The sequence below is a fragment of the Falco peregrinus genome, chromosome 2 (genome assembly GCF_023634155.1).
Source record: "Falco peregrinus isolate bFalPer1 chromosome 2, bFalPer1.pri, whole genome shotgun sequence".
In the NCBI taxonomy this organism is placed as follows: Eukaryota; Metazoa; Chordata; class Aves; order Falconiformes; family Falconidae; genus Falco; species Falco peregrinus.
In genome coordinates, this window is record NC_073722.1 from 57,811,475 (window position 1) to 58,099,832 (window position 288,358).

General features: G+C 41.2%; 5 protein-coding genes and 2 long non-coding RNA genes across 24 annotated transcripts; 4 read left to right on the forward strand and 3 right to left on the reverse strand.

Annotated features, from left to right (window-relative positions):
• Positions 1-8,581: 8,581 nt before the first annotated feature.
• On the forward strand, positions 8,582-36,545 carry CWH43 (cell wall biogenesis 43 C-terminal homolog). Of its 2 annotated transcripts, XM_055797975.1 has the most exons (17): positions 8,582-8,723; positions 9,541-9,732; positions 13,621-13,741; positions 13,868-14,022; positions 15,533-15,734; positions 16,732-16,820; positions 18,718-18,972; positions 22,002-22,127; positions 24,263-24,342; positions 25,708-25,813; positions 28,617-28,752; positions 29,908-30,057; positions 32,307-32,451; positions 33,083-33,144; positions 34,219-34,374; positions 35,902-36,027; positions 36,333-36,545. In XM_055797975.1, the coding sequence occupies exons 1-16, from the start codon at positions 8,681-8,683 to the stop codon at positions 35,987-35,989; spliced, it is 2,106 nt and encodes a 701-aa protein (XP_055653950.1). In that variant the 5' UTR covers positions 8,582-8,680; the 3' UTR covers positions 35,990-36,027; positions 36,333-36,545. The 2 variants fall into 2 exon arrangements, with proteins under 2 accessions (XP_055653950.1, XP_055653949.1); XM_055797974.1 differs by having other exon boundaries at positions 35,902-36,545.
• A 6,909-nt stretch (positions 36,546-43,454) lies between these two features.
• Positions 43,455-82,195, forward strand: DCUN1D4 (defective in cullin neddylation 1 domain containing 4). 12 transcript variants are annotated; one of them, XM_055798105.1, is made up of 13 exons: positions 43,482-43,584; positions 51,725-51,833; positions 53,355-53,425; positions 54,367-54,406; positions 58,130-58,299; positions 61,736-61,850; positions 71,507-71,598; positions 74,014-74,084; positions 75,691-75,782; positions 76,681-76,789; positions 80,633-80,737; positions 81,151-81,253; positions 81,364-82,195. In XM_055798105.1, exons 6-13 carry the CDS (start codon positions 61,780-61,782, stop codon positions 81,417-81,419), a joined length of 699 nt encoding a protein of 232 aa, XP_055654080.1. In that variant the 5' UTR covers positions 43,482-43,584; positions 51,725-51,833; positions 53,355-53,425; positions 54,367-54,406; positions 58,130-58,299; positions 61,736-61,779; the 3' UTR covers positions 81,420-82,195. The 12 variants fall into 12 exon arrangements, with proteins under 12 accessions (XP_055654073.1, XP_055654074.1, XP_055654082.1 ...); XM_055798104.1 differs by lacking the exon at positions 58,130-58,299 and adding an exon at positions 60,407-60,436; XM_055798098.1 differs by lacking the exons at positions 51,725-51,833; positions 58,130-58,299 and adding an exon at positions 60,407-60,436 and having other exon boundaries at positions 43,455-43,584.
• A 3,668-nt stretch (positions 82,196-85,863) lies between these two features.
• On the reverse strand, positions 85,864-99,824 carry LRRC66 (leucine rich repeat containing 66). The gene is given in 13 exon segments (XM_055794219.1): positions 85,864-92,526; positions 92,634-93,009; positions 93,012-93,189; positions 93,191-93,357; positions 93,360-93,582; positions 93,584-93,853; positions 93,856-93,932; positions 93,935-94,222; positions 95,598-95,928; positions 96,476-96,642; positions 98,989-99,161; positions 99,163-99,319; positions 99,322-99,824. Coding segments are annotated over 13 exon segments (3,447 nt in total). The 5' UTR covers positions 99,521-99,824; the 3' UTR covers positions 85,864-91,685.
• A 146-nt stretch (positions 99,825-99,970) lies between these two features.
• On the reverse strand, positions 99,971-108,568 carry SGCB (sarcoglycan beta). 3 transcript variants are annotated; one of them, XM_055798095.1, is made up of 6 exons: positions 108,413-108,568; positions 106,188-106,397; positions 105,137-105,322; positions 104,836-105,027; positions 103,648-103,779; positions 99,971-102,812 (listed from the first exon to the last, which is right to left on the reverse strand). In XM_055798095.1, the coding sequence occupies exons 1-6, from the start codon at positions 108,434-108,436 to the stop codon at positions 102,609-102,611; spliced, it is 948 nt and encodes a 315-aa protein (XP_055654070.1). In that variant the 5' UTR covers positions 108,437-108,568; the 3' UTR covers positions 99,971-102,608. The 3 variants fall into 3 exon arrangements, with proteins under 3 accessions (XP_055654070.1, XP_055654071.1, XP_055654072.1); XM_055798096.1 differs by lacking the exon at positions 108,413-108,568 and adding an exon at positions 107,936-108,347; XM_055798097.1 differs by lacking the exon at positions 108,413-108,568 and adding an exon at positions 107,068-107,616.
• Positions 108,569-108,692: 124 nt separating this feature from the next.
• Positions 108,693-134,268, forward strand: SPATA18 (spermatogenesis associated 18). 3 transcript variants are annotated; one of them, XM_055798094.1, is made up of 12 exons: positions 108,693-108,960; positions 111,179-111,284; positions 111,396-111,511; positions 112,947-113,065; positions 116,910-117,005; positions 120,205-120,339; positions 121,359-121,596; positions 123,557-123,715; positions 124,267-124,442; positions 127,616-127,739; positions 128,087-128,143; positions 128,956-129,018. In XM_055798094.1, the coding sequence occupies exons 1-12, from the start codon at positions 108,874-108,876 to the stop codon at positions 129,016-129,018; spliced, it is 1,476 nt and encodes a 491-aa protein (XP_055654069.1). In that variant the 5' UTR covers positions 108,693-108,873. The 3 variants fall into 3 exon arrangements, with proteins under 3 accessions (XP_055654069.1, XP_027635114.2, XP_013150434.2); XM_027779313.2 differs by lacking the exon at positions 108,693-108,960 and adding an exon at positions 129,459-134,268 and having other exon boundaries at positions 109,596-111,284; positions 128,956-129,001; XM_013294980.3 differs by lacking the exon at positions 108,693-108,960 and having other exon boundaries at positions 109,596-111,284.
• Positions 134,269-184,778: 50,510 nt separating this feature from the next.
• LOC114010691 (uncharacterized) lies at positions 184,779-234,434 on the forward strand. Of its 2 annotated transcripts, XR_003552276.2 has the most exons (5): positions 184,779-184,914; positions 192,477-192,601; positions 208,071-208,225; positions 223,770-223,870; positions 233,574-234,434. It is a non-coding gene; the product is annotated as an uncharacterized LOC114010691 (long non-coding RNA). The 2 variants fall into 2 exon arrangements; XR_008746082.1 differs by lacking the exon at positions 192,477-192,601.
• A 20,712-nt stretch (positions 234,435-255,146) lies between these two features.
• Positions 255,147-265,577, reverse strand: LOC114010690 (uncharacterized). Its single transcript, XR_008745559.1, has 3 exons — positions 262,074-265,577; positions 260,810-260,956; positions 255,147-259,379 (listed from the first exon to the last, which is right to left on the reverse strand). It is a non-coding gene; the product is annotated as an uncharacterized LOC114010690 (long non-coding RNA).
• Between the last annotated feature and the right edge of the window lie 22,781 nt (positions 265,578-288,358).

Consider the following 288,358-nt stretch of genomic DNA (forward strand, 5'->3'; position numbering starts at 1 on the left):
TCTATCAGTCTGCTGTCACTTAACGCAAAGGACGTAAAAGATGAGAAAATGCCTAATTACAACTATCAAAGACACATTTTATTCTTCTCATCTGCTTTCTTATTCTTATCTGCTCACAATGCCTACCTGTGCAGATGACTGCATAAAAATGTCACTGGAAAGCACTACTGAATGATGTGGTTTCTAACTGCTGCAACAGATTTTACATGCTCATCTTTTTAATGAGGATAAAAAAGCTGAGTCACTGAAGAAAATAAATAACATTCTAAAACATTAAGCAGTAAAAATTAGGTTATAAAAATTTTCGGCTTGCCATTAACCTCCTGTATTGTCTTCAGCATACATTTCGCTAGAATTACAAGTTATTTAGCTTTACTTCTGCTTCAGCATAACGAATTCCAAAAGTACATAGCCCTTTAAGCACCCTCCTGGTACCCCTCCACTTGGGATGAAAGCTGAAAGCTATACTGGCAAGAACGAAGCAAAGAGACAGAGTTGAGGTCATCAAAATATTATTTAATTGAATTATTAGTATTAGCACACATGCCGCCTCCTATCTGAGCAATGTAAAAGTGTTACAGTATTTTGGGGCATTGTGTCTTGGAAAGATGACCATCACCTAAAAAAACAGCTTTATTTGTACTGACCCACTGAAGAAACAGCTTTCTGGCATATTTTTACTGTAACATTTATTGCTGTTCTCAACCTAACTATACAATTGTTAGTGTAACAATTAACTGTATATTCTCTTAGCTGCCTTGGGAAGAATTCCTCAATGATGTTATTCTTCTGTTTAACTGAAATACCTATATAACACATGATTAAATCAATGTGGTTTGCAAGGATCAAATATTCAAAAACCTTCTTCCTATTCTACAAGAACTATTATGGAGCATTTACTCATTTACAGAAAAAAAGTCTAATATAAGACTCCTGAAAGAACGCATGGTTTTGATTCTTCTAACTGGTTGATAAAAGAAGCAGTATGTGAGAAGATAGCTAAGTTTTCAGATGTGAGAATTGCCAACTTCATATACTGTTTTCAATAAGAAGCCTCCTTCCAACTAGTAACGGCGACCACATAATTTCTAAGATTACCTGGGGGAGAAGGCGGTAGCCAAGATTGCATGTTGACTGGGATCTACAGTGGAGATACGGCGCATTTGCCCAGGGCAGGTGCCAGTGGAGCACAGTGATCACCGAGACAGCCCAGGACTTCAGAGCAGCCCTTCAAGGCCTGTGTGGCCATTGTGAGGACAAGGGTAAGAATCACTACGATGTTCCACACGTTATCTTCTGAACTGGCTCTTTTATCTTCAGTCCGGGCCCTTATTTTGAAGGAGAGTCAACAGAGCAGCTGCCGTAGGTTTTCCACGAAACGTGCCTGACCAACAGCTGGGTGGACACCACCAAGCGGTGAGTGCCTGGTGCCTGCCCCCCCGCGGCACCTGCCCAGACCCCTCCTCCCGGGCAGACCCGACCCCTCCGGGCCACAACAGGGGGCTGCTTTGTACTTGCCGCTTGCTCTAGGGCCAAGGCTGTCGCTGGCGACGTGCCAAACGCCGGGAGGTCTGGGCTTCCCGGCAGGGGAAGGTAGCTGCCATCAGGCCCAAGGCTCCAGCCAGCAGCGCTCTTCCCCTCTGACCCGGCCACCGGGCCCGTTCCCAGCCCGCCTCCGTGCCCCGGCGCCGGGCGAAGGCCTGCGGGGAAGGGGAGAGGGCAGGGTGCGGGGCGCTGGTGGGGCAGGCCCCTTACGAGCCGCCGCCTGCCCCGAGCCGGCCGCCGAGCGCCCCACCAGCCCCGGCCTCGCCCCCGCCGTGACGCCGAGAAATCCGGCACGGCTGAGCTCAGCGCCCCGGCGCGGAAAGGGGGAAAGCGGGGCGCCAGGCCAGCCCGGCCCGGCCCAGCCCAGCCCAGCCGCGGCCGGGCCCGCTGCGCCAGCCCCGGCAGCCCTGAGGAGCGGGGTGGCCGGGCGGCACCCAGGGAGCCGCCGCCGGGGCAGGGCCGCCCCGCTGCCCGCGCCGCCGCTTGCCGCTGGGCTCCACCACCATCTCCTGGCCGCCGGCTGCAGGGACGGGCGGGGCAGCCGCCCACGGCCCCCGCGGGGCCCCGGCATCCCGGCACGGAGCCGGCGGGGCAGGGGGTGCGGAGGGGCCCTGCCGGCGAAGCGCCGCCCGCCCGGGGCCGCAGGGTGGCCCGCCGCGCCCCGGCCTGCCGACACCTACTACGGACCGCGCAGCTCACGCCTCCCCCCGGGCAGCTCCGGGAGAAAACCAGTGCCACACCAGTAGGAGTCCTTCGCAGTTGTCCGATTTCCCACAAGAATTTCAGAACGCCAGTTTAGCAATGGTGAATAATGAACTATGTACAATTTATTTAAAGAACAAAGTGCCCACACTTTCGTTTGTCCAAGAGTTGATAAACATTCAGAGACCCTCATTACTGACTTCGAAGATACACTAAATTCTTGAATTGGTGACGTAAAGAATGTACTAATTGCCAAGGCTTCAGATTTCTGTTATTTTTAAAAAGACACCTGGTCCTAATGATATGAAGAAATTGTATGGAATAGGGACAGCAAGTTAAGTGTAAATATATTTACTCGAAGAATGTAGGTATAGTAATTAGGTCATGTAACCATATAGTTTGAAAGAAATAATTAATGAAATAACTAATGAAAGAAGGGATCTGTTTCTCTAACTTTCTCTAACAAGGGGCCTGTTTATAAGTTATCTAGAGGGAGCGACTAAAAGAAACAAGAAGAAGAAACAGATGGTCGACAAAGACATAAATTAGCTCAGACCGGTAAGGACACTGCAAACTTGCAAGACCATCCCATTCCAGGCAAAGGGTGAGAAGTACACCATGAGGAAGACCTACGGCCTTCCTCCCAAAGACCCCTGCCCACAATTCTTGAAAGAATTCGTACAAGCACGAAGGGCTGATAAGCTAATTAACATACAAAGCAAGAGTAGGCAGGTTTAGGTAGTGAATATGTATAGGCATTAATTGAATATTCATTGTTTTATTGTATGAATATGATATAGTTCATCACTTCGGGTGTGCATGACTTTGGTGGAGCAATTCCCCCGTGCACCCAGCGCTGCCAAATAAAGATAACCTCCGCTCACTCAAATATTGGTGACTGATTCTTTGAATCAATGGTATTTGTTAATGAAATTAACAGTCGCCTAACAATGTACGACATACGGTGTTTGGGGGTGTCCTAGCAACTGAAAATATTTTGTGGAAACGACGAGATCTTCAAAAAAGAAGTGACAAATTCCATTTTGACCATTTTGGAATGAAAAGCCTTACCTACTTTGATTATAATACTACGATGCTTATGTAAGTAAATCAATAAATCTGAATTTCAATATTAACAAATAAATAAGAAAAAGACTTTCATGTTTTTGCTCTGAAGTACTTTCAGGTAAATCTTAAAAACATAGAGTTTGAGGAACATAATTGCGATAACTGACTTTAAAATTAAAATTAAAAACAAGTTGAACACGATTTTTAATAGGCATTTTTGCACAGGAAAGTGCAAGAATCCAAGCAACCACTATCCCAGGCACACACAAATCAAAAATAATATTGCAAGAAAAAGTTATCCTGAAACTGTCAGTTCAGGCAGTGGTGGGTGGCAGGGGTTGTTCCTCTAGGAATACTGAAAAAAATAAATTCCACTTTCTCTGAAATGAGAAATGCAATGCCTTTCTTTAACAATAAGCTTTCTAAAACAAAGCATGAAAAACTGAGTTTTATTTTGCATTTTGTCTTCAACAAAAACTGTCTTTTTTTGGTTTGGTGTTGGGGTTTTTTTTACAGCAAGACGTAACAGGTTTTAGTAGAGTATCCTAAATGGTGATATAACACTTCAGTGCTTATAATGAAATTAATAGCTTGTGAGATCACCATTATACTTCCTCCTCTTGCAGACCTTGGCATCTCTATTTCATACTAAACATGACGTAAGTCATAGTTCATTTTCTTAAGTCCAAAAAAGCTTTCAGCTTCCAGAAGTCTCGGCTGCTCAAAGCCCCTTCCCCAGACTATTGTCTCATTCATGCCAGTCAAACCAGACCATTAGGCTTCCCTGCTGCAAAATATACTCTTCACATGGAAGTTTGGCAAGAGCGATGTCCTAAAACAAGTCTAAAAAGTCTACCTAATATCTCCTGTGATCTAAAGGGTATTCTTGAAATCTTACATAAAAACCTATTTAATAGAAACTGGCTACATGGTATTCTGAAAAATACAGTACACAAGAAAATCCCACATAGGGCAAGCTCTTAATAACCAGTAATTTCTTAGCTGGTTCAGCTTAAACTGGCATAAAATGAAAGAGCATTAGAAAGACAATTTCCTCATGGGGTGTATGTGTGCCCAAGGATAGTGGTTTTTAAGATGGACCTGGAAGTACTTCAGAGCTTTAACAATGAAGACACATTGATAGACAGAAACCAATAAATGTTAGTGATCCAAAATAATAAACACAAACCAAAAGAGAGATCCTTACTCCTCCCAGAACAAAACTAAGCTTACACATCAAAGAAAAAAAAAAAAGAGATATACCAAAAATAAAGCAACCAATATGGAATTGAATGCTTGGATGAGGAATTTTCTATTGTCAGAGTAGAAGGAGGTCAAAGACCTCAGACTTCACAAGCTCAGGGGAGGTTTACAGGCTCTGGCTGCTCATCTGAAAAACCTTTTAGAAAACATTCCAGGGTTGTCAGGATCCTGAGGTTCATCACATTCACCAAAGTAAAAGCCTTCTTGATGTGTGTATTTACCAGAAACACTCTACGTATGCATACAGCACAAGAGCAGGAGGTATTACCAAGTATAATAAATATGGTTTGTTTGTCCATTATAAAATAAAAAAGACTTTATTGCTTAAAAAAATCCCTGAAAAACAAAAACCTGGAGTAATGGAAGCTCAGTGAGGTTACAAAAACTTCTCAGTAATAGGAAGATTTAGAACATGGAAAACCACATAAGAATTATGTTGTCAGGCACTGTTTTCATGCTAATGGAAGCAGAAGTTAAGGGTGAATGAAAAGACATGAGAAGTCACAGCAGGAAACAGTCAACATACTTCTGAGTAAAATATTTAACTGTCTTCACTATGTACAAGAAATCGTGTAATAGTTTTCTATGTCCTGGCTGATTCTTGGATGTACTTACTTCTATTTTACACTTGGTCTGGCCTATCTTTTAGAAGAAATGAATAGCTGACAATGATCAGATGTTCAAGGTTTAGGATTTCCACTTCTCAGCATGAAGAAGTCAGTAAAATGGCCAGAGTTCTCTTCTCTTAGGCTGCACAGCTGTATGTGCATTTTCTGTTCTACAGCAAAGACCTGCAACACCAGCTGATTTCAATGGACTTACAGGTGCTTAGATCCTGTAATCAGACTTGATTGTACCTGCCATTTCTAATACATATTGAAATGAATCAAGCCTATTATACAGAATACATTACTGGAATTACTCTGGAGCAGTGTTTGTGTACCAAGTCTCACAGAACATTTTACTGAAGAAGGTCTTTAGCAAGTCTTAATATTTATCGGTCCTGTGGTTTAGGGCTAATTTACAGGAGATGAGGTTATACTTCAGCCCAGGTGTTACAAATGAATGGTATTTTATAGCCAACATGCTGTAACCTTGAGAAAATTACAACCAAATTAATGTTGAGTACGAATATCCATACAGGATTTTGCATAACAGGTATAAAGGTAATGATTAAGAGGCTTTACACTGTTGTGCAAATAGAATAGACATCTAATCACCTGCAAGTCTTTGTGTTTCTGCTGTGACTGTGGCAGGTGCCTTACTGTAAACCCACCCACCCCAGCTTTTTCCCCAGAGTTGCTTTCTCAATCCTAATTTGTGTTAGTACTTTTATGCTTTTTTCCTCTATTTCTCTGGCACTTTCTTCTGGTTCTTAATCACACCCATTTGGGCACATCTCTACTGGGCAATATGCAAGGACAACTTCTCCCAGGTGTTTGACAGTGGGTTTCAAAACATGCTTGTATCATAGTTTGAACACAAATTACTCTTTAGAGAATATTACCCCTGTCAATACCAATATGATTGTGGGGCTGCGATTTAATTTCTGTTACATTCATATGATTTTTTATATCTGCCTTAGGATAAGGGTATATTAAATACTATTGTAAAATGAAGACATTCCATTTTCTGTGAGTGGAAACTCCTATGGTAGTATGCTATCTTGGTTTTGCTGCTTTGCCATCATTGTATTCCTGTATAGATCAAATGCTATCGCTTTATTTGTTATCAGCTACAAATGCGGTGCTCCAAGGATAAAAAAATATAGTGAAAGGCATTCCTGCACATACATGTGTAATGAAGCACTTTGTTAACATTGACTTTTCCATTTAAGACATGACTGTGTTATTTCAAAATACATCACACCTGAAAACTCCCTCCTCTTGTGCTCTGATGCTTATCTGTGTGTCAACTCTATGGACAGAACTGGAATGCAACTTTGTTGTATTTGAAGCCAAACTTAGTTATTAAGAATCTCAGAGAGAGTACCCAGAATATAAAATGGCTAAATTTGTCAGGAATTACATTATTTTCATTGCATTATGACTTTAATGGAAGCCACACAAGCACATCAGGTTCACGATTCCAGTTGCATCTAGTTTTACTGGAACTCCACCTCTGAACTTGCATGAAGCAAGATACTGTAATTACAAAAAGTATTACAAAATTGTTTCAAATACTTACTGGCTGAATACACCCTGTGAGCCTCACACTCCTGCTATGCAGCTACAAAAGCAGCCATGTTCTGGGTTTACTCCAGCCAAGGATCTCATCTTACAAGTTCCATTTGCATCACGCCACAGAAAGATGAAATGGAGTCATCACTTGCATAATCCTAAACCAGTGATAAGTGAACTTGATGACTATGCTGGTATGACTTTTCTTAAATGAAGAAAAGGAAAGATGCCTTTAGTGACATGGAGCTTGGAAAAGAGAAAGGAGGTCATTAAACCTCCGAGTCTCATTCTTCCTCCCCTAGAGAGGTTTACTTTTCCATCAAAACACTTCAATCCTTTTGTGAACGTGTATGTTTTCAAATAGCAGCCAAAATTCAACAGAGTGTAGCTAGCCAAACCCTATTATACTGCAGAGTAAATCAATTACTTGATTGTGAGACTACTGGGACAAACTTTAGTTTAGTACTGTGGTCCCCAAAACGTTTTGGCAGGAATTTATTGCTAGTAATAGGTCATATAGTTGTCAGGTGTTTATAGCTTACTCCTATGGATTTGGTGTTTTACAGGCAAGGGAAAGGAAATGCATATCATAAGGTTTATTTAGAACTGGACAGTAGTTTTAACACAAATAAGGAGATACAGCTGGCAGTTTCATAGGGTACTATATGAAGATTAGTAAAACTTAAGAAGATTATGTATTCCAACAGTAAAAGGACTTTGTAGTTCTTAGTTCATAGTTACAAATTTACTTTTCATGCCAAAAATGAAATTCTAAAATTCAGATTTTGCTTACATAATCCTTTTGCCTGAACTTGGCAGCTGTGATTGTTGCTGGGTTGATTTAACTCAAGGTTTCTTCTAAAATTAACAAACGTAGCAGCTTAAGCCTCAGCCCAGGAATCTCAGCAAACTGAATGCTTCTTTTGGTGCTTTTTGCAGACAGGATTGCTTGTCAGAAGTCCTTACTCTGTTGTAAAACAACACACATTTCGTTAAGATAAGCACAGCACTAATCTGGACACACATACTCCCAAGTCCCATGTAATAACAGTTAATCAACCGTGTATTTATACAACCAGCAAAAGGGTCAGCTCCTCTTTTTTCCATCAGCCCGTGGGATGCAACCTTTTGCTTTTATGTCTCTTACTTGCTGGGGCACCTACCCAGTGGACAAACGTGAACGGGTGTGAGCTACTCACTGTTCCTTGCTGCCGGGCTGTGAAGAATAAACTCTGCCCGTGCAGGCTGACCTCCACGAAGAAATGGCTGGTTTAACTGAGCATCCCTTCACAGTCACCTCACACCACACCGTCCTCTCCAGCCACGGCGCCATCCTGGTGTGGGCTCTGCCTCTACGAGCACCCCATGGCCGCGCAGCCACCGGGCCCGTGGGGCTGAGCCTGCCCCGCAGCCACCTCGCAGGCTCCGGCAGGGAACACGCCTCTCCCGCGCCAGCCAAAGCGCTGGAACGAAAGGGGAGCTCGGCCCTCGGCGGCTTGAGGGAGCCGCCATTTCTGTCAGCGACGGCGCATAGGCCGAGACCGGTTGGGTCGAACAACGGCAGCCTAGAGACGACCCTCACACCCCGCCCTAGCCCCACAGGCCAGCACTGCCCCCCCGCCCCTACCGAGCAGGTTTCTTACCGGGCAGGTTTCCTACCTGCCCCTCCGTGCGGCTGCGCAGCACCGGGCCGCACTACCCCCATCCCGGGGAGCGGCTCCCCGCTGCCTCGGCCAGGGCTCTCGCCGCGAAGCCGGCCGCGCTCCGCCAGGCGGCGCTGTGGCGCCCGCTCGCCCCGGCCGCGTGCCGAGCGGGCTCCGTGAGGCGGGACGGGCAGCGGCGCCGCGCCCCGCCGGGCACTCGGGACGGGCTCCGGGCGAGAGGGGCGAAGCCCTCGCCGAGCCGGGCAGCGTCGCGGGGTGATGTCCCCTCTGTGGAAGGCCGTTCTCTCGGAGAGCCTCCTGGGTAGGTGGCGGCGGTGCCGCCCGAGGGGGCTGGGGGGCTGCGAGGGCCGGCGGTGCCCGCGGCGGGCTGGGCCGGGGCGGGTGAGGCAGCGGGCGGCCCCCTTCAGCCCGCCCGGGAGCGCTGCGGCGGGGCGGCCCGGCAGGGCGTCGCGGGGCTTACCGTACGCCGGGATGGAAAGTTCCTCCGCTGGAAGCAATGGTCACTGCTGGGTGCGCTCTGGGTTCTTTCCCTCTCCTGATGCTGGAGTGCCGCTTGCCCCTCGGTTCAGCGCGGTTCACTGCGGGCTCCCGGGGCAGGTGCCTCCCGGGGCAGGCCCCGGACCCCGGTCCCCCCGCGCTGCACTTGGTGCGTCTCCTGCAAAACGCGGAGAAAAGCGGAGTGCGGTGCTGGCGTGCCTAGGCGAGGTGCCTTCAGGGGAGAGCGGCGCACCGGTGTACTGGAATGATTTCTTTAGCCACCGATCTGTCCTTCAGGAGCCCTGAGACACGGGTGGGCTTAGCCAGCGCCGTCCCCCGGGCAGTCACCCTTCCCTGGGCCGAGCTCCTCGTCCCTGAAGATCAAAGTAGCAACTGCTGACTGAGGGGAGGGACCAGCTGTTTTCTTCTCACCGTTCTATTTCCTAGGAAAATGTGTTTGTTTGACTTGAAATAGCAAATATTTCTTCACAGACAGTGGCTATTGGTACTTGAGCTACTTTCAGTTACATTTGATAGTCTTTATTTGGAAGTTTGTATTTAAGTAATCTCCAGGAAACCGTGCTGTGTCTGTGATGGATTTTTTGGGCTTGTTTGGTGGTTTTTTGTTTTTTTTTTTTTAGGCTACATTTCCTGGTCTCTTTACCATGCACTGCCACCGATGATCTATTACTTCCCCCTTCAGACACTGGCACTCACGGGTCTAGAAGTTTTTGCTGTTGCCTTCTTTTCTCCAATATTCTTAATAATTGGCCCTTTCTGGAGATTGGCTAACAACAAGTACATCCTAGCCCTTCTGAGACTGGCTATGGTTGGTAAGTATAACTCACTGTAGTGAGTTACAGTTTTCATCTTGGTATCAAGGTGTAAGAATAAACCTTCCAAATTGCCTAAAAATTAAGATGATTCTGAAAAGAGACACAAATAAGAAGTTCTTGCTGTCCCAAACTCATGCTTTTATTTTTCTCTCAAGCTTTTAGATATAGCCAGAGGAAGGATCTTTTGCATCCTTTTTATTGGTTTTTAGACTGGTACCACATAATTAAAGACAAATCTCATTTCACTTTTATTTCTAGAACCTTTTAAATTAATACAAGTCATGCCCAGTAAGAAAAATGCTTTCAGTATTGCACAGAGATCAGCAGAGCAGGTGGATTTTGTATGGTAGTTCTGTGTCTGTGGCAGTGGGTAGGGATGAGCCTTGTTGAACAGCTTGAGGCTATTGTAAAAGTGATCTGCTTTATAAAAGTAAGCGAAACGTTCTTTTTGGTAGACTTAGTGTGTAAGGCAGCTTTTTTTTTTTCAAGTTTTTTTTCTTATTAAATCTATTTATATGCCTGTAGCGTATTGATGGGATTATAGGCTCATCCTAAATGGGTGATGGCTCTCATATTGTCAGTTGCACAGGAAGAAAGTTTGATCTTAAATATAAGATAAAGCTGCCTCACTACACATCCCACATACTCTTCCCTAAACCAAGACTTGCTGGGATTCCCTCATTGGTTTTCAGCTAACTTGTGCAAGTCTTGGCTCTTTTTGATTTTCTGAAAGTTTGTTGGCAGAAGGTTTGGCAGCTACAGCCACATTCAGAAGCAAGTTTTTTCTAAATTTGCAACCCCTGGATGAACTCAGGGGAGCCAAGGGTCTCCCATGCTGCATAGAGGGAAAATGCTGCTGCTCAGTGATGTGTTTCGGAAGTAGCAGTCCCTGGCTTCTCATTTATCAATATAAGATGATAATCAGATAATCTCTTTCCATATAATTTTCCTCTTTTACTGTTAGAAGACAGAATAGGATCATATTATTTACTTTCCCTTCATGATTTTTTTAAAAAAAGCAATTCTTGTTCTTATTCTCTGGAAGGATACTGGAACTGAGCACAGTTTGTTGACATCATCAGTTTAGCTGAAGAGTAGTTTTACCATGTTCTTTTCTTTTTCTCCTCTGTCCTGGTTTCAGCTGGGATGGAGTTAACAGCACTGTACTAGCTACTAAGAAAGTTAACTCCATCCCAGGACATCCTCTTTCCATCATACCCATCCTAATACTTTCTTGTTGGTTATTTTTAATAAACTTTTCAGTGAGCAGAGTCTTCCATGTCAGCTTCTTATAGCAGTGCTCACTGTATTGCTTTCTACAAGATCTGCTAGTTTAGATACTAGTAATGAGTGTAAGAATTTCATATTGCACCCTGCCTTCCTTCAGATTATCAGTAATACAAAATTTGCCATGTTTATTGAAGATTAGTCCTTCAGATATCTGCTGTGTTTACTTTACACTTTACCAAAGGAGATGGAAATCCCTTAAATGTGTGTAATTTTTGTTCTGCTAAGTAAAGAGCAGTGACAGGCCTATAATGGTGTGTAAAGTCTGTTGGTTTATGCCTGTTTGCTTCACCTGCATCACAAGCTCCTGAAGATGTTAACTACAAACAAAAAGCTAGCACCTCCAGTAGTAATCTGGGGAAAGAATATGCTAATAGAGGTGGCCACAGAAGGAGGAGACTGAAGCTGTACACATCCTCAGTCTGGGCTAACCTGAGCATTGCTGTACACAGGTATGATCTCCCCTTCATTCCTGCCTGAACAGGAACTGTCCCCTCAGTGACCATATCCCCCTGCTGTTTCCATCTCCCAAATGCTCTTAATATTGTCCTCCCCTTGGCAAGTCACCACGGTATTCTCTGCCTGTACTTTGTATTCTTCTTACCTGTTGCCCTACAGTGAGCTTTAACATTTGAGGAAGATGCAGGAGCATGTTCCTTGCCCTCTTTGTCTCCAGCAAGTTGTTTAGCAGCCAGCGGTAACTCTCACTCTTCACTTGCTTCCCTGCTGCAGGTTCTTGGGTCATCCAAAAGCCCTTGCACAGGCAAGACTGGGCTTTAGGACTTTCCATACATATCTTTTTACTTGGTTCTCATAACTTCATTCTATCTTTTGAATTATTTCTGTCCTATCACGCTGTGCTGCTGTCTCTCCTGTTCCTCAGTTCTTCCTGCTTTCTTCTTCATAGCCAGACACTTCATCCTTCTTTCTTTTTTTGATCTCTTTCCCTTCTCAGAAAGGCCGTGGCCTTCCTCTGAGGCTTGTTGAACAAAATCAGACAGAACAATCTATCCCATGCATGCTCCACCCCATTCCACTGGAGATACTCAGTCTTCAATTTCACAATCAGAAAATCTGGAAATTTTTCGTGCTTAGCTAAAATCAGAAAATTTAGAGGTTTGAGGGTTTCTTTTTGGTTTTGATGGAAAAGGCTCTTATTCATCATCATAATCTTTCTTTTTGCCTTTTCAGGAAGCTTAATTTTCTCTGAAACTTTTGTTTTAATTTCTGTATCCTTTCACACTACTTGATTTTGTGTTCTGTTTAAAAACAAAGGAACAAACCAACAATGAACTACCCCTGTGGTAGTGTCTATTTGAATCTACATCTTCAGACAACATACAGTAAATTTGTTCGTTTGGATAGATATATTTACGTTTAGTTGTACTTGCTCAACAACAAAAGGTGTGTCTACTGTAAGCAGGCAAACCCACGCTAGCTTTAATCTGGCTAGCACAAGTGATGAAAGATTTGAAGAGGCTGAGTTGTGGATTTCAGCACAATTTAGGGACAGAAATTTGTGTGTATTGTATGTGCAACCCCTAAAATCCATAAAGTACATCTTTGCTACACATTGATTTCATTTTACCATCTTTGCCCTAAGCTTTGCATCTTTTACTCTGAGCAGAATGAGCAAATAAATAGTTGGAGGATTCCTAGCATGCATTGCCAGTATCAGCAGCTCCATTTCTGTCCTTCCTTGCTTAATGTCTCTTCAAGTTTGACTCATACTCAATTAGCAAATGGCTGGTAGTAAAATAATGTTGCTTCTGCTGTTTGTCACTGGTCCTGGGCCGGAATTTGCCACACTGGCTGAAGTTATAAGAATGTGTGTGAGCCATAGTCACTTGGGTTGGAAACCTGCTAGCAGAGTTTAAAACTGCTGATAAAGGTGAGGCCTCAGTGCTCTGGGAAATGCTGGAGATGCATGTGCATGGTCTCTTTCAGTGACTGGGAGAGTGACAGTTTCCAGTAACAAGATGACCCAGGCTGCTAATGACCACTTTGAGACCAGATGCTGGGCCGGAGAAAGCCTTGCTCACACCCGCTAAGGCAATTACCTGCTAATCCTTGTGCAACATACGGCGACTGCTCCTTTCCAAAAAGGATATGGCTTTTGCCACAGTGCACTTACCTTTATGGCTTTTGAATTATGTAAGTGCACTGTGGCAAAAGCCATATCCTTTTTGGAAAGGAGCAATCACCATACATAACATTTTATGGCTTTTTGAGTTACATAAGTGTGCTGTGCGCTGCTCAGGAATATCTGTATGTTTAGATATTTTATCCATATATCCCATTTATGGAATCAATGACCACAAGTACTTAAATTAAGGCAATCACTGTATTCTTGGATAGTTACTTCATGTTATTTTTTTCCTGAAAATGGTAACTGCTATAATGTCATATAGACGCGGGTTCTATCCATACCTACTTTTTTTTTTGGTTTGTTTAAAAATGTGTAGTATCATGTGTTTTCAGATGAATGCTGTAGCCATCCAAATTGCAGACAAGATTGAACTAATGCACAGGAAATCCTTCATACCTGATCTCTATTGCCTATTAAAGCAACCTCCGTATGTGTGTGTTTGTTTGTAGGAAGCTTAGCATCATACCAGGCGCCAAATGCTTTAATTAGGCTATTCATCTTGGCTGCAGGTGTTTCTTCCTCATTGCTGGTTCAAACAGTAACATGGTGGTCAGGAAACAGTTTACAAAGGTATTTTCTTATACTGATGGGTTTGTAACTGACCTTTCTTTATATTACAAAGGTGGGGTTTTTTTTCTGAGATGATGTGTTTATTTTTCTCAAATGCATCACTATTTCAAAAATGGATCCTTATAGGTTCATCAGGATATGGGGCTTCATGCTAGGCAAGATAATACTCCTTGTTCTTCGCATATGGTATACATCGCTAAACCCAGTCTGGAGCTCACAAGCTGCCAATACTGTCATACTGACAATTGGTTTTATAGCAGCAGTGGAGCGAATTTTTTCAGGTAAGCATAGTAGAGCAAAGATGGCAGTTATGAAAACAACCTCATGTATACTTACGTATGTGCCACTGGGTTTTGATTCTTTGGTTTTTTTCCTCAGTACAGTTTGATTTTAGACGTGATGCATGAGCATTGCAGGCTTTAGAAACCATGGGATACTTCCATCTGCCTGTAACATGGCAGAATTGATACCACAATTCATACAAGCTGTAGTAGGTTGGTGTTGGAACTGACAACTAATTGCATTATCAGTAATGTGACAGTAATGCAAACAAAGGCATAACCTAGACCAGTAAAACCAGAATGGGTTATCCTCATTCCAGCATGAAATATCTGTTGTATTTCTATTATTTTCTTAATTCAGTCTGCTCTTTGAGTTTCTCTGCCAGTGTGTATCCTTTGACAAAGAATGGGAGACAGGACAAAGCTATTGAACAGCTGATTGGCAAAATCAGGGGTCCTCAAACTTTTTAACCAGGGGCCCAGCGTGCGGATGCAGTGGCAGGCAGCCATCTGTGGCTGCTTGGTTCCCCCCCCCCCCCCCCCCCCCGCGGGGGAGGCAGGGGGGTTCTGTAAATAGCGGGGGCTGGATTGAGGACCCTGGGGGGGCGTATCCAGCCCGCGGGCCGTAGTTTGAGGACCCCTGGGCAAAATAAACAGAAGTAATTGGAAGAGTGGAGAAGTTGTCCTAGGCGAAATTTGCCTGAGTTCTTGGAGCGTCTGGACAGAGTACACAGCAGTAGGGGCTGGCATAGGCTTAGCACAGTTGAAAACTGTGAAGGTAGTACTGCCAAGGGTTGGGTAGTTAAGGCACCACATGTTAAATGCTCAGAAGTTCTTTCCTTCTCAGTATAACCTGGATGGGATGAATTAATTGGAAGATAAGACCTTATCTGTGTGTAAGTGGGTATAAATTGGCATCATGTGTATTGTTTGTAGACTTGCTTTACATTATGTAAATTAAGCTGAGCTTTCATCATAATTTAGAAAGGGAATCTACTGCAGGAGGTTAGGAAGGGAATCTGTCTTCTTCCTAGGTGACAGAGCAATACATCTATGCAATTAAAGGTGCTGCTTTCTCCTTAGGTGAGAGGGGATCTAAAGCACATGGAAAAAGAAGAGAAGGGAATTAATTTCTGGCTTCTTTGGAAGTGTCAGGTTCTGTTCTTATCAGCGTTTAGAGTTTCAGAGAACAGAATTCTCTGAACAAATTCTGATAACTTTTCTGTGGATTTTCAAAGCCAATTATTTAAATTCCAGTAATATGAGGAATAATCATATGGGCAGGCTGCCATTTTTGTACACTTAAGGTGAGTAGTTTTCCTGACAGACCTAGGAATGTTGTTAATAGATTTTTAGTCATCAGTGTCCACAATTGATAAGATAAGTTTGCTTTTGTGTCTGAGCCAGTAATTTATTGGTAATTTTGTGGTCTTGGCTATTTCTTTTTCTCAGTAACCCTTTCTAATAGGATTTGACAGTTTGCGGAGTTATATTTCTATTCTTATTCTAGGTGGAGACAAGAGGAAACAAGAAGCAAACAAAACTGGTAATGCAATTAGAGAGACTGTTTCCCACCCTCATTGGCTTTTGTCAGGGATTGCTTTTGGCAGCCTCATGTTCCTCACCCTGTGGATATTTGGGGAGGTCTCATTAATTTCTAGATGGGCAGTAAGTGGACACCCACATACAGGTCCAGATCCTAATCCGTATGGGTAAGTGGGTTTTTTATTATTATTATTGAAACGAAACAGTAATCAAAAGCCAGTGCTGTAGTAGGTGACAAATTAAAACTCAACCAGATGATGGTATAAGAATTTACATATAATAAGGTGGGTACAACGTACTTCATGCAGAGGACTTGGGGAGTCATTCTTGCTTTCAGATACCTCTGAACATTGTGTCTATACCAATAAATCTTAAAATTTTCTAATAAAGAATGATTTTTATTTCAGCAATAAAATACTTGATTTGCCACATTGCAAAACTATTTTTAAATTAAGACTGAGGTTCAAGGGCTTATGAATGAAGTACATCTATAATATGTAGTAAATTAATCCAGCAGTTAACTTCAAGAGAGCAAGTGGTAGGAGACAGTGTATGTCAGAGATGCATGCTTGCATATTAAAAAAAAGAAACTTTGTGCAATATTAAAAGATATAGAAGTTTTGGTTAGTAAGAATTTAGTGTTAATGGTGTGTGTCGCTCATCTGGGTTCCAAAAATCTAGAAAGAGACTGGATTACTTATTCTGAGTCAGCTACATGTAGTGGCAAGTGAGGTAGTAAATAATTTGGAATTAGTATACACAAGTGCTACCCAAGACTAATAGCAATGTTAGATGCTCTAGGATCCCCTATTTGACGTGAAGAAAATACTTCTGTTTGGGGTCCTCCCTCGCATTTTCTCTGAGTTCTTTTTGCCTGTGTGCTCAGTATTTCAGTGGAGTGCTTCTGTTGGAATGTAGCTCACACATTATGATAAACTGCCATTATTTTCAACTAGATGTTTTTTACGACCAGTAAAGGGGAGAAAATGTAGCAGGGTGTGAGATAAGGATATTTTGTGCTCAAACTGATCTCTGTTTAAAATAAAAGGATTATTAAATACTACCAAGCATCTTTGTCTGTAAGTCTAGAAATCTCTTTTTCAATGCCAGGTGTTTATAAAATTACATTAATGTATGATTTCTCTTTCCTTATTGCTGTATTAGAGGTACAGTTCTGTTGGGCCTGGCTCATGGACTGATGCTTTCATTTTGGAGCTGGTCTTCTGTCACCAGTTTTGCCTGGTTTCTTGTAGGTGGGTGCAAATCCTGAGCAGATGTTTTGTTTCTATTACCTTATTCCTTTTACTCAAGCTCTCTGACCCTACACCGTATCTCAGAAAAATCAGCTGCTAATCAAAGCATCTTTTTCTCTGTCACTGACTGTAGTATACACCTCTGACCAGTTGACTGAGGGTTACAGGCCAAATCTCCAGGCCATGGCAGAGCAGTGTTGCTCTCTTCAGAAGCCCCTGTTGAGGTTCTGTTCCCATGAGTAGCATCTCAGTTCTCACCATCTGCATTGTGCAATCTGTGGTTATGGGGCTGAGGTGACACAAGCCTCTTGATTCTGCAGAAGGCACAACAACTTCTAATTCAATGAACAGCTCACCTGGAGGCAAGTTTGCCTCCTGTCTCCTTAGTTGCAAAGATCTCCAGGCAGTAAAATAGTATGAACATTAAAGCAGTTCTGCTGGAGCAATGTATTTGTGAATCAGTCAGCGTACAGTAAGTCTTGGGCGGTGGGAAGAGGGATTCAAGTGCTGGGTCTAGACATCCGTCTTCAGGAGGATAGTATAGCTATGCTGTGGAACAAGCTATGCATAGAACAAGTCAGAGGAGATTTCATTCTGCTCTTGAACTGTGGAGAGGTGTGTTTTCTGTACCTTCTCAACATGGATGGATGGATGGGTGCAGTTTGGTTTGTGGGCTCATCTGAGTGAAATTTAGTGGTATAAATGTTCTTTTAAAAAACCCATAAAACTGCTGCCTTTTTGACCTTAGCTAATAGTAGATGTTCAGATCAAGAAGACAAAGCAGTACTTCCTACAAATGCTTAATAATAAATTGGGACATATCAAAATACAGGGACTAAAGGAGATGATGAGTTGTGTTTTGCTTTTTTCTTGTTCACCTTCTCTTTTGGAGCACTTAAGAGCCAATGCTTTCAAGTAATTTTCCACAACCTTGAAGACAAGAAATTTTGTGCAAACTGAGTTTCTCCTAGTTGGGAAACAAAATAAAATACCAAATACCAGGAAAGTCACAGTAAAGGCATAAGAGTTGGCAATGCTTAGGCCATCAGTTGCCCAAATACCTTTTACCTTTCAGTGCAAGTGTTAGTTTTAAGAAATGTGTGTGGAGATTGTAATGTGAGTATGAGCATTTTATTTTTGAAGTACACACATTGCTAATTTAAAACAAGTTCAGAATGGTTCTTTAGCCGATTCAAGCATTGTATTCTAAAGTGCTCAGAAACTTTATGTATAAGAGTAAAATACTAAAAGTGTTTCTATACATTTGCTATCATGATGTGAAAGTCAGTATTTTCTTAGCTACAATAAAGTTTTAAAATGAAGTTGACCTGTTATAGAAAGTTTCTGTGGCTGTTAACGTTCTGTTTGGGGTCAAATCCCATCACAGTCAATGACAGTGTGGTAAATCAAGGATCTTGCAGCTAGTGAAAGATAATTAGTTGTTTTCCTGCCCATCATACGGTTTTCTAAAGGGAGAGAAGATCAGGGAAAGATGTTTTCTCTTCACATTAACCTGTTTGATTCTTTCTGTATTATGTTAAAGGAGGTTCATAACAGACGTAAGATGTTAATCTCTTCAAAATTGCATCATCCCTCTGTTTTACTGGGAGAGCTCTGTAAAAAGAACTGTTCAGTTTTGGCTCTTGATGATGTTTCTCTGCTGTCTTTTTGCTGCACTGTTATCAGCTGAATAGGCAATCTGTAAGAGAATGAGATGCTGTGAAAAGTAAGAGGCTGTCTTTGGCTATTGGCAATAGTCCTTCTAGTGATGTGGTTTTCATGCCTGCAAAGCAGTTATATTTCCCCAGACTCTCTTTTTTCCTAGACAGAATGTGAAATAGAAGGTGGCAGATAACACAACTGGCTTTGACTTACCCTATTTTCTATCCCTTTGCAGGTTTAGCATCTTCAGCTGGTCTCCTTTATTTACGCACTTGGAGTGCTGCTGTTGCAGGCAACATTCTTGCTGTCTTTACTATGTGTGTGTGGCCTCAACTGGCTGGACGCTTCGTTAGCTGTCTGCATCCTGGGAAAGCCATGAGTACAGCCATGTTTGCCTATGTTCTTGAATTATTCTTCTGTGTATGGTGTACAGCTTATAAATTTGTACCTGGAGGAATTTATGTTAGAGAAAGCTCCCATCTTCTTTTAGGTACATTTATGACTGTGAACAAATACGAATATGCTTGCTTTAGCCTCAACCAGATGTTTAAGATGTACCTAGTGTATAAATAGCATTTCCAAATGCTTGGCTGCTGTTTGATTTACTATGGTAAGAGTTTCTATGAGAAAATTAGTGAGATGTGAAAAAAATACTTATTTCTTTACTGTTAGAAATAGTTTAAAAAATGTGGTCACAAAATGGAATTCAGTTGAGGGAAAATGACAAAGTGAAAAAATTCTGATAACTCAGTATACAACTGAGGAAAAGATCTGTTAACCAGTCACCCTAAAGATATGGCTGCAATCCAGGGTGTGAATGCACCTGTATGCTAGCTACCTAAGATAGCATTATGGTACCTCAGGTAACAATATAGTGTCCAGAAACTCAGGGGTTTGTGAAGGCTGTGTTACTGGGACTGTAAGATAATTCAGTGCATTATATTGCCCTTCTCTGAGGAGCAAAATGCAGCATCCATCTGATCTAGCTAATCTGCATTTGAGACCTGAGCTTCACTTCCATGTGGCTCTATCTTACGCTTTGTGGATGGATACACCAACATGTCTGGAGGAACAGTCAATAAGACTGCAGCGTCAGGAACATGCAAGCAGGAGAGGAAGAAAAGAAATTGTCAGGTGTTTGCCAATGAGCAAGAATCGAGGTGAACAAATAGAAAGGTTTTAGCAAAATGATGCCTTGATGAAGGTGAGAAGGTGGAAATGAAACCAACCCTTTCTGGTTTTGTCTCCAGAATTATTTTCTTAATAGGTACTAATGTGTTTCAGTAGCATATTTCACTAATTATATGTAAACAATGCCAAACTTTGTCTTGGGCTAAGTGTGTGGCACATTTTAAAATGTTTCACGTTATCTTATATTTTGTTTGGAAAGAGTTAATGAATGCTGTGCTTAGCTTGTTGCTCCAATGGTTTTAGATTTTGTACATGTCTTTGCAACCACATTCTATCACTCCAGTTTCTTACACTCCATATGTGTTTCTTATATTACAGCAATCACATGCAGGGTTTCAATTTGTTATGTTTTGAGGAGAGTTCTTTTATGTTTATTGAAGTTTTCTTTGTTCTGAAAGCACTATGGGGGGTCCGTAGAAACAGTTATCTCAGTTAATTTAATTTTATTTTTTGAAGTTACATGAAGAAACCATGCAGTAGAGGAGTGTCAATGACCCCTGAGTAATGCTGTGACAAAAGAGAAGCTGTTATATAAAATCCCTCTCTGTCACTTTGAAATACACACTTGTGATTAATTCATCTGACATGATGGCTAGAGGGTAACACAGAGATGGCTCTAACTTTCTGGTAAAATGAAAACTTTGAACTGAACCTGCCTCAGCTGATGACACTACATGAATTTATGTTCCATCTGAGAATCCAGTTTCTGTCTTTTTGATGCCATCCCGTTGCTTATCAGATTTGCAAATTATACCATGAGATTGTGTATTTGTTGCTCGCTTTTACCCTTACAGCTTGGCTTTCTGGCAAACTGCTTGTTTTCTTCTGGTTTCTTTCAGGTGCAAGTCCTATTTCTTGCTTTCTCCTCCTGTCCAATATCCTGCCTTTCTCTTGCTGCAGTTTGGGTAGGGAACTGCTCCAGGAAAAGTGACAATGAAAGTAAGATCATTATATTCAAAACTTCTGTGATGCTTCGCTATGATGTAACATAGTGCTGAGGGGTTGGATCCCTGGTCTTTATTCAACTTTAATGGCTTTGAATTAGCCTTCCTTTGAGCAAATTTTGTGTGTGCCCCCTTCTTCATTGCACTAGACCCATCTTCCCGATTTGCAAACTTTCACTACAACTAATTTAACAAGTAAGGTCAATAAGAAAATACTAAGTAATGGCTATTTCATCTTCAGCTATACCTCTGAAATAAAACGTGGCTTCTATAGTTAATTAACTATGCCATAAAGATACTAAGGATATATACCTTCTCTTATCCAGTTGATTATGCTCCTGCGTTTTCTTTGCTGATAACTGGATCCTTCAGCTCTTAAGGCATGGGAAAAGAGCTTGTACTATTAGTCTGAACTACCTGTTGAAAAGAAAAGATATCATCACAGTGCATTGCAGCAGTTAAAACACTGAAGTCTCTTACTAGCTTTTAAAATGTATTTATAGTGTGTTTAGTTACTCTTCAGAAGCACAGCTGCTTCTGTTGGCTCTGGGGTACAGGAATGTAAGATGCTGCCATGTTAAACTGCCCTCCCAAACTGTTGCAGTCTGCTTACACTGTTTCAGAGAAAACCACTGAGCAATTGTTTTTGTAGTTCCTATATAAAAATGTTGTATCTTGGTGACAGAGCAGTTAATTTGCAAAGATTATAGACATCTACAATCAACAATGTTCAGCATAGTTCAGAGCAGACTTCATAATGTGAAGGAGTCTTTGGCTAGATACTTTTACTGTTAGGTCTGCTATTCAGTCATCAGCACAAAGCAGGCTTAATAAATCTGTTTCAGGTGTGTTAAATCTTAGCAGTAACTTATTTTAAAAACACACACCCCCACCCCCACCCAAAAAAATAAAGAAAAAACAAACAATATAGTTTAGAACATCATTATTTTTTGTAAAACAGGTGTTCAGTGGTATTTTAAATAATCTTTTAGCTTTGAATTCTTATTGCCGTACTACTATTTTAAACTTTGTTTTGAAGTATTTATCATTAGTGGCATGTTTAATGTCAATAGCTCACTTTGTTGGAAGCAGTGCTTATGTCAACAAGTACAACAATGTAAATTTAAAAAATGTTTAAGTGCTGCAGGCATAGTTGAGGTGAATACTGTGACAATCAGTAGGATCTTTTCTATCAATAAATCTCATATTGCCTGCATTACTACATTGAGTATGACATTTATCTGTGTTTGTGCTTTGAACTGTCTGTTGTTGGAGCCATAAAGTTGAATAACACAACAGCTGGGAGTTTATAAATGATGCATTTATGAGCAATGTTTAATATGTTAAAGCTCTATGAAAAAAGTAATGACTTGTATTTTTACAGGATTTATAATGTTATGTATTGGGGTAGACTTTCTAACAGGACCCAAGAAAGACCTTAGCTCTATCTTTGAAGTGAAAAGCCACCAAAAGCCACTATTCAAAAGGAGTAAAAAGTATATTAAACTACGTAAGTATAATTGTACTTCCTTTCTTCCATGAGTCTAGGAATTCTGTCTCAGGAAAAAGAGTAACACGGTGCAGTGTTTTGCTCATATGTTTTAGATATGTTTTTTTGGTGCTAGCTTTAGAACTGGATTTTTATAGATGTTATTGCCATAGTTTTAATGAGGACATATACTACTGGAGGAGTTGATTCTCTGTGATTACAGTTGAGAGGGAGGCTATTCCCCGTGGACTATGTTAAATGGAGACCAAAAAAAATGAACTGGTGAAAAGAGAAAATGTGAAAATGGATTTGGCATCATTTGTGATTCCATTTTGGTGGTTGAGGAGGAGATCTCTCTGGAACTTAGGATTTATTGCATCTGTATACAAAAGATACAAATGATTTTTCAGCCCATTCGGTATGTTGATTTTTGAAGCAGTTCAGCGTGACACCCTTTATAGGACTGTGCGAGCTGGCTGGCAGTGGGATGGGACTCGGCTGCCCCAGGAGCTGCTGTACAATGTGACACCCCTCCTGTGTGAGGAGGTAGTCCTGCAAAGCCTGTGGTGGCTGACATCACAACACACTTCTGACACCTTACTACATGTACAGACCATGCCTGTCCTCAGGAAACCTTTGACACGTCCTGTCTGTGAACTATGCTTAGGGATCCCCGCTTTCTAGAAGATGTGTATGAGGTCTGCTTTTTTCCTTAGGTTTTGAAAAGAAACTAAAATACTTGAGGTTTTACTGCTTTTTGACTTGTAAACCTCTGGAATCTATCCACATGATGTTTTCAAGTATTTCTCTACAATCATTTGAGCATCACATTTTTTTTCATTGTTAGCTTACTTTTTCTAAGGAAAAAGTCTATCAGTATTATGAAGTTTGGTAAAGAAAAAAATTGCTAGGCATTAGGGCATGCTGACCCTACAGAGACCAGGATGCTCAAGGTTCACATTTCTGCATCTTTTTTTCCTCTGTGACTTTGGATCAAATCACTTATCATTTGTATACCTCATTTTGCCTCACTTGGATGGCAGAGAAAATAGTGCTTCGCCACTTTTCAGGACTGTTTCTGAAATCTTTATGAAGGTCTTTCCCCTATATTCTTAGGGGGCCAGAAGCATGTGGGCCCTGAGAGTTTTTGTGTTAGAGGCAACATGAGCACCAATGCAAGTGGCTTGAATATTACTATTCAAACAAATTTCACAGAACTTGAGTAAATACTTCAGAATACTGTGTGTCACAAAAGCACAGCCCTTGCTTAGCTGATTTTGTGACATTACAACAATAACTCTTTTACTTCCTTGTCAGGCCCAGACTTCTATTGTTTCTCAGCTTCCCCTTTAAGAACCTTTGCATCTTGGAGAGTACAGAATTGCTTGACATTTGCTAATGTCAGCACTGTCTTTCTTCTGGCATCATCCATGGTAAAATGTATTTAAATTTTATACAAAATTGTTCCAGAAAACTTGCATAAAAAGAAATGAAGTAACTGCAGAGGGGTTTGAGCATCAAATTACAAGGTGCCAAACCCTGAGAGCTCTTAAGTGTCTGCTGTGGTTATTTGGAAGGCTACAGGATCAATGGGAAAGCTCTGAATTTGCATTCTGTGAAGCCACAATGCCTTTCCAAGAATGTGTCAACAAAGGACTGTTCTGGAGGTCTGGCAGGGTTCACATCTTTCTGACATCTAAAGGCTTGCAAGTAAACTAAATTTTTTTCCACACACTGTATTTACACAAAATAAAAATGGTATACTACAAATACATATGTGGAACACAGAGAGGAAAACACTGGAGGGTTTACATGATGCTCTTATTCATGCCCTATAATGAATTCTTCAACAGGTGTCATTTTTGCATAAATATTCCAAGGAGTTTTGGTATATTCTGTCTGCTCAGCCTGTTGTGTTTTGGAGAATGTAAGTGTATCTGCTCACACAGAGATATTATGTGTGCATATAAATACTCTTTGAGTATGCTGCTTTGGACTGGTGTTGTCACTGGCATGTGTGGAAATCTAAATGTATACGTTTCCCACTCTACAAATAGCCTATACCTTAGCCCAATAGTGTACCCAGTTCTGTTTAACTGCAATAATATTATTTTCTCTTGCTTTAAAAAAACTTTTCTGTGTTCTTATTTTTCAAGTATTGTGGCTGTTCGTTGGCATTGGTTTACTAGGATTGGGTCTACGTTATAAAATTTACCAGAAGAAGTTGGGCCAAGGGGTGAGTACTGTGTTTGTGAAAATGGTAACTTTCAAATACACAGTAAAATGTGCGTGTGATATCTTAGATGTGTTGGTTGGTACTGAAGAAGTCGTTGTACCAGTATCCAAGTATCCAGCAAAACTAATGCAGAAAGTAAGATGGAGAAAGTTTTAATTTGTATATTCATGTTGAACATGGGAAATATCTGGGTCTCTGGAGATTTGTAGTGCTGCTGTGGACGAAAAAAATATTCTGAAAAACTGAGAGATGCTTGCCTTGTCTATTTGATTTGAATGTTACTTTTATAAATGAGTTTGAGTTGTGTTCAAAACCTAACTGTGCAATGCTGTTAACCTGATTCTATATTGGGGAAGTCTGAACAGATAACCTCCTGAGGTTCCTTCCAGCTGAAGGAATTCTATCCTTCTGTATTTATATGCATACCTGAATTGAACCTCTCTGAAAACTTGGTTGACTTACATTAGACTTAGACTAGTTATGGAAATTGGATAAAAATTGTAAAATTCCAGTTTTCTATCTGGCAAGAAATTAGGTATTGCAATTACAGTAACAATTAAGATGATTAATGCTCACAAAGTTTAGCATTTGTATTACTTACAGGTTGTCAGAGTGTGTTGCTTGCCTATTTAGTAATTTTAATTAAAAACTGGAGCTGTTTTGATCACATAAAAATTAACATGTTTCCATTCTATGATTTATATGAGATATATATTTATATGATATATATATTTGATTACTAATATAAAATTGCATTTTTGGTGCAGTTGTTTGCAATTATGAATGAGACTTTTCTTTTGGTGTCAATTCAGAAATAGTCCTTTCAAACTTGCTTTTGACATGTATTCCTCTTGGTATTTGTTTTGTTAGAGAAATCACTGATGACAAATGCAGGAAAAGATGCAGAAAAGGTGATGAGAGAGAAGTAGAAATTTTGTGTGTGTGTGTGTGTGTCTGCGTGCCTGCCTGCACATGCATATTCACACATGCACCCAGACATAGACAGTTGGCTTTGTTTTTAGAACTCATCCAGGTTTGTAGTACCTTATAATGTGGAAAAAAGTGGGTAGTTCCTCTTAGAAAATGAGAAAAAATCATATTCTGTGTCATGTTCATTTATTTACTGTTACTTGTAATAATTAATTTTAACTGTGATGACTTTTCACCTCTTGTTAATAGCAGTTTTTTCTCAAAAATACCAGAAGTCTTTTGTAATCCTGACAGCTTTATTAGGAAAATGTATTGGTTAAAACATCTCTTCTTGTGTGTGTTTTATGGCACTATGCATCTGATGTTGTTGACTGCAAAGGTATAATACATAAAAGTCAAATTGTACTTGAGTTTTATTCCATTTATTTTTTTGAGGTTCCAAAAAGAGACTTCTCTGCTATGATCTGGCCTTTTAGATTTGCATATGACAATGAAGGATGGTCTAATTTGGAAGGATCAGCTAATTTGCTTAATCAGACAGGTAATGTTTTTTTTCCACTTCATTTATATTTGAGAGGGTTCATCTGAAGGGACAGAAGCAAGAACACCTGCTGGGTAACTGAGTCCATTCTTGCATTAACACAAGACCCTGTGTCTAGTGGCTTTCTCCTGAATTTGTGAGCTGTTCCAGTGCAATCACTTCTGTTAAAATTCCATTTGCAGAGGTGATATTTTTATTTTTTCAATGTACTTTAAAGAGGTTTCTGGTTGGAGGAAAGACTGTTAATTATTTGGATTTTTTTCTCACGTTGCTGCTGTGTTACTTGTCTATAGAGGAATTCTTTACAGAAATGAAATAATGATCAATATCGTTTTAGAAGTTAATGTTTTTTAACTTCTCTGTGTTTTGGGTTTTTTTTAAGATGTGAAGCATTATATAATTCCTAATGGGTCTGAGATTAAAATGCCCTACACAGGATGTAAAGAGGAGAAACAGACAAGTCTGTTTCCGTCACTGAGCCAGAGCAATGTATAAAAGAAAAATAGTGATTGTAGTTTGATTGAGTTGTTATGATTTTACTGTAAAGAAGGGTGTCTAACCTGTTGCTCATGGACAGGATTTTGGTTGGGAAATTAGCTATAGGAAATGAAGAATTTGGACCTGACTAGTGCTGCTGCAGGGTGCACTGAAAGCAATTGACCAGTGGTGTTTGTAGGTGTTACTTGTTTTCTGCAATACCTATAAAATAGGGAAGACTGGGAGCTGCCACTTTGAGGTTTAAAGCAGACCAGATGAGGAAGCATCCACGCTGCTGCTCCAGCATTTGTGTTCTCCTGTCCTCCTGTGGTGTGAATGCACCACAGGGCTTTCCTGAGCGGCTCAGGCTTGACAGACCTAAGCAGTGGGAAGGCGCTGACACAGGTGCTGCTGGGCAAACCTTGATTTTGTGGCAGAGATACCCAGGAGTCAGTGAAGAGGCAACAGGCTGATTCATGCATTGTTTACTCCATTGTCCCATGACCAAAGGTTCAGAGGGCTGAGCTACACAAGCTGTCTAGCAATAAGAGAAAACAACTGGGACATTTGATGAATTGAAACTTGGGGCATTCGTGTAGATACGTGATTCCATAGCTCATGTCTAGGTATTTATTTAATCTTTGCATATTTACTTATGAAATGTAATTAATGCATTTATTTCTGGTACCTGTAGTTTAAATTCATGAATATTAGAGTGATTACCTGGTCATGTCTATTGAGCATTTCTTTGTGGTAATGAAGTATCACTTCTAAAAGAAGCAATTGGTAAGTCAAAAAGGCAGCAAATTCCAAAATATAAACGAACTAATCTTAATTCCTGATTGCTGGAAACAGTATTCTGGAGTTTTATATTACATGTATATTGTTGTATAAAATAGCACATTAACATTTTATTTTTTTTTTTAATTATTTTTATTTTTCAAATTAACTTTCAGGAAATGGCATTAATGCATTCAGAGTTAAGCTGGAGAGTCTTAAACAATTTGTTTGCTAAAGAAGAGTAGCTGATTTTGAGAGTCACAGAGAAAAGTGTGGCTAACTTCTTCAGCATAGGGGTTATTCTTAGAGGTGTGGTCGAGTGCATTCCATGGGCTCATCTCTCTATTGGAATAGTGAAGATGCAATATGTCTGTTGTGACAGGAACTCCTGTCTGCCCTGAAGGGAACCAACATCAACCCCTCTCAATGGTTTCCGTCATTGTTTATGTGGCCAGCGTGTATGGTAATGATGTAGAAGCAAAAATCTGGGAATCCACTTAAAAGTACTCTGAGCTACTGTTTTCCCTGGTAGCATTGCTTTCATAGTGCTAAATAAGACATTTCAAAAGAAAAAAAAAATTGTGGCAAGAGTGATGCTGGATAGAGTGGTCTTAATTCCTTATAGAAGGGCTGCGGATGAAGTGGTGACTTGATCTGCCTTCTGGAGTAGGAGAGCATTCCAAGGGGGGCATAATCACAGCAAGAAGGGAGCACTTGCTGTGGCTGCAGCCATACTGACCTGCTATGCAAGCTGAGCCTGGATGGTTCAGCCAGCCTGTGGCCAGCTTGCAGACTCCCACCTTCCTTCAGGCATGGGCAGGTCTTTCTTAGCTGCCAGTTCCTTGGGGGACCGCATAGCTCTTCCCATATCCTGCAGCTAAAATATAGGGGAACCTGTCGTGTTGTTCTGACAAAACCACACCTGAGCATGTAAACAGGGAGGGACCACAGTGCTCTGAGAAAGTGAGGTGGCTGTGGATTGTCAGCAGTTCGCTAGAGCTGGGAGCCCTTCTGTTACCATGCCTGGGGGCTGACACTAGGTTGCTATCAGCTGATTAATTGTTTTGGCAGCAGCAGCCTGCTCCCTCTTGCACAGGACCCTTTGGAGCAGAATAGGATTTGGTGGATGAAAGTGAGTACAGATGTGCTGTGTAGCGCTTGTTCATCAACTTGAAAGCAGTAGACTCACTACTGTTAATCTGTGTATGCATGTTACGTCTAATGCTTTTGAAATAGTTTGTATGAGGTACACGCAGGCCAACTGTACTGTGCAGTCTCATGCATGGCTGGCTATGCACTGTAGGAAGGAGCTATGGCAACAAAACACTATGGATCTCTTCATCAGAGGCTGTATAGCCTACAGTGACCAAAAGTTTGGGCGTGACTCTGTTGCCAGTGTTAAGATTTGCTCTGATTGACTCCTGAAGCACTTGGGTCCATCCCTGTGTAATTAAAAGGGAAATGATGACATTATGTAGTCATTTATAAATCAGATTTATAGGTCACAATTATAAATTTGGAAATATTTTTTTATTCCCCATTTTAGATGCAGATCTTATCACTATTATAGAGAGTGATGCCTCTAAACCATTTATTGGGAACAACGATCCAGCAATGTGGCTAGGAGAAAGGCTAGGATTTTACACAGATTTTGGCCCGAGCACAAGAGATCACACTTGGGGGTGAGTAATCTTTGCATGCACAGTGACGGTAAATAAATGTAAATACACTACCCAATACTAACTCCACTAGAATGTGGGCAAAGAATAATTGGAATCATAATCACTGTAATCACGTGTTGAAGCTTGTCTTTAAGACCACACTTTGATTCCTTAGCGTTACAGTGCAATGACATTTTCTTGTTGTTAAAAATGATCAGGTTTTGGTGCCTGCCCTGTGAGCTACTTTGGCTTTGACGATGCAGAGAATGGCATCCTGCCCCTTAACGTACAGATTTGGAAGTCTGGCATTCTAAGTACTATCTGATTCCCTTTTCCATTATTTTATTCTGGGCTATGAGAACTTTAGATTTCAGGCTTAAAAATGTGACAGCAGTTGGAAAATGTTACTGCACTTGAGTTATTAGAAATTTTGAATTAATTACAGACAGCTTGGGCTGTCTAGTGGGAAATGGGCATAGAAAGGTGCATGTCTGATTTTACTTTAATGCTTGACCAACTACCAGTTATGTGTCTTTGAATATCTTTGCCCTCTGGGAAGTAGTGGCTTATGATGTGGCTTTTTTTTTCAGGGGGATATGCAGATGTCTGTGACAGATGGAACTTCCTAGTGATGTTGCAATGGCTTTTTAATTTTTGCCATATGTGAGGGGAATTTAGTAACTTTCCTTCTCCAGAGCCTGTGTCTTTAAGTGATACAGAATAGGGCAGAAAAGTCATTCTCTGAAATTTTCTTTGATGTGTTTTGGAAAACCCAATGAAAAATTGTTCTAGGGTTAATTCCGAACATAAGCTGAAAGAATGAGAAGTCTCCTACTTTAAAGATGGATTTCTACTTGCATCTACTTCTAATAAAATAAATTTTAATTACTGGTAGTATACAATTCTGTTTTGTCTGAGGTTGCAGATTTTGAAAGGGTCAGTGTAAAAATTCATGTATACAGAATGGTATTTCTTAGTTTAGGAATGAATTTGATAATGCATTTTTAGATATGTACTTAAGTAATATTTTAGAGGAAAACCTAAATTCAGAAAAATCTGCTAGAGATGGTTTGTCAGTTTAGTGGCCATTAGTCTTCTGCTCACATTTATCTGCTTAGTTCACTCTTGTGAAGTTTATGAACTGCAAAATGTAACTGTTTCTCTCCTCTCATGTAGGATTATGGTGCTATCGAGGTATCCAATTGTAAAATCTACCCATCACCTCCTTCCGTCTCCAGAGGGGGAGATTGCACCTGCCATCTCCTTGACTGTCAACTTCACTGGGAAACTGATTGATTTTGTTGTTGCCCACTTTGGAAATGAAGAGTGTGTATTTTATTTATCGTTACATATGTCATGCAAAGTTGCGTAATGTAATTTTAATTTGTGAACTTCTGGGATTTCTTTTGTACATTTTAAAATCTGCTGCTGTAATACTGGTTCTAACAAGGCACATTGGAGGAAATATTATGACAAAGCTACTGGTGTAAAATTTTGAAGCGTTTTTAAAAGGGGACAGATGTGTCACACAAAACTCAGCTGACCCTAATATCTGAGTTACTAGAGATATAAAGGTATAGTTTTCTAAACCACAAGAAGTAATACGTCTACAGATATATCTCAGTGCAGGATAGCATCCTTCTGACTTTCTGCATGTGGAATAGATCTATTAAATTCCACAATAAGTGCAGATACTTAATGAACATCAATGATGCTATCTATCTTTAAAATCAAAAGTAACAATTCTGAAACCTCCAGGACGGGACAGTGTTGAAACAGCAATACACGTATCTATTTAGTGTCCTTCTGACTCTATGACTGGAAATAGGAAAGCTGATCTCTGGATTCTGAAAGAAAGAATTATACCAATAACTCAAATATGTGATGGAAAAGATTAAGGTATATATTTTAATTCTTTACTTTGAAACAACATCTTGAGTATTTTATGTGTAATGAATATTAATAAGGCATAGTTTTGTGATTGTCCATGTAGCTGTATTTTCTGGGTTTTTTTGCTGCAGTGTTAAGTATTTTTGTGGTTATGTAGTAAGATTCAGATTTTTAAAAAATATTTGTTATAATTCATGAAGAGGCAAATTTATGGATTGGGTGCAGTGTATAATACACAAAGGAGCTGCTCAGAAAGCCATAGGAATTATCATTATCCCATACTGAGCTTCCCCATTTCCTTCCCCTGTGCAGAAGCTGTGCTCCAAGCATGCTAAGTGTTACAGGTTTCTGTTTTACTAAACACATACAGTTGTCAGAAACTACTCCAAAATTTGAACTCTAGAAAGGAATTTCTTTCTGTGCCTTACACAGATGGTTAGATTTGCCTCTTTGAGAAGCTGTTTGTCAAAGTAGAAGAAAATAACACTGTTTTCCCCCCTCAGAGAGGAGTGAGATAAAGACTAAGGAGAAAATAGGAGGAGACACATGAGAAACAAGTGCAAATTGCATTGTGTTTTGAGGTGAATGAATTTGTAATTGAATGTCACACACAACTGCTTGTTTTTCATCTTTTTCGATCTGCTGCTTAGGATGACGTAAACTACAGAATACAGGATAACTAGGAATTTTTTTGAAGACTTTTAAATGTGGGAATATAACAATGCCTGTGTCATTTAAAAGAACCCATTTTCTGATGTGGTGTAGTTCTGGATAGAGCAGCTAGCTGAGCAGGCTATTTCACATATACCTAGGTCAGGCTTCTGTTTAAATGGTGAGGTTTTTTGCTCTCATGTCTGTGTGCTCTTTCTCCCTAATGCATTTGCTTCAGTCAGAAGTACTGCTATTCAGAAAGCATAGCAGCATTTAAGTTCATGTCTCCTTTTGGGATTAAAGATTCCAAAACCAACTTCCTGTCTCTATAAAATTTAGCCCAGTTTACCAGAATGTAGAAGAGAACATGCTTTACCCAACTGTTCAAAGTTGTTAACGTGAAGAATCATAGAAAGACAACTATCTTTATGACAAATCCAAGGACAGGGAATGGGACCCAGTGCAGTATTTTACCAGGCTCCACTTAGGCTATCACTTATAGTCATGCTGGAACTGTTGTGTAGATCTTGTTAAAGAGATGCAGAATACCTGCCAAATGTCATTAAGCGTTAATGGGATGACATAGGTCTTAAGTTATATTTCCTAAATTATGTGACCCAGACTTTAAGCCTATATTCATCATAAAGGTTTTGTTAGCATGGGAGTTCTTTGTTATGCACCTTGCTGTGCAAGCACAGTTGAATTTCAAGTGCAGGCAGAGACAAAGCCTCAGATAACCAAAACACTTACGTTCACATTTCTTAGTGATGAGATCGGTATTAAAAACAAAACAGTAATAGAAAAAAATCGTTCCTATAATGGTTAGAAAGAGAACCTTAATTACATCTACCATGACCATGTGGCTTTTATCAAACAGTGATCATTTTGAGTCAGTGAGCTTTTCTGTAAGCTTTCATGCTCTTTAATACTGAGCAATAAAAGAGGTACCAGATTAATTTGAGGTTTACTGTTTTATAGCTCAAAGATTCTGAGCTGAAATGTATATATGTTACAGTCTTTTCTCTTTCTTTCAGAGAGGACTTGGACAGAAAACTCCAGGCTATAGCTGTTTCAAACCTATTGAAGACTAGCTCTAAGCAAGTTGTGTTTCTAGGATATATCACTTCAGCTCCTGGATCCAGAGATTATACTGAATTAATAGAAAATGGAAACGTCCAGGTAAGGTAAAAGCACTGCTTCTTTTAGCAGACTGAGATAATATATATTTGAAACATTCGGCTTTCAAAGTAGTAACTTGGAAATAGATGTATAAGAAAATACATGCACATTTTCAAATAAAATCTTCAGCTACCTCATGACGTGTTATAGAGAAGGTGGAGTTACAGAGTGAAAGAACGAGAAGCAATGGACAAGAGTTGCCACGAGGGAAATGCCAGTGAGACAGCAAAAGAAAAACATAATGATACCGAAGTTAGGGTTGTCAAGCATTAGAACAGAGAAACTGTGACATCTCCATCCTTGGAGATGTTCAAAAGTTGGCTGCATAAGGTCCTGGGCAAGTTACTTTGATTGGGAGAAGGTGACCTTCAGACATCCCTTCAACCTCTAATTCTGTGATTCTTCTGTATTAAAACTGAGTTCTGCAGTTTGGTTTTTTGTTACATGTTAAAAAGTTGTCTGATTTGTCTGTGTCTAACGGTGGTTTTTTTCTTTCTACCTTATTACAATGTTTTAGGCAAAACATTTTTCTGCAGCAGGTTTACACATTGGTTCCTTTACTGATTTAAAGCCTACCTGTAAGGAAGGCTTGCCTTACTTTTTGAAATTTTTTTCCCCCTTTCACTCATAGGATATTGACAGTACAGATCATGACAGATGGTGTAGCTATATTATGTATCGTGGCGTAATAAGGTATGTTAAAGTGGATCATTTATTCATTGGTTTTAAATATCTTTATATGATAATCTATTTTACACCCTTCTGTAGGTAATAGTGGAAGAGTCTTATATCCCTAAACAATTACGTATGGAAAGTTAGATATATCATGAAGTAATGTGAAACATTGATCTTAGGATGAATTGGTGTATTTCTGAATATAATTTACAAAGACAGTATCACAGGTTTCATCCTTCTGCGTCAAAAGCCTTCAGGTCTAATCTGCTTTGGTAACATAAAACTACTTTTTTCCAAAGCCCTGGCTTTGCATCTTCATTCTAAAACGTCAAGGCTAAGCTCTAATTCATATGTGACACAGAAGATACAAATTTTGAACTATGATTGTAGGGTTTGTTGAAGTAAAATGCTGATCTAATCCAGCCAAGCTTTACACTGGATTTAATGGAAACTTTAACTGTGTAAGCCCATATTGAAGGACTTTCCTCTGCTGCGACCTATGCACACCATATCTTTTAATACCAAGTTGCTTGTAAATCATTCTCATGGTGATGTATGTACCAGAAAGGAATTCAGCTTATTTGGAATAAACTATGCAAATTCTGCAGTATTCACAGGAGTAAAACCAGTAAACTAGATGGCTTAAGTAACAGTCTCAAGTAACAGTACTGAGAGAAAAAAGAAAAAAAAGGCAACAGAAAACACAACAAAATCCTTATTTGCAATCTAATTTTTCTAATTACTCCTTCTATTGATGCTTGAGCTCCTTTCTTGAATTTCAAAATCTTTTCAGTGAAAAAAGGTGGTGAGCTTATACCAGTATGCACATTCTAAAGCTGTTGTTTTAGAAGTAGGTTTCTAGATGTAGAACTTATTTTTGTGTCAAACGCTTGTGCTTTCTTAGTTTTTCCACTTGTGACGTTGTTATGATGCTTATGTTTGTAGAGCACTTTAAAGTTTTTTGAAGGTGAGATTCACAGTAATGGAAAGTTAAGTTGATAGTTAAATAACTCTTGAAAGTGACATGAATTAAGAATGTGGTGAAATTCCCTTGAGTTATTTCTTCAAACTAACTCTTCTTGTATTGGACAGGTTGGGCTATGCCCGCATATCTCATGCTGGTTTAAGTGATTCAGAAGTCCAGATGGCCAAATTTAGGATCCCAGATCACTTGGATAGCTATGTTGACAATGACAAAATTGTCACTGATCCCAGCCAGGTTCCCGAAGACATTCGTTTCAATCCCAGGTCAGTGTATCTCATAAGAAATTGAGGGGATGATGTACATGATGTCTTGTGAAAGAGAAGTCTAGGAACAAAATTCCTCTTAAAGTGGGAGGCACTAGTCAGTACCAAACTGAGCAGAAGATTAGGAGGCAAGAAATTCTGATTTGTCGTTCCATTTTTTTTACTGACTTGGTATATATGCCTTGGGAAAATCAGTCTGCTGTGTCGTAGCATAAATTGAAGGTAATGCTTATTTCACCTAGGTGATTAATTTCTGAGATCATTTGATAGTGATGTTTGCCAAGTGGTGTGGTGACTCATTTTATGGATGATGAGAGATCTCCCATGTTTCTTAGCACTTCTGAGGATTGGGGTCTTAATACACTGGTACTTAGAACACAAAATACAATATACACATTAAATATTCTTTGCATAAGCATTTTAAAAGATACAATATTACTAGAGCAAAATTTCAGGAGAACACCTGAGGCAGTATGTTACATATGTCAAGAAGAAAAAAGGGCTACGTTTTTACATAAAAGATTATTTATTTCTAGAGTGCTGTCATTTTCCCTCTGGTATTGCATAAGGAAAAGAAATATGGAGAAAAGTATTTATTCTGGACTGAATATCAGTGAAAAAGTCATGAAGTTTGAGATAAATGTTGCCACAGAGAGACAATTTCCAGCAATGACATTTTTACTACTTCTAACATTCATAATACAGAATATATTAATTTCTTACATACACCTAATGGTTGAGCTTACTCACTTTTCATTTACCGCTCAGTCACTGGCTTCCTGTCTAAGCAGGAATTTGGCCAGTCTTTCTCCCATGCTGAAACTTGCCTGAAGTTAGCGTTCACATTCAGATTTTTCTCAGTTGATTTCAGCGCAGAATATTCTTCTTGTCCTAATTTCTTTTATGTCTGCCTCTAAGCAGAAAATGTATACCCTTGAGGAATAAGTTTAACTTTTTCCAGTTAACTATAGTTCTTTTGAAATAGAATGGCACTGCTCTTAGATGTTATTTGGCACTGATATTTTGAATAAGTACTACATTTTACTTCTGAAAAATCTACCGGAATAGTCAGTAGTCCAAAACTTTGATTTAAACATGGCATGAAAAATTACAATTTTCATCATTATTTTCAAAAATAAAATGTGCAATATTAACAATAGGGTTGACTACTTGGATACTGTGGGGGGTTACATTGTATCTCCAGTGAAGTCGCTAGGAAAAACTTAGGGCATAGGATTTGACTACATAAATGCACACTCACCTTTGTCAGCTAGAGTTACATTTATAGAGTACCTATGGCATTAATTCCATCAATGTAATGAAATGTCTCCATTATAGTCAAAGGCCTCTAGTTAGTAATAATACATAGATTATGATTTATATTTAAATAGGGTTGTGGCCTGTTTCTGAAATAAACTATCTAGAACATTCAGAAGAAGTGTTAAATAAATCATACACTTATTACAGTATAATTGCAGGAGTTAAATCATGTTGTAATGGTTTTGCTTTGTTGAATATTTTTTTTAGGTTTGGCTCTTATAAAGATGGACATAATTATGAGCATATTCATCACTTCCATATGAGCACTCCTAAATATTTTAAACAGACAAATTAGAATGAGAAAATAACATATTGCTGGAACCAACAAGAAAGGTTTGTTGCTTGAAATTGAACTGGCAGCCAAAAAGACTACATTGTTTAAGGGCGAGCAACTCCCATGGTGCATAACACTGCAACTGTCTAATAGTCGGTGACTTTAATGACTTGTCGTCACTGTGAGAGGGGGAAGACACGTGTGTTTTGATAAACTGGTATCTACCTGGGCCAGATACCTGCTTTGTATGCAGCAAAGCAAGGGTGGGAACTTGCTTTGACAATAACTTCAACTTTTTTGAAGGTATTCTATATTGTGCTGTTTCAGAGCTGAATGTACCTATCCACTTTTTCTTTCGAGTCAGGTATGACCCCTTTCCTTTTCTGGGAGCTCAATGGGACAATCATGAGCAAGGAATTTCAGCTGACTTCCACACTTTTTTGATGACGGAGGCAAAGCAAAATAATGTGCTAGTGTATAGGTAAACAGTTGATATGTGCTGTAGGTAAACAGTTGATACGTGTTGTAGTCCTGCTGCTGTTGCAATAAAAAGTTTGGCCTTTCCAAAACAGGAATGAGACTAGTGTGTTTTTTATTTGGGAGATATGTAGTAACTATGTGTTGGAAGCATGTGTATTTTTGACTTACTGAAACAGTATTTACATCTGCTGCTATTCCACATTTTATTCTTAAATGAGTTTTACTAGAACAATTTGTAGATGATTGATGTTCATAATATTGGAGAAAAGGCAGAGACTTTTACACAATTCCTTTTTTAACAGGACATTAGACACTGCAATGCTTTTACAAAGGGAAGAGTACAGTACCTCTGAATAGTTATTGTTCTGAGGCACTTAGGTGAACACACTGCAGAAGAATTAAAAGCAATCATGCTCAACGCAACAAGGTTTCTGAGAAGGGAGAAAAGATGATTGTAATTTTTATTTAAAATGAACCGTAATAAAACAAAAAATGCATTGTTCCTTTGCTAGCACTACATTTTAGTGGGAGTAAGTAGAAGTGGGGCTTTTTTTTGACCCAGGCAGGGAATTACCTATTATGTAACACAATGTAAACCCATTGTGTTTTCTCAGGGTCCTTTGCCAATGTCTTTTATGTTTAACTCCTGATCCTTCAGTGTATGTGGCAGATCTTCCCTTAAACAGTAAAGACATCTTCAGTGTTGTACAAGGGAATTTTCGTGCTTGTGAGAAACATGTTAGATCGTTTATTTAAATGACCCTCTCAACTTGAAAACCACATATTTAGTACTTGTGTGTCTTTTCAGTAATACCTAAACATACTGTAACTGAAAGGAGTAGGACATGTTGCAGGAAAGAGGGTGGGTTTTTTTCTCCCTCTAATTCTCTACCATGTGCTTTTGAGAAGAGCTTGAGCATACTCATTTTATTGTTTCTCTATGTAAGCAAATACAGGATGTGTCTTTACCCAGGGTTTCTTGTTCTATGGAGTCAGGTAACTGCTGCCATCACCAAGCTTGTCACTTAATCCTGGTCATCCATCATTTCACTCCCTTGTTTTCTCAGAGTGAAACACTTCACTGCTCTTCGTGGACAGAGGGTATTGAGAGACACTGGAGGAATGTATATCCACCACTGCTTCATCTCAGATGGTATTAGAAAGCCTGACTTTGTTAGTTACAATTAGCCAACCATCGAACTAATCTACTTCTCTCCTAGAGGTTCTGTATTTGTCTTTACAAGCCCAAGGAAGTCTGGTTAAACATTCCAGTTTAGATATGCTTTATGTAGGATTTGAAATCCTCTGAACTTGTTCTCTATGTGACTCCAACAGGACAGGATAAATCAGGTTTTGGAATGATGGGAGTGAGTTTCTTGCTCTTTCAGCAGTTTTCTTCTGCAAACACCAGTGCCCCCTTTCTCTCCCTTCTCGCAGCCCGTGACAGCAGCTGGCACTGGCACCAGCACTGCACAGTGGCTCTGAGTATCCTCAGTTCTTTGCAGCATGCTCTCATGCTAGCTCTGACACATGTCCAGCTCCAGGTTTGCCTTTCTGTAGCCTGTACAAAACATAACACTATCTTGCCACATTACTTAACATCCTCCATAGGCTGACTCTACAAATACCTTGTAATATGAGCTGTTTATTCATGTGAGGTACGGGAAATGATACTCATAAACATAAAAAGCTTGAAACCCCCTTATTTTTTTAACAATTAAAAAACACATTCAGGGTATTTTTCAAGAAGTCAGACACCAAGGTGTGACCTGCACAGCAGGTCAGACTATATGTCATCTCTGTGTGTAATCTTCAAGGTCTGTGAGCATACTTAAATGTATTTTCACAGGATTTAGAAGTGTTCGCCCCATTAGAAATGTTCACGTAGACACTGACAGATTGTAAAGTTTGAATATTCTCTTTCTCTAAGTAGCTTGTGTAATTTAATGTGGGTGGATCCATACCTCGTAATGCCTAATATCTGAAAACACTGCATGCAGATGTAATGACTAGCAAGTATTTGTTGACAGTTGCATTATTTTATCAGAACGACTAAGAAAAACTGTGACCACAAACTGTTTGTGTACTGCTTCTACTACTGTGGTTAGAACTGAGAAGCTAAAACTACACTTTATTTGTCCTTGAATCTACACACTGATCTAATGTCCTGTATCTGACTGGTTTAGAAAAATGTGCAGCACATCTCTCAGCTGCAATCACTGCTTCAAACTATGAAAGAAATGTGCTAGAACAGGTCCTGCTGCAGGGGCATGTGACTAATCTTGCTGTTTTCTAACCATACTTTCTTCATCTCAGTTTTCAGAAGATAGTGTTATGAAAGAAAAAGGTTGTGAATAACTATGCATTCAGAAATAGCATGAGAAGATAAAATGTATAAAGTAGTTATGGTTAAAAAGGTCTAGATTATATAATAACTTCTAAATAATACGTATTCTGTTGTACTCCTAATTCCATTCTCTCTGACATTCTGTGCAGGTCAGTTAAAGTTTCTAGGAATACACAGGAAGAGACAGCAGTGCATCAGGAGCCTACCAGTGTGTATCTCAGGATAAGAGAAAGGACTCTAGGTAACATGTAAGAAAGCAATTTCTGAGAGTGATTGTACTGGATTTTTCAGCAGGGTGGAGACTCAAGTCTCCTCTTACATATACTCCTGCTTTGGGGCCTCGACTCTGGCATTTCTGTGTGTATTGTAAGCTTAGCTTCAGGAGTTGTCACAGAGCGCTCTGAAACCTGGGAGCTGCGGTTCAAACCTCTTGGACCGAGGAGGACCTGGAATTGTTACTTCCCATTTTCAAAAAGGGTGCCGCAGCTACAAGCTTACAAGTTTGGCACACCCTTTGGTTTTGAACTGGAGTTCATGTTACTGAAACAAGTTGGGTGTAGCTTAAGTGTGCCCTGACCAGCTTCCACATGTCTCACTGAAGCAGAACACCAAAAAAACCCGCTCAGGTCCTCTACTGAGACTGAGGGAGCTTTGTGGCCGCAAAGGTGCTCGTTTTTTTGATGCACCTCCAGGGGATGTTCTGGGCTGTTCTCTTAAGCTTGGCTGCTTAGAGCTTCCTAATTATGAATTAAACAGATGTTTTTTAAAAATTTTCAAACTGAAGTTGAAAAAAACCCCTAGAAATCAAATTTAAGGATTTAAATGTAAGCCACAACAGCTCCAAAACATGAGGTTTTTTTCCTCATGTATGTAAAATTAATTTGTTTGCAGGGTGTTACAAAGAACCTTTGGGGTCAAAGTCATATGTGGAGTAGGTGGAACAGAACAAACCTTACTTCAACAGCGAGCATAGTATGAGTCCAGGGGACAGGGCAACTAAAATGACCTGAATTGTTTAACTAGGAGTGGTTTCAAAGCAGTTACACAATTTGCAGCTGCTACTTTCTGCCACCTGAGGTCCTCTTTTATCCCTGATCAGTACTGTTCTGCGGACACCGTGCAAGAATAACGCATGGTTGAGGTGTTTCATTGTAACTCTGACAGTGAAAAAAATTTTTGAGAAGCATTACATAAAGCTGTTTGTATTGACTTGGAGATCAGTTACTGTTTCATATCTGCAAATGATTTAGAACTGTGATTGCTGGGCTTCGGGTAGACAATTTATTTCTTTTCTTACAATGCCCTGTACTGTGCTTTGTTGCTGCTTTATCTGCTTTGTTAATGTTCAGCAAATTCTGCTCTGGTAGTGTTTTTATTTTCAATACAAGTCTCTTTTCCCTCTGACTTGTAAAACACATAATGGCTTGTGATTCTGCTGCCCAAAATTAATTTTCAAGCTTGTTTCTAAGCAAAACAAGATGAATGAAAGTATTTGAGAGATGCAGTGGCTTTAGCAATTTGGTGTCAGATACCCTTTGGAAACAGAGGGGATCCTCTTTCTCAGAGATGCTCTTACACTATGTTTCTGATAGTGAAGAAGACAAAATCAAGTAAATGGCTCTTCATTCTCATGTTAGCCAATATTTTTCACAGTCTGTGGTAGTTTTTTATGTGGTTGCCATTTTAGCTTTCAGTTAAAAAAAGCAACACAAACAGAAAAAGGCAATGACAGTCTCCTTAGAACTGCAAACTTTTTTTTTTTTTTTTTAAGTTTGATCTAGCAGTGTGTAAACTGACTGATGCATTTCCTTCCTGCCCCTTTCCAGTTCTTGGTTTATTATTCCTCTCCTGTGTGTTGATGGGAGCATTTGCACATATGTGTAGCGAGCCAGATCAGGATATTCATCTGGCTGGGAAAATAAACAAATTAACAAAACCAAAAGTAGTGTTGCAGTTTTTTGCTTTGTTTTGGAGCTTTTTGCTTTTGGGGGAGATTAGGAGCAGTCTTGCTCTTTGTTCTACCTTGCTACCTAGCTGTCCATGTGGTTACACTGGCACAAAAGAAAGGATGCCAGGATGTCTTTGTCCTTGAGACAATGCTCGGCCAACCACCATCTGATTGATCTGCTCTATGTATACGTGAAGTATTTCTGCGTTTTGTAAACTCAGGCTTCAGAAGGAAAACACAGGCGTGATTTTGTAGCATCTGCCAGCCTGGAGACTTGTATAGCGGTTTACAGCTAGTGGTGTAACAAAGGGGATATTTATACCTTCTTGAGATTGGAATGAAGGTGCATGTTGTAATGGGCCATGCTCTCGTGGGGCAGGCCTTTTCTGGCCAAAGCATACGTTCCCTTGTTTAGCAGGCAGAAGCAGAAAACAAAGTCTCTTTTGTGTTTCCCTATGGATTTCTTTGCAGATCTAGTTTTTAAGGGTCAGGGATTATACTTATGCATTCAAGTATTCAAAAATATTGTGAGCTGTTGTTTGTCAAACCTACAGTGTTATTTTCTTTACGCTTATGGATAGCCGTAGTTATGGAAGCTACAATCTACAGAAAGATTTGTAAAACCAGGTGGTATCTTTCCTTTTAGATGAACATAAATGGGGAAAAAAGTACAAACCTTTCTGACTTCAAATACAACCAGATAGGGTTTTTCTGTGCCACCTTTTTAGAACTGTGTCAGTTTACAGCTCTGTAAGGCACGGAAGAAGATTTCTTTTCGAATACGTTTTTATTCTGAGTCAGCAGTCTATGTGCTTTTTATGGTCAATGTGAACAAACGGGCACCCCTAAAGGAATTGTTCCTCTCAATCCAGAATTAGAAAAAATCAGATTAACTGTAACTCAATGGTGCCCCTATTGGGTATAAGAGTTTGGGATGACACACACAGATGCGAATGCCTGGCATGTAGAATGTTAGTACTACTCAATAAGTGAAACCTAGCTTATACTGCTGTACTCTATGATAGAATTATTATTTTTTTCAAAGGTGGTGGTGTAAAATATACCGCTGCTAAGGTAAATAAAAGATGGTGCAGACAGGAAAATATTGGAGGGGCAGAAAGTTCTACTGAAGTAATTTCAAGGAGTTAGTGAACAAGTAAGATTTTTAAATAGTGGGTCTTTCATTGCTCTGACATGGTCTTTGTACATGACTTCTGAAGAGCGAATTCATTTTCTTAAGGACTCCGTCTTCTTTGCAAAACAGGCAGTTGAAAACATGAGATGTTGCTCTGCAAAATATATAGGCTGCACTTAAACATACTGACTGGTTCACTGAATAAGGCAAGGAGTCATAAAAAAAACCCAAACCCAAACAGGTGTGTGATAAGTTAATTCAGCACTGCATACTAATGCATTGCTCCAAAGGGACAATTACCTTAAATCTGGCACTTACTCAATTCTGAGTCCTTGACTTTCTTTTAACTTAACCTCTTGACTTCCCCCCCCCCCCCCCCCCCCGCCATGGGTAATTTCTGATTTAATAATCCTCCATCGTGTGCAGGTGGTGCTGTAGCAATCCCTTCTCGCCCGTGTTTCAACACCGAGTAGGGCAAGGGAAGGCTGTTATCCCCGCAAGGGCACGAGGTGGGGAGCCCACAGCCACAGTGGCTGCAAGGTGCCTTCCCGCTCCGGCTCAGCGAGGGCAGCGCCCTCCGCGCCGCCAGCAGCGGGCAGGGGGGGCCGCGCGCCCATTCCTGGGAGCGGGAACGGTAACTGCGGGGAGCGAGCCGGGCTCACCTGCCGGCGAGGAGCCGCCGCTGGCCCCCGTGCCTCCTCACCACCCAGCCTGCTGGAACAGCGACCCGGCCCTCGGTGCGCAGCGGGGGTGGGCGGGCTGCCATCTTCTCCTCGGGAGGAGGGAGAGGGGAGGAACAAAGGAGCCTTTCTGAAGTAGTTGGCGATTGGGCTACGCCGAAGTTGGGTTGGCAGAGCAAAAGGAAGGTGGCGTAGCCCGCAAGTCTTCCGTCCCAACCACCAGCTACCTGTTCCAGCCACGACAACGGGGCACCGGCTGCCCGAGGGCAGGCGTTACCCGAGCAGGTGGGGCAGGTGCGAGGCTTGGGAGCCCCCGGCATACGGGGGCCTGGGCTTGTCCCGACGGCGGGGGCGCCGAGGGAGCGGCTCTGAGGTGCGGCGGCCGGGACTGGCTACCGTCCCCCCTCAGGCTGCCGCCGGAGCATCCTCGGTACTGAGATGGGGAGGGCGCGCTGCCGCCGGTGCCCGCGCCGCGTAACGGCCGGCAGCCGCGAGAGGAGAGGAGAGGGGAGGGGGCGAGCGGCTGCGGCACCTGCCCGCCGCCCCGGGCAGCAGGGCGCTCCCCAGCGGGGCGGGCCAGCCTCGGCGGCCTCGCCCCCTGCCCCGCTTACCCAATCGTGTCCGGGCGTGGGCGCGGCCCTCGGCCGCCGTAGCCAATCTGAGCTACCGGTGACACAAAGTGGTGCTCTCTGCACGCGCTTTCAAGGCCAGGAGAAACTGGCACCGGCAAAGGCCAGTCAGAGCGAGGGGGGGCGGGGTCGGCGCAGCCTGGAGCCCAATGGGAGGCCGGGAGAGGGCGGGGCAGGCTGCCCGGGGCAGGCAGAGGGAGAATGGCAGGAGCCTCGTGCAGTAGGAAAGCAGGACTTGCGGCCCCTCAGGGCGGCCCGAGCCAATGGTTGGCGGCGGTGGGCGGGGCGGGAGGTGTCCCTGCTTGGGCGCCGTGATTGGGAGAGGGGCAGAGGGAGCCGGGCCGGGCAGGGCAGTGTGTGCGCTGCACGAAAATGCACTCGGATGCCGCCGCTGTCAGTGAGTAGCGGCGAGGCTGGGCCGCGCGCTCCCTCCCGTCCGCCGCCGGCACGCGGCGTCACCGGCCTGGTTTTTCTGCCGGCGGGCGCCGCCGCCTGGGTGGGGGCGGCTTCTCCTGCCCCTCACCGAGGAGGCTCGGTCGAACGCTCCGCCGGGGCTCCCGGTGACGGGGGAGGGCGTCGGGCCTGCGGGTGCGGAACCGGCGGGGAGAGACGCGTTGTGCGTACCTGGGGGGGAGGGGGGCTGCTGCGGGTACGGCGGGGGCCTGCGGCCCTCGGCGGCCTCCCCCGGGGTGCGGAGGGGCCGGGGTGGGGCGGTAGCGGCCCGTGTGGTGGCGTCGACGGGTGAGGGGAGCAGCACCGGCGGGGGCTGAGGGCGCTCGGAGGGTGTGACGCAGTTTCCCCGACCCGGCTGGCGAGCGGGTGAGGCCGCGGCCGGCCCTCGAGGCTCTCGGCGGGGGAGCCGGGGCTGCCAGCGGGAGGGCGGGCGGGGGCTGCGGAGCTGCTCGGCGGCCTCGCTACGTGGGAGCGGTGCGCTTGCGGGGGGGAGGTGGGTGGCGGTTGATTTAGCGGATTCCGCCGGGCCGGTGCAGGAGAAACGGGCTGGGAAGGGGACCGGGGGCCGCGGCGCATTGTGGGAGGTGGAGTCTCCCCTGCGGCTGCCCCGCGCGGCGGGCTGCTGGCGGCGGGGCGGGGGACTACAACTCCCAGCAGGCGCCGCGGCGCCGCTCCTCCCCGCGCGGGGGGCCAGCGGCAGCCCGGTACCCCACGGCCGGCGCGGAGCCCCCGGGGCCGGCGCGGCCTGCCCTCGGCGCGGGGCGGGACGCGGCCCGGGGCGAGGCCGTGTGGCGGCGGGGCGGGAGTAGGGGCGGGAGTCGGGGCGCCTGCTCTGCCGGGGCGCGGGGAGGGCTTTGTCTCCGCAGTGTAGTTTCCGGCTCTGCTCGGGGCAGGCGGGACCGTGTGCTGTCGGCGGGGCAGGGCAGGCTGCCGGGCGCGGGGGGTCACACACCTGCGGGGGGGCCGGGGAAGGTCCTGTCCCCTGGAGGGGTGAGGCTGTCATCCCGAGCACAAAGCGGTGTCGGCAGAACGATGTTCCCGATTCCAGTGAAATCTGCCAGGAACATGTTCTTACTGTGCAAGGAGTTGCTGCTCTGAGACACTTTATTACTGCGGAGCCAGCTTATGGGAAAGATAATGGAAATGGAAGCTTTGATCCTACGTTAATGAATGATGGCCTGATTTTTGGACAAAGTCCCGAAAGCAATTATGGAAAGAAACGCTGCATGAGGCCTGCCTGGGTTTTCTTGAATCCTCCTGCGTTTCTCAAAACAAGAGATTGCACAGGGGTAGCCTGGTAAAGGCTCTGACTGTTAAGTTTTTAGAACTTGAGTGGTTCTGGTATATTTTGGCTTTATATTTAGGGATCGTTGTATGTTCGTGGCTAAGGTAGCCATTAAAGCACAAGTAACTGCCTCGTATTGGAAATGGAAGGATAATTATTCTAGAAAATGCCTTCTGATCAGTGTCTTTTGTCATGTGCTCTATCCAAACAGAAAGTGCAGATCTTCATGATACACGTGTGAGCTGCAGTTACACATATTCCAGTGCTCCCTCATGTAGAATGTTAAGACTCTGTGGTGATTTTTTACACTTATCTGCATAAAACAAGAAGAGTGCTGTTTCTCAGCCTTCAGCTGTTACTGGCTTCTTTAAAAATGTCCTTTGGCATGATTGAATCTTTCATGTCAATAGTTTTTTCTTTTTTTTTGGGAGGGGGAGGTGGGTGGGGTGGGGCAGGGCACAGTTTATGGCCTTGTGTATGTATTATTTTAAATAGGAATGTTGTCCTAAATTAACCTCATTATCTCTAGCTTCATAGTAGTTGGGTTTTTTTCCTCATTGATTTCAGTGCTTGAAACTAAGTGTTAGCAGCATGTCTTTACACATACAGAAGCTGGCTTACGATTGTTTCTTGATTGAACATTTCTTTTGAGCCTTCTTTTTGATACTTGTTAGATTCTTAAATGTTCTTATGATATAAACTCCATTAATACATTTTTGTTCAGTTTCAATTTTACTTTCCAGGACTGAATATACTCCTTTCATATTGTATGAGAAACATGAACTTTCCTTTTTTCTGTTGCAAATGTTTGCTTAAAAGTTTCTTGCAACTCCAATAACTGTAATTTGAAATGTCTTTTCTGTGCAAGGCCATGCAGTAAATTTGATTAGGCAGGTAAACAGTCTTCCTTGCTCCTTTTGATTTTTTTTTTTTTTGCATCAGGATAAGATTTTGTTTATTTGCAGCACTTGATTTAAATTTTTTTTGTCTGAGTACTTTTGGTGCTAACTTTAAGCAAATTATTAATCCAGTATTTTCTTTCATTTTTTTCCACCTTACTTTGGTAATATTGAAAATAAAGACTTTGGTTTTTTTCAAAGCATTTTGTTTGGGTCTTTGAAGCAGAAGAGGAGGACTTCCTTAATTTGTCTGTCCTGTGCTTGCCAAAAAACATTGCACTAGGAAGTACAGTACATCCCACGAGAACATACAGCTCTTCTCTCCAATCTAAATATTAGAGCATTTAATAGTGTGGTTATTTCTTTTGCAATAAATAAGACTACTAACAAGCTCTTCAACCAGAACCCTTATTTCAAATGTGCCAGCATTTTTCCTATACTGTCCAATTAAGCTGTCTTATTTTAAATCATAGGTCTGAGATGAAACAGAATTTCTACTTGCGGCTCATAAAGAGAGAGAAATAAATATCAGTTTGCTTAGTGTTTTGTATATATGTATAGTTGTGTATATATGCATATATAAATACACATATTGTTAGAGCTACAAGGCTTTTAGCTTGTCCTCAGGACAAGCCCTGGTGTGACATACGCTTTGGTATGGCTTGATGCAGATGTGTGGCTGCACAGACTGTGGGACTCAGTCTGCTGCAGCTGCTCATCACTGCCCATTAGTTGTAGATTACTGCTTCCCTTGCTCTACTGGTGAAATGGTTTGCAGGAGCACTCTCTGATCCACTCAGTCAAATGTACCTGGGTTAGCTCTTGCTATTTACTTAAATTGTCTAAACTGACAGGGTTGGTTGGTTGTTGTTGTGTTTTGGTTTTTTTTGTTGTTGTTGCTTTTGGTTGGTCTTTTGCCTTGAGTGGTTTGTGGTGTTTGCAGGGCTGTAGGGTCAGTAATTTTTACCAGAGAGGAAGAAGCAAACAGCTGGGGCAGTAATGCTTCTGATTGGCATAGCTGTTCCTAGGCTGCTGCAGATCCATCATGACGAATCCCAGATCTGCGTGGTGCTGGATACCCTAGTAGTGCGTACTTGAGAGGGTTGCATTTCTGCTGAATTAGCTAGAGCACAAGATACAAAGTTTTTATTAGCTTTATGCCCTTTGTGGGATGCCAGATGACACCTAATCTGGCATGAAGTTATGAGTAGTGCTGGCAAACAGCTTTCAGGCCATAGCAGCTGATGATGCAAAACTCACTGACACTTTTTTTGAATTAATTTGATAGTAGAGTAAGAGTTAGACTGGATGAACGCTTTTCATCAAATGGGTGCAAAATTTGTTCTGTATTAAGTGCTTTGTAGCTCAGTTTCCTGTGTTCTTGAATTGTAGACTGAAAGAATGTCTCTTCACAGTTGGAGTAACATGGAGTTGCTGAAATGCTGTTTGATTTGGTAATACATGCTTTAGAAACAGATTTAAAGTAGCTGTAATTATCCACTGCTTTTATTCATTATTTTCCAACTGTGGCTGGTCACTCCAGCTTTATATTATATATTCTGGCAAGAATCTCCATTAGGAATGCTTATCAAATACATGTAGTAGGTATACAAGTGGTATTTGCAGCAACAGAAACACATTTTGCACCAGAAATACACTTAGTGTTAGGTCTTTTTCTAGAAAAAACAAAACACCTGAACAAAACCACCCCACACCCCCCAAACCAAACTCTGACAACCCCTATGAGCCAGTGTGCAGGGGGTTTTATCCTACATGTTCGTATAGCAAATGTTGGCATAGCTCTTATTTATTTCAGAGTCTATATAAAGTAAATGGAAATGCATTCAAACTAAGGTAACAGTTATACAACTTTTGCGCTGCTTAAATTGCTCCAAAATTTGCAATGAACTTTAGGCTGCCGTAGCTCTTTTTGTAAACAAGCCTTCAGATTAGGCTACTTTTAAAATATCTAGTTAGACCAAAGATTTGTTCATACGGGAAAGAAAGATTAATGCTTTTCCCTATTTATGTAGCATGCAGTAATGTTAAAATATTTTGTTGCAGAAAAAGTGAGTAACTGATTACATGTGGTAATACCAAATGTTAGAGTTAAATGTGAACAGTTTATCTTAAAATGGTAAGTAGGGTGTTTTTGTTTTTTTTTTAGTGTGTTTAGTCATTTCAACCACATCTTGTTGTTCGGGCTTTTTGCCGGTTTTCTTTTTTTGTTTGTTTTTGTAATAGTTTAAATCACTCTGTGTTTAGCTTTAGAACATTTTAGGCTGTTGTGTTTGGCAAATGTACACAAATTTGCAGCTGTGGGTTTGGATGCCCCTGGCATCAGCAGTAGCTCTGAGCTTGGTGCAGCTCTGTATGCACATACAGGAGAAACATCCTGCAGCAGCACCATGTTTTAGCTTTAATGGCTAGGCCCTGTTGCTCCTCAAGCTAGGATGGATTACCCCATTTAATTGCATGTCCTTACTATCCAGGCTGGAATTCACTTCTATTTTCCTTTGCTTTCTGAATCGTACCCGGTGTCCAACCCCACCAAATCAAGGGAGATCCTACTTTTCAAGCCTGTTCTTCTCTGTCTTCCCTTACCTGCATGCTTGCTCTTGCATCATGGGCTGGGAGAGAGAGGTCTTTTCTGCAAGCTGCCCCTGCTAAAGGGTAAGGGTGTCACTGCCTGTGCAGATTCAGCTACAGACACGCTGGAAATGAATTTTTAATCCTGTCTTTGACAGGAGTGCAGAGTCAGTTCCTAGTTGCTCTGTACTGTGGTTTGGGAATCTCGTTTTTTGGGTGTGTTGCGCTGTTTTTGTGTAAATAAAACTGATGCACCTTTTGTTTTCTGTATTTAGTAATGAATATGAAATTGTGCTTCCTGAATATAAGTATTGAAGGCTTTCACCAAATGTAGGTTTCAGATCTGAACTTCTAAGTTCATTAATCAATATAAATTATCTTACCGTTAGGGTAATTTTGTAAGACTACAGAGCATAAAATGGTGTAGTTCACAGAAGATTAAATAATTCTCTTTTTGATAAGTAAAGTTTATTTAAAACTGATCAAGAACACAGTACTTTGTTTCAAATAATAAAGACCTTGTAATAGTACTGGAAATAATAATTCAAAGGAAACCGATTAAATAAAAGCAAAAGCGTAAACATCCCACTTTAATTTTCAGGAATGAGTCTGTCTAGTACGTGTTTTCTATCTATTTTTTTTTCTGTGAAGGTTAAAGAAAATTACCCACAATATTTCTACTGAGTCAGATCTTAGCAGTAATAAAAATTACTACTACAACTACATCCATAGTTAATTTTTAATACAGAGTTCTATCTATAGCATTTATATGGCATGTCTGTCTAGGATAAATATTTTTAGACCTACTGTTACTGTGAGATTTTGTATAGATACTCTATTTGCTCAGAAAAATAATCTAGAATCTTTTAAAGGAAACTTGAACTCAGCTGCTGATTTGGTTTAGTACTATTGTTAATTTTTCACTAGGTATTTAGTAGATTGTAGTGCACTCTGTAGATGTGTTTTGTCCAAGCTTTAAAGGGATAATTTTGATGGTGGGAACTAAATTAAAGTTTTTGTTCAGGCAGGTACATGTGTATGTGTTAGTAGGCACTTTTAAAGGCATTCATTTATGGTTTCATTTGAATAGTTTGGCAGTACATTGTTCCCTCTGATAAAAAATTGGATTTGACCTTTAAAGTTTTTTCATTTCAGATAAGAAAGTGGAGTATTCAAGTTCAGTTCGCCTGTGTCATTTGCTTATATTTAAGAGATCTGAGTTTTTTGTTTGTTCATTGTATTTGATATGTTTGCCTTAATTGAGGGGATGTAGAACCATTTTTGTCTATAGTTTGTTATGGAAACAAGCCCAGCTAGCTGTTTTTTCTTTCGTCTTACCATAACTATCAGGTCTGTAGTGTAAACCCTAATCTATAATATTTTAAAAGTTATTTTTTAATTGTTTGCTTTTTACTTTTAAATTGCATGTAATTGTGACTAATGGACTATCCCAGAATTTAACACTTAACAGTAAGTTTTAATGATAAACTATAGACAGGATTTATGTTTCATGATACTAGGTTAGCTCTGGCATTTCTTTCCTTTCTGGATTTGCAATTATTTTACTCAGATTTTTTTTTCCCCTGTAGCTGTTACATTTTGAATTACTGCAGAGTGTTTAATAAAATTTTGAAATTTCTGTTGCTTCAATCCTTGCTAATGCCTGCATGAAAAGTAATTTAATCAACAAAATATGTACACTTGTTTGACATACACCTCTGAAAGTCAGAGCAAACATTCCAGCACATCTCTTTTCAGTATTCATGAAGCAAGCAGGTTTCCTTCTTTTGATCCTGGGTCAATAAACTGTGTGCTACTTTACTAGAAACAATTTTTTTCTGCAGGAAAAAACCCAAATTATTTTCAAACCAATTCATGTGCTTTGAAACTCCTGTATTCAGGTGGAAAATAGCTTCACACATGATGGCTTTCTTCATGTAAAGTTCATATAACGAGCTATTGAGTGTGTAGCTTCATGTGATGCATCACTTTTCTCATAGTGGGGCTCGGATACTGTTTAACACATTGCTGCTGCCACGAGAGACTAATTTGCTCCCACTTGGGAGGACCTTTCCTGTTTCTTGCTCTAACTCTGCTTATCTGGTGTTCTGGTGATCTTGGTGATCTTGGAGATCTGATTCAGAACTCCTTGGTGATCTGATTCAGACCACTGAGTTGGCAGGGTTTATTTGTTCATATTTTTTGCAGCTAAGGTTCCTGGGGTGGTGGGCTGACCAAGGGGGGGGTCAGGCCAGCACAACTTGGAGGCCGCATAAGCAAGTGTGGAAGTTCGGGAGGTGGAGGGGATAGTGCGTGTTCCTGAAGCATACAGTTGCAGCCAGCTGTTGAATCGCTTTTCATGTAGACTACACCATTGTCCCCTTGCTAATTTTCACGATGATGTTATTGGAGCATAGGAGGTGTTCCTTTTTGGATTCTGTTTCTTCAAAACCTTTTTTTCAAAATATGCCTTTTCAATGGGATAGGATACTTCGTGTATTTTGCAATATAGATATAGCAGACACTGTAACCAGTTCAGAAGGTGACCCAAACTGTAATTTTTAACTTCCATAATTCAAGGCCTGCTGCATGTATTTGCCTTTATAACAGTTACTGTAAAAGAAACCTGGGTTTGGTTTTGGATAATATTTCTACTTTTCAAGCTTCCCCTGTGGGAGAGAGAAAACTTTGGACTCTGGTCCTCTGTATTTGTACAGATGAACCAGTCTCTGTGGAACTAAGGTGTGACATTTGTTGTATAAGAGCTGTAAAATATATGTGTGTAACCCCTCTTAAGTCCATCATGATTATGTAACTTATTTTTAAGTAACAGCTTAAAATTGTAAGGATATTTCCAGTGGATGCGTGAAACATACTGGTATGATGTGCTTTGAAATGCGTAGGAATGTCTTATTTCAAAGGCAATACCTAATACATATAATACAAATTTTAAAATACTTTTATATTTTCTATCTAGACTACCATCTGAAATTATTGTTTGATACTAGTTTAGAATAAACTATCTGCTCAGTGGTCTCAGCTTGCTACCTTAAGATAGAACTAGTTTCTCTAAAGACTCACGTTCTTTATAGATTTTAGGCTGAGCAACAACAGAAATTTTAAAGTTCATATTCCACAAAGCTTAGTCTGATCTGGCAGTTCACAAAATCTTTTATTTTAACCTTGCCCTTCTCAGAATGGCTTTTATATTCTTCAGACCACACACACCCCCCCCCCCCCCTTTTTTTTTTTTAAATTCCTTTATGTTGCATTGAAGGTTGACTAAGAAACTCGGGGTTGGTTTTTTGCAGAATGGTTCTGCTTAGTATTGTTTGACTAGCAAAAATGGAACTATTGAGCACTTAATGTAGGAAGAAATTAGCACCTGTTCAAAATGCAAGATCTTCCTATCGTATCTTGGTAAGATGATCTGAATTGTCTTAGACTTCATGTAGATAAGTACATCTGAAGTTGGAAACTCCCATGTTTGGCACTTCTGATTTACAGAAACTGTATTGCTGGGGTGGTGGCTTGGGGACAATACTTTAAGAAAAAGGTAGCAATTAGTGAAATGATACTCTCTAGCTAACATAATAAATGGAATGCATGATTGGTATCTTTTAAATATTTTTTTTTATTGTTCACCACGACAGAAGAATTCCATGACAATGTCTGTAACAAGTACACTTACGGCAGGTGGTTCCTTCAGATCCACTTTTTAACTTCATGTCAGTGTGGCTCGCTGAACTGGGGATCTGATATTTTATGACAATTTCTTGACCCTTAGATTCTCGGTCATGTTAAGAGCATGTTTTGAGAGCATTCGTTTGAAATGCTAGGAATGGAAATGTGGAAATCATGGGTTTGACCTTACTTGCATCTTTTATCAACTGCTGGGAGAAGTCAAATCAAATGTCTCACAGTAGAAATGCTCTAATGCATTAATTGAGTGGTTACATTAGGTACATACAACTTCACACTTACAGAAGAATTTTGCTTGAAATACTTTGCTTGTTGTATAACACGTCTCTGTTTAGAGTGGGTTTGCACATGAGTTCTAGTAGGGTAGCTAAATTACTTGCAGTTCAAATGGAAATACTCTATAGTAGTTGGCTGTCTTTGATCCCTGTCAGCTGGTCTGGGTCCAGCTTCTGAGCTTCTTGTTGGTTTGCATGCTGTCTGGCTGGGTCACAGTTGATCTTTTTTATAAGTACTTATTTTCCATTTTTGTCCTTGATGTTTCTAGCAAAAATAGGAGATTTAAAAGAATAGAGAAAAATTAGTCACTTTTTTCAGCTGAAGCTAACTCAAGTGTTTTATTTTTGGAGCATGGAATCAAAGTTAACATCTATGCTATGGCTTCTTTGCTGAAGTGTCAGAATATTTCATTTTCAGTTTTATTGGCTCTGGTCTTAACAGCTGCTGGATTGTGACCTTTGGGTTGTTATAGAAAAGTCATGTTTCAACTGTGTAACTGTATTCCAGTCACTTAGTTTTGCAAGGCAATTATTATAAAGAAAAATACGGGTGTATGAATAAAATCACCTTTTTAAAAAACTAGCATTTTTAGTAAGATTTTAGAATGTTACATGGTATTTAAATTGGGTTTGAAATAAATGAACAGAAGAACTGGGTAGCATAGAAATTAAAGCGATTCTCAGTTCAAAGAAAAGTAGTTGTGTATATACATATATATTTAATATAATTTTGTATTTAGCTGTAGCTCTCTTTTGCTGAGGGTCACCCATGCTTTAAGAAAAATGCATACGTAGAATATCTTTTACAGATTTCACTTATTACACTTGGTATTGAAAATGTGGCGGCTTTTATTTCATAGTTTTGTGATGATTTAATTAAATGACCAGAACATACTAAGATCTAGGTTGCTACAGCTGGAAATCAGAGAGTTTAAAACTTTTTTTTTTTCACCCCCATCTCTAGATTTTCAACTGAATTCTCACCTGTCAACACTGGCAAATATTCACAAGATTTACCACACCCTCAATAGGCTGGTAATGACTTGCCATTTTCTTTTATCAGAATAGTTAGGGATTTAGTCCAGAATGTTTTGTGATTGTAATTAAGTGATTACACTTGTAAAAACTAGGACTGCCTTTTTGTAGAAGCTGTTAGTTTTGAATCCCGTAAGAGATAAGCAGTATTAGTAAAAGGTGAAAGATTATACTCTGGGGGTCAGAGTGGAGCTTGAGCACTGTTCACTACAATATTGGATTTAGATGTCTTCACAGAAGGAGCTTTCCTAGATACACCAAATAATGGTAATCATCATTGTTACCCAGTTTCTTACAGTTCCTGTGGAAAACATATTGAGTGAGCAAGCTTTCCTCTTACAACCATACAAAAAGTGAAATGATGATATTTTTTTTTTTAAGACTATCCCTGCTTGTTTGTTATGCAAATGCATTTGTTTATTGCAACCATAGCTGGAAATGCTGATATAGCTTCTGTGTGTACACCGGCAATTTAATTGAAAAGACACTGCCTAAAAAAAAGGGTAATTTGCTTCCAAGATTTCAGCTGGTTTTTAATCAGTTTTATTTAGAATATGTAGTGTGTTTGTCATTAAGCAAAGCCAGTTCTGAGGTGGATGGTAAATTCAGTGTTTCTAATGCTGTTTATTAATGGAATTGTTCAATATAGCAGTGCAAATTTCCCCATCCAATGGATAGTTATTTCCACTCAAATATAATTTGATATGTTGATTTAAAAAAAAAAATATTCCAATTTAAAGATTATCCTTGAACTTTTTAGGTAAATTTGCAAGGGTAACTTTTTAAATAAATATGAACGGAAAACACAAAGGCTCTGCAGTGCTAGCTAGATGCTCCTCAAGTAATTAAGATTAATATTAATATCAAATAAAGGTTAAAAACATTACTGAACAATGAAGATCACCATTTTATTTAACTCTATCATTCCTACTCTCTTGCAGAATCTGACAGAGGACGTTGGTCAAGACGATCACCAGACAGGTATTTATTAGGGATGTAGTAGAAATGAATTGAAACAATTTAAACATGCTTCATCAAAGTTGTCTCTCTAACATAATTGAAAATGGTATTTTAGAAGGCTAAGGGAGTTTTAGAAAACAAGTGCCAGGATTTTTTAAAGTTTTCTTCAAAATAGATGTTTGTGCTTTTTTTTTTATCCAATTGTGAAGGACTCACACAGGTTTCAGCAGTATGTCATTTTACTATTTCTTGGTACTTTAGAAGACTTTATGGCAAATTGCTCTCACTCATTGGACTCAACCCATTAGACTAGCAGAATATCCATGTTCTTAGAGTGTTTTGACTCTTGAAAGAGCTTTAGTGAGAACAGAGCAGAATCAAGACCTCTTGTGGCTACTGTGATGCCTGTGACCGAGTTTAAATGCTGTGCTCCAAACAACCTGGCTTTTTGCTTGGGTGGTGTTGATGCAGATTGTTCCTGTTTCAGTGTCTAAGTCCAAATCTGTTTTCTGTTAAAATAAAATGTCATCATTTTTCAAGGCCTTCATCTCAGGTGCCGTGTAGTAGCTTGCTGCCATTCTTGATTCATCAGCATTTGTGCTTTGTGACTTGGTATCTTGCAACATTTGTTACCTCCTTTTGCACTTACTACTTATGAGCTGGCATCTTCCTTGATTTTCTTCCTTCCTTCCTTCCTTTCTGTGTTTCAGGCGTGATACCTAAGGAGGAAGGAAAATAACTTACTGGCTTCAAGCCCTGATCACTCAGCAAAACTGTTCTTTAAAACTGACCGTATCTGTCCTACCATCTGTCTCAAAGTTTTTCTCTATCCTGAGGTGTTGGCTATGTTTGCTGATGTTACCTTGAGAACTTAAGAAAGAGGGGAGAGCTGTTAGCTCCTCCTGATGATTTCTGGGATACACTTATATTTCCAGTGCACTCTTAGCCTAGAACAGTGAGAAGAGATTGCGTTGTTTGGGATCTGACAGAGCTCACTTTGGGCTTACGTACCTTCCTCCATGTTGTGACAGGTGACTTTATTTCATAGTCGAACTATCTTATCCTAGACACAAAAGGCTTCTGTCAAATATTTTCTAGAATATTTTTTTTTAATTTTCATGATACTTGAAATTGGCTGATTTATGTAAATGAAAAACCTCTGCAAAAGAGGTTGAGGCAGGTAGTTCAAGATAGTCAGAGGTTTTACTCTCTGTGTGTTAGAACTGATGTTCTGTCCCGTCTCCTGATGGAGGCTTGGAATTTTCCCCTTGGTGATACAGGTCCTCAAATTAAACACAGATCCATAATGATTTCATGTATGAAAACACATTCCATAATTTTTGTTTACTTTTGATCACAGAAAGCTGTTGTGAAGCATTGAGGTAGTCCCTTTCTGTCACCAACCAGTAAGAGTAGGTGTGCTTAAGGTATTTGGAATTTGTCTTATGTCTTGCCTAGCACTTCTGTCATAAAGGTCAGTATAAGAAATTAGCCTCAGAGCATTCATTATCTCTGTTGGAAGGTGTTTGAGCATGTTACTGGTTTTGATGAACTGCTTTATATCCTATTGCCTGCATCGTGTTGTTCGAATTGAGACTGTCTCAGAAGTTTAAACATGCCCATTGAATGAGTTTGGGCACAAAATCCCAGTAAAGAGTGTAATTTTTTAAAAATGATTTAACTTTTCAAACGAGGAACAAGTGTGAAATGAGAACTGAAAGTAGAGGCTGACACTTGCAAGCTCCTCGTCTTTAGATTTCATTATGGTATTTCTTAAGCTTCTGCCCTGTTTTATGTCTCCTTGTAGAGGAAGATGAAGCCCCAATGTCTGCGTAACTTCCAGGCAAATTCAGTTGGAATGTGTGCTTGGTTTTCCTCATACGAGGACAAATACATGTGCAAGGAGCTATTTTGGCCATTGTGAATGTAGTACAATGAAGTCTCCCGTTTTTGTTTTGTATGGGACTTGACACTCCTGAAACATCTTACTGGAGAGCCTTATCTAAATCTAAAAAGAATTACTTTGGCAAATTGTTTGATTTTGATATGTCTAAATTTTTGAGTCTTCTATTTTCCAGTATTACTGACTACATAGTAAGAAGTGTCAAGAACTATTCTTTTGTTACGCAATTTATAGAACTTCATGGGTGCTATGAATTTGAGATTCCATGTCCAGAACTCATTTGAAAGTCATGTTAATAACTTCATTTCAAAATATTTTTTGAGTGTTGCCAAACCCATCTAAAGATTTATTTTTTTTTTTAGTTTTGAGATTTTTTTTTCGTTTGTTTTTTTAACACCCAGTTTTCTGGAGCAAACCTTAACTTAGATTACTCCTCATTTTCTGATATAACTGTCCTAGTTAATGTTACTAGGTTGTGGGCCCTGCTTTTGGGATGACTTAATAAATGCATATCTAAATTTGTTGAGATTTATAAAAGCTATTTTTAAAAAAATGAGTATTTCAATTTTAGGTTAATACTTATTACGAGCTCTTAATACATATTACATTTATTTCAAAGCAGTTGTTCTGAGCTAACAATAGATGTACTGGACATCTAAATTACTTTAAGCAAATTATATCTTTTTAAGTATTAACCAGGTTTCTTTTCTGGAACTAGATCTTAGATACCTAAGAGCTAGAGGGTGGCGGTTTCAAAATTCCTTCAGTGATTTAGGACCTAAGATGGATCTTGCTTCGAAATTCCAGTCACCTATAATGATTACAGCCTCATAAAATGTGTTAGTATTTGGTGTGCATGTATATCTGAAAAATAAGGTAGGCTGTAAATGTGTCATGGGCCATTGCCTTTTTAGCTGTTTGTAGGAGTAAGAAAAGGAGGCATTCAGATTCTGTAAATAGTTTCTTCTGGTATGTATATGCATTAACTTAGAAAACTCTCTAGAATTTGAAATAATAGTTGTTTCTATGTCATAACTACAAACCTAGTGACTTGTTAATAGCTTACAGTTATGATTTTGTTATTAAATTGTGACCTATTTACCTATCCAGACTAAAATGTCTTTAAAAGTAAAGTAAGTTTCCTGTTGTTACCTAGCTTTTTTAAAAGAACAGAGGTAACTTCTTCCAACAAAAACAAGGCTTCATTGCTATTCTTGAGGCTTGTGGGGGGAAGAAAATTACTTTTGCCTCTACTATTTTTTTTGTTTTAGAGAAGAAAACTCTCTTGAGTCCAAACCAATTCTGTAGTGTGGAATTCAAGATAGAGAAGATGATTTTTCCTTTTACAACAAGATTGCAAGTTGTTTGATGTTTTGATGAGTCCCTTGGTTTTCTCATCTTGTATCTGAAAAACGATGATTGTTAACTGTGCTTGTGGTGGTCTTGTTGCATCATTAAGTGAGCAGCTATATCTTTTCCAATTGCTTTGGCATTCACAGTATATAATTTTTCCTTTGAAACGTCCCTCTAAGCATCAGAAGAGCAGGATTATTCACAGGCATTATCTAGAGAGAAGGTGAAAATTACATGTCTGTAAATCACTTCTGTAGGGACATAGCTTGTAGAATTCTCATTTATTGACCTCTGCTTTTTCTTTTTGTTCTGGTTTTGTTGCTATGCTTGGAGTGTCCCTCCCATGTGGTGATTATCTTGCATATTGGTTTAAATTTCTTAGGGTGAATTTTAGCTCTTGAGTTGATATTTCCCTTTGGTAGCTTTGTCTCCTGCAAATTTGTAAGTACGGAATAGAATGTTTGGCAAACAACATTTATACTCGGCAGGCTTTTGGCTGATGGTGGCCTATTCAGCAGCCATTTGGAGGCTCTACCTTGCAAATGCTAGCTTCAAGTGTCAAAAAAACAGTGAGAACTAGGAGGGTTCTGCCAGTCTTGAGTTGAGACCCAGGAGTAAGAAAACTTTGAAGATAATCACATCAGAGAAGCTGCACTTGGTAAGTAAAGTTCCTGTCAAAACTTTGCATGAAGTCAGAGGAAGCTGCATGTTCATTTGCAGATGACCAGACCTTTGGGAAGTGAAATGAGTTGTGAAAGGCTAGACCTAGAAATGACATTGGAAAGCTGTATGTAGGAAAAGTTAATATTGATGCTACTTAGTGAGCTATACACCAAAATAAGAAATTGCAGGAATTTAAACAAAAAAAAAAAACACCAAGCCAAACTCTGGTAGTGTTTAGCTTTAGATGGAAATAAGACATGGAAATATTCTGTAGATTGAAGCCTCAGAGTTTGTTACAGGGAAGTAACTGCCCTTCAAATTCAATATACTGATTCTAGTAATAAAAGGAAATACTTTTGAAGTCACATTCTTGTACTGTGTTTTTAGTAGTTGAGGGAGATCATTCAACAGTTAAAACGTAGTGAAGACTTGGTCCAAACCTGTGTTATTAATATGTTAAATCTCTGAAAACATGTACAATGTATTCGTTCACCTGGTGTCTGTGTGTGTGTTTGTGGGCGTGGGGGGTGTACATATGCATTTAATAGCCTTTTGCCAATTTATGAGCTATCTCTTTTCTTCCTTTTTCTGTCAGTTTGAGAGCTGCAACTAGATACATTCAAACCAAGAAGGGGTACAAGTTTTTCATGTGAGACACTGGAAAAATTGCGTTATGGTGAATTCTATTATCAGTTTGAGACTTTAAAACAAGTTCAGTGATCTTCCTAAAAATGGCTTATCATTTAATGAGGAAAAGACTTCAAGCAGGAATTCTTGGGTTAAATTTTTTGGTTTGTATGGGGTTGCAGATCTGACAAAGTGGTTTCCCTGTTTTATAACTGTTGTTTTCACTTTTTTGTTTACTTATTTTCACTTTTCAATTTATTTTTTGTCTTTTGCTATGCCTTTCTTTTCACATAGGCCTTGCATATTTCTTTTTGCAATCAAATAAGCAGTAAGCTGCACAAACCCTGGTCGGGGTGGCGGGTGATGGTTTTTCTTGCATTTTACCAGCATCCAATGCCTGTAGCCATCATAAACAGATTTTTTTTTTTTTAATAGAAATGCATTTTTAAACAATCAAATCTCTCTCAAAGGAACGAGATAGCTACAGGTTGTACTCAAGTACATACATATTTTCCAAAATTAGGTGTTCATTAGCACACGTTTTCATTTATTGAGTTTAGTGTGTGTCCAAGACTGTTGGCTGTCTCTAGCCATCTGTTAAGTTCTGCTGTCATCTTTAGTGTTTCTAGTTTGTGTAGGTGTTCAAAAAATACTTACTGGCAGAGTCTTTAGAAGCTTGATCTAAAAAGCCATAAAGCATCACACTTTCTATAACTTCTGGGAACACAGTTTTGTGGTATCATTAATTTGCAGGCGTAATCAGATGGCTCAAATGTCGTTCAGCAGGTCAGGATCCTTTGTTTGTTAAATTTGGTTTGTAAAATGTATCAGGCGTGCTGTGAGTTTTTGATGGTCTCTGGCTTACCTGTTTCAAATATATCTTGATATTGGTGAGAAGAAGATAAATATTATGGTTAATTTTGTTTTGTAACGTATTCTGGACAGTGCTTCTACAAGTATAGTCTTCTGACATAGCCATTAAGATTTTTTGATGTGATAGTAGTTTATATAGTGTAATTCTTGGAAAATTTTGATAAGTAGTTAAATTATAATTTGAATTTACAATACTCATAAAATTCTTTTTCTGTAAGATAGTGTAGGTATGGCCATACTTTCCTAGGAGGATGCTGTGGTGGGGGAGCTTCGGGGTAAAAAAAAAAAATAAAAAAAAAGGACCATATTGGAAGAATTTTTGAATTGGAAAGAGTATTTCTTGAACTAGAGAGATTAATTTTCTTAATAGAAATTAATATAAAGGTAAGAACAAAGAAGGTGTACTAAGTGCAAAAGCTTTATTAGTTGAAACAAAATTAGTTCATCTTGATGTAAAAACTGGTCTGAACATGTTGCCTAATGCTAGGAAAAAAATCCATACCTCCATATGCATAACAGTTTCAGTGCATGTTTAAAATAAAGTACATGTAGCAAAGCCTGTGAGGCTGTAAGGTTCCTTACATGTGTTTCTCCTATAACAGGAGAGAGACTTTCAAAGATACGAAGAATAGGTAAGCAAAAGATTGCTGTTAGTATTTGTTGGGAACTGGGCCTCTGATTTCAGTCTGCTCCCTTGGTGTCAAAAAGTAGTTGAAGTTTTATTGCTTGCTTCTGTGCTGTGACTTAAAAGATTTTGTGGATGTCTTAATAAAGCATAGCTAAACTTGGATGCGGTTGAAGCTAAGAGAAGGTAGCTTAGGCATGCTGGAGTTCTTCATATTTTCTTGCAAGTTTCTTTGGCATCGCTTTGTGTCTGAATTTTTATACCTCACCTCTCTCTTCCTTTCCTTTTAAAATTCTCTGCGTAACACTTAGAGCTTTGATAGCTCTTTGAGTTGCTCTTACACACACCTTTCTCAGGTGTCCGTGTGGTGTTCAATACATGAAAGTAGGACAAAATTTTGCCTGGAGTGTTAGCCTACTGTTTTCATGAGACAGCAATGGCAATTTAATGACTTGCTGTGGTCAAAAGGGCTGGTCCTGTGCTCTTTCTTGTGCTAATTTACAGAAAGTTGTTATTCTTTTTTGCTTGGGTTAATTATTCTACAGGTTTGGTGAACTGGATTGGCACACTGAAGAGTCACCAGGGACATAGGAGTGTGTGTAGCTGAGAGAGAAGGGGAGGGAAGGATTGCCACTTGATTGGCATCAGTGTCTTGAATTGGCTGTTTCCTATTTGGGGACCCTTATTCTTTGAGAACTATCCAGATGATACAGCCAGCCACTTACGTTTTTTTCCCCCTAGTGGTTGCTGAATGTCTCTTCCCCTGTCCCCGTCCCTGCCAAAAAAAGAAAGAAAACAAGAAACCAAAACCAAAGAACGAACAAACAAAAAGCTTTCCTACCCCGTGCTCTCTGTGTCATGAAAAACTTGGGCCTTGAAAATAAAAAGGTTCTGTTTTCTAGAGGTAGGTGCTCTAGTTTTTGAGTCACATCTGTATTTCAAAAAGTAATGAACGACTCTTAGAAGTTCTGATTTGAATAAATGGCTAAAAATAAGGATGCCTTTTTGAGGACTTAAATACCTCTTTAGGATAGTCTCAGTTCTTTCCTTTTGTTAGACTGAAGTAGCAGCACTACTGTACATTTTGATACAGTGCTTTTGGCCTTAACTGAAATCTGGTGATAGAACACCATGTAAAAGTGAGACGGATTTTGCTATTGAAAGAAGACCGTTTCTTTTGTACTTTTAAAATCCACTAACTTCCCTTCCCTTCCTTTCCCTTTGTAATATGCCTATTAGTGGACACAGTTTAACTGGTCTGCAACAGTTTCATTTCTTGTACTGGTGTTTTTAATTCCCTCTGTAGGAAGTCTCCGGTCTTGCAGTTCATCAGACTGCTTTAGTAAAGTGATGCCTCCAAGGAAAAAGAGGAGACCTGCAGCAGGAGATGATTTATCTGCTAAGAAAAGTAGACATGATGGGTATGTCATCTTACCATGAGCTAAGACTGATGGAATATCTAAAGTTGAATAGCTGATATGATCGTGTTTTTAAATACTAATGGAAATGGTATTCAAATTCGCTTGGTTTCTCAACGTGGAACCATAGCCTGTGATTGAACTGTGGGATATTGATAAGCACATCTAGGTTCAGTTTGCATTTCACCTTTTTCTAGTTGTACAAGAAGCTTATAGGGAAATTCTCCTTGCTCTAGTTTGCCGGCTGTCAAATAGACATAGAAGTTGGTTTTGAACAAACAAGTAAGAGATACAGTAATATCTTTCTGTATACATGCATAAGATCTGGATTGGGCATTCTCAATTTGCAGCCTACCAGAAAAGTGAATGTAGTTGTAGTCCACTCAGCTTTCATTTGAAGCCCTGCTAGTCTCTCCCTGCCACATTGTGATTTGACGCTGATTGTGTAAGGGAAAGGTGAAGATTGCACAAGCAAGGTGATAGCCAGTGGTAGAGTGGTGATGGAGGCGGTGCTACTCAGCTTCCCTCTGGGCAACAGAAGTGCAAGCATGTTACAACTGTGTGCATGAGCAGTGTGTATTCTTTTGGCACGAGTGCTGCATAACTGAGACTTCTGTTAAGTGTTGGATTTTCAGTATGTGTATTTCAGTCAGCCTCAGTCATTCAGAAATCCTCAGATGTGCTCCTTGTGTGCAAGACAGTCGCTATTTATATGCCCTGAATTCAGAGCTTGTGGGAGTATGGGACTGTATACTCCTGCATGATAGGTGCAGGACTGTCCTCACGCTGAAAAGTGAGTGACGTTTGCAGCCAGAAAGTTTGCCACTGCGTCAGTCAGTGGAATTTGAGCTTTATTACGTTCATGTATTACCGGTGACTCAGAAAACACATGCTTCCATAACAAGTAACTTCAGGAAGGGAAAAGATGCGTTTCTCTCCTGTCAGGCTGGGTGCTTTTCTTTTTATTCTCTAGCATGAGTTAGAAAAATGCTGGTAGCCAAATCAAGACTCTGGTTATGCCTCTGTGACTCCATTGTGTTTAATAGGGTTGCACAACTGTAGCTGCACTGGAATTTATTAAATGATCTGTTGATGCAGAAGAAGAAAGAGATTTCAACTCTCCCTTTCATTGCTTTGCATATGTAACACCTGCAAGAACAAAAGAGCAGTATGTGTTCTTAATATTTTTTTTTTGTTGCTTTTCAGAAATAATAAAATACAAAAGCTAAATAGTTGGTCAGAGGACATGTATGCATATCTTTGAATAACCTGTCGATAAGGGAGTGAAACAAGGACAAAATGTTTCTGGAATCTAAGTAGGGAGGTTCATGAAAATTGACTCCACCTCCCTTTGCCAAGGCACTGATGGTAAAACAAAACAACCCAAACCCCCTAGACAGTAAGGTTGTCTGTAAGTAAGAGATACTGATTTGTGTAATGCAAATATGAAAATTAGGAGAAACTGATTTCTTACTCTCAGTAGTATGTATATATATAATAATTTTAAGAGCTTTTTGAAAGCATAATTTGAAGGATTTTTTTTAAATTTGCCTTTCAGTTTATAACTAATGGATCTAGTCCTCATTCTACTGCCATGTAGTGCTTTATGAAAAAGACTGCAGCCCGCTTTTAGAAGCGGAGGTGAAATCAGATCTGGTCATGGGCCACAGAGGAATACCCTTCTCTCCTGTGGTTCCAATTTTTATCTCTCTTCCTTCTTTTTTGGCTTTCCCTGCTTCCCACTGTATGTTTCTTTTCTTTTGGTCTTTAAGAAAACAATTTTTATTTCAACTTGACTGGCAGTATGAAATCATTTGCTGAACATTCAGTTCAGTCTTGGAGCTCTTATTTTCTTTCAGGGAAGGATTTCTTCAAATTTGGCTTATGCCCCTGTAACCTTTTGTGAACAAGTTAGACAAAGAGCAAGCTGCCTCCCACTTCCATGCTTCTTTGTCAGGCAGAGCTCACGTCTGTCATGTTTGGTCTTTGGAGGTCAGGTATCTCAGTTTGTCTAGCAAAAATCAATCTGAAATCAGGAACCTCTGCAGCAGTGGGCTTTGCAAATAACTAGGTCTGCCACAGCAGTTTGTATGCGGAGAATGGTGTATACAATAAACCCAGTATAGATAGTGCAGTGCCAATTCATGGAATGAGGGCTTGTAGGCCCAGTACTTTACCGTTGCCTCTGTTTTAGTGGCATACTTCTCAGAAGCTGCATATTCGTAACTCAGGATAAACCTTCAAGGGACTTTAGCCTTTGTGGGTCCTGTATTAAGCAAAAAAGGTAGTAAGCAAGCACCTGTTCTTGAATGTCTTGGTTTCTGTGAAAAAATACGTGTGCTCTCCAGAAGAGACCGTATTTCCTAACAGAGATGATTTGTCACTTCAAATGTTTATGGAATTATGCAAGTTTTGTATGTTTCTCAGTGACAACTTATCAGGGCGACATTAACGAACTGATTCAGTAATGACAAGTCTCCTATGTGCTTTCAGTGGGAAAATGTGAGGTAGTAGTCTGAAGATTATCAAAGGAGCATCATCATTAACATAATTGGTGTTATAGCTGAGACCAAATGTTGGATTCCTCCTGGTTTGTCCATACAAAGGAAATACTATTTTTTTTTTTTTTTTTATCCTTACATGGGTAATTTTGTTGGGTGATGTTTTCAGTCTTCACTATTTGTGTTGTGTTCCTATAATCTCTTTTTGACTATGACAGTAATATTTTTGAGATATGTATTCTTTCTAGAAAGTTTATTTCAGCAAGGCTCTGTGGCTGAAATACAAGATGATTTCTGGAGGCTCTTAAACTCATACGTTTCAACGCATCTGATACCAGGGAGCTTGTTAATAGCCTTCACACTGAGTTCTGGGCTGTTAGGGATACAACCTCATCTTGGAAGGATTAATGGAATAATGGCAGTGGGTACTAAGGAAAAACATTTATAGGAACAAATCTAGTTGTTAGTGAAGTCACTTGGAAATGCTGATTGCATGCACAGACTGATGATGGAAAACAAAGATTCCAAACATGTTCTTTAGCATCCCACCCTTATTATATAAGAGCTTGAATTCTGTTAATTAATGTTCATACTTCACCTTGAACCATGAATGGCAGTGTTTCAGTGGGAGGGAAGTTTTATACCAGATAATGTATGATGAAAAGAACTGGGTGCATTTATATCTGGATAACAGTAAGGTTTATCCTGTCTTGGAGAACAGCCGTTGAAAGTAAACAGTTTAGCATACACTCACCAGAACATAACGACTTGAAGACTTAGTTTGTATTTTCTTCTTGAGTATCACAGTCTTGACTTTATTTTACTTAAAACTCTCACAGTACAGGCTATTTCTACATTGAAGTTAAAAATACATTTTCTGTACATTGCCATTCCATCACTATGTTAAGGGTCTTAAGAAAGGTAAAACAAGTTTTGTGTAAAGATACTTGCTAGATAGGGATTACAGAACTCATTGTATAATTACCTAATGCTCTGCATCTGTTACACAATCTCTAGCCAGATACTAGCTTTTTCTTTAGGGAAAAATGAACTCTGTAACGTAATGTCTTCTCTTTTTTCTGATAGTCTTATTTAAAAAATAATTCTACTCCTTATTCCAGAATCATGCTTACAGTATTGGATATTTGGACCTTAGAAGGATGAAAACTAGGAATATTTATCTGCTTCCCTGAAAGTTATGTTTTCAGGCAATTAGATCTAGAGTCTTAATTTAGCCTCTATGTGTGTATGAACCACATAAGGGCTTATTAACATGCAAAATAGATTTTCTTTATTGAGTAATAAGCTCCATACTCTATGGTGGAAAAACGTAAGTTTTCAAAACACAGTCTACACACTGTTGCTAACATGGGAAAGCGAAATGGCAGTGTGTTAAGCTTGGAAGTTTCCAAAACCTGTAGTGTTGAGAGGATTTTTGTTCTGTTGTGGTTTACTAACTGGTTTGCTCCTGCCCCGTGCAGACAGGCTGTGTTACCAGCTGTCACGGGTATCTAGACCTTATTCATTGAAGTAGAGATTTTCAAGAACGCACAGGTATAATTTTGCCTGTATCTACACCTTTGCAGTGAACTTCACCTAATAGTGCTGAAGAAACTTAAACTGGATGTGTGACTATCATCATGTACACTGTTATACATACTGCTCCTTAAGTAAGCCTGATGAAGTTCCAAACGTTAATTTAAATGTTTAGAGATGATTGCAAGTCTTTAAATAGAGAGAGATAAGACACATTAATTCATAAAACTTACCAGTCAGGTAAATTTGTCCTGAGGGTTGCTTTAGACAGTCTTTGTCATGCCTTGTGAATTGTAAAACATCTCTCCCCCATCCCCCCTCTTGTTTCTACCACAGTACTTATGAAACTATTGTAGAAATCATAATTGTGAATGAATAGGTGAGGCTTTATAAAAATGCTCCCATTGTGATGCAGGGATGGAAATTCTCAGCTGAAATTTTAAATGTAGTTAATGGAAGTAGAAGGGGACTGCTTCTTCAGTCAAATGTTTGCATCTTACAAAATATAAATAATCTGAAAGCAAGTAGTTACTCAGTTCAAAGCTTAAACAAAATGAGGTAAAGGTTTTTAATAAGTTCTGGTCACACAGAAACGAAACTACTGTTGGTAAATCTCTAGATGTTTTCATTCAGTAAACACTGACCATCTGAAATGAGCAGGCTGAAAATGTTCATGAGGGAGTAACTTTTGACTTACCATAATAAACTGTACCTTTTTTTTTTTCCTCCTTCCTTTAAATAAGCTATTACCAGCTTCCACAATCAAGAGAATGTTTTGTGTGACCTAAACTCTATGCTTTCACTGATCTCAGTTTTTGAATATTCTGGAGCCACACAGCCCAGAGCTGCTGCTGTGGTAGATGGATCTCTAAAAAATTCCAGTACAGCTGAAGCATGCTCAGAGCAGGAGTAGGTAACACAACTTTGAAGGCTGTGGTAGGTTGAAGAGAATTACTGTGACCTTGTGCTTTTTGCTGACAGGATCCATGTACTCTTACAATGACTTGCCTAGTCACCCCGTAATAGCTGGATGGAATTTTCATGCTTTTGCTTTCCCACCAAATCAGTTACAAATGGAGGAAAATAAATCTGGAAAAGATATAGATGATTGTGTATTTAAAGAAACATTAAAGGCTTAGACACTCAGGGGTTTTTTTAGTTTGTTTACATCTACCTATAGCACTTCCAATTATAAACTACGTTGTCTTGTCTTTATTGCGGGGATATTACAATTACAATATAAGAATATAAGACTATTTCAAAGATAGTTCAAAAATGGATGTTATGAGTTGGCCATTAGGTCATGATGGAGATGCAGGCATTTCTAAGAAATTAACTTCATTTAAGTATGGTTCAGTAGTTAATACAACTTCCATAAAATTCAGGCAGGTTAATCTCATGTTGCTTTTTCCCTGCCCTGTCCCACATTATTTCCTCTCTCTAGTTGGTAAAATGGCTGTTAAAAAGAGAGAATAAAAAAGATGAAACTAATGCTCCTGAAGGAGATACTGGTTATAGTATATAGAAATATTTTTTAAGTCTGCTGTCACTTCCCTGACACTGTGTCATGCTAAACTAATAACAACTATTATTTTTCAAGTGAAGATTTTCTTCTGAGTCTTTTTACCTGCATGTGTGTCTCATCTGAGAAACAAATACAGACTCTCTTCCCATAGAAAATGTTTTTTTTTTTCCTTTGCTGTTCCTGAAGGGGCAGCATATCGGGCTCAGACATGGAGGAGTAATTCTAAATGCGAAAGCTCAGAGTTTGCTGTTGTCCAGTGGTGATAAGTATAGCAGACACTCTGGGAGAAAGTTCTGCACTCCCCTTTCTAGCTCTGGTGATGGAGAAAATGTCCTTTGGCAATCCTGTTCCAGTGTCAGCATTCTCTTATGGTACAAATTCTGGTACAAGAAGTACCAGGTATGCTCACTGGGCCCATTTTACTGCTCTCTGCACTCCGCTCCGCCTGCTCCCCGCCCCCCCCCCCCAGTTTCTGAGCAGTATGTGCTTTCACTTCTGGTCTGGGATTGAAATTCTGCAGGTTCCTCTTGCAGACCATCAGTACTTAAGCAAGTTATCAAACTAATGTGGTCAGCATAATGGTTGTGCATCTGTTTGAAGGTACTGGTGCTGGTCATCTTGGGGAAGCTGCACTCTGTTGAGGAGTTGCTGTTTGAAACTTGAATCTGTCCAGTAAATGTGTGGTGCTCCCAAAGTATTTAGATACCTACCTGGTGTGCTCTGGCAGTTTGTGTTTGTCCACATAGCAAGAGACACTGTCCTTAGCACAAAGACAAGGCATACCATTTTGCAGTATGTACGGAAAAATTCCAAAGTTACGAGAATTAATCTTAAGATGCAGAATGGATGCCAGACGTCCCTGGCAGTTTGCTTCTCTCCTCTGCACATATGATTCTGGAGACAATCAGATCTGTATTAATGATAGTTCAGAGGGGACAGTGTTTGGAATCACCTTTACCCTGTGCTGCCAGGTTGGCCTTGCTGTGATAATTGAACCAACCTAGGCTGTAATCTTAGATACTTGTCTAGTTACTTGCTTGTATCTCCCTGCTCATCTTACTTCATCAAGCAGTTCAGAGATTAGGTCTATCTTGCTAGTAGAAATAGCTGGTTTGTCTAGACCGGGGGAACAAACTCATTTGGTGTTTGGAGGTAGCAGGGAGAGAACAACCTTCATCTTTATACATGAGAGATCACTAATACCAGGTTTGCACTGGTGTTACTTGTTTCTGTCATACTCCTTTTCAAGTGATCCTTATCTTGCAGAATACGTGGTCTCGTATTGGCTCCTTTAGGTTGAGAGAAAGGCATCTGAGATTCATCCAGCCATCTTTGTTGCGTAGTTTTATACTTCTGACTGTGCACAGTCTGTTTACATCACAAATGTGATATGATGCCACCTGCACTTTTAATGAATGTCTGGCTAATTAGCTTGCAGCAGAGACTGGAATAGCTCAAGATTGTCCTTTCTGATTTTATTTTATGAGTTTGTGAAGGAATTTCTCTTACTGGCACAGGTTGGAAGATCTGTAATCAGTCCTGGTTTCTTAAAAATCAGGTGGGATACTGAGTTTTTTGAACAATGGTAAGTTTTGAGGCCAGAGCATTTTGCTTGGAGTTACATAGCCGTATGTTGGGCGCATGAACTTAGTAACGAATACTGTGGTTTCCCTGTGGTTCCTTAATAATGAACTTTAGCCTTAAACAGAACAAATGACTTTCAGTCTTATGAAAACTTGCTATGCATAGATGCAGTGAATGTATAAAAAGGGCTGGGATTTTTTTCTGTTCTCATTCACCATTCCTTTTGCACATACTGGTGTCATTGGTGTCTTGGTTCAGCCTACAGTATTTAGCTCTGCTACTTGTAGATGCAGGAATCTTTTTTATGAAATACTTGAATGACCTAGAGCACTGTCAATAAATTTGTTTCTTGAGGGTTCCTTTCGAAATCCACTGTTCACATACTGACAGTGTGTTGATGAGTTGTGTGAATGAGCAGGGCAAGGCACTTGGTTATCACCCCTTTGTCAAAAAAAAGAAAAAAGTCATGTGATGAATGTCTGTCTTTGGGAGCTACATTAGTTTTGTATGTCCTAGGTCCCAGCAGTGCTCTTAGAGATTTCTTGAATTAATAGAATAGAGTAGAATAGCGATGTGGACTAGCTCCTGCTACAGTCAGTTTTTAACTTGGTATTCTAGTTGGTTTTTGTCAAGTTTGTTTGCTTACAAAAAAGGGGATACTGAATAATTGGACTTTTGCCAGAGTGGTGGAATGTCTCCTTTCTTTGTCTCGAGACATTTTTTTGATTTCTCTGAATTTAGAATAGCCTAAAAAATATCGGATAGGTCTTTCATAAACATGGGGTTCGTTCTGCAAGTATGAGTTACCAGGCCTTTTTTTTTTTTTTTTTTAATTGGAAAAAAAAAATTGTTCCAACGCTGACTTAACACCTTAGTTGTTTACTTACTGGACGGTGCTGTCAGCCTGTTTTTTGCAACTGCAGTAAAGCTTATACAAAGTAGGCAATTCAAGTAGAAAAAAGAGTTTTCAAAATAATAAAGAAACCCTACAAATTGTAGGTATATTATGTATGTTTGAGACGTGTGACTAGCATTTTCCTGCTGTGTGTGTTTGTTGCAGATCAATGTGTTTCGGTACAGTGTTAATTTTTCTTGCCATCTCAAAATTAAAGAACCTCATTTGTATTTGTCTTCGAATTAGCAATTTGTCATTTTGCTCTGACTAGTATTTTCTAATGGTTAGTGGATTTAAAAGAACTATGACAACAGACATAGAACAGTTCTTTGAATTACTGTCAGTATGATCTGTGTGTCATTGACTTCTAGCTACAGTGCCTCATAGCTCATACCTGAGCTAGGTGGAGGATAGTAGGATCAGTGTACTTTAAGCTCGTAAGTATAGACATTTTTTACATCTCTTTCTAGAAGGACAGAGTAGTGATGAGACTAACTCGAAATTAATGCCTTCAAGTTGTCTGAAAATTATCCTTGAACCAATTAGCCACTTGGTTGTCCTCCCCCAGCAGAGTTTGACACAAGGGAGGAAGGGCTGCATGCTTACGACAGCTGCATGGCTACCTCCTCTAGTCCAAGCCATTTGTTGCTCAGCTCTTCTAGCCTTTACGAGCCCAAGCTAACTGCAGAGCGGTGGGAATGGATCAGAGACTATACGTGCAGCAGTGAACAACTACTTGGACTGCTGTGTCTCTTTCCTCTAACAGGCACAAAATATATAGTTTATGTTATAAGATTAACAGGGTGGAGTAACTTGTCAACTTCTGCTATGCCTTCCCTGCTTTAGGTGTTTCAGGTACTAAATTCAGGAGACTGGTAATTCAGTGTTGCTTTCTGCATGTAGTTAAAATTCCTTATGCTCCTTGTCGAAGGAGAGCATCACCTCGCCAGCCATCAGTGCGGGGAAGGGGAGCTATGGATCTAGCTTTTCAGGTAGTCTTTACACCGTGATGAATGGGGTTCCCTGAGTTACTATCAGTGAGGATCTGTAACCTGGTCTCTCTGGTTCTACTGTGTTGCCAGCTTACTGGCTTTAGGGTAGTATGTGTGGATCATGCCTCTTTTGGCCTTTAAGCCTTTTGTAGGATCTTTTGAGGAGGCAAAAAGAGTATATGCAGTTCTCCTTAGTTAAAGTGCACAAAGGATGTGTGCGCCTACAGGTAGGGTCTGTGTTGACTGTGACATGGAATTACTTTGGGTTTAGACCCACAGCCGAGTTGCAGCCCATCAGTTGATTGTAATAGTTACTGGTGTGCGCAAGTTTTACTTGAAATTACACAAACCACTTTGGGGTTGGATTTGAACTAGTCTGTTATAAGGAAAGTTTATGTACATGGATAACAATTATGAATCAGCTGAAATGCGACAAACTTGAGCACGCACAGTATTAGGTTCAGTGATTCTTACTCTGTTAAGCAGTGTCCCAAATGACTGGATATGAGGACAGTGTGTTGGGTAAACTGGTTCATGAACGGAAAAGTACTGCTGCTTACAGTGGTTGTTGATTAAAAGATTGCTTTACAAAAAATGGATTAATTACTTGTATCTCTTTCTTTAAGTATGTATAGAAAATATGATTCGACTAGAATAAAAGCAGAGGAAGAAGTCTTTTCGAGTAAGCGATGCTTAGAATGGTTCTATGAATACGCAGGTAAGGGTGAAATGCAAATTTCCTAATAAAAAATGTATCTATATTGGAATATAAAAACTGCATTAACTGAGCTTTTCCGAGACTGAATATAGAGGCTTTTTTTGTAAGGGTCTTAAAGAAGGGTCTTGGTTTATATTTTGTGTAGTGTGAAGCTGAAGAGTTCAAGGGGCAATTTTGTCTTTGTCTCTGTTCTATAAAAAGAATACAGAAGGTGTGAAACAAAATGTTTGGGAACATGTATACTTCACTATTCAAATATATAGTTAAAGGTGTACCTCTGTCTAAAATATTATCTCTCTGACTTTAGAAGTTCTGACATCTGCCATGTTAGTGCTGAACAGTACAGAATTATGCTTCAGAAGTGTCTTTAATTTTAAAAAAAAAATAAGGTGGGGGAGATAGTAATATTACAGTTGTTCCTGCTGAATCTGGTGCTTATGGTTTCAAGGAAGGAAGTGAATCAATTCAAGTATCTCATACTAGTCTTGTTTTTATATAGTTTTCCATCGCAAGGTGTAGGGAAGATAGACTGAATTATTTATTCTTGCCCCTTTTGTATGACAGATTTCTTCAGGCATTACTTCTAGGATGGTTAATTATGATCTGCAATCACAAAAGATGATCCTTTAATAGTGAAGTTTGTTGTTGTATTCATTTCCTTACATGTAGTTTTCTGAAGGGGAGAACTTGAAGTATGGGGGAAAATGATCTCATGACTGTAAAGACCAAAAGGAAATTAAATAGGTGATTGACAAAATAAGGTTGTCTTGCAGTTTTTCTGATGCTGTCTTGGATAACATTGCTCACAGATTGTTCTGGTCTGTCTGCTTCTTACGCATAATGAAGAATGACTTAATTTGATGTAATAAATCTTTCTTCTATTAAAATCATATAAACAAAATTAAATACTTTGAGATGTCATTTGTCTGTGGCAGTCTGAGAGGAGATTCAGACAAATACAAGTCAAAACTAACCTGTTAGATTCTCTGCCTTTTTGACCAGCTTGATCTACTTTTTTACTCTAGCAACAGGGATAACTCATTTTTGTTCAGTTTCATGGAAAGACGGTATGAAAGGAGGGCTGTATATGAAAAAACTTTTGAGTTTCCATTGGATGCATATACCAAAATAAACCAGAGAGAATTCGAGAGTATGATTCTGTTTACAGTATTCAGTAACACTCTAAAAAATGAGTTTTCAAAAAATAATCTTTTTTGTGTTCTTGCTTCAAGTCTTCTCCTTTATGCAGACAGTTGACACTGCATTTGTTTGGGATTTTTTCCCTGCTGTATCTTTACATTGCAGAATGAGTCTAACTTTTAAAGACTGTTGTTTACACTCAGAGAACTGAGAGGATGTCATGAGAAGGTGGGAAAAGACACAATTAAACCATGTTATTTCTAGAATATTAGGTCGCCTAATAATAACTCACAGGTTGCTCATCCCTTTATAAAACCTTTTTTTCTTGCACATGTGATCTTTTTATTGGATGAAAGTAGACATTTCAGCCTCTTATGTTTTTTTCCTAAATGAACCCTTTTAAATGTGAGTAAAATAATTCCAATCAAGTAGTCCAAATAACTTAAAATGTACCTAAAAAAATAGAATGGCACAGTACAAGTCTAATGCCTGTATAATTTTTTCAACAGAATATTGTAGAAGTTACAAATATCTTGATTTAACAGCATCTATTAATAGTAGTGCATTTTAATAGCATCTGTATTTTGAATCTTTTTTTTTTCTCCTTTTCAGCTGGCAGAGAAATAGCTGTAATTCATGTTTTCTTTCCCCCTGCGGTTACTAAAATTTGGATAATGTGTGGCTGTGGTATAGCAATATGAATAAACAGGAGCAAGAGATTTTTATTTTGGGCTCTTTCTTTGATAGATAATGTTATTGTCTCATACACTATCTTTATCTAAGGAATGAGATTCTGGGAATGGTAATGTCTTGTATCTTGTGTAGCTGTGCGTTACATTTTTATGTGATATGATCTTATGATAACCGTAGAGATTCAAGCCAAGAAATGAAATGAATGCCACTAACAGTCATCCACTCATTTAACCGTGGTAATATTACGTGGCTGTTGCGCTAATCTTAAGTGCATTCTTGAAGATCTTATAAATGTACTCTTCCAAGATTATCTCAGTAAATGGGTAGAATAAAGGATATTGTTAGGAATGAAAAGTTGTTTTACAGCTTTTCTGTCTCTGTTTCCAAAGGTGAGATAAAGACGTAAGTGTATCCAAGTCGGATAGGAAGTGTGGAAAAATTTATTGCATAAACAAACAAACCCAAAATCAACAAAAACTTATACGGAAGTTCAGGTTGTACTGCATGATTGCATTTGTCTTGTGTGGTAAAGGTCAGACTGTTTTAATTTTCAGAGATAAGTAAAATGCATTTTGTTTGCAGGCACTGATGACATTGTAGGGCCAGAAGGTATGGAAAAATTTTGTGAAGACATTGGAGTTGAACCAGAAAATGTAAGTTCAAAGTCCATTCAAAAGATGTCTAATCTATTATGATGTACATGAGCCAGTCTTCTATCTCTTATTTTTCCAACAAGAATTAAAAAATTCTTGGCAGTTAAAAGAAAAATAATGAAATATAAACCAGGGAGGTTTATGTATACATTTGGAAACAACTGTATTTTAAACCCTAAACTGTCAACATGTAAAACCTCAATTTGTCTTTGCTGCCACTCCTTTTTTGCTTCCCCCCACTTAAAAAAAAAAAAAAAAAAAAAGATATGTAAAATAACAAACAAAAAAACCCCACCAAGCTGATGGTTGTCTCTTCTGAAACAATGAGATGATGACACTGGAGATTATTTAATGTAGCAACTACAAAAATATGAAGTAATGTTTTCTTCAGGTTTTCTGGAGAGAAAGGGATTTCAAATGTGGGCAGTATTAGCACTCCCATTATGCCATTTCAAAACACAAATAAGGAATGTATATAATTACATATATCTATTTTATGTGTAGTTATATACAGAACTAAATGAAATTCAAAAAGGCATAGTTGTGACTTTTACAGGCTTTTTCCTAGTGCCTTATTTTTGCTCTTTATATGCAAGTCCCATCTTTAGTAGCATTCATAAAGCATCTTCTCCAAGTAAAATGAGAATTGTGGTTTTGAAAGATTTACTGGAAATATAAGATGTAATCTTCTAATTTTGGAGGGTATTAGTATAATAAACCCTTGAGATTTATGCAAATATTTGGGTATATAAGTAGGTATTCTGATTTTGCATAAAAAATGTACAGAGCTGCCCTAATATTAGCTAGTTAATGGCTGAGTTGCAAATTTAAATGGCTTGATTTTTTTTTTTTCCCCCCTTGTAGTCTGCAGGGTCAGGTTTCCTGTGGATTTTTCCATGTATATATCAGAACTGTTTTTTTAAGTTCCTGGATAAGATAGTAATCTTATGGTATCACTTTATCTAATTTTGCTTCAGTCTTCTATGTGACATGTGGAAAGGACTGTCTTTCCTTTTGGGCAAAACTGTATCAGCCTCTGTTTTGATGTGTGTTAACGTCAGTTCACCTAGTTTTATTTTAACATCTACTTGAATTATACTGCATGGTCAGACCTGCAAAATTAGGTAGGTTTACAATACCCTGGGGTAGCTGGATTCAGGTAGGATCATTATTAGCTTTAGAATAATTGGATTTCACAGAGCTCATGGATTGCAGCTGATGTTCATCTACATGAGTTTAACAAATGACAAATGTAACATCATCAGATCAATACTTAAAATCTGTAGTTGTTTTGGGAAACCTTTTCTGTAGCTTTGGCACAATTCCTCTTCTTCATTGCACTGCTTGCTAGGTGACTCTGCATGCTCCCTTAAAGTGGCTGGTGGTGACTGATGTTCATGCTCTTTGCACTGTTAACTTTTCTTTGTTTGGACCATGTACGGGTTTGTCACTTTCAGGTTTTTTAAATTCTAAAATACAGTCTAGCAAAGTTCTGAACCGCATTTATACAAGTAAAGCATTTGTAGCCTACTAAACAGTAGTTATTTGAAAAATATGTGGATCTCTTTGTTAATTTCTTTGTCAAATTTTTTTCTCTTTAAAACAGGTAGTTATGCTTGTATTAGCGTGGAAGTTGGATGCACAAAACATGGGCTACTTTACATTACAAGAATGGTTAAAAGGAATGACATCACTGCAGTAAGTGCTTTGAAAAAAACTCTTTAAGTTTGTTAAAGGAAACCCAATGTTTTAGAAAAGACATACGTTGATGTTTTGACTCATAATAGCTAAAGCAGAGAGTTCTGCTGTGGAGTAGAAGCCATACATTTTTGGTCCTATTTATGATGATACGGCCACTTAGAGACAGCTTGAAACCTGACAGCTGCGTGTCTAAATACAGTTGGATTAGAATGTCTGCAGTCTCAAGAAAACAGATATGCTGGGAGATTCGACATTGTTTCTGTCCTCAAGGACACCTGTCTTTGTCACTGGATTGGACCTATCTGTGAGATACTGGTATGTTGTTAGAACATATGTAGTTTAAAATGCTAAATAATACAAAGCTTTTCTGTGACTCTGCGTTGTCATGTTCTTCCTAAGAGTTGCTTTCTCCAGTTGAGAGCTTATCTTCATGTCATAATTAACATGAAGGTACTTGAATAATTGTGTTTCATAGAGAGTTGGAGAAAGAACTATGTTTTGACTTATCTTCCAGAACAGAATGGCTGAAATTGTGTAGGAAGTTTTATAGTTCCAGCAAAACTATAGAAAGTATTGTTTCAGTGCTGTGGTTTACTGGTTGTTTGTCATGTATAGACAAGCTCTTGGTTTAATCTGTTGGAGAGTGCATTTTCTACAAAGCGAAACAAATTTTTATCAGAGTACCAATGTAAGGCTTTGCTATTTTGTCTAGATCCATTTCACAGTGTGGGTTTAATCAAGGCATTTTATGCAGACAAACTCATAAACATGCCTTTGTACAGAGCGATGTATTTTGGATAGGTTAATGGAGGTACATGTTAGAGATTCTTTTCTAAAACATTGGATATCTATATAAGAATGCAGACTCTGAATTTGCTTTGTGTTTTTCTTGTAGGTGTGATACTACAGAAAAATTGAGAAATTCTCTGGATTACTTGAGATCTTTATTAAATGAGCCTACCAATTTTAAACTTATTTATAGATATGCATTTGACTTTGCACGGGTAAGTACTGTGGAAGACCAGAATCTGAAATGAAAAGTTAACTTTCATAAGTAATAATTGAAATACTGCATACTTCTGTTTCTCTTAAGATACCATCAATCTTGTTTTCAACAAATAGAACGTTAATGTTCTAGAAAAGTAGATGCAAAATGCCAGAAACGGAACAGGAATGTATATAGGATTCTTGATGCTCAGTGGCTTAGTGTTTTGATGTGTTTTTGTTACCTTCATAGCTTCAAGCTATTATGTGACTTCAAGGAAATCATGTAAGCCATATTGGAGCTTTGCCACTTCCACTGGCTTTATAATTACCCTGGGTTTTCTTCTTACTGATTGGATTTTGTGAGCATATACGTATTTAAAACAGGAAGGCACTTCAGGTGTTTCTGAAGGCGGTAAAAATAACTAACATGATAAAAGCTGGATATGAAATAATACAAATACCAGTTCAGAAGAGTGTTGGAAGCTCATTAATGATGTTCTTAGTATTTATTAAACAATATCCCAATATCAGTCTTCCTACTGTAAAATATGTATTGATAAAATTGTACCTGTATTGGAATCCATAATATGCATAAGACTATTCCTACTTAAAGGGAGCAATAAAAGAACTATAATTTTCTGAATTGATATGGAATTTGAACATTGGTCTTGCTAATGTGATGAAATCTACAGAAGATGCAACATAAAAATGATCACAGGCAAAACTGAAGCTCAGGTTTCAATGAAGGATAATCAAAAGCACCAAGAAAACTTGCAGGAAAAAGAAGTAACGTGAGAAAAATAACAAGAAGTTGAACTGATAGCAGTTCTGATCGTTAAGTCTGTCATAAGTATTCAGATTTGTGGTACATCAGTGCTTTCTGCATGTCATCATGCAGAGATTTACAGTAGTTCACTTTTAAGCAAGGAAACCTACAGCTGAATATGACAGAATGCATGGTATTAGTTAGTATGAGAGAACAAAAAGCCATATCAACATCTTAATTCCTTCTTTGGTGTGTGAAGATTTATTCTGCAAGTTTTGCTCAATGTAAGATGTAAAGGCTAGAAATAACTAACGTTGCCAAAGAAGTTCAAAATACTGATGAAATATTAGGAATAGATAGCAAATCAGTGCCAGCTGACAGCCTGTCAAAAGTAAGTGCAGAAACTTAAGAGCATAATGGGTGGAGTTTTTTCGAGAGGTAATGAGCTGATGTGACAAATATGGTCTTGGAAAAATACTGAGATACAGATGCTGTGACATAATTTGTGACAAGAAACCCCAGATTGTAGAACTGCAAGTCAAAAGCATATCAACAGGGGAATTGTAAAAACAGTATTACATTAATAGAATTATTGAACTTTTAGTACTGTGGAGCCAGGGGAAGTCTATTGGAGAATGGCACCCAGTAAGAATAGAAATGAATGTTGACAAAGGCCGATACATTTATCTAGATGCAGCAGATGAATCTCTACATAATTTTAATCAGAATAATTGAAATGACTGATAGAAAAAAAGCTGATGGGAACGGTTTTGGTTTTTTGATTCAGAAGATCGTATAATTTCCATCCTAAGGGTAATAATTTCAGGGAGGTGCTCCATGGCAGAAGTACTTGTCTAAACTTCTCAGGTTTTAAGAGAGAATTTTTGAAAGCTTCTGTTGAGATTCAGTATTTAGTCAATGAAAATAACCATTATGCATGAATTAAGTCGGCATGGATTTGAGGAAATAATTTAAAACACCGTATGTTGGTATTAAGCACAAATACCTTTCTTACTCCCTCTTTGACATTCATTGCCAAGTCTGGGAACACACAGATGCATGTATTTCATGGCTTAAATAGGTCTTTTATTGAAAATATTGGGAGGGGTGTGTGTGTGTGTGCAAAATCTCAGAGTGTCTGTCATCAATATAAAATGAATACTGAAATTTATCAGAGTTTTTCAATGTTCTTTCCACTGTATCCAAGAAAGAGAATGTAAGTATCTGGAATGTATGTTAAGAATGAAAGTGGAATGTCTGTCGTGGCAGATGTTCCATTAGGCAGTTGGAGGCGGGTATAAAGGGCTTATCTGAACAATTTTGTCTGAGCAGTATTTTGAGAGGGAGAATGTAGAAACTTAACAATGTAAGGCATGTAAAAATAGCATGTCCAAAGTAAAGGCAACAGAGCTTGATTTCATTAACACCTGAGTGTGTGGGAAGAATTCAGAGTATAAACAGTATGGAAAATAAAAGGTATGCTCACAGCAGTATAATTTTTGCTTAAAGGTGTTTGTGGCAGAAGTGTAAATAGGCCTTTGAAAGAGGTTTAGTTTTTAGAATTACTTGATGTTTGAAATAAGTGAAAGAATTGTATCATATGGATACAAAAAAGCCTTTGCAGGTTTGTTTTTCAGCTTTATTACTGATTGAAAAGCTTTCTTCATCCTGGAATTTGCTTTTTTCCTCTAGATGAGATTGGGGGAAGTCCCTCTTGGGTTTAGTGACCAGACTGTAAAACAGCTGCTGATGTTTTCAGAGTTGCTGGCCTCTCTATTTCCCTTCCAAAACAAATCTACGTTAAATTCTGTCTACACAATTTTAGAATTGAGGTGTATTGTATGAAATGGGTTTCAAGAAGAGAGGATAACCTTGTGGCTAAGGTATTCAGTTGTCGGAGAGCTGGGATCTTGCTATACCAAATCCTTCCTACATGATGAAAGACAATTCAGTTATGTTTTGAGTTTGGGATTTTTTTGTAATAAAGGTGTGTATTCTATAATACACACAACTGCACTTGTACAGGTGAGGTGTAGGACTCAACTCCCTTTGTCTTGGGTAGCTGTCTTGCACTGTTCTATTAGGTACTCCCTCTATCCTGGATATCCCTATATCCCTGTTCTTAATTTAGATTTTGCAGTCTGCAATCATGAGTACATATACAGAGAGTTCAATGTCTATAGTAGCTAATATGGAAATTTTGTTTTGATTTTGTTATCATCTGAATTTGTAGCTTAATGCTGTAACCAAGGCATAAAAGAGTAGGGTTTTATGTCCCATCTGTCACCAAAATTTGTTTACTTTCAAGACAACAAATGTAAATGGATAATCTACTTAACAGAAAGGAATTTAACATGTACACACGTTACTTTTGAGATGTGCAGAAGTTGTGTTACCAAATATATTAACTTTCCCACTGATTAGATGTAGTGAATCTGCTGGGTACTGCTGCTTTTTCTTAGCAGAAACAAAAAAATCGCCCCCTAAGCCTTAATATACTACTACTATGTTGAAATAAAACTGTGACAGTTCTGAGAGGGGTCTCCATGTGCTAGTGTATTATGCTCCCCCTGTTCATTTGATAATTAATTTTAATCTGAATTTCATGTAATCAGTAGAATAACAGAACAAAGAACCTCCTTGGCTCATTCTTGCATAGTTAGTGTTACCTGATAGCTACTGACAGTTTGTGTAGTTGTAATAATACCACAGGAAATATGTGCAGTGATACTATTTTAAGAGTTCTCTGGCTAAGCAGAGGCATATATGTGAACATGGGTATGGGTCTAATAGCCATTGCTTTCTAGAAAGGTCTGAACCCACAAACAGGAGGGTATGCCTCATCTGCGATAGTGGTGACAGCTTTTTTGGAAAGTTTACGAAAAGCAGTATCTCTTTATAGCAAACCGTCAGCTCTGCAGGTGAAAATTTTACTAGGAAGTTGTTTTACTAAAAACCACTGTTAGACACTGCTATTAATTATTTTTTTAATTTATTTTATTTGTGGGTGAACTGTAGTACAGGCAGTGGGGGAAGTGAAAAACCCTGAACTCATGCTCTTCTTTCCTTTTTGATCTTTTCCTTTTTTATGCAGGAAAAGGACCAGCGCAGCCTAGATATCAATACTGCCAAGTGTATGTTGGGCCTTCTTTTAGGAAAGACATGGTCCCTTTTTCCAGTATTTCACCAGTTTCTAGAGGTATGAAGTTTGAAACAGTGAAGTTTGAATAGCAAAGAAATTTTTGTTCTAATTTAGAATATACTAACCTCCAAAGCAGTACTTGTAGCTGGTTATCTTTCCTTTTTTCCTTTTCCCCAAGTCCCTATGCTGTTAAGGTTTATTTAATGCAGGACAAAGTATAGAATGTCTTTGATTTGCTTTTGGACTTTGATTTTACTGCTGTATGTTTGTCCACTAAAAGATGTCTTAATCAGAAACGTGGATTATTCAATACTGGTTTGACTACTTAGTAGTTTCTTTAATCCTGTTTAGTTTTAGATGGTATACAGATTGAAATAACTCATCACAAGGCTTAAATTTTCTGGAAGCAAATCTGAACTTGAGGGAGTTGAAAGTATATTTTAGTAACTTCTGTTTCTTGCCTTAAGCAGCAATCAAAATACAAAGTTATCAATAAGGACCAATGGTGTAACGTTCTTGAATTCAGCAGAACAATTAACCTTGACCTCAGTAACTATGATGAGGATGGAGCCTGTAAGTACTACCATATGTTGGTGTTCTAAAATAATTTATTTCTCTTAGATAAATCATTCAGTGTCCTTTTACAAAATTTTGTAAAATACAGTTATTTGATCTCTCTACAGGGCCAGTGTTGTTGGATGAGTTTGTGGAATGGTATAAAGGAAAACAGATGACATAGAAGTTTAACTATGCACAGCCACTCAAGAGTCACTGTTACCACAGTTATGTCAACCATTAGCCATAAACTGCTATTTGTATCAAAGTGCATGCTGCTTTTCTTGCACTGCATCCCTTTTGCAGGGAACTTTTGATGTTTGCTATTTAACAAGCTAGCTTATGCTTGCTGTGTAGCATTGTTCTCTTTGAAGGCTGCTTTGCATTTTGTATTTACACTACAAATTGGTGAACTTGCCAGCGTCTTCACTGTGATTATGTGTATATTGCTGTCTAAATTTTGTATATGTGTATAAAAAAAAAAGCTTCACCTAGGGATAATTTCTGCAGAAATGTATTGTAAAAATAATTTTGTGGCATATTTCTAGTCATCACTTACATGTTTGCTGAAACTTAGGTTATTTTGTTTTTCTTTTGGTCTCAAATGTAGCATTTCAGAAAATGAAATGAACAGACTGCTTGGACATAGTTATGTAAAGAACTATTGTCAATTTTAATGTTACTATTTGAGATGCCAGTTTCTGAGGGGAGAAGACACGCTGTGACTTTCTTCACTGGAATTCGCCAAACCTGACCTATTGCTTAATAGGAATGAAACATCGGTGTCTTAAAAAAAAAAATATATATATACACACACATATAAATATTAAAACACTGTAATAGTTGTACATGCCACAGATGATTTCCATTTGAAGAAAAAAGTATTGACTTTTTAATGTTCAAACTGCAGTAGTCATTACAGGTACAAATGAACAAATTAAAGTACCTTTTAAAAATGGGTTTTAGACTTTCGTAAATTGCCTTTGGCATACTCCTTTTAATTTTTTGTCTACCGAGAGTGTTTGGTCTATGTTGCGATCTAGCAAAATTGAAAGTTCTAGCTACAAGTAGTGGTTTGGGGAATAAAACCTGCTCACCCCTAGCATATAGATAACAGAGGTTTGAGGGGTTTTTGTTTGTAACATTAGTCTTTCCCAAGGTCTTTAATTTTGTGTTTCTAAGTAATTAAAAATATGATATCCAGTAGCCAAAACATTACTTTTTCTTTCATGCTAGGATTGGAATTTCCTAGCAGAATGTCCATTGCAGGCAATGGGCATGTTAAACACCAGCATTAGATGACAGTACTTTTTAGTAGGGACCACTGCCTATTTCACTCATTTCTTTATCTGTATAGGACAGTTCTAGTGATTATTTTGGGGAAAATGAGTGAATGGAATTATGTTTATGTTCTGTAATTGTCACGTTGTCTTTGCCTTACCCTTCTTTATTAAGTAATGTTAGTGTTGATTTTTACAAATAGGTCCTCAAAGTATCCGGTGCTATTAAACTTTGATCCCTAAGCTTTGATCCCTAAGGATTTATTAAAATGTTCCATATTGATTCACGGAGCATTTAACAAAAAAGGGCCAGTGGATGTTTTGGAATGAGTAACATTACTTTTCTGTAGAAGTACTTTACAAGGTATTAGCGGTTTTGTTATTTCTGTAGAATGCAATCCAGGGGAAGGGGTGGGAAGCATTTTAGGTTGAATGTGAAAATTTCAGCTGTATTGAAGGTCCTATTCTGCCATCACTGAAGTCAGGAACAACTGTCATTAACTTGACTACTTTCAGGATTAAGCCTAGTTTAGCAAAAGCACATTAATTTGCTGCCCTGGGCCTGGAGGTTGTAGTTGTGGTGCTGCAGGTGGTCAGTTGTGTTCAGATCTGGTTGTTGTTGGGTTTTGTTTGTCAAACTCAGCTGCCAAAGACAAAAAATGTGTGTGTGTGTTTCTGTGTGTTTGTATATACATAAATATACAATATGTATGCATATACAAAACCTAAAAGTTCATGATGCTAAGAATAAAATACTACCTTTCCCTGTGAAGTAGTCATGTTCAGATTTCCATGACAGTAAACAGCACTCTTTCAGGCTAATAGTGGTAAGGCATACATAGTCATTGCTTTGTTATGTACTAATATGCATAACGTTAATTCCATGTTTGATGCCAGTTTGCACAAGAAATTAATTCAGTGGAGTGTGGTATTTAATGTTTACAATAAGCCTCTTACTAAAACACATGCGTTTTATTAAGATTTTTGATGTAAATGTGTATATTACCATAGTATAACCATAAGGAAGTATCAGTGGAGCTGCTGATGTAGTTCTTAGAAGGATGAATTTAGAAGCAATAGAACTTTTAACAATAGGCTAAATTGTGGTTGGTAACATTTTAAGTGATACACTGTAGTTGTTCTGAAATGTTAAGGTAGTTAATGACTCCAGAAAACTGTTTAGCACAAATTGGCATGAATCCTGCAACAAATACAAGGTTTGCATAAAAGGTTTTGTATATCACAAATAATTTGACTTCCAATAATGGAAGCAAGAGCCAAAGACACTTTTAATCTATTACTATTATAACTTTCATAAAACAGGGTCAACAGAAATCTGTTCAGCTCAACCAGGTACTCTTTTTCCAAGTTTTGCTAACGTTTAGCAGAATACAGAATTTAACTAAAAACAAAGAAAGAAGAGGAAAAGGACCTCAGAAAGTACTCACACTGCATAAGTAAACAAACTTTTTCTCTGGGTAAAAGTAATCAGGAGTGATGGACAGGAAGAATGTTTGGAAGTGAATGAGGTGCTGCCTTTTTTTTTTTTTTTTTTTTTCTTCCACTTGCAGGCACGGTGAATCTGTAGTCTTTAGCTGGTTTGTAAACATTTATCTTCATAAAATAAACCACAAATTCAATTACAGCTAGTAGACAACTTTACTGACATTTATAGAGAACGAACGGACTGAGATGGACCTGTATGGCTTGATAAGCTTCCCTGTGCTATCCATCCTTCTGTTTTTGCTGTATGTGCTGATAAAGCAGAGGATCCTAATGTTGCCATTTCTTGTATTGTGGAGAAATTACCTCTAATTTTTAATTAATTGTGGAAACTTTACTAAGCTACTCAGCTTGCGTTGTATTTAGTACAAGTTTGGTGTTTGCTTTTTTGTTTGTTATGCATCATATAGTTGATGTAGGGCTTTGTTTTGTTTTTCGTTTTGAAAAGTAATACATGGAATACTGCTGACTTCTTGGACAAGACACTGAGAGGTCACTGTGGAAGAAGCGTCACAGGTCTTACATTAATCTTTCTGGTGTACTATTGCTGTCCTTACGGCAGGAACTTGATGATCTGTGTGCAATTCATGCTTGGTATTTGGGAGATGTAAAGTGGAAAGCCAGTTAGTGGAAGGAAAACAGTGTCCAGATACTATAGCAGTGGACACTTTCTAAGTTGATAGATGACAAACATTGGAGCTCTTTGGACTTGATGATCTTGAAGGTCTTTTTCTATCCTAAATGATTCTGTGATTCTATGAATATTAGTAACCAAAACATTCCACAAATTAAATTTCATTCTACAGCAAAATAATATTAAGTGCTTAAAACACCACTATAATTCTGCGTTACTGTTGTTTTTTCACCTTTTCAAGGAAAGCAAGCTGAAGAGGATGGAAATTACGGGAATACTTTATGTTCTTTGAGTTACCGTATCATAGGATATGAGTAACACTTCATGAGTTTTCAGTTAACCTGTTCAAGGTTTTCTTTCAGGTACAATAAATATTTGGGTTACCTTTGTGTAGCAGTTTCTAACATTTGTAGAGGACTGGAGGCTTCTTCCATTTCCCCACAAATATGTGACTTACGTTTAATCACAAATATGCTCACACGAGCAAAGCTTGTTACAGCTCATTAGTACTTGATTAATGTTCCCAGCTTTCTTGAAGGGCAAGAAATGGACATCAGTTGTGTTAAGGTTTTTCCAGATTTCTGTTGACCCTTGGTCACAAGTCTAACAAATTGTTTAATACTCTTGGAATTCATATAGACAGCTTTAAAAGTTAGCTTGTGCCCTGGTTTTAATTATAACTGCTAAAATACCTCTTTCTAGGCCTTACATTTTGTCCTTTCATATTGCTGTGGAAGTCTTTAGAGTCTAGCCAAACTATTTGGTTTGTTGTCTGTAACTGAGACCAAAACCTGGCTTTATACTTTGTTTTTATTTTTTAAATTCCCATCCCCCCACCCCGTGTGTGTACATACATTGTCACAAAATAGTACCTACTGACACTGCTGTTGCAGGAACAGCAGTTAACTTATAACTGTGAATGCTCTATGTCTTAGTAATTTGGATATTACATAAATAAGGTGTGCTAAACTCCTGTGACTCACGACCTGACAAAAGTACTGTTATGCCACCTAACATGAATTCATCTGTTTAATTTTTAGGTCTTTTGCTGGTGTTGATGTAAAATGGCATCCCACAAATAAACAGTATTTGTGTTGGTTTCAGCAACTGACTTCAGATTTTTCTGTGGCTCATACTTCAGAAATTCTCATCTGAACTCACACCATGTCAGCTGGCAACCTTTATCATTTAGTAGCAGAGAACTTTATGTACAATCTTGTCATCCTTATTTCTAATAGTAAGGTAAATCAGTATTTAAAACTTGGTTGGAAAAAGGTATGTTTCAAATGGAGTGTGTAGATGTAAAACAGTATTGTAATACAAATGTTTTCAATGAGAAGAGTCCATTTGAGCGGGAATGTCCCACTCATCTCAGCCCACACTTTTTGGCCCTTGAGGTCCTCGTAGCAAAGCTGTTGATGTATAGGCTGGATGAACAGACAGTGAAGCAGACTGAAAACTGGCTGAATGGCAGGGCCCAGAAGGCGGTGGTCAGCAGTGCTAAGTCTAGTTTGAGGCAAGTAACAAGTGCTGTACCCCAGGGGTCAATGCAGGGATCCAGTCCTGCTTTTTCATTTATGACCTGGATGAGGGGCTAGAATGCACTCTCAGCAAGTTATCTGATGACCCCAAACTGGAAGGAGTGGCTCATACACCAGAGGGTCATGCTGCTGTCCAGAGGGACCTCAACAAGCTGGAGAAATGGGCTGAGAGGAACTTCGCAAATTTTAACAAGGAGAAGTGCAAAGGCCTGTGCCTGGGGAGGAGCAACCCTATGTACCAACATATGCTGGGGCAGAAAAGGGACTGGGTTCCTGATGGACACCAAGTTGGAAGATGAGCCAGCAATGTGCCCGTGCCACAATGATGGCAAATGGTATCCTGGGCTGCATTAGAGAAAGTATTGCCAGCAGGCTGAGGGAGATGATACTTCCCCTTGCTCAGCACTGGTGAGGCCACACATGAAGTACTGCGTCGTCTTCTGGGCTCTGCAATACCAGAGAGACACTGACACCTTGGAGAGAGTCCAGCAAAGGGCCACGAAGATGATGAAGGGGCTGGAGCTTCTCTCCTATGAGGAAACGCTGAAAGAGCTGGGACTGTTTAGCCTCCAGAAGAGAAGATGCCGGGGGTGGGGGTGGGGGGGTGGGATCTTGCTAATGTATGTAAATATCTGAAAGGAGGCTGTAAAGAAGATAGAGCCAGACTTTTTCAGCAGAGCCCAGTGATGGAACCAGACAGTAATGGACACAAACGGAAACACCGAAGGCTCAGTTTGAAACGTCAGGAAACACTTTTTGGCTGTGAGGGTGACTGAGCACTGGCACAGGTTGCCCAAGGAGGTTGTGGAGTCTCCGTCCTTGGAGATACCCAAAAGCCATCTGGACATGGCCTGGGCAACTGGCTGTAGGTGACCCTGTTTGAGAAGAGGGATTGGACTAGCTAAACTCCAGAGGTCCCTTCCAACTTCAGCTAGTCTGTGATTCTGTGCTTTCTAAAGGCATATGCTAAAGGCAGTTCTCTAAGTTACTCAAATGTAATGCTGGAAGAGAAGGGTGGTCTTAGTAGTATTTAAATGGGGTGATATTTTGAGTTGAGGGTCTGTTCATGACCTTAAATGCTTGTGTTTTTCTTACTTTTTAGAAGAGATTTTATTTATTTGACTTGTCATGAGCTGTTGCATTGATCTTTTTAAAGCAAAAGTGATAGTACCTAAGCAGAGCAGTAGAAAAGCTGCTAGCAATGACATGAAGACTACAGCCTAAATGTCCATAATACTTTCACAAATGTAGTCATTGAAGGAGCCACGATTTGAGCTACTAGTCCTGAGGTTCTTGGCTTAAAATAATATTTTAAATTGAATATATATTACAATTAGAATATTGTGATGTAGAGCCCCTTTCTAGAGAAGCAGCTCTTCATTACTTTCATACTGGTGGTGAAGGCTGGGATTGCCTTCACCAGTTTTCAGAATGTAGCCTGCTGCTTGTATTTATCAGATTCCGTACCATGAAATCTTCAATATTAATACCCAAATATTTTCCGATGTTAATTTTATGTAGGTTAAATGTGAATGTCTTGTCTTTACATTCAAGGGTGGTTTTCCAGGCCACTTATCAGCGTGCTCTGGAAAGACTGAAATGCTTTGTACCTGCAGCAAACAACTTGGTAATTACACAAGTATCATAAATACGTGTTTGAAAATGAGAGCTTTGTCTCATTCTGATTACAATATCTGAAGTTCTCAATCTACTCTTAAGACTTCAGTATTTTTTCATGTGCTGATTCACTGTATGAGGGATACTGTGTCCTGTCAACCTTGGGGTTCAGGGTGCCATTGCCCTGTGAGAAGGGTTTCCTCCACTAGTACCAGCATCGTCTTGGCTGCTTCCTCATGCTTCATTTACGAATTCATACAACATATGCTTAGCCACCTTTTTTCTTGAGTAGTCTGTTTACCCACTATCAACTGTGATAGTAACGTAAGTCTTAGCTGAACATTAGTTTTGCTACCTGAAGTTACTGATGAAGCTAAAGAAGTTTCAACATCCCTAGGGCAGGAGCAGTTGCAGTTACGTCTCTCTGTAACTTCTATGCAGGGAAAAAAAAGGAAGGCAGTGTCTGTATGATGTATACTTATACCCCATAACAGCAACTGGTTTTGTACTAGTGTAGGTGTTCTAGACTATTCTTGGTGACCAAACCAGCTAAACTATTGGCATTTTCAGTGTGAACAAGATATAGTAGATTGATAGTTGCCGAAAGGTAAAGAAAAGTGAGGGGGTAAAATCTTGGAGGGAGTCAGTGAGTAGGGGACTGTGTAGCTATTGTATAGAGAACACATGGCAAAATAGGATGGACGGAGAGGAGCCAAGTATGAAGAGTACTGCTTGGAAGCCACAGAAAATATAAAAGGGTTTAAGACCAATTTCTAATGAAGTGAGGAACTAATATGAAGGAGAAGCAGCTGAGTGTTTGGGTTTGAATGAACAGGTAATAAGAGTGTCTGGAGAGATCAGTAGGAAAGGAAAGGTGCAAGATCAGGCAGAAATCTCAAGGTAAGTTTGAGGCAGAACATCAACAATATTCTGACAGTAAATGAAATACTTTGTCACGTTAAAAAATCCTGTGATGAAGGAGCCGATATTTTTTTTGTGATGAGAACAGCAGATAACCTTTTTCTGTAACTTTATGGCATGAAGAGAGGCTTAGAAAACTTGCAGCTTCTCACAAGTAGTGTACTGTCTGCCACCACCGCAGCCTTCCTGTGATCAGTATAAAGATGAGAAAATTATTTGCCAATATATATTTTGAAAGTATGCTGAACCGTAGCAGAAGCAAATGACAAAACATTGCTGTGTATGAGACATCAATAGAACCGCTCAGGGTTTTTTGCTTTTTTGCTTTCCCCCCATGATCCACGAAATTGGCTTGCTTATGTAGTTGCATTTCTTAACTTGTTAGCAGCTAGTACAGCCGAAAGGCGACAGGCTTTGGAGAGGTCTGTCAACACAGTGTGTGAAGATTCACATACCATAAAGAGGGATCTGAAGTTTTATGTATTCCGGTTGTAAAGTTGCTTTGGCTGCAAGTAACTTCTGTGTATAATGAGCTTTACTGAAAGTTGGTTATGGGCTCTAAGGAGAGCACTGGTGGTGAGGAAATACTGTTCTGTTTTCTGCTCCTAGTGGCTATATAGCTGTTCCTATGAGGAATCGTGCTCTGATTACCCAGTCCTAGACAGACTCTAAAAACACAGTTGTGTTTTGTGTCACATACTGTTCTCTGAGAAGAGCAGCCTTAAATTCAATAGAAGCCAGGGCATTACGTGAATATTGAGATTGTGTGGGGATTAGGAGAGAAAAATTGCAGTAGAACAGGATGTAACATTTACAGACATTTGTGTAATCAAGTAATGAGTTGTATTGGGAAACATACCTTATTTTAGAGTTACTGTATTTTTAACACTTCTGGGAATGCTATGATTTTTGCAGATTTGAGTGTTTTGTCATTTACTACTTGTCTAGTCAGACTGTATGAACAATTCTGGACAGTTAAATGTGTAAAGCTTTTTCTTGTGTTTGAAAAACAGAAAACAAAATCAGACCCTTAAACTCATGAATAATTTGATGGCAAATTATCAGTTTCTTTAGAAGGTGATTTCATCCTTGGTTCCTGAGCTGACTCCTACCGAAGAAATTAAGCCAGTACCCGCTCTTAAAAAATTTTCTTAGTTATCAATTTAGATATCACTGATTACTGGTGCAAAAATAATAGAAATCTTCTAAGAACTAATCGAAAAGCAAGAACAGTAGATTCATTGCTTGTAATTTGATTACAGATGTTATTGACTGCAATTACTTGCAGATACTGTGGTGCCCTAAATCAAATCCGTGCAACACCTGCCTGAAACTGCCATATAATCTCTTCTGAGTTAGTTATGTTAGAGGTTTTGAGAAAATAAACTAGAAAAAGTCCCCAAAGAAGCCAGCAGGAGATCTGAATGTAGGTGGCTTGGCTTAGAAAATACATAATTGATAATTGTGATGTTAGATATGTAGAACAATTATTTAACAGAAACTCGAGGTGCTAAAGAAAATATTTTTCCAAAGATCAAATAATATCTGTACTGGTCTCCTTACTTGCCTGTTAAATTTTTTTGCAGTACTTGATTTTCTTTTTCTTTAGTTCCAAATATGCAAAGCTAACAAATTATTAGCTTCTGTCAGCATCTCTTTGTTCTTTTCTAGCTTTCTCTTTAAAGGCAGTTTCAAAGATGTACTGTGCCGTTGGACTTGCTCCTCATCTGGTGGAATTGAAATGTGTTCCTTCTGTTCAGAGTTTTTAGTGAATTAATTGTGTCTTGGTAAGAGTTTTCCCAGAGTTGCTGCCCAGCCTCCTACGTTTTCTGGGAACACAGGCTTGTTCACCTTTGTAATGACTTTCCCTTTCAAGGACTACATTGATGATACTGTGTATGTGAAAAGGGCCTTGGGCCCTGTTCAGAGAAAATTTTACCTTAATTTGTTATCTTTTGGCTTAGAAAAGGTTGCTGTATATCAAGCTAGTGTTATTTTAACACACAGTTTTGAGCTGCTCTTGATTTGCCTCTCAGTAAAATTTTGAAGTGGGTATAGGATCCTTTTTTATAGAGAATTAGAGTTTAGCAATAGCAGATTATTTTTTTTTTTTTTAATTACCCTGCCTGTGTCATCACATCTACAAACTACAGGCGGTGTCCCATCAGTAGCTAGATCTCCATGACTGACTTTTCTGCAAGGCTTGAGGTCTATTCAGTTTCTTTGAGAAAGAAGGGTTTCATTCTATGTCTTGCCAAGTTAAAAAGTAATTTTTTAAAATGTAATTGAATACTGCTTGGACTTGACCTATCTTTGCAAAACTGTGGGAATTCAGAGACACTTAATCTAAAAATTTGGTTCAAAAAGCAGAAGACAGTAATACGTATAATTTCACTGTGAAGGGTGAGTCCCACAGGAAAACACAATAATAATAAATAATGTAATGATAATTTCAGTTACATTTATTTTAGACAAAGAGAAACAGAACGGCACATATCAGAGGCAAATTCTAAGGAAATCTAATATCTTGGTACCAATAATAATGAGAAAGTAACTCAGCAAAAGCTTTATTATCAGTTAGAACTACTGAGTAGTTTACTCATTTGAGTATCCTAGAGCTGTTTTTCATAGAAATTATTCTTGGTTTTTTTAAAAAGTACCCTTTAAACAAAAGTCCATGGCTTCTGGCCTGAATTACCCTTTGGAATGACGGTGTTTTTTAAATGGGATGGATCCAGGCTTTAACCTCTCATGGTTAAGTCTAGTTCCATAACTTGGATTTCTGAAGTTAATGGCAGATAGAAAGTTGTATTGGGGGATGGGGGACGGGGGATGGGGACACAAAAAACCGCATCCCATGGTATTTAACAGTTATTAAAAGCTAGATACTTCATTTTAAGACAATCATTTTTGCATCTTACTGGATGACAAAAATTCTCTGGGAGTTCTGCATCTCAGCTGTTGAAGTTTGTCCTCCTGCTTTGCAAAACATTAGCAAATCCATCAAATGCTCTTTTCTTTTTAACAAAAAACTGGTCCTGTCTTAAATTGGTCTGACCTTTTGGATCGAGTTTTTCACTTGAATTTTGGAGACTGACAGCTGGAGAACTGTTCTCCAGTCCTGTCAAAGTAGTGTCATCCTCCATCTTGCTGGAATCTGTGCTTTTGGACATTGTATTTTCTGTAATTTTTAGTGGGAATGAACATGAACTGCATTGTGTGCTTTCATTGAAAAATCCTTGTGGGACTGAGAAGGAATATGCATCCTTGTCTCTCTGATCCAGTTGGAAATGATCTTCTGTGTTGAAGGCTGATTGTGTTTTCCCAGGAGAGTGAAGATGCAGCAAATCTGCTGTCAGATTGCAAGACTGGGTTTCTTCGGGCAAACTACAGTTGCTGGTATCCTATAATTCCCTGTATTTATCACAGCTTTTCTCGTTAAAACCTCTTTCCATTTTATCTGCACAAGCCTTAGTTGTGTTCACCTGTTTCCCCTGTGGTAGCGAGTCGTCCTTCTCTGTAATGACTGTAAAATGTTTTTCAGCTGTGTGTTCAGGCAGAGATTGGAGATGTGACTCATTGCTGGAATGCAGTAGTGATGTGTTTTTAACAATTTCACTCAAACCGGTATCATTAGGAGCAAAAGTAAAATGTTTGTCCTCAGATGTACTTGTGTTTCTTCTTAATGTAGTGCCCCCTTCACGGTGATTCCTTTCAGCCTCTTCAGGAGTGTTCTCTGTGGCTGTGTCATGCACGGGAAAATGTAACGAAAGTAACGTGTTACCAAAATCTGTACTTTGGGGAGAGAATCAGAGATAGGGCTTTGTACTGTTGACTCTGCATTAGTAAAATGATGAAACTTATCAGAAACTTCTTGACTTGAAGAACTAATTGTGACTGACATGCTTATGTGGTCACTACATGTATCAACGTAAGGTGATGCTGTTGCAAGCTTAATAGTGGTTTCGAAATACATGCTGTTCTCATCCCCATTTTTCCCAGTATGCTGAAGTTCAGCAGCAGTTTTTGGGGGCTCTGGCAGTGTTGAGAACTTCCCAGTTCCACTGTTCATATTGGCTTCCTCTAGTGAAGGTTGACAGAACAGCAGGTTGTTGCTAACTTCAGGGTGTTCCAGTTCAGAGTCTGCTAAAGAACTACAGTTGCTCATTGTGAATGGAGTCCCTTCATCTGAAGAGCTATCACTAAATATATCTGCTGAAGCATTTTTTTCATTTGTACGTTCCATTTTACAGTCGTACTTTGTAGGAGGAGAGTTGTTTGGTAGACACTTAAATTCTCCATGTTTGTATCTCTCTTGCAGCTACAGGGTAAAATATAATTTCCCACATGGCTGGTTATATTTATGTTGCCGTTTAGACCCAGTTGTTCATCACAGCTTCGCCTTCCAGGCATATATTTTGTAGGGCTCATGGGTTCATTATGTTAAACGATACCTTCTTCTTTCAGATAAATCTGGTGTAGCCTTTGTGATTTCAGACTGGAGCAGGCCAGAGTTGTTTATGTCACTGTTCCTACAATCTTGTGCAACTGTATGTGTTTGTATTGTGAAAAATGGAAAGCCAGTTTCCCCCATGAAGGATAAATCCAAATCTGAAGAGTCGGTGTGGTGCAACTGCTAGCATTCAATCTCCTGGATATGGGAGGGAACCTGCTCTTCTCTGAGTCTTCATTATTTGCATATTTTGAATCTTTCCATAATGAAATGTCATTAGTCATTAATTTTCTTGGTGTTACTTCATTGCTGTTCTTGTAATTTACCCTTACAGAAAATAGTCTGTTATCATCAACATCTATATTTTCATCACTGCTGGTACTAGTTTTGATGTCGAAAACACTGGGTTATTTTATTCACATTGATCCCATTATTGCTTTGTTTCTGGTACTCTTCTTCAGTATTTTGTGCGTGTACACTGCTACCGATGACATTTTCATGCAAAGTAGAAGTTTCCCCAGGAAAAATACGTGTGTTTCTTGAAGAATTCTCATCACAAATGAACAAATCGTGCTGCGCATTTGTTGGTTTGCTTGCAGAGCATGCTCTGCACAATGTTTCACCTGAAAAAGCTTGATTAGAATAAGTGTGTTCTGAACCCCTGAATCGTTGCTCCTGCACATGAATTTTCACAGGCTCACAAGGTAGGGTCTAGCAAAAGCACCCAGACAAAAAGCACAAAGCTTTTGAGCACCGAGAGGCAGGCAGCCAGTGCAAGGTCTTGCTCTGTTCTTCCTTGTCTGGAAACAGTGTTGGTGTCCCGGGCTTTTCTAACCAACAATGTTGAAACCCTTTCTTTCACCTTTGTATTGTAGATGAGATATTTCTTTGCTGTATTAAAAATACACAAATATAACCCTTCAGCAGTTTTCTCAGCATTGTGTATCACTAAATTATTCATTTTATCCAGCGTCATGCAAGGAATGCTATTACCTTTTGAAATTCTGCCTTTAGGTGCCTACCAAGTGACTCCATTACCTGAAACAAAAGAAAATACAAACTAAATCTTTCTTAAAAGTATAGGATGCTTGGTTTGCAGGGCCAAGTTATTTCTGTAAAAACATACTCTGACCTATCTTTGATAATTTTAACTTTTTATTATAAAATATTTTTTTTTAATCCATCCACAGTCATTTTACATGGTACCAAGTATCTGTTAAACCATCATATATTTCCACCCCCCATTTAAAACATAGTACGTACGGGGTCTTAATAGCAGACTTTATGGGAAAAATGGTGTGGGTGAGGGAGGAGGTGACTGAAACTATCTCTGTTCTGGGTCGTACTAGAACCACCTGCTGATCTGCCTCATGGAAGATCCGTATTTTTAGCCAGCCATTCTCCAGCATGACCATGGTCACTGTGTGCAGCTGTGAGAGGAGATGTCACTAGGTTAACTGTCAGCTTGTCAACCACTACGATTTTCTTACAGGTACTGCTTTGAGTGCAGCAAAAAGGTTTGAAAACGGAGGACTGTACCTACCAAGCAATTGTTCCAAACTTCCACTAGCGTAGGCCATGGCTGGTTGTTGGCTTTTGCAATCCGTTTCAAGGTTGTATGTAGATCTTCGCCTTTGGATCTGCTTGCGTTCCCAGTTGAGTTTTGGTGCGATCCAGCGTGTTGATTTTAATTCCATAATCAGTTTCTATGACTTATTAATAGACAAAGCAGGTGGCCTTTCTGATAGATCCTACATATTTTCATTTGGGGATAAAGTGTTCCAAGGGGAAAGCCTTATCCACTCAAAGTGGTATTCGTCCATTAGAGTTAAAACTTTTTGCCTTAATAAACCTTTAAGTCTGGTCTTAGTTTTCCTTCTGCATGGGAAGTCTTCGCTCTGCATATTTTGTCACTCGTACTTCAAGTGCTCTATTGTAAATGCTGGATTCATTTCCTAAGTGAACTGTATGCTACAGTAGCTGTACTTTTTTTAGAAGAAATATAAATCCTTTCCCTTGCAAATAAACTTCCATTTCATTTTGCTGTAACTAAATACTAGAAGCACTATTGTATCCTTCTCGGTTTCCTACATGTCCCAGAACTGCCACCCCGCTATTTGGTCCTTTGCTTACTTTTGAAAATTAACTGAGATTTGCAATTTATTTGTGTATAATTTGGCATCACTTACTACTTTAACGTAAGGAAGGAGATGAAGACTCCTTTTTTGGGAAACCTGACTTTCAAATGTTCTAATATACTACTTTCCAATGAAATAATTTGCATGTTAAATTGTTGTTCAGTTATTTTCAAACAGTGTCTTTTGAAATACACTTTTTAAACTGGATTTCTTTGATCATTCTTGCACGCATCTGGATTTTAGCAACGTATGGATGGAGTCCCTGTTTTACATACCCCTTGTGTTGTCCAAGTTACAGTTTAGCACTGATGTCTTCCCTGCTGGGATTACAGCCCTTTTGAGCAAAACATGGTTGCTGCAGTTTAAATGGAAACCTGACAGATACAGCAGAGGTTTCTGTGTGCTGTTGGCAGATTCATTGTATGAAATACTCTATTCTTTCTTTGAGGAGTCAAAAAGGAAACTAAATGACTGTTTGAAAGCATTTAGTCTGCAGTTAAATATCCAGGCATTGTATGACAAATCCACTTCAAGTTGAAAGAAGTTCAAACTGATTACTATCTGTGGTAGAGGGGTTGTCAGAGCATTTCCACGGAGGTCCATGACCTATTTGGAAATAATCCAGAATGAATTTGACAAGCCTTACAATAGAATCCTAACTGCAGTATCAACAATATCATTCATTTTAGTATACAAGCACTTTTGTGGTTATGGAAACAGTACACCTGGTTAAGATTTCAATAATACTGTTCTAAGCTTTTGAATTTTAATGAGAATTTTAAATTGTGATGTATATAGAATTCTCCCGTTGTAAACTACCTCTGTGTGAGTGGGAAGCTGCAGGGCTCTTGCTGTGGAAGGGATGTGGGTAGAAAAGGATGTGTGTGTGTAAGTCAATTATGGATTGGTTTGGGACATACATAAATGGTAAATTTATAGTTTTACTTTGTGTATTTACAAGTGTGGTGGGCTTTCATATAAATGAAACACAAATATATAAACATAATTACTTTCACCATTTGCTTTTGTTTTTATAATTGTATACTAACATAATAATCGAAGGCCAATGTAATCATGCTGAATAGTTGATAATTAATATATTTAATGGTGATTAACACAAAACACTGAAATAGTTGTAATACTGCTTTACAACCTGTAGTTTGTTGAGATCCCTGAAGGCATCCGGATGAATTTTAGTTACCTTGTTTTGCAAGTCAATGTCCTTCAGCTGTGAACAGATTTGAAAATCATTCACATCAATCTGCCATATGTCATTGGATGACATATGGACAGTTTGTAAAGATTGCAGCAGGCCTAGTCCTAGGAAGGACAAAACTATTTTACATTTCAGGTTCTTGTTTTCCCAGTTGTGTCAAGTGGCTTTTTAACGTTCTTTGCAACAAAATTGCTGCCATTCCTGTCTATTGCAATGAGGGGCTGCAGGCTTTGAGTTACTGTGTCTTTCCTATTCAGTGGTTGCCCATTCTAAAAGTTGCATAGCATCAACAGCAAGCACGTTAATACATTCACAATTGATGCATGTTTTAAAACCTCACATCTCCATAACAGCAGTAACGATCCATTGTCCTGTCAAAATTAATTAAAAAAAAAAAAAAATCACAAAACTGTGATCTCTGTGCTTTGAGCACGCTTCTCTGGAGAACTGGGGCTGGGGAAGGAGGTGTATGAAAAGGGTGGAATATACTCAGTTTATAAAATCCAGATGTGTTAATTGTACGTAAAAGATGGATGTGCAAAAGGTGGTACAGTATCTCCTAGTCATTGCCATCTGCACGTTCACAGGTGTTTTTCATATGTGGAATCGTTTGAACCGTATTCACAGGATGTAAACCTGACTGGAAACAAAACCATGGTGTTGCTTATTCCTGCCTGCCTGTCAGTTACCGAGCATGATGGTATTTTCCTCAGCATATCCTAGTTACGACAGCATCTGTCTCGCATAAGTAGCCCTTTTGAATACTGGAGATACCTCATTTTTCTCAGGTGCTGTGCAGGCAGCCCCCAGAGCTCCAGCCTGCAATCCAGCGGGAAGGCAGGCACTTGGACACTCAGCGTCTCCACACTGGGTAACGCCCGAATGGCACTCTGAAGTGACTTTTGATGATAGAGCATTGTTCAGAAGCTACTAGTTCTTAAAAATTTTGCTCTTGTCATCTCGTTCACTGGAAATCTCTTATTCCAGTTTGCCATTCTGTTTGCTGAGTAATTAATCTTTGGGTTTCGTGAAAAGTGGAGGAAATGATTCATGCCTGCTGTAAAACTGGAGGTAGCTGATAGGAACGGTGTGCAGAAGTTCTGGCAGTGCATAAATCCTTCTTGCACCTGCATGAAGCTAAATTTGTGGCCAAAATACAGAGTGGTATAGCAGCAGTGGGCAGCAGCCTGATACCTGGAGTGGTGGCTGTGAGAAGGGATTCTCTGTGGCCAAACCCCTCTGCCTTAGAGCTTCAGTTCATGTTTTCTTACCAGAGCTTTAAAACTAGAGTCTTAGTGAAGTATTTTGGAGGAGGAAAATAAACTTATGAACGTGTACGTAAATTAATAGGGGATTTAAGTATAACTTGAAGTATGGTGGTACAATGCATAGCAATTTGACTTTTAACATCTAAAATTGAGTCTCTTAGATCAACCCTTTTCTATGTCTGACCCACTGTGGCATTATCGATCAAAACAGATCAAATCTGTATCAATTTTATAATGTAAGCTTTTCTATACTGTCTTTATGGGAACCTTACAGACACTACAAAGTAATTAGGCAAAATGGTTTCCTGCATGCCAGACAATTACTTAGTTTCAAGAAAGGAGAAAAATAGAATGTCAAGGACCTTGTGTAGGTGCAAAATTATCCCCTTTGTCTGCCTTTGTGAGATAAGCCTGCCCCAGGCTTAGTATTTTTACAAAACCTCGAGCTAATGAATCTGATGATGTTACCAGAGATCAATTAAAGTCAGCAAAAAATATATAGGATAGTGTTGCTGTTACTGCAGCTTCTGCTTCCTTTAGGCACTGTTAGGACAATATGAGTCATCTGTTTATGAGGACAGAGGCTGTCGTAAAGGCTATGATGCCTAGCGTAGTTCAGCGACTAGCAAACGTTTTTCTAAAAGTCTGTCAAAACTCTACAGCCCTCTCGTTAATATGTGTCACTTTGGGTGTCAGATGGCACGGAGCAAAATTGTTTTGACTGAACAAAATACATTTTCCTGTCTTTGTGAAATACTAAAATCAGAGCAAGTTTTATTCAAGAGTATTGACTTTCTGCTTGAAGAGTAGTATGAAACTCATTAACTGTAATTTTCTTGATGTTAAGGTTCATGACTGGGTGGTGGAGGCTGGTGTTTTGCCAAAGATCCTTACTTCCCTTTCTATACAGCAAGCAGATACTGCTCGAGCTCTCAGAGGATATATTTGGTGATACTTGACTGATGTTAAGGCATGGTGATTGCTAAGACTGTGCAAAAAACCCCACCCAACCTATCTGAAACAACCTCTTTGCTTCAGTCTCTGCATGCAGGCGAAACTTTCCCTTACCTTAACTAAATGAGACAGTCACATTCGGAGTTCACAAGGATGTAGTGAATCATATCCAAAACCAACTTACCCCTTGGGAGTGAGGTCCCTTGAAATGGACTTTGAAATGCTTACCTCTTGGAATCATGTTAAGTTTATTTCTTTCAACTGATAATACTTTCAAAGCAGGCAGAAGATGGTTGACTTTTCCATACTTTTTAGACCCACATGCAGGTGTAGGTGTGTCCAGTGTGAGGGTGTGGATGGCATTACCACCGAGGCCTAGAATTTCTAAAATGGGTAAATTTAGGAGTTAAGGAGAGCTCAGAAATCAGGTTGTTACTGAGGTTCAGGTGTTTTAGCATCCATTCTTCATTTTTTCCACCAGTGCACAGAAAAGTTTTAATATTATTGTAGCTAAAATCAGCCATTATTGCTGTTTGTGATATATCTTCTGTAATAATGACATTCTGGTAAAAGAACAGTTCAGTAAGAACTCCCCATCCCGTCGGCACTCCGAATGGTGATGCATATGAAGAACAACCTGCTATGACTTGGTTCCCACTGATCCAGGAAGATTAAAGAAAAGGACCACAGCTATAATACTCAAGTGAAGGTTATCCATAGTATCTGTATGTAAAATGTAAAATTTTGGTAAGTTCAGCATAACAAGAGTTAAATAGAAAGTGGAAATACTTTCTATTTAAAAAAAAAAAAAAAAAAAATCAATGCCAAACAAATAACCAAAGCATTACCGATGTTCTGCCTTAAACATCCAGTTTTGGAGTCTTGAATCTTTTTCAAAAAAATATTCATAAACTGGTAACCTTCCTCCTCCCAAAAAACAATCCAAACCTTTCTTTTCCAGCCCTTCGGTTGAGAAATGCAGCTTCTCAGGAACTTGTGAACTAAGAACAGTGGAGACTTTTGAACTCTACTTCAGGTATCCTACACAATTACCACTGAGTGAAGTCCACCAGATACAATCCATGATCAGTAGGTATGGAATGACTTTCATACTTACAGTTAATAAAATACTAGTTTCCCTGTCAATAACACAACAGTGTATTTTTAATGAAAAACTATATTCTTACAAATAACACTTCTGAACCACAGCTGCATCTTAGAATTTATTGTTTCATTTCAAAACAAAGACTAGAAATTCAATTGTATTTCACCTATTGAAACAACCCCCACCTTTACACAGGCCGAGAACTCTTCACATCTGTGTTGTTTCAATGTGCCCAGTACGGTATTTTACAGAGGCATACAGAATGTACTTTAAACACACAGAATCTTAAGTGCATCCGTGGGACTGAAATAAATAATGTGCCACACAATGTTAAATATGCATAGAAAAATGTACCTTAGGCTGTTAGAAGATAAACAACAAATACATGCACCACACAAGGCATGCGTGGTGCCAACATTTCTCAAACTCTTTACTAAAGGCAACAAGATTATCTTAGCAATATATAAATAGTGGCTAACAAATTGATCGTTTATTTTAGTATGATTGGTTTGCTACATTTTGACAAGAAGTCCACGCTTCAAAACCAATCCTCCAGACCATGATTTAAGAGTACCTTTGTGACAAATCTTTCAGCTATGTTGCATACAGTGTTTTAAAAAGAACTCTTGAGAATATCAAGAATCCAATACTAGCATACAGGCATGCCAGTATTAACCAGAGAAGAGCCTCAATATGCTCTTCGCCTGTAGTCCACTTGACCAAGGCAGTATCTGTCATTTTCAGTCTATTTCAGCTTTGAGGATACTGCTCCTTATATTTTTATGTGTGTGTATATATATATACACAGATATATATAAAAATGAAGTGACAAACTGCCATTAGCATGAGTGTCCTCCTCTTAACTGTAACAGATACTAATTGAGGCGCTACTTAGCAGCAAAGATGTGTGCATGTTTTCAGCAAAATGTGTGTTGGAGTGGTTAATACACATTAGCTCTACTATAACTAGGAAGTTCATGAAGGTAGTATGCAAAATATTAGTACTTTCCCGTAATCTAAGTAATTCAATGGCTTTTGCTACATTTTATTGTTTATTCTGGTTGTGTTGGAACAGCTCCACTGATGTCCAACCCCCAAAACCCCAACAACTACGGAACATCAAAACCTGGCTTTGCCTTTGAGCAACGAGGGAAATGTGACCCTTCTGAGCTCCTGTGTGGCATACTGCCTGACCTAAGGATCCCCCTCTAGGAATCGATTCCACCCATACACATCCTACACGAGGACTTACTGGCTTCTAGTAAATACAGGAATTGGGACCTTAGATAGGAACTTTTTGTTGCAGAAGCTGATTTGCATTTTGTGGAATTCTATGTACTTTTGAGAACTACAGAACAAGGGTAGATAGTTTATCTTCCCCTAACAAACAACCAATTCTTAAGTTAATGTGCAATATTAGCACAGCTTTTAGGAAGTGTGTGCTTATCTAGAAAAAACTTGTCAAAAAGCTACTTGCAAAGTCACCTTTGTGGCCTCCATTATTAAGGTTACTTGATGCTACTGCAAAACTACTTTATATGGATGAAATACATGGGGTGGGGAAAGGAGGATTATAATGAGCTGTTCTATTTTTAGTACCGAACACCTTACCTCTTCAAAAGCAGTTACAAGGCTATAGTAGTTTCTATAAGGTGATAAACCTTACAGCTCACCATAGACACGGTTTCACTGTTGACAAATTCAAATACACATGTATTTACTCTGCTGACACAGGATCCAGTACCATCCCATGTAGAATTACAGGCCAGCAATTTAACTTCAGAATTTAATTCTGAGGTTTCAGTAACGCATCAGTACTGACATTTATGAGGAAAAAAGTCTGATCTCGACACTGCTGCAACAAGTCATGCTTTAGATTATTACCTGTTGAATAATGGATTCACACACGGTTCACATTAAAGCACCCAAGAAAACACCTTTCTGGGGTAGTGAGCAAGTTGTAAGTACATCTTTAAAAATGTACTTCTAATATAAACAAGTTTTATAAATACTTCACATAAATTAAGCAACTGTAGAATGCCTAAACTGCACAGATAAAATGGGAGCTCAAGCGACACTTCCAATAATGGCAACACTATTTCAAAATTGAAGTTACATTTCCACACTCCATATTACTTTGCAAAATTACTTACGCTAGTACAATGGCTTTTCTAACTACATGAGAATATATGGCAGAAATAATGCAATATTTTAAAGTGAATCTGCCATTACCCCTCTCTTAGGAAACATATGGTATACCACGTAATTTTTGGGAAAATCATTATATCAACCTTTGGCAAGAAATGAAGACAAAAATCAGCCACTTCAGCCATCCTAGGCAAAACCACTTCCAACAACAAATTGACGTTCCTGTTGAAGTACTTCAGATTGCAGTTGTGTTCTCAGCAGCCTTTAAGGTCTTGGGATGCAGGACAAAACCCTCCTCTATTGGCAACTGAAGGCAGTCAAGATGGTTGCTAAGATCACATTCTTTATTCTACTGATCCCAATTCAGGAAGGTACTTCAGTATGCATGTAGACTGAAAGCTTACTAAATCAGTGCCGCTGTTACAGCTAACAGGATGATGACATAATACTGCTGACTCTAACAGCCTTTGCTTAAAAATATGTAATAAATGTTAGTATAAACTGCTGTAGAAACAGAAATCCTTGAAGGCATGCAGTTACTTCATACAAATATATATAAGCACAAAAGAGAACTCCCCTAGCAGTGGTTTCTGTTTTAGTGTGTGGCTGCACATGGATTGACAGAAGTCTGACAACCTATATTATAACCTGTCACCTGAACCTTGAACAGCGTCCCATCCGCACACATACAGAGCTTGAAACGCAGCCAGTTCCCGTTACTAAACTGCTCCCCGTAGGAAGAGCTTGGCAGTCGCGATGGGCTGACCATCACAGTTCCGTTCAGGATAATGCTGTTTTCCTATTAAGAGGGAGAAAAAAAAATTACAACTTCTAATTTAAACAAGGCAGGTTGTTTTTGAAAGAGACAAGCTGGTTTAACAAATAAATGGCATCTTTAGAATGGCTGTAGAAGTAAACAGAATAAAAAAAGAACGTATGACAAGGTTTCATTTTTTAATTAAATTTGTGAATAATGCCCATGAATTTCTCAATTATAGTCAGCAATGTACTTTGCTGTTCCAGGAGACAGCAGTAGTGCGGCTTTTCCCTTTACAGACCTATTAGCAAATACAGTAAATCTAAAAAACACGGACATGAAATGGGAATTGGTGTTTGAATTCATACATGAAATTCATTCACATGAAATAAAAGTGCATATACCTCTATTTTTTTATCCTTTTAACCTTTTCCATCATTCCGTATGCCCTGCAATCTTAACAGTCTCCAGAAATTTTAAACGTATGCTGGCAAGTCTTACTACAGCAGCACAGGAGACAGTGCTCCTGTGTGCTCTGCGCCTCTGTCAAAGGTGGCTGACCCCAGTAAAGCCTCCAGAAGAAAAGATGAATTCGCCTTAGTATTCGTTTGAGGCCAATAGCTTAGCTTTAATGGCATTATGGGTTTTTAGTGTCTTCTCAGTAGTAAATCTTTGTTACCTAAAAACTGTCGAACCACTAATTAACAGCAAAGCAATAAACCACCTTTTAAAATCCTACTTGGTACAATGACGGCAACTAAACTTTTATGCGTGACTACTTTATATAAAACTGGAAACCATATAAAGCTACATCAGTTTGTTACCAGTCTAAATTTGAAACTAAGCTGTTCAAAAAATGTTCATTTGAAATACTTACTGCTTTAAGTTCCATGTTCCCCCCCATTCGAAACTCAATGGTCTTGCCTGTGATGAAAACACCTTCATTTCCACGGACAATAGCACGGCCATCAACCTTTATATTTAGATCACTGGTTGCATTGCTGGTAATCTAAGAACATACACAAAAAACAGCATATTACAGATCAGTGGAAATGTGTCAGTTGGGTTTCTCTGAGTAACTTTAATTACTATAAAAATATTGCTCCACAATTTAATAAAAAACTTCCATGTACTTTTTGCCCTTCTGCCATTATGCCTATGAAGCTTCTGTCCATTTGTTATTTTCCACATTCACATTTAAAAATAAGGATTACTTAATTTTGGAAGGTATGTGAAGTATTTATTTTTACAATAAAAATAGCAATTCATATGACAATTTTATGGGATACACATTTAACACCTGTAGCAAATACAGGCTTCCTGTTAGGACCAATTATGTAAACTTACTCCTCTGTTTTCATTTAATGCCTTCCTCCTATGTATTTATAGGTTTGTGGTTTTGGCTTTTTTTTTCCTGGAACATACTATTTAAGTGTTAGTCTGGCAGAGAAAACATGAAGAAGAGCAAACTAAACTTCTCTCCATCCCTAAAAGGATTGCTCAACGATTCCTAAGGCACACTCAGCCCTCTGTAAAACCACTGATAAATAAAGTATATTTAATGTAGAAACCCAAATAAGAACTTGTTTAACCTAGAAGCCATGAACTGACACACCTCCTATGTTGCTGTGATTGTTCTCTACCCCTTTACTCAGACTCCTGAAATTCTGACTGTATTAACGCTTATCTCCAATAGAAGGAAAATGAAACATTAAGTTCTAGTAATTATTTTTGTAAGATCTTACTTGGAAAAGAGAAACTTTTCCTAGAAATTTTATTCCTGAAAGTTACCCATGCACAAATGGATAAATACTTAATAAAAAGACACACAAACCTAGTTGGCACAGTATTCTGGGTACTATGCTCAATTAACGATGTCAGTTTTCATTTCTGTTCTAATTTTTAGGGTGATATACATTTTCAGAGCTGCATTTTTAGCTACATTTAGTCAAATTTCTAAATATGCTTGAAAGAGCAGATTAGTAAACTTTTTTCTTAGTCTGCAACTAAGGCGATTCTGTAATGAGCTTTTACAAAAAGTAAGTGGTAGTTAAAATGGACATACCCTCTCTGTAGAGGCCTTTTGTACATTCAATATTTTAACTCCATTTGGCAGATGAAACTCATGAGTTTCATAGTCTGTACTGAACAAGGTATTCTGTGTCCGTGGGTCAACAAATTCCATGCCAATATCGCTGGTAATAGAAGTTTTGTCTTTTTCCACACTAAGCTTGGTTGTTCCTTGCTGAAATACAATCTTCAGAAACAAAGTCATGAAGTTAGTGATGTTTCAAGTATGTTTATTAATAATGTGAGTGCAATTCCATAGTGTTGCTCACAAGCTTCCAATTAATGATATAACTTACAGGCTGATTATTTCCAGTGATCACCAAATCTTCATTACGTCTGCCTCCTACCGTGCTTTTATATAATGGATGTATAACACCCATGTCAGAAACTTGCTTAAACCGCAACAAGCCACTCTCGTGGAACTCCATACTGTCACAGCCATTGGGACCAATTCGAATTACTGCCCAGATGACTAGTGTAATCTGAAAGAGAAGCACACATTCTCAAAGACTGTATTAACTAGAGGTTTTATTTGAAATAATTAATGCCAGTGCTTAAGTGAGCTTTAGATGTGAATTTACTTTAGTCTGTGTAATTCCTATTGGAAACATCAGAACACATTTGATTATGAAAAGTATTTTACATGATTTTTAGACTCATCTGAAATGGTAACTAAAATAATTTGTGTGTATATATATATATATATATGGAATTAAATCATGGCCATTATTAGATCTTTTTCCTGTTTAAGGGTAACCATTAGCTAAACAAATTTCCTGAACAAAGCAGCTCAGCTCAGGATATACTTACCCTTGAACTACAAGAAAGCACCTTCACAGGTGGATGTCCAATTGTGAAAAATAATTCATTAGTACTTAGTGATCAAGCAATAAAAAGGTGGCAGTTATAACAACGAAGGTTTAAAGTACAGTGGCTGATGAATTCTGAATGCTCACACGCAGCTCTGTTGTTATATGTAAAATGTTCCTGGTGTAACAGTTTACCATGAATGCATCTGTACTGCACTAATGACACTTTGCCCATTTGCTGTTACTGAGTTCTGGGAATTAAGAAACACTTTCGAGGTTCCTAATTCTGTGTTGCATAAATGGCAGGTTCCTTGCTGGGGACCATGATAACTAAAATAATCATGACTGGACTTATAAGATTGTTTCATATAATTTTGCTTAGACTACAAAAGAACAAAAAAGGAAAGGAGAAAAAATGAGAAGTCTCCTTCAGTACATTTTAAGTCCTTCTCAGCCATACTGGAGTAAGTTCTATTTCTCTAATAAATCAAAATGAAATATGCCCTAATGTTGCTTACAGCCTAAGTATTATACTCACAATCAGATTGATGACAGCCAAAATAAAGAGAAGAACAATCACACAAATGGCCAAGTTGCCTTTCCTGCCACGTAACCCTGTCTTATGGAGACGGTCTTCATCAATTGGAATGTATCCTGCTTTAAAGTTACTGTTGTGCTCCTTATTAATGTTCCTGCGTTCCACAGCCTTCTCCCGCATAGACTTCTTCACCGGGCCATTAGAACTTTGCTATAATAATACAAAGCGTGGATTAGCTGTTACAAGAAATGTAAATCCACCAAAATGACACACATGTATACATGCAAAAAATATAAATTTGTACTGACTAGTAGAATATATTAGACATTATGTTCAGCGGTATGTTTCAGTTTGCTGCCCTGTACTTACGAACATTTACACCCATTGCAATCTCTACTAACACAATGAATAAATTAAAATCCAGATATTTTCAGATAATGTATGCTTTTATACCTCACTTTTATCATGGCAAATAGGAACAATTAATGACATTCTTGCAGTAAAAAAACCCACAACAGCTGTAAAGAATTCCATCAAGTTTTAACTCTTGGGGATGATACAGGACATAATCCTGCAGGTCATTTACCAATACACAGGATTTTAGTTCCCTCCATGCTAATGCAGGATAGACTCTCAGTAAGTCTATCCAAAAGGAGTGTGGCAGATCCAGTTTTTAAGCTCAGTCTGATAGCACAGGGTTTGAATTCAACTTCTACTGCCTGCATGCAGCATTAAGCAAAATACCACAAGGCTTCAAACTCGGCACGGAGAAGCTGGCCAGCCTAGCCTTAGTTTTGTCATTTGAAGATGCTAGATTGGAAGGGATATCCCATCAATGTAACAAATTAACACATAGAGGAAACCTGTAGGGAAAACGAACCTTAGCTGTCGTTTTCTACGTTTGCCCAAAATTTTGCTCCACCTCCCTCGAATGGAACACGTTGCTATTTAAGGGTTCAATACTTCAAAGAAGCAGCTTGATCCTTTTGATAGGATTAAGTTTGTTCATCTACTGATGAACCTTAAGCAAACTATGTTTGCATGTGTCTATACTGATGGAGCGGGTAAAACCATCTTGTTTTCTTCTGTTGCCAAAGAACAAGGAAACGGTGTCGAGCAAGGTGCCTGACCTGAAGAGCTCTACGGAGGGCTTCCTCAGAGATGTTCGGGAAGTCACTCTAACCCTGCACAAACTCAGAACTGGCTAGACAGGGAAACAGAAGAGGTCTGTGCCCTGGGGAAAAGGAGATGGAAATCTTGTACAACGGGACAGTGAGGTGTCCTCAGGACAGCGTGTTCGTGGAAGGAGACGATGGTACCACGAAACTCCAAAGCGGTTTTTTCACCTGGCAAGGCAGCACGACGGAAGACGGCGCCAGGACTAGGAGAACGCGGCTGAAATGGTGACCGCTGGAACAGGCGCTGGAGCGTCCCTGCGGCCCTGGGCAGCGCTTCGGGCGGCAGGCACCGGCGGGGGCGGCACCGGGCCCCCCGGGCCTCCCACCCACCGCCGCCGAGGCTCCTGCACAGGCTCCCTCCGAACGCGTGTCCCGTGGAGAATGGGGAGCTCCCGGAAAAGGGGCCCTTCGCCCCGGCCCGCCCCCCCGGCGGTGGCAGCGACACCCCTCCCGACGGGTTTGGCTGCGCTGCCGTGACAGCTCGGACACCGAGCCCGAGCCGCGGCCGTGCCCACAGGCCGCCCCGCCGCACAGCTGCTGCCCGCGTCGCTCAGCGCGGCCCGCGCCTACCTACGCACGACAGTCACGTTCCTCTGCCGAAACGCCACGACACTTTATTTCGGAAACAGCAAGTGCTCCTGTGTCACAGACCCCGCGGCTGCGGGCTGGCCCGCCGGGCTGCACCGCGTCCCGCCCCGGCCGCGGGCTGCCTCTCCCCCGCCGGGGCGGCTGCCCCGCAAGGCACAGGCTGTCCTGGCCCCGCGGCGCCGGGCGCCGCTCGGAAACGCCGTGCGGGTGCCGCTGCCCCCTGGCCGGCTGCTGCGGGCGCGGGGGAGCTGGGCGGCCGGGGCGGCCCCGCACGCCCGCCGCGCCGGAGCGCTCTGGCACCAGCCCAGCCCCGGCAACGGCCGCGAAAACGGCACCCCCTCCGCAAGCAGCGGCCTCCGGCCGGGGCGGCGGCGCGGGCCTCGCTCCCGCCTCGCTCCCCCCTCGCCCCGGGGCACGCCCCCGCCGCCTCCCCGTGCCTGCGCCCCTGCGGGGACAGACCTGCTCGGAGGCGCCCGCCGCCATCTTCCTCCGCTGCTGCCGCCGCCGCCGCCGCGCAGGGGCCTGCGGGCGCCCTCTGGCGGCGCGGGGAGGGCGGCGGCCGGGCCCAGCCGGGTGCCGCTCCGCAGCGCTGCGAGACCGGCTCTTGCCGCCGGCTCGCGAAACGCGGGACCCGGCGGCGCCACCTGCCGGCTGAGGGGGTACTGCCCCCGCGCACCCCGCCGGGCCCGAGGCGCGCCTGCCTGCGTTGCCGTGGCACCCGGCGCCCGGCCTACGTTTCAATCGCGTTCCAGTCGCGACTATAAAAGGCGGCGCGCACGGAACGCCGCCCAGAGCAGCGGGCCAGGCCGGCGTTGCCAGCTCCTCAGCCGCGCCGCTCGCCCGCTGAGGGCTCCAGGAGGGACGGGAGAGGGGAACCAGCCCAGCCCCATCCCACCCGCGGGGCGAGCTGACGGCCGGCCATGGCCGAGGGCTTGAGGAAGCTTGTCGGCGCGGAGAGCGGCCGGTTGCTGCAAGAGAAGCTGGAGAGCTGGTACCGGGACTACGAGGTGGGCCGCGGGCGCTGCGCGGCTGCTGGGGGGGCCGCCCGGCGAGCGGGCCCTCGGGGGGGGGGGGGGGCGGCCGGCCGGCAGGCAGCGGCGCCGTTGCCGCGGTGCCCGGGCCGCGGGCGGTTGCCGCGGTGACGGTCGGACGCGGAGCGGCGGCCCCCGCCGCCTTCCGGGGGTGCGCTCAGCCCGGGGCACCCGGCCCCCGCCGCCGGCCGCGGGGGGCAGGCAGCGGCCCCGGTTGGGGCTCAGCGGCCGCGTTGGGACGCTGACCCGCACGTGTGCCCGGTGCCTGCAGCACTCGCAGCTTCAGCGGTGCTCCTCTGTGCCGGTGCCTAGGCTCGCCGAGAGCGAGGGCTGGAGGCTAAAAGGGGCGTTTGAGCCGTAGTGACCGAGTCTGGATCAGAGGAGAGTTTTGCGGTAAGAGATCGGCAGGTGGAAGGGCCGCAGGTGAGGGCGTGCTCGGGGGGAATCGCCTGTGGCCGGGGGCAGTCAGGAAGAGGTGAGGGGAAAGGCTGCTGGAAGTGAGGAGGGGGCTATCCAGCTTCTCAGCTCTTCGGGGGGGGGCGGGGGGAGCTGTTGGCGCTGAGCAGCTGCTGCAAGACGGGACAGCTGCAGGAGGGCTTTGGGGGGGCAGTTCTAAGGGAGGTTTGGGTAGGGGCAGGAGAAGGCTGCAGGTGGATGCCGTGGGATGCACGGAGGAGCAAGAGGTAACAGGAGACTGAGGAGGCGAAGTGGTGGAAGCAGTAGCGAATGTGTGAAATCAGGGCAAGATGAGATGAAGTGACCTCTGATTTGACAACTGTCCGTTTTCTCAGTGGAAAATCTTGACAGAGTGCTCGCTCCTGTGTCCCCAGGTGTCATTAGCTTTGGGATACTGATGGTTGGTTTGGTCATGAGCCTGTAGCCATCTACTGTGTGCTGGGGTTGGTGAGGAAGGGTGCTGAGCAGATGCAGCCTTTTCAAGGGAAGTCAGTTTGGTTTTTGGTGGTTTTTTACGTGGTATGTAGGAGTTACGGTATATTAATAGCTAGTTTAACTCTCTGCAGGACTCTTGGCAAAGGACTGTTTTAAGGAGGCATTTGAGGGTAGCTAGTATAGTTGCCATGGAGTGCAGGACACCAGAGGAGCAAGAGCAGAGGCGTGCATTTTAAGATCTTCCACTTGGATGGTGGAGGTAGACCTTGGGAAGGCTGAGCAATGGTGGGAGCTGAACTCTCCATTATAACTGAGGTGGGGGTAGTCTCTGTGGTCTTGGAAAACAAAGACTAGCAGTTTCAGGCTACTCTTGCAGAAAAGGAGGATCTGGCAGGTGGAAGCACCATGGGTGTTATGTCAGTGTAACGAGCTGGAAAAATGCATTTTGGAGTAGTGTTCGGGTGGAGGTTAGCAGGGTGAGGCTGGGCTTCTTGAGGCCAGAGGAAAGCATGTGTTACAGCAATCAGAAGACAAGCTGGCAGGGGCATGGGTGGGAGTTACAGCTGTTTTGGAAGCTTGTGAAAACCGTATGGAGCCTTTAAAGCCTGAAGATGTAGAGGGTGATCCATGCTGAAGACGATACGCAGGTTACAGATAAAGATTAAAGAAGCAGGTACAAAGTGTGTGTTCCCCTGGCAGGTGCAGCAGCATCCTGGACAAATTAACCCCATCAACTCCTTTTTGGGAATTGCATTTGCTGAAAGTGGTGTAGTTCTGCTGTTTTTTTTTTTTCTTAGGCTAACGCTGGATTTTGCCCGTTCTTCAGGAGTATTGGTTTCAGTTGGCAACTCTTAAAAATCAGATGAAATTGCATGGAGGCCTCCTGTGGATGTTGACAAAGCAAGATAATAGCCTTATATGTATTAGTTAAGCTAATATGGAAAACCAGAGTTTAGACTAATGTTTTTTCATCCAATGATCTCGCATCTTATTGTAAAAACTGTGTTGAAAGATTTTAACACAGATCTATAATTATGATCCTTCTTTTAGGGATATTTATGGTTGCCTCTCCTTTATGAATGGGAAAGGAGTAAGTTTTCTCAAGCAATGAATTAACTGGGTAACAGAGGTCCTGATGTCTTGTTTGCCTATTAACAGTGTGAACCTTTTACAGATTAGTATTCTAGCGGATGCAGTAAGAAAAGGTTGTGAAGATGTAAGGGGGGGGGGAAGTTGTGATATAACAGGAATGATTTTAAGTAAGAAAGCCCACGCAGAGGTATTAATACAGATTAATTTACAGACTAATTCCTGTGATCAGAATCTGAACCGATGCTGTGAAATAATACAACTGAACTCTGAGATTCAAGGGCAGCTCTTCACAATCCTCAATGAAACATCTCGAGAAGGTAAATCAGTGCCTTGTCTTATTACTAACACATTTCACAGGTGTCATCTTTTCAAGCTCTGGCTCTTTCTATGAGTGTTCTCACAACTTCTTAATGTATTTATTTCCTTAGGCGGGCATTATGCAGGTGTGGAAACAATAAAAACTCGTCCCCTGCCATGGCTAGGGACTTGTTTTTCCTGTGCTACTTCAGGAAGGCTCTTTGAAACCAACCTTTCTCTCACTCAGGTATGTAGGAAACTTAGGTTAAGGGAATAGGATGGTGTGAATTTATACCTGCAGGAGAACTTTAATGACTTTCCGTTAATAATAGCCTCCTTCCCTGATGGTGTTTTTTTTTTTTAATGAAATATGTCATGGAGACAACTGTGCTATTTGTCAGTCTCATCTTATGTTTCCTTTGAAAGGGAAATCAAAGAGGTCACTAAAGTTACTTTTGGCCTTCTAGGGCTTATGGTGTTTCACAACAAATGACAATATGAAGGAATGTGCTCTGTAAGACAAACTATGTTCTTGTATCACTGTCCTTTTCTAGGAAAGAATTATGCTACACTTACATTTGCAAAGATGTCATAGAATATGTTATCTCTATTAGTAAAAACCTAACACTATGTAAAAGTACATGCGTAAGCTGAATGTGTGGGTGAACTCCATGCATTCAACTGAGCTTTTTTTAAAGAAAAAAATATCTTTGTTTTGTAGCTGAGCATTAGAATATCTCCGGGGCAGGGGCAGCAAGGGGAGTAAGTGCTCATGTCCATCATGATACCACCACACTGAAGGGGTTGCAGGACTAACAGTTTAGCAGAAGACGTCTGCTGTGGCTTTGTGCTTTGCAGGGGGAAAAAAAAAAGCGTTGGTTGATGCAGTCTAGGGGAAGATACTGAGATTTGACAGTGATGTCTCCATGTTCTCTGACTTCTCTTTTTTTTTTACACTTCTGTCAAAATCTTTCACAATTAAAATAAGGGATATCACTTTTCATTTGTCCTTAAGAGTCAGATTCTGTTGTATTGGAGGAGGGTTCTGCCAAAAAACCCACAAAATGTAAAATAATGATGTTATGAAATGACAGTACACCAGTTACAGACTTGTCGTTGCATGTGACATTAAAATTTTCAAGAAAAGTCTGTTGCACAGTTAATTATTTAATTCCAGTAGTATCAGGCAAATCTACAGGTTGTTAAAGACAGAGCTGCATGTGTAGTGGTGTGCTTTCTGAAATGACGATAGTTGCTGCCTCTGTTCTGATAAATTTATCTGTTACTTCGTGTACATGAATTCCCAAAAACTTGAGTTGGTGGTATAGCCAGTTGTGATTGACTGGACGCCCCCCTCCCCCCCGCAACACATCTGCATGAACACTTTGTTCAGGTGATGTGTGTACAAGTAGTAAATCTGCGTATGCAGACCTTCCATATTCTCTGTCATGGCATATAAAAAGTGAGTATTTTTCCTAATATAACTGAGTCTTTGTTTTGTGTGCCTGGAAGGTATTGCTTATGTCTCTAGAAGGTATGCAATTGCTTTTGTTTTCAGTTACTTTAGAAATAGTGTTTACTGAAATGTTTAGAAATGTATCTGCTAATAAAGGTATACTACATTCTTGAAGGATTCTGTAAGGCAGAATGTTTGAGCAGCGTGATTTTGTGTTTTGCTGTAGGATTCAATTGAGAAAGACAGGCAGCTGAGAGAGCTGGCCAGCAATCAGGCTTTTCAACTGCAAAAGCTTCAGGAAGAACTGACTTCAACTCATCTACAGCTCGACCATATAGAAGAAGAGTAAGGGAATTAACTGTGATTGTTCTTGTTTGTTTTGTGGTTGTTTCTTGGTTTTTTGTTAACAAGCCATATTTTTCTCTTTATCTAAACAGTGATGGAGACTTGTAAAATGTTTCATTTCTGGCTTAAAATCAGAGCTTCAAAATACATCTAGGCTCTGGATTGTCCATGTGTGTTCAAAGTGGGGTACAAATGATAGTCATACCCACATTCATAAATTGACTTGGTAGGTTTTGCTTCTGGCAGAGGAGTTTGAAAACATGCCAGTATTCCAGATAAAAGGGTTTTGTATAGTGCATGACCATCCCAGTGGAATTATAGTCAGTGAAATATTACATGCTGAGTAAACCCTGATAAAAATAGAGTAGCTATGGTGCAACACTTAATGAAGGACTACAACATATCATAATGAGTTATGGTATGTAATTGGTGCATGAACATCCAAGAAGTTCAAAATTCAGTGTGGTAAGATGGTGGAAGAAAGGCAGGTTTTCAGATAAGTGACTAGGTCTGAACAGTTTTTGTCCTGGTGTATAAAACATGTTTTGTGGAGCACTGTGGTCTCAAAATGACTTAATTGTGTCAGAAACAAATTTGCGCAGTTGATGCCAGTTCCAGGGCCACTTCAGAGGTAGCTCCAAGTGACACTTTCTCATGCATTCTGTTATCGTGAGAACACTGGATGTTCACAGTCCTTCAGTTGGTACAATAAGTGTTATAACCTAATGCTCTTGCTAAGTCATTCTAAGAATATCAGGTTCTCAGAACTGCAAACTGTATTAACTAGACTAAAGAGGTTCAATAGAGTATTTCAACCTGTATCCTAATCTTGCAGATGCTGCCTGCTTTCATAGAACTGTAGAATCGCAGAATGGTTGAGGGTTGGAACCCCTCTGCTGTTGGCAGAAACATCTTCCACTGGATCAGGTTGCTCAAAGACCCATCCAACCTGACCTTGAACGCTTCCAGGGATGGGTCACCCACAACTTCTCAGGGCAACCTGTTCCAGTGTCTCACCACCCTCATGGGAAAGAATTTCTTTCTTGTATCCAGTCTGTCCTCCCTCTTTTAGTTTAAAACCACTATCCCTTGTCCTAGTGATAGGACAGGGGTATAAAAAAAATAAGGTCTCTCTACCTTTCTAAGAAGTCCCCTTTAGGTACTGGAAGGCTGCAACAGGGTCTGCCTGAAGCCTTCTCTTCATCAAGCTGAACAATCCCAACTCTCTCAGCCTTTCCTCATAGGAGAGGCTGATCAGATCAGATCTCTGATTGTTTTTGTGGCCCTTTTCTGGACCTGCTCTAACAGGTCCCTACTGGGAACCCCAGAGCCTGATGCAGTACAGCCAGTGAGGTCTCATGAAAGGGGAGTAGAGGGGGAGAATCCCCTCCCTTGACCTGCTGGCTGTGCTGCTGTTTATGCAGCTGAGGATATGGTTGGCTTTTTGGGCTATGAACCCACATTGCCAGCTCGGTTTCAGCTTTTCATCTACCACTATCTCCAAGTCCTTCTCCACAGGGCTCCTTTTAAGCAATTTTTCCCCACCAGTCTGTATTGATGCTGATGAGTACCCTGATCCAGGGGTATTACCTTGCACTTGGCCTTGTTGAACTTCATGAAACTGACATGGGCCCACTCTGCAAGCATGTCAAAGTCCCTGTGGATGGCATCCATTCCATCAAGAGTATCAGCTGCACCATTCAGCTTGGTATTGTCCACAAACTTGCTGAGTAGGCACTCAGTCCTGCTGTCAATGTCATTAAAAAAAGATATTGAACAATACCAGTCCCAATACAGACCCCTGACACGCACCACTTGTTGCTGTTTTTTTGGACATTGAGCTGTTGACTGCAACTCTTTGGGCATAGCCATCCAGCCCATTTCTTATCCATCAACTGGTCCATCTGTCCAACACCAACATCCATGTGTCTTCAATTTGGAGACAAGGATGTTGTGTGGAGCCATGTCAGAGGCCTTACAGAAGGCAAGGGAGATGACATCAGTTGCTCTTCCCTTATTAACCAGTGCATATTGTTATCTGTTATGTCTCGAATAAGCACAGCCGTTCTTGTTTTTCACTATTGAAAAAGTCTGTCAGTCAACTCAGAGTGAGTTAATGATCGGTGCATTGCCCTGAAAAGCAGATGAAGACAAAAAAATTTTGTGATCTCACAGTATAAATTAAATATCAAAAGTGGCAAGGTTAGACAGAGATGGACCCCATAACATTTGGAAAAAGAGAGGGTTTTGTTTGTTCTTGGCGTTTCAACTGGTTTGAAAGAATTGGGTAATCTTACAAAATAATTTCAGCATGGGAGGTTTAATAAACAAAAGAATTACTTTATAGAGAAGAGCGATGGGAGATTGGTGGATCTTATTTAAGTGTATACTTGAAGGGAGGATGTAAAGTAGACGGAGCCAGGCTATTTCCAGTGGTGTCCAGTGACAGGACCAGAGGCACAAACTGAAACACAGGAGGTTCCCTCTGAGCATCTGGAAACACTATTTTATTGTGATGCTGACTGAGCATTGGCACAGGTTGCCCAGAGAGGTTGTAAAGTCTCCATCCTTGGAGATATTTAAAAGCCATCTGGACATGGTCCTGGGCACAGCTTGGGCAGAGGCATTGGACAAGGTGGCCTCCAGAGGTGACCCCAGCCTCAGCCATTCTGTGGTTCAGGTGGATGTAAATGTTGGTTTAGTGGTGAGGCATTTCATCTTAAGCTCCCGTGTGGATAGAAAGAGATTATCTGATGAGCTGAGGAAAAGCGTTTGATGGTCAAGGTGAGAAGTACAAGGAAAGTTATTCACTAATACAGACAGGAGTGAGTGTGTGGCAATTTGCAGTACAAAAGTCATTTTGGGTTAGCCCCTATGAGAAGTGGGGAAATTAGTGATAAAGCTTTTGTGCAGTTTTGTGGGTTGCATTTCTGTGTGCAGTCAGGTCAGAGAGGTGTTGGCTGTGATCTGCGAAGGTAGTACTCTAGAAGGTGGATGGTTGGGAAGGGGTAATTCAAGCAGAGATGAAGTCGCACATGAAAGTTTCAGAACTGATCCTTTCAAGGCGGTGCAGTATGAAGCAGTGATTATGTAATTATTGGCAGGCAGGGGATAGATGCAGAAGAAAAAATTCATGTCACAGGATACCCAGTCTATGGATGGTGAAGCGAAGAGGGTCCCCCATGGAGTCGGCCAAGTCATGACAATCACACCAATACGGCTACACGCCGTGCTCACTTTATTAAGCAAACAGGTCATATTTATAACTTAAACCAACCGCTCACACGACTCAACACACAGGTGATTGGATAAAAGCTTCCGCTCACGTGGGTGTCCGTGTCGCTGACTGGTGAGCGTGCTGCAGGCGCCTGATCACAGTGTGCCGGTTTCGCGGTTCCCAGGACTTGTTCTGCACCTGGCTCCTTGTTTGTGCACAGCTTGTTTTCTTTCTCACCCTGCTTGTTCCAAGGACAAATTAAAGTTGCTCTGCAGCTTCAACTAACAGGCCTGGGTTGTCCAACCCGGACAATGGTAACATATGTCCTCAGTCCTTTAAAAATCCCTCTACAGTGAAGTCATTCTGAATGCTGTAAATTGTTGAAACTGATGATGAAACTGGAATTGTCTTAATGAAAAATAATGGGTGGTAGCTAAATAATTCTGCTATGGCATAGTCAGATTTATAAGTTGTGTGCTGTGCTGATAGTCTGCACAAAGCCCACTGTGATTGTTTTCATATGTTAAGTTGGTATGGGCTTGATCTGCTTAAACAGTCAGTTTGTCATATTAAATTCTCTGGTAGAGTCTCTGCCTTTACCATGAAGGTTATTAATTTTTCTTGCAGTCTGGCAAAAACCCAGTTGGCTCTTGAAGACACAAAGACCAAATCAGCCACTACTCTTTTGGCAGCAGAAGACGAAATTGTTCAGCTAAAAGCAGCGTAAGAAAAATTGAATCTTGGGTTATTTGTGGCAGAAAGTCAGCAAGTGGGTTCTGTTTATTCTACACTGTCCTATGCTGTAGCAAAAAATAGGACCTTAACATCCTGTAGCTTTGTTTCTTGATGTTATATGGAGAGAATTAGCCTACGTAGATCTACACGAGAAGAACCCCTATTTCTGAACTTCTACCCTGTATTCTTTAGGCTAGAGAAAGGATTACTTTGAAACCAGCAGCCTGATAGCATTTGAATCTTGTAGATGAAGTTAAATAGGAGAGAACCGTATTCTGAATATAGCTGGAAACCATCGTTTGCAACTTGCTACAATGCTTTTGGAAGTACCGTGCGTGTCAAATAACAGACACTTCAGTCTGTCTATCTTCAGATAAAGTTCTTTATACAGTTTTTTCTTTTAGGCCGTTTTTGCTAAATCCTTTTGCCTGTCTGAATGGAAGTAATGGCTATTGGTGATATTGATGTCTCTGGTTTAAAAATGTTTTTTGAGTTTTTAAGTGTGTTTGTCACATTGGGAAGTTAATCTGGATCGGTAAGGATGCAGCTGGGGGAACTACCTTTCCATTTCAATACAGGGGTCCTTAAAACTAATTTCCTTTTGTTGCTTGACCTTCAGTAATAATAATTCACTGTTATGAGTTGTAGCGCACATCTTTTTGTGGTTTTTTTGTTGGCTTGGTTTTGGGGGTTTTTGTGTGTTGTATTATCAGAAAAGAATACAAAGGTGGTTGAAATGAATTCCAATTATAGTTACATATAATTAATAACAAGTCATACTTATTAAATAAATACTCGCAGCTTTTCAGTTAAATAAGTGCCACGCTTAAAAATGGAAGAAACTTGACTTTTCTGCTCACACTGTAGGAAAGGATATAACTGTCCATGAGTTTATCTTTTCATTTTAGGGCAACTGAGAGGATGAGCTACTCCTCATAAACATAAGTAGACAAAAAAACCCTCAGGCTATTAGAGTTTCTACTTACAGTATCAGGTTAAATATCACTTGTTCATCTCTGGATGTTTATCATTGCTTCTAGATTAATGTTAATTGTTGGATTTAATCCATGGACTTTTCCTAGCAAGTGTTGATCACTTTGGATTTTAATTTTTTGGGTGGCTATCTGGGGTATAAACTCATATTCCCATAAAATGGGCTTTTTGATTCGTTGGGTGAAAAGTAGCTCATGTAACTCCTTGATTCTTAGATATAACCTGACTGCTGTCTTCCCGATTAAAATTAATAGTAGGGAATAAAACATCTCACAAGCCCCATGTGTAGGTCTTAATGTAGACTGGACAGAAGTTCATGTTGCCATTTGTATTACTGACAGAAAAACAGAACATTCACATCTTCTGTGAATCCAGGAATTCCGTCTTCTCCGCATGCTTATGGTTCATTTTGGCTCTCTACATTTGCATCTTCTGTCTGGGAGTTCAATCTTTGATTAAAGCAAAGGTGCTATTTTTCATGTTTTGTGCATCATCTTTTCAAAAACTGAACCATTTTAGTTGGGTGAAATTGGATTTGCCTAGTCTTTGCCTACCTGTCAAAAGCAGAGTCCTTCTAAAAGTAGAGAAAGTGAAACCAGGACTGATCTGTGACACCTAGGGCAGGATTTTTTATTTTTTTTTTACACAGGGAACAGTTTGCTAGCAGTATCCTTTGCATCTTTGTAAACCTGTGTTTTAAAACTTTTGGAATAAGCTGATGATCTCATTCCCCTTGTCTATAGTCTGCCTGTCTCTTATATTTAAATCAAATAATTTTTTGCAAGGCATCTTGGTCTCCTGGGCTGTTAGAGCAAATGTGGTCTAGACTCAATCCTATAGCCAGTGTAAGCGTTTGTTATATCAAGATATTAATTATAACAGGATTTAGCTATTTGCTGCAGAATTATGAAGGAAAATACAGATTTTTTAGATGAATAAAGATCAACATTTAAGAACAATTGGAAGTTCTTCAGGGGAAGGCAATAAATAGTGTAATTAAAAAATGTTGTTACATGCAGACTTAACAAAATCCTATTAGTACTATTATAAATGGAAGCTTACTACTAGGGTGCTTAGACTCATGCTAAAAGGTCTAATCAAACTTAACAAAGCCAAGTGACACCCTGTGAAGTAAACACCTATCTCTAGAACTTGTCTTCCCGAATCTACTTTCCTTTTCTGGTTGTTCTTTAAATTAGAATTATTTATCCCTCTTTTACTACTACTATGCTAGCAGTCCTTGCTGGAGGAGCTGACTAAGGATGGCCATGGGACTCTTAAGGGTATCTGCAGCTTTTCCTACCCAGGTTAGAAGGACAGTCTTTTAGCAGATGTGCTGGCCTTACTACCTGTGTTGGAACAGGAAGCTTGTTAATTGATAGGTGTTGTTTTCATTGTTTTGGATCCTGAAAAATCTCACCATGGTCCTTCAGTAAAAAAAAAAGGAGGGACAGACTGAATGCCTCCAAAGTGAAAAGAAAGCAAGCATCTTTCTTTTTCTGTTTCTTTTGGCGTTGTGTGTTTTGGTTTGGGTTTTTGTTTTTGTTGTTTTTTTTTTTTTTTCTTTTCCTTTTGGAGTAAGGAAAACAACAGTAACACCAGTGTTAGGAGGGAAAGTAGAGATGTTAGGATACTTTCTAACATTAAGCATAAAGGGCAAGACAAATTAGCTTAACTGGTTGGTTGACAATGATTAAAAAGCACTGCTTCTCTTCTGGAGAGCAAGAGAGGAAACATTAGCTTTTGATACTTCTTCAGTAACATCGTTGGTGATATCCTTTGACTGACTAATATATTCTAGCAAAGAAAGGAACCTGAGGACCTGATATAAGAAAATACCTAGTCTTAAACTGTAGGAAAGAAAACTGAGCTGGTTTAGTTAACATCTTAAATACGAGAAAGAAACAGATTTCTTTCTTAGATTTCATCATCTGAGGTAGTGCAAGAACACAGTGTCAACCAGTGATCTCCCTGTAACACAAGTGTAGTGTATCCAGTCTCTTGCCACAGTAACGCTTTTACATTAAGACTATGCTTTTTAAAAAATTCTTGATTTCCCTGTGTTTCAGCATAAGGAGCTTTCTCAATATTTCTCCTCTTTCTGTTCTTTCTGTTTGATGGTGAGGATTAATTAATAGATGGTTTGCATTGGTAGAAGAACATCTTGTGACTGACTTTATTCTGTGTGTTTAAGTCTGAAGACTTCCCATGCCCAAGAGAAGGATGCCCTGAGGAAGTTAGCTCGTCTGAATGACTATGAGCGGCAGATTCAAATACTGCGGGATGAGATTTCTATCCTGGATGCCCAAAAGTCTGTTCTCCAGAGCAGGTAGAGACATTATTCAGAGAAGTCACTGAATCGGAGAAATTGTTCGTGTTGGGTAGCATGAATTTCCTCCTCATTTGAGACTGAAGTATAAACAAAAGCTAAGCTTTTGTACTTTGTCACGAAGGAACATATACTCTTTGTTTTCTTCTAGTGCCCAAATGTTTTAATTTCAGACATCTATGTTAAGTTTCTGTCAAAACAACAAAGAGAGCAGCTTTACAAAATACATCAAGAGCAACTGTACGAGATAAGAGATTAGATTTGTTTGTAAGTCCTCTTTGAATACTATATCATTACAGGGCAGAAACTGTTACATTCTCACTTGTTTGACTTTACAACTCTTCAGTAGTACTGAAAGAGGAACAAATCTCCCAAGTATTCCAAGTTTAAAGTGTGTTTCCCCAAAGCAAAGTGCTTGGCTATACACACTTTAGGAATTACTTTGTTATTCAGGCTGTAGCCCATAAAATGTATTGACACAAATGCCTTCATATTAGACTAACCATCTGCAACTTTGTCTTTCATTATGTTGGCTCAAAATCTCGGCTTACCCTGGTAATAATTAAATTGACACAAAACTCTGTGCACTAGGCAAAAGCATCTGAGGATGGTGAAGTGACCACATGTGCTGCGATGAGAGACAGGACGCTGTTTGATGCAAACAAATGTCAATTTATTGTACAGAAGCACGAGTTTATATATACTTTCAGAAGCTGTGCGTTTTAAACAGATTGGTTCTTTAAGCTAAGCCTTGCATACTAGGCAATCCCTGATTGGTGGTTAACTACCAGCAATTAACAGCAAGGTGTTACCTTTCCTTGGCGCCATCCTTGGCGCCATGCGTCCCCCACTCCCTTATCCTCTCTCAGCATGACTCATCATGTTAATTGTTGTGTCTATTCACGCTCCTTGTCCTCCCATAAAAGCTCGAGCACATTCCCCTCAGCTAACTGATTGCCACGCATGGTCCTAATTTCCAGCCCGCTCCTGCACACATGCTCTTTACATGTCTGTCATAGGCTTGCACGGAGCCGTTCTCCTTCCCCAAGGCACAGAGTGAGCAGGTCACCTGGTTCATTTCCGCTGAGGAGCTGTTCACCTGGCCAAGCCAGGCGTAAAAACGCTTCACGTCGTGCCTGCCTGGTAGCTCGCTTTGGTGACATTTATGCTCAGGAACGCTTGGATGCAGAGACCCTTTTGAGGACGTACATCAGTGATGTGGAGATGGTACAGAGGATAATATACATTGCAGCTGTGGTAAGAAAAAAATATTTCTTATTTTACAGGCCAGCAGTGTTTTATAAGATATTATGGCTAGATTGGATGAACATCCAAATATCGGCCAATATACATAATCGGATTGAATTTCCTTTTCAAATTTTGACTCCTGTTGGCCCATTTTGTTAGGAATTTTGCGGCAATTCCTATAGCCCTTAGCAACCAATAAGTGTCTTGCATATATATAGGGTTCTGCATATATATATATGCATATAATGCATATGCATATAATAAGGGTTCTGCGCCCCCTACGATACCCAGGAGTTTACACCCTTGGTTCGATACCAATGTCTGCAGGGGGTTTTGGACCTACCACCCACCCGTGAATCCTAGGACTTTTACAGTGGTGTCTTATCGCCCTTAGTTACTGGTAAGATTGTCCTGCAGGGGGCTGAACCCTTCACCCACCTACATACCCTATAGGAGTCGAGATCCCACCCACAAATCCTATAGGAACCGCTTTGGTCCTTCACCAGCCAAGTCCCTCGTGGGAGTTTGGAACCGTGGTTAGAAGACCTCCACACTTGCCTCGGAACTCAAATCCTGGCTCCAAACCTAGAGTCCGTTTCCAGAAGTAGGTTCCATCTCAATCACACTCTTACACACAAGTAACCGATCCCACCCAACCAAACGGTGTCCCTTATACTCACAACTCCATCGTCTTCATTCGGATCTTCATGCACCAGAATTACGGGTCCTTTATACTGCAGTTTTTCCCTAGGAGCTCCAGTCCCTTTTGGTTATTGTTTCTCTTTTGTTTGTTGATCTCCGGAGACTGACCTAGACTGCTATCCTGAGCCACAATCTGTGGGGTGCCCCTCAAAAAGTCACAGTTCAGGAAAGCACAGCGAGATCACATCGGGGTCACCGACTTGTTATAAACAATAACAATTAAAACAATTTTATTTTGGATTCAATCAATTTAAGTTGAGAAACAATAAGCTAAAACAGTGCTGGGTGCACGGAGAACTCAAATAGTTCCACCACACGCACACCTGAGTCCTAAAAGCAGCGTGTTTTATCCCCGGATCTTGACCAATCTCCTCTTGCCGGATGTTCGTCCCGCGCTTTCCCCATTGGGCCGTTAGGGTACGCCTTCTCCTCCTACTGGCTCTCCTTTGGCGCGCTTTTTCAAATCTCAAGGTCTTTGTCTCCTTCGGCGGGCCTTCTCTGGCGTGGTTTCCTTACCTCCTTCGGCGGGCTTTTCCAAGCAGCGATTGCCTCAGGGGAAGGGGAAGCCATCACATTGTCTCAAAGGAGAACCACACGCACCCACTCACCACAACTGCCATACAGGTCCCAGATTTACACAGGTTACAACAATTACACTTAGCACAGCACACTCAATTTTTGACATGAATCATGACTGCGTTTATCACACTACGAGCTCAGTCTAAAGGAATTTGTTTTCATTTTTCTGTATTTAATCTTCTTTTCTATAAAATTGACGTAGTACATACCTGTGTTGGAGCGGCAGCGTGTCTCTTAACGTGTGTGATTCCAAGAACGTTTAACTTATGGAAGTTTTTTTTCTCACAACTGTCATTCAGTTTACATTCTCCAGTTTGACCTTTCTTCCTAACAGACAAGAGGTGCTCCTGTCTGACATGTTAGTCTGTGCCACATAAGATGCTTGTTAGTGAATTCTGCTCTTGATATCTTTGAGTGTGATTCTACTGATCATGGGCGTGTGATGGAATGCTACATAAAAATAGAAGGTTAGGTGGGAAGCTTTTCACTCCTGTCTTCTGCAAATAGATCACACTTTAATCGGAGAAGTCTTCCTAGATGAGTACTATTTTTAGCTTTCACTTTTACAGCAGCATTTTCTATTCCTTCTTACAATGATGATACTGGATTAAGTTCATTCTCTCAGATAATAGATAAAAAAAATAATCTCAGTCTCCTGGATTTGACTAGATGTTCTTTAATTTTGCAGGAGTCTTTTCGTGCTGCAAAGATGGCCTACAGACAGTTCAAAATACGTGTAAGAGAGACTCTGTCTCTAGGTCACTCAGGGCCAGAGTCACTTGAAGACACTGTCCTGGATTATATAGTTCGCCATGAGGATCTGTATGACGTTCAAGCCAGTGTCAATGTAAGTCAAGGGCAGTGGGTGGGGAAGTGACGTGCTGATCTATTTCAGTAGCTAATAAATTGGAAGTGTGTAAACTAGAAATGTACTGTAACCTGAAGAAGGAAAAAAGTTTATTGCATGGATTTTATGTCTTGTAGCAGTTTATTTTCCAAAACAGTATGGTGGTGTGACCCAGTAATTACTTGTTTCGTTTGCCTTGATTAGAATGTTTGTCTGCCAGAGTAATATTTTTGGTAAGATACAGTGTAATGATCGATCAAATAAATGTAAGCTAAATTGCATAGTTCCTTAAATTCTGTGTTATACTGAAAAGCTGCATCTCCCGCTTAAGATTGTTGTCAATGATGTAGCTCATACTTTATTTCTAAAATAATAGCACATTCTTTCTGAAGCTAATATTTTCTGCAATAGCATAAGACAACATTGCTGGGAGCTTTTTATACTGTTTTTTAAATGTAGAAAACTGAGAGGCATATTTAGCAGGGATTTCCATACTGCCCATGAGTAAAAGTGTTAGTGAGCTCAAATTACTCAATTGTATTTATTTTCAGGAAGTAATTCGCTCCATGAACATCAGCCCAAAGATTTCATTGCCACCAGAAATCGATTTCATTGTGATCAGCTCTTTGATTCGAGAGTTGTGCCGTGTGGCTTTTTCAATGCAGACACTTGTTCCTCCTCTTGATATTGCCTTTGGTACTGATGGAGAGCTTTTCAGTGAGACCAAGTAAGAACTCTTTTCTTTTCAGTCAGATTCTTACTATTAAAAAACATTAATCAGATTTTATAGTATACTTCTTTCCTAATTAATATAAAGGTTTAAGATTGATGCTAAACACTAATTTGGGACACATATTCCTGGCCTGGGGTGAATTTGGTATGCCTTTAAGGTTTCTGATAGTGTATAAATGCTAGGATGTAGACCAGTGTTAACAGCTCTTTTTAATGAACAGCAGAGCTTTCTGGATAAACTTCAGTGTCTAGAGCATATTTAATTTATCCTTGAAGAGGAAAATTATCATCAGCCTTTCTTTCTCTGTCTGCCACCAGTGTTTACAAAATGTGTGCAACTTTGTTCCTCTTTTCTGGCCCATTTTGTCAAAGTCATGTTTGCTGAGATCTGGCAGTTGGTATCTGATACCAGGATCATCAGCGTGTGTGCTGCAACCTCCAGGCTGTGGCTGATGTACAACATATGGACCATAATACACTTCTATCTCTTCTGGTGTAAAGTTGAGCAAGAAGAAAAATTACTTTTAAAAATGGGAATTTTGTTTAATGAATGCACACCATATTGTAGTTTTTCTTTTTTCCATTGAGTCAGGGCTGGCTGTTTTGTTAGCTGGCAGAGAGCTGTAGGATACTTGCATGCCTTCAAGAAAACTGAGGGGATTGGTATCTCCAAAACAATTACTCTCACAAGCAAGAAAAGCCACACCAATAAGGATATTTCTAATAATAGAATCATAGAATGGTTTGCGTCGGAAGGGACCTTAAAGATCATCTCATTCCAACCCCCCGGCCATGGGCAGGGACACCTTCCACCAGACCAGGCTGCTCAAAGCCCCGTCCAGCCTGGCCTTGAACACTGCCAGGGATGGGGCACCCGCAGCTTCTCTGGGCAACCTGTTCCAGTGCCTCACCACCCGCACAGTAAAGAATTTCTTCATAATATCTAATCTAAATCTACCTTCTTTCAGTTTAAAGCCATTACCCCTTGTCCTATTGCTACATGGCCTTGTAAACAAGTCCCTCTGCAGCTTTCTTTTAGGCCACTTCTAGGTACTGGAAAGTTGCAATAAGGTGTCTCTGGAGCCTTCTCTTCTCCAGGCTGCTCTCAGCCTGTCCTCATGGGAGAGGTGCTCTGGCCCTTTGATCATCTTCATGGCCCACCTCTGGGCTCACTCCAACAGCGAGTTGTCCTTTTATGTTGTGGGGCTCCCCCAACTGAATGCAGTACTCCAGGTGGGGTCTCACGAGAGCAGAGGGGGAGAATCACTGCACTTGACTTGCTTCCCATGTATCATGCAGCCCAGGATATGGCTGGCTTTCTAAGCTACAAGCGTACATTGCTGGGTCATGTTGAGCTTCTCATACACCAACACCCCCAAGCCCTTCTCCTCAGGGCTGCTCTCAATCCATTCTCCACCCAGCCTGTATTTGTGCTTGGGATGGCCCTGACCCCTGTGCAGGACCTTGCACCTGGCCTTGTTGAACTTCATGAGGTTCTCAACAAGCTCTCAAGCTTGTTGAGGTCCCTCTGGATGGCATCTCTTCCCTCCAGCGTGTCAACTGCACCACTCAGCTTGGTGTCATCAGCAAACTTGCTGAGGGTGCACTCAACCCCACTGTCCATGTCACCAACAAAGATGTTAAGGCTGGTCCCAGTATCGACTCCTGAGGAACACCACTTGTCTTCACTTGGACATTGAGCCGTTGACTGCGACTCTGAATGCAACCATCCAGCCAATTCCTTATCCACCGAGTGGCCCATCTGTCAAATCCATGTCTCTCCAGTTTAGAGACAAGGATGTTCTGTGGAACGGTGTCAGATGCTTTGCACAAGTCCAGGTTCATGACATCAGTTGCTCTTCCCTCGTCCACCAACACTGTAACTCCATTATAGAAGGCACCAAATTTGTCAGGCATGGTTTGCTCTTAGTGAAGCCATGTTGGCTGTCACACAGTCAACTCCTTATTTTCCGTGTGCCTAATCATTTAAAGCAGAGTACAGACCAGATGGGGAAAAGAGCTTGAGACGCCAAGGAGAGAAACAGAGAAAATAAAAATAGCCCTTAGGAGAGTGCAGAGTCATACATGACTACTTAACAATCCTGTTCAAGTACTGGGCAGTTAGCTATTTGATACCCAAAGCTGTTGGCTGAGCTGAGAAGGCTGCAATGCTATGGTATAGTCTTGGGATGCTTTCTCCACCTACCTGATGTCTGTGGCCTTCAAAAACAGGTGTTTATACATGCTGCTGTGGGAGGCATATACGTGCATCTGTCCATCTACATAGTGAAATATGTGGCATATATATGTGGTACACAGAGATGGAGCAAAACTTGTAGAAATTAAAATATCTCTGGTAGTTACGTGTGATACCATTCTATAAAAGGGCTGGTTAAACCTTATTGTACCCTATATCTTCCTCTATGCAGAGCTTCACGCCTCTGCAGCGTTGCTTTGTGAAAATTGCTATTGTATATGCATTACTAATGTATAGATGCATCGCTATTTTGTATTTCAGTTATTTGGTATTTGGTTTGAGTTTTAATCCACAAAACCAGACGTGTATTATTCAGCCAGTGTTGCAGACTTAGGGAGGTAATATATATCTGGTATGATAATACAGGCCTTCAAAATAATTTTTCTTAGCTAAAATGTGCTGTTTCATTATCATCGTTTGAGGATCTTGCTAATAAAATTGCCTTTTATGTCTCATAAGATGCTAGGATATAACTTTACAGTTGAGATAGAGTATTTCTGTAATATGCTCTACAGGGGTCTTGTTTTAGCAAGGTATTTCAGGGAGATGGGATGACTGTGTCTGCCAAAATGCTCAGAAGATTTAATCTGTCAGTGGACCCAAGGACCCTGGCATGTGTGGGGCTTATGTCAGAATATGGTCTAGTGGTCTTCTAAAGTGGGAGATGAATTTATTGGAGCGTCTCTCAGTATAAGTAGATAGTATGTTCTGTTTAGTCTGTCTTACAAATACATTCATTTTCTAGGTTCACTTAATGAATACTTATTTTTGTGATGTGGAAATATTGTCAAGATAGATATTTATGAGCTGTAGCTAGTATTCTGCTTTTTATCAGCACTGATGAGTTGAAGCACCATATTCATCTTCTGGCACTGATGTGCAGACCCTTCTCGTCCTCTGTGTTTCAATAGGTACCGTCATAGTTTTGGCTCTGATTTCACAGCTGCCTTGGTGGCCTATCATGTGTGGCCTGCTCTGATGGAAAATGACGTTGTAATTGTGAAAGGAGAGGCAGTCACAAAAAGAGGAGCTCTGGTATGTGTTTTTTTTTAAGGAACGTTAAAAAAGTAACTGGATTTAAACACTTTCAAAATTTAAAAAGACAAATTCTTAATTGTTTCCTATTTGGCTGGAGTTGTGTATAACTAGTATCAGTTAGGTTTTGGTGCCTCATCCTGTATTTAGGATGAATAGTTCTGTTTGCCTTAATGTGTTCATTATGCAGATGTATGGTTGTTGGCAGAGGCTGTTCTAAGGAGAAAGTCTGAGGTGTTTACGCTCTGTCCTCAAGCCTTGTCTCCAGCATGGCAAGTCTGCTTGCTGAGTTCATCTTTATTAAATGCCCTCTCTCAAAACAGGTTTGTCAAACTCTTCTCTTACAGTGGTCTCGCAGAAGTAGAAGCCGCAGCCGTAGCACCAGTCCTCTTCTATCTCATCACGTAAGCCCCAGCTGAATGCTTGTAGTATAAACAGCACCAAGTATTTTAAACTCAGAATGTTGGCAACCTTTTAAAAATGCTGATGTGCTGCATGTAGATGTTAGCGTTGGGAGTAAATGCCTTTGCTAGGTCTGGAACGAGGTGAAGCTGAAATGACAGATGGTTATTGCCTGGTATAATTTTCAGTGGAGATACTGTATGAGAAGTAGATCATAGTTACATTCTCAGAAGTATCAACTGTGGATCTCGGAATGCTTTCCCCCTACTCCCCCTTGCTTCAGTACCCTTCTGAATAACTAATGGCATCGTCTGGAAGTGTTTTAGTCATCTTGCAGTACATATAGAGCACGTGGTCCCTGCCTCCTGGAATTAGTAATCTGAATTTACCCTATAATGCCTTAAAGGAGCAGAAAATCAGTGTAAGGTGGGCAGGAGTGGAAGAACGGAGGTGGTACTAGTAAGATGTGTGAAACCTTAGCAGAGTTCTACTTATGGTATAGTTACACAGTATCTAATTATTTTTATAAAACTCATGTCTATTTTTCTAATTGTTAGCCTGTCTTATTAAATTAACATAGATGCCCTCAACTTAAAATGTGACTATTGAAAATGTGAGAGGCTTTGGGTAAGACTCAAGTTTTTGTGTGCGTGCAGGGTGTGGAAGAAAAACTAGAAATTTGTTGAATTTGACTTTTCACGTGTGGAGCTGCCCTAATAGACACATGCAAACTTTTTGAATGTTGATGAGTCCCCACGTGCCTTTCTTTCAGTTCTTTAGCACACCTGAGTTTCCTTTTCTGTTTGTCTTGCAGGTGTCTCAAAGCCACAGTCCTTCACCAGTGAGGAGCGGAAGCCCAAGTAAGTGGGCATATTAGTTCATTATGACTCATGTTTTCACGTTAAGCCCTTGAACGACTGAGCAAAGAGACAGAAAAATGTGGTAAAGGTCCTCAACTCTAAAACACTTGTCCAAGTTTTATTTTTAGAATGGGTAGCTCCTTTTCTTTCTGTGTGTGGAAAAAAGCTGAAATTTCTGACTTGGAGAGCTTGTTTTTCACTGTACTCGGAGCACAGTCATGAGTTCTCCCTGCTGGTTGCCTTTATTGTGGCCAGTTCTGTAGTAAGTAAAATGTTCTCTTCCCTAAACAAGAAACAGCTGCAAGTCTGCTGGCTCCATGCTTTTACAAATCCAAAGTAGTGATGGTGAAGTGAGGGATTTCCAGTAGTGTGAATGTGTGCCCATTCTCAAGCCCAGCCGATGTAGAGATTTATTTAAAAAAAAAGTTGTACTGAAATGTGTCTTTTTCTTCAATAGGACGTTAACTGAATGTGTTCCTGTGAATCAGTACATCTGGATCCAATGACTTCACTGGTGCCTTTTCTCTTCAAGAATACCTCAAATCTCGCAATAATGTGAATGAATGGCAATTGTCACTCCAAATGAAATTTGTGTTCAGTGTGGTCTATAGAAATATAGAAGACTTATTTATAATTTTAGAAACTAATTCAGCCCTTCTAATTTAAGGAAAAAAAAAAGGTGCTTGCAATACTTGCAAAAAAAGGATTATACTTATTTGGCAAAATTTGCAGAGCACTGAGGAACCCATGATGTAATCCTGCAGATGGAGATAGAATTATTCAATCTAGAATGTTTTCCACAGATACCAAACAATGCAATTATCTTGATAGGATGCTTAATATAACCTAAATGGTGAATGTTGCAGAAAGTTGAGGTTAGCTGTTACTTGAAAACAGTTTCATTAATTGGTGCTTATTTACAATTTTAGAAAATAGCAATAATCTTAGTATGTGCCAGACTCACACAGCATCCTTTTAAATACTCCTTGCAGTTAACTGAATTTTCTAACTACAGTGCAAAAGTTGCACAGAACAGTCATAAACTACCAATACTCCAGAAATCTACAGGACTTCATTGACATATAGTTCTGAAAGCATGGGTATATGCTTTAGCAAGGCAGTAACAGTCCTTGTTAAATTCATTGTTACTTAGAAATTAATATCATAAAAAACCCTTGCAGTTTGGAACTTAAAAGTATTTTGAATCTGTGCCACCGACTATTTGTAAGCTTGAAATATTTGCTTGAGATGGTCTAATCCAGGGGTCCTCAAACTACGGCCCGCGGGCTGGATACAGCCCCCCAGGGTCCTCAATCCGGGCCCTGCTATTTACAGAACCCCCCCGCCGGGGGTTGGGGGGGGAACCAAGCAGCCGCAGATGGCTGCCTGCCACTGCATCCGTGCGCCGGCCCCCTGGTTAAAAAGTTTGAGGACCCCTGGTCTAATCAGTATCACTTTTAATGGGCTTTCATACCAGACTGATAGATTACTAATTCTTGAGAACACGGTGAAAAAACCTTGTCAAATTATCTCTCACTGTGGGTGTTTATTACATGTTAAATGTAAAGATTAGAGACATGGAGAGATTTTATTCTGGCACTTTAAATAGTTTGTTCCCCTTGTAAATGTTTATTTTGATGTCAGCATTCTTGGTTTTGAGAGAACGGATTCTGTTTTTCTCCAGAACCTAATCCGTAGGGCCAGCCATGAACACAAGCCACACAAATGACTGCTTGGGGCCTTGTACTTTTACACAGAAACATAGGATTTGTCATAATGGAGCTGATGTGTAATTCACCAACTCCACTGTCTTATTCCAGTCAATACTCGATGTTTCAAAGGTATGTGGAGCTTTCCCCAGATTCATCTCAACAATTTTGCAATATAAAAATTGCTTTCTGCCTCCTCTTTATCAGCCTATACCCAGGACCGTGACATTTCATTAGTACTACTGTAATAACATGAGCAAAAATATTCTTAAGTCTGAAACTGTTGAGTTCTTGAAAATAAGTTACAGGAGCAGATTTTGTGATCCCTTTTCAGGGATTCTATGCAGATTTACACACCATGTTCTTTATCTCTTCTTGTGTGGCTTAAGACTTTGGTGCAAGGCTATTTGGCAGAGGACCAGACTTCAGGCAGACTCATTGGTCCCCATGAGCCATGGATTGGCTGTGACTCTAGTTCTACAGACTTATTTTCATTGGAATTAGGCCCATAAGTAACCAGGGAGAGCAAAATGAGGTCTTGTACATAGTTGTTCGCAGAGCCACTCTGAATGAACTAAGGGGACACAAAGGCACATGCACGTATGCAGTGTACTTCTTGTTATCTAAGCAAGTCACGAGAGAAAATGCTAAAGCAATACATTTCCTCTTCAAAGAGCGTGATTGTTGGTCACAGCTATGGATCTGAGCTTAAAGTAAACCTGCATATTTCTGTGCTGATCTCATGACTAAAACCACCACAGCTCTGGAAAAACTAAGCACCTGCAACCTGTGTGGCAATAGAAGACAATTAGCTATCCTGAGTATGGTTTTGAGCAGAAAAATGAAGATTTTTTAAATTCTTGGTTGTTTTTTTAAAGGTAGGTGTTACATGTTTGTCTTCTGCATGTAATTACCAAGACATGTCTGTGTTACGATTTTGAGTTGAAATAAGTTTCTGTAACAACTCTGAGAAAACTGACTACATCAAGGAAGTGTTTTTCTTGACAAGCATGAGAGGCAGGGTGGTTCCAGACTTGCGCACACTTGTGATGCCACTAAGAACTAGTATTCACAAAGATCTAAATTTGCCATAAAATTGTCAAAAAGACAAATTTGCAGTGCATGGTTGACCACCTCATCTTACTCTCCCAGCAGGTACTTAGAGAACTAGTTAGTCTCAGAGTAAAAGAGAAAACTAATGAAATGACAGCCAAAATGACAGCCATTGACTTGTTTTGGTAGTGAGAAAGCAGCTCTAGGATTTTTTTTTTTTTCTTTCATAATGTTTGAGAGCAGAGCAAACTATTTTCATCAAAATAGGAAGTCAGTGCACAGCATGGTAATGCTCATTTAGTTAAACTTTACTCAGTTGTACTCCGCAGCCCATAGTAATGTTATAGGAATATACTGTTTTGTACTGGTTGCTTGTGCAGCTCATTTATAGCCAATTAAATCTATAGGTCAGATAGAAGATTGCTTTTGGTATCAAGTCAGACACTAATAGCTCCTGTTCTTTTTATCCACGTGCAGAGAATGCATACCAATAAAGATTATATGGAATTAACCAGCAAATGCAAAATAACTTATAAAAAGGGACTTCTGTAATTGCTTTTAAGATCCTATGGAAGAATGGATCATGAATGGGAAATTTACTTGGTATATGATGTGAAATTTACTTTGTATTTTAATAAGAGTTTTTAAAGTCTTAGATAAGATTTTTTTTTTATTTTTATTTTTCTCTAAATCACCTGGATAATGCCACACTTGTAAATACTGCAAAGTAGAAACAGTAAGGGTGGATTCTAATAGGTGACTGAAAAAAAAAAAGAGCCAGTAAGGCTTCCATTATAAGATTGTTTTTGAACAGTATGATCATGATCAAAGTGTCAATAACAGGAAAATAAGACTAGATTTTGAGCTAATTTAAACTCTTTGTAGATGGACTGATGGAGGTGAGACTGCATGGGGTGTAAAAAAGCACCACATTTGGTCCAAGGTGTTTATGTAGAACACCTTTGTGAGAGGTTTTGAGATTGCTGGAGAATTGCTCCTGCCTGTCAGCTCTTTGAAGGCTGATTATGTCTGTCTTGATTCAGAGGCTGTCCTGGAGTCAGCCTTAAGATGTGGATGTTTTATCACATATTTCTGGGAAAATACAATGTCATCAAAGTATCTTCAGTCTTCATTCTTCAATGTTTGCAGCTCAATAACATGAAGTCGAGATTCATGCAGAGCTAGCAGATACTGAGGGGAAATTGCTCAGCTAAATTTGCTAATGCACAATTAAGATTAAAATTCAGAAATTACCTTGGATAGATCCTCCTGGCATCCTGATAGGAGAAAGTTGGGGTCAGGAGGCTGGTGGAGTCTTCCCATCTAATCTAGCCAGCAGTGAACTGTCATGCTGATTGTCTTATAGGAGGTTCTGAAGATGAATGATAGGTTAAAGCAAAAATACAGCCTGAAGAAAGTAAATGTGAAGGCCAAAAATTATCAAAATGTTCCTTGGGAGACATATGCCTGTACATCCTCCAGGATTTGAGCCTTTTAACTTTACTTTTATATTGCATGTATTGCTACTGCAGAAGTTTATCATCCTGTACAAGTGCCATCGAGATTAAATGCTCTCTTTCAGCTTTATGTAACCTTTGTCAGCAATTTTTGATTGGTGTTAAACTACACAATGAATTTTTTACTGTAGCATTGAATAGTTTGTTATGGCTTGTGGCTACCTTAGCTTGGCTTTAGATTGAATGTTTGAAGTTTCAAGACTACTGTATTTCTTTTAGTCATGCAGCATACTAAGCAAGTATACTAAAGAATTGTACATTTCATTTTATGCAGGTTTTTGATAGTTTTAAACAGCACATATAGGCAAATCTCTCAGGCTTGTGCTGATATACAGGTGTATTGTTTGCAGCTGTACAGAAAAGCTGTACCTTTCACTCACAGAGTACAAATATAGAGCAATTGGTGTCAGTTTACTGTTAGCAGACAAAAGGCATGAACACACATGAAGTGGGTTGTGTATGTGTACTTTCTTATGGCTTTGAGAAGGAAGCGTTTATGCCTTGCAAGAACACAGTTCTCAAAGTACTGTTTGTTACCTGCTTGAAAGTAAAGTGTCAGCGTAAAGATGCTGTTTACCACTGTTAGTACTGCTTCCTCTGAAACTTTTTTGATAAAGGGCTTTGGCCTGCATTCAAAGTTCTTTGTTTTAAAAGAAAAAAATATATGTATAAGAGACATAATTTTAGGCTAACTTCTTCCCTTCACAGTAACTGGCATTTAGCCTTTTTCATTGGAGGAATATAATCTATCACAAGCAGGTATGATACTTACCTTTGTGAACTACATCCAGGACCTTCAGTAAAAACCTGTCTGTGTGTCGATACGTGCACCCCCAAGTGAGCATGGACAGGACAAACATTTATTATTTGGAAGCATCAACTTCTATTCACAGAAAACATTTTGCCCTATGAATTTTTATACACTATGCACTTTTTATGGCTGACTTACTGTAATTAATAAAAAATAAATGGAGTTTTAAAAGTGACAAGTATTTTTCAAGTCTATTTTCTGGTACAGTGTGATTCTCGGGTACTTTGTTAATGAAAAAAGTAAGGTGAAACTTTGCAGTTTAGAAAAATCACACAAAATTTATTGCATAAAATGACTATACAATTTTTTAAAATATTAGAATATGCAGTTATGTTAAATAGCTTACAACAAAGATTGATCAGAATCTCTTGTCACCTAAATGTAACATTCAGAAAATCTGAAGGACTATTTTATCAGCTTTCTTCTCTGTTTCTTAGGGCTAAGCTTTATGACTGCTTTCAGGGTAACATGTTCATATTCTAATACTGCGTGTAGCGCATGTTGGGTAGAAAGCCTTCCTTTTTGCAAACATTTACGCATGCCTTATGGTTTTATGTGTTGATCAGAAATTGAATGTTTTCTTCTTTACAAGCACTTCACATGCTGCAGGTAAGTGAGTGATTACTGTTCAGGCTGAGGTGAGTTGCTTACATCAGGCCATGCGAAGTACCAGCTGGTTCAGTGCAAAGTCCCCCCCAGGTGCACTGCTGCTGGCTTCAACTTGATTCTGAACATCGCACCTTTGCTCAGAAAAGAAAACTTGATTATTCTAAATGCTTGGCAGGAATCTGCCCAACTAAAACCAGACACAGACAGAGCTGTGCCAGCTCTTTTAATGTAGAAATACAATTAGGTGTTTTGTTTTTTTTTCCAGTCAGTGTGTGGTGTCTTGCTCAACCTGAAGAGCTTGTGGTTTAAACGAAGTACTGTCTTCAAATTCATCAGCTAATAAATCAATGAAATGCATATGAAATTTTGAATTTAACCATTTTCAGTTGATTAATACTAGTTAGTACCATGTTTTTCTCACCCAGATTGGAATTTCAGGAATGACTAACTGCAATCTAAATAGTATGTCCATTTCAATTAGCCTGAATAAACAGCATGTTTTAAATCAGTACCTCAAAACTGTATTGAAAATTGGTTATTTTGTCAGGGAATTAATAAAATACCAAGCCCAAGGTCTTTATATCTTACACTAACAACACCTGATCTGCTTTGAATTTAGCTTAAACCACATTAAACCAGATCTCAGTTGCAGTTATTGCAAACAGGCGTCTGATGCCAAACCTCCACGTGATAACTGTTCTCTGTAAGCTTGAGGTCTTTTTTGTTGATAATGCTGTAACAATACTGGCGCAATTTATTGAAAATTGTGATATTGTTCATCACAGGAATTTTAAGCTTGGAAGCGTGTGTTTGTCTTACATGACATGTATAACAGTTCAGGGAAACAGTCTAGAACCTCATAGAGGAAGATCAGTGTGACAGTTTCTTCTCATTTTATAATACGGGTATTATAAAGTACAAATACCAATTTTGTAATACTGGCAAGAGCATACAAATGGTAAATTAAGGTAATATTTTACTGTTTTTCTTGATGCTTGGCTTCACTGGCAATGCTGAACAGCACCACAGAAGCACCAGCCTGAGATTAATTCTTGAGCATGTCTTGAACCACTGAATGCAGGCTGTAAAAGGAAAGTTGCTGTGTACAGGGCCTATTTAATTCCTTTTCCAGTTGATATATATGGGATGGCTCCAGAACTCACTGCTTTTATAAGAGATCTACAAAAAACCCACCTGTAGCGGGGTTTACCTTTATTTGCTTACTAAGAAGCTTACAAGAGCCCAGATGGGGTTACAGCCTGCTGCAGTTTTGGTGGGAGAGCCCTTAACACCTTTGAGGAGTCACAGCAGAGCAGCATGGCAATCGGAGAAGCAGCCTTGCGGAAAAGGCTGGAGTCTGAAGCAGGCAGCTAGCTTCTGGTTAACACCCGCTTTGCGGGAAAGGGAGCCGATTTGGGTTAATCTGTTCCCTTCTTCACCAGGGAGCCAGGCACGTGGAGCCTGCTGGAAGAAAGGGCCTTGTTCCTGGCACGCTTCTTCCGCTGCTCATGGAAGAAACTGATGAATCCACCTCTGCAAGGTGGACATCTTAAATGTAAAAAGGTTCCCAGTACTCCCTGGTATGTGAAGTGCTGGTTTTGGTTTGGCTTTGCAGAGGCCGAAGGAAAAAGGTAGAGAGGCACAAAGCCAGATAAAATGGACTGAAAATGTCAATAGGAGAAGCTCGGTTGAGATGTGACTTGCAACTCTGTGTGTAGCACGTGTGCAGCAGACCTGAGGACTCATGGCACGTGCTTGCCCAGCGAGGCTGGTCTTGCTGGAGGACGTGCTGTAGCATCGCTCTGCTGGCAGGCAGCGTCAGGTGGAGCTCGGCGGGTGCCCTCCTGCCCAGGGTCTCCCCTGGGCTCTGCCCGAGCCGGGTGCTGGGGCTGTGGTTTATAGGAGAGCACCTCGGAGCAGAGCAAAAACCTTGCAAAACCTTACCACAGTGCCCAGAAAAGGCAAGTGGGTGTTTTAGATTAAAATTTACGTGCTAACCTGAGGGAGCCAACTTAAGAAAACCAAACCCAAACAAAAATAATATCTATTTTTCTTGAGATATTTGTGTGGAGAAGGGCTCCAAGCTCCTTTGCCCACCATAAGGCACGAAGCAGAGTATTTCCCAGAAGATGGCACTATTGCCTTATGCACAGAAAAAGCAGGTTTGGCTTCAACTGCAGTTTCGAAAGCTCATTGCCAAAGTGAGGTTTGCAAATAAATGTTACAGATCTGAGCAGTATCAACTGGTGTCAAATGGAAAATTAGCTTGCCGATTGATTTGTGAGAGGTTGCTGCCTGATAGGGATGTGAAAAGTCTTGACGTGTGGGTGATGAGGTGAGCATCGCTGTCAAGCCGTTACTGGAGAAACTGTTGTGGATTTAGGGTTTTTTGGGGTCAGTTTTTCAAAATTAATATGGTGCTCTAAAGTGAATGGTATTTACCTGGTCATATTCTTCTCAGAGAACTTTGACTTAAAAAACCCTAAACAAACCCCAAGCTGAAAATCACATTGAAAATTAACTACTTTTAACATTTGTCCATAATTTATTATTTCTAGTTTTTATCTAGTTAAAAAAAATGTCAGCCTGCAAATTGTTATATTTTGAGCAATTGTTTAGTTGTCATGGCTGGCTAGCAAGTTGCTCCACTACTCCCTCTGTCTATGACTGAAAGAAGTATTTTCCTGATAAACTTTGCAAAGTCCCTGAACCAGAAGCATACTCCCTGCATTTAGCTGCACCTTCTGTTGATTTCCTAATCAAAGATGGGGACAATCACATTTCCTGAACCATCAGGATGGAGCTGGAAGGAGCCCTGCTGTCACAGCAACTGCTTTGCATAATCACGTTCTTAATCTTATTAATTGCCGTTTAAAAAACAAGTTTGTTTTGCACCACCCTCTACCTCTTGTTGCAGCGTTGTTCTAGAATTTCACTTTTCCAATACTTGGAAATTTTCTTCTGATTCCCAGCCCAAAGTTATTCACTTCCAGGCTATGTGTCTGTTCTTCTGCCAGAATCATTCTTTATCTTCAGAAGTCCTTGTTCCCTCCTTTGGTATTTGCTCTACTGATGAGAGCAATCATCTCTTCTCTTCTCTAGGTTTTGTTTCTCTAGGCTAAAATTGCTAAATCTCTCTATCTCCTCTGAAGAAAGAGTCTCTTCATTCCTTTGATTATCCTATTTGGGTGGCCCTGGGTATATTGCTGTTCCAATCCATCTTTCTTGAGCACAGATGACTAGAAATGGTGTGCAGTATTCAGGATGAGTCCTGACAGGAGCTTTGTGCTGTATATCTATCCATTTCACTGTGCCATTGTATCATCTCTGTGGGAAGTGGCTCAGCATCTGTGATCAATTAATAAGCTTTATTATCCTCAGTTGTTTCAAACTGATGAGTCTTTTTTTTCTCCTAGAACATCATTTCATCCACACACTTTTTTGTGGGCTTTTGATTTTCCATCTCTGAATGCTTTTCATATGGGTGGCATTATTTTAGATTCTGAACTTTGGATACCCGTTTGCACACATATCGTGGCAGTGGTTATCTGCAGATGCCATAATGCATCATGGTGTGTTCCTCTATTACTAAAAACTACTACAGGGTGATGCCTTGCTCTGCTTATATGGACTTTGTCAAGAGAAGAAATCAATGCAGAGCGTCACTACAAACTTGTGAAATATAGGGTACCATTCAACAGACAGAAGGTCTCTGTCAGTATTAACAGAATGAAATACTAGGAATTCCTCATGAAAAGAATGTAATGTGTGTACCTGATGGTTTGCAGCAAGAGCTTAAAATAAGATTGCAGTATTTTATGTCACCTAACTCCTTGCCTTTTGATTGATCAATGTTGTGGTGCTCACATCTTAAGAAACGCTTTTTTTTCTCAGTCATGTTTGTCCATCTTTTAAATTTACCGAGGGCCATCATGGCCATCTCCACAATATGCGTATGGCACTTGTCACAGATTCAGATATCCTTGTGAAAGTATTTTCTGTGATGCTTCTGGATTTGTGCTCTTTCTCTGCAAGTCCTGGACCATCTAGAGCTTTGAAGTCTGTTTCTTTGTTGGATGGGACTTTCCCCAGGCTGGGGATGACTGATGCCACCACTTCATGTCTGAACCGTGCAACCAGTAATAGCCAAGCAGGCAGCGTCTACAGGGCTCCCATTCTTACTGCAATATCCTGTTAATGTAGCTAAGTCTCTGCCTACCCACAGGAGGTAGTTATTGTCCCCGTGGTTCTTCCTCCACATTTCACCTACTGTACAGCTCCTTGCCTCTTGTGGACTAAAATCTTTGGGGCAGGGACAGTTTCTTACCTCTGCTTGTGCAGCAAGCAGGTAATGTGATTTTGCAGGTAATTTTGCAGGTGATGTGTCTGCGAATGCAGATGAGCAGATGCAATTTTACTGTTACCATTGTGAGGTGGCTGTGGACCCGTCCACCTTCCCATTGCACAGCATCAATTGCTATCTGTGCTTGAGCATTGTGCAGTTCAAACAGCTCTGCCACCTAGTATAAATAAAAACAACCCAGGCAGCTGGATGAGCGTTTACATGCACAAGTTCCTATGAGCAAGAAAGGCAGGCAGGGCGAGAGGATTAGAGGGAATAGCATCAAAAGGAAGATTGCCTCTACCTAGAGAGCCTCCCTAAGTCACCCCTGAAATGGGTGGGCCTTAAAGCGTTCCTGCAGGTAATCATTGACTTTTCCCGTATTTTTGAACAGGCTTAAAGGTAGCCTCCTCGTTCCCTCCATTACCATGGAGTGCATGCAGGGGCCAGAGCTGCTTGGGAGATTCGGTTGAGCCAAGGACAGGTTTTTCGCCAGGCAAGCTCTTCTCCCCAGCTGCTCTCTAGGAGATTTCTCAGAACCTGAATAGACAGGCTGTTCTTATAATTATTACAAGGCCAGGTTAAAAAAATATATATAATATCAGATAAATGAAGACTTCAACGAATGGTGAAAGTTGCCTGAGATAAATTGGTTTTGGCACCAGTTCCTTCTAATTGAAACAAAAGTCTGAAAAGACTCCATCTTTGGCAACAATAAAATGCCAGCGCTGGATAAGATACAGGTAATTTTTTGTGCCTATTAACTGCTTCCTACAATTAGCACGTCTGTCTTCAGCCAAATGCAGCCTGACCCTGGTATGGTAGGAAGGAGAGGTTCTGATTAAAATGCAGGCAGCACCCATCGCTTGCCCTACTGGTCAGGTCAGTGCTTTACCACCTTCCTGTAGCTGCCATAAGAATAATTAATAGAAAGTTTCAATACCGAGAGACTTCCAAACTGTCCTCAGGATGCTGCGGTGGGCATCAAGGTGCTTTGTTCTGGTTGCTTAGATGCAGCAGCTACGACATCTCTATAAGCATCTGGGTGGATGAGCAGACAACTGAAGAGAAAGGAAAGAGAAAATCTCTTCCTCTGGGGTCCAAGGTACCAATTCTTTGCTGGGGGCTTAATTTGCTGATCCAGAGTAGTTGAAGACACATGTGTGCAGGGCCTTCAAGTCATGGTTAGAACTACTTATTTCTCGGCTTGTTCAGTAATTAGCAGTCATGATGCCAAAACCCCGAGGAAGTCTGTCCTTTCTGTCCCATGAAGCGCCAGCCTCAAGCCCAGGTTGTCTGTGCCAGCAGCGCGGGGACAGAGTGCACTTAACCTGAGAGCTGGGGACAGGCAGCTGGCTGAGGTCGCGGGGGCCCTTCGCCCAGGGACCGCAGAGGCTGGGGAGGCCAGAAGCATGTTGAGAAAGCAGTGAGAACAGCAGACAAGACCCACCTGTGCACATGCGTGCAGGGGGCAGGTGGATCCCCAAGGGAAAAAACATGCAGCCAGAGGCTTTGGGAAGCAGTGCTGGGCTTACAGCAGTCCAGCAGTAGAAGATGGGCCCCCAAAACCTGAGAGATGTGGCTGTGGGGGGAGGCACGCGGGCAGGCGCCTGGAGGAAGGCTCTGGAGAACACCCGTGGATCCACGCATGGGGAGGGGACGTGCTGGAACCTGCGGGACCCAGATGAGGCAGGCAGGCAAAGGAGAGGAATTTTGAGCCTATTATTTTCACAAGGAGAATGTGTGAGCCGGGGTGTGGGAGAGCGGAGGATGCACATGTGCGTGCACAGAAGGGAGAGGGGCCGGGAGCAGCCAGCCTGCTCGTCCCAGAAGCAGCAGAGGCGGGGGGTTCAGGCGATGCCTCCTAAGTAAACCAATTGTAAGCAGCATTTCAGACAGCATGGCGTGAGAGCTGGAGGTGACATCAATGTTATCATCCCAGCTGGGGGTGCAAGACCTCACCCCTTGACAGCTAAGGTGTGGATATTTAAGCCTTAAGAAAATAAAGGCACACTACAGGCTAAAGAGGCTGTTCAGCATACCCATTCTGAGCAGGGCGACATGCTACTGCACGTAGGGGCATCCGTGTGTGGGCCAGGGGCTGTACTCTGGGCATGGCAGCCCCGTGGGGAGACCTGAGCTAGTCCTGGAGGAGCTCAGGTGTCACAAGCCATCGTGCCCTGCCACTGGGATTGCAGCCCAGGAAGATTTCTTCAACTGAGGTTCACAGATGTGTAGGAAAACTGCAATTAAGCAAGCCGTGTACAGGAAAGTATTCTCAGAACTTGTTTAGCTGCTGCCACAACCTGGTGCTGTCAGAAATGACCGCAGAGTGGCTGTGCTCCTCCTCCGCTGCTGGGCTTTGGTTCAAGGGAAGGATTTCTTATGGCTATGCTATAGCTCAGGGTGCCTGCATAAGCCTGTTTTTCCTTTGCTTTGTGTGCAGGAGTGAGGGTCTGGGCCCAAGGCTGCTCTCTGACTAGGCTCATTCCCAGTACAACTCCTCTCCCAGCCTCCTCTGCCCCCCAAGAAAAAAAATTCTTAATCAAATATATAAACACTGGCAGCTTTCAGGTTTGTGTTTCTTTCTGAGTCTAATTTAAATGAACAGCAGACATTTTATGGGCTTTTCCAAGTGAACCTACAGGGGCTTATTTGCTTGAGTCTGACTTTCTGACAGCTCTCTGCAAGCCTAATCAGAACCAGACTTACTCTCATATGAAGCAGAATAATATATATTCACGCAGCTACAAAGAACCAATCTAAATGTAGTAAGTCATAAACCACTACTATGGCAGCAATCATTCAGTCACGTGCATTTACCACACTTGGATTTTAGAACAAGTGGTCCATTTGTTTTGTTCCCATTGTACGAGGAAAGTTGTGGTGGCAAGGAGCTGAGTAAACATGCCTTATGTCTAGAAAATGCAATACGTGTAACTTGGAGTTTGTAGCCACAACACAGAGGATGCCTCTTTGCTCCTCCACCCAGAGGCGGGGGCGCTGAGCTGATGTCTCTCAAGGTGAGGTGCACCAAGGTCCCTTAGGGGAAGCTTCTGGGGGCGAGGCACTTCTTTTGAGCTGGACAGGACAGACTCTAGGACCAAGCTGGATTTAAGGGAGATTTGTCTTTATCATTTTTGTAACTCATCATTATTCAATACATAGAACATCTTTCTGAAACGTTCTCAAGACTTACTTCCTTTAGACAGATTCTGGATGGCACAGTTAGAGTAAGGAATACTGTGGAGACATGAAATACTTAAAATGTCTTGTTGGAAGTTAAACACTGACCTCTAAAAGAAGACTTTTTTCCATTTTTAATTATCCCACAGTGTTTCCATCACATAATACCACCTCTCTGTACGAGGATGCGTTCATGTTCAGTTCCTGACATCTGGAAGAAATTTCTCCTTATCTGGCGTGTGCATTTTCAAGTGAAATGTGAAAAGAGGTGCTGAACTGATAAAGCAGAGATGTGCCTTTGGGCTGGACCAGATGCTGAGGTGCTGCAAAGGAGAAGGCATTCTGCTGAAAACAAGGAGGAAGGGCAAGGAAATTTGTAGGACTGGGCCAAGCTGGAGGAATGGTAAAATCCTGTGCCCATCCGGGAGGCGCTGGGCTGTTAGTCCTCCTTCACCTTCTAACAAAGGCATTAAGTTTGTCTGAAGCTGGAGAGACTTCAAAGAGCTTTAGATTGTGAGTTTTCCTGCCTAGTTTAGATTTCAGTGTTTCCAGTTTATCTGTTAAACTGTTGTGTGACTGAAAATCCTACCTGTTAGGTGACAGCCAGCACTGGCTGCAGTGCTTGTCATGTGGTCCACCCAGTTTTCTTAAAGCTTTTGCCTTTCAATAAAGATCAGCTATTCCATGCTGAAGCCACAATTTAGCACTTGCTGTATTGCCTTGGTGATTTTAGGTTTGATGACAATTGCTTTTGCCTAAAAATATCCACATTATTTGCAACTACCTGTTGCAATTCGTCTAGAGGAGACATTTCAGCTCATGGGCTGAGATTACTTCAAACATTGCGCTGGTCCAAAGGGCGATTATTGACATGGGGCATTGAGATCCCCTTTCTGCTGTCTCCCAGTGATTTGGAAGGAAATGTCTGATCCTAAAGAAAAGCTGTCTGGTCTAATTCTTTCAAAACCAGCCTGGGCTCGAGCAGACCAATCTTTTTGATTTCTTGTCCAATAAACATGGGCCTGTTCATTACCATTGTGCAGAACACATCAAACTGGGCTGTTGGGATTTGGTGGTATTTGAGGTCCATCTGGCACAGGATGCAGGGGAACACCTCCCACAGAGAGCAGTAACAGGACCAAGATGCGGTCATACCATCTCCTACGTGGTCGTGTTTGACCACCATAGAGTGTTTTGGGTGGATGCAAAACTGATAAATGCATTTTGATTTGTTGCTTTTTCTAGTGACTTAAACTGAGTGAAAGGTGAAGATCAGCTTCATCTGTGTAGATTAGACTGGGATTTTTTGTCCCCCCTGGTCACTCTTTCAGAGTGTTCAGACCTGCAATTTTGATTCAGGGTCTGTTTAGACGGGAAATTTTAGGGGGTGTGTGTATTTTTTTGGTTTTATTCTTTTTTGTGCTTTTTACTTTGTCCAAAGCCAGCACACAGACAAATGTCATTAACTGCATGGGCCAGGTATTTTGTCTGAAGTCATTATTTTTCACTGCTCTCTGCAGAGCATTATCACCGAATATATATTTTTAACATGTAGTAACTGTTTGATATGTTTTCCAGGTTTGGTGTCTCTGAGTACAATGCATTACAGTATAACTTGCTTTTAGAAGGGTGGATGACTATAGATAAAACATTATCTTGCTTTAAAAGTATGGAAGTGCTTTTTATTCTTGTTTCTATGAGTAATATCTAGTTTTGGCACAAGAACACCCAACACAGTATAAATAAAATTCTTATAGATACTTAGACTTTTCATCATCATTTTTGAAAATGTAGATGTGTTGACATTTTACAAAACCACCTTTAAAGTCTTTTTGGATGGACCATTTATGCTGTATCTTTTTTTAGGCTTTCATTTTAATCTTCCAGCCTGTACAGTTTTATAGGTGTCATGATGACTCTCGGAAACAGGATTTTCTGTTTCTTTTTACTGCTGTTATAAACAAAGTGATAGTAATAGCTGACTGAAAAACATCCGAATTTGTTAGGGTTTTTTTTTTACCTCTCTGTGTAGAAGATGAAATAATTGGAACCTCCTGAATGGGTTTTTAGCAAGACTACTTTTCACTCTGGACAGGAAAAAAGACTTGGACAGAAGCAATAATATTACTTTTTTATTGCATAAACTTTAGGGTGTTTAATGGTGGCTGTTGCACTGGATTGGAATAAAATGCAAACTTTTTTCTAAAAAAATATTATTTAATAATTTGTGCTCAGTTATGCGTGAACTTGGTCAACATTTGAAGAGTCTCACCAGGGACCAATTTGCAGCCCAGATTCTGGTGCCTTCCCACCACTCGAGAGGCCAGGGCAGTACAGACAGCAGAAGGCATTTTTACAACTGTACACAGAATTTTGTGTCACGCAGGCTCATGGAGTGTAAAAAGCCTTGTTTAGCAAAAGAAAAGTAATTTTGCAGGAATACTTAGAGAGTGACACTCAATATATCAAGGGTTTCATTTGCAAAAAGTTGGCTGAGTAGGATATCCTTAAGAATGGGTGCACAGGAGAATATTCCGCTTGCATGTACACCGGGCTACGGAGAGGACCCCACTGCCTTGTGCCCTTCCTTAATATGAGAGGAAAGAGGAAGGTGCGTATTAAGTATTTTTGTACAGAAGAACATCTAGTCACTCTTTAAATAACCTTTCAACAAAAAGATAAATAATTTTGCCCATGCACTTGTATTAATGATTAGTATTCATGTTCTGTGTACAGTTGGGGAAGTGGCATTTTTGGCAATCGAATGCCTTTTCTAATGGTGGCATAGAGGAACGTACAGTAATAATATTAAATTAAATTACATTGAAAAAGCAGATCTGCATCAGTTGGAGAGAGCAGGTTCATTAGTGAAAGAGGGAGGCATAATAATTCACGAGACCAAACTGATAAAACCAGCAACCTCCCAGACGAGATTTAGCCATTCCCTTAGCCAGTTATTTCTCATGGGAAACCCTGATCCTGCAGAACAGAGTGTAGCCACATGAATGAAGTGTGAGTGAGTTTGCCCCTTGCCAGCAATAGCAATCGTTTCTTTGTCTCATTTGAAAGCGATTTTGAGATCCTGTCTGGGTAGTTTTTTTCCTTCTTGTGTCAATAGTCTTCTCCTTTCCCATCATACCACACCTGAGTCAGAATATCAGCATCCAAACTAATTTCTTTTGCAGATGATGCTGGCAGTGTTTACTGGTGCCTCTGGTTATTTGTGGTGATGTAAATACTGCTTCGGTGCTATGTGTCACCCACAAATCACAGCCTAGTGGTGACCTAACAGGTGAACCGTCTGGTTGTGCCTTTCATAAAGGGTTGGTTAGTGCACAGTAACAATAAGAAGGTTTTCTGCTGGACAGAGAGCATCAAGGTATATGTTTTTCAGACTCTTTATTTAGACATACCCCAGATGTGCTCCTTGCTGCTTGGCAGTCACTGCATTCCTCAGATTACTCTGTGATAATGGTAATATTAGCAAAAACCTAGCTACCGGTGGTGCACAGCAGCTTTCAAGTATACGGCAATTTCCTGCTTGAAAAGAAGGAGATTCAGGTATGTTTTTTCTTGATTGTCTTACTAGGAGGATTGTCTTACTTATATGTCTTCAAAAAGAGGAAAACAGAAGGTGATACATACACAGACTGTGTTTTTGCTGCCTCTCACAGACTGCCAGCAGACAACAGCAAGATGTAGGTTTCGCTACTGCTATGTTGTGTTTTTTTTAAACTGGATACTATGCCAAAGTTTTAGTTTTCTTTCTTCTTCTTCTTTTTTTTTTTTTTTTTTTAAAGTAAGGTGTACGTAGGGGAAACTTGAAGTTTTCTGCTGAATTATTTCTTGCCAAGCTTTTTCAGCTGCAGGATATAATGGAGGCCAAACTCTTTGGAACTTATTAGGACTGTCAGTATCATCAAGGGGAATTGCACAGTGTAAAACTTATGAAACTATGCCATAGCACCTATGTGTAACGGATGCCTGTAGACATATATATATATATATATATATATATATAATGCCAGGGTGATGTGGCATAACTCCATGTTTTTCTTCAAAGGCAATTGCTCTGGATTGCTGTATACACGGGTACATATGCATACACACAGGAGAGAGAAAAAAAGAAATATCTCCTCCCCCTGTGTTGTCTAATTCTTTGAAGACAGCATCTGCTCATAATGATATGGTCATTGACAGGCAGATGTTCCAAAGCTGGGTTTAACTATAGCGTAAATCAAGATTTCAGCAATTCCTTTATATTTCAATATGGCACTTTCAAAACATCGTGTATTTTGAATTTAGGAGTATAAATACAAATGCTTTCGTTTTATCTCATACTTTAGCCCCACTAGTGGGGGTTTTTAATGATTAATTCCTTTGTCAGGAGCCATGGTGTATGGCACAGCCACAGTTCCCAGTGGAAATGAAAGCTGTGATTTGGGTCATTTGTTCAGAGCTGTGGTTGTGCAGGCTCCCTCTGCCTTGGCTGGTTTGTGCAATGCACCAGCATCTTTACAGTAGTTCCCATCAGGATTTGTAAGGAGGTCTTTGTTTACCAGAAGTTATTAGGAGGAAGACATAGCTTTCACTCAAATAAAACACGTGACTACACTCACAGCCAAATCAGCTTTTATGAAAATAGTTTTAAAGGTCCTGCTTACAGCAAAGTGTGTCAGGAAACGTGTGTTTGGGCCAGAAAGTGCAACCTATGTTTTTGTCTGACACCCCAGGAGAGGAGAGAGGGGAGCAAGGCTAAATATAAAGGAGCTACAGGAGGGTGTTGCCTGCATTTCACCATCTTCCCTTTCCCAGTGGGAATCTTCCTGTGGGGACGGTACAAGCAGCAGGTTTCAGGCTGTGGAAGGGGGCAGGTCCCCAGCCATAGCTGTTTGCCACCGAGCTGGGCTCCAAGCCTTGCCCAGCATCTGCCAGCAAAGCTCTGGCTGCCTTGGCTTGCCTGCTGTGTGCTCGGGGGGAAAAACCCTGCCCACAGCTTGCCTGGTGCTGGGGTGACATGTGAGACAGACACACAGATGGGCAGAGGATGGCTAAGGGACAAGCGTGTCTGGTGCTCTGAGGAGCCCATGCCTCACCCCAGAAGCTCTCTGAGCTGCTCCATAGAGCTGAGATTAACTCAGAAGTGCATTATCCTATATAATTCTCAACGGGCTTTCACAGGATGCTGGTGGGGAGCACCTCCTTCTGCAGGACAGTCTGCCAGCCAGGGATGCTCTGGCCCAAGGAGACCATGCATTGCACGAGACCTTGGACTTCAAAGTGAAGTAGGGTCAAAAGACTCCCTCTTTTTAACTTGAGGTTTGGGGCACTCTTGGGTTTTGAAGTTTGACTCGGAAAGTAACCCCTGGCAAGAGAAGTGATTTAATTGTAAATCTGCTAGAGTTTTCCGGAGTTACAAAGCTATATAGGACCCTGCAGTTCTGTACTGTATAGCTGCAGAGTACACATGGTGGGATTCAGCTGGGTGAGAGCCAAAGCAACATTTTGTCTCTTATTGACAATTATTTGTTATAGACAGATGAAGGAAACACCTCCCTCAACAAACCCTGATTAGCTTTTCAAGCTGGGAGATAATTTGTCCATAGTTAAACAGAAGATATTTATAGAGACATTAGCTGGTTGTACAAAATACTTCAGAAGTTTGTTTAGAAGTGATTGAAATCAGATGTTATTGAACTGGAAAACCAGCCACACAAGCTAAGTCTAGAGCCCTTGGTCTGTCTGTTGTCTGTTAGTGTAGTGCTTTCTTCTTCCAGCAACATTACCAATTCAGGGCAGTAACATCCATCTCCCGCCTTTCATTGGTGGGTATTAATAATTCAGGGATTAAACTCATCATTGAAGAGGGGCAATTTCAGTGGGTTTTAATGAGAAACTGCTCCAGCTCTTAAATTAAAATACATTTAAAATATTGAGAAGTCAAGCACTCAAGCAGCAGGAAAACCAGTGTAGCCCCCAGCTAAAGCCCCCTTTTCTGGCAGTTGTAAACCTAGCCAAGGGAGTGATATGGGAGGTAATGAATGGAGGGCCCTTCCCTGGCAGAGTCCTGCAGGTCAAAATCCACTGCAGTGAGCTACAATTAAGAAAATGATGCGGTTAGCATGAACCAGGCTGTTCTGCCCCCATCCAGCCCTGCTGGCTGCCCCATACCAGCTCTGATTGCTTTTGTTCTGGCAGCCCATCTTCTACCCCTAAGCAAGTTGTGGGCCCAAGTACAATGGCATGTTTTGTACAAGCTGAGTGAGTAGAGCAAAAAAATGTCATTAGGGTAATGAACTGAACCTGTCTCATGTGAAAAGGAGCTTTCCAGATGATGCACTTCCCACTGAAGGCAGCTACGCTCCATTGGTGCCCTTCCTCTAGGCCATTTCTGCAGTATATTGCTAAACAGAAGCATTGCTTTAGCTCCTATAAAATACTAAAATAGATCACTGATTTCAAGGAATTAACCACTAGGCTGATAAACACCCAGTTGGTGATATTTTATTTTTGGGTTGGTTTGTTTTTCTTCTTATATATAAGTAATTACCACTGGTTAAATAGCATACCTAACTTGCCCATATTTAAATACTTTAGGATAACCCTTCTCACAACATCCTCATTTTTGCGCTACCATTGACAGCCCCACAGCTCAAGCAGGCCTCTGGAACTCTGTTTAATACCTGAGCAGCTCAGACGTGTGCTCTTCCTTGGCATATTCCCTCATGGGAACATCACAGCCTTGACCTCTAATGGGGGTGTCCCATGGGTTGATGTCTCCCAGTAGTGGCTGGATTCCTGGGCACATGCTTCCTTGATGAATAGCATGCAAAATGCTTTCATAACGAAAAATGCCAAAGATGCCTTTAAAATATTTGGATCCAAGATGCCTGAACATGGAGTAAAAGGAAAACCCCTCCCTATTTAATCTCAAAGTCAGAAGTTTATTGCTGATGTTTACACAGATGCCATAGAGCTGGAGCCACTGCACATCTGGGGAGTAGGCGGCTAAATCTCCTGTTCAGTTTTTTGCTGGAAACACAGTCAGAGGAGGTTGCCTCACAGCATGAATAAATCAACATGTTGTCCACAGGAAACAAGGAGATAGCTGGAATGAAGCATAAATAATGTAATACTAACATGGAGAGATTATTTCATACCTTTTTTTCAGAGGGCTATAGTGAATGGGTTGCTGGAAAAGTTCTTAGAGAGCTGTCCCAAGTGCACAGTTATGAATGATCTCTTCACCTCCATGTAAAAGGCTGGATTAGCAGGAGTCCACATGGCCGCAGACAGAAAGGCAGGGGAAGATGCAGGAGCGAGAAGACAACACGGAAAGATCTTTTGACATGTTTTGTCATACCTTTGGTTAGGGGAATGAAAGAACAAAGACTTTTTGGTTTCAGCAACATGAGAAAAAATGATTTTGCCTTCTCCATAAAAGTCTCCAGATTATAAGAATGAAGAATTGTGCCATTTTTTAGTTATCTGCTTTTCCCCATAAAAGAAGTTCCCATGGTTTATCTTTGACAAGAAAGAGTGGCTAAAACTTGCTTAGAGCATTTAAAAACCTATTCCTTCCCAACATTTTTCTTTGAGCAAAAGCTCTGTCCCTCTACTACTTGCTTGCACTTGGGTATTGAAGGAGAGGTACCAGCCCAAGGGCAGTGTTGTCAGGAAAGCCGTGTTGGTGCTGAGAAACTCAACTATTGTCATCAGAACAGGCAGTGTGAGGTAGCCAGAAGTGATATCAAGGGGGTGTCTCAGCAGTCACAGTCATAGCTGGGTGCAATTTTGCCTTGTGCTCATGCCTGGTACCTACTTCATGGTGGGGCTACATTGCTTACAAACCTGAAGTCTGCAGAACATCTTCTGGAAGTACTGACTTGCCAGGTACATTAAGAAGACTCATAGAAGCCCAGGAAGAAGGTGACTGGAAAGCACAAGTTCCTTTTGCTTCCTAAGAAGCAAATCAAACCACTCACATGATCAGATCTTGGTCCTTGCTGGTGTTACCACTTTGGTGTTACCTGGTGGTAACACCTGGTCCTGGTGTTACTGCTTTGCAAATGCATTGCAAGCCAGCTGCGCAGGGATGCTAGTCAGAGAGCTAAATCACTGACAAATGCTATTGCAGGGGGTTACAACTCGGATTTGAATTCCAATGGCTTCCCTTTGTACCTGGGGCAAATTGGTAGCTTCTGAGGCAACATGATTTGAGCAAAAAGAAATGGTGAGTTTCCTGAATCACTCAGTTGTACATGCCTATTGAAAGTGTAAAGCATCCACACAGACCAAGGGAGAATGAATGAAAGGCGCTGGGACAGTGTCCTGGTTTCAGCTGGGATGGAGTTAGCTTTCTTCCGAATAGCTGGCGCAGTGCTGTGTTTTGGCTCTGATGTGAGAACAATGTTGGTAACGCACTGATGGTTTTAGTTGTTGGTGGGTAATATTTATACTAAATCAAGGATTTTTTGGTTCCTTGGGCCCTGCCAGTGAGAGGGCTGGAGGAGCATGGGAAATTGGGAGGGGACACAGCCAGGACAGCTGACCTGAACTGGCCAAGGAGGTATTCCATACCATTGGATGTCATGCTGAGTATATGGGGGAAGAAGGAGGGGGGGAACATCTGGCATGGTGTTTGTCTTCCCAAGTAACTGTTACGCGTGATGGAGCCTGGGTTTCCTGGAGATGGCTGAACACCAGCCTGCTGATGGGAAGTGGTGAATGAACTCCTTGATTTGCTTTGCCTGCATGTGTGGCTTTTGCTTTACCTATTAATTTGTTCTTTTCTCAACCCTTTTACATCCCTTTCTGATTCTCCTCCCCACCCCTCTGGGTGAGGAGGAGTGAGCGAGCGGCTGCGTGATGCTTGGTTGCCAGCTGGGGTTAAACCACGACAGACCCGTACAGAATTAAATCGCGAGAACTCTGGCTGTGGTCAGAGTCTCTATTTCCCAATTTCTGTGTTTGAGGCTTCTGAAGTAGCCCATGCTTGCTAGAAAACACCAGAAGAGCAGTTGTCAGGGGCAATTTCTAGTTCTACAAATAGCATCAAGGGAAGGAGGGATCATTTCTTCTTAGGCCCGCATGATTCTTTGAGAAACCTATCAGTTCTTTTCCTCCTCAAAAACACCTTCATCTCTTACCAGCACTGTCTGGCTGCTTCTACTCATGCCAAAACCTTTATGTGACTCTAAAATCAGAGTGTTCCAGCTTTTCCAGGAAGGCTGCAAATTGTCCCTTAGTAGTCCTGAAGGCAAAGAACCCTAGCAGGGAAAGAGACTGTCCTGAACAGAAGATTGTCCCAGGAAAGCTGTGTCAAGGGTAATTTATACTCAGATGCTTCTCATCTTAGGGGTCTTAGGTTTTATAGTACCAGTCCACCATTTTTCATGGCTTTTTGTGTTCCTGTGTGGTAATGCTGCTCCCAAACCATATATGGAGGCATTTGTGTCCAATGTTACAAGTTTTGAGGTACAAGACAGGAGGGGTCATAAGGAATTTTTAAAATTCCAGAGAAGTTTCGTTGCATTCAGGTGACCAGGGAAATGTTCTCCCATGTTCACTAAGTGTGTGCAGTTTTTCCAGGATCCTGTAAAAGCCCCAAATGAACTTTCTGTCATGACAGAGCACTACAAAGGTCTGCACATCTGTAAAGCTGGAAATTTGGCCATTTCTGCAGTCTTGTTTTTCTTTTGTTGGTGGAAATTCCCTCCTTGCTGATTATGCTTCTCTGAATGTCGGGTTTTTTTTCCAAGCAAGCCACAAGATAGAATTTAGAGTCAACAAAGATGGTTAGAGAGGTCTTTCACCTATTCCAAAGTGATCTCTGTGTCCTACAAGCTGTTGCAATCACAGTCTTTTCTATTGACTCAGACCCCATGCTACAGGCTTTCCCCTATCTTCTGGGTCCATTTGTCATTACTTCCTTTTAAAATGGAAAAACAGGTGGGTCCACTACAGTACGTAGGGTAGCATCCATATGTGGTACAGGACATGATTCCTTCACAGTGACTTGCACTTCTCTGTGGCCAGCCCTAAAAGGTCTCTGATGTCATTGTTCTTTGCCAAGTGATGGCTAAGGTTCTTGGAACAATTTTTAATAGCTTGTAAGATGACTTTGTCCTTTGCAGTTATGAAATGATGAGGTAGTTGTTTATGGAGCCTCTTCCCCTTGCATCAGTCTTTGCTGTACTGCTGCTCTATAGGTGATAATATCTGAGATAAGGACAATTCCTAAACAAAAAGTATCTTCAAGTTATGCTGAAGGCATTCATTTAAGTTCCACCGCATGCTATGCTCAGCCAAACTGAATCTAAACTCAAGGAGCTTCTACCCTGGAATATTCTTTCTTCTCTTTTCTTTAGTGGTTTTTTTTCAAGTTCACATCTTCAAGGTGGAAACACCTTTCTGTTCATCTTCCCAGCAATTTATGTGGGCTGGATAACAAACTAAGATAAATAAGCCTCTTAGCGAATGGTCTCCTTAAACTAGCAGATGTTTTCCTTACTTGAGCTGACATAATCTGATCTCTACTTCCTGGATCTCTGTAGGTTACAACAAGGTTGTGAAATTCCTGTCATAGCAAAATTCTCTGATGGGTCCGATTCATTACCCAGGGCATGACTTTTAACTGGGTTCTTTAGCTTTAGGTTCTTTGTGGATCTAATGCCTCTTAGTTTCATCATCACAGCAGCAGCTCATCTCTGGAATATGTGTGGAGAAGCCCAGTGGATAGGCAGATTGGGGTTGAATTTGTAATGAAGAGAGAAGCAAGGAGACCAGGAGAGACATGAGCTCAGGGGTAGAGCAAGGAGGTGGTGAGCACTGAGCCTGAAGGCCAGGGTGTTAGACATTGCAGTAAAGGCTAAACAAAGCTTCAGTCAGTGGGTCAGGAAAAGCTGAGGCACAAAGGCATTTGGGCTGAAGCACAAAGAGGGGAGATCAGAGCAAAGTGACAGGGTCTGGGCAGACAGAAAGCTTTCAGGAAGATTTTTTTGGCCATTGCTGGCTGTAAGCTGTTTTGCAGAGAATTTCTCCTTGTATTGAAGGTAGAGGAATGGCTGGCTGAGGAATCAGTCACTCCAGCAAGACTCAAGTTAGCAACTTCCATATTGACGTAAAAGCTCCTGGACTTTTTTGTTTCTTGGAAGGTCTGTTCCACAATAGGTTTTCAGTCATGCCATGGCTTTGCCTTGCTCCTTGAGTGTGGAAGGCTACAATGCCTAGCTGCCTTACTGCTTTCTTTGGTGAAATCCCCTTATTTTTAAAGAGCCTACAAAGCTCACTGGCTTGAACACAGGAGCAGTCCAACCATGTATGACTATTTCTTTTCTTACAGTCCCAAACCACATTTTTTAGCATATATCCCAGAAAGCTCTCTGGTGGCTTTCTCCCAGGGTCACATACCAGTGACCGTGAGTGTGCCTGCATTATGGCTCCTCCCTTTCTCTCTCTCTGTGCTTCTTTTGTTGATGTAACACCCCTGTAATGCCAAGCCCCTACATCCACATGTTCCAAATTTTGGAGTAGCCTCTCCTGTGTCCTTAACCTGGGCAGGAGGACACTTGCTGAGGCTTCCAGTGACCTCTATTGACTACTTGTTTCCAGAAAATGAAACAGTGTTTTCTGTCTTAATGACAAGAGGCTATAACTGTCTTCATGACAAGACACCGTCACGGTACGAAGACAGGTGAACACGGAGTTACTCAGCAGCACCTATCCATCTGCATCATTGAGGGTTTTATGTGTATGTGAGCATCCTCAGCTATGTGTCTGGGGAAGAACTGAACACATCGGTTGCACCTGATGAAAATAAGGCCAGTCTGGTCTCCCTCTAACCATGCTCCAAGTGGTTGCCTAAGGAAAGAAAGCATGGAAGAGGAGTGAATCTTGTCCTTGCAGCTTCTGGGATCTGCTCTCCGCTCTCCCAGGGGTGAGATAAGGCTTTGGGAAATCAGTCCCTTCAGGCCAAAGGAAGGCAAAGTTCAGGGAATCTCCTGCTGGCCCTCCTATTTCCATATTACCAATTTCTCGACCATGGCCAATATCCCACAGGCTGTTCAGTGACCCCAAATTCATGTAATTACTGAGTTAAAGTCAGACTCTTGATTGTCTTCTGGGTTAACAACACTATTTGTGGTTTGGTACGGTTTAAACGAGTTAGTGACCATAATCCTGATGATGAATAATTTTCTGGTGGTTTCTGTGCTTCTGTTGACAGTAATGCTCTTTGCCAGAGGAATGAACAGTGACTATACTTTATATTAATTTGCTTTGAGGCATTAGGCCACAGCTAATAATTCTGCCCTCTCTAAGCTTTTGTTTTCTTTAGAAAACAGTTTAAAGATTGCTTGGTACTCTTGTTCTTTTTTTTGGCCAGACTCCAGCAAAACAAAGTCTAGAAATTACTTTCTAATTAAAACAGTCCTTACTGAGAGCTATCAAGCTATGAAGCATATCTGTATTTTCAACTCTGAACTTCCTTCCTGAGGACATTGTATGTTTTAATGAAAAAGAACATGATTTCTTCAGCAGTTTTTTTTCTTTTCCTGAATCACAAAGATAAGGTCTGTCACATATGTTGTGTATCAGAGAAGCACTCAAATGGTTAAGAGAAAACCAGAACATTTCAGTCAGCCAGTTTCATTTTGACAATTTCTTTATTTCTTCAGCAAAGGGGGGAAAATAACTGACATGAGCTGCAAGCCCTGCCAAAACAGACATTTGTTTTCCATTAGCTGCACATACCCTTTCTTAAGGGCTTACTATGAATTGAGACACAGCTCTGGGCATAGATCTGGTTTATGTAAAGCATTTTTGATAAGTAAACTTCACACTCAGAAGTTTACTGTCTGTTCCTCTGATTCCATATGGATTACCTCTCTTCTTAACACCCAAGGATTCTGAGCCTGTCCCCCCTGGGAAGAGGTGTCCCAGAATAAGAGAGAGTGATGAAGTTACGTGGCATCAGGACTTCAGAGGTCCTACAACAATCAAATCTAAGAATAATATAGTAGTTAAAACTTTGGTGTCGTCTTTGGTGTCATTCTCTAGGCTTAAAAGATGCTCCATCTGGGCTCCGGTGGGTGCTATAGAGAAAAGCATAATTCCTCAGCTGATCTGCTTAGTAATCTGCAGCAAGTGAAAGGAAAAAGTGTTCCAGACATTTTTTATTTTTAGCTGAAGTGTGAACTGGAAGCAATCTTTCAGCCAGTCTGTTACCAGCAACCTAGTGTGTGCATAAGCAGTAACTTTTTTAGAAATCGGGCTTTTGCATATTCTGGGGGCAAGAAGCTGCTCATGGCCACATGGATGCTGGAGGGCTTCAGAAGTAGTTATTATTTATACTTTTAGATTGAAAAAAACTTTGTAGGTAAAACTCACCACAGACTTCAGTGGTTACTTTTTCTATGGTGCTGAGCAGCACAAGTGCTGTGAGAGGTCACTGCCTCTGAAAATGCAGGTCATTGATTCTTTGGATAGCACAAAACCCAATATAGATGGCAAGAAGAGAAAGTGAAATGCATTGTTCGTCACTACCACAACCCCTGAATGCAACTGAATTGTTGGAAAGCTGAAGATCAGAAATGCTTTATCAGCCCACAGGATCCCAGGCTGTACCCTGTTCCCCATCATGAAGAGCTGGAGGAAACAGATAGGGCTTTCAGCCTGTTCTGGAGGTCAGTGGGCTTGGACGCCCTTTGAATGAAGAAGGAGGGATTCTTGTGTAGCCGAGAGATCTGTGCAAGCCGTGCCCTGCCAGCAGACGCCTCCTGAGAAAGACCGTGGGAGGCTCCTGCTGCTGGCTGGAAGGAGGGCAGAGGAAAGTGGACAGGCAGGGATGTAGTGCAGTTCAAGGTCAACAACATGCTTGGCAGGGCATCTGGCTTTAAACATGTCCCCCAGCTGGAGGTCAGTAGCTGAGGTTGGCTGTATCAGCCTTGCCTGGCAGGGCAAGTGGAAGAACCATGGTTTCTGTCTGTGGGGTCTCTCTACAGAGGTTTTTGTCTTGGGTGGGAAGGGTGAACATCTGAAAACAAGGTTCGAGACTGTGACTGAAGGGAGACAGGACATTGTTTCAGAAGGATGCTCTGCAGAAAGAGTTGGAGGACATGAGCAAGGCCAGAAATGCCCTGCTCACTTCAGAGGAGGCTCCACTGTGAGCAACGACACAGTGGCTTGTGGGCAGCCCTCGAGAGTCCCCATTCATAGAGTATGAAGAAAATGCATTAATTGGAATAGGTGCTAATTATTTTCCAGTCTTACAGAAGAGACATCAGGAAGACATAAATTACCTCTGTGATGAGAGAAGAGATGAAATGGGAAAATCTTTACCCAGAAAAGCAAGAACTTCAGCAAGCTGTAGCTCAGGTTTCATTTTGGCCACTGTAGTGTGATATGGGCAGTGCTGCCCAGACGGGCTTCTTTGCTATTTAAAATTTTGATGAGGCTGATATTTGACATGCTCATGCTGCTTGTGGTATAGAGAATGGGGTAAGTTAACGGATGACTGGGATATAATAGTGGCTCCCAGAGCGAGGGGCGTTCCACCTCCGATGGTATTTTGAAAAGGTGTTTCTGCCAACTAAACAATGGCAAATGCTTCTTTGGGGAACCAAATAGGAACAAATCCCTTTTCTTTTAATGAAAGGGATTATTTAAAGGAATATTCTGTTTTCTGAAGTGTTTGGTTAAGCTGTAGTCAGCTATATAATTATTGCCAAAATAGTCAATGGATACAAATTTTCTAGCATCTGAGTACTTTTAGCTTAAGGAATTTTATTTCATCTTTCAATGAGATTTTTTGGCAAATTATATTTCCCCCCTATATTCAGCAGCAAAGACTTTCTGTTTTCCAGGGTAGTAACTCACATAAGATGGTCCAAATGAGATCACGAAGTTTTTAATCTATACTTTTTTTTTTTTTTCAATCTTTTCTTCTCTAGGCACATATGTTCCCTTTCCTAAAGCATGTTCATTCTGAATAACTTATGCCAATTCATCTTCTGGCCAAAATGAAGATAGCAAAGCTTATTTCAAGATTTTCACTGTTGCTTTTTTTTTTTAAACTTAAATCTTGCATTGAGGCTGTGGAAAAATGTATATTGTATCATTTAAATGCATGTGGAGACTTCATTTCTACAAACTTGGGCTTAAATCAAGTGTTCCTTTAACCCAGCCCTCAGCTGTGCCCAACTGCCCATGAAGTGCAGTTTCACCAGTGCCCTAGTGCTTCATCATGAGAGCACCAGAGCAGGTACCTCAGCGGCCAGGTCTGGTGCTTGCTCTTTAAGCCACCTTCACGAGCATGTCCCAGGCTGCCAGTGCTGGGAGCAGGAGTGGTGCTGCAGCCAGCTTGTCAGCCCCATCATGACCCTCTGCCACCTTGGCTGGCATGACACAAGGCAAGGACTTCGTGGGTGATGCGCTCCTGGAGACTGATGCTGCCAGAGGGAGACCTGGCACAATGAGTGGTTTGTTTAATTCTATGCTGGGATATCCTAAGCCTGAAGAAAAGAGGTGCAACCTCTTTAGAGGGTCCTGCTGGAGCACAGTCCTGCCCTTTGGCCACCCAAGCAGGATGGAGGCAAATGCAGGACATGCTGCTAGGACCAAATCTTGTTCCTAAGCTTATACTAACCTCTTTTCCCAGGATCAACACTTTTTGCTTAAAGACACAGCACTTGTAACCTGTGCATGGGGCTCAAGCTGCAAACAGAAACTACCTGCACCTACCTGTAAGCCCACCTCAATGCTATCAGGCCAGAGTGAGTAGTCTCTGTTAGACAACAAAGGTAGCTCTCCTCTCTGCTTTCCCCATGGAGGAGTGTAGAGGAATGAAGGCAGTGGGTTGATTAGCATTGATAACATGCAGCTGTGGCCTTGCCTCAGAGGCAGTGGGTTGATTGACATGGGTGATGTGCAGGTGTAGCTCGTTCCTGCTAAGTAGTTAAATAGCCCTGAGGATGGTGGGAGAGGTGGTTGGATGGAGGAGGAGCTGTGTGGTCTGGCCTCTGGAGGAAGGAGAAGCAGCATGGACAGTAGACTGACTGATGGTAAAAGCCTTGTTACAGCCTACTGGTTTGTTTGTGCTGCAACAATTCGTGCCTTGTGTGAGGTGAACTGAGCGGGACTCTGACTGCAACAACTGCTGTCTGATGTAGCTGAGACAAGCAGGAGAACCTGTGACCCATAACAGACACCATGAGAGGTGAGCCATTGGCATCTAATCAATATGGGTGTATTGCAATATTTGTTGTCCATCTTAACTCAAATTGCAACTGAGGAGGGCAGTAGGCTGCCTGCTCTCTCCTGCACATTCCTGGGGAATGGAGCAGAGGAGCAGATGGCATGTCTGGAATACACAGGACACCCATGCTGCAGCAGAACAGAGTTGAGGTGGTTGCTGCCCAGAAGGACAATGGGAATGGGGACCCTTAGGGGTGTCTGCAGAGCAGCATGCCTGGCACAGGGTCTGCGTACTCAGGAGCTTGTGGGCACAGTGGGGCTGCCTGCTGCCGAGCACTATGTGGCCCTCCTGATGGTCCCTTTTTATCCCCACAGCTCTGCCAAGCAGCTGTCTGGGCACACTGGGTACCTTACTGCCTGATTTCACTGGCTCCTAGGGTGTCCCCACAGATGGATTTACCTTTAGCAAATGGGTGAGGGAACATCTATGATGTTCTCAGCATCTGTGGAGGGCTATTTCCACCTCAAGAAAATTCCTTGGCAATGGTGGATCTGGGTAATGATGAAGTTGCTGGATGCAGAGGCTGGGAGAGGAACCTGACTGTTATTTATTTTTCCTTTGCTTTTGCCTTGGTGGGCTAGGCTGTCACAGCCACAATTGTGCATGTCGTGGCGATGGAGACTTTCAAGGAGACATGTGGTGAGCCCTGGGGGATTGGTGCTCACTTCTGTGAGCTGTAAATTCTGTAGGGCATCTCGGGGCTGAGACACTGCAAGGTCACTTTTTGGTCCTAATTGCCACCACTACGTAGCTTGTCCTTCTCTGGGTTATCTGCCTCAGACTAGTCTCATACGGATGTCCTCAAAGCCTGACAGACTCAGAAGGATTCCAGGTGGCTCCACCAGTGTGGGATATGCCTGTCTAAATGAGTGTGCCCCTGGGACCGGGCTGTACCCTGTTCCTCTTGGCCAGCAGAGAAAGTGCGGCTTTCTGTGGGTTTATCAGCCCAGCTCTATAGACATCACCTCAGTGTTTAAATTTGTGTCTAATCTGATCTGGCTCCAAAAAGAAGCATTGCTCTAGCTAAGGACTCTGTGCTTTGTGTCCCGGCTCCAGCAGTCAGGGCCAACATTTTGCCACGAGCCCTGGCCCCAGCAAGGGCTGGCCTGTGTCCTATGCTCATTTGCTTCCCAGCCCCTGAGGCCGGCAGCCCCCACAGCACCAGGAAAGGTCGGCTGACATCTGGTCTTGCATCTTGCCAGCAGCCTCTACGTGAGGCCGCCATGGCTGCTTTCATTAGGCAAGATGCAAAGGGGCTTGCAGCGGTCAGCACTGAGGTATTTCTGTACTTAAAAAGACTTATTTGTTCTCTGGGGAGATTGCCCTGTGCTTAGATGTGTTATAACCCTACCACCTACGGACCTCAGGTGTTTGACTCATCTGCATTCAGCTGCTGTGTGGGCAGCAGAGCGGCGTGTCTGACAGCCACCGGGTAGCTGTGTAGGAAGCAGGCAGCCTCCAAGAGGCTGGGGAATGACCCGGGAGGAGACAATGGGATCTGGTTTCAGAAGAGCTGGAAACTGGCCCCTAACCCTTCGGCTGAAGAGCGCCTTCTTTCTTCCCTCACTTGGTTGCACCTGTGAGCCTGTTGGGCAGAATGTGGAGGCATGTGCATGTCCCTCCTGGCACAGCCCTCTTCCTAAGAAATCTGACTCCCAGAGCTGTCTTTGTCTCTCTGGAAAGGGTGCATGAGCACATGCTTTCCAAGCAGGGTGGTGAAAGAGTGGACAGGCCCCTGCATGATGGGTCTTCTCCCATCTTCATCACCAAGAGGTGGGGAGCACAGGAGGGAGAGGGAGTCACTGCCGTGTTTGAATGTGGTTTTGGTAAGCAGCAGCCCAGAACACCTGCCCGGTGGGAAAATGACCAAGGGAATAGGGAGAAAGAGGCAGCTAGGTGAAATTGATAGAGAAAGAGTAGACATTTGGCAAGGCTAGAAAGGAAAAGAGAATTCAATAGTCTTAGGGTCAGAGGCAGATGGATTGGTGCAAAAAGTCCTGGAGGCTAGAGAACTCTGCTGATCTATATGCAGATGGTCTGGCTTACGGCTCGTTCCTCTGAGAAGCAGCATCATCTCTTAGGACTGTCAGGCCGTGGGCAGTATCAGGTGTGGTGGAGGCCAACCAAACTGATCTTGTTGTAGCTGTTTGGGTGGGGCTTGCCTTGCACAGTGAAATGTGCAGTGATTCTTTTGTCATCCTCAGTGTAAGCCTTGAGCCCAGCTCCATGGCAGTGCCACCTGGAATAAGGGGCTGAAGGTGCACTTGATGAACTCTCAGCAGAAGCCTAGGCTGAACCCTTCTCAAAGGGTGTGACTGTTGGAAAGGAATGACTGAGAAACAATCATCAGAAAGTGAATGCTGTTGCCAGTTGTGTGGCTGAGGTCCTTTCTCCTGTGGAGATATCTCTCACTGAACAGAGAGGAGGAGATGCCTGCCTGAGTCACCTGTCACCCATGCTTAGGGTCTGCGTGTGAAATGCTGTGTGTTAATCATCTGTAGTGTCAGATGAGGGTACAGGGAAACATTATTCTTGAAAAAAGCATGGGTCTGCCCTGGGAACTGTGCAGATTTGTGTTACAGCCAAATGAGGTCCTGTCTGCAAGGAAAGAAACTGGGGTATTCCTGTTGAGATGAGGTGGGACAAATGGAAGCGCTTGCAGGAATTGATGAAGATCCAAAGGAAGGAAATGGCATGTGAAACATTTGAAGCTTTGCAAAAGTAGTTAAGGCTGGTACTGAAGCAGAGACCTTCACAGGATTGAAGGAGCTCTGGGGTTTGGAGATTCCTCGGAAAGAACAGATAAAATACTTCCAGGAACAATAAAAACTTTATTTGTGAAGGAACAGTTGGATAGATGAGAAGTGCAGTTGCAACACCTCTGGCCTAGAATAGGAAGAAGAACTGATGAGGTGATTAGCAGCCTGACTGCCACAGACAGGAAGGATTTTTTGCAGAAAATTTTTTGCAAATTATGATCAAGTTGGCTCTGGCCAACTTGGAACTTGTCAGCTGATCTCAGCAAAGACTGAAAGAGCTAAAATGTCAGCTCTGCCTTTAAGGAGTCAAAGACCAAAGTAGAAATCCTCTGTGTGAACATGGAATTCAGCCAGATAAAGGACTTGAGTAAGACATGAAACTTTCGTAAGTTTCCCACTCTATTTATAACCTTCTGTGCTGCAGAGGGAAGAATTCAGAATGTTACAGCTCATAACTCCTGAACAGGTTTATTTAACTTCAGTGCTAGAGCTCAAATGAATGTTAGGAGGATGGAGATTCTTTTGAGCAATAAATGTGAGTTGTAGAGGGAGCCTACAGGAGATTGCGGCTCTGCGGAGGTGACCTCAGCTATCCAAAGTGAGGCAGAAATTTCCAGAACCAAAGCAGGCTTTTGAGCTCACCGAGCCAGGAGAAGCTGCCTGGGAGATCTCCCAGGAGTGAAAGGCAGAGAAAAGTCTCAGGGACTGAAGGTGGCTGCTTGTTCAGTCTGACTTCAGAAAAGTCAGCTTGACCTTTTTTTATACTTAATGAAACAACATTCATTTGTGCAGGAAATCACCAAATTCAGAGTCTTCATTCCAGTTAGGAAGGAAAATGTAGAAGTTTTTTTTTAATTTCTGACAAATTGAAAACCTCATTTCTCATGCCACAAGGCTGCTCTTAAAGTACAAACCAAACCTGTGTCCTTTAAAATTAATGGCTGCAATGAAACTGAGATTTTTTTTTTTCCTATTTGGTGTTCCAGACACAGATGTTTTTACTTGGGTGCCAGAGTTACTGTAGTAGTCCTTTACCTGCAACAGTGAGCATCAGTTGTCCACTGTCCACCCATCACTGCTGAGGTGACCTTGTGAACAGCTGTTCCTCCACAGGTGTATTCACACTTGTATCTTACAGATCTGTTTTATCATTAATTTCTAAAACATTTTTCTGAAATTATGGAAAAGGAATATAGTAATCAGTGACAGGTGTGGTAGTTCTGGGATGAAGTCCCTGCACCTGGTTTTCAACACCTGAGAGAACTAACAACTGAAGGAGACATCCCACCTCCAAATGCTGCCTGTTATGAACTAGCCCCTTTTGTGTGAATCTTTTTAGGAGTGAGTAGCATTGCAAGGATAGGGGTTTTGATCCAGCAAGTAGCTTAGCACCTTGGGAACTGGCTCAATCCACAGCCGAGCACCAGAAAGATCTAATTAACATAATAAACGGGGCTATAAAAGGCAGCTGCCAACTAGGGTGAAAAGGAAGAATGTGGTTTGGAGGAGGAGGTTGTGTGTGTTGGTCTGATGCTTATGTCTTCTGGAAGAAAAGGGTGTTCTGATTAAGAAGCTATGAGATCGGGTGTGTAAGGAGGCATGGATAAGGTGAGGATTGGCTTGTTAGGAGTAAGTATGGTGCTTAAACCCCCTTCCAAGAGAGAAAAGCGGTGTTTAATCTGAGGTGGGAGAGTAGCCGAGTGCCCTGGGAGGTGAGGACTTGATGGTATCCTGCTGTGGGACAGGCCAATCCCAAATCTGGTCATGTAAGTATCTGAGGCGTTTTCAGAACTCCAGATATTGCCCTGCACTGTGGGAAGTGCTTGGAGAAAAGCCAAAGAGAGGAAATACTAAGGGTGTTGCTGGTGAGTATGAAGAAGAGCGTTAGGGACATTGTGCTGTGAAGTTCTGGCCTGTTCATCCCTCCAGTGCTTACGGTGGTGGCAGCAATCAGGAGGCAAAGAGGTACTGTCACCCTGTCCTGTTCAGAGCAGTGAGTTCTGTGGGTGTGGGTAGCCTTTACCAGGCAGCTAAAGACTATTGCAAAGGCCTGCTGCAACCCTGCACCTGCAACCACTAGCACCATATAACAAGAACCTAGACAATTCAAAAGTTATTTCCTAGTACATGGTTCTGTCATCCAAGACTGAAAATAAGAGAAATGATTGTATTCTTTTAATTTTAAGGTCACTTATGCAAATATTAGCAGGATTTCAGTGGGACCACAGGATGAAGAAAGAAATAATGAGAGGATGCAGGAAATGCAAATGGTGGTAGTCCAAGGATGCAACAGGAAGCAAGGAAGAAGTCCCAGAACCTGACCAGACAAGAAAAAGCTCAGGAGATTTAAAAAAAATTGAAGTCCCCATCTAGACTGTTGCCCTGGAAATGGTGCCATAGCTTAGCAAAAGGGCTCACTGCTATTGTTAGATATGGCAAAAATGAGTCTTCCAGCTGTAAATCAGTAACTCCTGACCAGCTGCTTCACAGGTGTTATTACAAGTTCCTATGCCTGCTGTATTCATACCATTCAGCAGATGTTCTTATATTGTATTGTTGCTCTTGGCTTAGCGATCAGTTATGGTTCCTGGATGTAGGCAATCCTCTAGATTACATAATCCTTCTGAGTTTCTCCTCGTACTCACCCCCAAGTGTAGCTGTTGGCCTTTTGGTCTCACATTTCCAGGGCAAGCTCAGCTGCCAGTGTAAGGACCAACTGGGTGCTAAGGCAAGCACAACACTTGGATTGTCTTGGTCCTTTTAGCCCTATGCTGAGTCTATGAGGTGAAACTAGCTCATAATCCAGTCTTCCCCACCTTAATTAGCAATTACAGTGATTCCTAGACTAATAAATTGCTCACTTTTTTTTCCTCCAAAGTGCTATTTCAGTTGCAGCCCAGTGGAGAACGCCAGTATTAATCCTGATAACCAGTTCTGATGACAGAGATGATGAACGCACAGAGCTGGGGTACAGGATCCTATGCAAGTGAGCTCCTCTGAAGGAACCCAAGCATCTTCTTCCCAATTAACTAGAAGTGAACTGGAGTGTGCAAGTTTGGATCAGGTACAGGTGGCACCCAAATTATACTTAATGTAAGTTAAGTGTGCTTATATACTAAAAGCCATTTGGAGTTGCTTAAGGACAGTTGACAAAATTCCTGTCTTGGTGAAATGTCTTTCTCGGCACATTTCAATCTAAAAGCTATTAAGCTTCTATGCATCATCAATAAGAAGATTTCTTTAGGATGGCAGTGAATTATATCGCTATGGCTGTTTGTATTGTGAATTTCCCCAGGCAAGGGGAATACATAATCATTTGATGATCAGCAATTTCTCTTGGCCCTGAGAGCAGGTAGCTCAACCAGGTATTTTAGCTGTACAGACTGTACCATTTCCTCTGTTAGTCTGTGTAAGAACTTCTCTGTGTGTAGCTTTTGGCCTAGAAACATAGAAAAATCATACTAAGGGCAACTTCAGTATATGCTGTAACACTCTACTTTCCTGAAGTAGGCATTTTGGGCAGCAACTTCAATGTTCTGAGTCAAATGGATATGCTCATATAAAAATCCTCTGCAGTAATTTAATATAATAAAAGTGTAAGATAAGGACTCTGTCATGAATTTTTTCCAAATTACTTTTCCACTCCACAGAGCTATGTACTATACAATAGAATTGCAAGTTCTTTAGCTTGTCCTTGCTGTTTCATTGGTTTTGTTTTGGTTTTTTTGGCAATAAACTGTATCGGGGGCAGGAAAGGAACTGTTTTAGGACCAGTCTCATCAGAGCTTTATAGATATCTAATGTAAGAAATGTGTGTGTAGACTTGCTGGGACAGATTCATCATCTTGCTATGGCAGAATCAGTACTGGAGCGTTGTGTAGATTGATTTCTTATGGTGGGATAAGACTTCTCCGACTCTTCATGTTCTCAGACAAGGCAAAGCAGCCTGGTAGTGCCCTGTTAACTTAGGGTCTGCAAGCACTGAGATCATGAACAGGATGGTCTGACTTGCTCGTGGGACCTAGGGTACTTCTGTGCTATGTGTGGTGTCTGTTACAAGTCAAGATGGAAATATGGAGCCAGCTGACAATCTGACACAGGACATTTGATAGTCTGGAGGGTGTCCTGGAAGCTCGTATGCGGTGTGTCTAGCTGTCTGGCTCCGCACTTGGTTGTGTGAGAAGGAACATTCGGGCCCTTGGCAAAACTTTACCCTTTAAAGAAAACTTTAAATTGCTGAAAAGTAACTAGTTTTTATGAAACAGACTGTGCATACCCAGTTTTTTAATCACAAAAAAGCAGAAAACTCCAGGACCTATTGAAGCTTCTGTTGTAATAATTATTCTTTTATTTTCCTTTCCTATTTGTGGCACAGATCACGTGGATTTTCATAGCATCTGGCATGCAGTTTTCACTGAAATAAGAACTATAAAGGGCCTTATTTCCCTTAGGAGCTCACATGCTAATTAAACGTGTACTACTACAGCTGATCTGAGCCAGATGAAATCAAAGCTTTCCTCATCCATACACCTTAACTTTGAATGCCTTCAGTTCTCAGGGATTGGATCAATTTGAAGGCTTCAGAAACCACCTGTAGCTCCTTGGAAGCTATAAAAGGTGAAGAAAAAATATGATTTACACCTGCTGAACAAGCCATAAACTGAACTGTAGTTTGCCAGCTGTCATCCATTTTTGAAGCTGGCTTTAAAGCACTGTATGGTACATTCATGCCTTTCCTCACTCCCTTTTAAGAGCTGTGTGTTATGAGTTTATCCTCCTTACTATTGTCAATAGTACTACTATGTTCTGATCATCATGTTCTTTAGGATGTATTGCTCCTTTAAGTTCTCATTCTTCTGAGAGTTGCATACGACTAGCAGCAGAAATATTTCTGGTTTCTGCCAGGCAAGATGTTATGGTTTATATAGTAACATTTAGCATCCTTCTTTATGTGGGTTCATAATTTCTCACAAGCTTGAGGCTTTGAGTTTTGAACTGTAACTCTAGTGGTTAAAGTCTGTATAACTTTTTGGAGAAATAAAGCCTCTGTAAGTGAAGCTTGATTAACTGTTCCAGTCACCTCTAAGCACACCTGGACACCATTTGATCCTGAATAGCAGATGTACTTGTTGCATTGTGCCACAGCTGTAACCTAGTACTGGTGCAGTGACCAGCTGAATTGACATACAGGTTCCCCTCATCAGGATGACAAGAATCAAATACTTTGGATGAGGTGCTTAGGGCAGGGTTGTCCAAACTGTGGTCTTCTGTTGAGCTGGAAAAGTCTGAACACTTCTCTGTCAGGATACCACAAAGTCTTGCTGCTGCTCTTCCAATGTGTAGGTAGGAAAGCTTCACAAGGTGTTCTCTACACTTTAATGCAACTGTGGAAAGCCCTAAGAGGTGTGATGTTTGGAACACATGCAGAGTGTATTTTCTGAATATCATCCCTTTTGGAAGGACAAGACAGTAGAAATGTTAAGTTGTCAAGGCATGGAACAGTTAATAATGGAGCTGTATTTTAATTTGATATTAAAAGGAACAGGATCGAAAAGTAAACAGAGGCCTTAAGGAATAGTGATAACTTACCCTGTGTGTAGCAAAACACTGAAATGTGGCCCTGTTTGGAGACATCTGTAGAAGTCTGACTTCAGCACAAGCTACACTTAAACCAGACTGGAAATAGACCCTCAGTCATCTCGGTTTTCTGTACAAAAGTGCATCACAGCACTGTGCTTTTGAATTGCATTTAAGAAACTGTTAGAATGGAGATTTGAAAACTAATTCCTCTGCCCTGCTCCATATTTGCATGAAGCTGAGAAGCTCTTTCATTTCAGTACACTTATTTTCCTATCTGTAAAATTGTAATACCTCTGCCTTCTCCATTGCACATATGTTCTGATGTAGAAAACTTTCTGTTCCTGAGGCCTGAGCTAATGATACCAAAAATCGGTTATTTGATGTCTCATCCCTGGATGTAGCCAGTAGGAATGATCTACAGGAAGGTGTATGAAATGCTGATGTGCGTTATTAAATCCCATTTTGGTCTTTGGATTTAGCTTAAATCTTGAAATGGAGAATGTAAGAGTGTATAACACATAATGATTGTAACTGAGTTATGGCTATTCATAAGCTATCCAGCTTCTTGAATCTTGCTAATTGCTTGGCCACAAGTTCTGCAGATGAATTATGCAATGTATAAACAAGGCTGCTTTTTTTGTTTCCTAAACTTCTACTCTTTCACTTGACTGAAATGCCATCTTGTGCTTTTATTCACACATGTTCCTTTGCAAACCTCGGTTAAATTATCTAAAACTGTACAAGAACACTTTTGATGCTATATCCAAAGCCATATGCTAGACTCCACATTACAAACCCGCAAAGATATTATACTTGGGGTCGTTCTTTTTTGGGAATACAAGGGGAAGTGGATGTAGTGGAGATACAGGAAGGAGGAGAGAGGGGTTTGAGACATACCTAGTGCCAAAGCTTGTCTTTGGGATATACAGCTGGACTACATGCTGGACCTGCCTTAATACTGGTCTGTAATTACTGTGCTGCTTCTGCTGCTTAAGGTTCAGTCATACTTGGAGATGACAGGAAATATCTCATGGGGCTTTTCTGGCAAGCAAAGCTTAACCTTGTGTTTTGTGTCTCTAATCTTGGCAGACACTGGCAGAGAGAAGGGGTGGTCATAATCTATCAGAGTCCTGACAAGGCTGTCTCGCTGTCTGTACAGCCAATGACATTCAGATGGCATGTCAAACTGCGTGTGGGTCCCATGGAGATTTTGTGACTAATGATGTTAATAAGCATGCCATGCAGATTTAATCCAAACCAGCCTTCTTAACTACTCGTTACTGCTTAATAGTGCTGAAGTGATTATATTCTAAGAAATAGCTGATCTTCTGACAGTATGGCTTTTGTTACATCTTCCTGCATTAGATTCTGGGTTTATTCTTGGCTTCGCAAAAGACAAGGTAATACTTCTCAAGCTGCAAGCATCTGTAAGTGAGCTCTGGTTCCCTGGGGACTGGTTTCTCTTCAAGCTGTCTGCCTGGGGTTCTCTCCCTTGGAAAAGGGAGATGTCTCCTTAGTCCCTTTCCGTTCCTGCCTTCCCTGTGGCTTCTAGCTAGCGCATGGCCCTGATACCTGTGAAGAGCTGCTGGATCTCACTGTAGGACATGGCTTTTGTAAGCAAATAAGGGCACTTTCATTCTAGTATTTGGAGGAGTAAATTGTAATGTGACTAACAATAGAAAAGTTAATTCTGATGCAGTATTGTCTTAGACTCCTGCAAACATCTTGTACAAATCTCATCGAAAGATGGACTTGGTGATCTCAGTTCACTTTCCTGGGGCAAAGCAGAATCGTAATAGTGACTTGCTTAGTTGCAAGAGTTTTTTAAAAAAAAAAAGGCACTCCAAACAGGGTATGGTAAGAAGAAAACAAAGTTATTAGCTTGTCGATGTCTTGGTTGATCAATTGCTGCAAAGAGGAGAAACTGAACTGATGAACCACACAGGTAGATTATGCAGTGTTATGAAATGGATGTTGAGGAACTGATTAAATGCACATATCCTTTGTACTTAGAAATTATTTCTAGAAGCTCCCAACCCTAATCATGGCATATGGCAGCTTAAGCATCATGTGTCTGAGATCTAAATATAGTGAGCCAAAATCTCTGCTGCTGGATCAGTATCCAGAGATCAAAAATGACAAAGGATCTGCTGTGCATTAGGATACTCCTTTCTGTCTGCTCCTTCTATGCAGTGCTTTGTGTATTACTTATTTAATGGCATTTCATCATTTACGCAGTTGTTTGAAAGCCTGTTTATATTGATGATACAGCTGCCTGCATATCTAGCCAACCCATAACTTATCTGGGTTTCAGATGCAGCTTGTTAAGTTTTGACATGTGGTTGTCCTGCATGAGGAGTCACTAACACTCTTGTCTGTGAAACTGCACCATTGGTCAAGGACCATGCACTTTTGTTCTGCAGGAGGATAAGTTCCCTGGAGTGACCTGTTTTCCAACAGACTCCCCACTGCTGTTAAGAGGCAGAGGCCCACCTCCTGCTGGGAACCCCACCAGTTCGGGTGTACTTTTGTGATAGTATCTCTGGGATAGTATCCCAGCATCTCGAATAAGAGGCACTGCAGGAGCAGCTGGTTAAGTTAGACTACAAAACTGATTTTAGCTGTATAGGGTCTTCTAAGACATAATTGTTGCCCCTAAATCAGGGCAGGGTAGGGAGAAGCTGTTTAGCTGTGAGTTCGATAGCCTTGCAATGATAGCACTGAGGCATTGTTCCTGAAGCAGATCATAAGCTGCTTCCCACCAGAAAGGTTATCAATAGGGGACCTTAATACCCCCTATATATATATATAGACACAAACTATAGAGAAGGGATTTTATTTAAGAATTTCTCTGGAGTAACCTATTTGTGACTAAACAAAAAGCAAGTAGTCTTGCACAGTATCTCAGCATGAGATGTGTCATCCAGGGTCCCCCATGGCTTAGAGTTATAGACAGTTTGCCCACACAGCTAGGTGTTACAGGCCAGCTTATAGCTCTCTAAGACAAGATGCTGAAAGGTGCTTATGACTGTATACAATATGCTATGGTTAATATGGAATGAAGGAAAAATAAAATCCCTTGCTACTCTGAATATATGGTCTCTTGGAGCAGAAAACTAAAGAAATAATGCACTCTTGCTTATCGCTTCTGAATGTAATGAACATTTGGATAGCTTTGGTTTCTACTTTGGCCTAAGGGATGGAAGCACTTCCTACTAAAGCAGCTCTAGGTGCAGCTGGATGTCTCCCTGAAACAGGAGAATTCCTGCTGAAGTACATCCTTTGTTTTGAATCTACAGTCGCTGGAGTAAATGGTTATTTTTCAGAAGAAAGTCTCCATACAAAACTTATTCTTAGGCAGGCAACACTACTGAGTAGTCTAAATGGGTAATTAATAGATGGTGGGCTTAGTTTTTTTTTTAGATGTTCTAGTTTAGGCAAAGGCTATAATAAATTCAAGGACAAAAGCAAGAAATAACCTTGAGAAGGAATAAACGCTTGGAATGATACAAGCAGAGTACTGACTGACTGAATGGGTGTGTAAGCTGGGCATAAACAGTAGTGTGCTCTGGCAGCAGGGAAGGGCAACAGTATCCTGGGCTGCATTAAGAGCAGTGTAGCCTGATCCAAGAAAATTATCCCACCTATTCAGCACTTGTTTGATCAAAGCTGGATACTACATCTAGGTTTGTTTCTTCACCTCCCCTGCCAATACAGAAAAGATGTTAATAAGCTGGAACAAGTCCAGGGGAGAGCCACTAAACTAGTCATGAAGGAGCACTTGCTCTGTGAGAAGAGGTTGATAGACTAGGGCTTAGTCAGCCTAGAGGACAGAGTTTCGGAGGGAGCCAACTGAAGCCCCAAAGTACCTGTGGGGCTGTTATCTGAATGGACTTAAGGAACCCCATGAGCACAGTTAAGGATTGGAGTGGGCAGGCTCTATCATTAGAGGTTTTGAAGACCTGACTGGTTTGAGCACTGAGCAATCTGGTCTGATCTCAGTTGGCTCTGAGGAGGAGACTGGACTAGAGACCTCCTGAGGTCCCTTCCAACAAGAGCTACTCCATGATCACATGGTCAACCTATGTTTTATGCTAATAACAGTAACACCTCTGAGTCAATTGCATCTGGTTACTTTTCAGATCTTTGAATGATGGACCCAAGTCCTTAAGATGTGCTATACACCCGTGCTTGGGTTGATGGCCTCAGGTGACAAATATGGAGTGCAGCTAGGCAGCCCCCAAGAAGAAATCAGTACTCTTGCAGTTAAAAAGCTGTGAGAATCTTTTTGCAGGCTATACTTGTGTATATATATATTTAAAAAAAGATTCCCCATCAATGGGAGGCAAGTAAACTGCAGTGAATGAGGAGCAGCTAGAGTATAGTCTTGACAGAAAGGACTGCGTTTTTTCCCTTTGATGTGTAAAACTCTATGTGATCAAAGAAAGTCATACTGCTTAAATGGCTTGAATTGCAAGAAAAATCAAATAAAACCTTGACTTAAAGAAGAAAAAGCTTCAGTTTTCTGAAAGGTAAAAGCTGCTGTTAAATTAGCTGCAATGACGGCAATCATGTTTGTTGTGAGTTGTTACAATACAGTCAAGAAGGAAGATAACCTCAGTGTAGTGTCAAGCTTACTTTATTAATATGGCTTAACATGGCTTTCATATCTGACATATGACTGTTTTATTCATCTACCTTGCAGCAAGGTTTTCTGGGAAAAGATGGCCAAGGGTTAAGCTTAGTGGTTTAGGTTGTAATGTTTATGGTCCCAACAGATGCTGCCACCTTCATGGATGTATTCAAATACTGTTTAATATTGTGGAGTCCATAGGTACATCATACACATAGTTACTACTACTTAACATAAATAAGAAACTGTCGCAAAGCAGTGATGATTCTGGCTTTGGGCACATCATCAATTTGATAAAGGCACTTGGAGATTGCATGCTATCTCTCTGCCCATATGGTCATGTAGCAAAATGCTGGGAAACAAGATATAGAAAAGCTGCTGATGCCCTGGTTGCAACTTGCTTAGTTTCTGAATTTCCCTGGCTTTGTTATCTCAGATAGTAACACAGCACAGAAAACCTTCAGCAGCTTTTGAGTGTGCCTCTTTTTCACATCTCATGTGGCTTGTTTTCACCTCAGTTCAATGTTATTAGTTTGAATTCATGTGCTTCACCTGAAAGTTAATGTCTGTACTGTCTATGCTGGCTTGAATTTTAGTCTTTATATTTCCTTGGGTTTGCTGGTAATCTAAACCAAAAGAGCCTTTGTAACTTAGCACATCTGCCAGGGCTCTCTTGCTTGCTTGGCATCCGCATAGGCTTTTAGGCTGTCATCAAATATGCAGTGGATACTTTCCCAAGTTTTAAACACCTTTTTTTTTCCCCTGCTTGATTGTATTAACATCAATATTATGGACATACAAATTCTCATTCACTGTATTTTCTTGCCAGAGCAAGAAAAAGTTGCTTGCAAAATAATTGCCTGCGTCTCATGTATGAAGTATGCTTCATCTGATTTTCTGTGTATCCCAAGTTTGTCTTTGCAACTTGACTTTCCTTGTTGAAGGGTTTGTTTAAAAACACACACACTTTCAACCTCTAGAAAATGCCTATATTTCACATGCTTTCCTTAAGTTACCTGACACCATATCTGTGTTTGGGATGTGGCTGTGAACAAATTCCTGACTTCTACCAGCCTATTGCTCTTGTTCCAGGAAGGGTAGGTTCCCCTAAACTTCATTTAATCTCCTGCACATTTTCTATTAAATGCTGCTCTACTTCTAACACGTTTGAAGAACATGTGCAGTGACCTTGCATATTTTGGATAAGTAAGAGGATCTGTCGACATGTCCTTGTTTACAGTTCCTGATGCTGTCAATGGCTGAGATCACTTCTGGAACATTCCTGAGTGTTTCCAGCCCCATGCCTACGGACTGGCTGCTGTGGTCATCATTGTCTATGGCAGTCAATACTGTGCTCTTTTCACCTGATGCTGTTGTGACTTAGTAATTTTCATATCACTATTGGAAAGGCAGCTAGCTGTTGAATGTCTCTTACCCACCCCCCCCATCTGGAAAGAAGAATCTGATTTTTCTACTCCTCTTTCTTTCTTTGATTTATTTCTTCTCTGCTACTCTGAGTTTTTAACTTCTTACCTGCAGGAAGCTGTTCTCCTCTGCCATCCAACTCAAGGGTTCAAAGCAAAGAGGCAACACGAATCATTCAGATGGTATTCCTTCCTCTCCATGTGCTTTCTCAAGTCTTTCCTTCAATACTCATATGTAGTCCCAGATTCCTAGCTAGTCAGACCCTTGTAAAAGGGGTAGGGAGGGTCTGAGGGAGTCCAAGGCTTAGGCAGGCACCGCTAAATCTGCCCTGGGATTGCTCATTCAAATTCCAGGCATGGCCTGCCTCTACTTGGCAGTGTGGCTAGCGGGCACCTGATGCTGTCCGAGGGGCTGCGTGAAGGCAGTGCAGCGTGTGCAGAGGGGCACAGCCCAGCTCGGCTGGCTTGCTGCTTCCTCCCTCAAAAGCTGTTAGATGCCCAGGGGACTGCTTCCCTGCAGAGTGGCTGGTGCAGGGATTGGAGAGGGTTGTTCCCCCCTCCTGCCTCTCGTGTGGGTGGAAGAGCAGATCCTTAGGGATCCTTCAGGTCCTGGAGGGGAGACAACAGCTTTGTAGTTGGGATGTATTTCTTCCCCCAGGAATAACGAATGACCCTTGGCCTTAATGAGTTTGCAGTTCCTACTGTAAAGCAGTTCAAAACAGCACTGGAAAACTCTGGGAGCCTGGGGCAAACGATGGGCTAATAAACAGGACTGAGTAGTATGGTGGCATTGGAAGGAAAGAACCTGCACGTCACAACTACGGACTTTGTTTCAGCCTTCTCTCTGCTCTTCCCTCCTCCTGTTGGCAGGCTACTCGGTGCCAGTGAGGCTGAAATAACAATAAAAAGGATACTGTTTTTTTTCAAACCTTGCTTAGAGCAATAAATGAGGAAATGGATGGAATCTGATCTGCCTGGCTTTGGTCTTTAACATTTGCACTGCTTCACCAGCTTTAGCTGTTAGGGCTGAAGAGGGGGACAGGAATCAGACAGCCCCCTCCTCTTAGCTGGTGGGGAAGCCCTTGCTCAGGCAAATTGTGTCTCCTGGTGCAGATCTACAGAGGTGCCTGCATCCTGCTCCCCTGGCAGCGTGTGGACTTGAGACACCTCCCAGGGATGCCCTGGTTCTTCTGAGGAAGAGATCTAGCTCTTGGTTTACAATGTGGGGAACTGTAAAACACTGCACGTCTAGCCTGACCATGTGATGGTGAGGCTATTGCTTGTCTCTGGTGTACTGGTCCACCAGTCAGAGCACTGGTTTCCCGCTTTGGCTGACCTCAAAGTGAATTAAGTCTATCATCCATCCTAGCTGGGTGCCCTGATCATCAGGACACAGTGAAGTGCTGCTCAGGTGTCTGCCTTGGACTAGTTTGCAAGGAGTTTTAGGAAGAAGACAAATGCCTTTTTCTCCAAGTCAGACAGCTAACAATTTAGTCGCACCCACAATTGTACAGTGATTTCTAAACAGACCAGACTGTTATTTAGGTTGTCAGCTGAGGTAACTAAAATCCATCCTGTCCTAACTGTTATTTGGGTGTCCTATAAGCTTAAAATGGTGGGTAATACTGTTATTTTTGGTGGCAATTCATCTAGCGTTTAATTTTGTCAGCTATATTTTGAGTTTGATGTAGTAGTTAAGTTGCTGCAGCTTCCTCTGGAATAGTGAATGTAATTTATAGGCAGTTTCAACAGCTTCACTGTAAAGACAAGGAATGAATCCTGTGCTTAAACAAAGAGCAAATAGTAACTAGTAACAGACTGCATTCAATCTTGAAGTCCTGACCAAATGTCATGCATAAAAACTGAGCTGTATCCTGTATAATTTACCTTAATTTGAAACTTCACCAGCTTCAGCATTAGCAGGGAAAGTCAAATACAAATTCTGAAAGCCATTTTTGCCAGTGAAAAATGCAGTCATTCTGCCAGAGAGCAGTATCAAATGAAAAACTACATAACTGTCCTTCCTCCCACGTCCCTGCTGTGACCAGACCATTAATGATAACTACCTAATTCTACCAAAGGGGATTTAGTTGTCAGCACACAATTCTGTGCATATAGTCAAGGCCAGAAATTTTAAATTCAAATGTAGAGCTAACTTATCTAGTTATCTTTCTGTCTGTCCCATGAAGCTCTTGATTCCAGGCAGCAAAGGTTTGTGTGAATAGAAACCAAATAAGAATCTATTTGTTCTACTGCAATAAAAATCTAGAGACTAACCTACTGACACTTGTTCTAGTCCACCACAATTGTTTTTCCTATCTGTTCTGTTGTAGCCGGAGTGTGCTACAAGTGCTCAGAACTGAAGCCTGTTTTAATAAACCTGTAGGTAACCCTTAGCTCCTTGAGTGGTTTTACGTGACAGGACTGGCTGGCTTGGAGCTACCCGGTTCTCTTCCATTTCCCTTCTCAGCACAGCTGAGTGTCTGGCCCTGCTTGTTCTGCTTCTCATTTCCATGCTGTTCTGAGTGTGCAGAGGAGCTCTTCAATATGTGGGGTTTTTTTCCATTTACAGTTGAATTTACCTGCCTTCATATTATATCAGAGCTGCAAGCATGCTTTGCTCTTGTGATTCATTCAGAGCACTTGCATCGCCCTTGATCCTCCAGTGGCAGCCACTACGTCTTGCTTGGTCTTATTACTTGTTATCATTTGGTGAGTTGCTTTAGTAAAGGTACCAAAAGGCATCAGTGAGTCCCGCAGCTTGCTAGGACCCTACACAGCTGAGCTTTAGCAGTGGCCCAGGGGGCAGTAAACTTGCTGGTTACTTGCTGGTCCCTGGGTAGTGTGCCCCAGGGACAGTGACAGCCTGAGAGAGAGATCTGAGAGAGGCTGAGCCACTTTGTGGGTCTGAACTCAGTCATGGGCAGGAGCTGGGGTTGCAAGCTCTCACTGCTGAGACCCTATATGTAAGACTCCATATGCATTTCTGTCCGAATTATGGACCTGAAACTGACTTTCTCAGGCTCACAGATTGTTCTTTTGGGCTGTGATGTGAGGTTTTTTACAGCCCTGGCGTTTCTCTCAACAACAGGTATTCAGGTACATATTTGATCATAAACTTCTCTGCTGAGATCTTAACTGAGACACTGGTTTCCCTCTGAGAAATAATTCCATGATATGAGAAACCAGAAATATTTCCAACAACGGTGTCTTCCTATTGTTAGACAACCTAAATGGCTGAGTTGTTTTTCATAGTTAAAAACATTTATATAAGTTCTCCCAGCCACACTGACTAATAGAATTGCTAAGACAGATGCCTGCTCAGCAGTTTGCTAAGTGAGATGCAGCTTGCAGGTAGCACGTGAGTCTCTCATTTCGTTGGCTTTCTAATCACTTCCATATCTTCCTCTGAACTTTCTGTGCAAATTTGCTCCGTGCCCAGTAGGAACTCTTGGCTGGATTGCTGCAGGAGCCTATGACAGTCTGCAGAACTGAATTATTAAGGCATTGCTTCCAATATAAGTTGTAATTTGTGGTAACTTATTTTGGGCTTAACTAGCAGGATCTGTGGTGCCAAGCTTCATTTTTAATGATGTGAACAATCCAGAACTTGGGCTGAGTTCTAGATAATTTGAAGCAAATTAATTGATCATTAAAATAAACTTCTTCAAATGGAAGAAGCCTGTGCAACAAAAACTAGCTTAGTCTGTTTGTACTCTCTTCAAATTGCCACCAGATGACAGTGTTCCATCAGATTTTAAAGCTATGACTTCGGTTTTTGTTACCATTGAGAGACCGTGTTGCTGCATTTTATTCCTCGCTATGCTGTCAACCATTAACTAGCAGATATCTTAGCTAAGATTCAATTAAAATTTCCAGTACAGCCCCCTTCTGTAACACCTTAGTTTATTTTAAAGGAATTATCAGCCTAAGAATGTTGTAAAAGCAATTTTGAACAAAACTGATTGCCTTGAAGCTCTGCAGATGTGAAAAAGGAATACTCTTTTCTGCCCAGCCAAAAACAAATTCAGGTTTTGAAGGTTAGGACTCCATGGTAGTCTGAATGTGTCCTGCATAAAATGTTTCTCAAGTCTAGAGTCTTAATGCTGCATTTCTAAGCCTGAGATCTATAACCTCAATTAATTATTAAATCATTAAATATGCATAATTTGATGTTGCTGTTTCATCCAGAAATTCGACATAACAACCGTCCAAATAATTACTGCACTGTTGGTATCAATCATGGCAGCAGGCTGTCCTGAAGATGACTATCATAGGAAGAAAGAAGGATGCCTCTAGATGCTTCTTGAAGTTACAGAGAAATCCGGCAGGAGATACCCAAATGACTTGCAGATGCAAGTGCTGGTCCTGCCCTGTAGGAGAGATTTCAGCCCTCGGAATGGTTTTAGCACAAATATTTATACACACACGAGTGTTACTTGAAATCATCAATCAACAAACAGGATATTTGTACTCAGTTGGGAAATGGTGCAGATGCTGTTGGTTTTGTCTTGGGGCAGGAGTATGGATTAGACCAGAATTATTGACTGTCACTCATGGCAGTGCTTTCATTGACCACAAGCCCATGGGCTGAATGCTTCAGTCGTGGTCAGCCGTCACAAAGATGCAGATTTGGGAACTGTGTTAAAGTATTTGTAGCAACTGTATTTGTAATCTTATTTATAGGAATGCAAACATGACTCTGTAAAATAGCTCATTAGTGTTAATTACACAATTATCTCTCATGCATATTAAGATGATGGATGTTAAGCAATAACATATCCCAATCAATTTACCAATTGATTAAATCGGTTAATCAATTTGATTTATGTTCCCTGCCCCAATCCAAAAAGCCAGTCAGTTCCCTTAAAAAAAAATAAGCAATGTCTTAGATGACCTCTAGAATTTTCTTCCATCTTTATTTGCCATTATGACAGTTGATTGAGCAGCAAATAAGTATGAACTAAAATGTTAACAGCAAGAATTGGTGGAAAGCTGAGATGCTAGGCATTCAAGCTAACTGTACACATAGGAATATTTCTACTAATCTGACGATGAAACATCATTGCTATGATTTTTACTCTATAGAGAGCATACATGCTCTTATTTTTCTGACCACAGTGCAAAAGATCATACTGAAAAACTAGACTAAGCCTGCTATGAAATGGATAAAAATTCTGAGTCATAAATTCTAGCACAATCCTTTAGCACTGTAAGTGCTGCTTATGTTTCCTTTCTAAAGGGGTAGATTACTGGCTTTAATTTTTTATGTTTCTTCCATACTGACCTATCAGCTGATGTCTACTGACATTTACAGAGACAGGCTTGATATGTCTGGGTAACTATAAAATGAAATACTCAATTCCCTTGGCATCTTCCTTCCTTCTCAGAGACCTAATTTATAGAAAGTTCCTGTTTCAGCTGAAAAGGCAATGGATATTTTTGAATGTTTTTCAGAGAATCAAATACCTTAAAGTCAATCATAAATGAGCCAAAAAAGGCTAACATGAAGCGTGTGTGTAAAGCATATTTTTATTAACAGAGCTCTCTACCCCTTAGAGTGCAAACCATCTAATGATGACTGCAATATCAATTCACAGCGTCAAGGAAAAGTGGTTGGAATAGCACTCAGGCATGCATCTACTTCTTATAACCCCATCTCTAACAACCACCTAAACTAAAAATAATTCAGTCCAGTAAATGAGTCATGAACGTTAGAGGAAATGGATGACTTTACCACAGTCAAGGTAAGCTCTCCAGTGAGGGCATTTCTACTTTTCTCCAAGCATCCCTTTATTTTACCTACAGCAATTTCTCCAATGACAAACTTACAGATGGTTGAAGCTCTCCAGGGGTAAACCAACCTAAAGCACTAAAGAAAAGCTCTCTGAGAATAGCTGGCCAAAAAATACCTGGAGGTCTGGGAGAAATGCTTTGTCTCAGCTGGCCAGAGCTGTCTAGCTAGAGTTCAGCTCTCAGGGGTGTGCACATGGTAGCAGCGGACACAATCTCTTGCTACCCTTTGCATTGCTTTTAATCCAAGGTAAGTGTTTTAAGTCACTGCAAAAAAGACTTAGCAGCCATATCAGCAGCCCTCTGCACCCTTCTTTTCTAGTTTTCTACCTCATAGGCTTTCATATTCTGTTTCAAGGAGCTGTCTCTATGCAATGGTAAAAAATTGTTTGGCTGTTTTAGTTGCCTACATCTGTCCTGGCTGCTGCTTGTGTCCCCTACATTTTTATCTAAAGTAATTCTGCTGTCCCTTTAACCTTCATTAAGTCCTTTTTGCCCTCCAAAACATGACATGGAGTTGGTCCTCGCTGTTACAAACAGCTTTAATTTGGACCAAGAAAAGACTCATCAGACAGCATCTGTATCCATACTCAGAAACTTCAGTAAAAAATTCGGAGAGTAGCTTTAGACCTAAACCATCTAATTGTGCACCATAGAAGTGAAAAAAATCCTTATTCTTGGGTGAAAAAGGCAACCAAACCACAGATTTCTGTTGTCATAACAAATGAGTTGTTCCTGCCTGCCTGCCTCCCTCTGCTTTGGGCTGCCACCACCGTTTGCTGCAGCAGGAAGGGTGGGCATCATTACCCGCTTGATGAAAGCTGACCTCAGGCAGTGGGAGAGCTTACAGTTAAAGGACTACAATAATTTATATTGGGATTTCTACAATGGACTCTCCAGGCAGGCAAAAGACAAAGGCAACAATTCTCGTCTGATTTGGAATAATTAAAACACCTTCCTCACTTTCCAGTCTGTTTTTCTTTATGGCCAGTGTTTATGCCAGACCTCAGCTGAAGGACCCATATCCTTTGCCACACTTGAATTAATTTTGGTAGGTGTCTGTCCATCTAGGCACAAAAAACCCTTCAGTTTCCTGTTTATATATAGTTCTCACCATTTAGAAATCAGGATTGAAATTAAAACCTTTATATGACAACTGGTGACTGCTATCCTGCTGCTGCATGAAGTCAGTCCCCTGGAATAGAGCCAGCCAATATTTTTGGCAGTTTTCCTGGAGCAGCAAGAGGACTTGCTGACCCTGACATCTGGTGCACCTTATGAAATCCAAGCAATTAATCGTGATCCAAGGTAGAATCTCTCTAGACTGGCTAAGAACGTCTGTTTAGCAGAAACCTTGTGGTATTCATTAAGACCCTTCCAGATAATTTCCAGCAGGTAATTCTCCTAGCCTTGAACAACATTAAGTAATATGTTATCCAGAGCCCATTCTAACATTCATCTGTGGTTTTTGGAAGGTAAACCAGGGATTATTTACTGGGGGATGATATGACTGACTGAAAACAAGACTGAGGATAGAAAACAATCTTTGTGCTATTGTCTGAGATGCCTTTAAGATTAAAAGTGTCGAGGCACAGAGTGGATCTTAGTAGTGTTGCCCTGCTGAAAAATGGGTTTTGCCACTTACTGTTAGCTGGTATGTGACCACTAACACTGCCACCAGTCTGTTGTGAATGGGCCACAGATATCTTTTTAGCAAAGTTACTTCTTAAACTCTGGTGGTAGCAGGTTTTGTTCTTGCTACAGATAAGCAAAGAAGAGCAAGTGCAAATTTTATGTCCTCCAGTGTGAATCTGCTTCTCTACACTAATGGAGAAAGGAGAACAAGCTTTTCAGCTAGATGTATAATGCTCCAACAAACCACCTATTTTGAATGGACATGGCATGTTTTGGGTCACTCTGCTTTTTGTTTGCACTGGCAGGGTTGCACAGAAGGGTAAAAGACTCCTGTTTCCACACAGCGACCTGGTTTCACTGGCAGGAACTCTCTAATACCCACCAAAATGCTTCCTTCAATATCCTGCAAGTGCCTTCCTCTCCCACATATCATGGTATTTAGTAATATGCAATTTTCTGTATCCTGATAAATATGTTGTTTCTAATGTAACTGCAACATTGCAATACGTGTCTTTGTCATCCTGGTCTACCAGGTTGTCTATAAATGAACAGGAACCCACAAAGGGAAGTTTAGTCCTAGTGTAAGCAGATACAACCCAGGTGAAGTTAAATGTGTTTATCTTATTTACACTACAACTAAATTATACTACACCAGGGACAGACCCACTGCAAATGCTATTGTATTGCAAGATGAGGTTGAAAATTATAACTGTGCAATATAATTTTAATCACCTGACACTGGAGTTAATTTTTTGTTGTTTGGCCAGTATTTACAGGATTTAACTAAAAAGCATAACTTGCTCTCTTGATATCTGACCATATAAGATTTTTGACCCCTAACTCCCAGATGGCAGTTCCTTAATGCCCGGATGGTATAAATACAAACTTTTAAATAATACCTAGGTTCTTAAAAAGTAAGATCAGAACAAATTATTCCACAGTTTGTGCTTCAACAACTGTCAATACCCAACAAATAAACATGACTTGTTCTGGTTGCGTTTGGAGATCTTGCAGTGCAGGTGCTTACTCAACCCAATTGCTACGCTGGGAATCATGAAATCTCGTTTAATGTGTGCAAAAGCAACTCATTATGCAAAGAAAATTCCCAGTTTGTAATAAAGCATGGATTTTCCAGCATCTGAGGTTAAATTGTTCTCAGTAGGATACTAAAGAAAAAAAAAGTGCTTGGAAAAAGTGTTTAAATTTCCTGTCCGTTTCAAATAGGTGTCGTTTCACAGTCCCAAAGTTAATGGAAGGCATATTTCTTGGCACTGTGGTTTTAGCAGTCAGGTGGGCTTTTAACTTGCATTCTTTTGCACAGAGTGAGCTGGTGCTTTAGGGAAGGGCCATGCGTAAAATCCTGAACCCATTCAGACCCCATTCAAGAGCTACAGGTACCCAACGCTTGGAAGAACCTTGCCCCATGCTCTTGGATACATAGTTTAGAACAAAACAGTGTCCTTTTTAATCCATGCCCTCTTTGTATAATGCTTAAAATTTCTCTTCTATTACCACTACCAGGCTGTGGTGTTAATTAGTTAATCGATTTACAAGTGACTTGGTCGGCTGTAATAAGAGTATAGTCATAGAAGGCCACAGAAATAACCAATACTGTTTTGAAAATGGGGAGAAGATACTTCTCATTTTCCTGTTAGTATGTAAAGTACTTTGGTCACAGCTTGGTGCATAAATTAATTGCTTGCAGTCAAGAACTGGGATAGCAACACTGACTGGAGAAGAGTTTTATAATTGTCCATGAAGATTTTCGAGCCCAAGTGATAACCATGATTCTCGCTGAAAGGAAGCTGAACCGGAGGGGCTGCCAGTTAAGCAGTTAACACATTTTTATTTTGAAGAAAAGCATCGAGGCTCTGATTTTCAAAATGTCTCTTTAACGCAAGGACTTCAGGGGAGTGACTCCTGCCTTGCATTGGTACAAGGCAGAACAGAATTAGGCCTTGTATGAAAAAAACCCCAGGATGTTCCCTTCAGTATAACTGCAGGACTCGTTATATGTTGTGCTTAAGTGGTGTTGCAGACATTCATGTGGTACAGGCAATACATCTTTGTCAAGGTGACAGGCCTTTTTCGGAAGGAAAATTTCTTCTCCTGCACTCTGTGAAGTACTGTATGTTCTGTATTTAATGTGCACAACACTGAATTCTTAAGCTTTGTAATTCCCTCTACAACATCTGTGCCTCTTGCTGGAGGATGGGATGCTGATGAGAACTCTCCTGTGCTTTGCATATGCCAAAATGGTGTCTTTAAATTGTCACTTCTTTATGTGATTCTTGGTGTTCTGTCCTGTTGCAAGCATCACATCAGCATTGCTTTTCTGAGAAGTCTTTCTAAATACTGTCGGGAGTCTGTCAGGCACCCCAGTTGCATATAAGGGGAAAATTTTCTCGGATTAAAAAAGAGTTATAATACAAACAAGCTATTTTCTTAGGGAAAAAAATCCCTAATACGCATTCATAATGTATTTGTACATCGAGGCAAAATAAAATAAACCCAATGTTAGCTATGTGCAAAACTATGAGCCAACGTCAGAAATGGGAGCAGTGAAGGAGACTGTTTAAAGGATAAGCCTTTATTTCTACCTCTACATCTTGTGAATATTTTGCAGTGATGATTCTGTTGACTAAAGAGGGACAGCTCATGAGTAAGAAAAACAGAATGTACCTTTAATTATGCCTAAAAATACTTAGATGTAAGTAGTAACTGTTGAGTAATAGCAGAGCAAATTGCTTTCCTATTTTCTTTTGTAAAGGGAAGCTCAGTGGTATGAAGCTGGTAGAAAAGGGCAGGGAGAGAGGAATGGGAGCTAGAGAGGCAGGGATCTGCCCTGCCAAGGTCATTGAGGAGTATAGGATGGAGGCACGAGTGTGTAAAGCTGGGCTATAGTTTTCCTATGGTTAGCTCAGGGAATTCAAAGTCGCCATTTATCTTACTACTTGGCAGTCATGTACATAATGAAGGCCAGAAGGGCTATCTTTCTGGGAGCGTTTAGTCTCACAGTCACTTTTGTCTTTCAGTCCTTCTTTATCCACAGTCCTCTTCTTCTGATGGAAGGGATAACCTTCAGCTATATCTGTTTGTTGGAGAACTACAGCTTCAGCCTGACGTTTTATCCAATCCATAGGATTTAAAGCGTTTTACATAGCAGGTCGATGCTGAGGCAGAAGCACAGGGATGTGGATGAGATGGCTGTGCAGCTGCTAGTGCCTTGTGTGACCAGAGGCAGGCAGGCAGTGCACAGGAACACAGCTGGCTCAGCCTCCTGGCACGTTACAAGCAGATGAGTGATGTTCAGGGAAGAAAAGTGCTCATGCATGACAAAGCTAGACTAAAATACAGCTACATTACAGTTTTAGACTCAGAGTATGTGAACTGCATCCCTCTGAGGAGAAGGAATGGGAAGGTGTGCACCAGGGGAGCACTACTTGTGCTGCAGCCACTGGCGCCTGTCCTGTCCATGCAGCTGGGCTGCTAGAGCTTCTCTAGGTGGCCTCCCCCTTGAACGGGGGACTGTATGGATGTTGTATCCTCAGCACCAGCTATTTTGTTTTACAGGCTGGCTCTCATAGTGCAGCATTGCTTACTCATGTATGCATAGTCCCACCAAAGGCGCTGGGTCCAAATGATGAAAAACGAGTGGAATACAGGATGTTAAATCTTAAAGATGAAGAATTTCTTTGTGGTCATTTCCACATTCCCCATACAACTTTTGTTGATACAGTGAATTAATCCAAGAACTTCAAGTGGGCTGCATTTCAATAGTTCATTTTTTTAAAATGTCTGAGCTTTAAGAACCCAAGGAATAACTAACTGTACTATTTTAAAATGACCAAATGCTGCCATAAGATGTGCTTCCAGGAGAAAGGAAAACCCACTCGACTTCTTTGCAACACTTGCACTTTATTTGGAGGGCCTAGAACTCACATGGAGCCAGTTCTGGGAAGGATTTGTGCCTTCCTCTCAACCATCCAGCAGCAGCTGAGAAAAGTTCTCCGGAGCAATAGCACAGCTCTTTAAGTGCAGCGCTTGTAGTGACTTGCTGCAGCTGCTCTTAAAGGTGAGAGGGGAAGCCTACAAGCCATCTTAAAGCTTGCATTTGGCAAGAGAGCATTAACAAAGCCTGTATAATAACCCCTTGCATCTTCTGGATTTATGCTGTGCCTCGTGCGTCTTCAGTACATGTTGCAGCAGATGCATTCTTCAGGGGGAAACCTGGGGGCTGGCAAGTGTTATCCTATACAATTTGCTTTTTCAAAGGCCTCATCCTGCCAAAAAGTTCTAGGAGGAAGTAACTTGAGTCTAAACGTGCTGTTAGTTATGAAGAAAAATCCCCACAGTTACACTCCACTAGGTGTCAGAAAAACTCCATGGTTCAGCCAGAGAGGATGCACTGGCTGAGGGGGTGGGTTTGCTGTGTAAGCACTTGTGTAACACTTTGGACAGGGCCCAAGGAAAACAATTAGACATTTGAGTTTATTTTTTGTTTATGTAAAATAGTAAATACGCCGTTGGGTCAGCCTTTCCTTTTTTTCCCTCAGAGGAAAATGGAAATAAACTTTTTGTCAAGAGTTATGCCACCCTAAAAAACGGTGAGTGCTGTGGGTTTGTATCCTTCGGCTGAAGCTGGTCTCTGAGTTTTGGGCAAATCTAGCGGAAGTTTTGTGGAAGGTTGGTTCTGTGTCAATAGAAACAAAAGCTGTTGAAGCTGTTGTAGTTGGGATGCTTGTGCATGTGCAGTGAACATCAGATATGATATTTCCCAAGATAGGAACATCCTCCGTTCTTACTTCACTAGGACAAAACTGGTGCAGATTGGAAGTCTTTATTATGAAGAATAATGCCTAAAACCTCCTACCAAAGTATGAAGAAGTATATGCAGATTCACCTAAAATTGTGTCCCAATCTCCTCAACACAGTTCAGCCTTAAGAGGAGAATTTGTCCTTTATGGCTACTGTTCTGCTGCTTCGCTGATGCAGCTACAGTTTGGTTTGTATAGATGGCTGCAACTCAATACATACATTAGTTGTCAAAATTATGTGTACTCATTGTATATAGCATAACTAGGTAGGTCACTGTTTTGCGCATAAATACATATGTATGTTTTGCAGGCTAAAATCCCCTTTGGAAACAGCACAAAGTTCACACTCAGTGTATTGATTTTATATCACAATGCATGCACCTCCCTCTGGGAGAAAAGCGCATTCCTGAGGAAAAAGAGTATATGGCTTGTCAAACATGAAGATTTCTGAAGAAGTTCCATATTTCTAAACTCTTGATTCTTACTAGGTACATGTGCAGTATTCAGTACTTAAGGATCAGACTGTGACCTTTGACAGGAACATTGTCGGGAAAACTGGAAGGTTATTAGGCCAGAAAGGGGGAGTCTAAGGAATGAGTATAGAGACATCCAATTTACTCTGCGTCTTGAATTTCTACCTAAATGATTGTGCTGCTTTGTTATCTATGCATTGCTGCATATATGTCCCAGTGGCTGTTTTTAAAAAGCAAGTATATATTTCCACTCTGTATTGATAATTGTTAATAAAATTTATATTAACACATGAAAGTCACATGTAAATAGTCTTAAAGCAATTTTAAGATCCTAAGAAGTTTCAGGTATTATTCTGACCATCAGATATTTGAAGATCGATTGATGCAAGATGATTTTTGAAAGGTTTTCAAAATTTGCTTTCTCTTCCTGAACTTTTGAAAAGAGTACTCTCCACCGTGAGGTTTAGAGACTTCCATTTTGTAACAAAATCTGAAATTCTTAGATGCTGCATGACTCCAGAGTTAGGAAGGTCTTTAAACCTGGCAGACTTGTGACGTAATTATGAGTCAGTGACAACACATACTAATGGTCCTTATCCTTCAGTCAGAGAGTGCAGTTCTGAGGTAGCCCTATAAAACAGCTAATTTAGCATCATAAATTGCCTTCCCATTCAGAAATAGAATAGGTGGTGCTGGGGAGGAGTGTGAGGGCAGAGGAGGCCATCTTGCACCTTCCCCGCTGTGGCTGCCGCCCCGCAGGAGGGATGTGTATCTCTGGCACCTCTGCAGGGATCCTTCTTTCCCCCAGGAGACAGCTATTGACCGGCTGTAATTTAGCACAGGAGAATAAATAGCACCTCAAAAGCACAGCCTGGGATTGGTGATTCTCACTAGGTCTGAACTTCAGGTAATCGCAGACTGAATCTGAACTGCATTGAAAACATCTTGGAGATAATTCTCCAGTGGCTCCTCCTTGGGCTTTCTTCTCACCAGTGAAGAGCTGAGGTCAGGGTACAACCTCAGGATAGTCTCATGTTTAATGTCTCCCTGATCAATCTCTCTGTGAGGCACTGTGTGGTACTTACTCTGAAATATTGACCCGTACGGTGACAGCTGTAGTTGTGTTTTAGGGCAGAAGAGTTGTTCTTAAGCTTGCTTTTTTTCTCACGTACTCTACGGCCAGTTACCTCTTCTGCTGCATAGAGGTAGGAGGCATTACTAACCTGTGCATCACATCAAGTGAGCCTGGAGGTACCTGGTGTCAGTGTCACTCTAAGTTGCATCTTCTTAAAAATACAACCTGATTCTGAATCGATTGAAGAAAAATAATTTTTTCAGGTGCAGATGGATACATTGCTAAGCCTAGGGACTGTTCAAGAAAGCTTTCAAGTTGTGAGCAAGTTTTGGGCGGAGTGAGATTTTCAGTACAGAATATGTTTACTGTCTGATTAGCAATTGTGTGTGATAACAACACAGAAACCGCAGCCTTCTGATTCCTGTGATCTCCAGATAGGCTCAGTCTTTTCTGCCTGAAGCTGTATGAAAAGAAACCTTGCTGATGATTTACAGTGACTGCTTGATTCAGTCATTGCTTCTTTTTTATGTCTTGCCTACATTATTACTTTCTTAATGTAATTGTAATGAAAATGTCATTGTGGCCCCTCTGTTACAACATTTTGCTGGAAGATTTCTTCCCACTGTTGTATGGATTTTTTATGAGAAACCTGTGCTGGCTTTGCAACAATATATTTAGAAATGCAGTTTTACACAGTTTTACCCAGTTCAAGCTTAACCTGTGCAACTGTAGCTTTCGTGACAGGATGGAATTGCTTCTATTCCTACAAGCCCTGATCTGCCTCCGAAGATTTTTACTATTTCATAATGGTGTGGAAAATGAAGAAGATTTTCTTCTTTTGTGCCACAATACCCATTAAATCCTAACCAGCAGCAGTATTCTGGGCAGGGTATAAACTATTGCATTTGGACTTCCTTTGCAGTAAAACAGATGTTTCTTCTCGGGCATTTTTAATCTGTGAGGACAGTGCTCCGAACCTTTTCTTAGGATCTAGATCCAGTGGCAGATGATTATGTGAGGTCTTGTTGTGAAAACCATCTTGCAGAAGTGGCATGTTTTTAGTGGGGGGGTGTATGCATACTTGTATATAGACACACGCATATGTATGCATATTTTTTTGATTTGTACATAAAACCTTGTTTCTTTCAGGTAGCTCTTAATTGTGCAAAACTGACCTGACTAAACCAGCAATGAACTGTTTCATGTATTACTACCCATAAGAAAGTTTTGGAAGTTAGAGGAAGCTTTTGGGTTTTACTTGTTAAGAAGGTCTATTGAGGATATCTAGGAAGAACATGCTCCAGTTCTTGCGTTGTAAAGTGGATTCTTGCCATGACTTGCTGTCTTAAGGACAGCATGGATGAAGAACAAAGAAAATGTATTTTGAGACCTTAAGTTGCCATAATGCATTTTAAATGTATTGAGTAAGAACTACTAGTTAAAATGTGTCAGTAACAGGGTGATACCTTTCAAGATGAGAGACACACATTGTGTGAGAGAGTATTGTGCATCTTTTTCCAAACCTACTCAAAGAGCCTAAAGCCCCATAGATGGAAGGATAACCATAATAATTTTCAGGACAAACTTGCTGGAATAACGAGCATGCATAAATCTAAACCAGAAATGGTTGTCAGTGTCCTCCATCATGTTTACTAAGAGTCTGAGACTCAGCAGTTGCAAGACTACCCCTGAATCCCATGAAGCTACTTTAATGAGAGCCAGCTTCTTCAGAACTGTCCCCTAAAACTTTCTGCACCCTAATATGAGCCTGTGGTGGAGGTGCTTCTGTGGCAACAAATAAATTCTTAACTATACTCATAATACTTGTCATATGACATGACGTGCTGCCCAGTGACCATGTACATGTCTTGTTTAGCACTAAACTTTATTCTGTATCCTTAAGATGTTGTAGATGTACAATAGCCAGCGACTAGATACAGATCCCTTGTTGCTCTTAGTCTTGTTAAATGTAAACAGGAAAAATAGAGAAACAGTGCAAAGTCCTGAGATCCATGCCCCAACTTCCTCTGAAGATGTTAATTAAAGGTATGTCAGATTTTCAAAAAGCATGCAAAATCAGTCCAGAAAAATAATGCTGCCAGTAGCTGTTCCTGTATTGGAATTCTAGACAGTCCCTGGACATAGTGAAGAAAAAAAATAATTCTGTGTGATTGTAAAAAGAACAGTAACTGACTACAATAAAAAATCTGCCTTGAATGTGAATGTTACTTTCTTTCTCCAGCTTACTTTGTACCTGAGCCAAAATTCTAAATTTCACCTTTACGTCTCTGCGTAAGGAAAAAGCACCTCTCTAATATCTTGGCAGATAAAGAAAATTCATCCACATGATGTTGTTCAGCTTACAAAACTTAATTACAAAATTTTGTAATTACAAAATCTTGTAATATTCGTATTTGTTGTAAATTCCATTATGCAGAACATGCCACTGAACAAAGTACCTATAGGATTTAATTATGTCAGCTATTATTAAATTGTGGAATGGGAAAGGCATGTGTAAAGAATTCCTGCATGCCATCAAGGAGACCAGTGATGACAAAGCTGCAAATTTTGCCCCTGTAATGTCTTCACATTATGTTGGGATCTGATGGGGTTAATAACGCCTGATGATGTTCAAAAATTATTTTCTTCATGCCTTACAATGCTACAGCTGCAGGGAGGAGCAGGCAAACCTTTGTGAATGAATGGAACCTAAGAGACACAAAGGCATTAAATACACCCACGCATTCTGCATGTGCTAAGAGGACTTGATGTAAATATCCCAATTGTGACCTGCATCCCTATCTAGACAATAAATCAGCCACTACTTTTAAGATGAGGAAAAATACCTCTGTGTGAATGTGATTTCATGGGTACTCTCAGACACTGTGGCTGGAAATAGCCCTATCAGGCAACTCTTCTAGCCTGCCATGAGAATGAATGAAAAGTTTTCTGCCACCATGGATAGACGAGGTTTGCTGCCTTCCTGCCACACTTTTACAGATGCCATGCATGTCTATTTGTCAACCTTGACGTATGTCTCTCCTTGGCAGCTGCTTCTGTTGATTGTCAGATGAATTCAGGTTTAGTTTATGGGGCTATTGCAACACACTGAATTAGGAATGAAACTGCCTGTTGAAACAGAAAAGTAAATGCAACTCCTCCAGCTGGTTCAGAAGACACTTCTTGCTAACAGGCTAGAGCACCTCTCCAGCACTTGTTAGAGATGCGTGTCCAGCCGCATTCATTCGCTACTCCCAGTATGAAATTAATTCCATGCTGAAGTTAATTCCAGGTTGAAAATAACTTTGTGCCAAAAAAACCCAACCAAAACCCTAAAAAAAATATATATTGCGGAAAAATGGAGATGTTGAAGTACGTATCTGAAAGAAAGAAACACAGATTAAAAGGAAGGTATGAGGGAAGGTAGATGCAAGTAGGAAAGCAGCAGATCGGTAATTTGTAAAAACCATGGTAATCATCTGGGATGCAAAGCAAAACACCATAATAAAGAACAAATTATTATAAATACTGTGTTTCTTCCCCTCTTTGCCAGAATAAGTAGACAGGAACAGATATGCCAGCTTGTTCCCCCCATATGTTTTCACAAGTGCACTTTTGTTTGTTATGGAAGAGATGCTTTTCCATGATGCGATCTGATTTTTATATTACTGCATGTGACTTTAATCTAAGATCTGATTATTTCTGGGAAAAGGAGAATGAATCTACCCAACTGTGTCCTTTGTGGAAACAGAGAGGACAGTGCTGTTGGGTTCTTCTATTACTCCCCTAAAGGGTTTTGCTAACTCTCTGAGGTCCACGCCTTCCCTCTGCCGTCCCTTGGAACTGTCCTGATCTTTGTTCATCCTTTTAAATGGTGGAGGTGGTCTTTTGGCTCACATGAATGCTTGTTCTATGTAAATCACATGTTTCTGCCAGGCCTGTTTAGCTCATTGTAATAATAAACCATAAACGGGTTCCAAAAAAAAGTGTCTCTGCATTTCGATTTGGTTTATTTTAGCATAACTTCAGAGATCAGAATGTAAGATGAAACACAAATCTGCTTTTGTTGGCCTGTATCCTTGGAGTATTATGACAAGTGAATTATTGCAGGCTTTGCGGGAATACATTATGGGGTATATTATGGCCCTGAGAGTCTGCAGAGATCTGGAGGAAGAAAGAGATTTAGCTATTTAGTCTATAAGTCGTGTCGGGACGCGCTGCTTGTGGCGTAGAGTGTCTTCTACAGGGAAGTGCAGGAACCTCATTGACATATGAGTTCCTTCCTGGCCTCATGCTGCTGGCTTGAAATATTAGAATCATGGTAATGAAACCCGTCAGCCTAGTCCTAGTGTCACCAGCATCTGCTGATCTGTTGTGGGTGACACTTGCCTCCCAAGCCAGCATCCGCCAAATGCAAGTGTCCCAGTTGCTATGGCCCATGGTGACCTGGGAGAACCTGCCCATGTGAGTCCCTGCTCACACGTGCAGGGAGCCTGCGGGCTCGGGCACGGGTATAGCAGACGCCCGCAGCAGGGAGAGGTGCCGTTACCCCACCATCAGTCATTTCGTTGTGATTTTAGGTAGGCTGGCAGCCCTGTTACCCAGGCTGCTCGTTATTTCCCACAGTAAACCTCTGGTTTTCATTTTCCACAACTTTTCCAAAACTTCGTTTAGGCAAATTTTCCATGCCTTGGGCAGGTTTTTGTTTCTGAAAATACCAGTCAAAGTAGTTCTGCTGTTTATGAGAACAAAGCGAAGGGTAAACAATGCACTGGTTTCCAAGGCTAAAAAAGGTTAGATGACCTTTGCTTTGGGAAGTTCAAGTGCCTTGGAGCTCTGCAGTGGGGGCTTTCTCTGGCGCAAGAGCTGCTTTTATGTCAAGGATGTGCTTTTGGTCCTTTAGCGAAAATCCACTCATGCTTTGCCAAGTTACAAACAGTTGAAAAACTGCAATTTATTCATACTCAGAAGAAACTTGTTAAAATTTAGCAAGGAAAATCTCTGTGGTGTGTTGGAGCCTCCACAGTTTGCTGTGCCGGTCAGACCCAGCATTGCATGCTCTAGGTTCAGGCTACGGGGATGGTGCCAGAAGGACTTGGCGATGGCCATTTCCCACTGCTTGGTCCGTAGCACGGTCAGAGGTGATGCACATCTATCTTTCTTGTGACTACCCTGTCCTTTGCACCCAGACAGGCTGGAAGAGAAACAACAGTGTAGACAGAGACTGTGAAATCAGGTGAGGAGGCTGGCCTGCCAGAGTGTAGGATGAGAAAGGGACTAGCTGGACATGGACATTAGGATGAACTGCTGCGGAAGTAAGGATACCGAGGGGGTACTGGGTCTTGAAGTCAAGTGCTACTGTGGGAGATGCCTGTTTTTACTACCATGCTGATATATTTCTTCAGCACAGAAAATTGTACTCATTCATACTCTGTCCAGAAGCACCTTCATGTTACTGTTTGATGACAGGTTGAAAAGCAGTATTGATATGTTGTTATTATTGTTATTGTTAATTTTTTTATTCTAACAGGACTGGCGTTCTGTAAGTATTCAGAAAGATACAGTAGCCAAGTTATTTTTATTTCTGCTTCTGTCATTGACATACATATGACTTATATGACAGACATAACAGCCTTTTTCTTAATTTGGCCTCCTTTGCACAGTGGGAAATTACATTCTTACATGGCTTGCTTGTCTTATAATTAACCACTGGTAATTATCACATTCACTGCTGCAAGAGCATCACCAAAGAGCATGGTTAATAGGTGGAGTGTACAGTATCTGTATGTATATGGTTTTTGCAGGGCCACGTTGCAGGCTTGGGAGAATGGAGAAGACCTTGCATATGCTTTTGCAAACTCTTTTGTGAATTTATAGCAGCATGGATCCTCCTCCAGCCCTGCCATTTACTCAGAACACCTGCACACTGGTGAGTTTATTTTGTGTAGGTGCTGCAAGCTCAGATGCTCTGCTCAGTGCTGTGCTTCACAGGGCTGTACTAACAACCTGCTGGACCTGGGGCTTTGAAAGGACACCTCCCCTCTTGTCTCTTCTCTTCTCCTTTGTCATCATTAACATTTTATAGCTCTTAATGTCTGTTTCTCAGCCTTCTCCTGGCAGCCCACAGTCCCAGGTCTGGGCAGTGCTCTGCTGGTCGGGCAGGGCTCCCGCCGGGGCTAAGGGGGCCCTGGGGGAGCATCATCGACTGGCTGTTGGGGAGCGGGACCAGACCTGAGCGTGAAGAGCTGATGTCAGCAGCACCGAGGGAAGCCGTCTGTGGGCAAACAGAACCGGCACATGGCTTAAAAGTCCGTGGGGCTTTGTTCAGTCAAAACAGAGCCTCTGCCAAGCTGCTAATTGTAGCTCTATTTTTTCCCCTCCTGCCTTCACAGGTTAAAAATGGAAATTCATCCCTCTGCAGAGAGCCCTGCCTCCTTGTAGCTCTGGGGGGACTCTAATCCGCTACCACCTCCTGCGGTGCATGGCTAGCTTTCTGACAGTTTTCAGCATCACTTTTTAAGACATTTTTCTCTTTTTCAAATGCTTCCCTTACCTTGGCCTGACATATGGTTTTGCTTTAAGAGCAAAATGGTTTTCCATAGGCAGCTGGTGAGGTCCCTGAACACATGTTCCTCCAAAACACAAAACCCTAGAAGACATCAATTCCCACTAGAAAGGTTACTTACATACAGCTGCAGAACACTGCTTTAAAGTTTTGGAAAGTAATACTGTAGTCAGCTGACATCATTTAGTCACTTTGATTAGTTTCTTGTGCCTGATTGCTGAATGTCCTGAGTAATGACAAATGAGGCTCCTTCGAAGATCACATCTATATGCACTTAAGTAACAACCAGAAAATAAATCATCATTTGTTTCAGAGCTAAACCCAGGGAAAATGGCCTGAGGATGTAACCAGATTAGCTGGACAGCATTTAAAACAAAAGTAATTACAAAATACATGTATTGCAGCCAAAAGTATTGTTTGAAAAGAGGGTTCTCCCTGTTTCCAGTCTTAAATAAGGTGGGGAAAATGTTTCTTTCTGAAAAGGAAACAAGGGAATTACAGAGACAAAGGCCAGCTTAAGAATCAAAACCACATCCATTCACCCACAAGTTTTCTCTTTTTTGAATGCCTGCGGAAGAACGAGCAGGTTGTAAAGTCAGAAGAAAAGAATGTGTTTCTTACTGGGAATAGGCACTGGATTTGGGTAAGCTGATTCACTGTCTGTGCCTAGTGACAGAAAGCTGCTCTTTTTTCCTTCAGGAGCTCTGCCACTTGCACCCTGCCCTGCTGCAGAGCCCATCAGCCCCAGCCGCACGTGCTGCTCCTTGCCAGGCGCTGAGCTGCACCTGGGCAGTAAAGGCTGCACGGGCAGTGCCAGCTCTGCACGGGCACGGCTATCTCAGGGGCGTGCAGTGGGATCCTCTCCGTAAGGGAATGTCTGACCTGGCTGGTTTAGAAATCTCTGGTTTTGGTTCTTCCTCCACATTAAATAAAGCCATTTGTGACTGTCTCTTCACATGCTGTGTCTTTCCTGTCCCAACTATATTTTTAAGTGGCTGCTTGGGCCAGCCAGCACTGTTCCCTTTCAAGTGTAGGACTTCTGGTTTTCCTGTACAGCTTCTTGTGATCTTTATTGTTTGCCCTCACAGTATATGGCTGAGTCCCTAACTAGAGTCATGAAAAAAAAGAAAGAAAAAGAGAGAAGTGCCCCATGGATGGCAGTCCTATCTGAGAGCACCCCAAAGGGCAAGAGTTCATTCTAGGGGCATGCACTCTTTCTGCCTGCAAGTTGGATGTACCTTGTAATAACCTAAATTTCCACACTGGTGAAGCAGCTCAGGCCCATAGGCGACAGCCATGGTGCCTGTGAGAAGGCTTCGTGACAGCACAATTTGCTCCTTTCCTTCCTCCTGCACTCTTGGGTGCAGGAAAGTGTGGGAGGTGGATGGCTGTGCTTTCGTGGTGGGTCACGGTTTGTACTGCTGCAGCGGCCCTGAGCCATCAGGAAATCTCAGGACAGCCATGGACGGTTCCCTCACTACTTCTCTTTTCTGGGCTATCCTGGGTGGAGAGCACAAGTCATTCATAAGTTAATGTGTTTGAAATTCTGTCATACCCTCTCCTGGGTCTTTTCAGCTTGGCCAATTACTATCCAAGCAACAGCAAATAGATGCCAACTTTTTTTCACCATGAGCTTTTCACCTACCTTTTTTTTCATCAGTTTGCTGCTGGGGAGAAGGCTGAGAGCAGCCCTAGCTCAGATCAGAAGTGCAGTGGGAATATACTTTCAGTCTGTGACTAAATTGTAACACGGAGGCCAATGCACCCAACAGCAGCAGCTCCTAAATGCTGGCTGGTACCGTTGGGATATTTGCATCTAGAGGCTTTGCTCAAGAGACTGTGCCCATTGATAGAAACAGGTGATGAGCAGTCTCTGTAAAAGTGTCGTTACAATTTTTTTGATTGTGGTAAGGTTGATTTGAATTTAGAAAGAAGATACAAGAGAACAGGTTAGCATTTTTCTTAGCCTTCTCCTACTGAGCTTCATTTCCTTTAAAACACTCCTTTGAGATAAACTGAATGTTGTTTGGTTTGAGCTGAAGACAATTTAGGAGCATTCGTAAAGACTTACTTGGTATTTTGGTATTAGCAATTTGGTATTAAACTGGATGGTGCCATTTCCCATCTAGTGCCAAAGGTTTATGTATTTATTTTTACCATGTCTACATGTTGGATAGTGATTTTTGCCATTGGCACATAGGACATGTCAACAGTCCAATGATACATTTCAGAAAAACAGATTTTCTGCCTTTATTTTTAACAAGAATGTGGATCTGCTCAGCTCCTTCTATTAAATAGGCTTCATTTTCCCAAAATGCCTAAACCCTATTGTGGAAAATTGTGAAAATAGCTAGCAGTTTAACATTTTAAAATATTAGATTATGCTAATCCGATGTCAGTTTATCTTAAAATAGGAACAAATCACAACCGATCGTCTTTACAAAATGGCAGATCTTGATTAATTCTACAGCAATAATTCTGTCTGATGGTATCAAACCTGGATCCTTAAAGTCTCTTCTTGTTGAAAGCACTGCCTTATGTAAGGAAAAATAACAGGAAAAAATATACCACAATTTCTCAGTGAAAATCTCCAGAGAATTGCTCAATGGCTTTTCAAACCTCTGTAAGGAAAAACAGCCAGCCACACTGGACTGGATGCCTGTGTTTTAAACTTATAAATGGGATTGCAAGGTGATGAAATCTGCAGGGTGATTTTTAGGCAGGAAGCTGAAACTGCTTGCATCTGAAGTGCTAAAATGTGACAACCAGTGTATGTATTTTTAAAATGAGCGTGAAAATTCACAGTTATCTGCTTTCAATAAAGAAAGAGCAGGAATTTCACAATAAAACAATAAACTCATAAACCTTAAAATATGCACATGCAACAGGTGCTGATTTGTACAATGATATTAAAATGTAATAAAATGTCTCACTATTGTCCAAAAAGAACTGCAGCCAGGATACAGCATTTGGCTGTGTTCTGCCCTTGATGCGAATTAGTTCTGATATCCAAGGCTAACATGTGTTCGATAAAGAGATGGAATTCTTTTGGGAAGAGAATGGAAAGCATGTTCTGGTTCAAAATCGCTTGCTTTACTTTATTGAGAGGTCTCTATTATAGTTTTGGGGATTTTAAGCTCTTTCTTCCTAATGTGTGATTCAGCTGGAATGTGGATTTATCACCCTTTCATTCCCAAAATTTCTGTGACTAGCTCTCAGAGATGCTAGTGAGGGAAGGACTGTATGCATCTTGCCCACCAGATGAAGCAACGCAAGCAAACAGGCTTTGGTTTCTTTGTCTGTGCAAGCTCTGTCCTTCTGCCCTGCTCTTGGTAGAGCCTGCCTGCCTTCCTGGTATCAGCTGCAACTGAGAGCAAAGCTTGGCATGTCTGGTGGCCTCCTTTTTAGGGACAGGGCGTGAGTGCTGTGAGAGTGGAGAGGAGGTCTGCTCAGTGAGCGTCCAGGTCAGTGACATCCAGCTGCTGGGAGCTGTGCTTGGAGGGGTGAAGATCTGAATCCCTGCTTGGTACTTTCTCTGAATTTCGTATGTAGCTGAAGGGTATATATTAAATACAGACACTGCGTGACACCAGAAGGAAGACTGGAAAAGGAAAATAGTACTGGGGTCTCTTCCTATCCATGCTAATTGATTACCACAGAAGCATAGCTAAAAGTGTTACTGCAACCTTCACACTGTCCTTGACATTTTATTTTCATGGTGGCGCTCAGTGAAAGAACAAGTTTCCTGTCCAAACCCTCATTTTCTGGGCTGACTGTGAAAATCTATGGAAATGCCTTTGGTTTTAGAAATAATGCTGATGCCACCATATGTCCTCTTGCAGATCTCTGATCTAGACTGCTCTGTTTCTCAAATTCATCAGTTGGTGCAAGGTTATGGTTTAGGTGAACAGCAACCAAGAATCAGATCTGGTTTTGATACAATGTGCAGCTCTACATATAGGGTGGGAGAGGTTGGAAAGGTTTTGCTTGTAGATTTTCATGTATGTACTGCATATTTACTTTTAGAAAACCTCAGTTATGTTTTAGGCTGTGGGATCCTCTAGATCCCCTAGACATAAAGTGGAAGCTATGGGTCCACTTACTTTCTCTAGAACTTACTCTGCATTTGCAGGCCTGCCTTCTGGGCTGTACCAGGACGAGTATATGTATATATATACACACCTCACCTTAAGTATAACCAGATACCATTTAATAATCAATCTTTTATAGCCCCCTGGTCTTGGGTGAAGCAACAAAGCCTTTTGCGAACATTGTGTTTTCTAGTGATCACGGCCAAGACATTACAAGTTCCCTTTAAAATGAAGGGAAGTTAATGGAACATACTTAAATAAATCCAATGTTGTAGTAAATGGAAACCGAGAAAACGAAACTGCTTCTAATATCATGTGTACAAGTCTTTATGTTTTTACTGTATAACCATTCCCTTCATTTAAAAAAAAAACATATTAGTGAAGTGATTAGAATCAAATGCAACAGGAATTGAGTAGCCGGGTCCGCTTCCTTGAGGGATGCCCACAGTTTCAGGTCCTGCCCATAAGAACTAGGCTTTGGGATAGAGATGTTTTTTTTATCACAGCTGAAATAGATGTAATTATGACTTAGATTTTTCAGTTTTAAATTGAAGTCTGTTGAAAAGTTTGTTTTGAACAGTTTTAAATTAAAGTCTGTTTTGAAAGTATGTATAAAATGTAGTGTGCATGTTCACCTGAAAGGAGGAGTAGGGTTATGCAAAGAGGTTAACGATGAAAGAGGTGCTAATGAGCTGCTTCCTCACAGGTTATATTCACAGTGGCCAATTCACTGTTCACTGAGGTCTATAGAAGAGCTCCCATGTCAGAGGAACCTAATCTCTCGGTTATGAGGTCTGAAGGGATTACAGAAAAAAAGAGATTTTGACTTGATACAATACATTTGCAAGGAAAATAAAGTAAGTTCAGAAGATGAGTGATGAGAGGTTTTGCCTTTTCAAGATGCTGTTTTAACTGAAGGAGGCTTCAGCCTTTGAATCATTGTCAGAAATTACTGAAAAAAAGACTTGTCGAGAATATTGGATTTAAATTTTAAATGTGTTTCCTTGAATTATCTGAATTATCTGCTCATGATCACCTGTATAGTTTCAAGATGGAGGCACTGCAAAAGTGTACGCATGAGTACTTCACTGTGTGTCCCACATGCACATGAAACTCCTCTACCCTACTTGCCTCTCTGTACCTGCATCCTTGGCTTCCCTTGACAACGAGAGAAACAAGGCTTTCAGACCATTTTACACTGTATCATTCTGGTGGCATGTGGCTAAAGCAGCTTATACAGATGCAGCTAGAAAAGCTCTTATGCCTTCTCACAGTTTTTGGTGGGATGCCATGCTCATCTGAGCACGTACTGTGATAAAACAGCATCTACACTGGAAACTTTTGCCGGCATAATTATGCAAGGCAACAAGACCCCTCTGGTACACACTGTAAATAAGACCCAACAATATTCTATATTATAAACAGATTGAGGACCACCACAGACTTTCCCCCCACGGATCTGTTCATTGTTTCTCTGCTACAATTGCCAAACACTGGCCGTAAAACTTCCTTTAGTCCCTGCTTTATTTTCATGGTGGGTGCCACAGTCTTACCAACATGTGTCATGCACGATGGCAATTGCTACTACCTTTTTGCCTTTCCCTACTCTTCTGCTACTGAAATCCAGCAGTGTTACCCTATGTACTGGAGCAGATCTGTGGGGTTTTTCTGATCAGCAAAAAGCAAGGATTTTTCATGAGAAAAATCTGTGTGAGAAGTAAAGGAAGAGATGTGACACTTTATTAAAAAAAGAGCTTGAGCCGAGAAAAAGTCTCAAATTTCTATTATTCCTTAAACACATCCAAAGCTGTCTGTGTCAGCCTTTGTTGGCAGTGAAACATAACATCACTCATTGCATTGGACTCCGCTCCGAAGGCTGCAACAAATATTTGCCTTTTGCTTTAAAATGTTAACGTAACTGATACTTTATTTTACAAGAGGTAGAGTGGCATTGCAGAGGCTCTCTCTTTTGGAGCAACAAGCTGGGAAGTGTACCAGTGTGAAACAACAGTCAGTGCCTCCCACCGTGGGGTGGATTTTGGCAAGAGGGTGTGATGCACATCTGGTCTGCTGCTCCTTTCTCTGGGAACAGCTCTAGTCACACTTTTTATACTCGGCCTGTGTTGACTTAGAAGCTCATTTGACATCAGCATTTGATGGGCAACACTGATGAAAAGGGCAGGGCATACTTTAAATTAAAAAAGGGTGAGCTTTTTTCACCTGTTTTTCCAATACATTGTGAAAGAATACATATGTTGGCTGACCAATTTTAAATTTGTGCACCAGGAAAGCCGATGCCATACAAATCAATGAAGTTAACAACAGAAGATCATACTCATGGCTTTACAGAATTGGCAAGGGGAGGTGATACATTACCAGAAAACAGATCTGTGATGTTCACATCTCATATCCCATATTTTCTTCATTTGTCTTCCTATCATTCCTGGGATGCTAGTTTTGACACCTGTTTAATTTCTTCTCACAAACATCTGCTGCTTTCTATGCCGTTTTTGTTGCAAATTTCCTACACATATAGGTCTTACAAAATGAAGGTTAAGTCCTTGGCACAGGGAAGCAGGCCTCCCTCATTTGCAAACCAGAATGTCTTCACTTCAGTGGGTACTGGCAAAGTGTTTAAAGTTCCTGGCCTGTAATGTTAGAGCTTGGGAAAAGTATATTCCGCTAAATGACATTGGTGAGGGTGCAAAACTCTAATTTTACATATAAGCCTTATTTTATTGTCTCTATTTTTTTTTTTTTTCTAAATTAAATTGAAGATTGGGTGAGTCAGTTTGGGAAACTTGCATTGCATCAATCGCTGCTATATTCCTCTCCGAAAGAAGAGGGAAACATAAAGAGTCTTACCCAGAAACATCACATTATTTTTTAATAGTGAGACTCAAACAGACAAAACCCTAGATTTTCCCATATATATATATAGTTACTGAGAAGCTGAATTTAAAAGAAAACACTAAATTTTCACAATCAGCTTGCCAGCCTTCATTCACCACAGTAAGTCCTAAGTCCTATTCACCAAGTATTTTTTCTGACCTTGCTGAATGTTCTCTCTGGGCAGAGGGTATTTACTATAGAGCCACTGAATTACTAGCATTTGTTTTACTAAGTATATAAGAAGTGCTGAGTCACATGTGGTAATGTTTTAGATGACACCATCTTTTCATCCAGTTAATTTTGCCCATCAGTGTGGCATGGCATTGCAAGAATGACTGCATAATGGAAATATGAGGATGGCTTCTGACTTCTGACATTTAGAGAATCTGACCCTTTAAAGCTTCTTGGTTTCTCCTGAGAAATAATTTACCGTGGTGGTCTGTCTTAGATAAAAAGGAGGAAAGAGTCTGCCAGACAAGTGCAGCTTTTTTTGCTCCCTGTACTCTTCTTAGGTCTTGCATTTCCAGTGGTCTCTTTGACATGTTTCCCTGTGAACGCTTGTGCTAAGTACTGACAGAATGAAAACTGACCCTGAGTTTTGCCTGCTGGTTCCATTTCTGGCAAAATTCTGCTCTCCACTCCATTTGCTTTGTTCAGCTTCCATGTCACATCCAGTCTTTCTCCTCTCCTACACATGGAGGTTATTGTTGAAGCTTGCTTATTCTTCGTCTGGGGTGGGTGAGGGGGTGGGTGTATGTGGTGTGTTTCCTTCGAAATATGAGATTTCCTTCGAAATCCAATATGAGATCTGTCTTACCTAACTTTAAAAGTTATTCAGTCTCATCCCTCTAATCAGCAGTTCAAAACTTCATTTTCCTACCCTAGAACAGGAATGATGAACCAGGCTTTACAGAGAGATAACCATGTGAATCCCATTTCATGCCTCTGCTCTAACTTTGGCTTTGAATACCACTTGGTAGTAACCAATGCCCTTCAGCAGGTGTGGTACACCCCTTGCCACCCCTTGCTCCCTTGTGTCTACTTCTCTTAGGTCCAGTTCTGGCTCCTGCTCATGCTGTCCATCAGGTTCAGTCTTGTTCTCCCATGAACTCTGGGACACCTCTTCTCCCACCTCCATTTTGGACCTTCTCTCTTCCTCTTCACCCAGCACTGTATTTGCTCTCACCCGCATGTGAACCTTTGCTCTGCCCAAACTCAAAATCCTCCCATCTTCTGCATATTCCAAAATCCTCACAAAAAGGCCTCTGTGTTGAAGTGCCCATCCTTCTTCTTCTGCCTATTATTCCCAACATGTGCTTCTTCCTGGCAGGTGTGGTATCATTAATTACTCTAAACACGTAGTTTGGGCATATGCTGAATCCAGGTGTGTCTGGTTTCTAATGAATTAGGACTTCCTCATCGATCATTATTTCGGTAGGATTACACTAAGACTGTAGCAGGAACATGCATTGGCACGCTCCTACAGATCAAGACTTGAATACTGCAACACATGGGAAAAGCTTCAGTCTGGCTTTTTTGGATACCAGAAAAGCCATAAGGGTGAGAAACTTGAAGAACTGATCTCTCTGGTAATTTGTAAGAGTGATTCTCTAGCAATTTATAACATGTAAATCCTGACTGAAGACATTACTGAGATGAGGCTAGTTGTAACCATCTTTTTGTTGGGATGCTCTGGGTTATGCTGAGGGATATTCTTACAGCATTTTTCTGTCTACAAGAGGTCAGAGAGGGATTTGATCCTCTGGGTGGCTTCCACCTCTCAGCAGCTACCAACAGCTTCGTTCTTGTATTGACTGCCAGGGTCAAATCTATTGGGATGAGGTGAGGTGAAAGGGTCACATATTCTAAACAGACACGTAAGCAAACAGAACAGAATTCCTTAGGAAATCAGGCTGAAAAAAATAAGAATGACCTAGAACAGCAACAAAGTGCTTTGGTTTGTATACAGTATTTTCTGTGCTGCCTTCTTAATGTAAACTTTTTGGAACAGACATGTCCACTTATAATTCCACAGAGCATAGCAGAGTCTTTGCATTCATTAAACAAACAGAAATATAGGAAAGTTAATTACTGGTCATTTTCAAGTATGAGGATTTCTAGCTTAAATGAGAGAGACACCAAACATTTTAAGGTCAAAGCCAATAGGAAATCCTTTTTCCTGTAATACTTAAAACCGACTCCTTTAAAATAATTGCTGATAGTTTAGAATTACATTTCAGTTGGATGGCAGCTTCTAATTTGGTGGAAGTTTTCTGTGCTCCAGGTCTTGGACTTCTGGGCAACTCACTCTGATTAATCACCAATGTTATTTTGAAATGTACTTTGTCCACTCTCATCAGTTTCTATGGCTGATTAATGCAGGGCTCGCTATCTTTAAATAAAAAAAAATTAAATGTCTGATATAGTAGCAAAAATGCACAGCCATTTACCAGATATGGTGCAATACTGAAACTCAGAAAGTGTAACTTCCAAAGTCTTTAATAATCTAAAAATATCTGCTTGATTGAAATGATTGATGGTGCTTGTATTAGAAAGTGTATCATGTCTCACTCCCACTGAGTTCAAAACTTTACAGCCAGCTACCTCCCAGCTGGAGGCAGCCTTGAACAATAGTGGAATAAATCATTGGAAAAACACAGCTTTTCTGGAGGATTTTTGTGGGGTTTTTTTGTTTAGGTACTTTTTCCTTGTGGTACAGAATTAAGAAATAATTGTGGGACCGGGACCTATGTGACTGGATGGTAGGATTGCATTCTGTAGGCCAATTGGATTTCTCATTGAAAAGGTTGATCCTCCTTGTTTGAACTTGGTTCTTTGTGGGTTTCAAGTGCAAGATACAGCTGGTGGCAGGGTTTCCCTCTGCAAAATATTTCTTACCGAGGAACACTGGGAAAGAGGGGAAACAGTCTCCTAACGACTGTTTTGAGCCAAATAAACCCTGTGAACAGCATGGCTCCTGCTGGAATGAAGTTGCAGATTAGTCATCAAAACTAATGGTCTTTTTGGGAATCTACCGAAAAGAAAAACCTTAAAAAGTTTATGTCATAAAGTCATAATGTATGCAAATATTCCAGTGGTCATTTCATACGATGGACAGAAAACCAGTCAAATCCTGCTTGCTTTGCAAACAGTTTATATCACTGGGATAGAATCTGTCAGCGGAATAGGGAGAAACTGCCAAGTACCATAATTCATGTCTTAAAATTATATTTGGGACATTTTACCTTGGAGAAAAAAGGACAAAATTGTTTTCTTTCACTTAAGAGGAGTTCTTCGCTTCCAGAAAATCAGGAGGATAGTGTATACAGAATTACAGTATGTTTCTGCCTCCTAATTCTGACATAAATAGGGAGTAACTGCACTTATTCAGGCTCGCACCAAGGTGAACGGCATAATATCGCCCTTCTGTTTGGTCAGTATTAGACATACAGCCATCTTTTTGTATTGATTTTGTAATACATCCTCATATGCAACACTAACGCTGGCCTGAATCTAAGGGTTTGGATCCTCCTTCTAGGCTTAAAGTATTGCCATGCTAATCTTAATTTACTTCATGTATTTGTCTGGGTTTTAAGCCTCAACTTTTTAATGATCATTTTAATTTTGAGAAAATCCATTGATCAGTGTTAATTACAAAATTGCAAATGAAAACGATGTCATGAAAAGTAATCATTCCAGATTGGATCCTGTAGCATTTAGACATGCAAATGGTCCCTTTTTTTTGTATGCTTTATCTTACCAAAACTACTGACACAAAGGTATGATGCTTGAGTTAGAAAACTGTGAACCTTCTACAGCCAAGTCTATTGGGTATTATCACAATGCATCAAACTACCTAAGTAAAACTACCAATTAATTAAAAACTGTGCCACATATGAACTGTACCACACTATAAAGCACCACTACAGAGATGTGTGAGTGTCCTGTTCATAACAATCCAAGGCATAAGTTGTGTGGCAGGTCAGAGAGGTAGGTGAATGAAATTGTTGCTAAATTAGGTGATTAGTACTTTCATCATTATGTTTGCCTGCCCATTGTATCTCTGCCTGTCAGATCTTGCCTTTGAATTCTGATCTGCAGGCATGAAATGGGCACTTCCTCTCCCAGTAAATCCTTTTGTATTCCAGCAAAACAGAACCTGAATGGGGAGACACAATCAGGGCTCTTTCAAGAATAAAACTGTTCTCCCTGCCATATTACTACTGGCTTAGCAAACAGTTGAGAGGGATTTATTGGCTGGCAGGTGGAGGTGAATAATGATTTAAGCAGAACTTTTTTACATGGGCAATCTCCAAATTGTTTAGCTAACTGGTGCCTAGCAGGAAGGACAAGTAATGTCAGATCCATTCTTTAAAAGGAGTGTTCTTTCACGTTTGCTACTTGGCTCAGCATTTTTTGTTTTGTTTTTACTCTCTCTTTTTGGGGTGATTTTTTTTCTTTTTTTAGACTAAGACCTAGACATCTCCCTTTAGGCAAAGTGTCTGCTTAATACAAATTCAGTGGCATGTATCCATCTCCAGTTATAGTCGCATGCAGTTATGCGATTTGAGAGAAAAAAGGAGGATGTTCTGATGAAATAGCTCTGACTTTGTTCGGCTGAAGGATCCAGGATATTTTACAGAGACCACCAGGTTTTATTGACTGCACTAATTCTCCTTAATTAAACCCCTTGCACAAGACTGGTGTCTCCAACTTTGTGAATGTATCAATCAAAACAAAATGAGGTGTCCTGTGGTGATCAGACATCTCCATCTGAGACTTGGACCCACTAAAATGAGCTGAGCTGTACAAATTGTGCTGTTTGAACCCATTTTGAAGCCTCTGCAGCCTTCTTATCCTGTATCTGATTTTGAGGCTTGAGCTGGCTCTGCTGTATAATTATTTTTGAAGACTCTGGAAGCTTTTAGTCTTTTATCCAGGAACTTTATCTTTTCTGTCATCAGAAGCTGAGCACTTTCTTCAGGGGGGTCTAATTTTCTTCCATGTTGAAACAATCTTTTGGAGATTCTCCTTTCTCCTGAAACGCTGCCCATGTCCTCTGGAAGAGCATGACTGTTTTTCAAAGGTGCTGTTGACGTGCCAGTGTTCAAAGACCACCTCACTGGAATCAGTCTCAGGGTGTGCAGGACAGTTCTTAGGGCTGGGGAAGCCACCCCACTCCTGTCTGGGTGAAGCTGCAGCACTGGGACAGGGGGAATGAGAGCACCCAAGCCCCAGCGCTGTGGCAGTGCCGTGGTTCATCATTTTCTGGTTGTAAATGGTCACCCTGCTCTGTACTTTGACTGGTATAACAATCCAGAAATGGTTGAGGATTTCTGGAGAAACGAAAGTGTTTCAAACCTGAGATGTGACCACGTATTGTGGACTCACTGTAGTGATAAGAACTGCAGTGAATTTCAGCAGGACTGGTGCACACATGCTTTATTTCTGCCCTGACTGCTTGAATGTGAGCACAATGTCTTTTACTGAGGCTCCATAGACTGTTCAAAGCCATTGCTTTCCTCAGTTCTGATGTTCTCTTTCACTAGTTCCCTTATTTTTGAGCTCTCCTTTTATGTGGCTTAAGACAGCCGTAATCAGCTTGATGAACATGCTGAAAGAATTTATGCTGCAGTGAGTTTTGCTTTGTGGCTCAACTCTTGTGTGTCCTGAACTCACTTTTGTGCATCGCTAATAAGTAACTCAGTAACAGCTGCTCTGTGTGACTATCCGTGTATCTGCAGCACCTGTGTGTGTGGTTGAAGCCAGCTATATCTATGCTTTGATATTCTTGAATATTCTGCACTCATTATTTTCCTCATTAGGAGATTAGGGGACATAAATCTATGGTTATATTTGTATTTTTTTGTCACATCTTTATGAGGAAATAAATCCTCCCTGCACAGACTGGTGATAGATTTTTAAATATCCCTCTGTTCTTCATCCTAACATCATTTATCAGGTTGCATGTCATCTCAGAGTCTCTGTCATCACTAGATATTTTACTCTCTGAATGTTAATTTATGATTTGGATGTTATTTGAAGGATAATTTGTCAGATTAGTTTTAACTGTTCCTGTTCATATTGCATTGTGAGCTAGCATTCATATCAGTCTAATTTTCTGTGCCCAAATCCCACTGAAGTTTACCTGAGTACTTCCCTCCCTGAAGTCTCCTTGGCAAATCACTTTGATGACCCTTAGTCACTGTCTAAATAGGTTTAGTCAAGCTGAAACAGCATTAATTTTTTTTGAGAGCTTGAGGAGGGAAAAGTATATCGCAAGTTCTGCAGTAAGTTCTGTCCTGAAGTGATGGAAGAACTTTGTCCAATTATACGAATTGGCATCCGCATCTAGAAAAAAAATACAGACCTGTATCAAAGCCTATTGAATTTGATGGGTATCTTTCCATTTCCATTGCATTTTTGATCCGGTTGTGTCAGCCAGATGGGAATCTTTCAGTCCATTTCCCCAAGTATTTGTATTTTCTCTTTAGGCTTATAAGCCTATACAGTTCCTTAGGGAAATAAGGTCCTATCTGGTGTATTTTTTGTTTGCAGAAAATAATTGAAAAACTTTGATTTCTTTATAGCTCTTCCTTGTGGACTGACCCTGTTGTGTGTCATCTGAAGGTCAACTTTCCCCAAAACAAATCCACCCAGTGACAAGTTTGGAGAAATAAACATATGTCAACACAATGAGATTTCTGTGAATTTTATTTAACCAAGAAAGTGAATTCCAAATGAATCAGAAACCTCCTTCCCAGCTTATTTCTTTAGACATCTGTGGTATTCCTAGAACGGCACTGGATGATAAAACGTTTAACTTTCTTGCTTAAAGCCAGGTGAATGCACTTAAACCAGAGTAAAATCCATCCTGTTTGTAAGTGAACATATGGTCCATCCAGCAGACATGTCACACGTCCTTTCTGTGCAGCCCTAGGCTACTACCTCATTAGCTCTGACCGTGATTAGTGGAGAGCCTGTCAGTCCCATACTAATGCTGTCTCAGGGAAGATTTCTTATTGATAAAGGTGGAGGGCAATGCTGATGCGCTTTCTGGGGAGTGTTGCAAATGGTGCTGTGCTCAGTGTGGCTGATCAGGCAGTCGGGGAGCTACACAAGGAGGCAAATTACCCTGTGCTGTTGGAAGCAACACTTTGCTGCAGTACTAAAAGCAGTGGCTACCTTCTCTATCTGATATGGATGTGATGTTTTCTTTGTTTGTTTCAAGGAAAATGGGAAAAGTGCCATTGGGCAAGCGTGCCTAGCGTGTTTAGTATTCTAATAATACGCTAATTTAATTTTAATGTGAAACCTTCAGCTGTTTTCAATGATACTATTGGCCCCAGCCCAAAATCTCACAAAATTAAATGCAGAGAGAACAATTCAAGCTGCTGCACTTCCATTGCACAGCTTCAAGTATCCCGAAGGTCCTGAGAGCAGCAGGACTAATTCACTGATGCACAGTAAGGCTGGGAGCACCCTGGCAGTCCTGATATGGCCAGGGAAGAGCTGCATGGCTTCAGCTGTGTAATGAAATGTAAACGTGCATTTTGCTCTGGCTGGTGTTTTGGCGTAGAGAGATGGACCTAAATTTCTGCTGCATGCCATACTCTGGTTAATCCATGTTGGTCATGCCTATGTGAAATAAGTCTGAAGGTACAGAAATACTTTAGGGCATTTGGGTATGCTGCTTGTTTGCAAATGCACATAGGGTGAGTGCAACAGGGTTGTCTGTTCGTGATGGCCACTCATCTGGTGGGAACTCCCTCACCAGAGCAGGAAGGTCAGGGGCGCTTTACAACCCTCAAAACCAAGACTGTAAATCAAACAGCTTACTCTTTCCTTAGAGAGAAGAGTGACTCAGAGCCAAGTCCTCAGCTGCAGAAAGGCGGTAAGATCCATGTGCTTGCAGGAAAGTGATCACTGATGCCAACAAGGCTTCCTGGCACAAATGGCATGTGTCCAGCTCGGCTGGTGCCTCCAGCCACAGGGAGCAGCTTTGGTGAGTGCCATGAGCCCCAAAGTAACTGTCTTTGATCCCATATTGCTTTGAGTCAGAGATCTCACACCCACTCAATACTACAGAAAGTAGATGGCAAAGAGTAGCACCTGTCATCTGCTATGGGTACAAAAGAGGATTTAAATGCATGACGGTGAGAGACACTGTTTTGTAATTTTCTTTGTTCCTCTCAGCACATATCACAGTAAACAACATGAGTGCGGGGTTTATTCCTAAAATACTCTTTTCTGTGAAAATTGGTACATAATTGACCATGTCTGGCAGTTGGCCAACAACAAAGCCCACCTAGTTCCAGAGCTGAGGCCAGCTGAGCTCTGGACACAAGGGGTAGAAATAGTGAGCCAGAATACACGGCTGAATGACATAAGGATAAAATTTGCCTGGCTTTGGGCCTCAAGAAAAACATTTTAGGACCCAAGGGCCCAAATAACAAACAGACTTTCAGATACAGGTCTGCATGAGGACTTAAATCTTTAGAGTTAAACTAGAAGACATCCCTGACAACAAAAAAGATCAATGCTTATTCAGTGGATACTGGCAAAACATAAGGAATGGTTCCTCAGCTTGTATTGATTTTACTTCTTTCCCATTGGATATTGTGGCTACAGGTCTATGTGCCTTTACTTTATCACACATGCTCAATGTTCAATGTGCTTGGTTCTTGTCGTTGTCCTAGTCACTGTGTTGCCAGGAATTTCTATGTTTCTTTTGCGTGTTTTGCAGCTTGAGGAGCTTATACACATATGCGGGATTTAAGAGGGCTTTGTTAAAAATTTTAGATGTAGTTTAAACAAATGTCTTGGACACTAAAAAGTCTCAATAGCGTATTTTTTGAGCTCCAGGTGTTTCCTGGGGGAGGTGGTGAAGAGTAGAGCTGATGTAGATATTATGAGAAAAAAAATCAATAAAATCTTCTAATCACAGAATGTTAGAAGTCCAAAACCATCTTCATTTGGAACATCCACAGTATCACTGGAAATTAATAAAAATAAACAATCAAAAATTAAATTACTAAATTCTTATTTTAGTATTATTTGTATACTATTTATAACATATTTATAAATTACTAAAGTACTAAATTAATTAAGCCATTTAAGCCATAATAATACAGTGGGTTTGCCTTATAAAATGGGTGCAGCTTCCTGCAGTAGAAGCTGAATATTTGAAATCTTTGAACTGAGAGAAGGGGCTTTCATTGTTTTCCTGCTGACTTTAGGCCCCCGCACCATGTTCGTGACAAAACTAAAGCTTTAGGGCAAGAATCTCAAAGTGTCCTACCGAAGGGTCAGTATTTCCCCTTCACAGCTCTGGGAAGCGGGGATGTGGAGGAGTTGAGTCACTTGGCCAAGATCTCAGAGGTCAATAGCATTGCTAGGAATAGAAATGAGATCTTCTGGTTCTACTCATTTTTATGGATTTCTATATTGCCGTTTTAGAAGGGGTTTAGCAATGTTTTCACTGCTTTTATAGCAGTGGAACGTGCTGAGAGAGCAGCCAAGACAACTTTATTCCACAGCACCTCTTAGCTGTGGTGCACCTGTGTTTAAGCCAATATAAAATCAAAAATAACAAAACCTAGCTTTTCAGTGCTTGATCTCAGATGCTTTAGTACTTTTTCATCTTTATGAGCCTTGAAGTGTCAGAGCTTGTGCACCCAAAGGGATAACTGAAAAGAGGTGGGCAAATGATGCAGAATGAAGTCCTATCACCTGCAGTAAGAGCTTTCACCAACTGAATTTCACAACTATGTTTTTACATTGAATGAATTATAGCACTGGTGAGTAGGATAACAGGAGCTAATCACAAGATACCGGGCTAAGAAAGCTATCCTGGGGCAAGGAGTTGAAAACAATGGTATATATCAGCCTTAAAGATTAAGGGTTACTAACATAATTTTTTTGTGTTAATCAGAGTTAGGTAGTGGAATCTGCCATGTTTACTTATGTGTGACAAGCTGTAGCTGAGCTGAAGACCCTAGAGCACTGTACAAAAGAATAATTGATATTTTTGCTTCAGAAAAAACCAAGTTGAAACCTGAACCCTTTGGGAATCCAACATGTGTTTTGAAAAGGGGCTGAAGAGGTTACCCCCCACCACTGTCCCCTGCAGGTTGGGATAGGAGAGGAAAACAGGAAGTTTTATTCATCTTACTTCCTCGATTTTCCAAGTTACAGTCTCCAGCTGTTTCCATCAACCTTGTTTTCGGGGGGCGGGGGGGAGAAAGAAAAAAAAAAAAAAAAGAAAAAAAAAGGACCTCTATAGAGTTCTTTAGCTTTCTTTAAAGTGGCTCTTTGTTGAAACCTGCATTGCATTTTTTTTAACAATTTCAGAGTAGTCTTCTTTCTTCTTTTCCCAAAACAAACATCTTTTACTCAGCTCCTCCTCAGCCTGAAAGAAAAGAAACAAAAGCAAAATGAAAAGAGTGGGCTGGGGGCAAAGGGAGAGGAATGGTGTCTACAGCAAGAAATGTGGCCACGCAATGTCAGACTTCGAGTGTTTGTCATAGGTGACAAGTGAAAACCAGCCAGCAGGAAAACAGCAAGGGTGCCTTCCACTTTGCCTAAAATCAACAGTATTTTACAGAATGTTCCCAGATAAAGACTGACAGCAGCACTTAGGTTTTAGGGCATTTGGGGCTGGTATTTATAAGCGGCATTCATCACATACTCTGTACCCCACTTGCAGGGCGAGTTCTCCCAAATATCTCCCTTCCCAGAAGTGTGTTAACCCACATGGACCGTAACATGTAGAAACTGGCTGCTTTCCTTCCTTGCCTCCTTTTGTATAGGAGCAGGGCCATAAACCCCTGCAAATGCTGGGGATCAATTAGCTGTCTCTGATGAGGCAGTTCAAATAGCTGTCACTGCCGTTCCTTCTTCTCTTTCTTTGCAGCTCGGGTGAGTGAGATTATTGGGTGTTTTTCATGGGTTGTCTGGAAGCAACTGTCTGAAATAGGGAGGGAAACTCTGTACAGGAGCATTTTGGTTTTGCAAGTCCAGCTCATGTTTCAGGACTGTGAGGTTGGAGGTAAAGCAGCAAATGATATTTATAGGCAACTAATAGTCCAGTGTTAAGGCCAAATGATGAATACCCCTGGGTGAGAATTTTAATACAGTCTTTAGTGCTTTATCTTGTGCTTTGGTTTGTGGTTTTTTTTAATGCCTCCTGTTAGCATAACTATCATCAGTAAAGGGTGTTCAAACAATTGGAGGTATAATGCAAGGTTTTATACAACCAACTTTTATTCAAATTGGAGATAGACCTGTTCTTGTCTCCTGAAACATTTCCTGTTTTTCAGTCAGTTATAATTTTGTGAAACATTTACCATTCCAATGTTAAGGGTCTGCTTTGGACTGATTTCTCCTGGAAATTTTTGGTAAAGTTGCTAGTTGTTGCTGTGAATGAAGTGATGGGAAAAAAATTCTTTTGTTGACTAAAGATTTTCTGAAGGAAAAGTGAGGAGTTTCAAATCAAAATCCACAACTGGAACTTGAGGGGAGGAACTATGACTGGCTGAGTAGCTGTAGATCTGCCAAGGGTACTAAATCTATACAAGGAGCAATGGGACTGCTTTAGGGAAAACATGAGGATAAGGACCCAACATAGCTGAGAGATTAAGAGGTTGGTGGAGAAATAAGCCAGGCAGTCAAGGTGCATGTCCCAGCTCCCTGGAAGTGATCTCTAATGCCTATCATCATTTTTTGTCATGCCATTAGCCAAGCAGCAGAGACCTGTGCAGTGCATTTAAAGGCCCTGTCTGCCTCCTTGGTAGCCCCTGTGAATGGCAGCACAAAGGAATTTGCTCCTTCTTGAAAAAACAAGCAAAATACTTGCCAACTGAATAAAATATTAAAGCTGAAAACTTTGGTACTTCTTGTGTTTATGCAGGTTGTCTTCCATGACAAGGCTCATTCTGTAAGCAGTATAGAAAGTTCTGGGAACTGATCATGATTATACAGTTAAAGACACTATAAGGCCCCTTCCCACTTCATTGGTCCCAGAAATGGGAAGCAGTGTAGAGAGCAAAACAGAATTTGGTAGGAGAGAATATGCCAAGGGAGTGATGTTCTAGCCTGGAGAACTGGATACCATCTCTTTTTCTGTCATGCAGCTCCCATGTGTTGATAGCTGAGTCACTCGAGCCAATCTTTTCAGAAGCTGTCAATAATTTTATATTGCTTTTATTCTTGGTGCAGGACTTGTAGGCGTGCTTAACTTTCACAGCCGCAGCTGAAGTCAGTGGGAACTGTGCTCTGAACATAAAACAGTATTCCAAAAATCCGATTCGGGGAATTTAAAATGGTGTCCAAGATAGTTATGTCTGGTCTTACTCTTCCCGGGACCCACCAGCTTTCAGCGTGAAGGGATGCTGCCAAGCCCCCTCGCTTTGAAGTGAAAATGTGAGGAAGTTCACTGTGAAGCTCTCTGTTACGAGGGAGCTGTGCTCAAAGAAAACCCCATATGAAAATGATGGGTACCGTCTTCAAACCAGGTTTTGAACAGCATGTAGAAAATAAGACAAGCATAAGTTACGCTGAACTGCAAGAAGAAAACAAAAGGCAGAATAGCTCGCTTATCTTGTTAGCACACCACCCTTTCTGTGCAGTGGGGGTACACTAAAGGCATGTATGTATGTGTCTTGCCATCTACAAATTCCACCAAATTCTCATCTCACTAGCTGTATTCCGTGGATGTTTAGTAGTGTGTAAGGTGTATAAAGAGGGAAATAGACACTTCCCCCTGTTTAGTCAGCTTCCTAAATAGGAAGAGAGCAGCTTTTCCACTTCCACTGCAAAAAAAATCAGTCTTTCAGTATTACAGCAAGTGGGCTCAGCCCTTTTCCCAGTCTAACAGTGCCAGCATTTCCTTAGGACCCACTCTGACAAAAACAAGACAAGCACAAGATGAGAAAAAAGCCACTCAAAAAAAGCATCCACCAGTGCTCTGCTCTGCGTTGGGGCTTCCTGCCCCATTACCTGACTGTTTCACTAGCGTTGCTGAAACCTTCGTGAACTGCAGCTCTGCCAGTGTTGCAGCAATAGGCACGTCAGAAACATAACTGACTGACTGCTGAGCTGTGTGTGCTTTTTTAGGGGTAAAAAGAGCAATAGTTTCTCTTTCCTGGATGACTGGGTATAAACTTATGTGAGCTGGGTAAATATCCAAACAAAAACCCTGGGTCATAAGGATTTTTCCAGCTACGAAGAGAAATTGGTGTTTTCTGAAATGAGGTTTCTCTGATGCAATTCCATTTAATTGCAAATAAAGTACAAAGCCCTCTTTTTCCTCACACAGCAAGAATTGCAGAGGAGGCATGGCCTCTGTTTACAGCTCAAGTCTATTTTCCATTAAACACTTAGCATAAAAGCTCTTTTTCCCTTTTCTCTTAGCTTTTCTCAGAGGCACATTCCTGGCCCTTGTTATGTCTGTGTTGTTGGCTTTTTCCCTGCCACCATCTGTCTCTTCCTTTGATCTTTTTGTTTCTCTCTCATAGACACCCAACTGATCACAAAACAATGGCCAGTAAAACCCTTCCACCCATGTGTCTTGCAGGTGCCCTTGCTTTGGACAGTGACATGTGCCGTGGTTGGAAGGAAAGCTATGGTGGTTTCAGCTCTCTGGTCCCATGATAAACTTAACTGTTTCTTACAGCTGAGGGTTATAAAGGCAATGTTCACCCTGATTTAGAGAGATTTCCCCTCAAGTGCTAATGAAACTGTTGATGAGAAATTGGACTGTTTCTTAGCATTGAGAAACACAGAAAGCAGAGCACTGGAGGCTGTACCAGAGAACAAAGGTCCTTTCATCTTCTGGTTACAGTCTCTGTGCTTCATCTAGTTATAAACTTGATGTTCTTCCTCAAAGCTGTTGTGACTTAGAAGTTCGAAGAAATATACTTCATGCGTTTAAGCATTACCATACTCCTTTTCCGTTCATTGCAAAGTTGTATTTAATTGCCTAAGTATGAGTTGTCTGAGAAAATAATATCTAGGTGTAATATATTGTTTCTTATCAGCTCTGCTTCTCATACGTGGCTCCTATGAGTTTATGCAGTGAATTATGGAATCACAGAAGTTCAACTAGCTTGGAGGCATCACCGAGGTTAAGTAGATTGACGCCCTGAATGAAATAAAGACACTTTATAAAGAAAAAAGAGGCAGGCCACTGTCATAGGAGATTCTCCCCTAAGTGAACAGAAGGCCCAGCACGCAGACCCGACCCTGCTGCCTCCCTGGGGCCCGGGTTACAGCTGTGAAGGGGAACCCCGGTACAGCCCTCAGATTACTGTCCGTGATCGGTTTTTCAGGTGGGCAGCGATGAAGTTGCAACAAGAAGTCTGAGGGCAATCAAGAGAAACTGCAGAGCAACTGGTTAATGGATCAGGAGCACAAGCAGCGTTCCCCTCTGTCCTTCCAGTTGCAGGGAATGATGAGGGAAGAAACAGAAAGAGCCAGCTCCGAGCCTGGTGTCACCAGCAGAATTTTGGGGGTTTTGATCATGGGTGGGTTTACATGACACCAGGCCTGCTGGCAACAGACGGGGTACACCTGTCTCAGAGAGGGCAAAGGATCTTTGCACAGGCATTAGCAGGGCTCGTTGAAAGGGCTTTAAACTACATTTGAAGGGGGAAGAGGATAAAACCAGGCTTGCTAGAGATAAGCCTGGGGGCAGCACACCGATGATTGAGGGATGGTGTCCTAGCGAGGCCCTTTGGTCTGCCATTTCAGTGGAGGCAGGGGATAGAGATCCATGAGTCAGCAAAGACACAAGGGTTATTGATGTGTTAGAAACCATGGAAGGGCCTGACAATGGTCACGTAGGAATTAGGGCTTCTCCCTCCAAAAAGTGGCAGGATCAATAACCCAGCTGAAGCGCACCTACACCAATGCATGCAGCATGGGCGACAAACTGGAGGGGCTGGAACCCATTGTGCAGCAGGAAACCTATGATATAGTTGCCATCATGGAAACATGGTGGGATGACTCACACAACTGGAGTGCTGCAATGGATGGCCATAAAGTCTTCACAAGGGACAGGCAAGGAACGAGAGGCAGTGGGGTAGCCCTGTATGTCAGGGAGTGGTTTGATGTCTAGAGCTTGATGATGGTGACAGTAGGGTTGAGTGTTTATGGGTAAGAATCAGGGGGGAAGGCCAACAAGGCAGATACCATGGTGGGAGTCTGTTGTAGACCACCCAACCAGGATGAAGCGGGAGATGAAGTATTCTGTAAGCATCTGGGAGAAGTCTCACAGTCACTAGTCCTTGTTCTTGTGAGGGACTTCAACTTACCAGATGTCTGCTGGAAATACAGTACACCAGAGAGGAAACAGTCTAGGAGGTTCCTGGAGTGTGTGGAAGATAACTTTCTGACACAGCTGGCAAGGTACCCCCAACTAGGGAAGGCGTCCCACTGGACCTGCTGTTTGTGAACAGAGAAGAACTTGTGGGTGATGTGATGGTTGGAGGCCATCTTGGGTATAGTGATCACAAAATGATGGAGTTTTTGATTCTCGGAGAAGTAAGAAGGGGGATCAGCAGAGCTGCTACCTTGGGTTTCCAGAGAGCAAACTTTGGCCTGTTTAGGAGCCTTGTTGACAAAGTCCCTTGGGAGGCAGTCCTGAAGGGCCAGGGGGTCCAGGAAAGCTGGACATTCTTCAAGAAAGCAGGCTGTCCCCATGTGCTGAAAGATGGGATGTCGGAGAGCAACACTGGCCTGGCTGAACAGCGAGCTTTGGCTGGAACTCAGGAAAAATGAAGAAGAGTTTGTGACCTTTGGAAGAAGGGGCAGGCAACTCAGGATGTTGTGAGGTTATGCAGGGAGAAAATTAAAAAGGTCAAAGCCCAGCTAGAACTTTATCTGGCTACTTCCGTAAAAGACAATAAAAAATGTTTCTATAAATACATTAGCAACAAAAGGAGGGCTAAAAAGAACCTCTATCCTTTATTGGATGCAGGGGGGAAACATAATGACAAAGGATGAAGGAAGGGCTGAGGTACTTAGTGATTTATTTATCTCAGCCTTGAATAGCTGTTCTCCAGGTACCCAGCCCCCTGAGCTGAACGACAGGGAGCAGAATGAAGCCCCCATAATCCAAGGGAAAATGGTCATTGACCTGCTAGTTCACTTTTACATACCCATACAAGTCTATGGGGCTGGATGGGATCCACCCAAAGGTACTGAGAGAGCTGGTGGAAGTGCTCACCGAGGCACTTCCAATCATTTGTCAGCAGTCCTGGCTAACTGGGGAGGTCCCCATTGACTGAAAGTTAGCAAATGTGATTCCCATCTATAGGAAGGGCCAGAAGGAGGATCTGGGGAACGTGCCAGGGTGGGTTATGGAGCAGATCATCTGGAGTGCCATCACACAGCATGTATAAGACAACCAGATGATCAGGCCCAGCCAGCATGGGTTTATGAAAAACAGGTACTGCCTGACTAACTTGTTCTCCTCCTATGAAAACGTGACCTGCTTAGTGGATGAGGGAAAGGCTGTGGATGTTGTCTACCTGGACTTTAGTAAAGCCTTTGACACCATTTCCCACAGCATTCCCCTAGAGAAAGCAGTTGCTCATGGCTTGCGTGGGTGTGTGCTTTGGTGGGTAAAAACTGGCTGGGTGGCTGAGCCCACGCACCAGCCCCCTGCAACACCACAGGCTTGGGGAAGAGTGGCTGGAAAGCTGCTCAGCAAAAAGGACCTGGCAGCGTTGGTTGGCAGAGAGCTGAGTATGAGCCAGCTGTGTACCTGGGTGGCCAAGAAGGCCAAGAACACCCCAGCTTGTACCAGAAATGGTGTGGCCAGCAGGACAAGGGCAGTGATCGTCCCCCTGTGCTCAGCACTGGTGAGGACCCACACTGAATGCTGTGTTCAGTTTTGGGCCCTTTATGACAAGAAGGACATAGAGGTGCTGGAGCGTGTCCAGAGAAGGGCAACAAAGCTGGTGAACGGTCTGGAGCACAAGTCCTATGAGGAGCGGCTGATGGAACTGGGGTTGTTTAGCCTGAAGAAAAAGAGGTTGAGGGGAAACTTGTGGCTCTCTACAGCTACCTGAAAGGAGGTTGTAGCTAGGTGGGTGTTAGTCTCTTCTTCCAAGTAAGAAGCAATAGGACAAAAGGAGACGGCTTCAAGTTGTGCCAGGGGAGGTTTATATTGGATATTAGGAAAAATTTCTTCACTGAAAGGGTTGTTAAGCATTGGAACAGGCTGCCCAGGGAGGTGGTTGAGTCACCATCCCTGGAGGTATTTAAAAGACATGTAGGTGTGGTGCTTAGGGACATGGTTTAGTGGTGGACTTGGCAGTGTTAGGTTTATGGTTGGACTCAATGACCTTAAATGTCCTTTCCAACCTAAATGATTCTATGATTCTAAAAAAAACCTCCAAGGTCGAGCCTGAACCCCCCACGGTGTAGCATGTCCCTCTACTTACAGGATCTGCCACTATGAAGAGTTTGACTGTCATCTTTATAACTCCCCTTCAAGTAGTAGTGTGCTATTGTTAGATTCCCTTTTAGGTTTTTAGTTTCTCAGGCTAAACAAGCCAGCTTCTCTGACCTGTCCTAGTACAACCTGCAATCTTGGCCCCTGACCATCTTGGTTAGCCTTCTGTTCGTTTCTCTCCAGTTTTGCAGTATCTCCTTTGGACTGGGAGCCCCCGAACTGGACACAGTGACACAGTATAGCAAATGCAGCCTGACGAGTGCTGAGTAGGGAGAAGAATAATAATTTAGTCCCATCTCTTTGCCATAGTCTTCCTCATGCAGCCCAGTATTAGGTTTGCTTTACACTGTTGGTGCATATTCAGCATGATGCCCACCGTGGTGCCCAGGTGGTTTCCAGCAGGGCTGCTCCATAGCCACTTGGTTGGACAAGCGTTGACTTGTTGGACAGCCTGTGTTTCTGTGAAAGACTACCCTGACCCAGGTGCAGAACTTCTTGTTGAACTTGGTAGGCTTTCCTAATGCCCAAGTTTCTCAATGTGCTTCTGGACTGAAACTCTATTGTTCAAGATGTTAAATTTAGTATTTGTCTGGAAACTTGCTGTGGGTGGATTCAGTCTCATCACCAAGGCTGTTGAACAAGCCACTAAACAGTAACAGCCCCAGTGCTGACTTCAGGGGGACTCTGCTTATTCCCAGCTGCCAACCAGCCACCGTGCCACTGATCACTACGCCTTAAGCCTGGCAGTTCAGCTGGTTCCCAGCCCAACTAACAATCTATTTGCCAGTGACAGAAGCTTATTCAATAGTTAATTACTCTTCTCCTTGTTAATTCAAATAATACTTTAGTCACTGCACTATCTGTATCCATTCCAGTTGTGAATTAGGTAAAGTGACTGTTGTGTACAGGTAAATTTTGCAAAGTTCCTTGCTGGGGTAAGCAAGGAGTAACCTGCACATGGCACTGTTCTGTTAATTTTTAAAATACAATGTGAAATGGTCAGCTCATTCTAGCAACAGCCATGAGTGAAGCCAAGTAAAGAATGCAGGGAAATCTTGTCTAAAGCTTACTGCAGTCTTTTGTTGAAACATCCCTGAGTTTTAGAAGTTTTCTATAGTAAAATATAGCAAAATGTGAGATTGTTTTGAAGACAAGATATAGAAAAGGCATTCTGTTGCAGCACTAAGACAAATCAGTAATCTGAAAAGATTTTTTTGTACATTCCATGTACAGAAAGCATATGACAATTACCAAAATTAATTCTTCAGAAAAGTCAGTCTGTTAATAATCAGATTTTTCTTTGGACAAGCCTAGCATCCGATACTTTCATCTGAGTAGATTTAGCTGATTCTTTCTTTCCATTTAATTTTGAAAGTTTCAGCAGGCTTAGGTTTCTTATTTGAGACCAAAGCCATCCTGGCATTCATTTGCTTATATAAGAATCTCATCTTTGATTGGAAAGAGCAAAACAAAATATAGAGATGTTAAAGGTTTCAAAGCATCTCTTTCAAATAGAGCTTTAATCCCACCGAGAGCTGATTCCTCACGTACAAATGGGGTGACAGTCAGAGGTACGTCTGTACTCCAGTACCTTTTTATAAGCTCAGTGCTTAGGGGTGTGCTGGGTATTGGGCTTTTAGGCCAAACTCAGATATTTTAGCTAACAACTGGTTTTATTATTTTTCTGGTTTAGCAAATTTGGGTTCATCTAAAGTCCATGTTTTTCAAAAAGAACATTGTTAAATTGGAAGCATTTTGGAAGAAAGCTGCAGGAATGATTCAATGTGGGAAATTTTCCTTATGGTGAGAGATTAAGAAAAAGTTAACAGATCTCTACCTCAATCTCAAAATACTTATGCAAGGAAATTGTTTTTTCTGAGAATAAATTACTCAAGATTTATAACAGCAGAAGGAGATTTCAGCTCTGGAATCCAAACTCAGACAAAATCATGCTGAAAATATGATGCGTGTTTTCACTAGCAACATTCATATGATGAATCCTTATTACCGGATGTCTAGAAGTCAAGAATGAATGTCTTTCAAACCCTTGCACATTAGCAGCAGTGCATAGGGCCAGGTGCAGGAATTACTGGCAGAGGCTTTGGCCTGAACCATGCAGAAAATCAAACTAGTAAGGTAGTTGCCGGCAGCTTTTGCAGCCCAACCTTCCTGCTGCTGCCTTTGCTTGTCCTTCTTCCTGCTTCTCACCACCTGTGTTCTCTCCTGCCACCAACAGCTGCTGCCTCTTCTCCTCCTTGCATTGCTTCCTCGTCAGCACCATCCTTCACTTCTGCTCTGACATTGCCTCCTCATCTCCCACAGTCCCAGTAGCCTCACAACCGACTTGGGCTATGCTATTGGCTTTTTTTTTTTTTTTTTTTAGTTGGAGTGCTACTCAGTAGTGCTCAGCAAGCTGTGGTGCAAGATGTCCCACGAGGCAGGCACACACCTTGCTGGCAGGAACAGGCAGCCCAGAAAATCACAAACAAGCTCTTCCCTGTCCATCTGACGGCACAGAACAGTCCTAACAGCAGGATTTAAACTACACCAGCACTTCTTGTAGCTCTTTTCTACCGTTGGTTTCAGTCTGCATCTGAACTATGTGTGGGGAATAGATTCTTGTTTGGTTCCAAGTTAGATACAAACAGGAGGATTATGGGCACATGTGGATTTCATAGGTAGGTGGCAACGGTATCTGTGGCTGAAGATCAGAGGAGGTGGTTTAGGCTTATTGCTATTTTTTCCAGCTTCCATGGCCATTTAGAAAACCCCACAAAACTACCTTTCAGAAATCTGTTTGTGGAAAAGAGGAGGAGTATCCAGGCACAGAAATACAATGTGTTCTGACATATCTAGTGCAAAGTAAGTGTTTGGGGTTTTTTTTTCTTTTATTTTAAACAATGACATTGAAAACAAATGGATACATGAAAAGAAACAGTACCCTCCCTGAGGTTTCAGCTTTAATAAACCACATTACAGAATCCTGGTCTTTCACCATATGGTGGGACCTGACACATCTTCAACATTTCCACCGTCTTTTTGGACAAAAAAAATCAAGAGTTAAGGAACTGGCAAAACAAATACATGACTGAAAATGTGTGTGTTATTAGCGAGAGTGCTTTTGGCAGGCATGTGTTTAGTGTGCCTGCTCTAGTGTTTTACTGGCGCTCTGCTGCTGTAAACAAATCTGAAAGGAGAGGAAGATTTAGAACCTAACTAACGAGCATGAATGCTACAGAAAGGAAATGAAGACGAATGGCTATTGACCCTGCTCTTGCTTATTAGGCAGCAATTAATTTTTCAACTGATAAAACTGCTTCATCCTATCAGATCCCCATGGTGGAATTAGACAGCCAATGCTTGAGGGCCTGTGTTTCCCAATAACACCCACAGGGCAAGCCTTTTCCAGCCATCCGTGAGCCTTGTCTGGCTCTCCCCACCTTGGATTCCTCTGTGGTGGCCTTAGGATCAGCCTTTCCCTTAATTGCCCATCTGGGTGACATTGAAGGATGTTGGCACTTTTGCTGGCTCTGCTTGGTTTTGAAATAGAGAAAGTGGAAGGCTGGGTCTCGGAGCCAAAACTCTATGAAAAGTGGATTTTCACCTCCAGAACAGCATTACAACTCATTTCCACTGTATAATGGAGGGCAATTATAACGTTGTGTATGCTTTGTCTGGAGTTGATTCTCCAGCTGTTGAAACAGTATCTTTTTAGGTTAAATTAAACGAAACTGTAGCCAGCATCAACATCAAGCTCCAAAAATGTAATGCTTAAATCTTTCAGGCCAGATGCTGATGTCCAAAACACTGCTGTGAATCTAGAGGAATTTCAGTTTTACGCTAATGTATGTGAGATCAAGGAGCTGGTTTTCAGCCAGTGATCTGCTTTCACAGGTGTGCCTTATTTTCAAGTGCCATCAAACTAATTTCTCCCCATCACTCTAAAGTTGTTGAAGATTAAAGGTAAACATTGCTGGTAAAAGAAGAAACATCAAAAAAACAAGGTGGAGAAAAAAGCTACAACTTCCTAGTTAAATTCTAGTTATGGAAAGAACATTTCTGGGACATTTCCTTTTTTTTCAGTCACAGCAAACTCAAACTAAGCTGGCCGAGTACAATCAAATATTGCTGTTTCTTAACCAGAAAAACATTCACACAAGCTTTATGAAGAAAACTTGAAGAACTGTGTTTTGATCACTTTTTCCCCCCTCCCCCCTTCATATGTAAATATTCAATTTTTATTAAAGACAACTGATATAAAGTTTGTTCTGTTGCACTCCCTGTTATCTTAGCCTGGCTTTGCTGTGAGCACTCCTTAGGGAACTTGGTGAGAAACCTTTGTATTGGGGGTTGGTTTTTTTTTCAGTGCCAAAAACTCGGCAATTGAGGGGAGGGGAATGGAATTAAAATAAAATTCCTTAAACTGAAAAAAGTGTGTATGTGGATGGGAGGAGCGGGGGGCTCTGTTTTTCACCACTACACCTCAAAAATAGCTGAAGGAAATTTTCCAGCAATTTCCATATACCGTGCACAGTTCATCCCTGGACTGGGACCAAACATGGAAAGGATCATTCCCCAAAGGAGAATTTGGGAGGGTTTAAAATAATATGTGAAAACAGAGAGCAGTAATGGAAATTTGCCCGTAAACAGAGCTCTTGCATCCTGTGTTGAATGAAATACTGCCTTAAGGAAGTACTTTTTCAGTACACAAGGGCATTTAAAGTTAAGTACCCAGGTAGTATTGTACCTCCCTCATGTCCTCTGGGTGCTCAGCCAGCCTGGAGTTCCTGCAGCCGTGGGCTTGGCAGGTTTGCAGGCAGAGCTACACAATCCAGTCGTGATTCCCAGGCATGTGCTGGCTGCTGGAGCCATCCCAGGGAGACGCGTCTGAAGCATGATATAGCACTGTGAAAAATAGTGTGTTACGGCCTTGGCCTGCATTCACCATCCCAACTGGTTCACTGGCCAAGAGTCTCACTCCTTTCTTGCTGCCCAGTATTATGCTTGGGCACTACATGTGGGGACAGCAATGTTCCTAGTGATCATCACCTTTTGCAACAGGCAATTAGAGCTTCACTGCCATTTTACCCAGGCATGGTTAAAGGAGCGTAAATCCCATGTACAAAACAGTACTGGGCTAAGAAAGTACATTCATCTGTCCCCAGCCTGAAAATAAAGCCATCCACCTCAGTTGGGGGGAGGAGGGGGGGGGGGGGGGGAACGGGCACAAATACTTTTCTATGTTCTTTAAAGAAGAAAACCTATTTTCCTACTAGGACAAGGTTTTTATTAGTACAGTCTACATAATACAATTATGTATTTATGCACCAGCTTTTCCATTTTCTGTCATTTCAATAAAAGCAAGCAAACAATAGGATTACTTAAACAGTTCTTCCAAACAAGCTCCAGCATGTTGCAAGACAGCTTCGTGTTTTGCCTTGATGATTTGCTTTGCTTCTTAAACGGTGAGATTCTTATCTGTTTCATAACATGAAGAAAAAGAGGAACTCATCCTCCCTCCTCATTCCTTTCCACCCCAAAATCTTTTCTTATCTTTTAATTTAACAACATGATATGAAATACACAAGACTTGAAACTGCAAGCATGGTCTCATTAGTTTCAGCGTGAATTATGCTTTGCAGGTCTGTATGTATAAATAGCAACTAAACCCAAAATGATTCCTGGGCCAAAACCCTTTAAGCAACAGAATGAATATGGTGGTCATAAAGCAAGCCAGGATAACATGGTATTAGAAATTCAAGCTGAAGTGCCCTTCCAAGTGCATTGAAAAATTCACATGTTAAAATAAATGACCTTCTAACTCATATATTCTGTTTTATTACCCTTCTAGTAGTGCCATACATAGATATCTTGGCTAACCTAACTCTTATTTTGTAGAGGTGCACATGCCAAGAAGAGCTGGCCAAGAGGAAAGTCTGCAGAGCAACTCTCCCCCATTCACAGGCAATACCCAGCCAGCTAGCGATCCGAATGATTCGTGTGCGAATGTGAATGGCTCTGCCCAGGACTAGTGCTCTGCTTGCAATATTCTTTTGCAAATGCTCAGCTGTTGCATATTTTCATACAGGGTCCCTCTTGCCTGGGATAAACAAACACAACAGCAAGCTCCAGAAGAAATAGGAAACCCAGACCAAAGAACGAGACCACACATCAAATAAACTCTTAACAGTAAGTAACAGGTCAAGATAGTATTTATTCTTCAAATGTTTATTGTTTATTTGTATTGTAGCAGTGCTTAAAGGCCAAGGGTGCTTTGCACTAACCACTATTCGGGCCTAATAAAAAGCCTGAGCTTCAAGGACAGGCCCATCTGCCTCTACATTTACATTCTCTGGTTTTATATCACTCATTTGACTTTGGTATATCAAAGCTCTAGAGGAAATTTCATTCACCTTCCTTCCTTTCAGATCTGAAATCCCAAGAGCTCCAATTCAAATCTTCTCCTGTATATTTATTGCTTACTAAATGAGATACAGGAAAGGATTATAATTCAGGCTGCAAAATTCTACCTTCAAAAGCTAGGAAATGCCAGATTAAATATGTAATAGCAGTTCAGTCCTCTTAGGTATTATATAGATTAAGATACAAAACATAATTTTTCTTTTCCCCTGGCAACCTTGCCTCATTCAGTGCTGGCAAACAAATCAATGAGCCATGGCTCAGTATTCTCTGTTATTCAGGTGGCTGAATGTATGTCATATGCCTCCTTCACTGCATACTGGTCAAAGTCCTGGGTGAGAACTGAACATTTAGTTTCTTGGTTTTCTGTGATGCTCTCTATTGGTGCATCTGAAGGCTTCATGAACATTTCTAAGTTTTTCTTCAGGAAATCCCTGGAAGTGATTCTGTTTTTACATTACAAGCAAAAAATGATGCGGGGGTTGGAACACTTTTCTTGCCAGATGGTGTCATGGGTGGTTGCTTGCCTCAGAAACAGAGGGATTGGGGAAACTGAGGTAGATTTCCAGGGTCTGGAGGCACGTGTGCCCTCAGAGTAGTCTTCTTGCTGTTCCCTGAAGCTTCTTCAAGTCTTCTCAAATCCCAGCTCCTTCCTCTCTTTGCTTCTGCAGTCTTCCTTCCTCAGGCATTTCTTCACAGTCCAAGGACCTTCAGTTTTTAAGTTTTCCTCTCTGAGCTGACAGCCCAAGTGACAAATCATCCTCCTCATCGTCCAGTCTCTCCCTCTCCCATTGTCATGGATGTACTTGGCATCTGCAGGAAAAAAACATGACTGGGATTTTGACAGGAGGGCTCCAGTGCCTCAAGGATTAGACCAGCTTTCCTGTAGTGCTTTTAAAACCAAGGTCCAGGACTGAAAGTGTATTTCATTGGCATCCAGCTACTACTCAAGCACAGGAATGGTCTACCTGCAGATATTCTTTTCTTCTTGTAAAATTCCTACCATTTCTAAAGGATGTCTTAGAACAAACTGCCAAAGGATCTTTTTTACTTTTCATTGTTATTAAAAAAAAATAAAAATTCTGTTGTGGTTTAATCCCAGCTAGCAACCAAACACCATGAAGCCACTCATCCACTCCCCCCACAGTGGGATGGGGGAGAGGACTGGGAGAGTAAAAGTGAGAAAACTAATGGGCTGAGATAAAGAGAGTTTAATAAGTAAGTAAAAGCCGTGCATGCAAGCAAAGCAAACCAAGGAATTAATTCACCACTTCCCGTAGGTAGGCAGGTGTTCAGCCATCTCCAGGAAAGCAGGGCTCCATCACACATAACGGTTACTTGGAAGACAAGTGCCATAATGCTGAATGTCCTCCCTTCCTTCTTCCCCCAGCTTATATACTCAGCATGACGTCATAATGTCTGGAATATCCCTTTGTCTGGTTCAGGTCAGCTGTCCTGGCTGTGTCCTCTCCCAATTTCTTGTGCCACTCCAGCCCTCTTGCTGGCAGGGCCCAAGAAACTGAGAAGTCCTTGAATTTTGTAAATGTTACCCAGCAACAACCAAAAACATTGGTGTGCCATCAGCATTGTTCTTACACAAAATCCAAAACACAGCACTACACCAGCTACTAAGAAGAAAATTAACTCTATCCCAGCTAAACCAAGACAATTTCCTGGCCCTAAATTTCCTAATTTCCAGTGTCTACTCCAAGTGTTTTTGGGAAAAAAGAAAGGCAACTTCCAAGATCATTGCATGAGAATTGGAGATTCATCATCTGTGCTTGAGAGTGTTCTAGGTATTTGGTGTTCTGTGGTGATGCTGTTAAGATTCACTTGTTTCCCAATGCCGTTTCCATGGTAAGAAATACTTGGCTGGAGATTGGATATGTGATAGAGGAACAACAGTGGGAAGTCTGTCAGAGAGAGCCTTCCGTGCCTCCTGGGTATGTTGTAGCTCTAGTTACAGTCCAGCTTTAACATGTTTTTGGGGGGTTGTGGTGTTTGTTTTTTTTTTAATCTAGGAAAACATTGATGCAATCAAGTTGCAGATGAAGATAACATTGCATTAGAGCTGTATTTGTACCAAGAAATTCAGTGCTTCCTGTATCTTCTATAGGACAGGCTGGCCCAACAGTGCTTTGTAAGAAAGCAAGCATCAAAACGAGCGTTTAGAGAAATCCAAATCTTGTTGTGGAGTACCCCAGATTGTCATGCAACTCCTTGTTAAAGGAGCATGAAGAACAAGTAGTATCTGAAGCAAAAGTGAGGGATGAACCAACTGTAGGCTCTGGCTCTGGTTGCCCCGAGGTGGCCTCTTCTGTATCTCAGTGTCTGCCGGGTGCTGCTGAGCATCTTGGTGACTGGACTGCAGGCAGCATCATGGGCTGGCCAGAACAGCAAGAGAGCTCACATTGAGTCCATGGGTGTTCAACAGGTAGGCTCTGAGTCTGCTCATGCGTTTAGCAAGCGTTTGAGAAACATCCCTGAAACCTCAATTCTGCTCTGGATAGTTTCTTGTTGTAGAAAGAGTGCATTTTCAGAAAGGGGTGGCTGCCCCAGGAAATTCAGCATGCTGAGTTAATGCAATTGTTCACATTTGCTAAAATGTGAACAATTTTGAACACATTTGCTAAAATGTTCCAGTTGCTGAAAGTGAAAGTAGTATGACTTGAACCTGTTGGATACACTTATATTTCTTGGATTCAGTTATATTTGCTGTGCTAAAAACGCTTTGAAACCGTTACAGTTGTGACACAGTGTTTTAGATGAATAGCCAAGAGCCTACAGACCCCTTGGCTCCAGTGCTCTTCCTTCCCATCTCACCGCACAGGATCGAGCCCTTGCGTTGCGTTGCTTGCACGTCGCACCCAGCACGCCCTGTCCCAGACCCACAAAGCGTTCAGTTCCCACACAGGAGAGACTTCAGAGGCGTTTCGGAGCGATCAGGTTTTCAATCCCGACGGCTGCCTTTTCCTCCCTGTGCGGCTGGACTTCAGTCGCCGTGTTCCCCTCCTCGCCCCCGCCCCGGGGCAGATTTTTGTGCCCCGGAGGGAGCAGCCTTGCTGCGGGTCCCGGCCGCCGCGGCTGCTGACAGCAGAGGGCAGCAAGAGACAAAGAGCGTTTCATAAACTGGGTAAACTGGGTCAGGTTCCACTTCCCGGCGTTGGCTCTCGGGATGCAGCGGCCCCGCCGCCAGCCCCCGGCCCGGAGCGGGGCGGCGAGCCGGCGGGTGGGGGGCTCGGCAGCCGCGGGGCGCGGGGTACGGGGGCTGTGCCGAGCGCGGGGCTTTGCCCGGGTACCAGCAGCGCCATATGGCACTTCGGCATGCTCGTGTCGAAAAGCTACAAGGAGCTGAAATTAGCTACGGTTAGCTTTCACCGCGCGGCAACATGTATCGCGTAATTGAACCATGAATAAATGATTTCTTACATAATGATGAGCGCTGCTGGGTTGCATTCCTTGCCCCCTCTACTCTGCAAATCTCTGAAGAGGGATGTATGTTTGGAAAATATTTTGTACTGAAGGACAAAGCAAGAAGGTCAATGCTACCATCTGATTTTTAACAACTGGTATTTTCTCTTCTACAGACTCATAGAAACGGATCATTTTTGCTTGGTTAGCTAGTGGTTAAATAAACAAAACCTGGAGTAATGCAACTTTCCCTTCACTCTCCCGCCAGTATGTACCCTAAACAGGTCGTGTTGGTGGAAGGGGGAAACCCAGCTGCTGGTGTCCTCTCAGGTGACAGCACTTGCAAAACCGGCAGCCACATTTCCCGGAGGTGAGGGTAGCTGCTCACAAGTGTAGGAACTGCAACTGCCATCACAGTTCGTCTTCATGCCTACCTGTAAAGGAGCATGTTGGCAGCATGTAAACAATAATGTATATGGCCTTAGGCAGTCACAAATCAGCTCTGTGATCTGGCACAAGCAAGTGCCGTGGGGTGGCTCCTCTGCTTGCTTGCCCTGGCAGTGCCAGCAGCAATGTCCAGCTTGTACATCATCTTCACAAATGGTCTCATTACCTGAAAGGTGAGTGGCCCTAAGCTCTTCACATCATTAAGCTTGTCTGTTCAAATTATTGCTTTCATGGTGTACAAACATTTGCAAAATCCATTATAGTCTTCATGTTAGAGAGACCTCTTACACTAACAGAATAATCATGGAGGTTCCCTTCCACATAAAAGAAAGGAGTTGGGATCGTGGCCTTCTAAAGGTCTCTGTTTCTCCAATGTAGGGACAGAGATGCTTAAGGAAGCATAGCAAGTCGTTCCAATGGATTTGAGAACTGTGCGTGGGGGGTGACAGAGGAGCAGATAAAATATGAAAAGCAATGTGAAGGGACCCTCACTTTAGATAAAATAAGTTTCAGAAGAAGAGAGCACTTTTGACTTGTTTGTGGTTTTAATTTCTTTTTAACATTGTAAAATAAGACAGAGCACTTTTGTTTAAGCATGCTGGCCTACTTTCACCGAAACTCAAGAAGTTCATCCTAGCTCAGATTCTCATCAATCAGTTCCTTCTATAGAAATCACAAGTGTGCTATAGTGCGTGTTTTATTTTTTGCAGCTGCCGTCAAGCAGTGTGCCCCTCTGCCAAGCATGGGGCCAAACCCTGGCATTTTTTCCTGCTACCACCAGCTGGCAAAGTGATAAGATGGTGCTCAGCATGACAGGGCACATTTTGATGGCATGCAGCAGACGAGACAGACTTCCAGTCTGGTGAAACTGTTCTTTATTTTAAAATTCTCATGTAATGTACTCCTAACCCTTATTTATTTTTTGTTTAAACATCTTCAGTTTGGACCATCTTCCGCATTAAGTCCATATTTCAATGTTAAATGAAATTCTTTGATAAAATTAATTGTATTCAGTGCTGCTATAACGCAAGAGCTGTAAAATGTAGAAGAGGGCCAGTTTCTGTCTAGAAGGTCTTCTAATATTTTATGTTATGCCACCCCCACCCCCCCCCACCCCCAATTTAGGAGCAAGATTTGGGCCTAAAATCCAGGACAGGCTCTATGTTGAAGTCAAAACAACGACAGTTTTTTTCTTAAACAGGCTGCTATTGGAGGCTGTGGTCACTTTTATTCCACGGTAATGAGCACCATACAAAAATCTCAGATGGACACCTCTTAACTTCAAGAGGCAAATATAATGAAATATTGGGTGGCAAACACCTCTGTTTAGTTTAGCTCTACATTCGGTACCATTGAGTGTTGTGGACTGGACAAGCGCCTTCCCAACCTAGCGGAATTGCCACTGGCACTGGGGAGACAGCCGTGCAGAGCAGCCCATTATCGCTCTCTAGGAGCTCTTAGAAATTTTTACATAATGATCTGCTAAGAAATGCCATGTCTGATGACCTTTTTTTCAAGTTTAATATTGCTCTCAATTGAGAAATTTTCAAGTGGATTTTACAAGCATTCCATCTTCTAAGGGGAAAAAACACCCCAGCTGCAGTGTTTATTGACCAAAACCCCACATCACGGAAGCACGCTCCACTTTACATTATCCGTTGTAGTTATGATTTTCCAAAGACTTCTAGGATCTAAATAAATAGTGGAAATGAAATGTAATTTTAAAATAAAGAGAATTTCTAACATTAAAAGGTTCTAACATAAAACAGGTAATAGACTGATTCCTTCATCTTAGACAGTAGAAAGTGAATGCTTCTCATAAATTTGGAAATAAATTTGTGGGTTAAATTATATATCTGCTGAAGAAATCACATGTGTAGAGACTGAGGATGAAAAATTAACTCCTTGACCCAGTCCTGCTACTGAGCAGAATTCTGGCCATAGATGAATTTGCACAGAGTTTATCCCATTCCAATATTTTGTAGAAATCTGTCAAAAATACTGCAGGATGTATTTTGTCACACTGCCTCATTTCTCTGTTGATATTTTCCTTCATTTTTTTCATTCCTGTTTCCTTCCTGGAGTATTGCTGCATAGCAAAAGCCCCTACATGTTTGTTAGTGAGCTGGAAGAAGTGCAACATACCCTTGCCTTTAGGCATAACACACTAACATCATCCCATACAATTAACTGCTTACAAAACATTTCTTTCTCTCACTGTTCATAGCACATATTATGGATTACTTGCTGAAATTTGTCTTCTCACCTAGGGCAGGAATCTGCTGCTTGGTAGACTTCCAGAACATGTCACCCAGGCATCAAGATAGACTTACACTGCTTGCTTAGCACGAAAAGTCCTTTTCCCCACCTGGAATTTCACAGTGATTGATTTCCTGCAAAGCACCTCACTCCAAAGTGAATTAGGAATTGGACTCACCTCCTTCCTGCTTCAGGGACCACGCGTGTTTTAATAGCCAAATCCTTGTGCTAAGCTAAGTTTCTCCCCAAAGGGTCGGGCTAGGACCACTGGGCATGGCACTGTGGAGATGCAGCCACGAGTTCTAGTTGTAATCTTTCACTCACTTCCACACTATGTGGGCTTGACCAAATCATCTGGGGCAACATTTCTAAGCATTCTGTCATTTTGACATTTCCCACAATTGACATTTACTTAGTAAAGCCTTTCTTCTCTTGTCCCACCTCCCTGTGCAGGGCTGTTTTCAGAAGAAGTGGCCAGTGAATAGTGTAAGTGTCAATCAACAGCTCTGAAAACCAGGTCATAATTCACTGTTAATGCCCCCCTTCTAAGCAAGGCTGAAAGCCTCTTTCCTTACGTTAGCCTCAGTGGCCCAATCAGTGGTTTTTTTCCAAAGCTATAATCTGTCTCCTAGCAAATTAAGTTGATTTCTACAGTAAAAGTGCCACAGTGTTGGTTCCCAGCCCCCACCACCACCACCCTCCCCCACAATCTGTTAACATCACGAGAACAGAAATTTCCAAACATTTGTCAGAGAAACACATTCTTCTTTTAACTATTTACCTCAGAAAAATGAATTAACTCTCCTAGATTTATTTTGTTAATGGTGCCTAGATACAGTGCTGTTGGGTACACTGGAAATTATCCTAAATAGAACTCTCCTGGAGAATTCATTTGGAAAATAACTGAATGATACTAAAAAGCTTTAGAGATGAAGATGCAACTGTCATCACAAACACTTCTTAATGGGCTCTATTTTAAGTATAAATATTTTGCATTTGGGCTAACACCTTCATGCTACATTTCAGTCTAATTGTTTTTAAAAGCAAACAGAAAATGCTTGAATAAAACTATGTAATGGGAATTGTGCAATTATTTAATGCATTTATTTATGTCAGCAGGTAAAGGGAATTTGAAGCATAAGAACACACATGCAGATGGCAAGGGAGGGACAATAAGTGTGACAGTCTGGCACATGGGTAGGCGTACAATACTTGAAAGGCATTCCCAGAACCTCAGTATTATAAAATTTGGCACTGTTTTGTGACCCAGGTGCGTAACTGATTATGAGTCTTGTAAGATTTGTCTCTTGGGGTGAGAAGACAATGTGGGATCTAGACACCTTCTGTGATGCAGAACCTGCAAAATGAGCATGGGACAGATCAAACAGGGGAGTATTTCTTCACTGAGAAAAGTTCCCAGTCTGTTCAACCAGTGATGGAGACTCACCCAGGCTGCCGTGTTTGGACCCCAAACTATGGACCTGCCTTTCACTATGTTACCTTTCTTTCTCCCAGCAGACACCAATACACACTTTTTCTTGGACCTTCCCAGCATTCTCCCTAGTCATTCCTGTGTGCCTACTTTCATGTACATGCTTGTTTATGATTTATAGCTTTTGTGACACAAGGGTTTCTAAAGCAGGTTTTTATTTCAACAGCCTGAGATCAGTAAGGATTTAGACAAAACAGCAGGCTACTTGCATGTCCAGTCCCATTTTTCTCAAAACACGATATGGCTCTTTGGATTAAAGCTGTCCTGCTTAGCCATGGAAACCAGCTTCAGCAAAGGTCCGCCTGAGTGATCTGCCAGCTAGTCACCATCTTGACGGGGCACGATTTTTTCCTTTCTGTCCTCCCTCTTTGTCTCTTCCATGGGAACACGAAATTATCAAGAGTTTCTGTGAGTCTCTGTTGCTGACTTAGTACTGGGTTGTGTAATTTTTCTTGGCATTTCTTGGGTGTTATAGAACAGCCTGAAGCTATTTCACAATCGGCATCATCTAAAAAAAAACCTGACTGTAGAAACACATTGACATTCACAAATCAATCACAGCTAGCCCTTAATCCTAAAGCTCTCTATCAGTGTTTTTACAGGATGACATGCTGCATCTATTTGTGTCTGGTGCATCTTTGCTGCCTTCGTTCTCTGGTGTTTCTGACTCTTTTCGTGGATACCTTATACTCTTCAGAAGAAAAGCCATGAGTTTTCCTTGGGAGACCCATACCTGCTTTGCGCTTTTTGGGAAATGTTGGCATGTGCCTGTTTTTGGCAAACTCAAACTTTGTTTCAGCTGCCTGGTTTTGAAGTGGACTTCCATGGCTCTTAGAAATTCTTGCAGTTCTTATAATTGTAGCAGTAGCTCTTCCTATGGTGAGATCTCTTTCATTATTTTCAAATCCCATCTACTCTTATATGAGCAGGTTTGAATCAAGGGGTGAAGTGCTGAGGGTTACAGGCATTGCTTTGTATATTTTACAGTCAACAGTGCATAGTTCAGTCTTGAGGCAGTTGTTTTTGGATATCCCCTCAACTGGATTGTTTAATCACTGCCATGTGCCCTAAATTCCACTGATGCAAAATGGAACTGCAAGGTTTGCCATCTGTTGCTCTGTCAGTGTCTCGAAGAAGCCAGACACTAGAAAGAGAAAACTATTAGGAAAACGTTCTTTTCCTGCTTTAAAATCTATGCAATTGACATTGCATCTTGTGAGAAAAAGAATTTTTTTGATGAATGCTTTGAAAAATCCCAAGATTAAGTATTAAATATTGAAATTTCTCTTTCTTCCTTTCCTCTCAAAATACATATTGCCACAGAGAACTGGGGATCAGTGTGCTCTTTGGGATGCAAGACCATTGTTTTGGAAAGTAAAACACTGGGGCAATTCACAAGGCATTTTAGGCGAAGCTCTTTGGCTCCCACATGGCATTCCAGTGCAGGCAGTGAGCTGTGGGGAGCATACCAGGTAATTCATACCCAAAAGAATTCAAAAGGGAGGCAGAAAAAGCTATTCTTCCGAAAAGCAGAAGTTCAAATCCTAAAATAAAAGAAGGAAAGTATGCAAACAGGATTTGCCTGTAGAGCAAATGACATGCCTTGGGTATGCTATGGGGTTTGTCCCATGGCCCATCTGTGTTACAAGGCAGTGTAACGCCCAGATTATGGCATGCATTCATAGGCCTTTTCAAATACTTAAATGTCCTCGATGCTGTAACAATGAGACAAATGCACAGACATACCTCTCACACTGTTCCATGCCATTTAGGTGAAGCTAATCCTTTTACAGTCGAGATTGTAAATAGCTTCCAACCAAAAGCCTAATTTAGGTATCAACATTTCATTCTCTGTTTATACAGAGCCTGGTGCAACGACATCCTGATCCATGAGTGGACTTCTTTAGCAATACTGCAATATGATTAACAGATCTTTCCTTTTGTGCCAAGAATGGTATGGGGCCAAAGGAAAATGGCAGAATACAAGAAAAAAAATGCCTATGGAGAAAGAAGAGGAATCCAGAGTGTGCCTACTCTTTGTGTTGTGGTGATTAGATTTCTACTGATGTAAGTGGTTTTGAATTAAGCAGTTGGTGGTCGATATAAAAACGTAGTCAGAGAGATGGAAATAATTATTTTAAAACCCTAGATGGTTATGCTGCAAGATGATTTCTCTTACAAGTCTCTGTTTTTATGGATTTATGACTGCATGAAGGAAAGTTCTTCCACATCTGAACCTTACAAGCTTGGCACTTTTGCTGCTGAAGTCTTGATTTCACATCTGTATGTAGTCCTACAGCACTGAGTGGATCCCCTTCTGGGTGTGGAGATATACTTCGTTGGACCATGGGAAAATATCTGTATTTAGTAGGTGATGCTCCAGATGTATTAGAACCTCGTGGTTTAGGATGGGACAGACCTTTCCAAAAGAAGCATGTACTAAAGGTCAAAGTCTTGTCTACAAAAACACATCTGAAAGCTCCAAGCTGTTGACCCATACAACCAGCTTGATAGAAAATGCTACAAGCAGTCACTGGAGGAAGATGAGAAGCTTCTGCCAGACACCAGATGAAAGCAGGCTAGCTCTTCAGGCAAAGCATACACTTTTATAAACATTTAGTCAAGTGTTACTGTTTTCAGTCACAGCTGCTTGGGTAACTCCCTATAACCCTCATAATTATTTTCTGTCTTTCTGAAGAAGTCAGTAAGGAAAAAAGTGGTGGGTTGTGGGTTTTTTGGGGGGGTGGGTGGGAGTGGGGTTTCTTGGGTTTTTTTTTTTGTAAATAAAATAATGTCTTAATCTGTCATTTCCAAATCCAGTGCCCTCTATGCTGAAACTTCGAAAGTATGCATTTATTTATTTGCTTTGCATTCTGGCTACACACACAGCTGACATTATTCTCTTTCTAGTTTTAAATTGTGAATCACATTTTGCCCCTCCTATCTCAACCCATGCTCCAGGAACTGACTGATTCCATAGAGATCAAGAAGAAAAAGTAGCTCAACAGTTTGTGACTCTATATAAGGAACTTCAAAAATTTTACCTATTTGTTTTCATGTTAGTCCAAAGACTTTAGGCTGAAGCTTTTCAGACCTTAGAGATTAAATTGTATGCCCCATGGTAAAAGCAGATGAGATCCCTGATCCTTGTCAGTATAAGCTGAAGAAAATTCCTCTCTGATCCCAAATCTAACACAGCTGCACTCTGACCAGATCAGTAAGACATACTGCAGGTTTTAACTGTCAGTACTGCTTTATTACATCCCTTGGAGTGAGGGGACAGTCTGACACACTAAGCCATGTTCATGGCATTTTCAGTCCACGCTGTACCGAGCCCAATGTGGTGGGATCCTGGTCTATGTCTGGGACTCCTTATCAAGTAGCTCAGTCATTGTGTATCACAAAAATGCCTTCCTGAGCCCTGCAGGAGGCCGGCAGAGGCCTTGAACCTAGACCTCTGATTTTGACCACTGATTTACTATAGCACTGGGAACGCCAGGGACAGGGTATGGCCAAGCTGGGGAGGGGGTCTGTGACAGAGGGAGTCATGGCCATTTGGAGGAGAGGCCGTAGGCGAGTACACTGGCCCTCCAGCCCTCACTCTATCCACTGGAGTCTTTCCTCAGAGCAGATTAGCCTCATCCTCTGGAGCAATGTCTGATTTCATGTTGAGCCCTGCTAGGGTGAGGTCCCAGCAGAGGTGCCCTTGGGAATGTGGGACAGGTAGAGGGCTGGCTGATCTCTGATTGCTGGGGCTGCAGGATGCCAGAGTTCTCTGTAACAGCATCTAAGGACCTGTCTGAATGCTCTGGAGCATCTCAAAATACCACTTGCTGTAGAGGAATTATAGAGGAATGAAGGCAGGTTAGTTAACATTGATAATATAGAGCTGTGGGCTGGCTTCAGGGGCGGTGGGTTGGCTGACGTGGGTAAGGTGCAGCTGTGGCTGGTTCCTGCTAAGTAGTTAAATGGCTCTAAGGGGGATGGAAGAGGAGCTTTGGATGAAGAGAGATCTGGAAGAAGCAGAGGGAGGAGATGTGTGCCTCAGATGTAGGTGTGATAAGGAGAGGCCCCGGGCGAAGCAGGGGGCTTGGGGGAGGCGAGTCTGGCTGGAAGAGGAGCCCGAAGAAGGAAGACTCTGGACGCAGCAGAAGTAAGAAGCAGGGTGGACTGGCCTGAAAAGGATGCAGGAACAACACAGACAGTAGATGAACTGTTGAAATCTTGTGGGGGGCTGGTGGCTGTGCCGGGGCAAGGTGTGGGAACTACTTACTGAAGTTAACCTAGTATGGGATGGTAAAAGCCTTGTTGCAGCCAGCTAGTTTTGCTAGTGCTGTGACAACTTGCTACCTGCATTTGGGGAACTGATTTGCACACTTGGTAGTAAGTTCCCTGTTCCCCTTATAAGCTTTTTCAAAGTATAAATAGTCTCATGTATCTAAGCTCAAACCTTAAGTCTTTTCCAGCATGAGTAGACCTGTAGTGTCTTTCTCCCCAGACTATCATAAATCTTTTGTATGGTGTGTCATGTCTCTTTGAGGAGCTGCACAAGTTCAAAATGTTTTTTGTAACCTATTTGTGCTCTCTGTTGTATTCCCACATCCCTCTCAATGCACAAGCACAGGGAAAGAATGAATTTCTCCATAACAGCTTTGCTCAGGCTGTGCATGGGAGCAGGTTCATTTTGTTACCTCTTTTCATTATTTATCTTTGTTTATTGAAGGGTTATGGCAGCCTTCAGTTGTAGTATTGACAGTTACTTTCAATGATATGTGAGCCATAGCTGTTACCACAAAGCTGTGTCTCCCAGCCTGTGGCTGCCATCTCTGTCCCTGAGCCCTAGGTGCAGGCTGGGTTGTGGCCGACTGACCTTGCAATTCAGGTCACACTGCCTCAGCAGTCTGCTATTTTACCGTGTTTATCATGATCTACATCAAGTGCCACCAGCAAATATTTTGTGTTTCTAAATGACTGACACGCTATTAGTGGTAGCATAGGGACTGGTCCCTATGGACCAGGCTGGAGTAGTCTCAGTGACAGATACGTCTCCATCAAGACCACTGAGGCAGCTTGTAGTTATTTTAATATGTACTCTGTTATTTCTGCACCAAATACTTTTAAACAAATTATCACCTGCTTCTAAATCAAATGCCTTGTAGAAATCCAGATAGACTATATCAAGATACCTGACCTTGTCAAATATGTCTGAGATTCCCTTGGAACAAAGGTAATATTTAATGCCTTGATTTTCTTTTGTACAGGACAGCATAAATACCATTCCATCAAGCATATGATATACAGCCTGAGGCAGTCAGTTAATGGTGTGTGAAGCTAACGCACTGCTCTTAAAACTTTTTTCTAACCCTGACTAAAGAGCAATATTAGTGCTTTGACAAATGACTGGAAGTAACTGGCTTTCTGAATAGGCTGAAATTATCTTTGCATGCCGTGATTTGCATTTGGGAAGGGTGATCGATGACAACAGGCCACTCATTTACAAATTAATTTGGCTTTTATATCAAAAAAAGCTAAGCTGAAAAGAAGACTGTGACATGTTGGGTCTGGCCAACATTGTCAAGCTTTTGCATTTAGAACTGGCTGGCATTTTTTTCCCATTTTATATGATGAAGACCCCATAGTCAGAATATATAAAGAGTTATTGTACTTGGTTTCTTGTATCTGATTCCTGTTTTTATTGCTAGCTGCTCAACAGTTGGAGGCAACTGAGCTAACATTGTGGTTCTTCAGGTTTAAATGCCAGTACACTTTAATAAAGTGTACAGCAGGCTTCAGTATGGATTAGTGAGCCAAATTCCACTTGTATAACACTGTCTCCTGGAGACCCACGGTCTGGATCATTACCCAGTTGCCAATTAAAATGCCAGCGAGGCAGTGGACTCTTATTCTTAGAACTGTGGCTGTAATATATTATTGTGTCTTATCTTTGAAATTAGAACAGGCTTTATCCTAAGTAGATCTGAAGATTTTAGCCCAGAAGATATAAAAGATGATGATATGTCTTAGTTTCTCTTATTCCATTACCATCTATTTTTATCCCAGACAGAGTTTGCATAGAGACAATGTAAGCGAACTAAAACTAAATGGTTCTATGATAAAATGAGGTCAAAGAAGAGTCAAATGCAAGGTAATCAAACTGGTGAGATATCAAACTTATCAGCTGTTTGCATTTTAAGCAGTTCTAGTATTCTTTCTTATACCTGTTTCTGTAGGGTGGCATTTAATCAAGCACAGCAGAACACTGGGGTAGGCTTGATCCCGTTGCTCTTCACCTGAGAACTGGGGAAGCTCAGCCAAAAGAGCTGTTGCTAAAAACTGATTCATGTGTGTCTCTTTACAGAGTGACTCTTTCCAACTTGTAGCTCATAGAGTATCCTCCTTTCTGTTCCTATTTCAGGGTGATAAAAACATAGAGCTGCTGTAAGGGGGAGGCTGGGGGGAGTGTTTGCTGCTGCTCCCTTGGAGGCAGGCCCTGGCTGTGGGGCACGCAAGCTGCCTGGGCCAGGGGACGTGGTGGCTGGGGAGCTGCTGGAGCAGGTAATGGGTACAGCTGCCACATGGTGCCCTCAGCAGAGGCAGGGAGAGCTCTGTCTGGCCACCAGCGCAGCACCATCATGGTTCTTGGTATTGGGTAATATGGAAGAGCTCCAAATCCTATTTCACAGAGGCAAGCTAAGAGTTAAAAGTGGAAATAAAAACTTGGGGAGAAAATTATTGAAATGCCCTAGCCTAACAAAGGACTTAAACATGAGCATTGATCAATGTCAATAGGATTGGACATGGCAGGAGCTGATCCCTTTGTGAAAAAAGTGATGTATATATATCCCTGAAGAACATCAAGCATTACAATACTACTACTGCAAATTGTTATATATAAATGATATTGTATAATATATTTATAGTAATTATGCTTTGAGAATAGCATGAATAAATGGTCTTGAATTTTTTGGCGTAACACCATATAGCATGTTCTGTTGTGATGCAAACCAAGGACAGCTCTGCTGCCGAAGTGAGGCTTCACTGGTCAGTGGGACTGAAAAGACAGGCTCACAGCTGGCACTGTAACTTGAGGAACTGTATCACCTGGCAGATAAACAGCCTACCCATCCCATGTGCAGGGTTATGCTACTCTAACCATCAAGAGACTGAGAAACTTCTGTAGAGTTATAGAAGACTGAAAGGAGGAAGAAAGCCAGTGAAAGTTAGAGGCTGAAATACAAGGCTGAGGGTTTTCTTGCCTTTGTTTACCCAATGCTATTAACCTGCCAGTTTATTTTAACTATTTCTTTCAAAGTAACATTTGAAGTTAACAAAGACCTCAGACTCTGCAGAAAGAATTTATCAACACCTTTACTAAGTAGCTGTTTGCCCAATCTTTTGCTGGATTCTGTTGCTACATTCCTTGCAATCACTCAGTAGTTTCACAGCAAGAAGCCACTAGGCTGCTGCATGTGAAGGCTAGGACAGGACAAGGAATTTAGCAATGCCTCTGTGCCTACAGACTGCAGGGAATTTGGGCACCTAAAGTTCCTATGAAGTCTCTGGAAAACCTCATGTTCAGTAGGCCAGCTCTGTAGCTTTGTGCCCAGCTGGCCCTAAAGAGAATGCTGCTGCTTCCACACCCATGGGGCTTTTTTGTAATGGCAACGGCACTGTTCTGAACAGATTTATCTGCCTAACTAGTAATAAAAGCATATGGGAGTTAGAAACCAGAGAGGAGCAACTGAAGGCACTACCCTGCTTCCCCAGCTGGAATGAAAGGTATTAACCAGAGAAATACAGCAGAAAGCATGGTTAACAGCAAGCTTACAGGGTTTCCCTCTGCATTCTGATGTGACCAGCCCCAGTCCTGGCTAGAGGAAGCAGTGTGTCGGGTGACAAATGTGGCAAAACACAGCACTGTGTGCTCTGGGCTGTGCGCTTCCTGGATGTGATTATGTGTCTGTGGGAAACGGGTCTCTTCAGCCTTCCTGGCCAGTTATGGAAGAACACAGATGGGATGTTGAATGTTATCTGTACCATGAGGTTGCTGGTTCAAATATCATCCCATGTGGCTTGTAACTAAATCCTGTTACCATTTGATTAGAGCTCTGTCTGTAGTATCAATTAGCCAGTGAAAAAGGAACTGGTGGTTTTGCCTTGATTCTTAGTAGATGGATACCCACATCGTAACAGCCAAGCCCTGCACAGCTCACCTGGAATGGACAAGCGAGGGATGTGGCAAGGCAGCTAACCATAATCCTGGGGGGGAAGTCTTTTGGTATCAGGCTTATTGAGTGTTGCTTTACTATTTGTGGTAGAAGACCTGACTTTCCATTTCTTTCTGCCTTCGTGTGTGATCAATTCTCTTTAACTACTTGATTCTAATTAAGAAAGGAAAGAAAACACAGTTGTAGTAAAAGACTGATTCATCCTACAGTTAAGGGCAAATCCTTCACCAGTATAAGTTGTTGTTGCTCTAATGGCTTAAGGGGGGCTTCAGTCATCTGAAAGTCTTCCTCATTAATCTGGACAAGTTAAGCCTGTAAGCCTGTTGCAGGCCACAATAATTAGCATGCAAGAAAACTGCCTTTGGCCTCTTGGCAACAATGCTTGATTAAATTATTTGAAGCCAAAGTTCAAGAAATGGGGGTCAGTCATAGATGAGAACAAGTGCAATTCTTGTTCTCTGAGTGTTTTCTTACAGATGTATCGGGGCCTTCTGAGAAAAACTTATCATACCTTAACTTGGGTGATAACACTGTGAAGAATAATTCCTGAAAAGATTTTATCTTATTTGCCTGGCCTTGTATAATCCTCAGCTCCATAGCAGGAATGCTGTGATCAGAGATCTACAGCCTTGAACCAAATACTGTATAAACTGAGTTTAAAAGGAACAGAAGGAAAATAGAGGCTTTCCCCCCATAATGTTAATCCATCATTTTACTTTGTAAGTGGAAGGTGTTTCCTACATTCACCTTGGGTAGGAGACCACCTCTAAGATGCTGAGTTGAAAAACTGAACGCTCTCCTGAGCTGCAAACATCAAAGACCACAGTGGAAGTATTTGAGTATTTACTCATGTGTTTCAGATTCATGATGCAAACAGAAGCTGACAGAAGGAGAAAAAACCCCACAGAACCCAAACCACTTAGCTGGTGCAGCAAAACCCATCAATGTTTATTTTTATCCGACCCAAATTTAGTCAGACTCCCTAAAATCATTTTATATGCTGGAGATAAATATGATTGTATAAACATGGGAAGAAAACTTTCCCTTTGTAAGCAGAAAAATGCAGCCTTTTATAAATGTTGACTTTTCTTTAGGTAATCTACAATAAATTAGCATTGATAATAAAAGTAATTGAAATCCAGTACAAAGAGCTAGTGGGTGGTCTGCAAATAAAAGAAGAGCAATATGGATTCATGTAATTTTTTTAATGGAGTCTGACAGCGTGAGATTCTGAGGCGTTTTAACCACATGACAAGTTTGACTTTTTTACCTCTCTGATTATTCAGTGCAGGATGGTAATAATGGTTAAGATATCTTTGAAAACTTTGCGCAGAGGAAGATCTGAGACATCCCAATAAAATCAATTTCCCAGTGTTTATCAGGACAGCAAACATGTTCTTGGATTTGGGCCAATTATAACACAGAAGAAGAGTATAGGAGGTTTTTGAAGTCATACTGAAGATTTTGCAAGTGGAGGAAGATCTGACTACTGATTTCCATTTTGTGCATTTAGTAGTTGATGGAAACTCACAAAAGTTAGTATAGCAGTACTAAAAGGACAAGTGAAGTATGAATCGCACAAGATATGAGTTAAAATTGGTTGCTTTGAAGTGTTGATCTTTGTTAAACAAAACTGGAGAAGAAAGGAAGGGGAAAAAGACCTCCTTATCTGTGACTGGGTACTTCCAAGGGGTTGGTATTGTTGGAGATGGCAATGCTGCTGCTGGGAAAAGGGCACTGGGGAGGCGTGGCTGACACCCCAGGAGGCTGCGCTGCCATTCAGTGAGACCTGGACAGGCCGGAGAGCTGGGTGGGGAGGAACCCAATGAGGTTCAGCAAAGGCAAGTGTGAGGCTGCACCTGAGGAGGAACAACCCCATGCACCAGGACAGGCTGGGGCTGACCTGCTGGAAGGCAGCTCTGTGGAGAAAGACCTGGCAGTTCTGGTGGGCAATAAGTTGTCCATGGGCCAGCAGTGGCCAAGAAGGCCAATGGGACCCTGGGGTACGTTATAGGGAGTGTGGCCAGCAGGTCGAGGGAGGTGATCCTGCCCCTCTGCTCTGCCCTGGTGAGGCTGCACATGGAGTGCTGTGTCCAGCTCTGGGCTTCCCAGCTCAAGAGAGACAGGGAACTGCTGGAGAGGGGCCAGCAGAAGACTGCAAAGGTGATTAAGTGACTGGAGCATCTCCCTGATGAGGAGAGGATGTGAGAGTTGGGACTGTTTAGCTTGGAGAAGAGAAGACTGAGAGGGGATCTTACCGATGCACACAGATATCTCCAGGGCGAGTGTCAGGAGGACAGGGCCAGGCTCTTTTCAGTGGTGCCCAGCGACAGGACAAGGGGCAACGGGCACAAACTGCAACACAAGAAGTTCCACCTGAAAATGGGGAAGAACTTCTTTATCTTGTTGGTGATGGAGCACTGGCACAGGCTGCCCAGAGAGGGTGTGGAGTCTCCTTCTCTGGCGACATTCAACACCTGCCTGGATGTGACTCTAACCTGCTGTAGGTGAACCTGCTTTAGCAGGGGTTTGGACTAGATGATCTCCAGAGGTGCCTTCCAACCCTGGCCATTCTGTGATGCTGAGTCCCCCAGGGCCATCAGAAGGGGTCTGAGCAACTCCTGCTTGCAGCTCCTAAGACCACTTGTGATGGCCCTGGGGGATGCTGTTCATCAAATAAAAAAGCAGCATTCCTGCTCCCCCCCCCTCGCCCAAAATGTTCAGAGAAATACAAAGGTAACTCTCCCTAACCTAGGAAAATTAGAATAACAATGGTTGTGTAATATGCAAATGGATGCTTATAGCTCAATGAGGATCTGTCTGAACTCTTGGCTGTTGAACTTTACATGGTAGAGAGTAGTAAGGAACAAAAAGTGATGGCAGCCAGTTACTGGCTGTCCTAAAAAAAGCATGTGCAAAAAAAGTGTCTGGTATGCTATACTGTTGTTTGATTATTAGCTATTAGACAGTTTGATAAAATGTTTTATATATAATTCAATGACAGCTATGGAAAATCAAATGTCTCTTTCCATATTCACTATTTATGCTATTCATAACCCATTATAAGGGTTATTCAAAGAAGATAAAGCAATTTGGTGACTGACAGGTTTAGTGTAGACATTTCTTTGATGGAGCTGGATCCATAAAGATAAACTGAACCAAGCATTAGTCAGTTTGCTGAAGCTAATGAAAAGGGGTAATTTATATATAAACAAACTGATGGGCACCAGCATGATTAGTCACATGAGGCAAATCCACAGGATCGGTCTGTATTTTGTAAGGAACCTTGAATTAGATGATATATGTTCTTTTTGATCTACTATATGTTATGGACATGGACTGAGCCATACCTGATGACTCCTGATCTGAAGACTCCTGAAGGAAATGTTTTACTATTTGAACATAGGCTTTCACTTGAATATCACAGTGACCATAGCACCTTGTTTACAGCTGGGACCAAAATCCTAAGCTATTGGATTTCCCCAGAAGTGCAAAGGAAATTGAAATCCAGCTCAGACCATAAAGGTCAGGTTCATCTCTAAAAATAAACAGCATGTATAACTTTCAAATGACAGCTGTTCACAAAATCACCAAGCAATCAAACAAGATAAGGTGTCTGGTGTTTAAAAACATCATTTATTGACAGGTTCTGAAGGGCCAGTGCAAAGCTGGGGGTGTACCTGCAGGGGGTTACCTTACAACCCCATTAAGCAACTTCCTCCTATAGTGGGATATCAGAAGACTAAACACATCCTGCGGACACAGGAAGGGTTGGAGATGACTCAACCTCTGATGTTTTTTTCTGTGCCCCAACTACTTGCTAAAAGACTCACTTTTCCACACATCTGCAGAGCATATGACTATGGCACTCCCAATGGTATAGCTGCCCTCAATAAATTCTCCCACGACCAGAAAACATTTGCATGGAGACATGAGGGTAAGCACCTTCCTTCAGGTGGCTGAGAGGGATGACTGATGTTGTGAGGAATTGTGCCAGGTCCCTGCAAGCCATGTGAGCACAGCGTGTCTCATGGGCAGCTCTTGGTGGCAAGGCAGGACGTGAGCTTGCCACTGCCTCTTGCAGCTCCGTCAACTGGGTGGGTGCAGTGAACGTCCCTTGCACCACTCTTGCATTTGGCGAAGGTGGACTAGAGTTTTCTATGTTTCCTGTGATTTAACACTGCCACATAGTGAAAAAAAGAGACTCATCTATTCAATCCAACCTCATCAGAAGTTAGTTCAGGAAGAAACCATGGGGAATCTTTCAGCATCTCTAGTATTGTCTATGGAAAAATAAAAATCTCAAGTAGCATCATTGGCATCAAAATTTAGTGCTTATTTTCTCTTAATTGTACAGGGATATTGGGAACTGAATTAGTTGGGCAAAATGCAGACCTTGGAAAAAAGCAGGACAGTTACATAAATCCCCAGAATTTCAGTAATAAAATCAAGTTAGAGTGTTAGGCAGATACCATCAGCTCCCTTTTAAGGAAGCTTAACAGACCAGATAGGGTTTTTTTAATCCCTTTATGTTTTATTTGAATGCTGAGCAAACATCTGAGCTCTACAATGTATTTAGGCTGTGTGAAAGATTAATGTGGAAAAAATCAGCCACATTTACATACATCTGGAAATAATTCATGTGCACTTAGTGTTTGGTATAGATATTGTCGTAATTCCAATCTCAGTGACACAGGAGGCATGGGAGCTCATTAGCTTTTCTCCTTTAGAGAGACAGGTTCAATATATGCTTTCCAGCAGGAATACAAACAGGTTTGTTGATTTATGCTTATTTACCATGTCCTTGAGGAGTCCCAGAAACACCATCAATCTCTGCTGTTACAATCAGATCTCCATGACCATGGGACCTGAGAACATCTTATTTTGGTAATGTGGAAGGTACATCCCATCTCCTTTCTTGCAGCTTTTCAGTTCAGCCTTGCAGCCCCTCCATCCATCACACCATTGTGCTGGCACCCTGCTCTCTGTGAGGGGACAGTGCACAGGGCTGACTGACCGGCTGCCCTCAGCTCCAAGCCACTGCAGGAGGATTCTCTTAGGACTGGGAGAATTTTCATAGTGACTGGATCAGTGACCTGAGTGCTGTAATTCAGATTCCCCCGGCAAAGCCTGTGTCCTGCTGCCATCTGCCCCTGGGGAGATAATGGGGAATGGTGGGAGTGAGCACCTGAGGAGAGTGTGTTGGTGGCTGTCACTGACCTCGAGGCTTGGGTGGCAGCACCCAGAAAGGAGACCTGCACAAGTGGCTTAACTGGTGTAGCGTGCAAACATCAGGAGAAAAAAGGGTGGCTGCATTTCGGCCAGGACAGATTGGCTTGGGACCCCTCAATGACAGGCTGTTTTTGCGCCAGACTAGTGATGAAGTTACAGATGGGGTCATCTGTAACTCTTACAATATTTTAGGACAGTGAAAGATAATGCTGCTAGCAGGTTTCAAAAATAGATAAGAAAAGCACCGTTGACATAGTTGGAGCAGCATATGGTCTCCTTGTTATCCAATCATTCAAATCTAAGTGTACCCTTACATGCAAAAAGCATGAACGCTTCGTATCGATAATGCAGTAGGTGGTTTAGAAGAAGTTGGTTTGAAGGGTGTGTTCTGTATTTCAGCTGCACTTGACATGACAAATCTTCCTCTTGTTTTCAAATGCAGAACTGGCAAGGACACACTGTGAGCTCGTTTATTTCCCTCAAGAAGCAAATGAAGCTCTTGTGGAAATTTCTTGATCCTGCTGCTATCCATCAAAAATAATAGTTATACCCATGGTCTCTCAGGGAAAGTTGTGAGTGTTTTCCCCTTGAGGTGTCTGAAACCTTGGTTCAAAAATTTTAAATGAGCAGAATGCTAGCTCATGAAACAAAATAAAACACTAGGAAAGACACGTGAAGGGGTTAAGTGGCAGGGTCAGAAGTAAGATGAGAGCCAATGTATAGATTTCATGATAACAAAATGATGGGTTTTGCAGCCAGGATTAATTACTCTGAACCTCACAATCTTGGACAATAAAGGCTTGACTTTAATCTCAGCTGCAAAATTAAGATATAAATTCATACTTTTCCCTCCCTCTACCCCAGAGTTGTTGACTTTAGTCTGGATTTTGATTTATCCTGTAATAGGAATGGAATCTAGCACTGAAATTTGGATCTTGACCCAAATACGGTGCAGAACTGAACCATATTGGAAACGATGAGATTGCAATATTCTGGCCTTATATTCTGTGCTCAGGTTTTTGATTAAATGTAAAAAATGGGAACAGATCCTTCTGCACGCTGGTTAACACCCCTCAAGGGAAAAAAGTGGTCATTTGATCCTGTGTGGGCAATCTCAAATGTCTGTGCTGCAAAATCCCCCCACTGGCCTTCACAGCCCGTTGTAGTCCATTACATCAAATTTCACCTGACCATACTGAGAGAAAACTGCATGTATCAATAGATGAGTTTTTTTATTTGGGAATGCTCATTATGCACGTCTTCTGTGCTGCCATTTCCCCATTTTGCTCTTTCAGTTGTTCATACCTGGGGAAAGGATGTGTCCTGGACCAAAGAGAGCTTTTTTTGCATCATGGAGTAATTTGACCCTGATACGAGCCTAAACCGTGTATTCCATCCTTCCCTCCCTGTGATGTATGCCAAACCTACGCTACTGCACTGTGTGACGTTCAGCATGTGTAGCTCCAGACTGGAGCAATTTGGGGAATATAGGACCAGGTTTCTTTCAGAGGAAACTGGATTGGAGGCTCTGCTCCAGGTGCACACCCGTGTCCTTCTACCTCTCATGAGAACATTGGAGTCTCAAGCAATTGTTGGTCCAGCCAGACGCATACTGGGAATGTTTGGCTCAGGAAACCAGTGTGCAGAAAACCCCTTGAACTGTCTATGCCATAGCTCCACCTGCTTCCCTCTACCGATCCATTCCTCCTGGCCAAAATCACTTGCTAATGTCAATTTACCACTGAAGCCTTAAAAATGCAATCACTCCCGATTTTAGTGAATGCCCCAGCAAGTGATCTGCTGCAAAATCGTATTGTGGAAATGGATGTCCTGATTACTCTTGCCAAAATACAGTGCATGGCAAATACTTTCCTTCACGTGGCTGTGCTTCTCTGGCCAAACTCTTGAGTACGGAGAAGCCACAGTGGAGAGACTAACAAGGGAGAAGACAACAGTTCTGCACAAAAATGAGCACTGTGAGTGATCTGCAACTGTCTGCAGGGCGAAGAGATCGAATGTTGTGCAGAAGGTAGAGTTGTGCAAAAGCGGATGGGATACAGACATGAAACTGTAGGACTTTTGACTGAGTATTTCTTGAGACCGGGCTCTGTAGCTTAGGTTAGACTCTAAAGAAGCTACAGATAGGTGGCAAGGAAGGTCTTCTCACATCCAACAGATTAGCAGAGCTTATGGTCTTCTGCTGCAATTGCCTTAGGATGTGGCTGCATGTATTTTTGGTGTGGACAAAAGCGTGGCATGAACAGGGACCTTTCAGGTATGAGCATAGGTAAAATTTAGGGCATCTTTTCCTTCTGAGGACCTAATTGGCTCCTCCTGTGTTGCTTGTACTTCTCCATATCCCTGGTGTTATTCAGTGCTGTGCAACACAGAGTAGCAAAACACATGAAACTCAGTCGCAAGCTGTATCTGTCCCCAGGGTGCAGGTCTCCCTATTCCTGGAATAAACATACCTTTGGACATATTTTTTTTTTTTTTTGCAGTGCTTTGCAGATAATACCATAGATGGTAATTGCCAGAGTAAGTTGGAGCCTTTTTCTCATAAGCAAAGAATAAATTTGCTAGAGCTACGGCTGGCCTGTATGAGGACACTTCTGGTGGTCATTTAACAGTAGCAATTCGTGTTAACTGTGTGGTCGTTCTTCTAGCACAGGAAGATTTTGCGTTAAATGCTTCTTCATAAAATAAATGCTTTTTCATAAAGTCTATGTGTACATGCACATGGATCCTTCAACAACTGCATAAGGTGGAGAAATGGCTGTTGATGAAGTTGCTGAAATCCCAATTTTTCTCTTTTAATTTTTAGATTAAGAAGAGCTGGTAACTGTGCCCTCTCCAATAAAAATAGCTCCTGGTAACATCGTGTAAGAGATGAATTATTTGTTAATCTGAAAGAACAATTTGAAGAAGGAGGATGTGATGGAGGTACAGAGAGAAGTAACACGAGGGCCAGGATTTCACCACTAGAGAGTGTAATTCTACTACATAATTTGACCTTTTCTGTTCCCAGAGAAAATGCTTCAAGGTGGGGAACTTTGCAATATGCAACAGCTTGAACAGCACTGCCTGAAGTACCTTCTTTAGGTCTTTTATTAAAATGGACATCAAGGGGTTACTGTATCCTTGGAAGATAAATGCATTACTTCCTCTGTGCATTGCCTAGCATGAGTTTGAGGAGGCATTTTGCAAAACAAGATGTATGTAAATTGAATAAGAGCTTATATTGAGCTTATCCTTGAGACAGATGGTTATGTGTTCAAATTTAAATTTCAAGCATTTTAATAAAAGTGGCCAGCTGAAATACATTTATATGTATTTTTTAATTTTGTTTTCAACTGTGGTGTTCTATCACCATGCATTTCCCTTGGGCTGATGCTGCAATTTTTACCTTAAAGACGGTTCTTTGAAAATTCTGCCTTTGCTTCTGCTAGTGTGGCTCCAAAACTGCACTGCCAAAGTCACTGCTGTCTCATGGTGTTATGATGATTAAACCAGGCATCTAATGGTTAAAAAAATAGGGGAAATTGATCTCTTATTTACAGATAATGTAATTTCTCTTTATGGATGCATATCTTTGTCATGAGTTTCACATGGGGAGTCTTCAATCTGCTGCAATCTGTGCATGGTGACATCCACACATAGCTTTAGGTCCCTTTCAGTGGCTGTATATTCAGGCCTGTCATATCTCACTTGCTAATGCCTGGGATTTCTCTGCTTTGCTGCAGCTTCGCTCCTCCTTGCTGAACGGAGCAGTGAAGCCACAGCTGGCAGCAAGGAACAAGAAGCAATTGGCACCTGCAGTGCCAGCTGGAGGGCATGAGTGCTGAGGGGGCTCTAGGAGCCCATGGCATGGGTCTAGTCACAGCCTGATGCTGGCAGAGAAAATGAGGGTTCTCAGGTCATCTGCTATGGTCGCTGGTAGAAGATGTGAGGAGCCTGGGAAGTGCAGAGTCACAGCTGTTGGGGCTGTGGATGAGGAAGAAATGCAGCTTGGCATCATGTCTGTTGGCATCCTTTGTAGCCCTTGTTCAAACCAATCTCTAGCTGAACTGGAGTCATCAGGAACAATATTGAAGCTGGGTAAAAATAAGGCTATTTAGTTTATGCCAGTCATGTAGAGTTAAGAGATTGTTAATGGCTCCTCCATGTGTGCACAAGAGTATATATAAAACCCGCAGCGCTGGTACCTGGAATTTGTCAGGTTTAGGAATAGACTGACTGAAATGTGTATGCATAGTATCTGTTCCTTACCACTCGTCTCCCACAGGTTCCAGCAAGCATAGTATCTGTTAAGCATAGTATCTGTTCCTTACCACCCATCGAACCCACAGGTTCCAGCAAGCACTTAAATGCTGTTCTTGGGAACCTGGGAAAGGGTCATCACATATGCTGAAACCTGTGAATGTGATTATGTCTCTAACAACATCCTTGGAAATATGTCATAGTCCTGAAGCTAGTGAAACAAATTAATTTTTAACATAACTGCATTGATTTTAGTTAAGTTTTCTATAGAGAGAAATCTGACCAAGCTTTTGTCTGCTGTAATTTTAAAAGTTTGCAGTGAATTGAAATATATGTAACCCAGAATACCCACTGGTGTTTTAAAAGTTTTGCTCCCTTCTCCTTTCATAACAAAACTGGTATAAACTTGCATCTCACATACAGTAGATGCGGCAATTAACTCAGTTATAGCATATTCCAAAGGACATGCTGTTCCATGACTGACCATTAAAATACCAAAACAATTATGCTCAATTCATGTATCATTGAGGCAACACAAAACATTTAAGAAAGAATGGATATTAAAAGTGAGTTTTATATAGTATCCATGGTGACTATACTAAAAGCAATAACAATACGTTTAAATAAGTTTTCATTTAGAATATCTTTAAAAGAATTTGTTTGGTTCAGACATGCTGTGTTTACACTATAATTTGTCTCAAATCACTGATTATTATAAAATGAAGCTAAATTGGCATGGCAGTACTGTTCAAACACTTCAACAGTACACCAAAATAGTTCAAAGCTTGTTGCTCAATATTTTTATCACAGCTGACACGCACATTAGAATGGGAAAAGGTTCCAAAAAGGCAGTAACATGATTTAAAATCAGTGCCACAGTTCTGCATTAGGCCATCTTCCAGAGTACATTTTGCTCTTGCTGTTTTATTATAGAATTCAGGAGCTTATCGAGAGACAGCTAAACTTTGTACAAACAAAGGCAATGTGTTGGCAGCTTCTCAGGAACCCGGAGCAGATCAGATTTGTGAGTATTCTCATAGTAGCAAGGGGCAGGGAGCAATAATTGATATACAGGATTGTACTGTTAGATCTTACTTTGGCCTTCCTTTAAAAATAATACAGAAATGGCTTCATCTTTGAGTCCCCCTGCAACAAACAGCATTAAGAAATGCTGTGGTAATGCAATGAGTATAAAGTAAGGCACAAGGATTTGGGGTGTCTCTGTGTGTGTGTCATGTAATATGCGATTTCCAGGTTGAACATCCTAACCTTCAGACTTCAGGCAACTATTTTGGTTGCTTCTAGCTAACTGCAGGATGAAAGGGTGAAAGCCCCTTGAAAGGCTTTACTGCCTTTAAGAGCAAGGTAACTGAACCAGTACTTGTTATGCCTGCTTGGTATAGCTGGCAAAGATTTATGTTCAAAACTATGCTTTCATTTAAGTGTAGTGATATTTTGCTCTAGTGTTTGTTTTCTGAATCAGGACCAACATATTGGTGAAAATTGTACTTCGCAGTAAAATTGTCCTTCTCTCGCTTTCTGGTGACCAAAGCTAACACTGTCTGAGAGGATCTGCCATCTTCACTGAGCTGGGAAGCAGCAAGTGTGAGCAATTTAAGTAAGAAAAGTAATTCTCTAAAGCCGCAAATTGCCCTTTATTTCTGAAATGCTCTCTGACAGGCCTAATCCCTTCCCTGGTAGGGGGGAGCAAGACCTTAGGAACTGCATCTTTCTGAGCTCCCTCTTTGGTAAAGGGATAGAAATAAGCTCACCCAAAAGGCAGCCATGAGCATCTAAGGCTTAGTTTCTCTCCTGGATGGCCTTGCCCAGGCACCCATCTGACTCCTCTGGCTATGAGACATGCTGCGGAGATCAGCCTGGCCATGCTGTCCTGGTTTTGGCTGGGACAGACTTAACTTTCTTCTTAGTTGTTGGTTCAGTGCTGTGTTTTGGATTTAGTATGAGAATAATGTTGATGACACACTGATGTTTTAGTTGTTGCTAAGTAGTTCTTACTCTAAATCAAGGACTTTTCGGTTTCCCAGGCTCTGCCAGTGAGCAGGTGCACAAGAAGCCGGGAGGGAGCAGAGCGAGGGCAGCTGATCCAAACTAGCCAAAGGGATATTCCATACCATAGAACATCATGCTCAGTATATAAACTGGAGGGAGTTGGCCGGTGGCCTCCGATCACCTATGCACAGTGAAGTCTGTGGGCTTAGCTGAAGAAGGCAGCTCCATAAGGAAATGAGAAGGAAATGAAGGTTATCAGCAGTAGTCAACATGGATTCACAAAGGGAAAGTCATGCCTGACCAACCTGGTAGTCTTCTATGATGGAATGACTGGCTGGGTAGATGAGGGGAGGGCAGTGGATGTTGTCTACTTTGACCTCAGCCAGGCTTTTGACACTATCTCCCATAACATTCTCGTAGGTAAGCTCGGGAAGCGTGGGTTAGATGAACGGACAGGGAGGTGGATTGAGAACGGGCTGAATGGCAGAGCCCAGAGGGCTGTGATCAGTGGCAAAGAGTCCAGCTGGAGGCCTGTAGCTGCCGGTGCCCCAGGGATCAACAATGGCTCCAGTCTTGTTCAACTTGTCAATGACCTGGATGAAGGGACTGAGTGTACCCTCAGCGAGTTTTCAGGTGATAAAAAACTGGGAGCAGCGGCTGACACCCCAGGAGGCTGCGCTGCCGTTCAGTGAGACCTGGACAGGCCAGAGAGCTGGGCGAGGAGGAACCCAATGAGGTTCAGCAAAGGCAAGTGTAGGGTCCTGCACCTCGGGGAGGAACAACATGAACTGAAACAACCTGGAGGTTGTCCTGCTGGAAGGCAGCTCTGCAGAGAAGGACCTGAGAGTTCTGGTGGGCAGCAAGTTGCCTATGGTCCAGCAGTGTGCCCTTGTGGCCAAGAAGGCCAATGGGACCCTGGGGTGCGTTATAGGGAGTGTGGCCAGCAGGTCGAGGGAGGTGATCCTGCCCCTCTGCTCTGCCCTGGTGAGGCTGCACATGGAGTGCTGTGTCCAGCTCTGGGCTTCCCAGCTCAAGAGAGACAGGGAACTGCTGGAGAGGGGCCAGTGGAAGACTACAAAGGAGAGGCTGAGAGAGCTGGACCTGTTTAGCTTGGAGAAGAGGAGACTGAGAGGGGACCTTATTGATGTATACAAATATCTCCAGGGCGAGTGTCAGGAGGACAGGGCCAGGCTCTTTTCAGTGGTGCCCAGCGACAGGACAAGGGGCAACGGGCACAAACTGCAACACAAGAAGTTCCACCTGAAAATGGGGAAGAACTTCTTTATCTTGTTGGTGATGGAGCACTGGCACAGGCTGCCCAGAGAGGGTGTGGAGTCTCCTTCTCTGGCGACATTCAACACCTGCCTGGATGGGATTCTGCCCAACCTGCTGTAGGTGAACCATTCTGTGTCTCTGAAAAGCAGTTTGGGGTGAGAACTGAACAACCTAGTCTTGGCCTCTCAATTGGGGAATGAGGTGGGTTAAGGCTTTCTGAAACTTTGGCTGTCACTAACTAGTATAAGGTCACAGCGTGCACATAACTCTTGTACACTTTTTAAAAGTCAGACAAGACTAAATTATGGTGCTCTTCTGTGAATTATAAATGTTGCAGCCACGATTAGCTTCCAAGACATGGATGAAGCTGAATGACATCTGGACTCTGAGGTAACCTTAGATGAAAATGCTGCTTCTGTGCTTGACTCAGTCTTCTTGGAAGCTGCTCCCCCATAAATGTTTAATAATGCAGTATTACAACAGCAACTGCAGTACCCGCCAACTGGGATATGGATGCCTTTGTTCATATGCAACTACTTACTTTGAAAGGTTGAGACAATGCTAGGAAGACAATGGTGCTTGAACTGAGAAATTTGTGGTTATTTCTCCTTGCCTCCCACTCCCATACTTGACTTTTGGCTGTCTTTCCTCAAGTCTGCATGAAAATCTGCAGTTTCTAACAGAACTGAGTACAACTGTGTACAATTGTACGCAAGGACCGTGGTTCAGGAAAATGTGTGCATATTTTCTAAGACAGCATGAAGGGGAAACAACACTGATTTAGCAGTTGCTACTGCAGTCCAAGCTTCTTGCCAGAAGGAAGTTCTGTTTTAGGGGAGATCTGAGGTAGGAGTTCAATTCTTCTGTTTGTTTAAAACACATTTACTCGGGGTTTTCCAGAGAGGGGCATGGCTTTGCTTTTACATGGGATGTTGGATTTTGGCTGAGGTGCTCCAACTGGTTGTGATGGGGTTTTGTATGCAGGAACTTACTACAGCTCATACAGGAGGCTTGCAACTGACTGGAGAGAATGAGCTACTGTTAATGGGTGGAGTTCTCCATTCCCACCCTGTAGAGGTCAAACAGCCAAATCAGATAATTTTTACCAAAATGTCTGTTTGGTTTTTTTTAGCTTGGATAAAGGAAGCAATGATCACACCGTGATTTCAAGCCCTTTGTAGTTCTCTGAGCTCCCTGGCCTTGGCCACGGGCTCTGTGTAAAGCACAGACATCTTGACTCAGGTTTTTCAGGCAGTACATCCTTCCTTTAGGCAAAGTCCACGACCCTTTGCATCTAGGTTTGTCCCATGCCAGCTTTGCCTGAAGGTAACTTCTTGCTCATTTCCCTGAACTGATGCTCACCCCACCTCTGCTTTGTACAGGGACAAAGTGAGAATTTGTAAGCTTAGCAAAATTACTGGAGGGGGATGTCGAGGAAAAGAAAGACTAGATTTTGGGTGTCTTAGAAGCACCTGGTGTTTTCCTATATCAGCCTGTGCCTCGGAGCAAATGGCCTCAGTTTGGGACAGGTGTGACTCAGATCACCACCTATCTGCAATTCTAGTTGCTTCACCCATCAGCAAAGTGCAAGGATCATCAAGAAAACTGTCTACTCAATGTCAGGGGGTTGCAGTGACCCAAATGTCAACTCATACTATTAATAATTGGTTTAGCTAAGGAGTTGCGAACAGCCTCTGCTTCTTTTATAGAGGAAGAAAAAAGGAAAACTGTGATACTTGGAGTGCTAGTGTGTGTGTGGTCTTTTCCTCATGCAAGCTTACCTGAGAAGTCATTCTTATGTTCATAAGCAGCCTGCCATTACTTTAACCTCTTTTTCTTAGCTGTAATTCTAATATACCTTCTGCCCAGATATCAGTGTGCCACACAAATGTAACTACTCAGGCAGCAAATGTGGGTTATCTCAGACTACATAGTCAACAAAACACATGCTGTTTTGCACTCCCGTTTCTGATATAGACAGCCTTTGCCTGATACAATACACTTTTGCTGTAGAAAAAACTGACATACCTCTAATAACTGATGGTGATTTGCAATTAGCTGTGAAGTGCAAAGCAACTGTCCTAATTAAAACACAGGAAAAAAGGGCTTTTAGATTTTTACATAGCATTGTACATACCCTAAAAGTCCTTGGGTTTGCTATTCCTTGGAAATTACTTGCCTAGTTACAAGCAGCAGAACTTCTTATAATGATACACCCTTCTTCTCTTACCATGTCTATAAGTACATGAGAATAGTTCCTTCTGCTTTTGTTTGCTCTGACAACTTCAAATAAAGCAAATACAGGTGCCTCCAGACTTTATTGTTCTATCTTTTATGCCGATTTTTACTATTGGATATCATCGTGGTGTTGTGCTTTGTGCATGAATGCTGAAGGTGAACAGCAAGTAAATGAATGTAACAAGCCAAAAGCTAAAAGTGCATTTTTATTGCTTTCAAAAATATTATCACTCTTCCTTTCTGTTTTACTCTTGTGCCAGGGGGAGAGGGCAGATTATACTCTGAATTAGACTTGTGAAATTTCTGAATTTGCCAAGAACCTATTGTTATGGTTCTGAAATGATACAGGAAGAACCAGTGACCTGAAACATTGCAGCCAAGGTTGGTGAGGCTGCGAGCACACCCACCATTGTGCAGATGTACTTTGGGCTGTGTAGATACTTGGTTTAACTTGCCGGATGCAAGGCAGGAGCCTGCGATCAGATACATCCAGAAGCTTGTACTAGAGGTGTGAACCACGACAAGTCCAGTTCCTTTTGCAAAGTTCTTGCAAGATAAATAAGCAAAAATATTATGGTACAGATAATATGCTGGTACAGAAGGAGAGAAAATGGACTTATGGAGCCCGAGGCTGCCTGCAGTTTTATTTGGCTGCTTTCCTTGATTTTCATTCCAGGCAGCCAGTACAGAAGAGGCAATACTGTGATACACAGAAAATAAGTTTACCTTTTATAAAATAGCCTTTGTTCGATAAGACCACATCAGTTTAGACCAGCAGATAATTTTACCTATTTCTTCTCACTGATGCCATTATCAGTCCTCCAGAGCACTGTGTTATTACTTTTTTTTCAATAGAGAGCACTGATTGCTCTTGAAATGCTGCTGCAGTTTGTCAAAGCAATGAGGTCGGTTCTCATTTATGGAAAGACTTCTTTCTACAACTACAGTAGAGCAGAGGAAGCTTTCAGAAAGCAATAACTGGAGCTCAGCACCTTTAATGTGCCTGTAATTTTTTAAGGTAGGTATACATTACTGTGAGCAACTTTTATAGCCAAGCCATCAGACAAAACATTGCATGTAAACACACTAAAGCCTTTAAGGAGAAGGGAATAAATGAAAACTATGATGGTTACAGGCTTTTTGATAGTCTATCCTTAAGAAAATTCCCCTTTGTGACAGCTGTATTCCTACTGATACTCTGCACCAGGCAGACTACTTTTGTCTATTAATCAGACGTACATGTGCTAACAATACTGAGTCCTTTGATAGCAAAGCAAAAATCAATGAAGCTGAAGTCAGGGATAGTTTGATTTCTATCAGAGTCTCAGCATGGTGTAAGATGAGTTTTCTTCTACTGATCAGCACATCTGAGTCTGAAATACTGGTGGGTTTTGTAAGGAGAGGATTTATTGTTTTAATAATCATACTAGGTATTTAGTTTTCCTATGTCTCCAGGCTAATTTCAGAGAAAACGATGAGATAGGAGAGATGTGGCTGCCCAATGCTGCAGGCAGATGTGATTAGGTTTATACTTGTTTTTCAAGTGGTATATTGTGTTATTAAATTTGCTAAACACCCTTGAGAACAGGAGACAGGGCAAAAAGGCTTGTAAAACCACTCACATGCTTGAAAGTGGCATTGTCAAAATTTCGAACCATTGAACTCCCTGAAAATGATAAAATGTTATTGGAAAATTATCTTAACAATTCTACCGACCTTCAGATAATATAAAGGACCATCTTCCTACTGTAGTAGCAGCTTATATCACTTAGGGATATGTCCCCTGCATGGTAAACCAAACCACCAGACTTCTCATGCATTTCAAGCATTCTTGATGGTTAGAGGTGGGACCTGAGGTAGCGATCACAACATGAATAGTCCCTATTAAATTCAAGCTCTGTGTGTGTGTTCATTTATTGGAAAGCCTGAAATCGCTTGATGTTTTTTATCTGGGTTCTTTCTCTTCTTTCTGAGCAATAACGCCACCAACTAATTATATCTGAAGAGAGATCCCTTGAGAGAAGGCTGACATCTGTGTCACACGCTGACTGCTCTATTAGAGTCTACTGTTCTATGCAGTCAGTGTCTGATCAGGTTTCATGTGCCTCGAAAGCCAGACAACCTGCAATAGGATACTCCTAGGCAGTGAAAGCACATTAAATATTTAAACACAGAATTTGACATCATCCATTAGGTCTATTAAAGAATCTCACTTCTTGCTGCCAAAACTAACCACACAGCTTACCAACTGTATGACTTTTAAAATTACTGACTTTCTGCTTCTTATGCCCTCCATGAATGTTTCCATGCTAGTTTCCAATGTTTCCACAATACTGCCAGCAATCTCTATGCAGGTTTCTAATGCTATTCTCACTGAAGATAATGGCACTTAAATTAGTTTTGTACTGTATAGGAGAAGGGAAGTAATAATTTATAGCAGAGACATAAATGAACAATTTTTTATGAAGGAAATAAATTCTTAATTTGTCAGAAAAATCTGAATTCATCATGCAAAATATTTTATTGTAAGACCTCTTTGGTCTAGTATCAAATCACTGAGAACCCCAGAAGGGAGGCAAGTGGTGCCTTGCCAATTCTTGGAATGAACTCCTGGAAAAAACTAAAAATAAAAATTAAATAACTTCCCTGTGGCCACACATTGACTGCAAAGGCAAAGCTGAACATTACAGCCAGGTTTTGTGACTGTCAGTGCTGTCCTTAGATTGGTAAGGATGTTGTCTATCTCTGGAAAATGCCACAGTGTTTTTCCTCAAAACACTCAGCATTGCTCTAGTTCTGCTCCATCTGGAATCAGTTAATATTAAGCCTATACTCCATACATAAAATAACGGTACCATATTGGAATTGTATTTTACTTTCCCAGAAATATTGGCAACATTCTTACAATAATAAAAGCCCACTGCATTGTGGATTTCTTTTCCCCTTAAAATATTTAGGGTTTATTTCTAGATAAATTTCTTTGGTGCTTCTTGGGTCACCAGTTCTTTCTGTGGCTTTCATCAGAAAGAAAACTTTGTTCCTGTTTTGTCTGATTTCATAATCTCATAGCCACCTTTGTTGATTCAAGAAAAAAGATTACTTTATGCTCATCCCATTGTCTGTTTTTTCTAAATTTTTTGCAGGGCTCTGGAAAAGCAACTTTGGAAAAGAAACCTACTCATTGTTCTTTAATTTTAGTATCGCCTCTAAATTAATGTCCTGAGAAACTGTTCCGCTTCAGAAATTATTCAACTTTCTTCATTCTGTTACTATTTAGACCACTATCACTGTATGGTTTCAACAGGAGAGTAGTTAAAGTAAGAAAGCAGAGCTAAATACCAGAATATTATCATTTTTGATGGATCTGCAGTACTTGGCTGATGTGACACTGTGATAACTTTAAACATTGATGCTGAAGTTAAAAAATGCTGCTTTCAGGTTATGTTGACGTAGAACATTTGTATACAAAATGATGTTATGTCAGTAAGTGTGGTATTACACAATAATAGCAAAAATGTTGAGAAATTATATTTAGGAAAAAAGAAACAATGAGTCGTTTGTTTTTTTAAGGGGAGAAAAACTAATATGTTGTGGGTTTTTTTTTAAAGCATTTGTCTGAAGAAACCTAGCTTGATTTGTTTCAAAGAGGTGGGCAGTGTTGCTCGTATGTTAATCATGGTTCTAACTTCATGGTAGCTTCTAACTTAAAGGTAACTTCAGCTGGCAATGTAACGTCTAAGCAAGTGTAGGAGGAGAGAGACATGACAGGAGGATATGAAAGTGATGACAGAAGGTATAATCTTTGGCCAGGAACAATAACCTACTGCTTCATCTACATGGTCTGACTGCAGGAACCACTTTGGGCTGAGGTCTGATGTGACTGCCAGCATATCCCGGAGGAAGCAAAGTGTATCTACTGCTTAGCATAGTCCCCAAGGGACACTTACCTGCTGTGGGGTGGACCTTGCCAGCTTCTCTTCAGTTTTTCTTGAGAGGGCTGCAGCATCATCTGTCATCAGAGAGCTTTGACACTGGATGTGTGCAGCTGGGTAGTCTTAGAGTAAAAAGAGCTCCAGCTGCCCACAGGACTCAACAGGGATGGTGGCTACCAACTCCTGTGAGCAACCTGGAATTCAGTGTGCTCTTGGGCTTGCTCTAAAATGTACCATGGGTGACAGTGCACAAGTCTTTTTGGTATGCTGTTCTCTCTGCTCTATAGAGTAACTTCTGTGAGAGCAGGAGTCCTTCTGTACAAACCAGTTTGGGGGTTTGCCTCCATGTCTATGCTTCCAGTTGAAATCAACTCCAGTCTTTGCCTCATCATTTGGTAAACTGCTTTTTCATTTTTTTTTCTTCCAGCTAATGCAGACTTGACTGGTTTTCCTTCCCAAAATGAAGATGTCTGTGGTTTCTCACATACACAAAGCTGTGGGCAATGAACAGAAAGAAATATAGCACTGACGTATTTATTCAGGGCAAAAAAAAAGATCCTTCAATTATACAAAATCTACCACTGACATCAGATACTTAAAAAATAGGTCAAGTTTCTGAAGCTGTCATTTTCAAAGTTAAGAAGAACTTCCCGGACACAGGTTAAGGATAAGGTAGTAAGGTCAAGGCGGGGACAGAGAAATATCTTTTGTCAATTTAGTCATCACAAGGAAATAACTTAACCAGGTTCCTTACTTCTTCAGTTCATCTCTGCTTTCTTTACCTTGGCCCTTTGCAGCTTTCTCACTTGCATCTCCAACTCCATTCTCCTGTCTGCAAACCCCCAACCTTCCCCATCCGGCTCTCCTTTTCACTTCAGCCTGACTCAGTGCTTGCCACATACCTAAGGAATCAGCACAATGCCTAACCTGCTCCTCACTCTCTACACCGCTCCAGAGATGCTGTCTCCTGCTTACCTGTTATCTTTTTTACATTCTTGGCTGGTGCAATGCACCTCTAGGAAACAGATCTCTATCTCTTGATACTGGAACTGGAGTGTCACTTTATTGGCAAAATGTAAGTCTTATTAAAAGCTTTTGATGTGATTCAAAGTTACATGAAATGTAAGAGATATCATAATAGCTGATCCCACTTTTACTACTCCAAGACTGAACTGTACAGTATATTTTGTATCATCCTGTCTTCCCTCAATTGTAAACCATTATTCACATAAGTAATTCTGTCTCAGTTGCATTGCTGTGCATCATAATAGATATTTTCTTCTTTTCGTGGTTTTTTCCTATTTGGTTTTGCCTAAACTTTTCCAGACTTAAAGATTTGCTCTGTGTTTGCTTCTCTGAGTAATTTGGCTTTAGCTTCTCTTTGCTTTTGAAGTTCTTCTGCTAGTGCCCTGCTTCATGATCTGAACAAAAATGACCTTTGAGGAGGCAAACAATCTTGCAGTCTTTGCTTAGTAAAGAACTGATTGAAAAGCGGTATCCCATTTCCTCTGAAAATGTCTGGGTTTTTTTCCCTTGCTAAGCTTTTGCCAAAAGAAGTGGAACATTTCTTACATTTCTAGCACTTTCCAGTTTCTCAATGTGTCTGTGCTGTTTGCCACCGCTTGCATTGAATCTGAAGTACCCGCCACCGCTGCGGGATTTCATATCACACACTAAAGAGAACCAGCAAATACAGTAACAGCTTCAAATACACTCTAACAGTGGAAAAGCACAGAAGGAAATAATTCCACTTTATTTGTGTTATTAGGCTGGACTGACACAACCCCTTTCAGCACACCATCTGTCTTTGGTTAAAATGGAAAGGTTTCTTATGAAATGATGCATTTGCAAGGGGTTCACAGCTGCATAGCCAACCAAATTTTTTAGCATCTGTTCGGTCCAAAGAGATCTGGACTTAATGTACCTTTGAAAGAATATTCTTGAAATGGTGCTTTACTTCAGGTAGTCCTCTTCTGATGTGTCAGTGGTTAATAGCACCGTCAGTGGTGAGCCACGTACTTTGTTGCTTGGAAAGGTCAGGAAGGAGGCTAATGTGAGCCTGGCCAGCTGCCTGGAAAAAAATGACCTATTAAAGCAAGGCCAGAATGGACTGTGCATTATTTTTTTGTGCTTTTGTTGTTCTAAATTTACTAATGGGGTTATCAAATGGGACTGTGGAAGGAACACCCAGTGGAGTGAGCGGGTTTGTGTGACCTGAGAAGGCCTGCTGTCCAACTGTCTCTAGGCTTTTTACCTTTCGGGTCCATTCCAGGTTTTCAAATCTATACCATGTAAGAGACTGACATTTTTATAGCTGTAAGAAGACTATGACTATGCACAGAGAGAGCATTATGTGGTCACCGACATTGCTTAGTCATGGGTCTTGCTTCGCCACCAGGCAATGATAAACAGTAGTAACAATCATAGCATACATTCAGTCAGTAATGAATGCGTTTCAGACCACAACAGTTTTGTTCTTGTCAGTTTTCCACTGTGTTTGTTAACTGAAGAGAATGATGAGTTTACTCTTACTTGAGCATTCACCTTAAATGTGTTTGTGTTCAGTAATCTCTTAGTATGAAGCACAAGAAATGACTGGGTGCCAAAAAAGGGACTAAATATTTATATAGCAGTCCAGAAAGGTCATGGCATTGTGCAAAGGGATAATCATGCACAATGCCATGACAGTTGATAGTCTTATTTAAAAGGCAAACAAAATGGCTATCTCCAGATATGATTTATATGTCTGTGCAACTAGACCATGCATGCATAGTCATTCCAGAACTAGGACATAACAAAGTTGCTGCTGCTGCTGTGCCATACATTTACACATAAACAATTAATCCAGCAGGTCCAGTGCATGTTCAAATTGACAGGTATGCATAGATCAATATTATGGACATGCATAGTAGCACCAGCACATCCGGGTCTGGATCTCCTGCTAGCCCAAAAGGCCTGGCTACTCTCACTGCAGGTTTTAAACCAGTCAGTGAGACCCACTCTGATGTGAAGATACTGTAGGTGCAGGCAGCCAGCTGTCTTTGGCATCATGTTGGTGGGAGCAGCAGCCAAACCACCTCAGCCCCATGGGACTGAACCTAGCTTGCCATGGAAGATGGGCCAAGCTGTGTGGGACAGCAGTGGAGTAAGACAGTCATGTTTCTCAGTAGGGGAAGTAGTTCTCCTACCCAGCAAAAGCCTCAGCAGCAGCAGAAGCAGCCAGCCTGTGTCTCCCAAGCTCTTCATACCCTGGCTGTGTCTCTGTTCTTCCCTTTTCTTCTTATTTCCAGGAGATGTGTCAGGGACAGCTTGGTGTTGGACCATCATCCTTGGGGCAGCACAATTAAAATCGTGTTATGATGTTAAGAAGCTGTAAGTTGGCTGGTACATTACATTCTTCTGCCATAGAGGTCTGGTCTTTCGTCTGATGCAGAGAAGTTGGGAAAGGGCTCATTCTCACAAGGCATGATCAGCTTGATGTATGTGAGCAGTTCTGTTAAAACCAGCAGACCTACTTGGAGAGCACAGATAGGTACATGCAGTAGGATTTACAGAATCTGAGATTGCCTTTTAAACAGCTATTTAGTTTAAAGATTAGATACCCAGTTTCTTTGTCAGAAGGGTTTCCCTCATCTTCAGATAAAGGAGGTAGAAGTTCCTGTTAGCTCTTGTTCTGCAGCTGCAAGTCTTAGGTCAGTTTTTCGTCCAAGTCCTCCTGCAAGAATAGTTCCAGATGTGAAGATCGGGATGTGGCTGCCATGCTCTGGGGTTATCTGAGTCTCTCACTCCCACAGCTTCAGGTGCTCTCCCTAACAGCTTGAAAGCTCTGGTATCGCTGGCCTTCAAGCAGTCTGTCTGATGGGATTGCTCTGCAGCCATGGCTATAGATATGGGCCCATAAACAGCTTGCCTGTGCAATCTGGAATGTCAGCTAGTAGACTAGTTCCCTGACAGTAATACAAGGACAATTTGGTGTAATGGGTCCATTCCCACCAGATACGTTGGGCCCCACAAACCACGTTGTCCAGTGATGTGTTCTGTCAGAATTCCCACATTTCTAGCAAACTGCCTCCCTCGAGCCCTGAGTTATGACTGAAGACACTAGATGCCATTTCATGCAGAAGTGTGATCATCTAGAAAGTAAAAGATCTAAATAAATAACTCAAAACCAGTTCAGTTCCTCAAAAGTGAAGATATAGTGATGAGTAGTATTTTGGCATTCGCTATTGCTCATTCTGATGAGAGTCAGTGGACTGCACTACTTGACTTAAATGGGCATTAAGAGGGGCCATTAAAATTTGACTGTCCTTAATCAAATTACCCTATCACATATAAACCAGCCTTCCCACACATTAATTTTCTTAGTGTGTTTTTCTGGTGTATGTTTCTATTTTTCTTTTCCCTTGTTCTTTGACAAGGAAAGGAGAATTATCGGATTATTTGAACAATTTCTGCCAGCTTCCCCAAGGTAATGCATTCACCATCACCCCAGCAATTAGTAGTGATATAAACACAGGTGGCTAAAACCCGTTCTACCACTGTGTGCTGTTGTATTGCCTGAGTTATTCTTGAATTTTGATATGCTGCATAGCAGAACTAGAGGGCAAATCATCTTGGATCTTGTGTGTCCATTTGCTGGCAGTATGTTTTCTAAAGAATACACAACATATTAGCCATCCTTCTCCATTTAAATAATGAAATTTTGTTCTAGAATTCTGAAAACAAGGTCAGGCAAGGACTTTTTTTAACGGAGAAACAACATCTGTTTCTTGTGTATTACCATCTTTTATATAGGAAATGTGATTACTTCCTCTGTTCCATTTGATGATGCTAGTGTTGTTTTACATTGCTAGTTACATTTTTCTTTCTAATTTGAGCATTTTTGTTATCCAGCTGGTGTTCAAAAATCAAGCCTTACTTTCCAGATGTCATAGTAGAGAAAAGGTTCAACTTCAAGGATAATGTTAGTAAAAATATATGAATGACGTTAGGGTTCTTGTGGGGAAAAACAATGATGAGCACAGGAGAGGTGATAAGTTCATTAAACTAGCAGAGAGAAAAACCCAGAGCAGGTCACAAAGCATCAAGGATAGCTCTGAAATCATTGCTCTAAGTAGCAAAGGAAAGATGAGAGGTAGTTAAAAGTGGATTTTTGAAGGAGAAAACAAACTGTGACAGCCCTGTTACAACAACAATTTCATGCTTCAGCCTGTGTTTTATGACTTGCTTCAAGTGAGATGGACAGAACTGGGTAAGACTGAATAAACAAAGGATGCTTCTTACTTCAGCACATATCAGATATGGCCCCGACAACAGTTTGACAGGGTAGGTGTTCAGATCAAAATCAAACAGGTGGTACAGTAAGAACAAGGATATCTATAAAGCTATTTGTGAATTTGAGATGTAATGTAGAAGATGTAGTAACAAATGCTTTTTATATGGAGACAGATGAGTGTTTAAAAATGGGCCTAAGATTTGACAGCTTTGGCTGGGAGAGAAGTAATGAGATGGGAAGACATAATGTGTACGATATACAGTGCCTTTTTACAGTGCATCTTGTGACCCTGCTCTTTAGGTCTCCTCATTACTAAACCCTTCACCTAGCCCTGACCAGACATCTGGAAGCCATTCATGAAGAGCTAAGCTGTGGATTAACATTCCTGGTGTACATAGGAGGATGATTTCAAGACTCCACAAGGCAAACAAAGTTGAAAGGAAGAAAGAGTTCTTATTTAAGCAATGTTAGGTGTGGTATGTTTGTTCACCAAAGCCTGGAGTATGTTTTTATGCACCCAAGCAACAGGACTAGGAATATTGTCCTTGTTCCCTCTCAGGAAACATGTCATCTCAGCCTGAATCCCCTGCCTGGTGGGGAAATAACATCTTCCCAACTAGTGAGCCCCATCTTGTAATTTCTTACTTTACACTATACTCACTAACTAGGAAGTTACTCTTTTCATAGCAGTAATCTTAAACAGGAATTTGTCACTCCTGAGATGTTCATAGCAGAGCTGGAAACAAAGGATCCTCTGTGCTTGACAGAAGCATTTTTCACCTATCATAATTTAAAGTACTGGTAACACATTTCTGCTAAGATTCAGTGCTCCCCATGCTACAGAAACACCACCCCCATGTCTCTGCTAAGGCCTGTTGCATGAAAGGATTGGGAAGCTGGCAAGGACTTTGCTTCCCTGAGTAGCAGGGAAAATGCAGGAAAGGACAGTGATTCCTCCACCCTGCCATGTCTAGTGTTAGGGGGAGAGAGAGCTACGTGGCACTGTGAATCAAGTGTGTGAGCCTGGAGAGCCCTGGAGAGTGGGATCCAAAGGGATGAACTGGACAAAGCTTTGCTCTGGTTTTGGTTTTGGTGTCAGTGTCACCCCCTCCTGCCATGAATGAAGGTTAGAACTCTAACAACAAAGCACCAGGACAAAATGAATAATCATGATGACACTGAAAGCTGTTAAGCATCTCTAGCCACTCTCTGAAGGAACCAAAGGTACGCTATACGACACTGATAAAAGAGGTAGTTCATGATAAGACTGAGACTGGTGCTTGAGGCCATTTGCAACAGAAAGTGCGTTCCTCAAATTAAAAAAGCTTGATACACTCTGTCTGACCTTAGTCTGCCATCAGTCACAGACACTTTTGCAATATAACACACTGTTGGTGACAGTTTGAAAAATTAAAGAATGATTGAAGATCCACCTTCAATCCAAATATAGGCATCTGGAAATAAGTACGCCACAGCACACGGACCAGGGCTTAGCACTGAAATTGCACCAGGCGTTGCATAGTATGCAGTATATGGCATGCACTAATCTGCATTGTTAATTAACTATCTCTTGTTTGCCCTTGTGGCACATAAGTTCATGCGAAATCCCAAAGTCCAGTTTTTGGGCTCTTCTCAGTGAACACCTCCCACCCCAGCTGCATCGTCATTTCAGATGTTCCCTGGAAAAAGACAGTTTCTTGATCAATGCAGAGGAAACAGCCACTGCCAAGCTGTTAACAGCCCCCATTGATCTCTGCTTGCTTCCTGAACTGCATCGTGTGCTGATTGACTCAAGCTAAAATTTGCATTATTCATTATGTTCTTATTTATTTATGATATTAGCAGGAATCTTGAAGAGGTTTTCTTTCCCTGGCTGCCACCTCCTCAGCATAACCTAGGCTAGGAAGGAAAATGACTCAAGTGGGGAATAAAAAAAGGAGAGTAGATAAAGCTCATATCTCAGTGAAGACTGCACAGCCCAGCTACTAGTGATGGCAAAATACAACAGACTTTATCTCAGAGAGGTGTTTCCAGTGCAGTGCATTGCTTATGGGAGAAGGATGGAAGCGAGTCACATCCCAGCATCAGGGAATCTTTGCTGTAGTTACAAAGTGCCGCAGTCGGCACAAGTTTCACTAAGCAGGAGAGTTTTGTGGTACTCTTCTTGTGAACATGGAACATCTGCTTAGGCTTGAGCAAAATTTAAGGCTTAAGTGCATAGCTGTCAAAACCGAAGTTCCTAAGTACAACTGCCATTGGCTTTAATTACTCAGGTATTTGAAACCTGGTCTGTACTTAAAGGACAGAGGATGACTAACATAGGCTGGTTTATTTACTTTTTTTCATTCCACAGTTTATAATGCTTAATGTATTTTTAATTATAACAATAAAGAAAAGCTCTAATGGATATCTTTAGAATAAAATCGTAACAATACACTTACAGGAAAGTAGGTCTTTTGACCAAACGTATTATTTTTTTTATCATAGTGCATTACAAAGCTGCTTTTAGAGTCCACAAAAATTCTTCAGTGTCTAAAATAACCATCTGGAAACATTGTGATACAGTAGCATTGCCTGAGAACAAAAGTCAAAGTGGTATGCCTTTTATTCAAAAAATTTCCAGATACAAACCAGAATTGTCAGGTTTTGTGACTAGATTAATCCTCATGCAGCACCAACCATGCAGCATGAATGTTACCTGACAGTGCACGATACGTGAAGAGCTTTATTTACAAAAAATTGGTGACTAATACTACATCTTAGACTTCCCATGATGGCCACTGCTTTAAAGAAGAAAGGAAGTGGGGGTCTTGCTCTAGTTGCTCTACACAGTCTTCTTTCAGAAAAGTCAAATGGACCTGACAAGAGCTGCCTGCCAAACAAGAAAAAAAACCAACCAAAAACCTTAGAAAAGGATGAGTCAGAAACTGAAGCAGTGAGCTCAGAATCTTGAAACCCTCCTTAGGTCGACACTCTTTTTATAAAAGCCTTCCTTGTCAATATGTCTGGCTCCAATTTGTGTTTCATGGGGACCTACTCATGGAGCACATCGTCAGCACTGTTTCTGAAGTGGAGCAGAAAATTTCCACCACTGTATTTATTGATCAGAAAATGCTGCTTCATAATTAGGCTTCTTTTCTTTTTTTTATGCTTGCTTATGTGAAATACCACTCTGAAAGAAGTCAGTGAGGTATTCCAATAGTGGTGAAGTCTTCCCTTTTCCATTTCCCAAATGTAAGTCTTGTGTTTACCATTTAAAATCGACATACTTTCTAATAGTTTTAATTTTGTAAACATTTAAAAATGGTAACCTTTTAAAGTCAAAGTAAAAAGCTATCATTCAAATAAATAGTAAGTATTTTACACAGTCCAGAACAAAATCCTTAAAATACTTTCTGTATATGGGAAACAAATTTTGTTTCAAACTCGGATTCACTACAAAAGTGAACTTGAAACATCAAAACCTCCTCATGGCACACAATTTCTGCATTTCAATCAGTTCTATTCACTCCAAAATACTGGGCTGATGTCTCATTAGATGTCTCGTTACACCTAGCGGAGTGCACGTTTGGAGGAATTCAGTAGGGGAAGGTCACCAGGAAGGACATCATGGCCAGCGAGCTCCTGAATTGGCCATGACTGCAGTAGCTCCAGACCTGGTAACTCACTCAGGCAGTGAATCATGCCGAGAGGTAGGATTTTTAATTCATCTGGATTTTAGCATTCACAGTAGTGTCTGAACACAGTGCTACACTGTCCTTGTTCTGGTCAGAACCTGTGCCCCTAGGCACAGAGGTTCCCCAAGCAGAGACAACCAAAATTCATGATGTTGCGTGGCATCTGGGAGCCTGTCTGAGTTCCTGCTCCCAGGTGTTCTACCAGGCAGCCACCCTTTGCCTGAAACCACACACTGAGAAGGATGCCCTTGGTGGAGACATGGTCTCTTGTTGACTGTTAGAGCTGGCAGACCCTTTTTGGGTTGTCAGGTGTGGAAGTTGCTTACTGGTTGCATTTTAAAACTGAAAAAGGCAGATCATGTATAGACCTATAAAAAAGGAAATTGGTAATAGGAATAATATGTGGGAAGACAGTTATTCTTTTATTTGCCCAAGAGCCCTTGTTATTTGAAGGACCTGTAACGTGGGTTTCATGACATGTTTTAGTAGTTAGAAATACCCAGGTCTCAGCTGCACTGGCCTGGGAAGCACCTTGTAGGCAGCCTGTGGGTTTTGTAGTGTCTTTGAATCATATAAGTCAGAAGCAGCTGGTTTTGTGCCACATCTCACTGTAATGCTGAGCTTGATTAAAGTCTGAACATTGATGAGTTCTCTGCCTCCAATTCAAGCTGATCTTTTAACTCTGGCTTTGAAATGTCATCCTGGAAGAAGGCAAGGACAAACACCAGAAAATGTCCCAGGAAGCTTTTAATTGCTTTTCATTCCTCAATTTGCCTTCTCCTCCCTTCCCACTCTGAAACAAGAATTGCTTGGGTTTTTTTCTTTTTAACTAAAACCAAACTATGAGAAAAGCAGGTTTTACCCTACTCTGACAGCTGTATGTGATTTACAGCCCATATTGAGTATGCTGGTTTCATTTCCATCACTTGTCTCACTCAGAGCAAACTTAGCTGTCTGCAGATGTGATCCTAAGAAACTGCACCCCACAAAGCACTGGCAATCTCGCCCGTTTGAGTTAAGTCAGGCTAGGGGCTTGCTCTGTTATCATTGCTTATTTGTGCTATCTGAGAAAATGTTAGCTCCATGGCTGGTGGATAATAGCAGAGCTCTGTTGATTGCTGGAGGCCAAGACCTCCTGCTTATGAAAACAGCCACTATTTGTCTTCTTTTAATCTGTTAGGATCCTCAGTGGCTGCTAATCAGTGCATTTCCAGTGGAGAACAAAGTCTGAACGTTTAACATCTCCCCTCAATTTACACTGAGTTATTGCTGGGATTTGCCAGTCCCAGCTCCTCCATCTCTGCAGATCTGGACCAGGATTTTGTGGCTGTTTAAGTACACCATGCCCCTGGACAGCACAATTACAGGGAGCCTTTCCCTGTTTCATTCCCAGCTCTACCTTTTCATGTTGTTTACCTAACAGGGTTGACCTGCGGTCATTCCAGTTACAGTTGGAAGGTATCGGTGTGTCAGTATCTAATCAGGCAGCAACTCCTGGTAATGCATTACCTATCTGGGACTTAGAAACAGAAGTTTGCCTTTTCCTTACCCTAGTTCTCATAAGACATCAATACTGTAATGCTTTAATTTATGAGGCTAATAAATTACAACTTTCTTTCCATGTTCTGTGGAAAGACAAAAAGTTGTTATTATTCTTGCAAAACCACATTAAACAGAGAGCAACAGCAACCAGAGTATTGCTGACATTGCTTAATGAAAACCAGAGCATTGCAGTGGAAAACACACTGGGAAGGACAGCTTCAATTAGAGGAAAAGAGAGATTAAAGATCTCTTTTATACAACCTAGGGAAGGAATGTGAAAGAATGGTGTAATTGAAGGACAAAATGGAAACAGTAAATGGCTTACGATAAGATCAGTAAGCAGAGACAGTGAAGCCAGTATTGCTAGGAATATGTGTAGAAGTCCATAAAATCCCCAAAAGCCAATTCAGACTGGAACAGACAGATACAGAGGAAATATCCCAGGAATTGTGAGCATGTAGAAATCCTATTGGATAAGGACAAAAGGTTTGAAAGGGAAGAATGCAAACAGTTTCAAAACCAATCAAGTATTTGTCACATCAAAAAAAAAAATTCACTGAAATGGGAGTAGAGTCAGGAAGATCAAAGTCTTTTCCTGAAGGAGACATGAATGAAATTTGGTGACAATTATGCTCTGAAGATACCCCTGTAATGGCAAAATTTGGTCTTCTCAATAGGGAAAATCTGCAGAACTTGGAAAGGTAAAACCACTTAAACTTGAAACTGTTATAAGCATGTGTCATATTTCTTCTTAACACATTGTATAAAAGGGCTTTGACTTAGACAAGTATGTTTTTAATTAATTTAAATTGTTAATTTAACCAGGCTAAGAACAAGGGCAGAGGGGGAGGAAAAGGGGATAAAGGAAATTATTTCAACTTCAAAGAATGTCCAACTGCATTAACAACAAGGGAAACAGGATACCAAGAAGAGAAGATCTTCTGCAAAGCAGTCCTTATTCTCCCTAGGCTTTCTGTAACAATTAAAAAAATTCAGCCTTTTGTTTACTGCTTCTCTGATTTTGAGGCAGGGCTAAGCAATCTTGTTTTCATCCACCTATGGAGCTTTGGAGAGTGGCTCCACCTGAGCAATCTGCCACCCGCCTTCCAGTGCAATCTTTTTTTCAGCACTCCCTGATCGGCTGTTACCTCTTGCAGTTATTATTGCCATCTGATACCATCGACCACTTTATTCCAAGAAGTGTTTGAATGTACCTACCCATGTCCCAGTTCTCTCTGTTCTTAACTGCTGCCTACCCTGTCTTTGTACCATGGGCTTGTTCTTGTCATTTGGTCCTTTCCACTGTCTGCGCTTATTCCACAAACTTTCTTTCTGTCTCAGCTATTACAAGCCCTGAGGCTACTCCAGTATGTGTGCACAGGCAGGCATGTATACGCATGTATGTATTTCGTCTGTTCAGGCCATGCCACCTCCCTGCTCCTTTCTGATGGCATTTGGGGTACAGTTGCCTGGCCACATGCAGACATGTGCAGTGGTGGAAGAAGGGGAACCTGCCCCTGCAGAAGAAGGGTGTTGAAGGTCAGGCCTTAGAGATGTAAGGAGAAGTACATGAGGAAGCTTGGCCAGTGCCTGCCTGTGCCATATCTAGCTCTTTCTAATGCCCTGGGTCCATTAATTTCATCAGTACTTAAAACCCCTCTGGAGTATTTATATTTTTTTTATTGGGTGTTTCTAAGAGACACAGATAAAGTAATTGGTCCAACAGTAAATCTGCTATGATGTGTTTATAAATACGGGCTTTAGGTTCTCTGGAAAGTTTAGAATTCTGTTTTCAACAATGCAAGTTTACACAGAGGTAGAAACATGGACCAGAAGAACTAGGTCATTATGGGAGTTTCTATTTTTACTTGAAGTAGATGAACGTTGACTGACATCTTTACAAAAGGATGACACTATTAGCAGTGGAGGCTGGTGGTGTTGGCAGACTTACCAGCACTGTTGTTTCTCTTTGGTTTAAACTCTGCCCTGGTGAGGCACTAGGGAACGTTCCTGTTGCAGCAGCAGCAGCACTATGTACAGCTATCCACATTAATTAGTCTTGTTAATCAACAAGGTGTGTTTGCCGAGGCTAAATAGTACACTGATGGGATTTTTAATTTAGCAGATTAGCTTCCTTGGCACAGCTCTGTGTCATATAGACATGTTCAGGTTGACCTGCACGATATGCCTGGTAACTGGTACCATGTTTTCCCCAGTGATAAGTGACCATCAGGTGGAACTCATGATCCTGGCCATGAAGCAGAGCAGGACCTGAAGCAGCTCTCTATCAAGAACTGCACCTGGGTAACTCTGATAGCCTAACAGGGCATGCCACCCCTTACACACACTCCAGGTAGGTGATTTCTACCTCCTTTCTTCTTCAGCACATACAGCTTTGTTAATGTTCTGAAAGGAGAATTATTGCAGTGGATAAAGATGATCTAAATCTCTGTTCAGGTAGGTTGGGTCCATCCACCACCGGGAAAGGGAGGTGGGCAAAGGTCGGGCTCTGCTTGCTGCTGTGGCTGAGCAAGTACAGGGAGGTGAGTGGTTTGTCACTGCTGGTATAGAGACTAGCAGTAAGATTGGTTATGAGTCTGCCCAGAAACACCTTTTGTGCCTTTTTACTATCTCACAAATTAGAAAACTTCAAAAGTTATTTGGCAAGGAACAGGAAAATATCTCCAAGCTTAAACTTTAATGGGCTGGAGAAAGCCACTTCCCAGGCAACTCTGATCAGATGGATGTCACTGTGCCCTTCCCATTACCTCCATCCTGCCACACCATGCTGCAGATCCTAGAGAAGGATGGGTCCATAACAAAAGATCCTGCCTGGGCAAGTGCTGTTTCTCGTGTAATCTGCTTTACTTGGGACTGAGTTTAGGGTCACAAAACAGTTGCCTTAGTGGTAGGCTGTTATGACACCAGACGTTTAGCATACCTGAACAACTGTTCAGGGAATTTGGAGGGTTACTGCCTCGTGCCTGTGCTCCTCTGGGAGCTCTTTCCCCCTTGATAGCCTTCAATTCCATCCTGCACATTCCTTGAATATTTTATGCCAAATTTGTCGTCTGGTCAAACAAATCTCAAAAATTTAATTGGGCTGTAAGAGAGTTCATTTATGCTTCTCTGTTCCTCAGTCACTCAGAAGATGTAAAGCCTGCATTTAAAATTACCATTTTATATAACATGTATGTAGGTATCTGTGCTTACTCATTTAAAATGACTGCTCTATCTACCGTGAGGAGAGGCTTCATTGTGATATAGGTTTTATGTATATGCCCTTTAGAAACCACAGGTTGAACACCTGACTTTGAAGGTGCAGTGAACCAGATTCTGCCCCTCTTATATGAAATGATCCTTCATCTTTGACTTTGTTTAGACGAGGCACTGCTGAAAGTACCCTTTAACATAAGCAAAGGTAGAGGAAATGGTCTACTACCTCTTCAAATGAATCAGCATGACTCAGCTTCCCAAAGACATTTTGGCGCTTTAATTGCCACTGACATGGCCTCTAAGACAATCATCATATCAGCCATTTCACAGAAATGAGACTCAGCAATTTTCCTAAAGCTCTTAGGAAAAACAAAAGGTTTGGGAAAGGTATTCATCACAATGAGCGAGACTGAACTGGATGGAGGCAGGTGTATTTGCTCCTGTCGAAAGTATAGCATTTGAGGCAATTAGAATCACAGTAGCTTTTCTGTGTCCTATTTTTAAGTCTTTTGAAGAATATTTGAACACAACTGAAATTTTAAAAACTCTGTGTATTCCCCGTGGTGTTAGAAAACGTAGACTGAAATATTAATGGAGAATAACATGTTCTTGACATGGGAACTAAGTAGGAACGAATGAAAACGTCAAGAGATGTGTAATAAGGTCCTACAGGAAGGAGGAGAATGGCTTCTGGCATGCATTTTGGGCAGAGTGGATGGAATATGGTAAAGATGACAGTGGTATGCCTGGGTAGTTAATTCCCCAGTAGGGGCAGAACAACGAAGACAGTAACATCTGAGACCACTGCAGCCCTGGGCTTCCCACAGAGAAGCAAAGTCCTGCTTTTGAGGAATGAGCAGAAATAAAATCCTGCGAAGCACTATGGCAACCATCACCAGGGATACCATCACAGATCTCAAACATGTTTATGCAGAAGAATTATAAGTCACGGAGTGAGATGATAAACTTGGAAATGGTATTTTAAAAGTAAAAACACTGTCACCTGGTAACAGCAGTGATATAGAAACGTGACACTTGGACTTCTTAATAAAACAAAACTGTTTTTAAAAGATACTGCAGTGATTATCTCCTAGAAATAGCTACAGAGAGTTGTATTTGAAAAATATCTGCAGGCAAGAGAACCAGACATTGTGCAAGAAGGAAAACCAGACCAACAAAGTCACTGCAGTAGAACTATGTGAAGATCTTTAAACAAAACAAAAGTGTTTTTTTTAAAAAAACAATATTCACAAAACTATTTCATGGTCCTATGTAAGACCAATACATACTGACATCACATTTAATCACATTTATGGATGACGCAAATTCCATTGAGTGTAGCGTGGTCCTCATCGATAGAGTTCTGCTGAGCTATAGTCATATTTCACAAAGGTAGAAACCCCAAACCAATTCTTGGTTCTGTTTGGTTTTAAAGAGGGAAGTGGGAATTGTCACGTCCTGCTCCTGGATGTATCACTGACCTGATCTATCACACTGGGCAACCCACCTACTTGTTTCAAGCTTCTGCCTTTCAAAGGAAGACAAAAGCTTGCTGGAGTGTTGTGAAGACGAGCTACTTACCATTTATGCAGAGGGTTAAACATGTGAAGTGTTGGTTTACAAAATGCTGTATGATGTAATTTGTTGGCATTCTTCACAATTGGCATTTTTTATCATGTATCTTAAATGCTTTTCTCTTCCACCTATACTGCCCATGAGCCATCCTGTTTCTCCACAAGTTCTCCAGTCTCATGTAGTGCTTGTTGACACTGCTCACATCTTCTGCAGAGGTACAGGAAAAGACTGTTATCCTTTATTCATGCTGAATTCATGAGTGATCCTGTAAGAACAACAGCTATTAGTACAGTCTGTGTAAACAGATGTTTCTGAATCTCACTGCCAGACCTGGTTCAAATGTGAAGCTGAATGGTCTTCACTGGTAGTCAAATGGTTCCAGACTCCTACCCTGTCTCTCTAGGCATATAAATGTCCGCCAACCTTTGCAGATAATTCAGTTAATGAAGTTGTGGTTTTTTTTAAATCCAGTATCCTACAAGTGCCCTCGGTCTCTGACAGCATCTGCAGCTGCTGCTACTCGGCTCCCCTGTGAAAAAGGCTGGTGTCCAGGAGCAAGACTGGGTCACCCTGACAGCACGTCTGCACGTCTGCTTCTACCCTATGCCACCTGACAGAGAAAAATGAGCAAGATTGCAGTCTGTATTACTGATGATCAGGCAAGCACAAATCAGAACAATATTTCTAATGTTTGAGATTTGAGAGGAACTAGTAATGTTTTTGTAGTAATAGCCTAATCCTGATTTTGAATAACAAAACACTGTTTCTGAGTAACAGGAAAGACAAAAGAAAAACACAAAGACAAATTATCACACATTCCTTCTCAGTCTCAAAAATATTGTCATCTCTGTATTTTCTTACAGGCTTTTTTGATTCTGATATGGTCGGTGCAATGTTTGCCTCCCACTATGACATCAAAACATTTCTCAATACTTACATCTTGGCTTATGACTTAAGAAAGGAGCACTGCTCTGCTGCGCTATTTAACATTACTCTTCACTATTATTGGCAGAAATACGTTACTGTCACTTGCACACTGACACAAATTCAATCATCCTTTCAGTGGACACTTTACCCAGATTAAATTAACCCCTATGCATTGTATAAAAGCATTTCAAGTTAAAATGGTTCAAGTTAGTCAAATAATCAAGCAGCCAAATGATTCATTACAGCTGATATCTTCAGTTACATTAGTATTGCATACTTATCTTTTTTGAAGGCAATGAATTTTTTGCAGTCTGGATTTTCCTACTGCTGTACACATAGGCCTTTATGATTGAATTTGCTTGGAGTGGGGAGCTGTATGATTATTCTTTCTCCCTTCTAACTTTTTGTCCTGGGTTTCAAGGGTGGCAGAACAGTTGCTTGGTCTGATGCAGGCGGCATCATCATCATGCTGTGCTTGGAGTACAAAAGCACCCCTGCATGGCACCCACGCTCTGCTGCCTGCCAGGCCGCTGGTTTGCCTTCCACTTGTAGCAGCATTCTGCCCATACTTTTCAAACCTAAAAGACCACATCTTTGTAGAACAATTTATTCTGAATGATAAACAGTCCAGGTGTTTTTTCCCTAGTTTGTGAAGTTAAGGAAATCAGCAAAGTGTCTCCTAATGATTCAGTAATAGTTAAAAATGTCAGGGTTTATTTCTAGATGGATGTGGTCACAGTTTTTGCTTTATAAGTGCATATACCAAGCACAACTCAACTATACTGCCATATGAATCAGAAGTGCCTATACAGAAAGTCTGCTGATGTGGGAGTTTCAAGCATGCATTAGTGAGGAGAAGCTGTGACTCTACCTCGAGTGCTTTTTGAAAGCCAATCTCATGCTCTATTACAAACAGAAGAAACAACTATCTGCATGAAGTACACAGCACAGATACTCTTTGCATCATCTAATGGTGAAGACAGGGGTAGGATGGAATTACTTCACTTTGTATGAGTTCCTGTGAGAAAACCACAGAGCTACAGCTTTCTGCTTGGTTGCAAAAGCATAATTCAGATACTTTGATCTATCTCCTCTTGGCAATTCTATAATCCATTTTTATAGCAAACTATATAGGAAGGGGATAGATTAATTTTCCATTATATTATGTTATGTATCAAAACATTCTAGGGGTAATTCACAAAATATTTCATATAGTGGCTCCACCATGCCCTCAAGGCTACATGTCTGAAATCAGAACCACTTGCTTCAGGAAAGACGGCAACAATTAAGGGTGGAGGGTGGTTTCCATGTGGTGAAAATCGGTAGGTTTTCACGGCTCCCAGTAGAGCTACCCAGCCTAATTCAGCAGAGAACTTGGCTCCTTAGATGCCTACACAGCTTTTTGTCAAAGATGACCATTCTTGGAGGTGCACACTGGAGTTAGCAAGCTGCCAGGCAGCCTCAGAGCAAAAGATACAAGACTAAAAACTCCAGACTCAACACATGCTGCTGTTGGGGAAAATCTCAGGTTTTCTAGTGCCTTCTTCCTTGCTCTAAGAACAAGGTAACACTGATGAAATGCCTCGATGAAAACTGCCCATCGCAAATTTCAAGTAGAAGTAGTAGGAACTTGTGAGTGTATTCAGTGCCAGAGACCTCTGAATTTAGGGGGTTATAATGGAATATAAGGAGCACAAACTGGCCCACCGTTTTTAGTGTTTTTCAAACAGTACAATCTGTACAATCTTTTAGCTATCTGCTAACTTCAATATATTTGCTGATTTGATTTATTTCCTTTATGACCAGTCTGTCAGCTAAGATACAATGGGACTGCAAAAGAACTCTTTAATTTAATGGCTTTCATTAGATTATGAGTTTCTCACCTGAATGAATAAAGACTTATGAGAAATCTAACTTGTGAAGGGCAGCAACAACCACAGACTGAATTTAAACTTATGGAGGGGGCCAGGAGGAGCAAGAAATATTACTATGAACTTAAAACTGCTGTTAAAATCCATATGGGATCTGTGAACAGAGAAGAAATAGAGAATCTGAATACCCTGATTATTTTTTTTAACTACAAATGCTTAATAACCAATCATAACATTTTGACATTTAGGTAAACAGCTATATCGAAAAGTAGAATTTGAGTACAGCAACTTTTGGTTAGTCCCTTAAATTTAGTGCTGTTCCCACTGAAATAAACTGAAATTGGGAGTGTCCACACTATGCAAGTTGTGTAAGACCAGATGAGCATCTGTTCCATTTTTCCATCTCCAGCACTGACCAGGTCCAGATCCACAGCTTTATTAATGCAGCCTGAAGGCAAAATCTATTGGATTCAGAGGAAAGATTTCCCTGTTAATTTCAGGAGGAGTAAGCCACATCAGTGGCAATTATATATTCTTTTAGTATTTTCAAAACAAAAAATAGAACGGAATATTTTGAATACCCACAAAATAGTTGAAGTATGTTGCATTAATCTAAGTTAATACAAGAATAGCCTGAAATTGAAAGAATTATAATAAGGATATCCTCAATTTGGCATGTAAAGGCATATATACTCTTATCACCATGACATTTGTCTTTTCGCTGCTGTGCTCCACGGGAGCCACTTTAGTGCTGTCAGTGGTGTCATTTAGTTGAGTCCCAGCCCTTCCCAGAGCCAGGTCACTTGCTGCCCTTTATTGCAGTAACAGCAGATAGTTTATTGGTGAAAAAACCAACCTGGATCATTACCTCAGGGTCCTATAGGCCAGCAGGCGTGGGAAGAAGGACAAATGGTCTGGGGTGTGGATGGGAGCAAGGGGGTCCTAATGAGTCTAGGGAGAGGTAGGAATTAAGAGCTCTGGGTTTTATTGCCCACGAGTCACTGGGCTGTTGCATTACTCCAGTCGAGGACTTAAGCTGGATGAATACTTGTAAAGGGCTTTGGGGTCCTTGCAAAAGAGCATGCTCATGTATTTCCAGAGGTAACCCCAAGGGTCCTAAGGAGAGGGTGAAAGACTCACATTTCCCCAAACCGCTTTCGAAGAGCACAGGCTTCCTGCCCTTTTTGTAGACTTGCTCCCTTTCTTGTTCCAAAGGGCATACCAGCCTTTAGAAAAAAAAAAAAAAAAAAAGGCGGCAGCTAATTAAGGAAATAGTGACTACCTATTATGCCAGAATCTGTAAAATGTGGGTTTATATTTTATGTACACAGTAAACCAAAACCTTTTGCTCCTTTATATGTTGCTATAGAGATGCATACAAAAAATCTTCATAGGAGAGATTTTAGGCAATTTAAATGCAAGTGATTTATGTGAAAGCCATCATAAAATAATTAAAGAATAGACAGAATTTTCAATTTAACTGTTAGCTTCTGTTTGCTGTGATACTGGAGACTGGAAATTTACTGCTGTAGGGACAAGATACATACTGATGAGAGACTCGGGCAGTGAAGAGTTATCGGGCTGCGGAGCCTTTTATAAAAAGAAAGGTAGAATGAGAATATTTTTGAGTATTTTTTTCTAAGGTTTAGCACATGCTTGTTCTAAATTCTCTTTGCTCCCAACACTAAAGAGAGCCCTCTGTGAAACAGACCCTTGATCAAACAGCTTAGAAGTTGTTTTTACTCAAGCTCCTTGTGTAAAAGTTGTTCTCATACAAGTCCTGAGACTACAGCCAGGTCCTAAAAGGGAGGAGAAAAAAAGAAATTACTGACCTCCAAACCCTGCTGTTTCATGATGAGCCACACTCCTGGGGTGATATTTCTTCCAGAAACCCAGCTCTTTTTTGTCTTTTCAGAATCAAGTTGTCTGGAAATTGTCCTGGAATGCAAGGGCAAAACAGTCAGAGTGCTTATAACTTCAAGAAATTCATCATGGGCTGCCAAGGTCCCGTATCTCTACAATATGTTTTCAAGTATAGTAACATGCACCTAGATATGAGTATTCTATATGTACTTCCAATTAACGGACACCTAGTTACTGGCTGTCCTAGCCAGTTTTCCAGCACAACAGGATAAAAGCTGCTCACATTGACATTGGTTAATGCCCCAAAGCACATTGAATTGTAGCATGCGAAAGGCAGGATTTCTTTCCCATCTGTTCATGTGTATCAAATACTGCATGAATGTAGATGATGATAATTCATGCCAGTTGGGGTTATTTGGATGTGGTGTTCTGTTTTGAGCTCATCTTTCATCAGACCATGTTCACCAGTGCTTGGGGCCATTTCATCCACTGGCAGTTAGGATCTTTTGAGGCATGGGGGGATTGCTTTGGCTTGTTATTAAATTCCTGTAAGGGAGGATGGCAGGTAGGATTTGGGAGGAGGAAAAGCAGTGGTTTTGCATGGAAGTAGGAAAATACAGTTCCAGTGCGGATGAGATCAGTGTTTGAAGGTATCTGTTGCCAAGGAAATATACGGTATTAGAGAAATAAGATCACAGTTTTCTCCTACCACTGCTTCTCTATTTTGATGAATATCTGTGTTACAGTCCAGAGGAAACAGCAACTGGAGGAGAAGCTGCTATTGCCAAACAATTGGGCACACATGGTATTAAGAATAACCTTCTTAAAAAAGGGATAGTAGGATGACACTTCATGCTCTCATTCGCATTACAGAATGCTCTGGAATACAAGGATGCCCACGCCCTGAGGTGCATGCCTGAGGCAGTCATCCATCACTTGTCCCATCACTTTCTCAAGTAGGCTTCAAACCTGAGAGACGGAATATTCTTTCTGTGTGAAACTGTGCGTTAACTGAGAAGCAGGTAAAACTGGATGATGATTTAACTGTTCAGAAAAAAAACTTGTCACTTCCAATCTCCTGTGTTATACACTTGCGTTGGTTTTCTAATCCACTGTATCACCCATCAGGAGATTAGGCACGAGCTATCCAGCCTTCCCCACTTGTAAATGGATTTGAACCATATGGCTTGTAAACCCCGCAGCGGTCCTAATGTGAGTTTAGTTGGGGCCCATGTGCTGCTTCTAAAAACCAAGTATTACTAATGTTTTTACATCAAACTTGTAAAAGTTGAAACTGGTTTTGGGTCTGGATCTGACCTTTCCCAGAGTCTGGGAATGCTGAGATGATTATTAAAAGACTGTGAAGCCAAGGAGTAACAGCAGCGCTTGGTAGTCGTCCACAAAGAAAAGCATTAAGAAGCAGAAAACTTTTTTGTGTCGTATAACTTATATGGCCAAAAACCAAGAGACAGTGGCTCGCTGGTGTAATGCCCTGGCTATTCTTATTTGTTCTGTGAAGCATCTCTCTGTGACAGCCACGCAGTCATACAGGTTTGCTTAATTTGTTCAAAGGAATTGAAAATGTTAGGTAGAGTCCCCTCCTGGTTGTGTTTGTGAAACAGAAGTAAATTATTGTGCTGTGGTTGGACAGCATTATAAAATTAACATTCAGCCAAATGCATATTTTCTTCTACAGAAGATCTTATCAGCTTTTGGAAGAGAATAGCTGCCTTTTCTTTGCTCAGTTCCCAGTAGAAAGGGTTTGATAAGAATGGCACATTGAAAGTGAAAGGCACCTCTTTAAACCACCAGTCCATTGCAGTAACAGCTGAGGATGGTTCACTTCTGTGTATTTGCTAGTGTTTGTTCCATCCTCCAAACGTGGGTTTTTTGGAAACCTGATCCTTATGAGCTCCAAACACCCATGTGGGCGAGGAATCGCCCTTTATAAAAGGAACACAGCATTTCTTACTCCTTTTCATGAATATTAACCATTTCCTTCTCTGAACATTACAATGATTTGGCTGACTTCTTTGCTTTGCAGATGGGAAAAATAAGGTTAAAATGAAGAGTACAAAACCCAAGAAAGAAATAATTTAAAGACAGAGTTCTAAAAAAAATCCCCATATTGTTTGTCTTTTTAATATTTAACTTCATAAAAACATTGAGGGTTTGGGGTTTTTTTGTTGATGATCTTGTAGTCATCCTAAAATCTTTCCAAGGGCCCAAGATATAATAAGTAATACTGTAAGTAACACAATAATATCTTATTATCTAAGACATAAATGGAAAATTATTATGGGTGATAAAATATTTTTCAGGAGGGAAATGAGCTAAGCAAACATAAAAGAATGAGGCGGTACACAGTGCATAACCCATTAGCCTAATTCATATCTGTAAGAAAAGCATCAATTAACTAAATTTAGAGAGAAAATTTCTTTCCCTTGGAAACTTGCCTTTTTTTTTTTTTTTTCTTTGTAAGGAAATTACCTTGTTTAACCGGTCATTTATTTCAAAGCTGTCTGCAATAGGGTTTTCTCTCTTTCCTTTGAAATCTCCAGATACAGTCATAGTGAGAGACAGCGAGCTGAAAGAAACTGCAACTCCCTTGTCAGATCACCTGTTAGTCACCCTGGACCTCATCTTTGCCCGCTGACTTTGATTGGGGTAATGATGGGGTATGTTGCTTGGAAATAAAATTCACTAATACTGACCTTTTGGGACAAACTCAGAATACATTTGTATCACTGAATTCCTGCCACCTCTGGACAGTTGTTTGATCTCTTTTTTCTTGTCAAATAACCATCATATAGTCTTACTGTCTGCAAATCTCCCCTGTTGAAGGGAGCACTGCAGTTATTAAAAGACTGCCTGAAAAGGAAAAAAAGTATACTGTTATAACCTAATTATTGCGCATATGAGAGTAACTGAGGTTGCAGCTTCTACTCCTCTGACCTAAGCTTCATAGCTCTCTGAGATAGGTAGGTAGATGTTGGTATACCCATTTTCTGCATGGGAAATAGAGGGAGAGAGGTTGCATTATCTGCCCCCCTGTAATATAGTGAGTTCTTGACAGGGATGAGATTGGAAATCACAGACTCTCATGCTCCCAGACCTTGCTGCTTTCCTGAGCATCCTCTCCTGAAGGATGAGTCCTGTGAATGTGCCCTATAATACTGGATATTAAATAGTCATACGGTTCACTGAAGCTGGTGGGCTGGTATTGCAGTCCTTCAGACAGAGAAAGGCTAAGCACTCTTCCATTCAATGAGAGCCAGAATGGTAGAAGATACTGTCCAAAACTACAGGAGTAATAGGAAAAACAAAGAAGCCTACACATCATGGCTTATAAGGAAAAAACCAACCCTACCCAACCAATAAAAAGGGGCGAGAATGTCACTTGAAATTATGCCAGGGAACATGCATCTTGGGTTTTTTTTCATTAAGAAATGGTTACATGAACTCAGGTTTATCAGAGTGTCAAGATAAAAAAATGGTTTACCTGGGAGATAGGCTCATTTTCATATTACAGGAATTTTGAGTAAAATACCCTTGGATAAATAAAGCTCAGTTGGATATAGGGCATGGTGAATGGAGAGGTTTGTTTTCAGCTCAGTACCTGGAGGCAGGGATTGACTGCACAGGAGCGAGAGCAAGAGGGTCAGTGTGTTAAGGAAACATTCTCTGGGTACATTTCTTCTACAAGTATCATGAAAACTAAATGGACCTACTAAACGCCGGGGGTTTATTCACTGCCGTTACCGCAGCGAATGCTGGCTGTGCATGGTCTGTATTCTGCAGTACTGCTTACTTTATGATAAACTGATTGTCCTTCCTCATCCTCTGCAACTGCGCTTGGGAACAATAAATGAGTGTGGATGCGTAACACTGCTATAAAGCAAAGCTTTTAGATTTCATGCACCACCTTCTCTAAGCCATGGTAAAAATACAGTTTAGTATAAATATTGAACAGTACTCTGAAGCATGTTATTGCAAAATTGTGGTTAGTTTAAAGTTGGTTGAAGCCACATTGCAGCATAGTGATGCCGTATGCCAGAAATACACCCCCTTATATGCCGACAGCAGAATTAGCAGCCTGTGCTTAAGCATTTAAAAATATTGCAGGTGTAAAGGTTAGGGGGGAGAATTCTGCTTACCTTTTGTGGGCTTTTTGTCCTCAAGGCCATCTTCTGAGGGGCAACTGAGTGCCATTCTGGTGTCTTAGTCAACACTGGTCTTGTCCTGAACTACTCGTCTTGCAGAATTAAATTGGTTAAAACTTCAATGACCTTACCTCAGAATACTTTTGTTCATCTGAAAATGTAACTAGAAATATCCAGAATGAAGAAAGAGAAATAAACCAAATAAATAAATGACATTCTTGCTTTACCTAATATTTTCTGCTAGTGTATAATAATTAACAACTACTAGGGGGCAAAAGAAAGTTAATCCATTCTTTAGAAAGTGAAGAGCTGTTTATGACTAACTTCCCAAGTAACCTCAGCTGCCCCAGTACATTCCAGGCAAGACAAGCTGTTTCAGAGATAGCAAGGGATCGGGTTATATTGGAGTGATGTGCTACAAGATCTGCGCTTTGAACTGCATCCAGAAATGAATAGGTCATCACGGTAGTGCCGAGGAGCTGAGGAAAATGTTCCTACAAGGTAAACTGGTCTAGCTGAGGGATGGCCAGATTCAGCACAAGTTACAGTTCTCTAAAATACGTTGGTGCTTTGGTACACATTACCCAATTTCTACAATTTTCACCAAATCAGGTGTTGGAAAGTTATTAACTTATTTGGTAAAATATTTTGAAGATTAAAAATGTTTTCTAAATGCCAGTGAGAATTATATGATTAGTGACTAAATAAAGTATAAAATTTTGTTTGTTCTCTGGAACTGTGTTTTCGGATAGCAGAGATAATCCTACTTGCAGTTTCTTCCCCAGTGCTTATTGTTCCACACATAGCCACGTCTTACAGCTGCACAGAAACCATAGTCTGCACACCAAACGTTTTACGTGGATGTAAGAAACTTTATTCCAATTTCTCCTGCTACTAATCCCACCATAAAACTGCAAATCTGTCTGGAGCGTCTTTACAGCTACACCAAGGTGATTGGCGGTAGAATTTGTTCTCTGTCAGGCAGTCTCTTGGTTGATGCCCAAGCATTTGAGATGTCTAATTTGCAATGTTGGGTGACATCTGTATCTTCTGCTTCAACACCTTTGCTGTTCTGGAACATTTGAATATTTTTCCTCATATGTGTGTGAAAGGAAAGCCAAAGAGTAATGTTTCATTGTGGCTTATTCCAAATTTCTTTCCAGTATCAACCTCTTTATTTTACCCTAAGAGTGATTTGGCAAAAAATGTCTATCAGTCTCCACCTCTTGAACTTGATCCTGGTAGGTCTCCCCATGTGTCCTGGGCCAACCTGCAAACTCCAGGTTGTTGCCACCTCTGCCGTTTCTGTATTCGTGGTGAGGTGAAATGCAGTGTTAGCACCAAGCAAAGGGTTTGTGGCTGGTTAAACTGATACAGGCGAGAAGCATGTTCACTTTGATAATGGTCACTCTTTACACTGGTGAATGCCACCAATGCTTCCTTCAAAGCAAGCCCATCCTTCACACCTGAACCCTAAAATTGAGCTCAGAGTAGTAGAGACCTGCTGTGACGAAGAGGATTGAGAGTGCCTCCCCCCAGCCATATAAGAATATGGGGAAGGGAACCATAGAGAAAAAAAAACAGGGAAAAGTTGTTATAGTTCAGAAATGTCTTGGATTGATTCATTAAAGGAATTGTCTTAGATTCACACCACACGAGCAAACTGAAACAGGAGAGTACATATGGTTGTTTATCTTTTTTCTAGATCTGCTGATTATTTTCCTATGTAAAGCAAAGTGATTCTGTATTGGAAATACAAAACTTGTGCATCATATGTTCCTGGAAAGATGAGCTCGGGCAAAATGCGTATCAAAGCTGCATAGGTGTGGAGTAGAGAAAGCTATCACTGGTCTGGTGTGCCCTAAGAGAAAGGATCCAGGGAGATCCAGGTCTTCAGAGGGCTGCTGGCCCCCACAGCCTGTGACACAGAAGTCTCCCAGAGACAGCAAGGACACGTGGCTACAGCCTCCTTGGACTGAGGAAAGCTTGAAACACTTCAGTCACAGTAGAGCAGCCAAATGAGTCACACAGTGAGGGTGAGTGAACTTTAACAAGGCGATGGAGAAATCATCTACTATGTGATATAAAATTACTAAGTGAAGCGGAACATTTTTCAGAACAGATAATTGAAACATTCTGTTATCATATATACATATATTTCTATGTCTTCAAAATGATTGTCCTGTTTTTCTCCTTCAGATATTTTTACTTGATTTTTAAATTGCACACAGACATTGAAGGAAATCACCATCTCCAGAAACGTGGTCTTCCATGTCATGTATTTAGCCGTGTCTAATAACTGATGTTTCAAGTCTGGTGAGTGTATTTAAATGAGGAATCTTACATTTTTCTCATAGTGTACCTGAGTTTTCAATTCAAGATGAAATTATATTTTTATCATTTTTCTGTTTATCTGGTACAGAGAACACAACCCAAGGTAATGTAAAATGATTACTCTAGCTCATACCAAAATCTAAGGAACAGAGACATAAGTAAACATCATACAGCTTCTGGGAAAGCGTATTTCTGAAGTGACAGCAATTCTAGTAGAGCCCACAGTGACTGCGAATTCTGCTCTTGGAAATCTTTGATTGGTTTCTTAATGTGTACACTATAAATTTTATTTCTTTAAAATGTTTTTAAAGTATGTATATGTGATTTATTTATTTCAGTCATCTCCTGTGTTTTACGTTTCTGTCTCTGTTCTGCAGTTAAAAGTTTATGTTCTAATAACCCAGAAGTAAATTTGAAGGTGCTTCAAGGTTTTAATTTGAAAGGAAATTTGTACTGTAGGATGTAAAGTGTTTTTCAACCCAGTCCTCTGATAGTCTGATGTGCCACGAATCTTACAGCGTGTTAGCTACAAATTTAACATGCAGTTCGACAGCTATGTTTGATTTTGGTTCTCTGAATGATTCTGAGGAAATAACAAGAATCCATTCAGACAAAAGCAAGAAACACCAGTCTTTTATTTATGTAACGTTTGAGAAAGTGAATTGTGTTTGCTGATTAATAACCAGGAAAATGAGCAGACTACAGGAACCTTTCAATTCTCTGGCAGAATTTTAGACCTCATTAGCAAAACCCTTTCCCACTCTGGTAGTCCCAAGCAAAATCCCAGGCTATAGGGCTTGGAATTCCTAGTCCCTGATGCAAAAGGTTTTTGCTGCTTTTTTTTCCCCTTCAGTTTTAGCTGTCCTCAGTAACGTCAGCAAGGTCATGATGTCCTTTAACTAGGTACAGCTCAGTCACACAATTGTACGTGTAATCCACCAAACCCACTCAGGAACTGCACGCAAAATTGGTTCCCTTAAGACACTTCAGAGGCAGTTAGCCCAGGTGGTGAAATATTCTCTGATGTCACTTGAAATGCGATGACTCCATTAAATGAAATAAGAAGTGAGCATCAGCAGTCTTGCCATCTGTAACAATACAGATACCTGACATCCACAAGCATGTTGCGTAACAACCAACGTCAATGTTCAGCCTTAGTCTGACTCCAGCTGAATTCAAAGCAAGTTGAGTGGAAGCAAGATCAGCTAGGGAGTTTATTTTATGTAAAATATAAACATGTTAACAGGAGAAAATACTGTTTTCTTATGTTACAACCTTAATAACCAACATTAAATTTATCTTACAGTTCTGCAGGTAGTGCAGGTTTTAATTACATGTACATGATTAAAAAGAGCAGATACTCAACTGTACACATACACCATGTATTGTACACTTCACTAGAAATTCAGTATTTTTGTGTGTCTCCAATTGGTGTGCCTAGTAATTTTACTATGTCTTACTCCATTTAAAAAACTAGAACAAAATATTTAAGTGGATTTATTATGATTGCATCATTTTGACAAGGTAGAGAGGGACTATATATTTACAAACAGATATACATATTCAAAGCCTCCAAAAAGCCAGCCCTTTCCATATTTCTTCCTATTTTCTTTCTTCTTCCCTGTACCTTACGCTCATATTCATACAGCTTATGGTGACTTTACTCCTACAAAGTCACGGGTAAGTTATGGAGCTTGTGTTAAGTCTTTAACAAAAGCCACTGAAGCTAGAAAATTGTCTCCAGGAAAAGTCCGTAACACGGCTGCCCTGACGTTGCTCTTGCTGTTAGAATGAGAGTTGAGAGAGGGCTAGGAAACAATTCAGTATGTGAACACAGTCTGTCTTGGAACAACTGCAAATATGAACACCATGGCAAATACAAAGCTGATGTTTAAGCACAGCCTCTTTAAGGAATGTATACCTACTAATGAGGTTTTGGGGAGTGGGGAGAGAGGGGTTGCTAATATTCATTAATTATCTACTGTGGCAAGCAAGATGTTTTGGTGAACTGCAAGGTATCTTCACAAAGGGTTTGCTCCTGCTACTTTGGAACCGCTAGGAGAAGGGTTTGGATTAACTAGGGGATGGAGTACCAACTCCAGCTGGGTACAAGCTGAGGGTTAGGAAGCTGTATGCTAATCCAGCTCCTCCTACGGACCTATCGCACCATCACTGAGAAGTCACTCTTTAATATTCTTACATATAGTGAAGTTGTCACCTGCAACAGCCTTCATCAGAAGCATTAGGCTGTTAAATCGACCACTGTGAATGGCACACACAATTTATTTTATGTTGTACAATAGTCCCAGTTTTGATAGCCAAATGAAGCAGAATTATTAAAGAATTATAGCAACTCAGAGACCATGAATAAAGGGAGTTATGTGCGGTTTCATATTAAATCATTCAGGCAAAGTCAGCAAGCAAACCTCCTGGGGGGTAAAGAATCATTAGTGTGTAAAAAGGTGTGGGCTTAGCCCAGATGGTCCCATTAGGTGGGCACATACCTCCTGACAGGTGTTATTTGACCTTGTATGCAAAAGGCATGTGTTAATCTGAGTAAGTCTTGTGGACAGGTTCAAGCAATCTCTTTGAAGTAATGCATGTTAACTGGAAAGAAATTAAAAGGCTGTCTACCAAGGCTTCCCAAGATCTATTTAAATGTTATGTGCCATGTTAAATTGAGAAGAAATACCTCAGCAGCAGAACTGATGCAACAGGAAAAAGCCCTGGTCTTTTCATTGATCAACAAGAATATGATGTCTAGAAACCTAAGAATAACCCTTGCATTAGCACAGAAAGTCTGTGACTTTCTGATATGGACACCACAGATGCTGGCCTCTAAGAAACATCCAGTGTCTTTGACAGATGGTGTGGCATTTTTACACCAGCACTTATCCTACCTCATTATCTCCTCCCTTGGTATGAGCCCAAGTGGAGAGAAGGAAGAAGAAAAAAAGATTGCTCTCCTTGCTAGCACTCACACAAGAATAAATGCAGCTCTTAAGTATATTTATACTTGAGACTGTACAG

Coding starts and splice junctions, on each gene's coding strand:
- SPATA18 (XM_013294980.3), top strand. CDS start 111,011: ATGTCTTGTTTGCCTATTAACAGTGTGAACCTTTTACAGATTAGTATT. Junction 120,340..121,358: donor AAGTCTGTTCTCCAGAGCAG/GTAGAGACATTA, acceptor TGTCTGTCATAG/GCTTGCACGGAGCCGTTCTC. Junction 123,716..124,266: donor ACGTTCAAGCCAGTGTCAAT/GTAAGTCAAGGG, acceptor ATTTATTTTCAG/GAAGTAATTCGCTCCATGAA.
- SGCB (XM_055798095.1), bottom strand. CDS start 108,436: ATGGCGGCGGGCGCCTCCGAGCAG. Junction 105,323..106,187: donor TGGCTGTCATCAATCTGATT/GTGAGTATAATA, acceptor CTTCTCTTTCAG/ATTACACTAGTCATCTGGGC. Junction 102,813..103,647: donor GGAACATGGAACTTAAAGCA/GTAAGTATTTCA, acceptor CCCTCTTAATAG/GAAAACAGCATTATCCTGAA.
- DCUN1D4 (XM_055798098.1), top strand. CDS start 43,560: ATGCACTCGGATGCCGCCGCTGTCA. Junction 54,407..60,406: donor TCAAGACGATCACCAGACAG/GTATTTATTAGG, acceptor CTCCTATAACAG/GAGAGAGACTTTCAAAGATA. Junction 76,790..80,632: donor ATGCATTTGACTTTGCACGG/GTAAGTACTGTG, acceptor TTTTTTATGCAG/GAAAAGGACCAGCGCAGCCT.
- CWH43 (XM_055797974.1), top strand. CDS start 8,681: ATGTCCCCTCTGTGGAAGGCCGTTCTCTCGGAGAGCCTCCTGG. Junction 14,023..15,532: donor AGTGGAGCGAATTTTTTCAG/GTAAGCATAGTA, acceptor TTCTTATTCTAG/GTGGAGACAAGAGGAAACAA. Junction 18,973..22,001: donor AAGCTCCCATCTTCTTTTAG/GTACATTTATGA, acceptor GTATTTTTACAG/GATTTATAATGTTATGTATT.